The 247,237-nt window shown below is 61.5% G+C and overlaps 3 protein-coding genes across 15 annotated transcripts; 2 read left to right on the forward strand and 1 right to left on the reverse strand.

Annotated features, from left to right (window-relative positions):
- The first annotated feature begins 39,189 nt into the window (after positions 1 to 39,189).
- LOC142068401 (uncharacterized) lies at positions 39,190 to 45,490 on the forward strand. 3 transcript variants are annotated; one of them, XM_075126098.1, is made up of 3 exons: positions 39,190 to 39,340; positions 42,860 to 43,107; positions 44,267 to 45,490. In XM_075126098.1, the coding sequence occupies exons 2-3, from the start codon at positions 43,005 to 43,007 to the stop codon at positions 45,334 to 45,336; spliced, it is 1,173 nt and encodes a 390-aa protein (XP_074982199.1). In that variant the 5' UTR covers positions 39,190 to 39,340; positions 42,860 to 43,004; the 3' UTR covers positions 45,337 to 45,490. The 3 variants fall into 3 exon arrangements, with proteins under 3 accessions (XP_074982199.1, XP_074982201.1, XP_074982200.1); XM_075126100.1 differs by lacking the exon at positions 39,190 to 39,340 and adding an exon at positions 39,374 to 39,468; XM_075126099.1 differs by lacking the exon at positions 39,190 to 39,340 and adding an exon at positions 39,586 to 39,633.
- Positions 45,491 to 88,936: 43,446 nt separating this feature from the next.
- AOC1 (amine oxidase copper containing 1) lies at positions 88,937 to 96,188 on the forward strand. The gene is made up of 5 exons (XM_048841991.2): positions 88,937 to 88,989; positions 91,801 to 93,345; positions 94,217 to 94,505; positions 94,797 to 94,929; positions 95,630 to 96,188. The coding sequence occupies exons 2-5, from the start codon at positions 91,815 to 91,817 to the stop codon at positions 95,903 to 95,905; spliced, it is 2,229 nt and encodes a 742-aa protein (XP_048697948.1). The 5' UTR covers positions 88,937 to 88,989; positions 91,801 to 91,814; the 3' UTR covers positions 95,906 to 96,188.
- A 2,981-nt stretch (positions 96,189 to 99,169) lies between these two features.
- On the reverse strand, positions 99,170 to 225,268 carry KCNH2 (potassium voltage-gated channel subfamily H member 2). 11 transcript variants are annotated; one of them, XM_075126108.1, is made up of 18 exons: positions 224,956 to 225,268; positions 224,758 to 224,865; positions 220,141 to 220,224; positions 209,218 to 209,448; positions 191,926 to 192,049; positions 174,590 to 174,754; positions 172,643 to 173,077; positions 168,213 to 168,427; positions 118,511 to 118,960; positions 116,031 to 116,418; positions 115,059 to 115,258; positions 107,302 to 107,554; positions 106,698 to 106,891; positions 106,099 to 106,198; positions 104,304 to 104,552; positions 102,684 to 102,950; positions 100,459 to 100,606; positions 99,170 to 99,886 (listed from the first exon to the last, which is right to left on the reverse strand). In XM_075126108.1, the coding sequence occupies exons 4-18, from the start codon at positions 209,386 to 209,388 to the stop codon at positions 99,565 to 99,567; spliced, it is 3,681 nt and encodes a 1,226-aa protein (XP_074982209.1). In that variant the 5' UTR covers positions 209,389 to 209,448; positions 220,141 to 220,224; positions 224,758 to 224,865; positions 224,956 to 225,268; the 3' UTR covers positions 99,170 to 99,564. The 11 variants fall into 11 exon arrangements, with proteins under 11 accessions (XP_074982209.1, XP_074982208.1, XP_074982211.1 ...); XM_075126107.1 differs by having other exon boundaries at positions 224,758 to 225,268; XM_075126110.1 differs by lacking the exon at positions 191,926 to 192,049 and having other exon boundaries at positions 224,758 to 225,266.
- Positions 225,269 to 247,237: the final 21,969 nt, after the last annotated feature.

A 247,237-nucleotide genomic window follows, 5' to 3' on the forward strand; every position in this document is an offset into this window, starting at 1 on the left:
CAGGTCCTGGTATCGGCCTGGTGGCCCGTCCCGTCCCCATGAAGCCTGGCGAGGGCGACCGACTTCCGAATGCCCTGCCCTGCCCCTTCCCCCGAGGCCCCGCCCTGCCAGTGGGGAACTGACCTGGCCAAAGCTGGGTGGGAAGGGCTGACACCGGAGGAAGTGGTGTCACCCCAGCCCCACCTGCATGTCCTGCAGCCTCAGCAGCTGAGGCTCCAACCTCCCCATGACGCCCTCCCAAGGTCTGCAGGGCCTTTCCCCAGTGAAAGAGCCTTACACAATAATATCTTGAGCCTCTATTAACAATCACCAAAACCAGAAAGCACATGCTAAGCCTACAATGCTCCCCACTCCCAAGAAGACGGACAATCTTCCTGCTGGCCAGTCGGGATCAGATCATCTGGGGGACTCCAGCTTCCGTACGGTGTGGTTGGCAGGGTGTTGAGGTCTGGCAGCTCTGATCTTGGGGCTGGGTCCTGGAGTCGGTTCCCAAAGAACTTCCCTTTGGACCCCAGTTTATATAGTGCAACTTGAGTCCTGCTTAGCTGTATCTTCACCTATCATTTTACTAAATTATTACTAAACAATTCTCTAACCCATCCTAACGTATTGTAAAACAATTCTTTAACCAATCAGAGCCCACCACCTTAATTGATTTACACCCAGCAAAATTAGTGATGTAACAGAAACAATCAAAGAACCCGACAGAGACCAGACAGATAAACCATGGAGAAGTGGGGACCATAAAGACACAACAATAGAAGTCAAGATTTCACACCCACGACTGTTGGTAAGTGATTTCTTGCCAGACAGATTCAATCAACCAAGGTCCGCGGTAACCAGTGAAGCTGTTTCTTTCTCTGATGGTGGTGGGTGCTGTTAGGACAGGATCGCTTTCAACGGCCCAGTATTACCTGGGTTTAATGCAATTTAGGTGGCACGTGAGGATGTAAAGGATTCTTAGCACGTGGTGCTGCTGTCCTAATGTGGCTGCAGAGAAAGGCCTCAGACTATACGGGTCTGTCTGTCCGTCCATCTGCTGTCTTTTGTCAGACTCCCAGGTGAGCCCTGACTGCCTCCCACAGTCCTTTGTTCCCGAGCTGGGGAGATGCAGAGCAGGGGGTCGGGGGGTCCAGATCTCTCTGGTCAAGGGTTGCTGGATGTGAAAGTCCCAGCTACTGAGTTTGCCATGATCTTCTCAACAGCTCCGTCGATGAGGGGCCTAAGGCCCAAGGCAGGTAGGTGCCGTTCGCACCTGTGTCTTAGCCTGCCCAGAGAGCAGACAGACCTTTCCCACCCCCCAGGTAACAAGGCAGCATGTAGGGGAAACTGAGGCACACCAGGCTTCATGAAAATATTACAAAGAATTCCCACATCCAGCCCAGCCCAGCGGGGCAGATCTCAGCCCTGGGGCAGCCTCTGTCGACAGCCTGGCCTGAGCGGGGCTGTTCTGTTGCTGCTCAGCTCCGAGCAGCCCCTGGTGTGGGTCCAGCTGCCCAGAGTCCTGGGAACAGCCCCACCTCCCTGCTGCGCTTCGGACTTTGTCCTCCTTGGCCGGACCAACCCTGCCTGGGGTAACGAGTGGCAGCTGGGCACGTCAGAGCCACCCCAGCACAGGGGCTCCTCAGTGCCTGCCTGGACCCTTGACAGCTGCCCCCACCCAGGAATCATTAACAAGCCCCTGGATCGCCCTTAACCCAGCGCAGGGAGAGCCCAGCCCCTGCCCCTTGGAGGCTGAGAGCAGCTGGGGCCCAGCCCAGCCCAGGCCTGGCAGGATGGGGAGGGGCTGCCTCCTTCTCCTTGGGCTCCTGCTGCAGCTCCAGGCTCCCTGTGCCAGGCAGGCTAGGGGGGGTAGGTGAGTTCACGGCTGCCCCTCCCCATGGTCCCAGCCAATGTGCCGGGCTCCCCCGTGCCCCAGCTAGGAGCAAACAAAGGGGGAGATGCAGGTGCCTCCTCTTTCCCCTCCTGGCCTGGCCTAGGGGACGCCCCAGCAGAGGTGCTGTCTGTAGCAAAGGGGGGGCTCTGGGTGCTGCCCCCCCCCGACTGGCTCCAGGTCTGCTGGGTGATGACCACGCTGGGGTGGCCCCATGTGGAGGTGCGGCGCCCCCCGGGTGGCAGAACTCAAGAGCAGCTGTTCGCCGGGGGCTCCTCTGTTAGCCACGGCGGTCAAAGCTGCGAGCAGGGAAGATGAGGCCCCAGGGGCCGGCACTGCCAGGGACGTGCCCAGGGACTTGCACCTGGCCAGCTGAGCCAGAGCAGAGCTGACTGCCCCTCTGGCATCGCCAGTCAATTGCTCCAATGGGGGTGACCCTCTGGCTGCCCAACCCCCTTGTATTCTAGGGTCCAGCACACACCCCTGGCTGGCAGCATCTGGCCCCACCCCTCACACCTGGGCTACAAGCGCTGAGATGCCAGCAGGGACTGGCACCCCCACAGAGGGGGCCACCGCACCAGGTATGGCCCAACTCAGCTGCAGGGCCCAGTTCAGCCCTGGCCCCTCAATCACTCTTCCAACCCCCTGCCCTGCCCTGGTCTGCCAGTGCCCCTCACTCCCGAGCCACGGCCCCCCGCTAGCCCAGCCCTGCCCCCCACCAGCTGTGCCGGTGCCCCTCACTCCCGAGCCACGGCCCCCCGCTAGCCCAGCCCTGCCCCCCACCAGCTGTGCCGGTGCCCCTCACTCCCGAGCCACAGCCCCCCGCTAGCCCAGCCCTGCCCCCCACCAGCTGTGCCGGTGCCCCTCACTCCCGACCCGCAGCCCCTGCTCTGCCGGTGCTGGGTCACTCCTCCTGCCCTGGGTACCTGCTGTCCAGGTTCCTCCCGGGTCGGAGTCTCAGCTCAGGTTTTCTCACTCGGGAGGGGGGGCTGTTCCCCCAGATGTGCCCAGTGTGGCAGGGGGCAGCCCTGCCCCCCTTGGAGCACCTGCATGTCCTGGGCTGGGCACCTCTCCTGCCGCTGCACCCTGGGCTTCTGTCTCAGCTGGACCATGGGCTGTGTGCCAGGTAAGGGGGCTGCTCCCCTGGGCCTGGGGGAAGGGGGGTCCCATGCCCCAGTCCCCTGCCATTGCAGCATGGGGGTACCTGCCCCCTCACCCTTAGGGGCTCTGTCTCTCTTTACTTTGCCCCCAGGCCCACCGGGCCCTGGCAATGCCTGGTGAGGGGGAGGGGCCAGGGCTGGCGCTGGCTGCCTGTGTCCCTCTCACCCCATAGCCAGGATGCTGCTGGCGAGGCTGGCCCCACAGCTTGGTGGGGGGAGGGGAGGTCCCTGTGTCACACGCTGCCATGTGGCCCCCGCCTTGCTGGGCTGAGCCCTCTGCTCCCACTGGGGCTCCAGTTTCCGTTCTGTTGTGACTCCCCCCCCCCCCCCCCATGTCCCACGCTGACCCCCATTTGGGCCCCTGCTGGCAGAGGGGGGCTCTGGGACAAGGGAGCAGCTGCTTGGCTGGAGCCCCCTGTGATGGAGTGGGACTGTTCTTGTTTCCTCTGAATAGTGTGGGGGTGCCTCAGTTTCCCCTAGGCAGTTCTTAAGTATCTAGGGGGTGGGATAAGGGTGTATGATCGTTGCAGAGCCCTAGAGGGCAGGTGTGTGCAGGGGTCTGGACACAGAGAATGGCGGACACCCTGTTTCCTGGCCACTGATGGCCTGAGCCCTTCCCCCCTACAAGGTGAGAGCTAAAGGGTTGGAGAACAAAGGAATCAGGTGACCTCCTGGCCCCGGAAAGGGACAAAGCCCAGAGGAGGAGGGGCTGGAGGGAGTTTCAGTTTGGGGCTGGCTGGAGACACGGAGTGAAGTACAGACGGGGTTGTCTGGCTCACTGCCCCCCACAATGGGCCCGGCTGAGGGGTCCTGTTTTCTGCACCTACAAGCTCTGTTTTAGACCATGTTCCGTCGTCTAATAAACCTTCTGTTTTACTGGCTGGCTGAGAGTCCCGTCTGACTGCGGAGTTGGGGGGCAGGACCCTCTGGCTTTCCCAGGACCCCGCCTGGGCGGACTCGCTGTGGGAAGCGCACGGAGAGGCAGAGGATGCTGAATACTCCGAGGTCAGACCCAGGAAGGTGGAGCCGTGTGAGCTGTGTGTCCTGAAGACAGGCTGCTCCCAGAAAGGAGACTGCCCCAGAGTCCTGCCTGGCTTCATAGGGAGCAGTTCCAGAGCATCGCCCAGGGACTCCGTGACAACTGGTGGCAGAGGTGGGATGTACTGCACCCCGTGGACGGCGCTTCCTGCAGTAAGTGACTGGGGAGCAGTAAAACGAAGGGGATTGACGAGGACCAGGCATGCTGAAGGCTCAGCGAGGAGCGGTTTTGGGGGGCGGTTAACCCCTGGGAGTGTGTGACCAGCGAGAAGGACTGTGCAGTAATGGGGTCCCCCTGGGGACTGCGGTGAGCAGTCTCAGGGGCAAAGGAGCCTGCAGCTTGGCCCTGGGAGAAAGAAGGACTTTTGCAGTAACAGGGTTACCCTGGGGATTGCAGCGAGCGGTCCCAGGGGCGGAGGAGTCTGCAGCTCGACCCTGGCAAAGAGGGGGTGACCTCGAGAAGGGCTGGCACACTAGGGGTTCTCCCTGGAAACCGTGGGGAGCTGAGAGCACACAGGCCTGTGAGTCCACAACAGCTTGGGAAGAGCAGAGTGATGTCCTTCTTAAGGAGACAGTGACAGGCCATTGTAACCCTGTGCAAAAAGAGAGGGTTGCGCGTTGGAAAGTTCACCAAAGCAGAGTTAATCGCTCAGCTGGAGGAGGATGACCGCTCTAAGGAACAGATTCCTGACCCCAAATGGGGCTATAGCAGGATCTGGGAGCAGCTGGAGTAGTAGCCAGGCATCGCCAAGACTCCTATCCCCGACCAGACGAGGGTCTTCACATGGGTTCCCCATCCGGGGGTCGGAGACCGACGGGATTGGAGCTGAGTGCAAGAGAGCAAGAGGACTGTGAGAGACAGCAAGAGCCCAAGAAAGAGCTGCAGAAGCAGCAGCTGCATGAACTGGCGATGGTGGAGCGGAGAGGCATAGGGGACCTCCCCAGGGTGAGTGGGGATAGACCTCGGGGGGCCAGTTCTGCAGGGAACCTCAAGACTAAATTGCTGCCCCTGGTTAAGGACGGGGGGGATGTGGATGCCCACTTCACTGCCTTTGAGCAGGCTGGAGATCTGAACCAGGGGGACCCTGCAGAAAAGCCCCAGTGCTGGGTCCCAAGGCCATATACTCCTGTCAGCCAGATGTGTGGGGAGGTGGACAGGCTCCCACTCCTGACCCCAACCTATGTCTGTGTGGAGTCTCCTGGGGTCGGGCCCCTCGGACCTCCAGTGGGAGCAGAAGGTGATGGTCAATGGGGAGACATTCCTGGGGTGGCGAGATCCTGGGACAGAGAGAACTGGTGTCAGGCCCCGGGTGGTGCAGTCTCAGACGCTGAGGGGCTGTGTGAGCTGGGTGAGGGTCCCAGGGACGAAGCCCCTCGCCCTGCCTATGGCCCAGATCCCTGTGCAGACCCAGGAGGGGTCGGACTGGCTGGTCGTTGTGGTTCTCCAGGACACCAGCTGCGAGACCCTGTTGTGGGGTGACTGTGTCTCTTTGAGACAGGATCCAGGCCCTGCTCCGGTAACTGCCAAGGGTTTGAATTTGAATCCAGGGAACCAATCGGTGGAGAGGGAAATGGTCAGTGAAAACGCAGATGACCAGGCTGGCAGGGGGGAGGAGCGGCTAGGCTCAGGCTACCTGCCAGCCTGTAACCAGATCCCTGGGGCTGGGTGGGACAGAGAGACGCTCCCTGCCCCCTTGCACACCGGAGCGGGCTCTCAGGCTGGCTCTGATGCTGTGAGGAAAGCAGTGAGCTCGCTGCCTGCCCCCACTGGGACAGCAAGGGCAGCGCTGAGCACAGTGGGAGCTGAGACCCCAGCTGAGGGGGGGAGACACAGGCAGGGCAGGGGATCTGTTGGGAGCGGCAAGGTGCTGGGTAAGGAAAGTCTGGATGAGCCTAGGCAGCCTTGTGATCTGATGGCCTTGTCTAGTCAGCAGTGTCGGAAGGCGAGGAGAGTGGAAGGTGAGTGTCCCTGGACCTTACCTGTTAGCTGGGTGGAGAAGTGTGACAGTGAAGGAAACATGCCTGTGTCTGTCATTGACTTGCCTATGGAGGGAGCTACTCTGATCTCCAAGCAGTTGTCTGTGACCAGCCCTGTGTGCTGGGACAAAGGGAATGAGATCCCAACCTGTGTGTCTGGGAAAAGAGAAAGTGTGTCCGGCTCTTCTTTGTCTGTGGAGCAGACAGAAGGGGCCTTTCAGCCTGTGATGGTTGAGGGTCGTGCAGTTGTCTCAGAGTTGGTTCTGGATTCAGCTAAAGCCTAGGAAGGGAAGGGTCCTAAGTTTGTGTCTGCTCGGGAGAGTGGCCCTGTAACTAGGTCGCATCCAGTTAGTGTCTATGTAAAATCCCAGAGCCCAGACAATTCTGGTGCTTGTATTTTGCCTGTTGCTAGTGTGTGGCTGGGAAAGGGTGTCGCAACTCTGTCTAATCAGGGTGAGATCCTAGCCAGGGCACAAGGAGAGCATGAAGGTGATGTGATTGTGTTACCTATTGAGGGTGTGGAAACCTGTAGCAAGAAGGAAAAGATTCCTGAACTTGTGTGTGGCAAAGGGAAGGAGAATGCTTCCGACCTTTTATCTAGGTAGTCTGTGAGTTTGCCTGAAAGGGGATTGTGTAGGAATCTGCCTGATGGGCCAGAGGTGATTCTGGATGTAAGGGAGACCCAGAAAGAGTCTGTTGTTGCTCAGAAAAGTGTTCCTCTGGAGCAAGCCCTAGGTAAAGAGGGTAAGAGCAGAATTTCTGTGAGGGGTGAACTGTCCCATAGAAAAGCCCCTAGGGAAAGGAATCCTCATGGAGTCTTTGCAAGCAGTTTACTGCAACTGAAGGGTGTGAAAGTGATTTAATCAAGAAAGTTTCAGTTCCTAACAGCCAGAGATTTTCTGTTGTGAATGGATCCACTGACTTTCCTGTTGAAAGATCCAGTATGGAGAGCTTTGAGAAGGTCTCAGATGGAATGAAAGCTGTTAAGAAAGTTAAACAGTCCTAACCAATTTATTTGAGCATAAGCTTTCGTGAGCTACAGCTCACTTCATCGGGTGCAGTTGATAGATTTCCACTCCATACGGCTAAAATCAGTGCCTTGCATAATGACAGGTTTCAGTGAGCTGTAGCTCACGAAAGCTCATGCTCAAATAAATTGGTTAGTCTCTAAGGTGCCACAAGTACTCCTTTTCTTTTTGCGAATACAGACTAACACGGCTGTTACTCTGAAACCTGTCATTAAACAGTCCTATAAACAAGTGGCTGTGTTTGGCCAGCTTGTTGTGGAGAAGACCCAATCCCAGTTTGACCCCCTGGGGTTTTGGGGTGGCCAAAGGGCACGGGCCACATAAACCTTCCCACATGCGGCCTGCGAGTGCTATCCACCACCCCTGACCTAAGGGAGGGCGTGAAACTGGAAGGGCCTGATGTAACCCCTACCAAGGAACGGGAGAGATGCTGGGTCATCCATGGGAACGTTGGTGGCTTCAAACTTCCCCAGGTCACCGGCTCAAGTGACCCCACTCAGTTCGATCTCGAAGGGGGGAGAGATGTGACGAAGCGGGACTGTTCTTAATGTTTCCTCTGAATAGTGTGGGGGTGCCTCAGTTTCCCCTATGCAGTTCTTAAGTATCTAGGGGGTGGGATAAGGGTGTATGATCGTTGCAGAGCCCTAGAGGGCAGGTGTGTGCAGGGGTCTGGACACAGAGAATGGCTGACACCCTGTTTCCTGGCAACTGATGGCCTGGCCCTTCCCCCCTGCAAGGTGAGAGCTAAAGGGTTGGAGAACAAAGGAATCAGGTGCCCTCTTTGCCCGGGAAAGGGACAAAGCCCAGAGCAGGAGGGGCTGGAGGGAGTTTCAGTTTGGGGTTGGCTGGGACATGGAGTGAAGGGCAGACAGGGTTGTCTGGCTCATGGCCCCCCAAAATGGACCCAGCTGAGGGGTCCCGTTCTCTGCACCTGTAACCTCTGTTTTAGACCATGTTCCTGTCTAATAAACCTCTGTTTTACTGGCTGGCTGAGAGTCCCGTCTGACTGCGGAGTTGGGGGGCAGGACCCTCTGGCTTCCCCAGGACCCCACCTGGGCGGACTCGCTGTGGGAAGCGCACGGAGGGGCAGAGGATGCTGAATGCTCTGAGGTCAGACCCAGGAAGGTGGAAGCCGTGTGAGCTGTGTGTCCTGCAGACAGCCTGCTCACAGAAAGGAGACTGACCCAGAGTCCTGCCTGGCTTCGTAGGGAGCAGTTCCGGAGCATCCCCCGGGGACTCCGTGACACCCCCTCGGGCTGGTGCTGAGGGTGCAGCATGGGCTGGGGCAGTGGGGGGGCAGGTTCTCTGGGGTGGGGGTGGCTGGGCTGGAGGAGAGGGGGAGCGTATAGTATGTGGGGGAAGGGAGGAGTCCTTGCACCTGGGCTCCGTTCAGGGCAGGGATGGAGTCTGGCTGGGAGTCCCCTGTGGGCAGCCCCTGGCCCTACCAGCTCTGAGACCCCTTGGCCCGTCTTTCCCCTGCCTCCTGCATGTTTGAAGCCAGGATGTTCCCAGGGTGCCTCTCCCTGCGGGCCCCCGGCCCGGGCCCCCGGCCCGGGCCCCCCAGGCCCCCTGCCACTTGCAGACCTGCTCAGGATCGTTGCCCAGCTGGAGAGCCTGGTATGGGTGGGGGGCCCGGCTGACACCCGCTGGTGGGCAGTGGGTGCTGAGAGTGGGGCCCTGCTGATGACCTGAGGGTGGGGGATGGGCCCTGCTCACCCCTGGGTAGATGAGCTGCGGTGGGAAGGGTAACTCCTTGGGGAGCAGCTGGCACCCCCTCCCTTCAGCCCTACCCATCTGCATCCCAACGCACTGCCTCAGCCCGGAGCCCCCTCCTGCACCCTGAACTCATCCCTGGCCCCACCCCAGAGCCTGCAGCCCCAGCCGGAGCCCTCAGCCAGCCTGGTGGGGAGAGGGAGCAACAGAGGGAGGGGGAAGGGGCAGGGGCAGGGTGTTCGGTTTTGTGCCAGTAGAAAGTTGGCAACCCTACCCTGAGGGCTCCCTGCCCCCAACCTGGGCCCTGGCTCTGGGCTCCTCTGCCAGGCCCCAGGCATGTGCATAGGGAGGGGGGTCCAAGGCAGGCCTGGCCCAGGAGCCCCCTCTCTGCCCTACGGGGCCGTGCTCTGTGCAGCCCCCTGGCTCTGGTTTCTCTTCTCAGCTGCCCGGGCAGGGCCGGGGGACTCCTCACACCAGCCCCTCACCCAGCGCTCTGTCTGCCCCCAGTTCCAGCCTATCCTGGGGCAACTGGACGCCTATCTGTCCTTGTCCATCCTGGACCTGCAGTGAGTGCCGGGGCTGGTCGGAAGGGGACTGGACCTTGCCAGAGCGGGGTACGGGTAAGCTGGGAAGGGCTGTCGGGGATGGTGGGAACGGGGCGCTGGGTTTGCAGGCGGTTGTGCCCGGGGAGTCCTGCTCGCCCGGGGCGCTGCCTGCCCTGGGCACTGACCGGAGACGTGGGTCCCCCCCAGGCCACACAGCCGGGCAGTGACCGTCCTGCACAGCTTCTCGGCGCTCTCGTCCGTCCTGGCCCGGCAGGTGGACGGGGCCATCGTGGGGTTCTGGGTGCGGTGCCAGGCCAGCAACCCCGCCTGCAGCTTTCTGCAGGATGCCATCTCCTATCAGAGTGAGCAGGGGGGGCTCTCCTGGGCGGGGCCCGGGGCAGGAAGGGGGGGCCGATCCCTGCCCCCAAAGAGATGTGCCTGGGGAGTGAGGGACCCAAATCCCCGCTCCGCTCCCTCCTCTCCCTGCAGCCTGGGACAGGAGGGACCCAGCTGTGCCCCCCCGCAGCCCCCCCCCCCCGCCCGGTCTCCCCACGCCAGAGGGAGCGACTCTCGGCCAGCCTCACACCGGAAGCTTATGGAGCATCTGGACCCAGCCTGGGCCGTTCTCAGGGCCCTCGGCCTGGCCAGTCTCACCCCATCCAGCTGGGTCTGTCCCCGTCCCCATGGGCCCAGGCTGCTCCCTGTCCCAGCCCAGCCCCCTCCATCCATGAGGGGGAAAGGAGTCCAGGAGAGCTGGCTGTATTTTAAAGAATCCTTATTGAGGTTACAGGGACAAACCATCCCGATGTGTAGAAAGAATAGTAAATATGGCAGGCGACCAGCTTGGCTTAACAGTGAAATCCTTGCAGCTCTTAAATACAAAAAAGAAGCTTACAAGAAGTGGAAGATTGGACAAATGACCAGGGATGAGTATAAAAATATTGCTCGGGCATGCAGGAGTGAAATCAGAAAGGCCAAATCACACCTGGAGTTGCAGCTAGCAAGAGATGTTAAGAGTAACAAGAAGGGTTTCTTCAGGTATGTTGGCAACAAGAAGAAAGCCAAGGAAAGTGTGGGCCCCTTACTGAATGAGGGAGGCAACCTAGTGACAGAGGATGTGGAAAAAGCTAATGTACTCAATGCTTTTTTTGCCTCTGTCTTCACGAACAAGGTCAGCTCCCAGACTGCTGCACTGGGCAGCACAGCATAAGGAGGAGGTGACCAGCCCTCTGTGGAGAAAGAAGTGGTTCGGGACTATTTAGAAAAGCTGGACATGCACAAGTCCATGGGGCCGGACGAGTTGCATCCGAGAGTGCTAAAGCAGTTGGCGGCTGTGATTGCAGAGCCATTGGCCATTATCTTTGAAAACTCATGGCGATACGGGAAAGTCCCGGACGACTGGAAAAAGGCTAATGTAGTGCCCATCTTTAAAAAAGGGAAGGAGGATGATCCTGGGAACTACAGGCCAGTCAGCCTCACCTCAGTGCCATCATGGAGCGGGTCCTCAAGGAATCAATTCTGAAGCACTTAGAGGAGAGGAAAGTGATCAGGAACAGTCAGCATGGATTCACCAAGGGCAAGTCATGCCTGACTAACCTAATTGCCTTCTATGACGAGATAAGTGGCTCTGTGGATGAGGGGAAAGCAGTGGACGTGTTTTTCCTTGACTTTAGCAAAGCTTTTGACACGGTCTCCCACAGTATTCTTGCCAGCAAGTTAAAGAAGTATGGGCTGAATGAATGGACTAGAAGGTAGATAGAAAGCTGGCTAGATTGTCGGGCTCAACGGGTAGTGATCAATGGCTCCATGTCTAGTTGGCAGCCGGTATCAAGTGGAGTGCCCCAGGGGTCGGTCCTGGGGCTGGTTTTGTTCCGTATCTTCATAAATGATCTGGAGGATGGTGTGGATTGCACCCTCAGCAAGTTTGCAGATGACACTAAACTGGGAGGAGAGGTAGATACGGTGGAGGGTAGGGATAGGATACAGAGGGCCCTAGTCAAATGAGAGGATTGGGCCAAAAGAAATCTGATGAGGTTCAACAAGGACAAGTGCAGAGTCCTGCACTTAGGACGGAAGAATCCCATGCACCGCTACAGACTAGGGACCAAATGGCTCGGCAGCAGTTGTGCAGAGAAGGACCTAGGGGTGACAGTGGACGAGAAGCTGGATATGAGTCAACAGTGTGCCCTTGTTGCCAAGAAGGCCAATGGCATTTTGGGATGTATAAGTAGGGGCATTGCCAGCAGATTGAGATACGTGATCGTTCCCCTCTATTGGACATTGGTGAGGCCTCATTTGGAGTACTGTGTCCAGTTTTGGGCCCCACACCACAAGAAGGATGTGGAAAAATTGGAGAGAGTCCAGCGGAGGGCTACAAAAATGATTAGGGGGCTGGAACACATGACTTATGAGGAGAGGCTGAGGGAACTGGGATTGTTTAGCTTGTGGAAGAGAAGAATGAGGGGGGATTTGATAGCTGCTTTCAACTACCTGAAAGGGGGTTCCAAAGAGGATGGCTCTAGACTGTTCTCAGTGGTAGAAGAGGACAGGACGAGGAGTAATGGTCTGAAGTTGCAGTGGGGGAGGTTTAGGTTGGATATTAGGAAAATCTTTTTCACTAGGAGGGTGGTGAAACACTGGAATGCGTTACCTAGGGAGGTGGTAGAATCTCCTTCCTTAGAAGTTTGTAAGGTCAGGCTTGACATAGCCCTGGCTGGGATGATTTAGTTGGGGCTTGGTCCTGCTTTGAGCAGGGGGTTGGACTAGATGACCTCCTGAGGTCCCTTCCAACCCTGATATTCTATGATTCTATCCAGCCGATCCTGTATCCCCTCCCCCCTTTGTCTTCAGTTCCAGGGGCCCTGGAGCCCCCTCTCTCTTCTGTCCTTTGTCTCCCCTTCCCCCTCCCCCTCCCCAGAACCAGCTGATCAGGTCACTCGGCCCCTCTCTCCTCAGCCTTTTGTCCTCCCACTGGCCAGAACCGGCTGCTCCCTGTCACCAGTTGCTGGGTCCCCCATCTCCAGGCCATTGTCCGGGGTCCTGGCTGCTCTTTGAGGTCACACCTGGTCCCCTGCAACAGCAAACCCCCCTCCCACCCCCTCTTTACCCACACAGCACCCAGGGAAACTGAGGGGCACACAGCTCTCATACAAAGCATCAAGAAAATTCCCCACTTTATGGCAGGCTCTGACCGGGGTGGTGGTGGTGGCTGGTACGGAGCTGGGCAGGGTGTCTCTGGAGGAGCTCAGGCCAGGTTGGGGGGTGTCTCAGGCTGGGCATGGGTGAGAGGTGGCTGTGATGGGGCCAGGAGGTCTCGGGGGGGGGGGGGGGGGACACTCTGACCAGGCTGTGTTCTCTCTCTCTCTCTCTCTTTCTCCCTCCTGCCCCCCCCCGGGCCTGAATGTCTGTGAGCTGCAGCCCTGCAACCCCGTCTCCATAGCCTGCATGTTCCAGGACGGGACATGGCATGGGCCGGGCCTGCACAGGTGGGGCAGGAGGCTCCATGGGGCCGGCTGTGGGGTGGAGGGGGCTGGGTGGGGGAGGGGAAGGCTTTCAGCAGGGGTGGGAAGATGGCACTTGCCCCCCCAGTGGCCCAAGCCCCGCCAAGGGCCAGGGTGCCAGGGGCTGGGCAAGGAGCAGCTTGCAGAGCTCAGCACCCAGGAAACTCCTCCTGTGCGGTCGGGTCGCCCCGGAAAGCAGCTTCCCTGTGCTCCCCCCGAGCTGCCCTGCCCGGCCCAGCAGCTCCAGGCTGATCTGCTACGGGAATGGGCAGCATGAGCCAGGCTGCCCCCAGGCCGGAGCCCCGTTGACCCGGGCAGCAACACGCCCAGCATCCTCACAGCCCCCCGCACAGTGTCCCTAGCGCCTAGGGTTACCATACGCCCGCATTTTCCCGGACACGTCCGGCTTTTGGGTTCTTAAATCGCCGTCCAGGAGGAATTTTTAAATATTTGAAAACGTCCAGGATTTTGCCGCCATTATTTTTCCCCAGAGAAGAGTTGATCATTCGAGAAGGAGAGTGAACAGTGATCACTTGAGACCGTGCCCGCTTTTCCCCTCGGCTGCCAGCGCGTGTGCCACGAAACAGCTGTTTAGCGTGACTGGGAGGGAGAGGGAGGAGGGGGAACGTGGCACGCTCAGGGGAGGAGGCGGGGCTGGGGCAGGGATTTGGGGAAGGGGTCCAATAGGGCGGGGGCGGAGTTGGGGCAGGGGGGCACAAGCAAATCCCCCGCCCCCCGGGTGTGTCCTCTTTTTTTTTTTAAATGTTCAAATATGGAAACCCTATTAGTGCCAGGCTGGGGGGATGGGGTACGGGCAGGCTGCAGGGGGTGCTGCCCTGGTGCTGTGGTCTTGGTCCCAGCGCCAGGCTGTCCCCAGCTGTGCCCCCTGCACAGACCCGAGGCTGCGTGCCTGGCCTGCAGACATCTCACTGTGTCTCTGCCTGCAGCCTGCGGCAGCGGGTTCTGGCTGCGGGATGGCGTCTGTGCCGGGTGAGCCCTGGGGTTCCACGGGAGGCTGCTTGCCGCCGGGGGAGCGCCCATGCCCTGGGAGCAGCGCGTGTGCGTTCGCTGGGGCCGTGCAGCTGAGGGCATTGGCTCCTGGCTGAGCCCCTCATCAGGGGGACCCGGTGCCACCCCGGGGCCTCAGTTCCCCCATGGCTCTGCCAGCGGCTGCCCGTGTGACAGGGGCAGGTGGCCTAGTGGCTGGAGCAGGACAGGCTCTTCAGACACTCCCTGTATATGGGGGAGTGGGTGGGTTACCCTTGGGTTTGAGGGGCTCACACCAGCCTGCATGGCCCACGGGGCTGGAGGGGGGGTACGGTGCGGGGTCTCTGCTTGGGCCCGGGCCCAGGGCAGCGCATGGTGCTGGGGGGCAGCCCTACGGCGGGTGCTGGCCCTGACAGCTCTGCTGACAGCTCTCTCCCGCAGCCTTCCTGCTGCCGCTGGTCGGGGTGTCCTGCGCGGGGAGCGGCCTGCTGCTGGCCTGGGGTAAGGCGGCTGCCGTGCAAACACCCCCTGATGCAGGGGCAGACAGGTGCCCCTCCCTCCCCACCTGTGCGGGGGGAGCCAGGGCTGCGGGTCGGGAGTGAGGGGCACCGGCAGAGCTGTAGGGGGGACAAGCCAGGACCCTGCTTGGGGGGATGGAATTGGCCCCCCCTCCCCCAGCAGTAGCTGAATTGGCACCGGTCCCTCCCCCCACCCGCCAAGCGCTGGGAGAGCGGCTGGCTCTGGTGTGGAGCAGCCACTAGAGGGCACCAGCCCCTAGGCCGAGGCGCAGCCTGACTCCTGTCCTGGGGTGAGGCTGTCTCCCCCCCCCCGCCACCTTGCTCAGAGCATGGGGGTGTGGGGGGGGGAGAGACTTGGGCGTGGGGGTGCAGGGTGGCATCGGGGGTTGGGGGGTACTTGGGGGCAGAGCCCGAGTGGGGGGCTGTCCTTGGGGGTGATTGGGGCAGGGTGGGGGGCATGTGGGTGGGGGTGCAGGGCCCTGGCGGCTCAGCACTTCAGACTGGCTGGCGCCGTTGCTCCAGGGGTGCGGTGCCCTGTGCTGACACCACCGTTGGCCCGGGGCCACGGGCTGGGGCAGATTCTCCTGCCCCTGCCCTCCTCAGGCCGCCCCCCCCCGCTCTGTGGTGGGAGGGCCCCCAGAAGAGGCTGGGGTCTCTGGCCTGGGCCTGGGAAGGCTGGGGGAAGGCTGGGGTTCATGGCGGGGGCAGCTGGCCTGGTAACCCCCTTCTCCTCTCAGGAGAGCCAGGGCCCCGGCACAGAGCCCCAGCCTGGCAGAGCCGGTCGTGCCGCCCTTCCAGCCCCAGCAGCTGAGCCTGCCCCGGGTGCGCCCCCGCGGCCCCTGGAGGAGGTGGAGATCCCGGAGCTCGGCCCGGGGAGCTGGGTGCATCCCTGCTGCGGGGACAGGCTGAGCCTGGTGAGTGCGGGTGGGGTGAGCCCTGGGCAGGGGCCTGGCACCAGCTCTGGCACTGGGGAGCCCTGTGCTGAGTCAGCACCACCCCCCTGGGGCAGGCGTGGGCGGGGGAGGCTGGGCTCGGGGGAAGCTCCCCTGCCCCAGTGCCTGGAGCAATGGGGCAGGGGCCTGCTCAGGGCAGGGCCTGATGCCTCCTTCTGTTGTGGCTGCAGGGTGCTGGGCGGGTGCCAGCTGCCGGGAGCTGCATGAAGACGTTCCGGGGCTCCCGGAGCTCACCCGGCTCGGCCCCCCGGCCAGGGGGTGGCCAGAGCAGCCTGGTGTTTGTCAGCAACGAGGAGTGGGGCCAGCGGAACTGCTGAGGGGTGGGCGGGGGCACTGCCCTGCGCCTAGCCCCATGCCCGGCCCCTGAGGAGACGGCGCCATTCGAACACGGACCCTCAGCCCTGCCCTGGGCAGGACTACCCTGAGCTGGGAGGGGCTGCCACGTGGGTGTGCTGATTGTCTGGCGGGGTGTGATGTAATGTGGGGGTGTCCCAGCCGCTGGCGGAGATATGCCCCATAGCAGCTGCCCCACAAGGCATCCCAGCCCCTTGGCCAGGTTCCTCTTGCCAGGGCCGGAGCTTGGGGGGATGGGGCCATGGGCGGGGCACGCTGGGGGCGGGGGAGGGATGGCATGGATGGGGTTGTGGGCTGGGGACCCACCCAGGAGGGGCACCCTGCGGGGGGCTGGTGGGGATGGGGACGTGGGCTGGGACCCTCCACTCTGCTGGGGCACTGGGGGCTTCTGAATTTTTATTTAAATGTTCTTAATAAATCAAGTGGCAGCTGCCCTGCGGGTGCTGTGGCAGCTGTGTGCCCTGGTGGGGTCACCTGTATCGAGTGAGGGGCAGGGGCTGGCCTGGCCCCGTAACACAGGGCTTGGGCAGGGCCGTGGCTGTCAGGCTGGGGCCTATTCTGGCAGCGGTGGGATCACCGAGAGCTTGGAGTGTTCCCCTGTGGGGCACCCCCTGGGGCTGGCAGCTGCTGCTGAGCAGAGGCCACTGATTGCTGGTGCCCAGCCAGCTCTGGGCCTGGTCGGGACGGGGGCTGCCCCCATCCCTCGGTGGGCATCCCTGAGCTGTGGGCAGGGCTCCTCGTCCCCAAGGACACTGCCTCCCTGGGCTGAATCCTCCAGGCCTCCCTGGGGTCAGGGCGGCCATGGGGGGCTGCGCTCCAGAGACTTAGCACGTGGGGGGGCAGCAGGCTCCTGCTGAGAGGGGCTGTGGGGCTGGGCCGCAGGGCCCCTGCTTTCCCAGCGCTGGACGCGGCAGGGCCATGCCCTGGGAGTGGCCCGGCTGGCTCAGCCACGGGGTTGCTGGAACTCGGGGTCCTGTCTCTGCTGGTGCCAGACACCGTGGCTGCAGCCCTGCCCCAAGGTGCGTTGTCGTTGGGGGAGGCGCCTGGCCGGGAGCAGCTCCAGCTCGCAGCAGAGCGAGGGGGCCGGGCGAGGGGCTGGTGGGGCCCTCCGGGTAGACAGGGCCAGCTGCTGCTGGGGGAGTGGGGCTGGCCCAGCCCCCGGGCTCGCCCAGCCCCCGGGCTCGCGGCTGAACCAGCCCTGTTGCAATGGGAGCAAAGGCCCCATGTGTTCCTGGGGAGGGGACAAACCAGGGCCAAAGGGCTGGGGCCGTGAGGGATTCTAGGCTGGTACCAGGCGGGGGCTCAGACTAGCTATTGGAACGGTCCCTGCTGCCCTGAAGCTCTAGGGAGGGGCCCCCTGACGCCTGCAGGCCGTTTGCACCTGGGTGGCTCCTCACCGTCCCTGGCAGAGCTGGGAGATCCCGGCTCCCCACCCGCTCCCCACCCACCCCTCTGCCCCCCGGGCCGGAGTGGGCCTTACGGGGTGTCTCCACAGCTCTGCCCAATCAGAAATGCCCTCCAGAGAGGTTCCTCACTGGGGCCATGGACCTGCTGGGCACCCAGAGACCCCTGCCCCCCGCCATGCCTGAGCCGTGTCTGATCACTCTCACCCTGGCCCCTAGGGTAGGCCGGGGGGGCCCCCTCCCTCCTTGGCAGGGTGGGATTTGGGTGGGGAGCTCTGAGCTGGGCTGGGCCGTGCGTGGCCATGGGTGGGGGCTCATTCCCTCCCGTCAGCTCAGCTGTCTGCATCCCCCTCTGCTGGGACCCCAGCGGCTGGTACCTGCAGCCCCACTCCCCCCAGGCCTGGCCAAGGGGATACCCCCAGCCCTGCTGGCACCCATGTTGACACTGGAGGGGTCAGCCAGCCCCCTCTTTAAATCCAGCTTGGTGCCTGGGGCGGGGGGTCCGTTGGCCAGACGCACATGGCTGGGCTCAGCCCAGGGGTACCGGGGGGAAATGCCCTGGCCTGTGATGTGCCGGAGGTCGGCCTGGCTGCACTAGTGGTCCCTGCTGCCTTCGAGTCAATGAGCAGCTGACTCTATTGTTGGCAGCAACACAAACGCCCAGCCCTTCTTGCATCTTGCTAAGCCCCTGGCCTCAGCAACTTCCTGCGGCAGAGAGTTCCCCAGGCTAATCAGTGTATGAAAATGTTCCTTTTTTTCAGTTGTGAGTTTCCCACTGTGTAGTGTCCCTGCGTGTCCCCTTGTTGGTGTGTTCGGCAGCAGGACGAGGAGCCGGCCCTGACCTGCCTGCACTAGTCCAGTTGTTACTGCACAGCCCTTGGCCTGTCCCCTCCTGTCGTCTGCTGTGTAAGGTCATGATCCCAGCCGCTCTTCACTGGGCTTTTCCAGGCTTTCAATCCCCCTCCTCTGACCACGCGAGCTCTGCACCCGCCTGTCTCAGGTTGGGAGCCCAGTGCCGCTGTGACAAAGTGGGACTGTTCTGAATGTTCTCTCTGAATACTGTAGGGGTGCCTCAGTTTCCCCTAGGCATTTCTTAAGTCTCTAGGGGGTGGGATAAGGGGGTGTAATTGTTGCAGAGCAAAGGGCCCGGGGTACGTAAATGGCCGACACTCTGTCTCCTGGCAACTGATGGCCTGGGCCCTTCCCCCCTGCAAGGTGAGAGCTGAAGGGTTGGAGAACAAAGGAATCAGGTGACCTCCTGGCCCCGGAAAGGGACAAAGCCCAGAGGAGGAGGGGCTGGAGGGAGTTTCAGTTTGGGGCTGGCTGGGGACATGGAGTGAAGTGCAGACGGGGTTGTCTGGCTCACTGCCCCCCAAAATGGACCCAGCTGAGGGGTCCCGTTCTCTGCACCTATAACCTCTGTTTTAGACCATGTTCCTGTCTAATAAACCTTCTGTTTTACTGGCTGGCTGAGAGTCACGTCTGACGCGAAGTTGTGGGGCAGGACCCTCTGGCTTCCCCAGGAGCCCCGCCTGAGCGGACTCGCTGGGGGGAAGCGCACGGAGGGGCAGAGGATGCTGGATGCTCCGAGGTCAGACCCAGGAAGGTGGAAGCCGGGGGAGCTGTGTGTCCTGCAGACAGGCTGCTTCCCGAGAGGAGACTTCCCCAGAGTCCTGCCTGGCTTCGGAGGGAGCAGGTCCAGAGCATCGCCCAGGGACCCCATGACAGCTGCACACAGGGGTGGGGCCACACCCCCAGCTCTGCAGTGCGCCCGATCCCGCTCCAGGCCTGCCACGCAGCTGCCCCACTTCCAAGAGGCAGCCTCAGCCCCAGCTTCCCCCGCCAGCGAGTCGAGTCGCACTGAGCCGGGCTCTGGGGGAGCCTTGGCTGCTCCCCAGGCACCAGCCCGGACCTGCAGCGACCCTCCGCACGGGCCCCGCAGGCGGGTTTGTCCGTTGCTCGGCCACAGCCGAGGGAAGCCCCAAGCCCACCGTTCCCAACCAGCTGCACCACTTGCGGGAGGCTGCTTGGTCTGTGCACCCCGAGTATCACTTACAAGCTACTTGCTAACAAACTGCAAAGGGGCACGGCGCTGTTACTGAGCAATGGCTGACTCCTGTATTTTTACCCTATAATTATAAAATAAATCCCTTGGAATAGAAATATCGCACTTACATAGTACAGCAACAGGGCCCTTCCTTTTCAGGCTTTGGTTTGTTTAATGTTCCCTGGGAATGGATCGGTGTTTACTACAACAACAAAACCGGGTGAAAACTGGTGCAAAAAACTAAATAATTCTTCTGGGTAAATATCAGGATCTTATTTGGTGGGTGTAAAGACACGGGGGGGAAGTAGTCAGTAAATTAATGCTTTGAATTCCATTCATCGACGTGGTTTGCTGCAGAGCTAAAACTGAACTGAACCCGCAAGGCCACCGCTGAGCTTAGGAAACCATTAGATCTCCACTCCCCAAATGAAACTTTTCATTTGAATAACCAGTTGCCTGTTGTAGACTCAGAATTATTAGCCTATAAATATTTACATTCAAGAAGTGGGCGGCCCCATTTGCAGCGCAGACGCTCAACTTCCTCCTTGTCTCCTGTTTTGTTTTTTAAACTTTTGAATGCTTCCTTGTGGTCTGAAGCGCGTTCGGAGACAGATTTTTGTTTTATTCCCAGTTTAGTGGATCACATCTTTAAACCAGCCCCTGCTAACAGCTTGAAACGTGCACGGGCGTGAGATTCATCGGTACGTTCGGATGCACACGCACGGCCGAGCTTGCTGCAGGCCTGGCCATTGTGAGTCTCGTCTGACTAACGCAGAGTCTGACTTCAAGAGGCAGCCGCACAGGCTAGCGTATTATCCCAGTGCATCTAGCTCAGGCCAGGGGTTGCATTTTCCTAACAAAACAAGTTGTTTTTAATATGTTTGAATGACACAGACGTAGGGTGTAAATCTGAAAAAACGGAGTAATACGTTTTGTAAAACCCAGGACATTTTTGGTAAAACTTGGTTTAAACTGAAAATGCAGGGGTGTATCCCGAGACTCTTGCGCACACGCACTCCTGCTTGAGCCCCCCTGGCCTAGACCCCTGGAGAAAGGACAGTTAACGCAGAGCCCGTCTTCCAGCTCAGGTGCTGTGACCCCATGGCTAGGCTCTGTCCCTCGCCAACTCCTTCCTTGCTCAGCTCCCCGGTGAGAGAGCACCGAGGTCCTTCCCGCAGCCAGCCCCTGGCTCTGGAGCTGGGTCGGTGCCTGCTTCCCTGCGGGGGGCAGGGGATCCTCCTCACGCTCGGTGCCCACGTCCAGGGGCTGGGGCTGCTGTTGTCTGCTCCCGTTTTCCATTGATCTGGGTCGGCCTCGGCCAGTCCTTTGTAAGGGTCCGTCCAGTTGGCTCAGCCTGCTCAGCAACCCCCTTCCCCACATCTCTTAGTCTGCCCTGAGAGAAAACTTGGTTCTTTTTCCCCTGCTGGGCAGCCAGGCACAGTATAGGGGAAACCGAGGCACACATGGGCCTCATAAAACTATTACAAACAATTCCCCCTTTGACGCAGGTGCCCAACATCAAGTTGTCCCTTGGCCTGTGGCTGCACGAGGGTCTCCAGGTCCCTGGCCGGGGCTGCTCCAGTTAATTCAGCCCCCATCCAGTGTGCAAGGACATCCCGGTTACCCCCGCCCCCAAAGGCGCAGCACTCAGCACACTGCAGCTATTACAGGACCACGGTTTAGTCAGGGAGCCTGCTGCCCTCCAGCCCTGCCCCTCCGCAATCTTGGCAATCCCTCCCTGGCCCTGCCCCGTGGGCACCCGTGTGGGGTTCAGGCTTTTACCTGCAGGGATGTCAGACCCCCCCTTCTCTGGCCCACCCTCATGCTTCTACTCTCTCGGGGCTGATCTGGGCCTTGTAGGTCAGCCCCAGGGCATGGGCCCTCCAACCAACCCGAGTGGGCCCATAGGCTGGAGAGCGGCCCCTGGCACATAGCTGCTGACTGCTCAGTAGTGCTGCTCAGAGGTAGGAAAAGGCTGCTTTGAAGATGGCCCCAGTTTTCTATCACTGGGGGAACACGCAGCAGAAACCTGGATTCTTGCCCCACCCTGCGAGCCGACGGCATTTGTTGGGGGCCATGGAGCCCACGGCCGTGCACTTGGAGCCTTTGCTGGCTGACCATTTGTGATGTTACAAAGGTTGTCGTGTGAGGTGTCTATGGAAAGGTTATGGTTTGCTGGTTATGATTATGCTGTCTGTATGGGTAAATCATTTCTGTAGTTGAAGTTATTAATATTGGCTATGTCCTTGTATCTCAAATGTATTTGATTCCAAGTAACCTCAGTGAAGCATTTGGTCAGCTTCTTGAGAAGGGACTGAATGCATCCGATGAAGTGAGCTGTAGCTCACGAAAGCTTATGCTCAAATAAATTGGTTAGTCTCTAAGGTGCCACAAGTACTCCTATTCTCGGTAAGTGCCCAGTCAAGAAACACTTAACGCACAATGGACTTTGGGAGACGCCAATCCACATCTGAGCTTTCCTGGGAACCTTCAAACTAACATGTAAACAATGTATAGTAGGGGAAGCAAAAGTGGATGGGAACCTGGGAGGCAGTGACCATGAGATGGTCGAGTTCAGGATCCTGACACAGGGAAGAAAGGAGAGCAGCAGAATACGGACCCTGGACTTCAGAAAAGCAGACTTTGACTCCCTCAGGGAACTGATGGGCAGGATCCCCTGGGAGAATAACATGAGGGGGAAAGGAGTCCAGGAGAGCTGGCTGGATTTTAAAGAATCCTCATTGAGGTTACAGGGACAAACCGTCCCAATGTGTGGAAAGAATAGTAAATATGGCAGGCGACCAGCTTGGCTTAACAGTGAAATCCTTGCTGATCTTAAACACAAAAAAGAAGCTTACAAGAAGTGGAAGATTGGACAAATGACCAGGGAAGAGTATAAAAATATTGCTCGGGCATGCAGGAGTGAAATCAGGAAGGCCAAATCACACCTGGAGTTGCAGCTAGCAAGAGATGTTAAGAGTAACAAGAAGGGTTTCTTCAGGTATGTTAGCAACAAGAAGAAAGTCAAGGAAAGGGTGGGCCCCTTACTGAAGGAGGGAGGCAACCTAGTGACAGAGGATGTGGAAAAAGCTAATGTACTCAATGCTTTTTTTGCCTCTGTCTTCACGAACAAGGTCAGCTCCCAGACTACTGCACTGGGCAGCACAGCATGGGGAGGAGGTGACCAGCCCTCTGTGGAGAAAGAAGTGGTTCGGGACTATTTAGAAAAGCTGGACGAGCACAAGTCCACGGGGCCGGATGCGCTGCATCCGAGAGTGCTAAAGGAGTTGGCGGATGTGATTGCAGAGCCATTGGCCATGATCTTTGAAAACTCATGGCAATCGGGGGAAGTCCCGGACAACTGGAAAAGGACTAATGTAGTGCCCATCTTTAAAAAAGGGAAGGAGGAGGATCCTGGGAACTACAGGCCAGTCAGCCTCACCTCAGTGCCATCATGGAGCGGGTCCTCAAGGAATCAATTCTGAAGCACTTAGAGGAGAGGAAAGTGATCAGGAACAGTCAGCATGGATTCACCAAGGGCAAGTCATGCCTGACTAACCTAATTGCCTTCTATGACGAGATAAGTGGCTCTGTGGATGAGGGGAAAGCAGTGGACGTTTGTTCCTTGACTTTAGCAAAGCTTTTGACAGTCTCCCACAGTGTTCTTGCCGGCAAGTTAAAGAAGTATGGGCTGGATGAATGGACTAGAAGGTGAATAGAAAGCTGGCTAGATTGTCGGGCTCAACAGGTGTTGATCAATGGCTCTAAGTCTAGTTAGCAGCCGGTATCAAGTGGAGTGCCCCAAGGGTCGGTTCTGGGGCCGGTTTTGTTCAATATCTTCATAAATGATCTGGAGGATGGTGTGGATTGCACCCTCAGCAAGTTTGCAGATGACACTAAACTGGGAGGAGAGGTAGATACACTGGAGGTAGGGATAGGATACAGAGGGACCCAGACAAATTGGAGGATTGGGCCAAAAGAAATCTGATGAAGTTCAACAAGGAGAAGTGCAGAGTCCTGCACTTAGGACAGAAGAATCCCATGCACCGCTACAGACTAGGGACCGAATGGCTCGGCAGCAGTTCTGCGGAAAAGGATCTAGTGGTTACAGTGGACGAGAAGCTGGATATGAGTCAACAGTGTGCCCTTGTTGCCAAGAAGGCCAATGGCATTTTGGGATGTATACGTAGGGGCATTGCCAGCAGATCGAGGGATGTGATCGTTCTCCTCTATTAGACATTGGTGAGGCCTCATCTGGAGTACTGTGTCCAGTTTTGGGCCCCACACTACAAGAAGGATGTGGAAAAATTGGAGAGAGTCCAGCGAAGGGCAACAAAAATGATGAGGGGACTGGAACACATGAGTTATGAGGAGAGGCTGAGGGAACTCGGGATGTTTGGTCTGCAGAAGAGAAGAATGAAGGGGGATTTGATAGCTGCTTTCAACTACCTGAAAGGGGGTTCCAAAGAGGGTGGCTCTAGACTGTTCTCAGTGGTATCAGATGACAGAACAAGGAGTGATGGTCTCAAGTTGCAGTGGGGGAGATTTAGGTTGGATATTAGGAAAAACTTTTTCACTCGGAGGGTGGTGAAACACTGGAATGGGTTACCTAGGGAGGCAGTGGAATCTCCTTCCTTAGAAGTTTGTAAGGTCAGGCTTGACATAGCCCTGGCTGGGATGATTTAGTTGGGGATTGGTCCTGCTTTGAGCAGGGGGTTGGACTAGATGACCTCCTGAGGTCCCTTCCAACCCTGATATTCTATGATTCTATGAATGGCGTCGGCCTGCAAACTGAGTCATGCATGGACTTGTGACTTGCCCATGTGACTCCAGACTCCATCTTGCTGCTGTGATTTTCCACAATAAGAACAAAGGGGTGGCCTTCCACCTGGCAGAGAATATAAACCCCTCCATCTTGTCTTAAGTCCTGCTTCTGACCTCTGGACTTTGCTACACCCATCCCAGCTGTGGATTTACTCCAGAGACTTGATTTGAACCTGCAGTTTATTCCTTCACTGCTACAAGCCTGAACCAAGAACTTTGCCATTCCTGGATGTCATTGATTCCATTTAACCAATTCTAGCTCTCATATCTATCTTTTTCCTTTTATGAATAAATCTTTAGATTTTAGATTCTAAAGGATTGGCAACAGCGTGATTTGTGGGTAAGATCTGACTTGTGTATTGACCGGGGTCTGGGGCTTGGTCCTTTGGGATAGAGAGAACCTTTGTTCTTTTACTGGGGTGTTGGTTTTCATAACCTTTCGTCCCCATAATGAGTGGCCCTGGTGGGGATACTGGGGAACGGGAGTGTCTAAGGAAATTGCTTGTATGACTTCTGGTTAGCCAGTGGGGTGAGACCGAAGTCCTCTCTGTCTGGGTGGTTTGGTTTGCCTTAGAGGTGGAAAAAACCAAGCCTTGGGCAGTAACTGCCCTGCTTGAAGCAATTTTTCCTGAATTGGCATTCTCAGAAGTGGCCCACCACAGGCAGCATCATTACACCCTTCTCCTGCGGCCGAGCGGTGGGACTCGGGTTTGCTTTCAGAGCAGCTGCCTGGAACGTCTGCGGCTTTTATGGCAAGTCTATAAAAGGGCAACCATCAAATCCAGTCAGCATCTCCCCAGAACCGGCTGCTTCCTGTTACTGACCCAAGAGTCAGCCAAGCCGGGTCAGAGTCACACCTCGGGGCCTGCCAGCGAGAGTGGGCAGCCTGGGAACTCCCCTTGTTCCTGGCGAGAGGCGTCCCCAGATCACAGACACGGACAGAACCCAGAGCATCCACCAGAGACAACAGCACAGCCGGGGTCTGGGCGCTGGCCTGGCAGGCCCAGTGACCTAACAACCATCCCTGGTCTGTAACCCGCCAATGCCTGCATTCCCCTCGCAGGCCTGAACCTAGCCTGGGCCTTGGCCTGGCAAAGCAGGAAGCGAACCGCCCCCAGCCTGACCCTCTGGCCTGGCAGCTCGAAGCAGACAAGCAGGTGGAGGGTCCACCCATGTCCAGCATTTCCGCTAACAGCCATTCAGGCATTCACAAAAGGAGCTGGGAGGTTAGTGCCTAGGTTGTGTGCCGACGGGCCCGTTTCCCTCCTTTGGGGCTCAGCCATTTGGCAAGAAACTGCCATGTGGGCAACATTCTGGGCACAGCGCGAGGCCAGGCGCCCTCCGGCCCCGCCGTTCTTGCAGCCTCCAGGACCCCACCCAGGGCTCCATGCCAGCACGAGCCAGCAAACTGGGGGGGCTGTGTCTCCCCTGCCCTGTAGCCTGGGGAGCCTCACCATGCCATGCTGAAGTAGCTCCCAGCTGGGCTGCTCGCACACAGCCTGACAGCACCCCTGCCAGCCACACCCTGGCTCTCACCAGCCTGGGTTATACAGCAGGATCACCCCAGCACACCCCCAGTCCCAGATCGCCCTCAGAACTGTATGTCCTGGATGCCCAGCCCTCGCCCGGACAGTCCAGAGGTGTTAAGTCTGTTATGCCTTTAAGGGAATAATATGCCAATTCTGATCTCAGATAGCTATTAAGACGTTTCATTTCAAACATCCTGGATTAGCTAGAACAGTAAAACAAGTGTATTACCTACAAAGAGAGATTTCAAGTGAGTCCAAGCCCTGAGGCATGAGAATCAGAAATGGTTACAAGGACAATAAAGACAAGCCGGTTACTGGTGCCCAACTTAACCAACCAGATCCGCTTCAAACACAGGTTCTCACCACACGTTCCAGCAGATTTCTGGCCAAACGCTGCAGGTCACGACCCTCCCCAGAGTCCAGCAGCTGCTTCCTTTTCTCTCCTCAGGTGCAGTGAATGTGACGGACAGGGAGAGAAGAGGGCCTTGGGGTGCTTGTCCCTCCCTTTTAGAGTCCCCCCCACCCCACCCATTGGCAGCTGGGCATCAGGAGGCAAAGTCTGTGTGAAAGGATGTTCCCTGCCAGATTTTTCCCCCTGTTTGGGCTTCCTTTGTCTCCCCTTCCTGCTCGAGGACTCTGTTCACTGCCCAAATGCAAATCAAGGCAAGCACACATTCCTGGGGCTCTGGGCTTTGGAGCGTGGTAATGCACCCCACGGGGGACTCATCACTTCACCTTAGGTGTTTCCACACATTTTACCAGGCAATACTGACCAGCAAATTATGAGTTTTCAAATGCTACCGTACAAGACATGCCTTGTGCAAAGATTATTACAGTAGTGTGTAGTGTGTGATCACACAGATGTATTCTGTCACAGTCACGTAATCTGGTCCCCTGCACTCAAGGCAGGACTAAGTATTCTCTAGACCATCCCTGACAGGTGTTTGTCCAACCTGCTCTTAGAAATCCCCAATGATGGAGATTCCACCACCTCACTGGGCAATTTATTCCAGTGCTTCACCACCCTGACAGGTAGGAAGTTTTTCCTAAGGTCCAACCTAAACCGCCTTGGCTGCAATTTAAGCCCATTGCTTTTTGTGCTGTCCTCAGAGGTTAAGAAGAACAATTTTTCTCCCCCTTTGTAACAACCTTTTATGTACTTGAAAACTGTTCTCATGTCCCCTCCCAGTCTTCTCTGCTCCAGACCAAACAGACCCAGTGTTCTCAATCTTCCCACACAGGTCATGTTTTCTAGACGTTTCATCAATTTTGTTGCTCTTCTCTGGACTTTCTCCAATTTGTCCACATCTTTCCTGAAATGTGCGGCTCAGAACTGGACACACTACTTCAACTGAGGCCTCGTCAGACCGGAGTAGAGTGGAAGAATCACTTCTTGTGTCTTGCTTACAACACTCCTGCTAATACGGGGGTGGGCAAACTACAGCCCGCAGGCCGCATTTGGCCCAACAGACGTTTTAATCCGGCCCTTGAGCTCCTGCTGGGGAGCAGGGTCTGGGGCTTGCCCCGCTCTGGCACTCCAGCTGGGAAGCAGGGTCAGGGGCTGCTCTGTCGGCTCCCAGTAGCAGCGACATGTTCTCCCTCCAACTCCTACGCGTAGGGTCAGCCAGGGGGCTCTGCTCCGCATGCTGCCCCCACCCCAAGCTCCACCCCTGTGGCTCCCATTGGCCAGGAACAGCAGCCAATGGGAGCTGTAGGTTCGGCACCAGCAGACGGAGCAGAGTGCACAGCCGCCTGGCCACTCCTCCATGTAGGAGCCAGAGGGGGGACATGCCGCTGCTTCCGGGAGCTGCTTGAGGTAAGTGCTGCCCAGAGCCTGCACCCCTGAACCCCTTCTGCACCCCAACCCCCTGCCCCAGCCCTGATCCCCCTCCCACCCTCCAAACCCCTCGGTTCCAGCCCGGAGCACCCTCCTGCACCCCAAACCCCTCACCCAGCTCCACCCCAGAACCCGCACCCCCAGCCAGAGCCTTCACCCCACCCCCCGCATCCCACCCCACCCTGCCTCAGCCCAGAGCCCCCTCCCGAACTCTGAACTCCTTATTTCTGGCCCCACTCTGGAGCCTGTACCCCTAGCCAGAGCCCTCACCCCCGCCTCGCACCCCAACTCCGATTTCATGACCATTCATCGCCCACCCCTGTGCTCATACAGCCCAGAAGGATGTTTGCTTTTTTCGCAACAGCGTTACACTGTTGACTCACATTTAGCTTGTGATCCACTATGCCTAGGGCCCTGCCAGATTCACATCCATTTTGGTCAATTTCACAGTCATAGCATTTTAAAAATCATAAATGTCATGATTTCAGCCATTTAACTCCGAAATGTCATGGTGTTGTTACTGTAGGAGCCTGGCCCACAATGGGGAGTGTGTGTGTGTGGGGGGGTGTCAAGGAGTCCCTGGGCGATGCTCTGGAACTGCTCCCCATGAAGCCAGTCAGGACTCTGGGGAAATCACCTTCCTGGGAGCAGCCTGTCTGCAGGACACACAGCTCACCCGGCTCCACCTTCCTGGGTCTGACCTCGGAGCCTTCAGCCTCCTCTGCCCCTCCGTGCGCTTCCCACAGCGAGTCCGCCCAGGCGGGGTCCTGGGGAAGCCAGAGGGTCCTGCCCCCCAACTCCGCAGTCAGACGGGACTCTCAGCCAGCCAGTAAAACAGAAGGTTTATTAGACGACAGGAACATGGTCTAACACAGAGCTTGTAGGTGCAGAGAACAGGACCCCTCAGCAGTGCAAGCAGTTTACTGCAACTGAAGGGTGTGAAAGTTGGGGGGCAGTGAGCCAGACAAACACGTCTGCCCTTCACTCCATGTCCCAGTCAGCCCCAAACTGAAACTCCCTCCAGCCCCCTCCTCCTCTGGGCTTTGTCCCTTTTCCTGGGCCACAAGCGCACCAGATCCCTTTGTTCTCCAACCCTTTAGCTCTCACCTTGCAGGGGGGAAGGGCCCGGGCCATCAGTTGCCAGAAAACAGGGTGTCGGCCATTCTCTGTGTCCAGACCCCTGCACACACCTGCCCTCTAGGGCTATGCAGTGATCATACACCCTTACCCCACCCCCTAGAGACTTAAGAACTGCATAGGGGAAACTGAGGCACCCCCACACTATTCAGAGGAAACATTAAGAACAGTCCCGTTTCATCACATCTCTCCCCCCTTCGAGATCAAACTGAGCGGGGGTCACTTTAGCCGATGACCTGGGGAAGTTCGAACCCACCAACGTTCCCATGGATGCCCCAGCATCTCTCCCATTCCTTGGTGGGAGTTACACCAGGCCCTTCCAGTTTCACGCTCTCCCTTAGGTCGGGCGTGGTCGATAACACTCGCAGGCCACATGTGGGAAGGTTTATGCGGCCTGTGCCCTTTGGCCACCCCAAAACCCCAGGGGGTCAAACTGGGATTGGGTCTTCTCCCAGAGCTCCAGTCTGGCAGGCTCCAATTCGGGCTTTCTTGGTTAAGAGCCCCCATCTTGACCTGGGACACATACTGTTCACTTACAGAACTAGCATGGAGACATCCCCTTCTCCACAACCTTGTCTCCCCAACAATCGGGCCAAACACAGCCACTTGGTTATAGGACGGTTTAACTTTCTTAACAGCTTTTACTTCATCTGAGACTTTCTCAAAGCTCTCCACACTGGATCTTTCAACAGGAAAGTCAGTGGATCCATTCACAACAGAGAATCTCTGGCTGTTAGGAACTGAAACTTTCTTGATTAAATCACTTTCACACCCTTCAGTTGCAGTAAACTGCTTGCAAAGACTCCATGAGGATTCCTTTCCCTAGGGGCTTTTCTATGCAACAATTCACCCCTCACAGAAATTCTGCTCTTACCCTCTTTACCTAGGGCTTGCTCTAGAGGAACACTTTCCTGAGCAACAACAGACTCTTTCTGGGTCTCCTTACATCCAGAATCAACTCTGGCCCATCCGGCGGATTCCTACACAATCCCCTTTCAGGCAAACTGACAGACTTCCTAGATAAAAGGTCGGAAGCATTCTCCTTCCCTTTGCCACACACTAGCAACAGGCAAAATACAAGCACCAGAATTGTCTGGGCTCTGGGATTTTACATAGACACTAACTGGATGCGACCTAGTTACAGGGCCATTCTCCCGAGCAGACACAAACTTAGGACCCTTCCCTTCCTGGGCTTTAGCTGAATCCAGAACCAGCTCTGAGACAACTGCACGACCCTCAACCATCCCTGGCTGAAAGGCCCCTTCTGTCTGCTCCACAGACAAAGAAGAGCCGGACACACTTTCTCCTTTACCAGACACACAGCTTGGGATCTCTTTCCCCTTGTCCCAGCACACAGGTCTGTTCACAGACAACTACTTGGAGACCAGGGTAGCTCCCTCCATAGGCAAGTCAATACCCCTGACAGACACAGGCACGTTTCCTTCCCTGTCACAATTCTCCACCCAGCTAACAGGTAAGGTCCAGGGACACTCATCTTCCTCTCTCCTCGCCTTCCCACCCTGCTGACTAGACAAGGCCATCAGCTCACAAGGCTGCCTAGGCTCATCCAGACTTTCCTTACCAAGCACCTTGCCACTCCCCACAGATCCCCTGCCCTGCCTGTGTCTCCCCCCCCTCAGCTGGGGTCTCAGCTCCCACTGTGCTCAGCGCTGCCCTTGCTGACTCAGTGGGGGTAGTCAGCGAGCTCGCTGCTTTCCTCACAGCATCAGAGCCAGCGAGAGTCCCCTCTCTGGTGTGCAAGGGAGGTGGGGAGCCCCAGGGGTCTGGTTACAGGCTGGCAGGTAGCCTGAGCCTAGCCGCTCCTCCCTGCTGCTAGCCAGGTCATCTGCATTTTCACTGACCGTTTCCCTCTCCACCGATTGGTTCCCTGGATTCAAATTCAAACCCTTGGCCATTACAGGAGCAAGGCCTGGATCCTGTCCCAAGGAGACACAGTCACCCCACAACAGGGTCTCACAGCTGGTGTCCTGGAGAACCCCAACGACCAGCCAGCCCGACCCCTCCTAGGTCTGCACAGGGATCTGGGCCATAGGCAGGGCGAGGGGCTTCGTCCCTGGGACCCTCACCCAGCTCACACAGCCCCTCAGCGTCTGAGGCTGCACCACCCAGGGCCTGACACCAGTTCTCTCTGTCCCAGGATCTCACCACCCCAGGAATGTCTCCCCATTGACCATCACCTTCCGCTCCCACTGGAGGTCCGAGGGGCCTGAGCCCAGGAGACTCCACACAGACATAGGTTGGGGTCAGGAGTGGGAGCCTGTCCACCTCCCCACCCATCTGGCTGATGGAGTCTGTGGCCTTGGGACCCAGCAAGGGAGCTAGACACCGGGGCTTTTCTGCAGGGTCCCCTTGGTTCAAATCGCCAGCCTGCTCAAAGGCAGTGGGGTGGGCATCCACATCCCCCCCTCCTTAACCAGGGGCAGCAATTTACTCTCGAGGTTCCCTGCGGAACTGGCCCCCCGGGTCTATCCCCACTCACCCCGGGGGATCCCCTAGGCCTCTCCGCTCCCCCACCGCCAGTTCATGCTGCTGCTGCTTCTGCAGCTCTTTTTCGGGCTCTCGCTGTCTCCCACAGTCCTCTTGCTCTCTCGGACTCAGCTCCAACCCATCCATCTCCGATCCCCGGATGGGGAACCCCATTGTGAAGACCCCTGTCTGGTTGGGGACAGGAGTCTTGGGGATGCCTGGCTACTACTCCAGCTGCTCCCAGATCCTGCTATAGCCCCATTTGGGGTCAGGAATCTGTTCCGTAGAGCGGTCATCCTCCTCCAGCTGCACGATTAACTCTGCTTTGGTGAAAAGAAAAGGAGGACTTGTAGCACCTTAGAGACTAACCAATTTATTTGAGCATAAGCTTTCGTGAGCTACAGCTCACTTCATCGGATGCATACTGTGGAAACTGCAGAAGACATTATATACACAGAGACCATGAAACAATACTTCCTCCCACCCCACTCTCCTGCTGGTAATAGCCCATCCAAAGTGACCACTCTCTTTACAATGTGTATGATAATCAAGGTGGGCCATTTCCAGCACAAATCCAGGTTTTCTCACCCCCCCCCCTTTTTTCCAAAAACCACACACACAAACTCACTCTGATGTTCTATGATTCTATGATAATCATTTTTGTAGCCCTCCGCTGGACTCTCTCCAATTTTTCCACATCCTTCTTGTAGTGTGGGGCCCAAAACTGGACACAGTACTCCAGATGAGGCCTCACCAGTGTCGAATAGAGGGGAACGATCACGTCCCTCGATCTGCTGGTAATGCCCCTACTTATACACCCCAAAATGCCATTGGCCTTCTTGGCAACAAGGGCACACTGTTGACTCATATCCAGCTTCTCGTCCACTGTAACCCCTAGGTCCTTTTCTGCAGAACTGCTGCCTAGCCATTCGGTCCCTAGTCTGTAGCGGTGCATGGGATTCTTCTGTCCTAAGTGCAGGACTCTGCACTTGTCCTTGTTGAACCTCATCAGTTTTCTTTTGGCCCAATCCTCCAATTTGTCTAGGTCCCTCTGTATCCTATCTCTGCCTTCCAGCGTATCTACCACTCCTCCCAGTTTAGTGTCGTCTGCAAACTTTCTGAGAGTGCAATCCACACCATCCTCCAGATCATTTATGAAGATATTGAACAAAACCAGCCCCAGGACCGACCCCTGGGGCACTCCACTTGATACCGGCTGCCAACTAGACATGAAGCCATTGATCACTACCTGTTGAGCCCGACAATCTAGCCAGCTTTCTATCCACCTTATAGTCCATTCATCTAGCCCATACTTCTTTAACTTGCTGGCAAGAATACTGTGGGAGACCGTGTCAAAAGCTTTGCTAAAGTCAAGATACAATACATCCACTGCTTTCCCTTCATCCACAGAACCAGTAATCTCATCACCCATCATTAGATTAGTCAGGCATGACTTGCCCTTGGTGAATCCATGCTGACTGTTCCTGATCACTTTCTTCTCCTCTAAGTGCTTCAGAATTGATTCCTTGAGGACCTGCTCCATGATTTTTCCGGGGACTGAGGTGAGGCTGACTGGCCTGTAGTTCCCAGGATCCTCCTTCTTCCCTTTCTTAAAGATTGGCACTACATTAGCCTTTTTCCAGTCATCCGGGACCTCCCCCGATCACCATGAGTTTTCAAAGATAATGGCCAATGGCTCTGCAATCACAGCCGCCAATTCCTTTAGCACTCTCGGATACAACGCATCCCCCCCCATGGACTTGTGCTCGTCCAGCTTTTCTAAATAGTCCCGAACCACTTCTTTCTTCACAGAGGGCTGGCCACCTCCTCCCCTTGCTGTGCTGCCCAGTGCAGCAGTCTGGGAGCTGACCTTGTTCGTGAAGACAGAGGCAAAAAAAGCATTGAGTACATTAGCTTTTTCCACATCCTCTGTCACTAGGTTGCCTCCCTCATTCAGTAAGGGGCCCACACTTTCCTTGACTTTCTTCTTGTTGCCAACATACCTGAAGAAACCCTTCTTGTTACTCTTAACATCTCTTGCTAGCTGCAACTCCAGGTGTGATTTGGCCTTCCTGATTTCACTCCTGCATGCCCGAGCAATATTTTTATACTCTTCCCTGGTCATTTGTCCAATCTTCCACTTCTTGTAAGCTTCTTTTTTGTGTTTAAGATCAGCAAGGATTTCACTGTTAAGCCAAGCTGGTCGCCTGCCATATTTACTATTCTCTCTACACATTGGGATGGTTTGTCCCTGTAACCTCAATGAGGATTCTTTAAAATCCAGCCAGCTCTCCTAGACTCCTTTCCCCCTCATGTTATTCTCCCAGGGGATCTTGCCCATCAGCTCCCTGAGGGAGTCAAAGTCTGCTTTTCTGAAGTCCAGGGTCCGTATTCTGCTGCTCTCCTTTCTTCCCTGTGTCAGGATCCTGAACTCGACCATCTCATGGTCACTGCCTCCCAGATTCCCATCCACTTTTGCTTTCCCTACTAATTCTTCCCGGTTTGTAAACAGCAAGTCAAGAAGAGCTCTGCCCTTAGTTGGTTCCTCCAGCATTTGCACCAGGAAATTGTCCCCTACATTTTCCAAAAACTTCCTGGATTGTCTGTGCACCGCTGTATTGCTCTCCCAGCAGATATCAGGGTGATTGAAGTCTCCCATGAGAACCAGGGCCTGCGATCTAGTAACTTCTGCAAGTTGCGGGAAGAAAGCCTCGTCCACCTCATCCCCCTGGTCCGGTGGTCTATAGCAGACTCCCACCACGACATCACCCTTGTTGCTCACACTTCTAAACTTAATCCAGAGACCCTCAGGTTTTTCTGCAGTTTCATACTTGAGCTCTGAGCAGTCATACTGCTCCCTTACATACAGTGCAACTCCCCCACCTTTTCTGCCCTGCCTGTCCTTCCTGAACAGTTTATATCCATCCATGACCGTAATCCAGTCATGTGAGTTATCCCACCAAGTCTCTGTTATTCCAATCACATCATAATTCCTTGACTGTGCCAGGACTTCCAGTTCTCCCTGCTTGTTTCCCAGGCTTCGTGCATTTGTGTATAGGCACCTGAGATAACTCGCTGATCACCCCTCTTTCTCAGTATGAGGCAGGAGCCCTCCCCTCTCACACGCTCCTGCTCGTGCCTCCTCCTGGTATCCCACGTCCCCACTTACCTCAGGGCTTTGGTCTCCTTCCCCCGGTGAACCTAGTTTAAAGCCCTCCTCACTAGGTTAGCCAGCCTGCTTGCGAAGATGCTCTTCCCTCTCTTCGTTAGGTGGAGCCCGTCTCTGCCTAGCACTCCTCCTTCTTGGAACACCATCCCTTGGTCAAAGAATCCAAAGCCTTCTCTCCGACACCACCTGCGTAGCCATTCGTTGACTTCCACGATTCGACGGACTCTGCCCAGGCCTTTTCCTTCTACGGGGAGGATGGACGAGAAGACCACTTGCGCCTCAAACTCCTTTATCCTTCTTCCCAGAGCCACGTAGCCTGCAGTGATCCGCTCAAGGTCATTCTTGGCAGTATCATTGGTGCCCACGTGGAGAAGCAGGAAGGGGTAGCGATCCGAGGGCTTGATGAGTCTCGGCAGTCTCTCCGTCACATCGCAAATCTTAGCCCCTGGCAAGCAGCAGACTTCTCGGTTTTCCCGGTTGGGGTGGCAGATAGATGACTCAGTCCCCCGGAGGAGAGAGTCCCCGACCACCACCACCCGCCTTCTCCTCTTGGGAGCGGTGGTTGTGGAACCCCCAACCTCAGGACATCGCATCTCATGCCTTCCAATCGGCGGAGTCTCCTTCTGCTCCCTTCCCTCAGACGTATCATCTGGTCCACTCTCCGCCTTAGGACCTGTGGAGAGAACTTGAAAACGGTTACTTACCTGTATCTGCGTTGCTGGTACATGGACGCTCCCCTTTCTTCTTCTGGAGGTCACATGCTGCCAAATTTCTTCACCATTCTCCTGTCCCCGCTGCGCAGCCTGCTCTGAATCTTGTGCCCGTAGAAGCATATCCTGACATCCATCCAGGAAATCTTCAGTTTCTCTTATGCAACGCAGGGTCGATACCTGTTGCTCCAGACCTTGAACCTTCTCTTCCAATAATGGAGACCAGCTTGCACTTTGTACAGACAAAGTCGCTTCCGTCCTGTGGAAGAAAGACAAACATGGCACATCCAGTGCAGGTCACAAGAGCTGAACACTCCCCATCCATATTACCCTCCTTCTTCGAGCTTCCTCAGGAGATGCAGTAACTACTCAGAGAATCCGGCAAGATGTAAGCCTCAGTGGGCTCTCCCCAGGCGAACTCCCAGGCAAACTCCTGCTGTTAGCTGCTCTGCTGTTAGCTGCTGATTGGCTTTTTATACAGTCAGGCCCACTTAAGGCTCACCTGGAACAAAGCACTCCCAATTCCCATCCTTTTCAAACAACCAATCAAGCACATGGTCAAACTGTCCTCACAACAAACACTCAGATACTCACCAACACAGCCTCCTTAATGCAGCCCTTAGCGTACCTCCTCTCAGGCAGATCCCAGGCAAACTCCCTCTGTTAGCCTCTCTGCTGTTCGCTGCTCACAGAGTGAACAGCTCTTTCATCTAGTGGAGAAAGGCAGAACAAGAACCAATGACAGGAAGGTATAGCCAGGCAAATTCAACTTAGAACTAAAGCACAAATTTAACAGTGAGGGTGACTAACCACTGGAACAAACTACCAATGGAAGTGACTGATTCTCCACCTCAATGTCTTCAAATCCAGACTGGATTCCTTCAGGAGGATGGTGTAGCCAAACCCAAACTACTGGGCTCATTTCCCAGGGGATGCCTTACTGCTAAATGGTGAACTAGCACTCAGCTGAGCCCTCGAGGGTTAACACAGTGTTAATGTAGCCTCACACTCTACTGAGGCAGCACACATGGAGGGAGGGGAGACAGCATGGCAGAGAGACAGAGACACACACCCTGTGTGTGGGGGAGAGAGAGGGATGGGCATTGCCCCTTTAAGTACATTGCCTTTTTAAGTAGATCAGCAAGTTGAGACAACAGCTGCTGCCCACAAACTCCCTCCATCCTGAGCCCTGTCCTGTGTCCCCCCACCTTCCTGCTCTATGGAAGATGGGGTAAGCGGGGTGCAGGAGCGGGGGAAGGGGGACACCCTGACATTACACACACACCCCCGCAAGCAGGAGGCTCCCAGGAGCAGCTCCAAGGCAGAGGGCAGGAGCAGCACAGGGCAGTGGGAAGAGGGACAGCTGAACTGCCAGCAATGGATAACCTGCAGGGGGGCTGCCACACAGGGAACTTAGGGGAGCTGAGAGTGGGGCTGCCGGCCCACCCTGGTTCCAAGCCCCCACCAGGGAGCTCAAAGGGGCTGCTCTTCCTGCAAGCAGTGGACAAAGCAGGCAGCTGCCAAATGACGTTATAAGGGAGCACTGCACAACTTTACACAAGCATGTTCCCTAATTGATCAGCAAGGTAACAATGGAACAACGTTAACTGGGATGATTTTAAGTGAGGAGTTCCTGTATTATTTAATTTCTGTTGCCGTAGTGTCTAGGAGCCTTGGTCATGGCCCGGGACCCCACGTGCTAGGTGCTGTACAAACACAGCACAAAAAGTCAGTCCCTGCCTCCAGTAACTTCCAATCTGAGATTTCAAGCTCTCATACCTCCAGTCCTCTGCCGTTAGAACCCCTGTCTGGCAGGGACCCGCCAGGAGGATTTGGGAGTGGCGGGGGGTGCAGTGTGGTGCAGTGCAGCAGCGAGGGGATATCATTAGAGTGTCTAGATTTGCTTTTTATGAGAACATATGTCACCTGGAGAACTCAGACGCTGCCTTGGTATCACCACGGTTCAGACACAGGCCATCCTCTCCCCCCAGCCAGTCCAGTTTTCAGTATTTGTGTAACTTCACACACAGATTGAAATGAACCTTTAAAAATGATTCAAGTGTGGAGGCTGAGCCCAAATCCTTCCCTGGGGAGCCCTCTGCCCCGCCCCGTCCCGCACAGGGCAGAGGGACTTTGTCAACATCACAGCTAGGCACTGAGCCCCAGATTGTCCACGATGTCTCGGTGCCTAATTCCCAATGGGACTTGGGTAACTAAATAACTTTGAGGATCTGGCTATTAACCCCAGACTGTGATTCTCTTCCCAAAGCAGGCTGTGCAGGCCCCAACCTGGGAACTGTGTCTAAGCTGGAGTGAAGGGATCCCAAGGGAGAGAGAGGAATCCCAGATGCCCCGGGCATGGGCAATTGACGCTGAACTCCCCCCGAGCCATTCAGGGTCAATAACCCTCCTAAAGCAGAGACTACTGGGGGAGAGGATGAAATAGATGGAAACACACCCTGGGAGCCTTCTCCGGTGGGACCCTAGCCCCGAGAGCCACAGCCTGAGGCTGGGCTGGGGGGCCTCCTGGCTGCCCCTACTGGAGGCTGTAGAGGCTGGGGTCTGTGTCACAGCTGAGGAATTGTGAGGCTCCACCCCTTGCTGCAGAAGAGCGCTTGGCGACTAAGCTCTTGTATCGCAGCTCAGGGCCAGGCTCTCAGCTTGGGTAAATCAACACAGCTCCAAGGGCTGCGGACATCATGTGAAGAAGTCCATCAGCCAGGCGTAACTGCCTCAGTGCTGTCTGTCTGAGGCTGCAGGTCGCCTGAGACAGTAGCCCTGAGAGGGGCACCCAGCCGCATTCATCCCAATGGGGAGTTGACTTTGAAACTTGAGGAGGGCCATTGCATGCCAACAGTGGCAGCTGCTTGTGGCTCATCGTTTTTAACAAGAACATCCATCGAACGTGCTTCTCCTACAGTCCCAACCTGCCTCCTGCTTTTCCCAACCTCCCATTGCTCCCACTTCCACCCTAGCCCAGCAGCGCCGTCCGGTGGGGTTAGCACACAATCCCCCAGGACAGTGACAACGGGGAAGGCTGGGGTAGCAGAAAATACGCTGCCTTTAACATCAGGTAGCCCCCAAGGCCGGACGGCACCATTGCGATCCTCACGTCTGACTTCAGAGACCTGCCCCACGATGCTTCCGAGAGCAGAGCCGTTAGAAACACCTCCAGTCTCGACGTAAAACCGGTCCGGGCTGGAGAACGCCCCCCCCAGCAGGGCTGGGTAGGGGCGTGGTGACACCGCCCAAGCCCTGGGCCCGGCCACAGGCTGTCCGTCCCGTCGGGGGGGGGAGGGGAATGCGGGGGCGCCAGGAGCTGGCCCGGCCACGGGCTGCCCGTCCCGTCGGGGGGGGGGGGACGTGGGGGCCCCGGGAGCTGGGCCCGGCCGCGGGCTGCCCGTCCCGTCGGGGGGGGGAGGGGAATGCGGGGGCGCCAGGAGCTGGGCCCGGCCACGGGCTGCCCGTCCCGTCGGGGGGGGGAGGGGAATGCGGGGGCCCCGGGAGCTGGGCCCGGCCACGGGCTGCCCGTCCCGTCGGGGGGGGGGGGGGAAGCGGGGGCCCCGGGAGCTGGGCCCGGCCGCGGGCTGCCCGTCCCGTCGGGGGGGGGCCGCGGGGGCCCCGGGAGCTGGGGGCAGCCGCGGGCTGCCCGTCCCGTCGGGGGGGGGCCGCGGGGGCCCCGGGAGCTGGGGGCGGCCGCGGGCTGCCCGTCCCGTCGGGGGGGGGGGCCGCGGGGGCCCCGGGAGCTGGGGGCGGCCGCGGGCTGCCCGTCCCGTCGGGGGGGGGAGGGGAATGCGGGGGCCCCGGGAGCTGGGCCCGGCCGGGCTGCCCGTCCCGTCGGGGGGGGGGGGGAAGCGGGGGCCCCGGGAGCTGGGCCCGGCCGCGGGCTGCCCGTCCCGTCGGGGGGGGGGGGGGAAGCGGGGGCCCCGGGAGCTGGGCCCGGCCGGGCTGCCCGTCCCGTCGGGGGGGGGGGGGAAGCGGGGGCCCCGGGAGCTGGCCCGGCCACGGGCTGCCCGTCCCGTCGGGGGGGGGAGGGGAATGCGGGGGCCCCGGGAGCTGGGCCCGGCCACGGGCTGCCCGTCCCGTCGGGGGGGGGAGGGGAATGCGGGGGCCCCGGGAGCTGGGCCCGGCCATGGGCTGCCCGTCCCGTCGGGGGGGGGAATGCGGGGGCCCCGGGAGCTGGGCCCGGCCGCGGGCTGCCCGTCCCGTCGGGGGGGGGGGGGAATGCGGGGGCCCCGGGAGCTGGGGGCGGGAGGCGCCGGGCACGTGGCGCTGGCTCTGCCCGCAGCAGCCCGGGCAGCTGCCTGAACGGCCATAGAGCGCGGGCTCCGCCAGGGAGCAGAGCGGCCCCGAGCCATAGAGCGGAGCGGCGCTGTGCGGGCTAGAGGGGCTGCGGATTAACCATAGAGCGCGGGCTCCGCCAGGGAGCAGAGCGGCCCCGAGCCATAGAGCGGCGCTGGGCGGGCTAGAGGGGCCGCCTCGGACCCCAGAGCTGAGCCGCCCCGGGGGGCTGAGGGGCCCGCGCCCGCCGCTGGCCGCCTGGGATCCGAGGTTGGTTGGCGGTCGGGGCCCCGCTGCGTCTCGCGGGCATCGCAGAGAGCGCGGGCCGAGTCCGACCCGCGGCAGCGCGAGACCCGGGGGCGAGCAGAGCCCCGGGGCGTTGCCATGGGGGCGCTCCGGTGAGGGGGCGTTGCCATGGGGACGGGAGGCGCGCTCCGGTGAGGGGGCGCCCGGGGCGTTGCCATGGGGACCGGAGGCGCGCTCCGGTGAGGGGGCGTTGCCATGGGGACGGGAGGCGCGCTCCGGTGAGGGGGCGTTGCCATGGGGACGGGAGGCGCGCTCAGGTGAGGGGGCGCCTGGGGCGTTGCCATGGGGACCGGAGGCGCGCTCCGGTGAGGGGGCGCCCGGGGCGTTGCCATGGGGACGGGAGGCGCGCTCCGGTGAGGGGGCGTTGCCATGGGGACGGGGCGCAGGCAGGGACAGGGCTCCAGCTGATCACTCGGAGTCGCCCTGGCTCTCCTTGCAAGGCGCTGTCGTGGAGCCATCCCGGCCGTACCCCATGTGCAGCGCCTCCCTGGCCCAGTTCTGTATCCCCCCAGGGCCCCACCACGGGGTCATCTTGGAGATTCTGCCCACGCCAGCCCAGCTCCAGGGGCACCAAGGGCGACAACTGCAGGGGTTGAGCCCCCGCCCTGCTCCACGGGGTGCCGTGAGATTAGCCACTACAGGCACCCTAGACATGTGCGGTGAAACCCCACAACGAGGCGGGTGGTAGAGCCAGCATGCAGCGGAAGTGTCACCGCACTGATCAGCCATGTGGCTGCAGAGGCCTGGCCCAGTGCATACCCTGCAAAGTGGGGATTGCCCAGAGCAGATACTAGGTCAGAGGAAAGAACTGTATTTTGCTTGGAGCTGAAGTTCAGAGTAATTCTGATTAAATTGGAATGCAGCGTGTTATGTCCAGGTGAAGTCAGTGTGGTCACTGCAGATGGCAAACAGCAATTCGGGGAATGCACCTGACGCTTCTTAGAATCATAGAATATCAGGGTTGGAAGGGATCTCAGGAGGTCATCTAGTCCAACCCCCTGCTCAAAGCAGGACCAATCCCCAACTAAATCATCCCAGCCAGGGCTTTGTCAAGCCTGACCTTACAAACTTCTAAGGAAGGAGATTCTACCACCTCCCTAGGTAACGCATTCCAGTGTTTCACCACCCCCTTAGTGAAAAAGTTTTTCCTAATATCCAACCTAAACCTCCCCCACTGCAACTTGAGACTATTACTCCTTGTCCTGTCCTCTTCTACCACTGAGAATAGTCTAGAACCATCCTCTCTGGAACCACCTCTCAGGTAGTTGAAAGCAGCTATCAAATCCCCCCTCATTCTTCTCTTCCGCAGACTAAACAATCCCAGTTCCCTCAGCCTCTCCTCATAAGTCATGTGTTCCAGACCCCTAATCATTTTTGTTGCTCTTCGCTGGACTCTTTCCAATTTATCCACATCCTGCTTGTAGTGTGGGGCCCAAAACTGGACACAGTACTCCAGATGAGGCCTCACCAATGTCGAATAGAGGGGGACGATCACGTCCCTCGATCTGCTTGCTATGCCCCTACTTATACAATAGACTCATAGACTTTAAGGCCAGAGGGGACTATCATGATCATCTGCTCTGACCTGAACATTGCAGGCCGCAGAACCTCGCCCACCCACTCTTGTAATAGACCCCTAACCTCTGGCTGAGTTACTGATGTCCTCACATCATGATTTAAAGACTTCAAGTTACAGAGAATCCACCATTTATACTAGTTTATACCTGCAAGTGTCCTGGGCCCCATGCTGCAGAGGAAGGTGAAAACCCCCCAGGGTCTTTGCCAGTCTAACCTAGGGGAAAATTCCTTCCTGACACCAAATACTCAGAGCATGTGGGCAAGACCCGCCAGCCAGACACGTGGGAGAGAATTCTCAGTAGTAACTCAGCCCTTGCCAGCTAGTGTCCCGTCACTGGCTGTTGGAGATATTTGCTGCTAGCAGTTGCAGATCGGCTCCATGCCATTGTAGGCAGTCTCGTCATATTGTCCCCTCCATAAACTGACCAAGTTCAGTCTTGAAGGCAGTTCCATTTTTTGCTCTCACTGCTCCCCTTGGGAGTCTGCTCCAGAACTTCACTCCTCTGATGGTCAGAAACCTTCGCCTGATTTCAAGCCTAAACTTACTGATGCCCAGTTAGAATCCATTTATTCTTATGTCCACAATGGCGCTTAACTTAAATAACTCCTCTTCCTCCCTGGTCTTTCTGTATCATTGGTGAAATATTCTGTACTTTTAACTCCATTGTGTTACTGGTTCAAGTAGCATTGTTGTGGGTATGTGTAACTGGCCAAGAGGGTGCTCTGCAGCAGGGTGTGAGCATCCCTATAACACTTCAGTACAGATCAGGGCCTCCCTGGGATATGGGGTGTCTGATTCCAAGCACCTCACGCCTGCTTTGGAGAGTTTGCCACCAGTGGGAGGCAACACAAAGCAGCTTGTAACATCTTTACATAGGGGGAAATGTTGTTGGACTAGTAGAGGGTGTCTTGTTGGAGGAAGATGGAAAATCCCCTTCACACAAAACCCATCGCTGTTTGTGCTAGGAGAATGCAGGAGTCTTTCAAAACCCTGTCCGAGTGCCACAGAACCCACTGGAGCCAGTAAGGCAGAAACCATGCAATTAGGTCCCTTAGTCCTTGCCACCATTCTCACCTGATTGACATTCCCGCACCAATGGGGCTGGCTTAAGGCACTCCAGGGCCCTCAGCCCATCTCATCCTGGGAGCCCCTCATATACAAGAAGGCCTGGTCCAAGCCCGTCAGCAGGAGCCTGCTCAGCCCTGGAGGTGGTGGTGAGGCCCACAGTTCCCTCCCCAACACGCATCAGCGACTCCTCCCCCTTCTGGAGGCTGTCTGCAGGCTCAGGCAGACATTTGGACCAGTTACACTCTTCATGTTTTCAAGATTTTCTTCACAGCAGTGAGGGCTAGGAACACAATTTAAAAAACCAGCCAAACACACAAACAACTAGTCATGATTCTGATGCCAGCGTGTGACTCCAGGAACCAGACCCTGAGGCAAGGGCCTGTACTGCCTATGCCTTAATCCAGCCCTGCTCGCAGAGTGTAGGTGTGCAACACAACCCAGGCCTCCTCCTGCCCCCTTCCCACGCAGTTTGTACCAGGAAGGCACAGGCTGTGGAGATTCTCGGAGCGGGGGAGCCAGCAGCCTTGCAGCGCTCACACACTCTGTGGGGTGCGGAAGAGGCAGGCAGCTGAGACCCTTCAGGGGCAGGCGAGAGCCAGGTCTGCTGGATCCAAGCTTCCGAAGGGAACAACTCAAAGCAAGCCTGCCCAACCCCAGTCCTTGATCCCCAGGAACCCATTCCCCTGCTACACCAGCCACTCTCCCCTGTGCCCCAGGAGCAGACTGCAGTGATTAGCTCCCCATCCTTGGAGCCCGTTGTGTGCTGAAGGGGAGCCAGTTCGTGGCTGTTTGTCTCTGGCGTAAGGGATCATTGGGAACGTTTGGTTCGTTTACAGGATGTTCAGCGAGGCCAAAAGCTGCTCTGGACCCACAGGCAGCCCCAGCCTGCCGTGCCAGGGAGTCTCCTAGCTGCTGCTCAGGGAGCTGGGGTGCTCTGCTTTCTGCTGTTCCCACGCTGCACTGTAACGCCCAGCTGCAGCCATGCGACGGAGGGGCCGCTTCAATGCACGCAAGAAACGCGCAGCACGGCGCCACTACTACGACCTGCCCAAGGAGACCGCGAGAGCAGCCAAGGCTATCGCAGGTACGGCCTGGTCCCTTGCTCGGAGCCAGGCACGGGGCGGGACACAGGAAAGGCACTTGCTTGCTGCTTCGGAAAGGGTGACACCCCCCAGTGCAGAGCAATCAGTGGTGCGTCATCCTGCTGGGCACGCTTGTCCCTTGTGGGCTTCATTGGGAGTTGAGGTACTTGGCACCTCAGAGGGCCAGGCTTGGGCAGGCTGTGCCCAGTTAGCGGCAATGCTTCAGAGAACATGGGAGCCTCATGCTCTGCGTGATTTCTGCTGGGTATGACGTGCCATGACCCACCTCTGTTTGTGCATGTGCAGGCACTCCTCCAGCACCAGGGTGTCCCGGGGCTGGGTGTGAAGCCACTGGAGCTGTGCAGGGTGTGTCCCAGAGCTCCCAGTGCAGGCATGGAAAATGCTGTTAAGCTGGAGCTCAGCTTGAGAGCGCGCATCGGTAATCCAGGGTGAAATCCACCCCAGCATGATGCCGTTTTCCCCACACCAGGTACTACAAACCCATGCCTGAAATCCAAGCATGCTAATGTAGGGACACCCAGAGAGCCTTAACTCTGTCCCGGAGTGGAGCCATGCAGTAATCATGGGCTATGATTAACATGATCCACTTTGTGCTCTGGACTAGATGAAACTGACCTGGGTGAGACCTCGTGGCCAGAGCACTGGCCTGGGACTTGGGAGATGTAGCATCTGTTCCCAGCTCTGCCTTGGGCAAGTCATCTCCCTCTGCCTTCGTTTCCGCAATCTAGGAAAGGCGCTTTGAGCTCTGGGTTGGAAAGTGTCAATAAAAGCTAGAAGAAAAGGAGTACTTGTGGCACCTTAGAGACTAACCAATTTATTTGAGCATGAGCTTTCGTGAGCTACAGCTCACTTCATCAGATGTAGCTCACGAAAGCTCATGCTCAAATAAATTGGTTAGTCTCTAAGGTGCCACAAGTACTCCTTTTCTTTTTGCGAATACAGACTAACATGGCTGTTCCTCTGAAATAAAAGCTAGGTAGGATCAGGAGTTTTTTCTCCTGGGGTCTCTCCATGCACGCACACACGTACCTACAGTTATTCCTGCACACGGGGGCCAGGATCCGTGGGACTCGTGTGACTCAGACCCAGCAGTTGGGGAGCTGGCATCTCAGGAGCTCATTCCTGACTCTGTCCCTACAGCAGCTGCAGAGCAGCCCGCCAAAGAGGAGCCGTTGGAGGAGGCGTACGCCACGTGCTGGCTGCCTCTGCCCAGGGAGGCGAAGGTGGAGCAGGGCTGTGAGTGCACGAGGTGTGAGGAGAGCTTCCACCAGCGGGCCGAGCTGCTGGCCCCCAAGACGACCGACGAGCAGAAAGTGCTGCTGATTTGCACGGAGTGCGGCTGGAGCTTCTCCTGCCCCAACAGCTTCATGCTGCACCGGTGCCTGCACAGCCGGGAGACGCTGCAGAAGCCCTACGCCTGCCCGCACTGTGGCCGCACCTTCAGCTACAAGACCAGCCTGGGGGTGCACCTGCGTGCCCACACGGGCGAGCGCCCCTTCATGTGCCCCTCCTGCAGGAAGAGTTTCAAGAGCAAGACCTACCTGGCGGTGCACCGGCGCGTTCACGCCCGCGTGCGGCCCTACGCGTGTGCCCAGTGCAGCAAGCGCTTCCTGCAGAAGCAAGACCTGACGGTCCACCAGCGTGTGCACAGCCAGGAGAGCCCCTTCCCCTGCTCCGAGTGCGGCCGGCGCTTCCGCTACACGTCGAGCCTGGCCGTCCATCAGCGCACGCACACCGGCGAGCGCCCCTTCCCCTGCTCCGAGTGCGGCCGGCATTTTAAGTACAAGACCAACCTGCTGATCCACCAGCGCAGGCACACCGGCGAGCGCCCCTACCCCTGCCCGCAGTGCGGCAAGAGCTTCACCTGCAGCACCAACCTCATCATGCACCAGATCACCCACGACAGGCAGGGCGCCCGGCAGCAGGAGGGGCCACGGGAGCCGCCGGCAGCCAGGCGGCGAGAGAGGGAGAGAGCCCACACGGCCGACCAGCCCTTCGTGTGTGCCGAGTGCGGCAAAGGATTCAAGAAGCATGGCTTCCTTATCATCCACCAGCGGACCCATTGCCCAGCGCCTGCTGGGACTAGCACAGAGCAGGCCGCTGGGCCAGGGAAAGCCACGTGCCCCCCTCCACACCTAGCCCTCACTCTCAACAGGGAGTTGCTTGGAGCACAAGGCACCGAGGGAGCATCTGGCCAAGGGACTTGCTAGCCACAAGTGAAAGGCCACAGGGGTGGGCTGGGCATGCCTGCTGTGTGCTCTACTGCAGGCTGGTGTGGCTGGGCCCAGCCCCTCCCTGAGCCTCGGGCATTGTGCCCCACACTGACTTCAGTGTGCTCTGAAATAAACCATTCCCCACATCCCAGCCGAACTGGCATTGTGTGTTAGCCTCTGGCCGCCAGAGGACGTGACACAGCCCAGAGGCTGCCCAGGGCCCAGCCCAGACCCGGCCCCACGCCAACTCATGCTGACAACTGACCCTACATAAGTACTCAGTAGGGCTGCCAGGCATCCGGGTTTCAACTGGAACGCCCGGTCAAAAAGGAGCCCTGGCGGCTCCAGTCAGCACCGCTGACTGGCCTGTTAAACGTCCGGCTGGCGGCGAAGTGGGGCTAAGGCAGGCTCCCTGCCTTCCCTGGCTCTGCGTGGCTCCCAGAAGCGGCCAGCATGTTCCTGTGGCCCCTAGGCACAGGGGTAGCCAGGGAGGCTCTGCGCGCTGCCCCCACCGCGAACGCCAACTCCGCAGCTCCCATTGGTTGGCTGCTTCCAGGAGCTGCACAGAGCCGGGGCAGGCAGGGAACCTACCTTAGCCCCACTGCACCGCTGACTGGGAGCTGCCTGAGGTAAGCACCACACAGCTGGAGCCCACACTCTGAACCCCCTCCTGCACCCTAACTCCCTCCCAGAGCCCACACCCCAACTCCTAGCCCCATCCTGGAGTCCACACCCCCATCTACAGCTGCTGCCCCAGCCTGAGCTCCCTCCCACACCCAAACTCCCTCCTGGACCCTTCACATCCTCCCACACCCCAACCCCACCCTGAGCCCCCTCCTGCACCCAAACTCCCTCCTGGAGCCCGCAACCCTTCCTGCACCTCAGCCCCCTGCCCTGAGCCTGCTCCCACACTCAGAATCCCTTGGCTCCAGCCCGGAGCCCCCTCCTACACCCCAAACCTCTCATCCCCAGCCCCACCACAGAGCCCTCACCCCCACCCCCTGCCCCAGCCCGGTGAAAGTGAGTGAGGGTGGGGGAGAGTGAGCAATGGAGGGGGGATGGAGTGAGTGGGGGTAGGGCCTCAGAGATGGGGCAGGGGGTGGGGCAAGGGTGTTAGGTTTTGTGTGATTAGAAAGTTGGCAACCCTAGTACTCAAGGCAGCTGGGCAGCCCCTGATCCCCTCCTACACAGGGTGAGCCTCAGTGCCTCCTGGTTGGAGGTCTCTGCTTGCCCCTTCCTGAATGCCCGGGTGGGCGAGTGCCAATGGGAGGTGGCAGCAGCTCATTGGCACAGGGGGCGGTAGAAGGTGGGGTTAATCAAGAAGCAAGAAACCCATGAGTGGGAGCCAAGGCAAAACATACTGGGGGTGGGGAGGAGAAAGGCCTGCGGGGCGGGCTCCCTGCAAGGGGGTGCACGGTAGCGGTTCCACTGCGGGGGAGAGCCCTCCCAGGATCAAAGGGGTGGGCACGAGTTGTTCCACCCCACGCTGAACCCGGGCAGCCGGGGCCGTGGTGCTGCCTTGGCCGCTGTTCCCGGCCAGGTGTGGGTTTCCCCTGCCTGTTGTATTGCCAGGAGCTGCCCTGCCTGCCCTCTGCAGGTCCTGGTATCGGCCTGGTGGCCCGTCCCGTCCCCATGAAGCCTGGCGAGGGCGACCGACTTCCGAATGCCCTGCCCTGCCCCTTCCCCCGAGGCCCCGCCCTGCCAGTGGGGAACTGACCTGGCCAAAGCTGGGTGGGAAGGGCTGACACCGGAGGAAGTGGTGTCACCCCAGCCCCACCTGCATGTCCTGCAGCCTCAGCAGCTGAGGCTCCAACCTCCCCATGACGCCCTCCCAAGGTCTGCAGGGCCTTTCCCCAGTGAAAGAGCCTTACACAATAATATCTTGAGCCTCTATTAACAATCACCAAAACCAGAAAGCACATGCTAAGCCTACAATGCTCCCCACTCCCAAGAAGACGGACAATCTTCCTGCTGGCCAGTCGGGATCAGATCATCTGGGGGACTCCAGCTTCCGTACGGTGTGGTTGGCAGGGTGTTGAGGTCTGGCAGCTCTGATCTTGGGGCTGGGTCCTGGAGTCGGTTCCCAAAGAACTTCCCTTTGGACCCCAGTTTATATAGTGCAACTTGAGTCCTGCTTAGCTGTATCTTCACCTATCATTTTACTAAATTATTACTAAACAATTCTCTAACCCATCCTAACGTATTGTAAAACAATTCTTTAACCAATCAGAGCCCACCACCTTAATTGATTTACACCCAGCAAAATTAGTGATGTAACAGAAACAATCAAAGAACCCGACAGAGACCAGACAGATAAACCATGGAGAAGTGGGGACCATAAAGACACAACAATAGAAGTCAAGATTTCACACCCACGACTGTTGGTAAGTGATTTCTTGCCAGACAGATTCAATCAACCAAGGTCCGCGGTAACCAGTGAAGCTGTTTCTTTCTCTGATGGTGGTGGGTGCTGTTAGGACAGGATCGCTTTCAACGGCCCAGTATTACCTGGGTTTAATGCAATTTAGGTGGCACGTGAGGATGTAAAGGATTCTTAGCACGTGGTGCTGCTGTCCTAATGTGGCTGCAGAGAAAGGCCTCAGACTATACGGGTCTGTCTGTCCGTCCATCTGCTGTCTTTTGTCAGACTCCCAGGTGAGCCCCGACTGCCTCCCACAGTCCTTTGTTCCCGAGCTGGGGAGATGCAGAGCAGGGGGTCGGGGGGTCCAGATCTCTCTGGTCAAGGGTTGCTGGATGTGAAAGTCCCAGCTACTGAGTTTGCCATGATCTTCTCAACAGCTCCGTCGATGAGGGGCCTAAGGCCCAAGGCAGGTAGGTGCCGTTCGCACCTGTGTCTTAGCCTGCCCAGAGAGCAGACAGACCTTTCCCACCCCCCAGGTAACAAGGCAGCATGTAGGGGAAACTGAGGCACACCAGGCTTCATGAAAATATTACAAAGAATTCCCACATCCAGCCCAGCCCAGCGGGGCAGATCTCAGCCCTGGGGCAGCCTCTGTCGACAGCCTGGCCTGAGCGGGGCTGTTCTGTTGCTGCTCAGCTCCGAGCAGCCCCTGGTGTGGGTCCAGCTGCCCAGAGTCCTGGGAACAGCCCCACCTCCCTGCTGCGCTTCGGACTTTGTCCTCCTTGGCCGGACCAGCCCTGCCTGGGGTAACGAGTGGCAGCTGGGCACGTCAGAGCCACCCCAGCACAGGGGCTCCTCAGTGCCTGCCTGGACCCTTGACAGCTGCCCCCACCCAGGAATCATTAACAAGCCCCTGGATCGCCCTTAACCCAGCGCAGGGAGAGCCCAGCCCCTGCCCCTTGGAGGCTGAGAGCAGCTGGGGCCCAGCCCAGCCCAGGCCTGGCAGGATGGGGAGGGGCTGCCTCCTTCTCCTTGGGCTCCTGCTGCAGCTCCAGGCTCCCTGTGCCAGGCAGGCTAGGGGGGGTAGGTGAGTTCACGGCTGCCCCTCCCCATGGTCCCAGCCAATGTGCCGGGCTCCCCCGTGCCCCAGCTAGGAGCAAACAAAGGGGGAGATGCAGGTGCCTCCTCTTTCCCCTCCTGGCCTGGCCTAGGAGACGCCCCAGCAGAGGTGCTGTCTGTAGCAAAGGGGGGGCTCTGGGTGCTGCCCCCCCCGACTGGCTCCAGGTCTGCTGGGTGATGACCACGCTGGGGTGGCCCCATGTGGAGGTGCGGCGCCCCCCGGGTGGCAGAACTCAAGAGCAGCTGTTCGCCGGGGGCTCCTCTGTTAGCCACGGCGGTCAAAGCTGCGAGCAGGGAAGATGAGGCCCCAGGGGCCGGCACTGCCAGGGACGTGCCCAGGGACTTGCACCTGGCCAGCTGAGCCAGAGCAGAGCTGACTGCCCCTCTGGCATCGCCAGTCAATTGCTCCAATGGGGGTGACCCTTTGGCTGCCCAACCCCCTTGTATTCTAGGGTCCAGCACACACCCCTGGCTGGCAGCATCTGGCCCCACCCCTCACACCTGGGCTACAAGCGCTGAGATGCCAGCAGGGACTGGCACCCCCACAGAGGGGGCCACCGCACCAGGTATGGCCCAACTCAGCTGCAGGGCCCAGTTCAGCCCTGGCCCCTCAATCACTCTTCCAACCCCCTGCCCTGCCCTGGTCTGCCAGTGCCCCTCACTCCCGAGCCACGGCCCCCCGCTAGCCCAGCCCTGCCCCCCACCAGCTGTGCCGGTGCCCCTCACTCCCGAGCCACGGCCCCCCGCTAGCCCAGCCCTGCCCCCCACCAGCTGTGCCGGTGCCCCTCACTCCCGAGCCACAGCCCCCCGCTAGCCCAGCCCTGCCCCCCACCAGCTGTGCCGGTGCCCCTCACTCCCGACCCGCAGCCCCTGCTCTGCCGGTGCTGGGTCACTCCTCCTGCCCTGGGTACCTGCTGTCCAGGTTCCTCCCGGGTCGGAGTCTCAGCTCAGGTTTTCTCACTCGGGAGGGGGGGCTGTTCCCCCAGATGTGCCCAGTGTGGCAGGGGGCAGCCCTGCCCCCCTTGGAGCACCTGCATGTCCTGGGCTGGGCACCTCTCCTGCCGCTGCACCCTGGGCTTCTGTCTCAGCTGGACCATGGGCTGTGTGCCAGGTAAGGGGGCTGCTCCCCTGGGCCTGGGGGAAGGAGGGTCCCATGCCCCAGTCCCCTGCCATTGCAGCATGGGGGTACCTGCCCCCTCACCCTTAGGGGCTCTGTCTCTCTTTACTTTGCCCCCAGGCCCACCGGGCCCTGGCAATGCCTGGTGAGGGGGAGGGGCCAGGGCTGGCGCTGGCTGCCTGTGTCCCTCTCACCCCATAGCCAGGATGCTGCTGGCGAGGCTGGCCCCACAGCTTGGTGGGGGGAGGGGAGGTCCCTGTGTCACACGCTGCCATGTGGCCCCTGCCTTGCTGGGCTGAGCCCTCTGCTCGCACTGGGGCTCCAGTTTCCGTTCTGTTGTGACTCCCCCCCCCCATGTCCCACGCTGACCCCCATTTGGGCCCCTGCTGGCAGAGGGGGGCTCTGGGACAAGGGAGCAGCTGCCTGGCTGGAGCCCCCTGTGATGGAGTGGGACTGTTCTTGTTTCCTCTGAATAGTGTGGGGGTGCCTCAGTTTCCCCTAGGCAGTTCTTAAGTATCTAGGGGGTGGGATAAGGGTGTATGATCGTTGCAGAGCCCTAGAGGGCAGGTGTGTGCAGGGGTCTGGACACAGAGAATGGCGGACACCCTGTTTCCTGGCCACTGATGGCCTGGGCCCTTCCCCCCTACAAGGTGAGAGCTAAAGGGTTGGAGAACAAAGGAATCAGGTGACCTCCTGGCCCCGGAAAGGGACAAAGCCCAGAGGAGGAGGGGCTGGAGGGAGTTTCAGTTTGGGGCTGGCTGGAGACACGGAGTGAAGTACAGACGGGGTTGTCTGGCTCACTGCCCCCCAGAATGGGCCCGGCTGAGGGGTCCTGTTTTCTGCACCTACAAGCTCTGTTTTAGACCATGTTCCGTCGTCTAATAAACCTTCTGTTTTACTGGCTGGCTGAGAGTCCCGTCTGACTGCGGAGTTGGGGGGCAGGACCCTCTGGCTTTCCCAGGACCCCGCCTGGGCGGACTCGCTGTGGGAAGCGCACGGAGGGGCAGAGGATGCTGAATACTCCGAGGTCAGACCCAGGAAGGTGGAGCCGTGTGAGCTGTGTGTCCTGAAGACAGGCTGCTCCCAGAAAGGAGACTGCCCCAGAGTCCTGCCTGGCTTCATAGGGAGCAGTTCCAGAGCATCGCCCAGGGACTCCGTGACAACTGGTGGCAGAGGTGGGATGTACTGCACCCCGTGGACGGCGCTTCCTGCAGTAAGTGACTGGGGAGCAGTAAAACGAAGGGGATTGACGAGGACCAGGCATGCTGAAGGCTCAGCGAGGAGCGGTTTTGGGGGGCGGTTAACCCCTGGGAGTGTGTGACCAGCGAGAAGGACTGTGCAGTAATGGGGTCCCCCTGGGGACTGCGGTGAGCAGTCTCAGGGGCAGAGGAGCCTGCAGCTTGGCCCTGGGAGAAAGAAGGACTTTTGCAGTAACAGGGTTACCCTGGGGATTGCAGCGAGCGGTCCCAGGGGCGGAGGAGTCTGCAGCTCGACCCTGGCAAAGAGGGGGTGACCTCGAGAAGGGCTGGCACACTAGGGGTTCTCCCTGGAAACCGTGGGGAGCTGAGAGCACACAGGCCTGTGAGTCCACAACAGCTTGGGAAGAGCAGAGTGATGTCCTTCTTAAGGAGACAGTGACAGGCCATTGTAACCCTGTGCAAAAAGAGAGGGTTGCGCGTTGGAAAGTTCACCAAAGCAGAGTTAATCGCTCAGCTGGAGGAGGATGACCGCTCTAAGGAACAGATTCCTGACCCCAAATGGGGCTATAGCAGGATCTGGGAGCAGCTGGAGTAGTAGCCAGGCATCGCCAAGACTCCTATCCCCGACCAGACGAGGGTCTTCACATGGGTTCCCCATCCGGGGGTCGGAGACCGACGGGATTGGAGCTGAGTGCAAGAGAGCAAGAGGACTGTGAGAGACAGCAAGAGCCCAAGAAAGAGCTGCAGAAGCAGCAGCTGCATGAACTGGCGATGGTGGAGCGGAGAGGCATAGGGGACCTCCCCAGGGTGAGTGGGGATAGACCTCGGGGGGCCAGTTCTGCAGGGAACCTCAAGACTAAATTGCTGCCCCTGGTTAAGGACGGGGGGGATGTGGATGCCCACTTCACTGCCTTTGAGCAGGCTGGAGATCTGAACCAGGGGGACCCTGCAGAAAAGCCCCAGTGCTGGGTCCCAAGGCCATATACTCCTGTCAGCCAGATGTGTGGGGAGGTGGACAGGCTCCCACTCCTGACCCCAACCTATGTCTGTGTGGAGTCTCCTGGGGTCGGGCCCCTCGGACCTCCAGTGGGAGCAGAAGGTGATGGTCAATGGGGAGACATTCCTGGGGTGGCGAGATCCTGGGACAGAGAGAACTGGTGTCAGGCCCCGGGTGGTGCAGTCTCAGACGCTGAGGGGCTGTGTGAGCTGGGTGAGGGTCCCAGGGACGAAGCCCCTCGCCCTGCCTATGGCCCAGATCCCTGTGCAGACCCAGGAGGGGTCGGGCTGGCTGGTCGTTGTGGTTCTCCAGGACACCAGCTGCGAGACCCTGTTGTGGGGTGACTGTGTCTCTTTGAGACAGGATCCAGGCCCTGCTCCGGTAACTGCCAAGGGTTTGAATTTGAATCCAGGGAACCAATCGGTGGAGAGGGAAATGGTCAGTGAAAACGCAGATGACCAGGCTGGCAGGGGGGAGGAGCGGCAAGGCTCAGGCTACCTGCCTGCCTGTAACCAGCCCCCTGGGGCTGGGTGGGACAGAGAGATGCTCCCTGCCCCCTTGCACACCGGAGCGGGCTCTCAGGCTGGCTCTGATGCTGTGAGGAAAGCAGTGAGCTCGCTGCCTACCCCCACTGGGACAGCAAGGGCAGCGCTGAGCACAGTGGGAGCTGAGACCCCAGCTGAGGGGGGGAGACACAGGCAGGGCAGGGGATCTGTTGGGAGCGGCAAGGTGCTTGGTAAGGAAAGTCTGGATGAGCCTAGGCAGCCTTGTGATCTGATGGCCTTGTCTAGTCAGCAGTGTCGGAAGGCGAGGAGAGTGGAAGGTGAGTGTCCCTGGACCTTACCTGTTAGCTGGGTGGAGAAGTGTGACAGTGAAGGAAACATGCCTGTGTCTGTCATTGACTTGCCTATGGAGGGAGCTACCCTGATCTCCAAGCAGTTGTCTGTGACCAGCCCTGTGTGCTGGGACAAGGGGAAAGAGATCCCAAGCTGTGTGTCTGGGAAAAGAGAAAGTGTGTCCAGCTCTTCTTTGTCTGTGGAGCAGACAGAAGGGGCCTTTCAGCCTGTGATGGTTGAGGGTCGTGCAGTTGTCTCAGAGTTGGTTCTGGATTCAGCTAAAGCCTAGGAAGGGAAGGGTCCTAAGTTTGTGTCTGCTCGGGAGAATGGCCCTGTAACTAGGTCGCATCCAGTTAGTGTCTATGTAAAATCCCAGAGCCCAGACAATTCTGGTGCTTGTATTTTGCCTGTTGCTAGTGTGTGGCTGGGAAAGGGTGTCGCAACTCTGTCTAATCAGGGTGAGATCCTAGCCAGGGCACAAGGAGAGCATGAAGGTGATGTGATTGTGTTACCTATTGAGGGTGTGGAAACCTGTAGCAAGAAGGAAAAGATTCCTGAACTTGTGTGTGGCAAAGGGAAGGAGAATGCTTCCGACCTTTTATCTAGGTAGTCTGTGAGTTTGCCTGAAAGGGGATTGTGTAGGAATCTGCCTGATGGGCCAGAGGTGATTCTGGATGTAAGGGAGACCCAGAAAGAGTCTGTTGTTGCTCAGAAAAGTGTTCCTCTGGAGCAAGCCCTAGGTAAAGAGGGTAAGAGCAGAATTTCTGTGAGGGGTGAACTGTCCCATAGAAAAGCCCCTAGGGAAAGGAATCCTCATGGAGTCTTTGCAAGCAGTTTACTGCAACTGAAGGGTGTGAAAGTGATTTAATCAAGAAAGTTTCAGTTCCTAACAGCCAGAGATTTTCTGTTGTGAATGGATCCACTGACTTTCCTGTTGAAAGATCCAGTATGGAGAGCTTTGAGAAGGTCTCAGATGGAATGAAAGCTGTTAAGAAAGTTAAACAGTCCTAACCAATTTATTTGAGCATAAGCTTTCGTGAGCTACAGCTCACTTCATCGGGTGCAGTTGATAGATTTCCACTCCATACGGCTAAAATCAGTGCCTTGCATAATGACAGGTTTCAGTGAGCTGTAGCTCACGAAAGCTCATGCTCAAATAAATTGGTTAGTCTCTAAGGTGCCACAAGTACTCCTTTTCTTTTTGCGAATACAGACTAACACGGCTGTTACTCTGAAACCTGTCATTAAACAGTCCTATAAACAAGTGGCTGTGTTTGGCCAGCTTGTTGTGGAGAAGACCCAATCCCAGTTTGACCCCCTGGGGTTTTGGGGTGGCCAAAGGGCACGGGCCACATAAACCTTCCCACATGCGGCCTGCGAGTGCTATCCACCACCCCTGACCTAAGGGAGGGCGTGAAACTGGAAGGGCCTGATGTAACCCCTACCAAGGAACGGGAGAGATGCTGGGTCATCCATGGGAACGTTGGTGGCTTCAAACTTCCCCAGGTCACCGGCTCAAGTGACCCCACTCAGTTCGATCTCGAAGGGGGGAGAGATGTGACGAAGCGGGACTGTTCTTAATGTTTCCTCTGAATAGTGTGGGGGTGCCTCAGTTTCCCCTAGGCAGTTCTTAAGTATCTAGGGGGTGGGATAAGGGTGTATGATCGTTGCAGAGCCCTAGAGGGCAGGTGTGTGCAGGGGTCTGGACACAGAGAATGGCTGACACCCTGTTTCCTGGCAACTGATGGCCTGGCCCTTCCCCCCTGCAAGGTGAGAGCTAAAGGGTTGGAGAACAAAGGAATCAGGTGCCCTCTTTGCCCGGGAAAGGGACAAAGCCCAGAGCAGGAGGGGCTGGAGGGAGTTTCAGTTTGGGGTTGGCTGGGACATGGAGTGAAGGGCAGACAGGGTTGTCTGGCTCATGGCCCCCCAAAATGGACCCAGCTGAGGGGTCCCGTTCTCTGCACCTGTAACCTCTGTTTTAGACCATGTTCCTGTCTAATAAACCTCTGTTTTACTGGCTGGCTGAGAGTCCCGTCTGACTGCGGAGTTGGGGGGCAGGACCCTCTGGCTTCCCCAGGACCCCACCTGGGCGGACTCGCTGTGGGAAGCGCACGGAGGGGCAGAGGATGCTGAATGCTCTGAGGTCAGACCCAGGAAGGTGGAAGCCGTGTGAGCTGTGTGTCCTGCAGACAGCCTGCTCACAGAAAGGAGACTGACCCAGAGTCCTGCCTGGCTTCGTAGGGAGCAGTTCCGGAGCATCCCCCGGGGACTCCGTGACACCCCCTCGGGCTGGTGCTGAGGGTGCAGCATGGGCTGGGGCAGTGGGGGGGCAGGTTCTCTGGGGTGGGGGTGGCTGGGCTGGAGGAGAGGGGGAGCGTATAGTATGTGGGGGGAAGGGAGGAGTCCTTGCACCTGGGCTCCGTTCAGGGCAGGGATGGAGTCTGGCTGGGAGTCCCCTGTGGGCAGCCCCTGGCCCTACCAGCTCTGAGACCCCTTGGCCCGTCTTTCCCCTGCCTCCTGCATGTTTGAAGCCAGGATGTTCCCAGGGTGCCTCTCCCTGCGGGCCCCCCAGGCCCCCTGCCACTTGCAGACCTGCTCAGGATCGTTGCCCAGCTGGAGAGCCTGGTATGGGTGGGGGGCCCGGCTGACACCCGCTGGTGGGCAGTGGGTGCTGAGAGTGGGGCCCTGCTGATGACCTGAGGGTGGGGGATGGGCCCTGCTCACCCCTGGGTAGATGAGCTGCGGTGGGAAGGGTAACTCCTTGGGGAGCAGCTGGCACCCCCTCCCTTCAGCCCTACCCATCTGCATCCCAACGCACTGCCTCAGCCCGGAGCCCCCTCCTGCACCCTGAACTCATCCCTGGCCCCACCCCAGAGCCTGCAGCCCCAGCCGGAGCCCTCAGCCAGCCTGGTGGGGAGAGGGAGCAACAGAGGGAGGGGGAAGGGGCAGGGGCAGGGTGTTCGGTTTTGTGCCAGTAGAAAGTTGGCAACCCTACCCTGAGGGCTCCCTGCCCCCAACCTGGGCCCTGGCTCTGGGCTCCTCTGCCAGGCCCCAGGCATGTGCATAGGGAGGGGGGTCCAAGGCAGGCCTGGCCCAGGAGCCCCCTCTCTGCCCTACGGGGCCGTGCTCTGTGCAGCCCCCTGGCTCTGGTTTCTCTTCTCAGCTGCCCGGGCAGGGCCGGGGGACTCCTCACACCAGCCCCTCACCCAGCGCTCTGTCTGCCCCCAGTTCCAGCCTATCCTGGGGCAACTGGACGCCTATCTGTCCTTGTCCATCCTGGACCTGCAGTGAGTGCCGGGGCTGGTCGGAAGGGGACTGGACCTTGCCAGAGCGGGGTACGGGTAAGCTGGGAAGGGCTGTCGGGGATGGTGGGAACGGGGCGCTGGGTTTGCAGGCGGTTGTGCCCGGGGAGTCCTGCTCGCCCGGGGCGCTGCCTGCCCTGGGCACTGACCGGAGACGTGGGTCCCCCCCAGGCCACACAGCCGGGCAGTGACCGTCCTGCACAGCTTCTCGGCGCTCTCGTCCGTCCTGGCCCGGCAGGTGGACGGGGCCATCGTGGGGTTCTGGGTGCGGTGCCAGGCCAGCAACCCCGCCTGCAGCTTCCTGCAGGATGCCATCTCCTATCAGAGTGAGCAGGGGGAGCTCTCCTGGGCGGGGCCCGGGGCAGGAAGGGGGGGCCGATCCCTGCCCCCAAAGAGATGTGCCTGGGGAGTGAGGGACCCAAATCCCCGCTCCGCTCCCTCCTCTCCCTGCAGCCTGGGACAGGAGGGACCCAGCTGTGCCCCCACGCAGCCCCCGCCCCCCCCGCCCGGTCTCCCCACGCCAGAGGGAGCGACTCTCGGCCAGCCTCACACCGGAAGCTTATGGAGCATCTGGACCCAGCCTGGGCCGTTCTCAGGGCCCTCAGCCTGGCCAGTCTCACCCCATCCAGCTGGGTCTGTCCCCGTCCCCATGGGCCCAGGCTGCTCCCTGTCCCAGCCCAGCCCCCTCCATCCATGAGGGGGAAAGGAGTCCAGGAGAGCTGGCTGTATTTTAAAGAATCCTTATTGAGGTTACAGGGACAAACTATCCCGATGTGTAGAAAGAATAGTAAATATGGCAGGCGACCAGCTTGGCTTAACAGTGAAATCCTTGCAGCTCTTAAATACAAAAAAGAAGCTTACAAGAAGTGGAAGATTGGACAAATGACCAGGGATGAGTATAAAAATATTGCTCGGGCATGCAGGAGTGAAATCAGAAAGGCCAAATCACACCTGGAGTTGCAGCTAGCAAGAGATGTTAAGAGTAACAAGAAGGGTTTCTTCAGGTATGTTGGCAACAAGAAGAAAGCCAAGGAAAGTGTGGGCCCCTTACTGAATGAGGGAGGCAACCTAGTGACAGAGGATGTGGAAAAAGCTAATGTACTCAATGCTTTTTTTGCCTCTGTCTTCACGAACAAGGTCAGCTCCCAGACTGCTGCACTGGGCAGCACAGCATAAGGAGGAGGTGACCAGCCCTCTGTGGAGAAAGAAGTGGTTCGGGACTATTTAGAAAAGCTGGACATGCACAAGTCCATGGGGCCGGACGAGTTGCATCCGAGAGTGCTAAAGCAGTTGGCGGCTGTGATTGCAGAGCCATTGGCCATTATCTTTGAAAACTCATGGCGATACGGGAAAGTCCCGGACGACTGGAAAAAGGCTAATGTAGTGTCCATCTTTAAAAAAGGGAAGGAGGATGATCCTGGGAACTACAGGCCAGTCAGCCTCACCTCAGTGCCATCATGGAGCGGGTCCTCAAGGAATCAATTCTGAAGCACTTAGAGGAGAGGAAAGTGATCAGGAACAGTCAGCATGGATTCACCAAGGGCAAGTCATGCCTGACTAACCTAATTGCCTTCTATGACGAGATAAGTGGCTCTGTGGATGAGGGGAAAGCAGTGGACGTGTTTTTCCTTGACTTTAGCAAAGCTTTTGACACGGTCTCCCACAGTATTCTTGCCAGCAAGTTAAAGAAGTATGGGCTGAATGAATGGACTAGAAGGTAGATAGAAAGCTGGCTAGATTGTCGGGCTCAACGGGTAGTGATCAATGGCTCCATGTCTAGTTGGCAGCCGGTATCAAGTGGAGTGCCCCAGGGGTCGGTCCTGGGGCTGGTTTTGTTCCGTATCTTCATAAATGATCTGGAGGATGGTGTGGATTGCACCCTCAGCAAGTTTGCAGATGACACTAAACTGGGAGGAGAGGTAGATACGGTGGAGGGTAGGGATAGGATACAGAGGGCCCTAGTCAAATGAGAGGATTGGGCCAAAAGAAATCTGATGAGGTTCAACAAGGACAAGTGCAGAGTCCTGCACTTAGGACGGAAGAATCCCATGCACCGCTACAGACTAGGGACCAAATGGCTCGGCAGCAGTTGTGCAGAGAAGGACCTAGGGGTGACAGTGGACGAGAAGCTGGATATGAGTCAACAGTGTGCCCTTGTTGCCAAGAAGGCCAATGGCATTTTGGGATGTATAAGTAGGGGCATTGCCAGCAGATTGAGATACGTGATCGTTCCCCTCTATTGGACATTGGTGAGGCCTCATTTGGAGTACTGTGTCCAGTTTTGGGCCCCACACCACAAGAAGGATGTGGAAAAATTGGAGAGAGTCCAGCGGAGGGCAACAAAAATGATTAGGGGTCTGGAACACATGACTTATGAGGAGAGGTTGAGGGAACTGGGATTGTTTAGCTTGTGGAAGAGAAGAATGAGGGGGGATTTGATAGCTGCTTTCAACTACCTGAAAGGGGGTTCCAAAGAGGATGGCTCTAGACTGTTCTCAGTGGTAGAAGAGGACAGGACGAGGAGTAATGGTCTCAAGTTGCAGTGGGGGAGGTTTAGGTTGGATATTAGGAAAATCTTTTTCACTAGGAGGGTGGTGAAACACTGGAATGCGTTACCTAGGGAGGTGGTAGAATCTCCTTCCTTAGAAGTTTGTAAGGTCAGGCTTGACATAGCCCTGGCTGGGATGATTTAGTTGGGGCTTGGTCCTGCTTCGAGCAGGGGGTTGGACTAGATGACCTCCTGAGGTCCCTTCCAACCCTGATATTCTATGATTCTATCCAGCCGATCCTGTATCCCCTCCCCCCTTTGTCTTCAGTCCCAGGGGCCCTGGAGCCCCCTCTCTCTTCTGTCCTTTGTCTCACCTTCCCCCTCCCCCTCCCCAGAACCAGCTGATCAGGTCACTCGGCCCCTCTCTCCTCAGCCTTTTGTCCTCCCACTGGCCAGAACCGGCTGCTCCCTGTCACCAGTTGCTGGGTCCCCCATCTCCAGGCCATTGTCCGGGGTCCTGGCTGCTCTTTGAGGTCACACCTGGTCCCCTGCAACAGCAAACCCCCCTCCCACCCCCTCTTTACCCACACAGCACCCAGGGAAACTGAGGGGCACACAGCTCTCATACAAAGCATCAAGAAAATTCCCCACTTTATGGCAGGCTCTGACCGGGGTGGTGGTGGTGGCTGGTACGGAGCTGGGCAGGGTGTCTCTGGAGGAGCTCAGGCCAGGTTGGGGGGTGTCTCAGGCTGGGCATGGGTGAGAGGTGGCTGTGATGGGGCCAGGAGGTCTCTGGTGGGGGGGGGGGGGGACGGGACTCTGACCAGGCTGTGTTCTCTCTCTCTCTCTCTTTCTCCCTCCTGCCCCCCCCCGGGCCTGAATGTCTGTGAGCTGCAGCCCTGCAACCCCGTCTCCATAGCCTGCATGTTCCAGGACGGGACATGGCATGGGCCGGGCCTGCACAGGTGGGGCAGGAGGCTCCATGGGGCCGGCTGTGGGGTGGAGGGGGCTGGGTGGGGGAGGGGAAGGCTTTCAGCAGGGGTGGGAAGATGGCACTTGCCCCCCCCAGTGGCCCAAGCCCCGCCAAGGGCCAGGGTGCCAGGGGCTGGGCAAGGAGCAGCTTGCAGAGCTCAGCACCCAGGAAACTCCTCCTGTGCGGTCGGGTCGCCCCGGAAAGCAGCTTCCCTGTGCTCCCCCCGAGCTGCCCTGCCCGGCCCAGCAGCTCCAGGCTGATCTGCTACGGGAATGGGCAGCATGAGCCAGGCTGCCCCCAGGCCGGAGCCCCGTTGACCCGGGCAGCAACACGCCCAGCATCCTCACAGCCCCCCGCACAGTGTCCCTAGCGCCTAGGGTTACCATACGCCCGCATTTTCCCGGACACGTCCGGCTTTTGGGTTCTTAAATCGCCGTCCAGGAGGAATTTTTAAATATTTGAAAACGTCCAGGATTTTGCCGCCATTATTTTTCCCCAGAGAAGAGTTGATCATTCGAGAAGGAGAGTGAACAGTGATCACTTGAGACCGTGCCCGCTTTTCCCCTCGGCTGCCAGCGCGTGTGCCACGAAACAGCTGTTTAGCGTGACTGGGAGGGAGAGGGAGGAGGGGGAACGTGGCACGCTCAGGGGAGGAGGCGGGGCTGGGGCAGGGATTTGGGGAAGGGGTCCAATAGGGCGGGGGCGGAGTTGGGGCAGGGGGGCACAAGCAAATCCCCCGCCCCCCGGGTGTGTCCTCTTTTTTTTTTTAAATGTTCAAATATGGAAACCCTATTAGTGCCAGGCTGGGGGGATGGGGTACGGGCAGGCTGCAGGGGGTGCTGCCCTGGTGCTGTGGTCTTGGTCCCAGCGCCAGGCTGTCCCCAGCTGTGCCCCCTGCACAGACCCGAGGCTGCGTGCCTGGCCTGCAGACATCTCACTGTGTCTCTGCCTGCAGCCTGCGGCAGCGGGTTCTGGCTGCGGGATGGCGTCTGTGCCGGGTGAGCCCTGGGGTTCCACGGGAGGCTGCTTGCCGCCGGGGGAGCGCCCATGCCCTGGGAGCAGCGCGTGTGCGTTCGCTGGGGCCGTGCAGCTGAGGGCATTGGCTCCTGGCTGAGCCCCTCATCAGGGGGACCCGGTGCCACCCCGGGGCCTCAGTTCCCCCATGGCTCTGCCAGCGGCTGCCCGTGTGACAGGGGCAGGTGGCCTAGTGGCTGGAGCAGGACAGGCTCTTCAGACACTCCCTGTATATGGGGGAGTGGGTGGGTTACCCTTGGGTTTGAGGGGCTCACACCAGCCTGCATGGCCCACGGGGCTGGAGGGGGGGTACGGTGCGGGGTCTCTGCTTGGGCCCGGGCCCAGGGCAGCGCATGGTGCTGGGGGGCAGCCCTACGGCGGGCGCTGGCCCTGACAGCTCTGCTGACAGCTCTCTCCCGCAGCCTTCCTGCTGCCGCTGGTCGGGGTGTCCTGCGCGGGGAGCGGCCTGCTGCTGGCCTGGGGTAAGGCGGCTGCCGTGCAAACACCCCCTGATGCAGGGGCAGACAGGTGCCCCTCCCTCCCCACCTGTGCGGGGGGAGCCAGGGCTGCGGGTCGGGAGTGAGGGGCACCGGCAGAGCTGTAGGGGGGACAAGCCAGGACCCTGCTTGGGGGGATGGAATTGGCCCCCCCTCCCCCAGCAGTAGCTGAATTGGCACCGGTCCCTCCCCCCACCCGCCAAGCGCTGGGAGAGCGGCTGGCTCTGGTGTGGAGCAGCCACTAGAGGGCACCAGCCCCTAGGCCGAGGCGCAGCCTGACTCCTGTCCTGGGGTGAGGCTGTCTCCCCCCCCCCCGCCACCTTGCTCAGAGCATGGGGGTGTGGGGGGGGGGAGAGACTTGGGCGTGGGGGTGCAGGGTGGCATCGGGGGTTGGGGGGTACTTGGGGGCAGAGCCCGAGTGGGGGGCTGTCCTTGGGGGTGATTGGGGCAGGGTGGGGGGCATGTGGGTGGGGGTGCAGGGCCCTGGCGGCTCAGCACTTCAGACTGGCTGGCGCCGTTGCTCCAGGGGTGCGGTGCCCTGTGCTGACACCACCGTTGGCCCGGGGCCACGGGCTGGGGCAGATTCTCCTGCCCCTGCCCTCCTCAGGCCGCCCCCCCCCCCGCTCTGTGGTGGGAGGGCCCCCAGAAGAGGCTGGGGTCTCTGGCCTGGGCCTGGGAAGGCTGGGGGAAGGCTGGGGTTCATGGCGGGGGCAGCTGGCCTGGTAACCCCCTTCTCCTCTCAGGAGAGCCAGGGCCCCGGCACAGAGCCCCAGCCTGGCAGAGCCGGTCGTGCCGCCCTTCCAGCCCCAGCAGCTGAGCCTGCCCCGGGTGCGCCCCCGCGGCCCCTGGAGGAGGTGGAGATCCCGGAGCTCGGCCCGGGGAGCTGGGTGCATCCCTGCTGCGGGGACAGGCTGAGCCTGGTGAGTGCGGGTGGGGTGAGCCCTGGGCAGGGGCCTGGCACCAGCTCTGGCACTGGGGAGCCCTGTGCTGAGTCAGCACCACCCCCCTGGGGCAGGCGTGGGCGGGGGAGGCTGGGCTCGGGGGAAGCTCCCCTGCCCCAGTGCCTGGAGCAATGGGGCAGGGGCCTGCTCAGGGCAGGGCCTGATGCCTCCTTCTGTTGTGGCTGCAGGGTGCTGGGCGGGTGCCAGCTGCCGGGAGCTGCATGAAGACGTTCCGGGGCTCCCGGAGCTCACCCGGCTCGGCCCCCCGGCCAGGGGGTGGCCAGAGCAGCCTGGTGTTTGTCAGCAACGAGGAGTGGGGCCAGCGGAACTGCTGAGGGGTGGGCGGGGGCACTGCCCTGCGCCTAGCCCCATGCCCGGCCCGTGAGGAGACGGCGCCATTCGAACACGGACCCTCAGCCCTGCCCTGGGCAGGACTACCCTGAGCTGGGAGGGGCTGCCACGTGGGTGTGCTGATTGTCTGGCGGGGTGTGATGTAATGTGGGGGTGTCCCAGCCGCTGGCGGAGATATGCCCCATAGCAGCTGCCCCACAAGGCATCCCAGCCCCTTGGCCAGGTTCCTCTTGCCAGGGCCGGAGCTTGGGGGGATGGGGCCATGGGCGGGGCACGCTGGGGGCGGGGGAGGGATGGCATGGATGGGGTTGTGGGCTGGGGACCCACCCAGGAGGGGCACCCTGCGGGGGGCTGGTGGGGATGGGGACGTGGGCTGGGACCCTCCACTCTGCTGGGGCACTGGGGGCTTCTGAATTTTTATTTAAATGTTCTTAATAAATCAAGTGGCAGCTGCCCTGCGGGTGCTGTGGCAGCTGTGTGCCCTGGTGGGGTCACCTGTATCGAGTGAGGGGCAGGGGCTGGCCTGGCCCCGTAACACAGGGCTTGGGCAGGGCCGTGGCTGTCAGGCTGGGGCCTATTCTGGCAGCGGTGGGATCACCGAGAGCTTGGAGTGTTCCCCTGTGGGGCACCCCCTGGGGCTGGCAGCTGCTGCTGAGCAGAGGCCACTGATTGCTGGTGCCCAGCCAGCTCTGGGCCTGGTCGGGACGGGGGCTGCCCCCATCCCTCGGTGGGCATCCCTGAGCTGTGGGCAGGGCTCCTCGTCCCCAAGGACACTGCCTCCCTGGGCTGAATCCTCCAGGCCTCCCTGGGGTCAGGGCGGCCATGGGGGGCTGCGCTCCAGAGACTTAGCACGTGGGGGGGCAGCAGGCTCCTGCTGAGAGGGGCTGTGGGGCTGGGCCGCAGGGCCCCTGCTTTCCCAGCGCTGGACGCGGCAGGGCCATGCCCTGGGAGTGGCCCGGCTGGCTCAGCCACGGGGTTGCTGGAACTCGGGGTCCTGTCTCTGCTGGTGCCAGACACCGTGGCTGCAGCCCTGCCCCAAGGTGCGTTGTCGTTGGGGGAGGCGCCTGGCCGGGAGCAGCTCCAGCTCGCAGCAGAGCGAGGGGGCCGGGCGAGGGGCTGGTGGGGCCCTCCGGGTAGACAGGGCCAGCTGCTGCTGGGGGAGTGGGGCTGGCCCAGCCCCCGGGCTCGCCCAGCCCCCGGGCTCGCGGCTGAACCAGCCCTGTTGCAATGGGAGCAAAGGCCCCATGTGTTCCTGGGGAGGGGACAAACCAGGGCCAAAGGGCTGGGGCCGTGAGGGATTCTAGGCTGGTACCAGGCGGGGGCTCAGACTAGCTATTGGAACGGTCCCTGCTGCCCTGAAGCTCTAGGGAGGGGCCCCCTGACGCCTGCAGGCCGTTTGCACCTGGGTGGCTCCTCACCGTCCCTGGCAGAGCTGGGAGATCCCGGCTCCCCACCCGCTCCCCACCCACCCCTCTGCCCCCCGGGCCGGAGTGGGCCTTACGGGGTGTCTCCACAGCTCTGCCCAATCAGAAATGCCCTCCAGAGAGGTTCCTCACTGGGGCCATGGACCTGCTGGGCACCCAGAGACCCCTGCCCCCCGCCATGCCTGAGCCGTGTCTGATCACTCTCACCCTGGCCCCTAGGGTAGGCCGGGGGGGCCCCCTCCCTCCTTGGCAGGGTGGGATTTGGGTGGGGAGCTCTGAGCTGGGCTGGGCCGTGCGTGGCCATGGGTGGGGGCTCATTCCCTCCCGTCAGCTCAGCTGTCTGCATCCCCCTCTGCTGGGACCCCAGCGGCTGGTACCTGCAGCCCCACTCCCCCCAGGCCTGGCCAAGGGGATACCCCCAGCCCTGCTGGCACCCATGTTGACACTGGAGGGGTCAGCCAGCCCCCTCTTTAAATCCAGCTTGGTGCCTGGGGCGGGGGGTCCGTTGGCCAGACGCACATGGCTGGGCTCAGCCCAGGGGTACCGGGGGGAAATGCCCTGGCCTGTGATGTGCCGGAGGTCGGCCTGGCTGCACTAGTGGTCCCTGCTGCCTTCGAGTCAATGAGCAGCTGACTCTATTGTTGGCAGCAACACAAACGCCCAGCCCTTCTTGCATCTTGCTAAGCCCCTGGCCTCAGCAACTTCCTGCGGCAGAGAGTTCCCCAGGCTAATCAGTGTATGAAAATGTTCCTTTTTTTCAGTTGTGAGTTTCCCACTGTGTAGTGTCCCTGCGTGTCCCCTTGTTGGTGTGTTCGGCAGCAGGACGAGGAGCCGGCCCTGACCTGCCTGCACTAGTCCAGTTGTTACTGCACAGCCCTTGGCCTGTCCCCTCCTGTCGTCTGCTGTGTAAGGTCATGATCCCAGCCGCTCTTCACTGGGCTTTTCCAGGCTTTCAATCCCCCTCCTCTGACCACGCGAGCTCTGCACCCGCCTGTCTCAGGTTGGGAGCCCAGTGCCGCTGTGACAAAGTGGGACTGTTCTGAATGTTCTCTCTGAATACTGTAGGGGTGCCTCAGTTTCCCCTAGGCATTTCTTAAGTCTCTAGGGGGTGGGATAAGGGGGTGTAATTGTTGCAGAGCAAAGGGCCCGGGGTACGTAAATGGCCGACACTCTGTCTCCTGGCAACTGATGGCCTGGGCCCTTCCCCCCTGCAAGGTGAGAGCTGAAGGGTTGGAGAACAAAGGAATCAGGTGACCTCCTGGCCCCGGAAAGGGACAAAGCCCAGAGGAGGAGGGGCTGGAGGGAGTTTCAGTTTGGGGCTGGCTGGGGACATGGAGTGAAGTGCAGACGGGGTTGTCTGGCTCACTGCCCCCCAAAATGGACCCAGCTGAGGGGTCCCGTTCTCTGCACCTATAACCTCTGTTTTAGACCATGTTCCTGTCTAATAAACCTTCTGTTTTACTGGCTGGCTGAGAGTCACGTCTGACGCGAAGTTGTGGGGCAGGACCCTCTGGCTTCCCCAGGAGCCCCGCCTGAGCGGACTCGCTGGGGGGAAGCGCACGGAGGGGCAGAGGATGCTGGATGCTCCGAGGTCAGACCCAGGAAGGTGGAAGCCGGGGGAGCTGTGTGTCCTGCAGACAGGCTGCTTCCCGAGAGGAGACTTCCCCAGAGTCCTGCCTGGCTTCGGAGGGAGCAGGTCCAGAGCATCGCCCAGGGACCCCATGACAGCTGCACACAGGGGTGGGGCCACACCCCCAGCTCTGCAGTGCGCCCGATCCCGCTCCAGGCCTGCCACGCAGCTGCCCCACTTCCAAGAGGCAGCCTCAGCCCCAGCTTCCCCCGCCAGCGAGTCGAGTCGCACTGAGCCGGGCTCTGGGGGAGCCTTGGCTGCTCCCCAGGCACCAGCCCGGACCTGCAGCGACCCTCCGCACGGGCCCCGCAGGCGGGTTTGTCCGTTGCTCGGCCACAGCCGAGGGAAGCCCCAAGCCCACCGTTCCCAACCAGCTGCACCACTTGCGGGAGGCTGCTTGGTCTGTGCACCCCGAGTATCACTTACAAGCTACTTGCTAACAAACTGCAAAGGGGCACGGCGCTGTTACTGAGCAATGGCTGACTCCTGTATTTTTACCCTATAATTATAAAATAAATCCCTTGGAATAGAAATATCGCACTTACATAGTACAGCAACAGGGCCCTTCCTTTTCAGGCTTTGGTTTGTTTAATGTTCCCTGGGAATGGATCGGTGTTTACTACAACAACAAAACCGGGTGAAAACTGGTGCAAAAAACTAAATAATTCTTCTGGGTAAATATCAGGATCTTATTTGGTGGGTGTAAAGACACGGGGGGGAAGTAGTCAGTAAATTAATGCTTTGAATTCCATTCATCGACGTGGTTTGCTGCAGAGCTAAAACTGAACTGAACCCGCAAGGCCACCGCTGAGCTTAGGAAACCATTAGATCTCCACTCCCCAAATGAAACTTTTCATTTGAATAACCAGTTGCCTGTTGTAGACTCAGAATTATTAGCCTATAAATATTTACATTCAAGAAGTGGGCGGCCCCATTTGCAGCGCAGACGCTCAACTTCCTCCTTGTCTCCTGTTTTGTTTTTTAAACTTTTGAATGCTTCCTTGTGGTCTGAAGCGCGTTCGGAGACAGATTTTTGTTTTATTCCCAGTTTAGTGGATCACATCTTTAAACCAGCCCCTGCTAACAGCTTGAAACGTGCACGGGCGTGAGATTCATCGGTACGTTCGGATGCACACGCACGGCCGAGCTTGCTGCAGGCCTGGCCATTGTGAGTCTCGTCTGACTAACGCAGAGTCTGACTTCAAGAGGCAGCCGCACAGGCTAGCGTATTATCCCAGTGCATCTAGCTCAGGCCAGGGGTTGCATTTTCCTAACAAAACAAGTTGTTTTTAATATGTTTGAATGACACAGACGTAGGGTGTAAATCTGAAAAAACGGAGTAATACGTTTTGTAAAACCCAGGACATTTTTGGTAAAACTTGGTTTAAACTGAAAATGCAGGGGTGTATCCCGAGACTCTTGCGCACACGCACTCCTGCTTGAGCCCCCCTGGCCTAGACCCCTGGAGAAAGGACAGTTAACGCAGAGCCCGTCTTCCAGCTCAGGTGCTGTGACCCCATGGCTAGGCTCTGTCCCTCGCCAACTCCTTCCTTGCTCAGCTCCCCGGTGAGAGAGCACCGAGGTCCTTCCCGCAGCCAGCCCCTGGCTCTGGAGCTGGGTCGGTGCCTGCTTCCCTGCGGGGGGCAGGGGATCCTCCTCACGCTCGGTGCCCACGTCCAGGGGCTGGGGCTGCTGTTGTCTGCTCCCGTTTTCCATTGATCTGGGTCGGCCTCGGCCAGTCCTTTGTAAGGGTCCGTCCAGTTGGCTCAGCCTGCTCAGCAACCCCCTTCCCCACATCTCTTAGTCTGCCCTGAGAGAAAACTTGGTTCTTTTTCCCCTGCTGGGCAGCCAGGCACAGTATAGGGGAAACCGAGGCACACATGGGCCTCATAAAACTATTACAAACAATTCCCCCTTTGACGCAGGTGCCCAACATCAAGTTGTCCCTTGGCCTGTGGCTGCACGAGGGTCTCCAGGTCCCTGGCCGGGGCTGCTCCAGTTAATTCAGCCCCCATCCAGTGTGCAAGGACATCCCGGTTACCCCCGCCCCCAAAGGCGCAGCACTCAGCACACTGCAGCTATTACAGGACCACGGTTTAGTCAGGGAGCCTGCTGCCCTCCAGCCCTGCCCCTCCGCAATCTTGGCAATCCCTCCCTGGCCCTGCCCCGTGGGCACCCGTGTGGGGTTCAGGCTTTTACCTGCAGGGATGTCAGACCCCCCCTTCTCTGGCCCACCCTCATGCTTCTACTCTCTCGGGGCTGATCTGGGCCTTGTAGGTCAGCCCCAGGGCATGGGCCCTCCAACCAACCCGAGTGGGCCCATAGGCTGGAGAGCGGCCCCTGGCACATAGCTGCTGACTGCTCAGTAGTGCTGCTCAGAGGTAGGAAAAGGCTGCTTTGAAGATGGCCCCAGTTTTCTATCACTGGGGGAACACGCAGCAGAAACCTGGATTCTTGCCCCACCCTGCGAGCCGACGGCATTTGTTGGGGGCCATGGAGCCCACGGCCGTGCACTTGGAGCCTTTGCTGGCTGACCATTTGTGATGTTACAAAGGTTGTCGTGTGAGGTGTCTATGGAAAGGTTATGGTTTGCTGGTTATGATTATGCTGTCTGTATGGGTAAATCATTTCTGTAGTTGAAGTTATTAATATTGGCTATGTCCTTGTATCTCAAATGTATTTGATTCCAAGTAACCTCAGTGAAGCATTTGGTCAGCTTCTTGAGAAGGGACTGAATGCATCCGATGAAGTGAGCTGTAGCTCACGAAAGCTTATGCTCAAATAAATTGGTTAGTCTCTAAGGTGCCACAAGTACTCCTATTCTCGGTAAGTGCCCAGTCAAGAAACACTTAACGCACAATGGACTTTGGGAGACGCCAATCCACATCTGAGCTTTCCTGGGAAGCTTCAAACTAACATGTAAACAATGTATAGTAGGGGAAGCAAAAGTGGATGGGAACCTGGGAGGCAGTGACCATGAGATGGTCGAGTTCAGGATCCTGACACAGGGAAGAAAGGAGAGCAGCAGAATACGGACCCTGGACTTCAGAAAAGCAGACTTTGACTCCCTCAGGGAACTGATGGGCAGGATCCCCTGGGAGAATAACATGAGGGGGAAAGGAGTCCAGGAGAGCTGGCTGGATTTTAAAGAATCCTCATTGAGGTTACAGGGACAAACCGTCCCAATGTGTGGAAAGAATAGTAAATATGGCAGGCGACCAGCTTGGCTTAACAGTGAAATCCTTGCTGATCTTAAACACAAAAAAGAAGCTTACAAGAAGTGGAAGATTGGACAAATGACCAGGGAAGAGTATAAAAATATTGCTCGGGCATGCAGGAGTGAAATCAGGAAGGCCAAATCACACCTGGAGTTGCAGCTAGCAAGAGATGTTAAGAGTAACAAGAAGGGTTTCTTCAGGTATGTTAGCAACAAGAAGAAAGTCAAGGAAAGGGTGGGCCCCTTACTGAAGGAGGGAGGCAACCTAGTGACAGAGGATGTGGAAAAAGCTAATGTACTCAATGCTTTTTTTGCCTCTGTCTTCACGAACAAGGTCAGCTCCCAGACTACTGCACTGGGCAGCACAGCATGGGGAGGAGGTGACCAGCCCTCTGTGGAGAAAGAAGTGGTTCGGGACTATTTAGAAAAGCTGGACGAGCACAAGTCCACGGGGCCGGATGCGCTGCATCCGAGAGTGCTAAAGGAGTTGGCGGATGTGATTGCAGAGCCATTGGCCATGATCTTTGAAAACTCATGGCAATCGGGGGAAGTCCCGGACAACTGGAAAAGGACTAATGTAGTGCCCATCTTTAAAAAAGGGAAGGAGGAGGATCCTGGGAACTACAGGCCAGTCAGCCTCACCTCAGTGCCATCATGGAGCGGGTCCTCAAGGAATCAATTCTGAAGCACTTAGAGGAGAGGAAAGTGATCAGGAACAGTCAGCATGGATTCACCAAGGGCAAGTCATGCCTGACTAACCTAATTGCCTTCTATGACGAGATAAGTGGCTCTGTGGATGAGGGGAAAGCAGTGGACGTTTGTTCCTTGACTTTAGCAAAGCTTTTGACAGTCTCCCACAGTGTTCTTGCCGGCAAGTTAAAGAAGTATGGGCTGGATGAATGGACTAGAAGGTGAATAGAAAGCTGGCTAGATTGTCGGGCTCAACAGGTGTTGATCAATGGCTCTAAGTCTAGTTAGCAGCCGGTATCAAGTGGAGTGCCCCAAGGGTCGGTTCTGGGGCCGGTTTTGTTCAATATCTTCATAAATGATCTGGAGGATGGTGTGGATTGCACCCTCAGCAAGTTTGCAGATGACACTAAACTGGGAGGAGAGGTAGATACACTGGAGGTAGGGATAGGATACAGAGGGACCCAGACAAATTGGAGGATTGGGCCAAAAGAAATCTGATGAAGTTCAACAAGGAGAAGTGCAGAGTCCTGCACTTAGGACAGAAGAATCCCATGCACCGCTACAGACTAGGGACCGAATGGCTCGGCAGCAGTTCTGCGGAAAAGGATCTAGTGGTTACAGTGGACGAGAAGCTGGATATGAGTCAACAGTGTGCCCTTGTTGCCAAGAAGGCCAATGGCATTTTGGGATGTATACGTAGGGGCATTGCCAGCAGATCGAGGGATGTGATCGTTCTCCTCTATTAGACATTGGTGAGGCCTCATCTGGAGTACTGTGTCCAGTTTTGGGCCCCACACTACAAGAAGGATGTGGAAAAATTGGAGAGAGTCCAGCGAAGGGCAACAAAAATGATGAGGGGACTGGAACACATGAGTTATGAGGAGAGGCTGAGGGAACTCGGGATGTTTGGTCTGCAGAAGAGAAGAATGAAGGGGGATTTGATAGCTGCTTTCAACTACCTGAAAGGGGGTTCCAAAGAGGGTGGCTCTAGACTGTTCTCAGTGGTATCAGATGACAGAACAAGGAGTGATGGTCTCAAGTTGCAGTGGGGGAGATTTAGGTTGGATATTAGGAAAAACTTTTTCACTCGGAGGGTGGTGAAACACTGGAATGGGTTACCTAGGGAGGCAGTGGAATCTCCTTCCTTAGAAGTTTGTAAGGTCAGGCTTGACATAGCCCTGGCTGGGATGATTTAGTTGGGGATTGGTCCTGCTTTGAGCAGGGGGTTGGACTAGATGACCTCCTGAGGTCCCTTCCAACCCTGATATTCTATGATTCTATGAATGGCGTCGGCCTGCAAACTGAGTCATGCATGGACTTGTGACTTGCCCATGTGACTCCAGACTCCATCTTGCTGCTGTGATTTTCCACAATAAGAACAAAGGGGTGGCCTTCCACCTGGCAGAGAATATAAACCCCTCCATCTTGTCTTAAGTCCTGCTTCTGACCTCTGGACTTTGCTACACCCATCCCAGCTGTGGATTTACTCCAGAGACTTGATTTGAACCTGCAGTTTATTCCTTCACTGCTACAAGCCTGAACCAAGAACTTTGCCATTCCTGGATGTCATTGATTCCATTTAACCAATTCTAGCTCTCATATCTATCTTTTTCCTTTTATGAATAAATCTTTAGATTTTAGATTCTAAAGGATTGGCAACAGCGTGATTTGTGGGTAAGATCTGACTTGTGTATTGACCGGGGTCTGGGGCTTGGTCCTTTGGGATAGAGAGAACCTTTGTTCTTTTACTGGGGTGTTGGTTTTCATAACCTTTCGTCCCCATAATGAGTGGCCCTGGTGGGGATACTGGGGAACGGGAGTGTCTAAGGAAATTGCTTGTATGACTTCTGGTTAGCCAGTGGGGTGAGACCGAAGTCCTCTCTGTCTGGGTGGTTTGGTTTGCCTTAGAGGTGGAAAAAACCAAGCCTTGGGCAGTAACTGCCCTGCTTGAAGCAATTTTTCCTGAATTGGCATTCTCAGAAGTGGCCCACCACAGGCAGCATCATTACACCCTTCTCCTGCGGCCGAGCGGTGGGACTCGGGTTTGCTTTCAGAGCAGCTGCCTGGAACGTCTGCGGCTTTTATGGCAAGTCTATAAAAGGGCAACCATCAAATCCAGTCAGCATCTCCCCAGAACCGGCCGCTTCCTGTTACTGACCCAAGAGTCAGCCAAGCCGGGTCAGAGTCACACCTCGGGGCCTGCCAGCGAGAGTGGGCAGCCTGGGAACTCCCCTTGTTCCTGGCGAGAGGCGTCCCCAGATCACAGACACGGACAGAACCCAGAGCATCCACCAGAGACAACAGCACAGCCGGGGTCTGGGCGCTGGCCTGGCAGGCCCAGTGACCTAACAACCATCCCTGGTCTGTAACCCGCCAATGCCTGCATTCCCCTCGCAGGCCTGAACCTAGCCTGGGCCTTGGCCTGGCAAAGCAGGAAGCGAACCGCCCCCAGCCTGACCCTCTGGCCTGGCAGCTCGAAGCAGACAAGCAGGTGGAGGGTCCACCCATGTCCAGCATTTCCGCTAACAGCCATTCAGGCATTCACAAAAGGAGCTGGGAGGTTAGTGCCTAGGTTGTGTGCCGACGGGCCCGTTTCCCTCCTTTGGGGCTCAGCCATTTGGCAAGAAACTGCCATGTGGGCAACATTCTGGGCACAGCGCGAGGCCAGGCGCCCTCCGGCCCCGCCGTTCTTGCAGCCTCCAGGACCCCACCCAGGGCTCCATGCCAGCACGAGCCAGCAAACTGGGGGGGCTGTGTCTCCCCTGCCCTGTAGCCTGGGGAGCCTCACCATGCCATGCTGAAGTAGCTCCCAGCTGGGCTGCTCGCACACAGCCTGACAGCACCCCTGCCAGCCACACCCTGGCTCTCACCAGCCTGGGTTATACAGCAGGATCACCCCAGCACACCCCCAGTCCCAGATCGCCCTCAGAACTGTATGTCCTGGATGCCCAGCCCTCGCCCGGACAGTCCAGAGGTGTTAAGTCTGTTATGCCTTTAAGGGAATAATATGCCAATTCTGATCTCAGATAGCTATTAAGACGTTTCATTTCAAACATCCTGGATTAGCTAGAACAGTAAAACAAGTGTATTACCTACAAAGAGAGATTTCAAGTGAGTCCAAGCCCTGAGGCATGAGAATCAGAAATGGTTACAAGGACAATAAAGACAAGCCGGTTACTGGTGCCCAACTTAACCAACCAGATCCGCTTCAAACACAGGTTCTCACCACACGTTCCAGCAGATTTCTGGCCAAACGCTGCAGGTCACGACCCTCCCCAGAGTCCAGCAGCTGCTTCCTTTTCTCTCCTCAGGTGCAGTGAATGTGACGGACAGGGAGAGAAGAGGGCCTTGGGGTGCTTGTCCCTCCCTTTTAGAGTCCCCCCCACCCCACCCATTGGCAGCTGGGCATCAGGAGGCAAAGTCTGTGTGAAAGGATGTTCCCTGCCAGATTTTTCCCCCTGTTTGGGCTTCCTTTGTCTCCCCTTCCTGCTCGAGGACTCTGTTCACTGCCCAAATGCAAATCAAGGCAAGCACACATTCCTGGGGCTCTGGGCTTTGGAGCGTGGTAATGCACCCCACGGGGGACTCATCACTTCACCTTAGGTGTTTCCACACATTTTACCAGGCAATACTGACCAGCAAATTATGAGTTTTCAAATGCTACCGTACAAGACATGCCTTGTGCAAAGATTATTACAGTAGTGTGTAGTGTGTGATCACACAGATGTATTCTGTCACAGTCACGTAATCTGGTCCCCTGCACTCAAGGCAGGACTAAGTATTCTCTAGACCATCCCTGACAGGTGTTTGTCCAACCTGCTCTTAGAAATCCCCAATGATGGAGATTCCACCACCTCACTGGGCAATTTATTCCAGTGCTTCACCACCCTGACAGGTAGGAAGTTTTTCCTAAGGTCCAACCTAAACCGCCTTGGCTGCAATTTAAGCCCATTGCTTTTTGTGCTGTCCTCAGAGGTTAAGAAGAACAATTTTTCTCCCCCTTTGTAACAACCTTTTATGTACTTGAAAACTGTTCTCATGTCCCCTCCCAGTCTTCTCTGCTCCAGACCAAACAGACCCAGTGTTCTCAATCTTCCCACACAGGTCATGTTTTCTAGACGTTTCATCAATTTTGTTGCTCTTCTCTGGACTTTCTCCAATTTGTCCACATCTTTCCTGAAATGTGCGGCTCAGAACTGGACACACTACTTCAACTGAGGCCTCGTCAGACCGGAGTAGAGTGGAAGAATCACTTCTTGTGTCTTGCTTACAACACTCCTGCTAATACGGGGGTGGGCAAACTACAGCCCGCAGGCCGCATTTGGCCCAACAGACGTTTTAATCCGGCCCTTGAGCTCCTGCTGGGGAGCAGGGTCTGGGGCTTGCCCCGCTCTGGCACTCCAGCTGGGAAGCAGGGTCAGGGGCTGCTCTGTCGGCTCCCAGTAGCAGCGACATGTTCTCCCTCCAACTCCTACGCGTAGGGTCAGCCAGGGGGCTCTGCTCCGCATGCTGCCCCCACCCCAAGCTCCACCCCTGTGGCTCCCATTGGCCAGGAACAGCAGCCAATGGGAGCTGTAGGTTCGGCACCAGCAGACGGAGCAGAGTGCACAGCCGCCTGGCCACTCCTCCATGTAGGAGCCAGAGGGGGGACATGCCGCTGCTTCCGGGAGCTGCTTGAGGTAAGTGCTGCCCAGAGCCTGCACCCCTGAACCCCTTCTGCACCCCAACCCCCTGCCCCAGCCCTGATCCCCCTCCCACCCTCCAAACCCCTCGGTTCCAGCCCGGAGCACCCTCCTGCACCCCAAACCCCTCACCCAGCTCCACCCCAGAACCCGCACCCCCAGCCAGAGCCTTCACCCCACCCCCCGCATCCCACCCCACCCTGCCTCAGCCCAGAGCCCCCTCCCGAACTCTGAACTCCTTATTTCTGGCCCCACTCTGGAGCCTGTACCCCTAGCCAGAGCCCTCACCCCCGCCTCGCACCCCAACTCCGATTTCATGACCATTCATCGCCCACCCCTGTGCTCATACAGCCCAGAAGGATGTTTGCTTTTTTCGCAACAGCGTTACACTGTTGACTCACATTTAGCTTGTGATCCACTATGCCTAGGGCCCTGCCAGATTCACATCCATTTTGGTCAATTTCACAGTCATAGCATTTTAAAAATCATAAATGTCATGATTTCAGCCATTTAACTCCGAAATGTCATGGTGTTGTTACTGTAGGAGCCTGGCCCACAATGGGGAGTGTGTGTGTGTGGGGGGGTGTCAAGGAGTCCCTGGGCGATGCTCTGGAACTGCTCCCCATGAAGCCAGTCAGGACTCTGGGGAAATCACCTTCCTGGGAGCAGCCTGTCTGCAGGACACACAGCTCACCCGGCTCCACCTTCCTGGGTCTGACCTCGGAGCCTTCAGCCTCCTCTGCCCCTCCGTGCGCTTCCCACAGCGAGTCCGCCCAGGCGGGGTCCTGGGGAAGCCAGAGGGTCCTGCCCCCCAACTCCGCAGTCAGACGGGACTCTCAGCCAGCCAGTAAAACAGAAGGTTTATTAGACGACAGGAACATGGTCTAACACAGAGCTTGTAGGTGCAGAGAACAGGACCCCTCAGCAGTGCAAGCAGTTTACTGCAACTGAAGGGTGTGAAAGTTGGGGGGCAGTGAGCCAGACAAACACGTCTGCCCTTCACTCCATGTCCCAGTCAGCCCCAAACTGAAACTCCCTCCAGCCCCCTCCTCCTCTGGGCTTTGTCCCTTTTCCTGGGCCACAAGCGCACCAGATCCCTTTGTTCTCCAACCCTTTAGCTCTCACCTTGCAGGGGGGAAGGGCCCGGGCCATCAGTTGCCAGAAAACAGGGTGTCGGCCATTCTCTGTGTCCAGACCCCTGCACACACCTGCCCTCTAGGGCTATGCAGTGATCATACACCCTTACCCCACCCCCTAGAGACTTAAGAACTGCATAGGGGAAACTGAGGCACCCCCACACTATTCAGAGGAAACATTAAGAACAGTCCCGTTTCATCACATCTCTCCCCCCTTCGAGATCAAACTGAGCGGGGGTCACTTTAGCCGATGACCTGGGGAAGTTCGAACCCACCAACGTTCCCATGGATGCCCCAGCATCTCTCCCATTCCTTGGTGGGAGTTACACCAGGCCCTTCCAGTTTCACGCTCTCCCTTAGGTCGGGCGTGGTCGATAACACTCGCAGGCCACATGTGGGAAGGTTTATGCGGCCTGTGCCCTTTGGCCACCCCAAAACCCCAGGGGGTCAAACTGGGATTGGGTCTTCTCCCAGAGCTCCAGTCTGGCAGGCTCCAATTCGGGCTTTCTTGGTTAAGAGCCCCCATCTTGACCTGGGACACATACTGTTCACTTACAGAACTAGCATGGAGACATCCCCTTCTCCACAACCTTGTCTCCCCAACAATCGGGCCAAACACAGCCACTTGGTTATAGGACGGTTTAACTTTCTTAACAGCTTTTACTTCATCTGAGACTTTCTCAAAGCTCTCCACACTGGATCTTTCAACAGGAAAGTCAGTGGATCCATTCACAACAGAGAATCTCTGGCTGTTAGGAACTGAAACTTTCTTGATTAAATCACTTTCACACCCTTCAGTTGCAGTAAACTGCTTGCAAAGACTCCATGAGGATTCCTTTCCCTAGGGGCTTTTCTATGCAACAATTCACCCCTCACAGAAATTCTGCTCTTACCCTCTTTACCTAGGGCTTGCTCTAGAGGAACACTTTCCTGAGCAACAACAGACTCTTTCTGGGTCTCCTTACATCCAGAATCAACTCTGGCCCATCCGGCGGATTCCTACACAATCCCCTTTCAGGCAAACTGACAGACTTCCTAGATAAAAGGTCGGAAGCATTCTCCTTCCCTTTGCCACACACTAGCAACAGGCAAAATACAAGCACCAGAATTGTCTGGGCTCTGGGATTTTACATAGACACTAACTGGATGCGACCTAGTTACAGGGCCATTCTCCCGAGCAGACACAAACTTAGGACCCTTCCCTTCCTGGGCTTTAGCTGAATCCAGAACCAGCTCTGAGACAACTGCACGACCCTCAACCATCCCTGGCTGAAAGGCCCCTTCTGTCTGCTCCACAGACAAAGAAGAGCCGGACACACTTTCTCCTTTACCAGACACACAGCTTGGGATCTCTTTCCCCTTGTCCCAGCACACAGGTCTGTTCACAGACAACTACTTGGAGACCAGGGTAGCTCCCTCCATAGGCAAGTCAATACCCCTGACAGACACAGGCACGTTTCCTTCCCTGTCACAATTCTCCACCCAGCTAACAGGTAAGGTCCAGGGACACTCATCTTCCTCTCTCCTCGCCTTCCCACCCTGCTGACTAGACAAGGCCATCAGCTCACAAGGCTGCCTAGGCTCATCCAGACTTTCCTTACCAAGCACCTTGCCACTCCCCACAGATCCCCTGCCCTGCCTGTGTCTCCCCCCCCTCAGCTGGGGTCTCAGCTCCCACTGTGCTCAGCGCTGCCCTTGCTGACTCAGTGGGGGTAGTCAGCGAGCTCGCTGCTTTCCTCACAGCATCAGAGCCAGCGAGAGTCCCCTCTCTGGTGTGCAAGGGAGGTGGGGAGCCCCAGGGGTCTGGTTACAGGCTGGCAGGTAGCCTGAGCCTAGCCGCTCCTCCCTGCTGCTAGCCAGGTCATCTGCATTTTCACTGACCGTTTCCCTCTCCACCGATTGGTTCCCTGGATTCAAATTCAAACCCTTGGCCATTACAGGAGCAAGGCCTGGATCCTGTCCCAAGGAGACACAGTCACCCCACAACAGGGTCTCACAGCTGGTGTCCTGGAGAACCCCAACGACCAGCCAGCCCGACCCCTCCTAGGTCTGCACAGGGATCTGGGCCATAGGCAGGGCGAGGGGCTTCGTCCCTGGGACCCTCACCCAGCTCACACAGCCCCTCAGCGTCTGAGGCTGCACCACCCAGGGCCTGACACCAGTTCTCTCTGTCCCAGGATCTCACCACCCCAGGAATGTCTCCCCATTGACCATCACCTTCCGCTCCCACTGGAGGTCCGAGGGGCCTGAGCCCAGGAGACTCCACACAGACATAGGTTGGGGTCAGGAGTGGGAGCCTGTCCACCTCCCCACCCATCTGGCTGATGGAGTCTGTGGCCTTGGGACCCAGCAAGGGAGCTAGACACCGGGGCTTTTCTGCAGGGTCCCCTTGGTTCAAATCGCCAGCCTGCTCAAAGGCAGTGGGGTGGGCATCCACATCCCCCCCTCCTTAACCAGGGGCAGCAATTTACTCTCGAGGTTCCCTGCGGAACTGGCCCCCCGGGTCTATCCCCACTCACCCCGGGGGGTCCCCTAGGCCTCTCCGCTCCCCCACCGCCAGTTCATGCTGCTGCTGCTTCTGCAGCTCTTTTTCGGGCTCTCGCTGTCTCCCACAGTCCTCTTGCTCTCTCGGACTCAGCTCCAACCCATCCATCTCCGATCCCCGGATGGGGAACCCCATTGTGAAGACCCCTGTCTGGTTGGGGACAGGAGTCTTGGGGATGCCTGGCTACTACTCCAGCTGCTCCCAGATCCTGCTATAGCCCCATTTGGGGTCAGGAATCTGTTCCGTAGAGCGGTCATCCTCCTCCAGCTGCACGATTAACTCTGCTTTGGTGAAAAGAAAAGGAGGACTTGTAGCACCTTAGAGACTAACCAATTTATTTGAGCATAAGCTTTCGTGAGCTACAGCTCACTTCATCGGATGCATACTGTGGAAACTGCAGAAGACATTATATACACAGAGACCATGAAACAATACTTCCTCCCACCCCACTCTCCTGCTGGTAATAGCCCATCCAAAGTGACCACTCTCTTTACAATGTGTATGATAATCAAGGTGGGCCATTTCCAGCACAAATCCAGGTTTTCTCACCCCCCCCCCTTTTTTCCAAAAACCACACACACAAACTCACTCTGATGTTCTATGATTCTATGATAATCATTTTTGTAGCCCTCCGCTGGACTCTCTCCAATTTTTCCACATCCTTCTTGTAGTGTGGGGCCCAAAACTGGACACAGTACTCCAGATGAGGCCTCACCAGTGTCGAATAGAGGGGAACGATCACGTCCCTCGATCTGCTGGTAATGCCCCTACTTATACACCCCAAAATGCCATTGGCCTTCTTGGCAACAAGGGCACACTGTTGACTCATATCCAGCTTCTCGTCCACTGTCACCCCTAGGTCCTTTTCTGCAGAACTGCTGCCTAGCCATTCGGTCCCTAGTCTGTAGCGGTGCATGGGATTCTTCTGTCCTAAGTGCAGGACTCTGCACTTGTCCTTGTTGAACCTCATCAGTTTTCTTTTGGCCCAATCCTCCAATTTGTCTAGGTCCCTCTGTATCCTATCTCTGCCTTCCAGCGTATCTACCACTCCTCCCAGTTTAGTGTCGTCTGCAAACTTTCTGAGAGTGCAATCCACACCATCCTCCAGATCATTTATGAAGATATTGAACAAAACCAGCCCCAGGACCGACCCCTGGGGCACTCCACTTGATACCGGCTGCCAACTAGACATGAAGCCATTGATCACTACCTGTTGAGCCCGACAATCTAGCCAGCTTTCTATCCACCTTATAGTCCATTCATCTAGCCCATACTTCTTTAACTTGCTGGCAAGAATACTGTGGGAGACCGTGTCAAAAGCTTTGCTAAAGTCAAGATACAATACATCCACTGCTTTCCCTTCATCCACAGAACCAGTAATCTCATCACCCATCATTAGATTAGTCAGGCATGACTTGCCCTTGGTGAATCCATGCTGACTGTTCCTGATCACTTTCTTCTCCTCTAAGTGCTTCAGAATTGATTCCTTGAGGACCTGCTCCATGATTTTTCCGGGGACTGAGGTGAGGCTGACTGGCCTGTAGTTCCCAGGATCCTCCTTCTTCCCTTTCTTAAAGATTGGCACTACATTAGCCTTTTTCCAGTCATCCGGGACCTCCCCCGATCACCATGAGTTTTCAAAGATAATGGCCAATGGCTCTGCAATCACAGCCGCCAATTCCTTTAGCACTCTCGGATACAACGCATCCCCCCCCATGGACTTGTGCTCGTCCAGCTTTTCTAAATAGTCCCGAACCACTTCTTTCTTCACAGAGGGCTGGCCACCTCCTCCCCTTGCTGTGCTGCCCAGTGCAGCAGTCTGGGAGCTGACCTTGTTCGTGAAGACAGAGGCAAAAAAAGCATTGAGTACATTAGCTTTTTCCACATCCTCTGTCACTAGGTTGCCTCCCTCATTCAGTAAGGGGCCCACACTTTCCTTGACTTTCTTCTTGTTGCCAACATACCTGAAGAAACCCTTCTTGTTACTCTTAACATCTCTTGCTAGCTGCAACTCCAGGTGTGATTTGGCCTTCCTGATTTCACTCCTGCATGCCCAAGCAATATTTTTATACTCTTCCCTGGTCATTTGTCCAATCTTCCACTTCTTGTAAGCTTCTTTTTTGTGTTTAAGATCAGCAAGGATTTCACTGTTAAGCCAAGCTGGTCGCCTGCCATATTTACTATTCTCTCTACACATTGGGATGGTTTGTCCCTGTAACCTCAATGAGGATTCTTTAAAATCCAGCCAGCTCTCCTAGACTCCTTTCCCCCTCATGTTATTCTCCCAGGGGATCTTGCCCATCAGCTCCCTGAGGGAGTCAAAGTCTGCTTTTCTGAAGTCCAGGGTCCGTATTCTGCTGCTCTCCTTTCTTCCCTGTGTCAGGATCCTGAACTCGACCATCTCATGGTCACTGCCTCCCAGATTCCCATCCACTTTTGCTTTCCCTACTAATTCTTCCCGGTTTGTAAACAGCAAGTCAAGAAGAGCTCTGCCCTTAGTTGGTTCCTCCAGCATTTGCACCAGGAAATTGTCCCCTACATTTTCCAAAAACTTCCTGGATTGTCTGTGCACCGCTGTATTGCTCTCCCAGCAGATATCAGGGTGATTGAAGTCTCCCATGAGAACCAGGGCCTGCGATCTAGTAACTTCTGCAAGTTGCGGGAAGAAAGCCTCGTCCACCTCATCCCCCTGGTCCGGTGGTCTATAGCAGACTCCCACCACGACATCACCCTTGTTGCTCACACTTCTAAACTTAATCCAGAGACCCTCAGGTTTTTCTGCAGTTTCATACTTGAGCTCTGAGCAGTCATACTGCTCCCTTACATACAGTGCAACTCCCCCACCTTTTCTGCCCTGCCTGTCCTTCCTGAACAGTTTATATCCATCCATGACCGTAATCCAGTCATGTGAGTTATCCCACCAAGTCTCTGTTATTCCAATCACATCATAATTCCTTGACTGTGCCAGGACTTCCAGTTCTCCCTGCTTGTTTCCCAGGCTTCGTGCATTTGTGTATAGGCACCTGAGATAACTCGCTGATCACCCCTCTTTCTCAGTATGAGGCAGGAGCCCTCCCCTCTCACACGCTCCTGCTCGTGCCTCCTGCTGGTATCCCACGTCCCCACTTACCTCAGGGCTTTGGTCTCCTTCCCCCGGTGAACCTAGTTTAAAGCCCTCCTCACTAGGTTAGCCAGCCTGCTTGCGAAGATGCTCTTCCCTCTCTTCGTTAGGTGGAGCCCGTCTCTGCCTAGCACTCCTCCTTCTTGGAACACCATCCCTTGGTCAAAGAATCCAAAGCCTTCTCTCCGACACCACCTGCGTAGCCATTCGTTGACTTCCACGATTCGACGGACTCTGCCCAGGCCTTTTCCTTCTACGGGGAGGATGGACGAGAAGACCACTTGCGCCTCAAACTCCTTTATCCTTCTTCCCAGAGCCACGTAGCCTGCAGTGATCCGCTCAAGGTCATTCTTGGCAGTATCATTGGTGCCCACGTGGAGAAGCAGGAAGGGGTAGCGATCCGAGGGCTTGATGAGTCTCGGCAGTCTCTCCGTCACATCGCAAATCTTAGCCCCTGGCAAGCAGCAGACTTCTCGGTTTTCCCGGTTGGGGTGGCAGATAGATGACTCAGTCCCCCGGAGGAGAGAGTCCCCGACCACCACCACCCGCCTTCTCCTCTTGGGAGCGGTGGTTGTGGAACCCCCAACCTCAGGACATCGCATCTCATGCCTTCCAATCGGCGGAGTCTCCTTCTGCTCCCTTCCCTCAGACGTATCATCTGGTCCACTCTCCGCCTTAGGACCTGTGGAGAGAACTTGAAAACGGTTACTTACCTGTATCTGCGTTGCTGGTACATGGACGCTCCCCTTTCTTCTTCTGGAGGTCACATGCTGCCAAATTTCTTCACCGTCCTCCTGTCCCCGCAGTGCAGCCTGCTCTGAATCTTCAGAACGTTGTGTCCGTAGAAGCATATCCTGACGTCTGTCCAGGAAATCTTCAGTTTCTCTTATGCAACGCAGGGTCGATACCTGTTGCTCCAGACCTTGAACCTTCTCTTCCAATATGGAGACCAGCTTGCACTTTGTACAGACAAAGTCGCTTCTGTCCTGTGGAAGAAAGACAAACATGGCACATCCAGTGCAGGTCACAATAGCTGAACGCTCCCCATCCATATTACCCTCCTTCTACGAGCTTCCTCAGATGTTGCAGTAACTTCTCAGAGAAGCTGGGAAGATGTAAGCCTCAGTGGGCTCTCCCCAGGCGAACTCCCAGGCAAACTCTCTCTGTTCGCTGCTCTGCTGGTTCGCAACTGACTAGCTTTTTATGGCTTTTTTTATTCCTTTGTTCTCCAACCCTTTAGCTCTCACCTTGCGGGGGGAAGGGCCCAGGCCATCAGTTGCCAGGAAACAGGGTGTCGGCCATTCTCTGTGTCCAGACCCCTGCACACACCTGCCCTCTAGGGCTCTGCAATGATCATACACCCTTATCCCACCCCCTAGAGACTTAAGAACTGCAGAGGGGAAACTGAGGCACCCTCACACTATTCAGAGGAAACATTAAGAACAGTCCCGCTTCGTCACAGGGGGTCGGGTTGCAAGGTTAGGGTAGAGGGATCGCAGTCTCGTCACCCTGACGTCTGCCCGGCGGCTGCTGGCGGCGGTGCTGCCCTCGGAGCTGGGCGGCTGGAGAGCGGCGGCTGCTGGCTGGGAGCCCAGCGCCGGAGGCAGAGACGCTGCCAGCAGCCGCCGGGCAGACGTCAGGGTGGCAGGGTCTGGCCTTGCCACCCGAACTTCTGCGCTGCTGCCTGCAGAGCTGGGCCCTCAGGCAGCAGCCGCCGCGCTCCGGCCGCCCAGCTCCGAGGGCAGCAGGGCAGAAGTAAAGGTGGCAATGCTGTGACCCCCCCACACAATAACCTTGTGACCCCCCCCGCAACCCCCTTTAGGGTCGGGACCCCCGGCTGGAGAAAGGCGGCTCTCTGCTGTGAAATCTCTATCGTAGAGGGTGAAAGCCCAGAGAAGACTAGATTTCACAGTCCCTGGAGCATTTTTCACGGCCGTGAATTTGCTCAGGCCTCAACTATGACCCCCAGATCCTTTTATGCTGAACTCCTCTCTACACGTGGTGTTGTTGCAGCCGCATTGGTCCCAGGATATGACCTGAAGACGAGTTCTGTGTAGCTTTAAACTTTGTCTCTCTCACCAACAGAAGTTGGTCCAGTAAAAGCGATCACCTCCGCCACCTTGTCTCTCTCGGACCCCTTCCTCGGCCATCATTCCCCGTTGAGTACGGGTGCAACGGACTGTTCCTTCCTCAGTGGAGGGCTTTGTATTTGTCCTTATTGAATTTCATCCTCTTTACTTCAGACCATTTCTCCAGTTTGGTGTACTCTCCATGCCGTTATCTAAATCAGTGAAGACATTGAACAGTACCGGACCCAGAACCGATCCCCGGGGGACCCCACTCCTTCTGCCCTTCCAGCCTGACTGTGACCCACTGATAATGACGCTCTGGGAACGGTTTTCCAACCAGTTCTGCACGCACCTTGCAGTAGGTTGTCCAGGCTGGGGCTCCCGCCTCTGTTTCTGAGAAACTCACTTGGGACAGTATCAAAACCCTTCCTGGAGTCGTGCTCTGCCTGCCAGGGTCGTTAGCGCCTCCCTAGCTGGAGTCACTCTTGGGCTTGGTGTATGGTGGGAGAACTAATCTGCCCACCCCAAAGCCGGGTGCGAAGCGTTCCTTGCCCCCCATCACATCAGCCGAGGACCCCAGTGCTGCTCCCTGCTCGTGGACCGGCACTGAAGGAGCTTCCCCTGCTCACACCCGCCCTGGTGCCAGTGGCCATTTCTGCCCTTTCGAAGGGCATGGCAGCTCTCAGAGACGGTGTGACATTATTGACGTAATCTGGGACCGTATAGATCATTGTTGCAACCAAGGTCCTGTAGTGGCACCAAATCTTGTATAAAGGGGGTCAAATGAGGTGTCTCGGACAAGGTTGGCTGGTTAGGATGATGCTGTCTGTGGGTATCATTTTTGTAGTTAAAGTTATGAATATTGGCTCTATCCTGCCTGTAGTTCAAACGTGTGCTGTGCTTCTGGGGGACACCCCAGACAAGTTGGTGTCAGCTCTGCCCAGCCTGCTGGACGGCCCATTAAGGACCATCAGCTACACAACTGACCCACTGAGAGAAGGCAGACACGCCTGGGGACTCAGCCAGGCAGGCAGGGACTTGCCTAGGGACAGAACTCTGAGGTGTTTCCAGGCCAAGGGATGGGCAGCTTGTCCTTGGGACAAAGGAAGCAGAGACCACATGGCAAGAGACTATAAACAGCTGCTGCGGCTCCTCCATCTGGTCTTCAATCCTGCTTCATTCCTCTGGAGCGACTTGGCTACACTGAAGCTCTGAACCAAGGACTGAAAGACCCATCCCAGCTGGGGATGTTCTCCAGAGACTTGATTTGAACCTGCCGTTTATTCCATCACTGCTACAAGCCTGAACCAAGAACTTCGCCATTGCTGTGTGTCATTGATTCCATTAATTGATTCCATTAACCAGTTTTAGCTCTCATCTCTATAATTTTCCTTTTATGAATAAACCTTTCGATTTTAGATTTGAAAGGATTGGCAACAGTGTGATTGGTGGGTAAGATCTGACTTGTGTATTGACCTGGGTCTGGGGCTTGGTCCTTTGGGATCGAGGGAACCTTTCTTCTTTTACTGGGGTGTTGGTTTTCATAACCATTCGTCCCCATAACGAGTGGCCCTGGTGGGGATACTGGGAAACGGGAGTGTCTGAGGGAATCGCTTGTGTGACTTGTGGTTCACCAGTGGGGTGAGACCAAAGTCCGCTCTGTTTGGCTGGTTGGGTTTGCCTTGGTGTGCACAGAAACCCCAGCCTGGGGCTGTGACTGCCTGGCTTGAAGCAGTTGGTCCTGAAGGGGCACTCTCCGTTGGGTCCCGCCAGAACCAGCCTTGTTACAGATGGTCCTGGCAGCTTCGCTGCAGGCCCCCCCTGCGGACTGGCCAAAGCACATGCTGCTGGCTCACCTCGGCACCCAGGCCTGGGCTGACCGGCCACGGCTCAGAGCGCCGGCAGGAGGCGGCAGAACCCCGGGAGCAGCGTGGGGCCGGAGCATGCACAGGAGGGAGACTGTGCCACACAGGTACCATGCCAGGGCTGACCGGGGGGGCGCCAGCCAGTGAGCTGGACACTGCGGCTGGTGAGTCCCTCAGGACTGCAGGGCACCCAGTGGTGGTGGGCACAGACAATGGGCCCACAAGACTGGCTGGCTTTGAGATAGGGCTGCCCTGGAGCATTAGGGACTGTGATCATAGAATCATAGAATATCAGGGTTGGAAGGGACCTCAGGAGGTCATCTAGTCCAACCCCCTGCTCAAAAGCAAGACCAATCTCCAATTAAATCATCCCAGCCAGGGCTTTGTCAAGCCTGACCTTAAAAACTTCTAAGGAAGGAGATTCTACCACCTCCCTAGGTAACACATTCCAGTGTTTCACCACCCTCCTAGTGAAAAAGTTTTTCTTAATATCCAACCTAACCCTCCCCCACTGCAACTTGAGACCATTACTCCTCGTTCTGTCCTCTTCCACCACTGAGAATAGTCTAGAACCATCCTCTCTGGAACCACCTCTCAGGTAGTTGAAAGCAGCTATCAAATCCCCCCTCATTCTTCTCTTCCGCAGACTAAACAATCCCAGTTCCCTCAGCCTCTCCTCATAAGTCATGTGTTCCAGACCCCTAATTATTTTTGTTGCCCTTCGCTGGACTCTCTCCAATTTATCCACATCCTTCTTGTAGTGTGGGGCCCAAAACTGGACACAGTACTCCAGATGAGGCCTCACCAATGTCGAATAGAGGGGAACGATCACGTCCCTCGATCTGCTCGCTATGCCCCTACTTATACATCCCAAAATGCCATTGGCCTTCTTGGCAACAAGGACACACTGCTGACTCATATCCAGCTTCTCGTCCACTGTCACCCCTAGGTCCTTTTCCGCAGAACTGCTGCCGAGCCATTCGGCCCCTAGTCTGTAGCTGTTGATGCCAGGCCTGTGCCCACTAATGCCCGCTCAAGGAGCAGGCGCCTGCCAGCTGCGAAGGGTACGGCCCTTGGGTGCCCAGAGAGGCTGGGTTTAAACCCCAGCTTGGGTGTTGCTGGCACGGGGGCTTGGCACAGCTCAGGGCACCTGTGGGGATGAGCAGGGTCCTTCGTCCCTCCAAGGAACACAGGAATCAGGGGGTCTTGTGGGCCCTGGTATTCAGGGAGACCCCAGCTCATGCGTCCCTTCCTGGCCGGGGCGCTGGCTAGAGACAGCTCAGTGTCACCCCGAGCAGCTGCTGGGTGGCAGTGGAGAGTGTCTGGCAGGCTAAGGGGATAATGGTGCCTGCATGGGCTCCCGCCTCTGCTGGCTTCCAAGCCTGGTCCAGGCAACCAGAACACGCCCCTCGGCTCAGTGGGGCCGGGGCCAGGCAGCTTGGTGACCCCCCTTCCCCCACCCCGCCAAGCCCCCAGTGAGCAGCGTGGCCAAAGCAAGGTGGTAAAACCCAGGTTGCTGCAGGTCACGCTGGCAAGCCAGGGCAGGCGCCAAGGGGCCACCCAACAAACACCTGGCGTGTGTCAAACCTGGTGACCGACATCTAGAGCCACCAGTCCAGGCTCCCTGGCCAGGGAACACAGCGACCCTGGGCACCAGGTCTCCTTGCCTGCGGGATCGCAAAGGCTGTGCCCTTGGGGAGGGGGTGCAGGACCCCAGGCTCTGGAGGGGGGCAGGGGCCCTGAGGGGGCGGGGCATAGGCTTGCGGGGCACAGCAGGGGAAGGCTTTTCATGCCGTTATCACCTGAGGGGTGGCCAGGGCTGGCGTGAGCCCAGGCCCCAGGCAGGATTGGCCCCGCTGGCCACCCATCCCAGCAGGCTCGGGGCCTGTTCCCAGCGGCACTGGGTGGCCCTGGAGTTTGATCGAGGAGTCAGAGCAGCTGGGGCAGCGCATTGCTGGCAGGGACCAGCTTAACACTGTCCCCGTGGGGTGAGGGCAACGGCCATGGGGCCAGAGCCTCCCTGGGGGCAGGACTTGCCAATCCCAGCACAAGGCCCGCATCACTGCCTGGCTCCAGCGGGTTACCCATTAACCCAGGCAGGGGAGGGGGCATGACCCCTGGGGGCACCCATGCCCCCCTCCCTGCCCAGAGCCCGTGACTCTGCCTGCAGGGGGGGCCTGGCCGTGGGGGCTGGGCAGGGCCTGTGGTGCCCGCTGGCCTCCCTGGCAGGGGCCGATGCCCTTCCCGTGGAGCCCCCGCCGCACAGTGGGTGTGAGGATGGGACGCTGCAGGGAGGGGGGAGTGTTGACCTGGGAATGTGCCCTGGGGGTGGGAGACCTGAGAGCCTGTCACCTGAGCCAGGAGGGGGAGGGGGAGGTAACACCTCTGCCCAGGAATGTGGACGGAGACTGCAGGAGGGAGCCTGCTGGGGGGGTTTAGTTTCAGTTTGGGGCTGGGTGGAGGAACGCAGGGAACCCCAGGGCTGGGGTCTAAGCTCCCTGCTCCCCCAGAAGGACTTGACTGAGGGGTCCTGGGGGTACCCACAAGCTCTGTTTTGGACTGTGTTCCTGTTGTCCAATAAACCTTCTGTTTTACTGGCTGGCTGAGAGTCTCAGTGGATCCCAGGAAGAGGGGTGCAGGGCCCGGACTCCCCCACACCCCATGACAGGGGGCAATGGAGACCCTGAGGCCACGCTGGCTGCCCTGGCTGAGAGGCCCTGGGGACAGCAGCTCTCATTTGGGGGGGGCAGGGCAGGGGGCCCACGGCTGGGGCCAGGGCTGGTCCCGGGGCCATGTGCCGGAGCCCTGGACTGAGGCATCACCAGGCACCTCGAACTCACCAGTGCAGACCCTTCAGAGCTGGGGCCGGGGGCGGGGGGCGGGTCAGACACAGGGTCCCTGGGATCTGCCCTCTAGGATGGGGGCAACTGCTGTGTGGGGCCCAAGGCTGGAGCCTCTGTGAACAAAGGGTTAAAGATGTGAGATGGCTGGGCACAGCGTGCCAGGATAGAACAGGGCGCAGCGTGCCAGGGAAGGGCAGGGCAGGGCACAGCGTGCCAGGGAAGGGCAGGGCTGGGCGCAGCATGCCAGGGAAGGGCAGGGCTGGGCGCAGCATGCCAGGGCAGGGCAGGGCAGGGCACAGCATGCCAGGGAAGGGCAGGGCTGGGTGCAGCATGCCAGGGCAGGGCAGGGCAGGGCACAGCATGCCAGGGAAGGGCAGGGCTGGGTGCAGCATGCCAGGGCAGGGCACAGGCCTGGGGCTTGGGGGCCAGGATGCTCTCAGAAGCCCGGAGTGGGTATTTCCCTCCCCTCCACACCCGCTGTCTCTGAGACCATCGCAAAAAGAAAAGGAGGACTTGTGGCACCTTAGAGACTAACCAATTTATTTGAGCATGAGCTTTCGTGAGCTACAGCTCACTTCATCGGATGCATACTGTGGAAACTGCAGAAGACATTATATACACAGAGACCATGAAACAATACCTCCTCCCACCCCACTCTCCTGCTGGTAATAGCTTATCTAAAGTGATCATCAAGTTGGGCCATTTCCAGCACAAATCCGGCTGGAAATGGCCCAACTTGATGATCACTTTAGATAAGCTATTACCAGCAGGAGAGTGAGTTTGTGTGTGTGGTTTTTGGAGGAGGGTGAGGGGGTGAGAGAACCTGGATTTGTGCTGGAAATGGCCCACCTTGATTATCATACACACTGTGAAGAATAAAGTCTGCTGCAGTTTCCACGGTATGCATCCGATGAAGTGAGCTGTAGCTCACGAAAGCTTATGCTCAAATAAATGGGTTCGTCTCTAAGGTGCCACAAGTCCTCCTTTTCTTTTTGCGAATACAGACTGACACGGCTGTTACTCTGAAACCTGAGACCATCGTTATCTCCTCCCCCCTTGGGGGGGCCTGAACCCCCCGCCCAGCCCCGGCCCTGGGCCAGGAGCTGCTGCACCCCCCCCCCAAGCCAGCCAATGGCATCCCTCGGCCCTGCTGGGGGGGGCTGTGGGCGGAGTGGGGCACGGAGCAGAGTGGGTGCCGCAGCCACAGAGCCAGAGCGGGGCAGGGACTGCAGGTGAGTGGCACAGGCTGGGCTGTGGGGTGCACGGGTGAGGGGGTGCATGGGGGTGGGGGGTGCACAGGGTAGAAGATGCCCATGGGCTGGGGGTGCAGTGGGGTTGAGATCTTTGGCAGGGGGATGGGAGGGACACAGAGGGAGCTGCCCTGGCTGGGGGGCTGGAGCCCAGAAGGGGCAGGCAGAGGGTCCCCCAGCAGGTGCCCCCAAGCCAGGCAGCTCCGGGCATTTACCTGCCTGTGCCCCTGGCACTGGCTACATGGGGAGTCTCAGGGCTGAACCGGGTGGGGGCAGGGGCTGGCTAATGCTGCCAGCAGCCCCAGAGGGGTGAGGCTGGAGGCTGTGGGGATCCCGCTGGGGGGCACGGGAGCCCTGCTGCTCAGCACCCTGCGGGGTTATGGGCACAGCTGCCCTGTGAAGCCCCCAGCTCTGCCGGTGCCCCTGTCACGGGGTCCCCAGGCGATGCTCTGGAACGGCTCCCTACAAAGCCAGTCAGGACTCTGGGGAAGTCTCCTTTCTGTGAGCAGGCTGTCTGCAGGACACACAGCTCACCCGGCTTCCACCTTCCCGGGTCTGACCTCGGAGCATTCAGCCTCCTCTGCCCCTCCGTGCGCTTCCCCCAGCGAGTCCCCCCAGGCGGGGTCCTGGGGAAGCCAGAGGGTCCTGCACCCCAACTTTGCAGTCAGACGGTGCAGAGAACCGGACCCCTCAGCTGGGTCCATTTTGGGAGGGGGGGGGGAGGGACAGTGAGCCAGACAACCCCGTCTGCCCTTCACTCCTTGTCCCCAGCCAGCCCCAAACTGAAACTCCCTCCAGCCCCTCCTCCTCTGGGCTTTGTCCCTTTCCCGGGCCAGGTGGTCACCTGATTCCTTTGTTCTCCAACCCTTCAGCTCTCACCTTGCAGGGGGGAAGGGCCCAGGCCATCAGTTGCCAGGAAACAGGGTGTCGGCCATTCTCTGTGTCCAGACCCCTGCACACACCTGCCCTCTAGGGCTCTGCAATGATCATACCCCCTTACCCCACCCCCTAGAGACTTAAGAACTGCCTAGGGGAAACTGAGGCACCCCCACACTATTCAGAGGAAACATTAAGAACAGTCCCACTTCGTCACAGCCCCTCACTCCCAACCTGCAGCCCCTGCTAGCCCAGCCCTGGGCTCCTCTCTGTTGGCTGCTGTACTGCCAGCAAGCCCGGGCCACACTGTGTGGATAATCCTGACAGCAAGTATCTGGGCTGTCGGGCAGGGCCCGGCAGGGGGCACAGAATTGCAGACGTGTGGGCCTGGAAGGGAACTCTGCAGGTCAGCCAGTCCCATCCCCGGCACTCAGGCAGGACAACGGGCCAGTGCGTTGCAGGACGGGGTTAAAATTCAAAAGGATCTGGACAAACTGGAGAAATGGTCTGAAGTAAACTGGATGAAATTCAATAAGGACAAATGCAAAGCCCTCCACTTAGGAAGGAACAATCAGTTGCACACATACACAATGGGAATGATGGCCTAGGAAGGAGTCCTGCGGAAAGGGATCTGGGGTCATAGTGGATCACAAGCTAAATATGAGTCAATGGTGTAACAAACATCCTTCTGGGCTGTATGAGCAGGAGTGTTGTAAGCAAGACACGAGAAGTAATTCTTCCGCTCTACTCCGCGTTGATTAGGCCTCAACTGGAGTATTGTGTCCAGTTCCGGGCCCCACCTTTCAGGAAAGATGTGGAAAGTCCAAAGAGCCACAAAACGGATGAAAGGTCTAGGAAACATGACCTGTGCGGGAAGATTGAGAACACTGGGTCTGTTTGGTCTGGAGCAGAGAAGACTGGGAGGGGACATGAGAACAGTTTTCAAGTACATAAAAGGTTGTTACAAGGAGGGAGAAAAAATTTTCTTCTGAACCTCTGAGGACAGGACAAGAAGCAATGGGCTTAAATGGCAGCATGGTGGAGATTAGGAAAAACTCCCGACCTCCCAGGATGGTTCGGCACTGGAATAAATTGCCCAGGGAGGTTGTGGAGTCCCCGTCACTGGAGGTTGTTAAGAGCAGCTTGGACAAACTCCTGTCAGGGATGGTCTGGATAATACTTAGTCCTGCCTCAGTGCAGGGGACTGGACTAGGCGACCTCTTGAGGTCCCTGCCAGTCCTACGACTCTGATTCTACACAGACTCATAGAATGTCAGGGTTGGAAGGGACCTCAGGAGGTATCTAGTCCAGCCCCTTGCTCAAAGCAGGACCATAATATAGACTGTCCTGCCCCCTCAGTCACCGTACAGCTCCCCCCATCTGCCCCCACCAGGAACCGCGGCGTTCCCATCTAACCTGGGCTGGCAGCCAGGGCCCGGCTTCCCCGTGTCCCCCACAGGCGCTGTAATGGGACTGGCTCCCGCGCCAGGATGCCAGCGGGGTGAGCAGGGACCTGCAGCGCAGACAGGGCTGGAGGGAGCGGGGGAAGGTGCCCTGGCACATGCCCGGGCGGGTGACCAGCTGAGGTGCTGGGGCTGCCTGGGGCCCTGAGGGGTAGGGCAGGGCCCACATTGTCTCCCGCAGCTCCTGGCATGGGTGCGGTGCAGGTCGTCTGGGCTGCCCGCCCCACGGCCTGCCCTCTGGTGCTCCGTGCAGTCCCCCTGCAGAGCCAGTGGCCCAGGCTGAGCCCAGGCCTGCTGCGCATGGCATGGAGCCCCCAGCTGGGCACGCAAAGACCGGTGCCACCCTTGTGGGGCTGCGGCAGTCGTGGCTGGGCTCCTGCGCCTGGAGGGCTGGGGCTGGTGGGAAGAGCGGGCTCGGCTCCTGCCCCTCTGACCGGCCCCTCTCGATGCCCAGGTTCCCAGGGAAGGATGCGGCTGGAGACCCTCGCGTGGGTGGTGATGGCGCTCGGCGTCCTGGCCAGCCCCAGCCCTGAGCCCCAGCTGGGGGCGTCGATCTTTGCTGACCTGAGCCCGGCAGAGCTGCGGGCGGTGCAGAGCTTCCTGCTGAGCCGGCCGGAGCTGGGGCTGGGGGCCGGCCCCGCGGAGTCGCTGGCCAGCAACAGCCTCTTCCTGGTGGAGCTGCAGGTGCCCAGGAAGAGCCAGGCCCTGCAGTTCTTGGATGGGGGCAGCCCCCGCCCGCCACGCCTGGCCCGCGCCATCATCTTCTTCGGGGAGCAGGCCCAGCCCAACGTCACCGAGTTTGTGGTGGGGCCCCTGCCGCGGCCCAGCTACTACCGGCCCGTGGGCTACAAGGGCGGGCGGCCCGTCCCCTTCACCGCGCGGCCCGTCAGCCAGCTGGAGTACCGGCTGATGCACCGCAGGCTGCTGGAGATGCTGGAGCCGCTGGACCGGCTGCTGCACGAGGCCACCGGCTTCCGGTACCACAACTGCAGCCAGCGCTGCCTGACCTTCTCGGACGCGGCGCCCCGCGGGCTGGGCCCCGGCGAGCGCCGCTCCTGGCTCATCCTCCAGCGCTCCGTGGAGGGCCACTTCCTGCACCCCGTGGGGCTGGAGCTGCTGCTGGACCACCGCTCCCGCGACCCCGGCCGCTGGGCCCTGCAGCAGCTCTGGTACAAGGGGCAGTACTTCGCCAGCGCCCAGGAGCTGGCCGGGCGCCACGAGCGGGGGGAGCTGGCCCCGGCCCCGCCGCCCAGGCCCGAGCTGCTCTTCTCCACCTACCTGCCCCGCGGCCGCTTCGGCACCGGCACCCCCACGGACGTGCACGGGGCCAAGGTGTGCGAGCCGCAGGGCAAGCGCTACCGGCTGCGGGGCAACCTGGTGGAGTACGGGGGCTGGCGCCTGGCCCTGCGGCTGCGCTCCTCCTCCGGCCTGCAGCTCTTCGACCTGCGCTTCAACGGCCAGCGGCTGGCCCACGAGCTGAGCGTGCAGGAGGCCGTGGCCTTCTACGGGGGCGACACGCCGGCCGCCATGCAGACCAAGTACATCGACAGCTCCTGGGGCCTGGGCGCCCTGGCCCACGAGCTGGCGCCCGGCATTGACTGCCCCGAGGTGGCCACCTACCTGGACGTGCACCGCCTGTACGACGCGGCGGGGCCCGTGCGCTACCCCCGCGCCCTCTGCCTCTTCGAGCTGCCCACCGGCGTGCCCCTGCGGCGCCACTTCGACAGCAACGCCCAGGGCGGCTACCGCTTCTACGGGGGCCTGGAGGGGCGGGCGCTGGTGCTGCGCACCACGGCCACCGTCTACAACTATGACTACATCTGGGACGTGCTGCTCTACCCCAACGGGGTGCTGGAGGCCAAGGTGCACGCCACCGGCTACCTCCACGCCACCTTCTACACGCCCCAGGGCCTGCACTACGGCACCCGCCTGCACCAGGACCTGCTGGGCAACCTGCACACCCACCTGGTGCACTACAAGGTGGACCTGGACGTCGCCGGTGCGTGGCCCCCCCCCCCCTTGAGCCGGGTCCTCCCCCGGCACGGCCCCGGCCCCCCGGCCTCGGTCCTCCCCCGGCACGGCCCTGGCCCCCCGGCCTCGGTCCTCCCCCGGCACGGCCCCGCCCGGCCCCGGCCCCGGCCCCCCGGCCTCGGTCCTCCCCCGGCACGGCCCCGGCCCCCCGGCCTCGGTCCTCCCCCGGCACGGCCCCGCCCGGCCCCGGCCCCCCGGCCTCGGTCCTCCCCCGGCACGGCCCCGCCCGGCCCCGGCCCCCCGGCCTCGGTCCTCCCCCGGCACGGCCCCGACCCCCCGGCCTCGGTCCTCCCCCGGCACGGCCCCGCCCGGCCCCGGCCCCCCGGCCTCGGTCCTCCCCCGGCACGGCCCCACCCGGCCCCGGCCCCCCGGCCTCGGTCCTCCCCCGGCACGGCCCTGCCCGGCCCCTGCTCCCTGGCCTTGGTCCTCACCTGGCACAGCCCCACCCTCGCCCTTCTCCCCCCCCCACGGCCCCTCCAGCCCGGTCCTTCCCCGGCACAGCCCCACCTAGCCCCGCTCTTTCCTTGCTCCCTGGCCGCTCGTGGCTACTGGGCTCCCTCCCCCACCAGTGCCCAGGCCAGGGGCTGCTCCTAGATGGGATCCCCCAAGCTGAGGTTGGATGGACCCAGGAGTCCTGTTTCCATGACGGCAGATGGAGCTCAGGGGAGCATCAGCCCCAACCTGCTACCCCGGTCTCGGGGCAAGCTCCCAGCTTCATGGCAGCTCAGCCCCTGCACAGGGCAGGGCCCGTCCCAGCATCCCTCCCCGGGGGGCAGGGATACCCCCCAGCCCCTGGTCTGCCCCGAGGCCCCCCCTCACCGCCCGTCTGCCCCCCGCAGGCACCCGGAACAGCTTCGAGGCAGTGGACGTGCGGTTCGAGAACATCTCCAACCCCTGGCAGGCGGGCGAGCGGGTCGTGCAGCCCCGTCTGCACCGGCGGCCATGCCGGAGCGAGCGCCAAGCCGCCTTCCCCTTCGGCACGGCCCTGCCCAGGTACCTGCTGGTCTCCAGCCCGACCCAGCGCAATCGCTGGGGGCACCCGCGCAGCTACCGCATCCAGTACAGCTCGCAGGCCGACCGCGTCCTGCCCCGCGGCTGGAAGGAGGAGCAGGGCGTCGCCTGGGGACGGTAAGGCCGGGACCCAGCAGCCAGCGGGGGGCCGCGGCCAAGGGAGCAGCACCCGGGGGCTGGGACAGCGGGGGGCCCGGCAGGGGGCGCCCTGGGGTCTCTGGGACTGGCCTGATCAGCAGCAGGGCTGGGACCGCGGGCGGGCCGGGGTGGTCTCAGGGCCCCTGCCCAAGGACGGAGCCGGGGGGGGATGCCCGGGGGGGCCCTGCCCAGCGGTGGTTTCTCCCTTGAGCCCGCCGGGCCGCACCCCACGGGGGACTGGGGCTCAGCTGCGGGACCCGCTGTGGGCAGGTACCACCTGGCGGTGACGCGGCACCACGAGAAGGAGGCGACCAGCAGCAGCCTGTACGCCCAGCACGACCCCTGGCAGCCGGTCCTCGACTTCGAGAGCTTCCTCCGCAACGACGAGAACATCGAGAACCAGGTGCTGGGCGGGCCTGAGCCTGCATGGGGCCGCAGTTGAGCCGTGGGGGGCACCGTGGGGTGGGGCCCTGAGGCTCTGCTCTCTATGGAAAGGAGGGGATGGGGGGAGGCAGTGCTGGGCCCCCAGTGTGTGCAGGGGTGATGACTGTGGGGGGTGGGGCCCCAGCCTGTGGGGAAGCCCCAGGCCATAAGCGGGGCCCAGGCTGTGGGGGGTCAGTGCTGGGACCCCGGCAGTGCAGGGGGTCCCAGGAGTGACTGTATGGGGTGGGGTTGGGACCCTGGAGGTGCAGGGAGGCCCCAGGCTGTGGGGGGCAGTGCCGGGGCCCCAGTGACTGTGAGGGGTGGGATTGGGGCCCCAGGCTGGGGGGGCAGTGCCGGGGCCCCAGTGACTGTGAGGGGTGGGATTGGGGCCCCAGGCTGGGGGGGGGCAGTGCAGGGGCCGTAGTTACTGTGAGGGGTGGGATTGGGGCCCCAGGCTGGGGGGGCAGTGCCGGGGCCCCAGTGACTGTGAGGGGTGGGATTGGGGCCCCAGGCTGGGGGGGGGCAGTGCCGGGGCCCCAGTGACTGTGAGGGGTGGGATTGGGGCCCCAGGCTGGGGGGGCAGTGCCGGGGCCCCAGTGACTGTGAGGGGTGGGATTGGGGCCCCAGGCTGGGGGGGGCAGTGCCGGGGCCCCAGTCACTATGGCTCTCGTCCGTGGCAGGACCTGGTGGCCTGGGTGACGGTGGGTTTCCTGCACATCCCGCACGCTGAGGACGTGCCCAACACGGCCACGCCCGGCAACGCCGTCGGCTTCTTCCTGCGCCCCTTCAACTTCTTCGACGAGGACCCGTCGGTGGCGTCGCGCAGCACCGTCATCGTGCGGCCCCGGGACCCGGCCGCGGCCCAGGTGGAGATCCAGCGCTGGACGCCCGCCAGCCCGGGGCCCTGCGTCTCCGCCGAGCCCTTCCACTACAACGGCACCTACTGGCAGGAGTGAGCCCGGGCCCTGCCCACGGCAGCAGGGCCCGGCGGGCGTCACTGGCGCGAAGGGGCCCCTGGCCTCTGCTCCGGCTGGCTGGGGCCATGGCTCTGGGGACCGGGGGGTGGGGGCAGCTCGGCAGCTCCTAGCCCCGAGGGTCGCCCACAGACAGCTGGGCCTGGGGGGGCACAGAGGTGGGGAGGGGGCGCGGACCGAAGGGCTTGGCCCCGTGCTAAGGGGACTCTAGTCGGTAAATACACGTGTCTGCCCAGCCCGCGGAGTCTGTTGGGGCTGCATGCCCCCATGCGACGTGTGGGGCATTCTGGGCGGGGGGGTCTGTCTGCTGGAGTGGGGGGTCAGCGAGTGGAGGCTCTGGGGGCTGGGTGTGTCCGTATGGGGAGCTGGGGGGAGCGACGTGTCTGCAGGCATGGGGGAGACGCCGGGGGGGGGGGGGGGCTCTGGCCTGGCGTGTGCAAGCTCTCGGTCCGGTGTAGGGGATACGATCCCGCAGCCTGCCCGGCCTGGTGCCTGCCCTGCTGGACCCCCCGGGCGCAGCCAGCTCCCCCTGGGACCCCCCGACACGGAGGGGCGCTGTGCTGCCGGGAGCCGGACACAATGGTGGGGCAGGAGGTGCAGGGAGCGGGCGGGGGGAGGGGCGAGTAGGGGCTGTGAAGTTGGGGACACACCAGGGGGTGCCGGGCTGCAGGGGGGTCCAATGGGGCGGGAGCCCTGGGCACCATTTCCTGAGAAGCTGCTGCTTGTAGTGTCCCCCCGCAGGTCTGGCCCCCCCATGCCAGGTAGTGCTGGCCCCACAGCTGATCCCCCAGTCCAAGGTGCGGGGGGGGCCACGTCCCAGGTGGGGACTGTGTGGCGTCCCAGGGCTGGACCCCCCCCGGCAGAGCCGTGTCCCAGGGCTGCGCGTGTCCGTGGTGCCCCCCCAGGCGCAGAGGCAGATGGAGGCATCGTTGGCTGGTTTATTGGCGCGCTGGGGGGTCACGTGAAGGCGCCATGCGGGGATGTGGGGGAGACACAGACCGGGCAGTGCCCGCTACAGGACATGGCACAAGGACAGCACACGCCACTTGGAGCCTGCCGGCGGGTCGCTGACGAGAGCCCCCGGACCAGGCTGCTCCCCCCCCCATGGCGTGGAAGGGAGCCAGGGGCTCAGGGGTGCACAGCACAGCATGGGGAGAGCCCCCCTCCGGGGACAGGGCAGACTCCCAGCTGTCCCCCCTGGTGGGGTTCGGGGCAGGCCAGGGGAGGGGGGGGTACCTGCCAGACAGCTCAGGGCTCCAGGGCGCAGCTGCCCCAGGGAGCCCCAAGGAGGGGGCCGGCTGGGGAACGGCAGCCCAGAGATGGGGCGCGTGGGGGCACTGGCAGGAGACGGGTACGTGAGCCGGGGCCACCTTGCCAGCAGGGATGGTGAGCAGCCCATGGCCCTGCCAGCCACCTCCCCCCACAGCAGGGCCAGCCGTGTGCGCCCAGAGCGGGGCGCTGCACCCCCCACAGGGAACAGCCCCCCCCAACACACAGGGAATGGGGCCCCCCTAGCCCCCCCATAGACACACACACACAGGGAACAGCCCCTCTCCTAGACACACACATATAGGGAGCAGGGCCCAGACACGCACACAGGGACCGAACTCCCGTCTCCCCCCCCATATAGGGAAAAGTCCGTCCCCCCCAAAAAACTGCACAGGACCATCTCTCTATATATATACACACAGAACAGAACCGCACACACACACACTGGCCCCCCTACATACACACACAGTGCCCCCCACACACACATGGAACAGGGCTCCCCCCGCCCAGGGAACAGGGCCGCACACACACACTGCCCCCCCCCCACGGAACAGGGCTCCCCCCGCCCAGGGAACAGGGCCGCACACACACACTGCCCCCCCACACACACACTGCCCCCCCCCACGGAACAGGGCTCCCCCCCGCCCAGGGAACAGGGCCGCACACACACACTGCCCCCCCACACACACACTGCCCCCCCCCCACGGAACAGGGCTCCCCCCGCCCAGGGAACAGGGCCGCACACACACACTGCCCCCCACACACACGGAACAGGGCTCCCCCCCGCCCAGGGAACAGGGCCGCACACACACACTGCCCCCCCCCCCCACGGAACAGGGCTCCCCCCCGCCCAGGGAACAGGGCCGCACACACACACTGCTCCCCCCCACACACACTGACCCCCCCCACACACATGGAACAGGGCTCCCCCCGCCCAGGGAAGGGGGCCGCACACACACACAGAACAGAGCCACACACACACTGCCCCCCCCCCACGGAACAGGGCTCCCCCCGCCCAGGGAACAGGGCCGCACACACACACTGCCCCCCCCACACACACTGCCCCCCCCCACGGAACAGGGCTCCCCCCCGCCCAGGGAACAGGGCCGCACACACACACTGCCCCCCCCCCCACGGAACAGGGCTCCCCCCCGCCCAGGGAACAGGGCCGCACACACACACTGCCCCCCCACACACACACTGCCCCCCCCACGGAACAGGGCTCCCCCCCGCCCAGGGAACAGGGCCGCACACACACACTGCCCCCCACACACACGGAACAGGGCTCCCCCCCGCCCAGGGAACAGGGCCGCACACACACACTGCCCCCCCCCCACGGAACAGGGCTCCCCCCGCCCAGGGAACAGGGCCGCACACACACACTGCCCCCCCCCACGGAACAGGGCTCCCCCCGCCCAGGGAACAGGGCCGCACACACACACTGCCCCCCCACACACACTGACCCCCCCCCACACACATGGAACAGGGCTCCCCCCGCCCAGGGAAGGGGGCCGCACACACACACAGAACAGAGCCACACACACACTGCCCCCCCCCCACGGAACAGGGCTCCCCCCGCCCAGGGAACAGGGCCGCACACACACACTGCCCCCCCCACACACACTGCCCCCCCCCACGGAACAGGGCTCCCCCCCGCCCAGGGAACAGGGCCGCACACACACACTGCCCCCCCACACACACACTGCCCCCCCCCACGGAACAGGGCTCCCCCCCGCCCAGGGAACAGGGCCGCACACACACACTGCCCCCCCCCCACGGAACAGGGCTCCCCCCCGCCCAGGGAACAGGGCCGCACACACACACTGCCCCCCCACACACACACTGCCCCCCCCCACGGAACAGGGCTCCCCCCCGCCCAGGGAACAGGGCCGCACACACACACTGCCCCCCCCCCCACGGAACAGGGCTCCCCCCGCCCAGGGAACAGGGCCGCACACACACACTGCCCCCCCCCACACACACTGACCCCCCCACACACACATGGAACAGGGCTCCCCCCGCCCAGGGAAGGGGGCCGCACACACACACAGAACAGAGCCACACACACACGGTGCTCCCTCTCCCCCTGCCAGCGGCGCACACGGGTGCTCATATCAGGGTACACACAGGGCAGCCAGGCAGATAAGACCTGGGCACCCAGTGTGCTCAGCCCCTTTCGCCCGCCCGCCCAGCACCCACGGGAGCCAGCCCTGGCTGCAGGGGACCGCGCTGTGTTGGCCGGGCCCCGTGATATGTTCCAGGGTCCTGGGCCGCGGGTCCTTCCCCGGCCAGTCTCTGTTTCTTTGTACCGGTCTCTGGGCACAGCAGGGCACGCAGGGCGGGCGGGCCCCGTCCTGGATCCGTTAGGCCAGCTAACGTCCTGGCCGTGTGGGCTCAGCCCGTGGCTTCTGCTTGGCTAGCGTGTGGCCAGGCCCTCGCCCAGGCGGCACTGGTGTCCTTGGGGGCGGGGAGGGGGCGGCAGCCCTGAAGCCCTGGCCCGCGTGCGCCGGGCTCCGGGCACCGTCCCCGTCCTGCCGATTAACTCCCCGGGTCGGAGCAGTGTCTCTGCAGGGTCTGTGCGTCCGGCGGCGGGGCCAGCTGTCCAGGGAGGGAGCGGCGCCGGGGGGGCAGCTCGCAGGGCAGCTCTGGGCTGGGCGGCTGTGGGAACTGGAACGGCACCGGGTAACTGGGAACCTGCGGGCGGGCGAGATGCTGTCAGGAGCCACCCGCTGCCCAGGGAACCAGGCTGCCAACACCACGACTGACCGCAGCCCAGAACTCACCGAGCGACGGCACTGTTCAGTGCCACGGGGCACTGCAGAGGGGCAGGGCTGGGCCGGCAGGGGGCTGCGGGTCGGGAGTGAGGGGCACCGGCAGAGCTCGGCGTGGGGAGCCCATGGCTGGGCCGGCAGGGGGCTGCGGGTCGGGAGTGAGGGGCGCCGGCGGAGCTTGGCGTGGGGAGCCCATGGCTGGGCCGGCAGGGGGCTGCGGGTCGGGAGTGAGGGGCACCGGCAGAGCTCGGCGTGGGGAGCCCATGGCTGGGCCGGCAGGGAGCTGCGGGTCGGGAGTGAGGAGCGCTGGTGAAGGAGGGCCCGGTGGTCCCGGCTGTCCCCCCGGGGATCTCGGTTCGGTTTCTGACCCAGCGGCTGGGCGACCTGCCCCGTGTCCCCAGGGGCAGAGCCCCGGCTGGTGTCCGTCGATGGTTGGCCGCAGGGGGTGTGCCAGCCTGGCGCTTCGCGGTGGGTCCCTGGAGCGAGGGGTCTCACCTGGGGGCAGGGCTCGCCGGGCGGTGGGGAGCGCTCCGGGCCTGGGGGTGGCGACGACATGGTGCTATAGGCCGGCGGCACCAGCCCGACCTGCCGCTGCAGCAGCTGCATGATGGCGCCCACGTCCGCAGCCATGCGAGTCTCCAGCCTGCCGGGAGATGAGGGGCTGAGCCGGGGGGGGGGGCACCCCGGGGGGGCACCCCCAGCCAGCCCAGAGACACCTCCGGGCACGATCCTGCTCCCGCTGGGCAACGCCTCGGCCGGCAGGAGACACCACCCCCCGCAGACACCTGGCTAGGCCTGAGGTGCTGGAACTGGGGGGCCCCAGGGCCTTTCCCTGCCATGCCGCCTGTTCCCTGCCCCTCACCTGCCCCCCCAGGGCCTTTCCCTGCCATGCCGCCTGTTCCCGCCCCTCACCTGTCCCCCCAGGGCCTTTCTCTGCCTTGCCATTGTTCCCCGCCCCTCACCTGCCCCCCAGAGCCTTTCTCTGCCTTGCCATTGTTCCCCGCCCCTCACCTGCCCCCCAGGGCCTTTCTCTGCCTTGCCATTGTTCCCCGCCCCTCACCTGCCCCCCCAGGGCCTTTCCCTGCCATGCCGCCTGTTCCCCACCCCTCACCTGCCTCCCCAGGGCCTTTCTCTGCCTTGCCATTGTTCCCCGCCCCTCACCTGCCCCCCAGAGCCTTTCTCTGCCTTGCCCCCTGTTCCCGCCCCTCACCTGTCCCCCCAGGGCCTTTCCCTGCCATGCCCCCTGTTCCCCGCCCCTCACCTGCCCCCCCAGGGCCTTTCCCTGCCCTGCCCCCTGTTCCCCGCCCCTCACCTGCCTCCCCAGGGCCTTTCCCTGCCATGCCCCCTGTTCCCGCCCCTCACCTGCCCCCCAGGGCCTTTCTCTGCCTTGCCCCCTGTTCCCGCCCCTCACCTGCCCCCCAGGGCCTTTCCCTGCCTTGCCCCCTGTTCCCGCCCCTCACCTGCCCCCCAGGGCCTTTCCCTGCCTTGCCCCCTGTTCCCTGCCCCTCACCTGCTCCCCCCAGGGCCTTTCCCTACCATGCCCCCTGTTCCCGCCCCTCACCTGCCCCCCAGGGCCTTTCCCTGCCTTGCCCCCTGTTCCCGCCCCTCACCTGCCCCCCAGGGCCTTTCCCTGCCTTGCCCCCTGTTCCCGCCCCTCACCTGCACCCCCAGGGCCTTTCTCTGCCTTGCCCCCTGTTCCCGCCCCTCACCTGCCCCCCAGGGCCTTTCCCTGCCTTGCCACTGTTCCCCGCCCCTCACCTGCCCCCCAGGGCTTTTCCCTGCCATGCACCCCTGTTCCCTGCCCCTCACCTGCACCCCCAGGGCCTTTCCCTGCCTTGCCCACTGTTCCCTGTCCCTCATCTGCCCCCCCAGGGCCTTTCCCTGCCATGCCCCCTGTTCCCTGCCCCTCACCTGCTCCCCCCAGGGCCTTTCCCTACCATGCCCCCTGTTCCCCGCCCCTCACCTGCCCCCCCAGGGCCTTTCCCTGCCTTGCCCCCTGTTCCCGCCCCTCACCTGCCCCCCCAGGGCCTTTCCCTGCCATGCACCCCTGTTCCCGCCCCTCACCTGCCCCCCCAGGGCCTTTCCCTACCATGCCCCCTGTTCCCCGCCCCTCACCTGCCCCCCCAGGGCCTTTCCCTGCCTTGCCCCCTGTTCCCGCCCCTCACCTGCCCCCCCAGGGCCTTTCCCTGCCATGCACCCCTGTTCCCCGCCCCTCACCTGCACCCCCAGGGCCTTTCCCTACCATGCACCCTATTCCCCGCCCGTCACCTGCCCCCCCAGAGCCTTTCCCTGCCTTGCCCCCTGTTCCCCGCCCCTCACCTGCCTCCCCGGGGCCTTTCCCTGCCATGCACCCGTTCCCCGCCCCTCACCTGCACCCCCAGGGCCTTTCCCTGCCTTGCCCACTGTTCCCTGCCCCTCATCTGCCCCCCCAGGGCCTTTCCCTGCCCTGTCCCCTGTTCCCCACCCCTCACCTGCTCCCCCCAGGGCCTTTCCCTACCATGCCCCCTGTTCCCCGCCCCTCACCTGCCCCCCCAGGGCCTTTCCCTGCCTTGCCCCCTGTTCCCCGCCCCTCACCTGCCCCCCCAGGGCCTTTCCCTGCCTTGCCCCCTGTTCCCCGCCCCTCACCTGCCCCCCCCAGGGCCTTTCCCTGCCATGCCTCCTGCCCCCACCTGCCCTCCAACTCCCCCTGCCCCAGGTGTTTCAGCCGCCCCCTCCTCTACCTGTTGAGCTGCTGCTGCAGCTGGTCCAGCCGGCTCTCCACCTCGGAGCGGGGCCGGTGGCCCCGGGGGGGCAGGCCCATGCTGAGGCTGGCGTGGGCTGGGACGGTGCAGTGGGGCAGCTCCTGGCACTGCCGGCCCCGGCTCTCGCCCCAGAAGCTGAAGATGTTGGACACCCCCGAGAAGGCCCCTGAGCAGAGGGCAGAGACGGGTCAGGGCCGCGCCCCAGGGGGCAGGTGCCAGGGCTGGGGGCACGCGGGGGCTGCTGAGCTGTGATACAGAGACATCAGGTGGGGCTCAACCAACGCCTGGCACTGGGCCCAAGGGACCCACACCCCAAGCTGTGGGGCCCGCACCCCTTCCCCACTGTCCCTGTGGGGCCCACACACCTCCCCTGCTGTTCTTGTGGGGTCCACCCCCCTTTGCTGTCCCTCTGGGGCCTGCACCCCTCCCCCACTGTCCCTGTGGGGCCCACCCTGCTTTCCTGTCCCTCTGGGGCCTCCCCCTTCCCCTACCATCCATATGACGTCAGCACCACTCCCCTGCTGTCCCTGTGGGGCCCACACCCCTGCACCGCGGTCCATATGGGGCCTGACCCCCCCCTCCCCTGCCAGGCCTGCCTCCACCCCCATCATCTATATGGGGCCCTCCCCCACTAGCGCCATGGGGCCTGTGAGGAGTGGGGGGGCTGCGCGAGCACCAACGTCGGGGTGTCTCGTCCCCGTGCTGCTGATGTCGTGGGGCTGCGGCCGGCTGGCAGAGGGGCGCCGAGGTCGGTGCCTGCCTGTGGCCACGGACTCGCTCTGCACAAAGGGCTGTCAGGGGAGGGGCGTGGGCACCGAGGGGAAAGGTGTGGGCACCAAGGGCACCTGCCAGCCCAAGCCTCTTGCCCAGCAGAGGGAAGCAGGTTGCACAGGGCAGGAGCCCTGCCTGGCTTAGGAGAGGGATCTGGGGTGCCAGGGCAGGGGGCTAACAGGGAGCCCGGTGGGCAGGGGGTGTGCTGGGCGCGGGGCTGAGGAGAAGTGCGAGGGCCACTTGCCCATCGTTAGCTGGTGCCCTTTGGGCGGGGGACTGGGGGGGCCCAGAGCGGGGGCAGCGTGAGTGTTGGTGCCCAGGAACGTGCCTGAGAGGCCAAGGGGGATCGGGCGCTGCGGACAGGTGCTAGGTCGTGCCCAGGCTTGGCCTCGGTGCCCTGCCTCAGACATGGCTGGGCGCAGCCAGCTGCCCATGGGCCAGGCCGGTTAGACACACGGCAGCATTGCTCGGCTGTGCGCAGTGTGGCCACTCCTGGCACTGGTCGAGGGGGGTGCCTGCAGGCCTGAGCCACCCCAGACAGCGACACCCCCACAGCAATAGGGAGCCATCAGGCCTGTGAGGAGCCTGTGCCCCCTGGCACCGGTTCCCTGGAGCCCCTCCCCTCCCTCCACACCACCCACCCCCGGCAACCAGTCCCCTGGAGCCTCTCCCCCCACAGCACCCTCCTGGAGCCTTCCCCTCCCTGTGGTGCCCACCCCATGGTTCCCATCCCCTCAGGGCACCTGTTCCTCATGGTGTCCCCCCCAGGCACCCAGCCCCAGGACTCTCCCCACACGGTGCCTGTCCTTGTGCCATGCTCTGTCCCACCTGAGAGGGGGCTGCAGTTCTCGCTGCCCTTGGGCTGCCCGTCGCCCTGGCTGAGCAGCTCCCCATTGGCGCAGAAGGGTGAGAGCTGGCCGGCGCTGGCGATGGGCGTGGGGCGCTCATCCTCGTCGCTGGAGGGCGAGCTGGAGGGCTCCCACTCGGGCTGGTCCTCCAGAACCCCTGGCACCTGGTGGTTCCGACACGTCCGCAGTGGCTTCTGGCTGCTCCTCAGCTCCCCGGCGTTCTCCGGGTCTGCGGAGTTGGGGGCAGAAAGTGAGTGTTCCACAGAGCCAGGCTGGGGAGGAAGCACATCTGCTGGGGCTGGTGCAGGCAGGGCCATGGCTGCTGGCCGGGAGGAGCCAGCTGGGGGTCCAGTGCCAGGGCAGAGCCCTGTGCCCTGGGCGGGGCAAGGAGCCTGTGCTGGGAGACGGGTTTACTCCTGGGGAATTCTGCACCACTGCACACATGCCTAATTAATTAGCTGTGCACATTTTAAATTTTTTGCACAGAAAAAAGCTTCTGCCGAAATATTGCTGCAGTTCTGCCTTTTTCCCACCAGACGGTGCTGTGATGATAGAACACAGCAGCAGCTCCTGGCCAGCTAGGGAAGAGAAAGAGCCTGCCTTTTTCGCTGCGCCTGTCAGGCCAGGTCAGGAGACAGGGGCAATGGGGAAACAGACAACGTGGGGTGCTGTGGGGGGTTAGGCAGGGGCTCATAAGGGCTAGTGGGAGAGGACAGACTGGGGCGGCAGCTGAATGGAAGTGGAGGTGCAGGGCCACGGGGGGGAAGGAGGTGCAGGGCCACATGGTGATGGGGGAGAGGGTGCAGAGCTATATAGGGACAGGGAAAAGGCTGGGTGGGGGCACAGAGACACATAGGAATGGGGGATGGGATACAGGGAAACATGGGGACAGGGGGAGGGTGGACAGGGACACATAGGGACCAGGGAGTGGCTGGGTGGGGGCACAGAGACATGTGGATGGTGGAGGGGGCACAGAGACATCTCGGGACAGAAGGAGGGGGTGCAGGGCCACATGGGGATGGGGGGGAGTGGGTGTCTGTATGGGGGTGGAGGGACACACGTGGACAGGTGGTGCAAGGACACATGGAGGTACAGGGACACATGGGAATAGGGGCAGATGTGCCTGACTGAATGGGAGAGGCTAAGGGTCAGCCAGGGTCTGCATGAGGGAAGCTCCCTACAATCCCCTCCCTGCAAAACCTGTTCCATACTTTTCTCACCCACATCCAACAACCCTCCAAGTTGACACACAGGCTCCTTCCCAGCTATTTGCTTCCCTCTCCGTCAGCTCCTCCGTTACCCGACTCCCCTCCAGCCTTTGCACTGCTTCTGGGGGGTGCGGGAAATACGGTTCTGTACCGTAGGTTAAATGAATTCTTATTCACAGTTCTGTATTAATATGCCTACTAAGGAATCTATTTGTCAAAAAACATTTCCTGAATCTTCATTCTTGTCTGTATTGTTACAGACTTACTTGCTGGCGGGTATTTTGAAATAAATGACCAAAAATAATTGAAACTGGTGTGATGATACTGTGTTATTTTGACAAATAAAATATGCAGAATTTTAAAATATTGCACACAGAATTTTTAATTTTCTGTTGCAGAATTTTTGTTTTTTTGGCACAGAATTCCCCCAGGAGTAGGGGCTGGCATCCTGGGTGGAGACAGTGACCCTGCGCTGGGAGAGGGGCTGGTGCCCTGGGCAGGGCACAAAGCCTATGCTGGGGGAGGCTCCTGGCCCCTCGAGCTTGCTGCCCCGCCCCCGCCACTCACCCTTGTCTGTGCGCCGGCGGAAGGAGAGTTTGCGGCGCCGCAACCGGTTGAAGCTGCCGTCCAGCTCGGTGCTTCCAGGGGAGCCGGGGATCATGTTGGTCTGCAACAAAGGGGAGCCGTGAGCCGGGCTGGGAACTGGGGAGGGGGCAGGTGGGGGAGAAGGGGAAATGGATACACTGGTGGTTAGGTGGGTGGGGGCGCTGCTAGGTGGGGGACAGGTTGGTGGATGGCACAGTGGGTGGGTGGGTGAATACACTGGTGGTTAGTTGAGGGCAGGGTTGATGGCTGGGTAGGGGTGGACTGGAGTCAGGGGCAGGCGGGGTTCTCCCCCTCAGCCTGGCCGAGAGCCCACAGAGGCCCCCCCGGACTGGCAAAGTCCCCCGGAGCTCCCCCCAGCCTGGCTGAGTGCCCCCAAAGGTCACCCTCCCACAGCCTATCTGAGTGACCCCGGAGCTCCCCCCAGCCTGGCTGAGCACCCCCAAAGCTCTCCTCCCTGGCCTGGCGCCCCCAGAACTCTCCCCCCCCGGCCCTGGCTGAGCACCCCTGGAGCTCTCCCCCACCCTGGCCCGGCACCCCCCAACCCCCCCCCCGGCTCTCACGTCGCGCAAGTTGAAGGTGATTTCCAGGCTGGCCCAGAAGCGGTCCGAGAACTCGGGGTACATGTCCAGCACCTCCAGCAGCTCCTCCCGCTGGATCTTGTGCAGGTCACAGTAAGTCAGAGCCCGCACGTCCGCATTGGACTTGCCCGGCCGCGCATACAGGTTCAGCGGCTCCCCGAAGATGTCGTTCTTCCCTGGGGGCAGCACGGCAGGGTCAGCGCAGGTCTCCCCCAGGGAATGGGCTGTGGGGCACGTGCCAGGGTGGGGTGGGCAGGATGGGGGGGCACACAGCAGGGGTGAGCTGTTAGGTTCTCCTGGGCGCCAGGCTGGGGGCCATGCCATGGGGTGACATGAGGGACAGAGGGCCCCGACCTGGCTGGCAGTGCCCACCCCCTCGGCTGGCAGGGCCCATGCCCCCCCTGGTTGACAGTGCCCCCCCCATCTGGCAACATCCACTGCCCCCCTGCAGCTCCTGCCGCCCCCCCCCAGTCTGGCATCGCCCATCTGGCAGCCTCCCCCCACCTGTCAGTGCCCACCCCTTGGTCAGCAGCGCCCACCCCCCTCGCCACGCAGCCCCCCAAACCTAGCAGCGCCCGCCCCTCACCAAGGATGGCCACCACCATGTCGCGGCGCAGGATCTCGATGGAGCCGCGGGAGATGAAGTAGAGCGCGGTGAGCACGTCGCCGGCGTGCACCAGCGTGTCACCGGGTGGGGCGTGCGTGGTCTTGAACTTCATGGCCAGGGCGCGCAGGCAGCCCTTGCTGGCCCCCTGGAAGGGCCGGCAGCTCTGCAGGAGGCTGCGGTTCAGGTGCAGGCAGATGTCGGCCTGCAGGCACTCAGGGAAGCCCTTCAGCACCTGCGGGCGGGCGGGAGAGACCCTGTCACTGGGGAGGGCACCGCCGGGCCCGGCCGTGGGCACAAGGGGGTGTTGGCACAGACGGCTGTGCCCATGGCCGTGTGCTGGTCTACATGGGCAATTTGGCTCGGTGCGTTTGTCTCTGGGTTTGTGTGTGAGTGTGTGCAGGTGTACACATTTGTGGGGGTGGGCATGCGCATGTGTCTGTGTGTGGGTGTGTACCTGTACCTCTCTGGCTGTGCAGGGGTGTGTCTCTGTGTGTGCGCGTACACGCCCGCAGATGTGGGGGGCTCTGCATGGCCATTGCATCTCAGTGCCCAGGGCGCTGCACCAGGCCCTGGGGATGGGCAGAGGGAGATGGCCCGGTTTGCGGGCGTTTTGCAGAGCGAGTGCCCCTCTGCCCAAGGTGCTGTTTGCTGCCAGTCACCCGGCTCTGGGGTGTCCAGAGATGGGCACAAACCCTCACGCTGGGGAAAGAGCCTCCATGCCTGGGGCTGGCGTGAGGGGGGCGTGGGTGCTGTGCACAGGGTGGGGTGCTGAGCTCATGCCGTGCCCAAGGTGCAGGACCAGGTGTGAAGTGGGGTTTTCCCCTTGTGATGGTGTACGTGAGCCTGTGTGCATCTAACTGTTCTGCATGAATACTGGGTGTGCCTCAGTTTCCCTGTGTATTGCACCATAGCCTAGGTGGTGGGGATAAGGGTGTGTGGCAGGGGTGGGCTGTTCTCCTGGGCATTAATGACATGAACTGTGACCATATAAATCATTGTTGCAACCACTGGTATATATTTGCAGCAAATATTGTACAAAGGTTCTCGTGTGAGGTGTCTATGGAGAGATATTGGTTTGCTGGTTAGGATGATGCTGTCTGTGTGTGTGTAGCATTTTGTAGCTGAAGTTATGAATATTGGCTCTGTCCTTGTCTCTCAATGTGTCTGATTCTAAGTAGCCTCAGTGACGCATCTGGTCAGGTTCTTAAGAAAGGACTCTTCTCAGTGAGTGCCTGCGATGTTATTGACATGAACTGGGACCGTATAGATCATTGTTGCAACCAAAGTCCTGTCGTGGCACCAAATCTCGTACAAAGGGGGTCAAATGAGGTGTCTCAGACAAGGTGATGGTGGGCTGGTTAGGATGATGCTGTCTGTGTGGCTATCATTTTTGTAGTTAAAGTTATGAATATTGGCTCTACACTGCCTGTATTTCAAACGTGTGCTGTGCTTCTGGGTGACATCCCAGACAGGTTGGTGTCAGCTCTGCCCAGCCTGCTGGATGACCCATTAGGGACCATCAGTGATACAACTGACCCATTGAGAGAAGGCAGACACGCCTTGCGATTCAGCAAAGTATGCAGGGACTTGCCCATGTGACTCCAAACTCCATTCTGCTGTAATTTTCCACAATAAGAACACAGAGGGGTTCTTACACCTGGAAAAGTCTATAAAGGGCTGATGCCTCATCTCCATCTTGTCTTCAGTCCTGCTTCCTACCTCTGGAGGGACATGGCTACAAATGGAAGCTTTGAACCAAGGACAGAATGACCCATCCCAGCTGGGGATGTTCTCCAGAGACTTGATTTGAACCTGCAGTTTATTCCATCACTGCTACAAGCCTGAACCAAGAACTTTGCCATTGCTGTGTGTCATTGATTCCATTGAACCCATTCTAGCTCCCATCTCTATCTTTTTCCTTTTTATGAATAAACCTTTAGATTTTAGATTCTAAAGGATTGGCAACAGCATGATTTGTGGGTAAGGTCTGACTGGTATATCGACCGGGGTCTGGGGCTTGGTCCTTTGGGATCGGGAGAACCTTTCTTATTTTACTGGGGGATTGGTTTTCATAACCATTCGTCCCCATAACGAGTGGCCCTGGTGGGGATACTGGGAAACTGGGGTGTCTGAGGGAATTGCTTGTGTGACTCATGGTTCGCCAGTGGGGTGAGACCAAAGTCAACTCTGTTTGGCTGGTTCGATTTTCCTTGGTGTGCACAGAAACCCCAGCCTTGGGCTGTAACTGCCCTGCTTTAAGCAATTTGTCCTGAATTGGCACTCTCCGTTGGGTCCCACCAGAACCAGCATCGTTACAGTGCCCAATCAAGAAACACTTAACACACAATGGACTTTGGGAGACGCCAATTCACATCTGAGCTTTCCTGAGAACATTCAAACTAACAGGTAAACAATGGCCTCCCGGCCTGCAAAACCGGAGTTATGCATGGACATGTGACTTGCCCATATGACTCCAGACTCCATCTTGTTGCTGTGATTTTGCACAGCAGAACAAAGGGGTTTCCACTCACAAAAGAAAGAATATAAAAGGCCCTGGAAACCCCTCCATCTTGTCTTCAGTCCTGCTTCTGACCTCTGGAGGGACTTTGCTACAGACTGAAGCTCTGAATCAAGGACTGAATGACCCATCCCAGCTGGGGATGTTCTTCAGAGACTTGATTTGTGCCAGCAGTTTATTCCTAAACTAAAATTTATTTATTTATTATTATCACTGCTACAAGCCTGAACCAAGAACTTTGCCATGACTGGATGTCATTGATTCCATTGAACCCATTCTAGCTCTCATCTATATTGCTTTCTTTTTATGAATAAACCTTTATATTTTAGATTATAAAGGATTGGCAACAGCGTGATTTGTGGGTAAGATCTGACTGGTATATTGACCTGGGTCTGGGGCTTGGTCCTTGGTCAGGAGAATCTTTTTTCTTTTACTGGGGTATTGGTTTTCATAATCCTTCATCCCCGTAAGAAGTGGCTGCTGGTGATGCTACTGGGAAACTGGAGTACGGCTTGTAAAAGTGTACCTGGAAAAGATAACTGTGATTTGCTGGAAATAGCTCAGGGTAGCGGGAAGAGCAGCAGTTTATCTGTGGGAAGTGGCAAGGTGCTCGGTAAGGAAAGTCTGGATGAGCCTAGGCAGCCTTGTGAGCTGATGGCTGTGTCTAGTCAGCAGGGTGGGAAGGCGAGGAGAGTGGAAGATGAGTGTCCCTGGACCTTACCTGTTAGCTGGGTGGAGAATTGTGACAGGGAAGGAAACGTGCCTGTGTCTGTCAGGGGTATTGACTTGCCTATGGAGGGAGCTACCCTGGTCTCCAAGTAGTTGTCTGTGAACAGACCTGTGTGCTGGGACAAGGGGAATGAGATCCCAAGCTGTGTGTCTGGTAAAGGAGAAAGTGTGTCCGGCTCTTCTTTGTCTGTGGAGCAGACAGAAGGGGCCTTTCAGCCAGGGATGGTTGAGGGTCGTGCAGTTGTCTCAGAGTTGGTTCTGGATTCAGCTAAAGCCCAGGAAGGGAAGGGTCCTAAGTTTGTGTCTGCTCGGGAGAATGGCCCTGTAACTAGGTCGCATCCAGTTAGTGTCATGGCAAAATCCCAGAAACTAGAAAATTCTGGTACTTGTATTTTGTCTGTTGCTAGTGTGTGTCTAGAAAAGGGTGTAGCAACTCTGTCTAATCAGGGTGAGATCCTAGCCAGGGCACAAGGAGAGCAGAAAGGTGATTTAATTGTTACCTACTGACAGTTTGAAAACTTGTAGCAAGAAGGAAAAGATTCCTGAACTTGTGTGTGGCAAAGGGAAGGAGAACGCTTCCAACCTTTTATCTAGGAAGTCTGTAAGTTTGCCTGAAAAGGGATTGTGTAGGAATTCGCCGGATGAGCCAAAGATGATCCTGGATGTCAGTAAGACCCAGAGCTGTTGCTCAGGAAAGTGTTCCTTTAGAGCAGTGGTTCCCAAACTCGGGTTTGCAAAATGTTACAGGAGGTTCTCAGGGAAAAAAATTCCTTAATGGTGGGCAGAGCTGTCCCTAGGGGACTTCCAAGAGCTAAGCAGATCAAAGCAAGCATAACTATCACACTGAGGAGATTTAAACTTCAAGACTCCTAATAAGAAATGGAAAGGGAGGTGGACATTTTTTTGCTGTTTCTAAAATTAAATAGGCAGCTCGCATTGTTTTTTAAATTATTACGAAGCACAAGTTTAAGCTTTGTTTGTTTGCCTGGACTGCTCAAGACCTGGATGCTTGTGTAGGAGAACTCTTTGAGTTGGCTTCTTAAATCCCTTCATGCGGTTTCACATCGGACACTCCTGGATGAAACACAGCAGCCTGGTCTTCTAACTGGCTTATTCAAAGTGATACAAGCTCCGAAGGTGAGATCTGGTAAGAGTGTTGCCGTTTTCACAATGTAAGAAAATTAATACTGTAATTATTAATAATAGTGTGTAATAAGCATGTCATAAAAACAACAGTAACATTTCCAAGATCACTGCTTTTATAATTTATGCTGAGGTAAGGGAGGAAATCCCTGGAAATATTCATTTTTAAGAGGGGGTTTGCGAGACTTGACATTTTAGTGAAAGGGGTTCGCAGGTAAAGTTTGGGAACCACTGCTCTAGAGCAAGCCCTTGGTGAAGAGGGTAAGGGCAGAATTTCTGAGAGGAGTGAATTGTTACTTAAAGAAGTTCCTGGGAAAAGGAATTCTCTTGGTAATCCATGCAAGTAGTTTGCTGTAGCTGAAGGATGTGGAAGTGATTTAATCAAGGAAATTTCAGTTCCTAACAGCCAAAATTTTTCTGTGGTGAAGGAATCCACATATTTTCCTTTTGAAAGATCCAGTGTGGGTAGCTTTGAGGTCTCCGGTGGAGTAAAAGCTGTTAAGGAATTTAAACAGCCCTATGACCAAGTGGTTCTGTTTGGCCAGCTTGTTGGGAAGACAATGGCGTTGGAAGGAACAGGAATGCGTCTGGGCTAATTCTTTAAGTGAGCAGGTGCTTCAGGACCTGCAGTTGGTGAACACACCTTGCCAGCAAAGCAATTCCTGTGAGCAGGAAATTTCCATTTTCAATCTTCTAGGAAAAGGTGGGGGAGGAGGGAAAGACCGCTCCTGCTGAAGGGAAGAATGAGTGTCCAGCCTTGAAACTGGTAGCTGCTGAGAAGTTAAAAGCTCGTGTCTGTGTTGATACAAATTGCCTGACTGATTGGGGGGAGAAAGACTTGCTAATAGCTGTTAGCACAGAGAGCCAGTGAATTCTGTTACGCAAAAGCAATTAGGGTTTGATCCTTCAGGACAAGGAGGAAAAAGAAAACTTGATTTTGCAAGTTTGATTTTGCCAGTGGGAGAACACTTCATTCGATAACAGATCTGGAAGTAGCTATACTTGAACAAAAAAAACCTTCAGAAACAGACTTCAAAGACAGGTTTCAGAGTAGCAGCCATGTTAGTCTGTATTCGCAAAAAGAAAAGGAGGACTTGTGCAAATAAATTGGTTAGACTTCAAAGAGAAACAGCAGAATTCAAATTCATTTGCAAATTTAACACCATTAATTTGGGCTTGAATAGGGACTGAGAGTGGCTGGCTCATTATAGAAGCAGCTTTGCCTCTCCTGGAATTGACACCTCATCTATTGTTGGGAGTGGACCACATCCACCCTGATCGAATTGGCCCTGTCAACACTGGTTCTCCACTTGTGAGGTAGCTCCCTTCTCTTCATGTGTCAGTATATTTATGTCTGCGCCTGTAATGTTCACTCCATGCATCTGAAAAAGTGGGGTTTTTACCCACGAAAGCTTAAGTTCAAATAAATCTGTTAGTCTTTAAGGTGCCACCGGACTCCTTGTTGTTTTTGTGGATACAGACCAACACTTGATTTTGCAAAGGGAAGTCACAGGTTGACCCTAAGAGGTCTAAACCCCAATAGCGTTGAGCCAAAGGTGTGGCATGACAAACATGATCGTAGATGGACACTTGCGATGGATTTGTTGTTGTTGCTCATGGTAATTCTTGTAACTAATGTGTTGCTATTACCAAGAACTGTAAAAATGTCCAATGTGTCTAATCTTTTGAAAAAACCCTTGAACATGTTAAGAGTAACACATGAGATCAACTTTGTGTTAAACAGCCTGGTAATACTGACATTCCAAGCCTGACTGGCTATGTGAAAAGGGAAACTGAGGCACACTACCCTATTGCTTTCACGGCTAACTGCCAAGATTCCTGTACTATGGACAACATTAATATCTACATTGACTTGATGTTAACTGGGTTCCACACATTTGCCAGAGCTTGTATGGATAAAGTAGCTACGTTCTTTAGCTCTTGGCAAGATCACGAGACCTACAGGAACCATGCTGCAAGGGCAGATCCAATCCACTATTGTTCTAACCAAGTTTTACCTTGAGTTTGTGAAGAGATTCAACCATGTTATTGAACATGAGTTTGATAAACCATTTCTGTTCTACACTGGTACGGCTTCGAACCCAATACTAGCTGTAGTAAGACAGAACCCAGGATGGGGAGCTCTTGGGATGCAGTCAGTGATGTTTGTGTCATCCCTTCCTGCATCAATTTTCCATTGGGGGTGTGATGTTACGAGTGTAATATAATATCTCATTGAAAGGTGACCGGACCAGAAAGAGTTAATGAACTCTCAGACTGACCTGACCCAGGGCCGAACTTTAAAGACTTCTAAGGAAAAGATGGCAATGAATAGAGCTTTGAAATGCAGCCGGCATTGTTAGAGGTAGAAGGGGAGATGTTTGTTCAGGTCTTGTGAGGTCAGCAAACAAGTCTTGTCTATCACTGTGGCTTTAATTCAAAGATCAAAAAAGGAGTATTAACATTTAGGAAGACACTGGAGTGAAATTGTATTATTGTCTGTATGTCTCTCTGAAGGTTGCGGTAACCAGTATCTGAACTGCTTAATGGATAAATTACCCTGTGCTCATTGCCAGGATGTTTGGGAGAAGGAAAGTGAAGCTGATTGTTTACTCAGGCCAAAAGGCTGCTGGAAATGTATAAAGACCTTGGGACACGATCCTTCTTCATCTCAGATCTGCTTTGGGTTTCAAGAGGAGGAAACTTTGAGCCATAAGGATTGAGATCCCCAGTCGCTGACTGGAGTCACCCTGACTATGGACATTGGACTATAACCTCTGGACTATTTCTAAAAGGACTTTTGGCCACTACAAACTCATCTCTGCTACGTATCTGACCTCAAGAATTGAACTCAAGTCTGTCTGTATATTGATCTTTTAACCAACACACTCTCTCTTATTTTTTAATACATTTTAGTTTAGTTAATAAGAATTGACTGTAAGCGTGTATGTGGGGTAAGATCTGAGTTATCATTTGACCTGGGTCTGGGGCTTGGTCCTTTGGGGTCAGGAGAACCTTTTCTTTTATATGATGAAATAGGATTTTCAGAGTTTATCATCCTATGTTTGACAGGTGTGTCTGGATGGAGGCCTGAGGCTGGATACTTTAAGGGAACTGTGCTGTTTGGACTTCTGAGTAACCAGGGAGGTGCTGTAGAAGCTGTTTTGGGCTGGCTGGGTAAATCTAAGTATTGGAATATCCACCAGCGTCGGGGTTTGCCTGCCCCGGTCTGTTTGCAGATCACCCTGGTTGAGTGACCTCAGCGGGCTCCCACGGGCATCGTCACACCGCGGGGGGCGTCGGGGAGCCGGCCGTGCTGAGTGCGGGGGCGGTGCTGCGCGCTCACCGCGTTCATGTCGATGCCGTTGGTGTAGGACCAGGCGTGCTGGAAATACTCCTCCAGCCGCTGGCGCAGCGGGTTGGGGATCTGGTGGAAGCGGATGAACTCGCGGACGCGTAGCATCTGGGTGTGGTAACGCGCGGTGCCCGAGTAGAGGCGCTGGATGATGGCCGAGACGTTGCCAAAGATGCTGGCGTACATCAGGGCTGGAGGCAGAGAGGCAGCAGTGAGCATGCGGACGCACACACACGCACAGGAGCACACACTTACACACTCATGCACACACACGCACACACAAATACGCAGCCCCCTTCCCCGCCACACCTCCCAGCAGGCGCCCCTGGGGCAGGTGGTCTGGGACAGGTGCGGGGCAGGCAGGGGACAGGTGAGAGGCGGGGGCAGGGAGGGGACAGGTGCAGGGTGGGCGCAGGTGTGGGACAGGCAGGGGGTGGGCATGGGTGAGGCAGGGGGTGGGAAGTGGCAGCCAGAGGAGAGGCGTGGGGTGGGCAGGGGGCAGGCAGGAGGTGGGTGTGGGTCAGGCAGGGGGCAGGTGTGAGGCAGGCACATGTCAGGTGGGGTCAGGGGGAGCGGGTAGGGGTCAGGTGTGGGGCAGTTGCAAGCAGGGGGCGGGTAGGGGACAGGTGTGGGGGAGATGCAGGCAGGAGGTGGGCACAGGCAGGGGATGGCAGGCACAGGCAAGGGCCTGGAAGACAGGGGGCGGGTAGGGGTCAGGTGTGGGAAGGGCGCAGGCAGGGTGCAGCAGGGGTGGGCGGGCAGGCGGGCGCAGGCAAGGGGTGGGCAGGCAGGGGGCGGGCAGGCAGGGTGCAGCAGGGGTGGGCGGGCGGGCGCAGGCAAGGGGCTGGCGGGCGGGCGCAGGCAGGGGGTGGGCAGGCAGGGTGCAGCAGGGGTGGGCAGGCGCAGGCAAGGGGCGGGCGGGCGCAGGCAGGCAGGGGCAGGCCCCGCCCCGTTCGCACTCACAGCCGATGAGCATGACGCAGATGGAGAAGATCTTCTCGGAGTTGGTGTTGGGGGAGACGTTGCCGAAGCCCACGCTGGTCAGGCTGCTGAAGGTGAAGTAGAGCGCCGTGACGTACTTGTCCTTGATGCTGGGCCCCTGCAGCGGGGCGCTCTCGTTCAGGGGCTTGCGGATCTGGTCGCCCAGCGAGTGCAGCCAGCCGATGCTCTGCCGCTCCATGTTGCCGATGGCGTACCAGATGCAGGCCAGCCAGTGGGCGATGAGGGCGAAGGTGCACATGAGCAGGAAGAGCACGGCCGCCCCGTACTCCGAGTAGCGGTCCAGCTTACGGGCCACGCGCACCAGGCGGAGCAGCCGGGCCGTCTTCAGCAGCCCGATCAGCGTCGTGGTCTGAGGGCAAAGGGGCAGAGCCGAGAGCAGAGGGGGTCAAAGCCATGGGTCCGTTCTGCCCACCCAGGCCGGCTGAGCCAGAGCGGGGCTCTTAGAGATGCCCATGTTCGGCTGCTTTCCCCGCGACCCCCGGGTCCTTCCCGAGCCGCTGCTCCCCAGGATCCCGCCCCGTCTGGGGAGCGCGACCCCCATCCTGGCCCCAGCTGGCCTTGTGGTTCCTCGGATTGAGGCTCATTAAAACACCTGCCAGGTATGGTCCAGAGCAGCGGTTCTCGAACGTTTGCCCTGGTGACCCCTTTCACACAGCCAGCCTCCGAGTGCGACCCCCCGGAGACATGAAAACCATGTTTTTAATATTTAACTCCATTATAAATGCTGGAGGTGAAGCGGGGCTTGGGGGCTGACAGCTCGCGACCCCCCAGGTAATAGCCTCGCGAGCCCCTGAGGCAGGGGGGGCCAACTTCGCATCGACTCCGGGGCTGGAGCTACAGTTGCCAACTTTCCAATGTGCCAGGGGGAGGGGTGTGTGTGTGTGTGTGTGTGTGTGTGTGTGTGTGCGCGTGTGCTCACTGCTCCACCCCTGGCTCTGCCACAGGCCCTGCCCCCTTCCCGCCCCCTTCCCTGAGCCTGCCGTGCCCTCGCTCCTCCCCCCAGAGCCTCCTGCACCCTGCGGATGGCCAGGGGACAGCTGATCGGGAGGTGCGGGGAGGGAGGGGGAGGCGCTGCCAGCGGGGCTGCTGGTGGCCGGGAGGTGCTGGGAGTGGGGGCGGGGAGCGGATGGGGGGCTGCTGGCATATTACCGTGGTTCTTTGGCAATGAACATTGGTAAATTCTGGCTCTTTCTCAGGCTCAGGTTGGCCACCCCGGGGGGGTCCCAACTCTGTCTGAGAGCCTCTGGTCTAGAGAATACTTAGTCTTGCCCCGAGTGCAGGGGACTGGACTAGGCGACCTCTCGAGGTCCCTCCCTGCCCTACAACTCTGTGATTCGATGATCTCGTTCACACGAGCCCGTGACAAAGTGGGAAGTTTCTGCAATATCTTTATGAAGGCTGCGTGTGCCTCAGTTTCCCCAGGTGCGGCACTGTTACCTGGGGAGGGGGAAGGCCTGTCTGCTCTCAGGGCAGGCCAGGAGTCTCTAGCTGTCGGGGCCCTAACCCCATAGCAGTGCAGCATGAGAGGACAACGGCAAATCCAATCACCTGGACGGGGACACCCAGCAACCCACGTCCCAGAGAGATCTGGACCCCCCCCCCCCCGGCCCATTACAGGGGGCTGAGCCACACCCCCCAGCTCGGGATCACAGGACGGGGGAGGGGTGAGGTGGGGGTAAGCGTTGGCTGTGGGGAGCAGTTGGGGCCCATCTGGGAACTGACCAAGGAGGCCGCCCAGACAGACAGAGCCAGACCCGAGGGTTCCCCACAGCCGGGCTGGGCTCGAGGCTGGCCAGGACGGACTCTGCTTCACCCTTCATTGCCCCAGGCTGCCCTAAGGGCCCCCTAGGCCGGGCCCCAGCTAACAACTGAACCCGGCTGTCCCCACACTGGGAGGGTCCCTCCAGGGGCTGGGTGAGGGGCCCTGATCCCTGCACAGCGGCTGAGTCTCCCTCAGGGGCTGTCTCTGGGGGACTCACTGCCTGGAGCTTGTGGGAGCATGGGGGGAGCTGCAGGCTCTGAGGGCCAGTCTAGGGGGCAGTGAGGCCGCGTGGCTCACCCTGGAGGCAGAGTGGGACCCCCAGGGGGGCTGGCCCAGTGAAGGGGCCTCCCAGAGACCGTTCCAAAGCCTCAGCCCTGTAGGTCTGTGACGGGGCAGGGCTGGAAGGTGGCTGGGTGGGACAGGCCTGGGCTGGAAGGTGGGTGGCTCAGCGCCCAGCATGCAACGCTCCCGCCCGCCCGAGACCCCGCCCGCTCCTTGAGCCCAGCGCCCAGCATGCAACGCTCCCGCCTGCCCGAGACCCCCAGATGGGAGTGGGGCTGGAAAGAACCTGGGTCGGACGGGGGCGGGGCTGGAGGGGGCCTGGGTTACACAGGGGTGGGGCCAGCCCCCCGCGCCCATGGCAGGGCTGGAATCGCCCCAGGGCCAGCGCGGTCGTTACCTCCTCAGAGCCGGAGCCGGAGCCGAAGATGAGCAGGTCGAAGGGGATGGCGGCCACCATGTCGATGAGGAACCAGCCCTTGAAGTAGTGGATGGCGATGCGGGCCGGGTGGCTCACCACCTCCTCGTTGGAGTTGACGTAGGTGGTGCGGAAGTTGATGAGGATGTCGATGAGGAACATGATGTCCACCAGCAGGTCCACCACGGTGAGCGGGCTGCAGGAGTAGCCGCACTCATGCCGCGTGGGCTCCTCCTTCTCGTTGAGCAGGAAGGCGGCCGAGTAGGGCGTGAAGACGGCCGTGTAGATGACCAGCAGCAGGATGAGCCAGTCCCACACCGCCTTGAAGGGGCTGTAGTGCAGGATGGTCCATTTGTGGATGCGCGGCGCCTGCAGCTTGTACTCCGGGAGCACGTCGGCCCCGAGGGACAGGACCTGCGGGGACACACGGGGCTGGGAGCCAGGCGACGAGCCTGCTAGGCAGGGCCATGGCATCGCGCGGCATGGCCACAGCCCGGCGCCCAGCATGCACCGCTCCCGCCCGCCCGGGACCCCGCCCGCTCCTTGAGCCCGGCGCCCAGCATGCACCGCTCCCGCCCGCCCGAGACCCCGCCCGCTCCCCGAACACCGCGCCACCCGCCTGGCCCCCGCCCGCTCCTTCAGCCTAGCGCCCAGCATGCAACGCTCCCGCCCGCCCGGGACCCCGCCCGCTCCTTGAGCCCGGCGCCCAGCATGCACCGCTCCCGCCCGCCCAGGATCCCGCCCGCTCCTTGAGCCCGGCGCCCAGCATGCACCGCTCCCGCCCGCCCGGGACACCGCCCGCTCCCCGAACACCACGCCACCCGCTTGGCCCCCGCCCGCTCCTTGAGCCCAGCGCCCAGCATGCAATGCTCCCGCCCGCCCGGGACCCCGCCCGCTCCCCGAACACCACGCCACCCGCTTGGCCCCCGCCCGCTCCTTGAGCCCAGCGCCCAGCATGCAATGCTCCCGCCCGCCCGAGACCCCGCCCGCTCCTTGAGCCCGGCGCCCAGCATGCAACGCTCCCGCCCGCCCGAGACCCCGCCCGCTCCTTGAGCCCGGCGCCCAGCATGCAACGCTCCCGCCTGCCCGAGACCCCGCCCGCTCCTTGAGCCCAGCGCCCAGCATGCAATGCTCCCGCCTGCCCGAGACCCCGCCCGCTCCCCGAACACCGCGCCACCCGCCTGGCCCCTGCCCGCTCCTTGAGCCCAGCGCCCAGCATGCAACGCTCCCGCCTGCCCGAGACCCCGCCCGCTCCCCGAACACCGCGCCACCCGCCTGGCCCCTGCCCGCTCCTTGAGCCCAGCGCCCAGCATGCAATGATCCCGCCTGCCCGAGACCCCGCCCGCTCCCCGAACACCACGCCACCCGCTTGGCCCCCGCCCGCTCCCTGAGCACAGTCCCTCCCCGCTGAGCCCCCCATTCACTCCCCGAGCACGGCGCCCCCCCCCCGCTGAGCCCCCCGCTCACTCCCCGAGCATGGTACCCGCTGCTGAGCTGATCTCCCCACCCTGTTCCCTGCAGTATGGCGCCCCCTGCTGAGCCCCTCACTCCCTTTGGCCCAGTGCGTCTTACTGAGGCCAGAACTGATTGAGAGGGGCTGGTGCCCCCAGGCCTGGTGTCTGCATCCCGGGACTGTCCTTTGCTACCCCCCATCTAAGAGCTGTCCCCAGTGCAGAGTGGGAGTAGGGCCAGTGCTGAGGACCCACAGACAGCTGGCCCTGCACCTCTCGGGCACCAGGGCAGCACATCAGCTGTGTCTGGGGTGTGGGGGTGCTGGCCACACACACTGGGCCCCTGTGCAGGAGCACGGGGGGCTGCCAGTGCGCCAGAAGCATTCAGTCGGAAGCAGCTGCACTGCCGAGCTGTGACGTTATTGACATGAACTGGGACCGTGAGCTGTAGCTCACGAAAGCTCATGCTCAAATAAATTGGTTAGTCTCTAAGGTGCCACAAGTCCTCCTTTCCTTTTTGGGACCATATAGATCATTGTTGCAACCAAGGTCCTGTCATGGCACCAAATCTTATATAAAGGGGGTCAAATGAGGTGTCTCAGACAAGGTGATGGTGGGCTGGTTAGGATGATGCTGTCTGTGTGTGGGTATCATTTTTATAGTTAAAGTTATGAATATTGGCTCTATCCTGCCTGTAGTTCAAACGTGTGCTGTGCTTCTGGGTGCCACCCCAGACAGGTTGGTGTCAGCTCTGCCCAGCCTGCTGGATGGCCCATTAAGGACCATCAGCTACACAAATGACCCACTGAGAGAAGGCAGACACGCCTGGGGACTCAGCCAGGTGTGCAGGGCCCTGCCTAGGGACAGAACTCTGAGGTGTTTCCAGGCCAAGGGATGGGCAGCTTGTCCTTGGGACAAAGGAAGCAGAGACCACATGGCAAGAGACTATAAACAGCTGCTGCAGCTCCTCCATCTGGTCTTCAATCCTGCTTCCTACCTCTGGAGGGATTTGGCTACAAAGGGAAGCTCTACACAAAGGACTGAAAGACCCATCCCAGCTGGGGATGTTCTCCAGAGACTTGATTTGAACTTGCCGTTTATTCCATCACTGCTACAAGCCTGAACCAAGAACTTTGCCATGACTGTATGTCATTGATTCGATTGAACCCATTCTAGCTCTCATCTCTATCTTTTTCCTTTTATGAATAAACCTTTAGATTTTAGATTCTAAAGGATTGACAACAGTGTGATTTGTGGGTAAGATCTGACTTGTGTATTGACTGGGGTCTGGGGCTTGGTCCTTTGCGATCGAGGGAATCTTTTTTCTTTTACTGGGGTATTGGTTTTCATAACCATTCGTCCCCATAACAAGTGACACTGGTGGTGATACTGGGAAACTGGGAGACTGAGAGTGGTTGAGTCATTATGCAAGGTCACCTATTTCCCCTTGTTCTTGTTAAACCCTGGATTTGTGCTGGAAATGGCCCACCTTGATTATCATACACATTGTAAGGAGAGTGATCACTTTAGATAAGCTATTACCAGCAGGAGAGTGGGGTGGGGGGAGAGAAAACCTTTTGAAGTGATAAACACCCATTTTTTCATGGTCTGTGTGTATAAAAACATCCTCACTGTATTTTCCACTTTACGCATCCGATGAAGTGAGCTGTAGCTCATGAAAGTTTACGCTCAAATAAATTGGTTAGTCTCTAAAGTGCCACAAGTCCTCCTTTTCCTTTTGGAATACAGACTAACACGGCTGCTACTCTGAAACCTATGGGAGACTGGGATAGATGGACCCTTGGTCTGACTCAATATGGCCGTTCTTACATAAAAATAAGAACTAAAAAGTTGAGTACAGAAACTCCCCAAGATAATGACCTCTTGAGATAGCGAAGATGTGAATAACGTCCTGGGCAAATACTGCATTTTAAAATCTTGGCCTACTAGGAAACGTATTTATATAAGTTTCCCAGTCACAAATCTGGAGTGAAGTCACTAGAACATAGTCCAATGCCCTGGCCGCTGTTGTTCGTTGTGCCACCGTTCACTCTACCGCTCTGTCCCCAATGGCCCTACCCCGTCACCTTCTGCTGCCACCTGCCACGTGACCGCTGCGAGTCCACCGGCTCTCGGGGGGAATCTCGCTGCTAGTGCAGGCTGGGCCGTGTACTCCACAGAAACACTGTCCCGCAGCAGGGGTCACTTAACAGAACAAAAGACTCTCTGTGGAGCCTAACCAGCTCTCCCTCTAAACAGGAGAGGGGGCAGGTCAGATAGTGCCTGTGACTCTTAGGCAGGGCCCACCCCACCAAGCAAAACCCCTCTGTCTCTCCACTGGGATCTGGCATCCAACCCCCTGCTTGGGGAGTGCCGTTCGGCTGAGGGTGACTGGGGCTTAGTTTGTAAGGAAAGAGGTGCCGGGGCTCACGCAAGTTTGTTACTTTCACAACTGATGTGACAAGCCCAGAGGTCCCCGGGCTCTGAACGGCTGAGCCTGGAGGTGCCAGGGCTCAGCCCTGGCACAAATTAAGCACAGAGGGAGACCCCCTCATTCAGTCAGGCTAAGCCCAGTTCTGCTGCCCTCTACTCCTACAATGAGAAGAACAACATTTCATGACCCCCACATTTAATACTTCAGTGATTTGTAACCCAACACCAGGCAAAACCGATCCCTTGGGCGATGCAGCTCTGTCTGCTGGATACTTCATGTCAATACAGTCTGGTCCTGAAGCCTCCCCCCACCCCAGCTCATCACGAGCTGCCAGGGCAGAGCTCAGTCAAACCTGGCCTACAAATCATACATTTAAATGATAAGGTTGGCCAACATCCCAGACACCAATGCGCCGACATTGTCGGCAAAAACAACAGCTGTGGGAGGGGGCAGGCTTTGTCCAAATGTTTCAAACCCACTGTCCTTTCTCACACACCGTATCTACTTTTACAGTGTGTATTGATGTTTCAATTTCAAGTCAAATCTCCAACCAACGACTAAATTGGCAGCACTGCACGGAAGGGGGCGGGGGAAGGGGGTTGTGGAAATTCAGGGGGGTAGGGAAATCCCTGCCCCAGGTACAATGGCTGGAGAGCGCTGGTGCTGGTCGGGCGGATGCATTGGGGTGTCGTGTTGGTTACTGGGCGCTGTCTCTTTAAGGATGGATGGGGCGGGGCAGGGTGGGGCAGACTTTGCAGGAGGCAGGGTGGAGGATTGTCCCTGGGGCAGGGGGTCCCCCACTGGGGGGCCCCAATGGGCAGAACTCCATTCCACACAGCAGCCCCCCGCCCCCATGTTCCTGGCCTCAGGGCAGCACTGGGGGACTCTGCCCACGAGCCAGCGTCCCTGTGCTGCGCAAGGGGGGCACCCGGCAGAGGGCACCAGCCAGCCAGGTCACCCCACGGGCCCCCCGACAAGCGTGTGTGCTGGCCAGGGGGGCTGCCCTGCACAGAGATGGGGCTGCCACAGGCCAGGCCTCCCAGCGCTGGGGACACGGCCTGACGCCAGACACGAGGGCTACACGCAATGAGGGTCCATCTGCAAATTGGCTCGTTATCGAATTTCCATAAACATCACACCCTGGCTCCTCAACACCAGCGGATTGGCTCCTGAGATGCCGACGGTCAGACCCCTCCCTGCATGAACGGCGGCACCGGGGTCCCCCAGCTACAGTGCTGCACCCCTCCCCCGGGCCTTTGCCCACCCGCAGCATCAACACCGCACCCCTCCCCCGGGCCTTTGCCCACCCGCAGCATCAACACCGCACCCCTCCCCCGGGCACTCGCCCACCCCGCACCATCAACACCGCACCCCTCCCCCGGGCACCCGCCCACCCCGCAGCATCAACACTGCACCCCTCCCCCGGGCACCCGCCCACCCCGCAGCATCAACACCGCAACCCTCCCCCGGGCACCCGCCCACCCCGCAGCATCAACACCGCACCCCTCCCCCGGGCACTCGCCCACCCCGCAGCATCAACACCGCACCCCTCCCCCGGGCACTCGCCCACCCCGCAGCATCAACACCGCACCCTCCCCTGGGCACCCGCCCACCCCGCAGCATCAACACCGCACCCCTCCCCCGGGCACCCGCCCACCCCGCAGCATCAACACCGCCCCCCTCCCCCGGGCACCCGCCCACCCCGCAGCATCAACACCGCACCCCTCCCCCGGGCCTTTGCCCACCCCGCAGCATCAACACCGCACCCCTCCCCCGGGCACTCGCCCACCCCGCAGCATCAACACCGCACCCCTCCCCCGGGCACTCGCCCACCCCGCAGCATCAACACCGCACCCTCCCCTGGGCACCCGCCCACCCCGCAGCATCAACACCGCACCCCTCCCCCGGGCACCCGCCCACCCCGCAGCATCAACACCGCCCCCCTCCCCCGGGCACCCGCCCACCCCGCAGCATCAACACCGCACCCCTCCCCCGGGCCTTTGCCCACCCCGCAGCATCAACACCGCACCCCTCCCCCGGGCACTCGCCCACCCCGCAGCATCAACACCGCACCCCTCCCCCGGGCACTCGCCCACCCTGCAGCATCAACACCGCCCCCCTCCCCCGGGCACTCGCCCACCCCGCAGCATCAACACCGCACCCCTCCCCCGGGCCTTTGCCCACCCCGCAGCATCAACACCGCACCCCTCCCCCGGGCACCCGCCCACCCCGCACCATCAACACCGCCCCCCTCCCCCGGGCACTCGCCCACCCCGCACCATCAACACCGCCCCCCTCCCCCGGGCACCCGCCCACCCCGCAGCATCAACACCGCACCCCTCCCCCGGGCACCCGCCCACCCCGCAGCATCAACACCGCACCCCTCCCCCGGGCACTCGCCCACCCCGCAGCATCAACACCGCACCCCTCCCCCGGGCACTCGCCCACCCCGCAGCATCAACACCGCACCCCTCCCCCGGGCACTCGCCCACCCCGCAGCATCAACACCGCACCCTCCCCTGGGCACCCGCCCACCCCGCAGCATCAACACCGCACCCCTCCCCCGGGCACCCGCCCACCCCGCAGCATCAACACCGCCCCCCTCCCCTGGGCACCCGCCCACCCCGCAGCATCAACACCGCACCCCTCCCCCGGGCCTTTGCCCACCCCGCAGCATCAACACCGCACCCCTCCCCCGGGCACTCGCCCACCCCGCAGCATCAACACCGCACCCCTCCCCCGGGCACTCGCCCACCCTGCAGCATCAACACCGCACCCCTCCCCCGGGCACCCGCCCACCCCGCACCATCAACACCGCCCCCCTCCCCCGGGCACTCGCCCACCCCGCACCATCAACACCGCCCCCCTCCCCCGGGCACTCGCCCACCCCGCACCATCAACACCGCCCCCCTCCCCCGGGCACTCGCCCACCCCGCACCATCAACACCGCACCCCTCCCCCGGGCACCCGCCCACTCCGCAGCATCAACACCGCACCCCTCCCCCGGGCCTTTGCCCACCCCGCAGCATCAACACCGCACCCCTCCCCCGGGCACCCGCCCACCCCGCAGCATCAACACCGCCCCCCTCCCCCGGGCACTCGCCCACCCCGCACCATCAACACCGCACCCCTCCCCCGGGCACCCGCCCACCCCGCAGCATCAACACCGCACCCCTCCCCCGGGCACCCGCCCACCCCGCAGCATCAACACCGCCCCCCTCCCCCGGGCACTCGCCCACCCCGCAGCATCAACACCGCACCCCTCCCCCGGGCACTCGCCCACCCCGCAGCATCAACACCGCACCCCTCCCCCGGGCACTCGCCCACCCCGCAGCATCAACACCGCACCCCTCCCCCGGGCCTTTGCCCACCCGCAGCATCAACACCGCACCCCTCCCCCGGGCACTCGCCCACCCCGCAGCATCAACACCGCACCCTCCCCTGGGCACCCGCCCACCCCGCAGCATCAACACCGCACCCCTCCCCCGGGCACCCGCCCACCCCGCAGCATCAACACCGCACCCCTCCCCCGGGCACTCGCCCACCCCGCAGCATCAACACCGCACCCTCCCCTGGGCACCCGCCCACCCCGCAGCATCAACACCGCACCCTCCCCTGGGCACCCGCCCACCCCGCAGCATCAACACCGCACCCCTCCCCCGGGCACTCGCCCACCCCGCAGCATCAACACCGCACCCCTCCCCCGGGCACCCGCCCACCCCGCAGCATCAACACCGCACCCCTCCCCCGGGCCTTTGCCCACCCCGCAGCATCAACACCGCACCCCTCCCCTGGGCACTCGCCCACCCCGCAGCATCAACACCGCACCCCTCCCCCGGGCACTCGCCCACCCCGCAGCATCAACACCGCACCCCTCCCCCGGGCACCCGCCCACCCCGCAGCATCAACACCGCACCCCTCCCCCGGGCACCCGCCCACCCCGCAGCATCAACACCGCACCCCTCCCCCGGGCACCCGCCCACCCCGCAGCATCAACACTGCACCCCTCCCCTGGGCCTTTGCCCACCCGCAGCATCAACACTGCACCCCTCCCCTGGGCACCCGCCCACCCCGCAGCATCAACACCGCCCCCCTCCCCCGGGCACTCGCCCACCCCGCACCATCAACACCGCCCCCCTCCCCCGGGCACTCGCCCACCCCGCAGCATCAACACCGCACCCCTCCCCCGGGCACTCGCCCACCCCGCACCATCAACACCGCACCCCTCCCCCGGGCACCCGCCCACCCCGCAGCATCAACACCGCACCCCTCCCCCGGGCACTCGCCCACCCCGCAGCATCAACACCGCACCCCTCCCCCGGGCACTCGCCCACCCCGCAGCATCAACACCGCACCCCTCCCCCGGGCACCCGCCCACTCCGCAGCATCAACACCGCCCCCCTCCCCCGGGCACCCGCCCACCCCGCAGCATCAACACTGCACCCCTCCCCCGGGCACTCGCCCACCCCGCAGCATCAACACCGCACCCCTCCCCCGGGCCTTTGCCCACCCGCAGCATCAACACTGCACCCCTCCCCTGGGCACCCGCCCACCCCGCAGCATCAACACCGCCCCCCTCCCCCGGGCACCCGCCCACCCCGCAGCATCAACACTGCACCCCTCCCCCGGGCACTCGCCCACCCCGCACCATCAACACCGCACCCCTCCCCCGGGCACTCGCCCACCCCGCAGCATCAACATCGCACCCCTCCCCCGGGCACTCGCCCACCCCGCAGCATCAACACCGCACCCCTCCCCCGGGCCTTTGCCCACCCGCAGCATCAACACTGCACCCCTCCCCTGGGCACCCGCCCACCCCGCAGCATCAACACCGCCCCCCTCCCCCGGGCACCCGCCCACCCCGCAGCATCAACACTGCACCCCTCCCCCGGGCACTCGCCCACCCTGCAGCATCAACACCGCACCCCTCCCCCGGGTGACTCAGCAGGGAGGGGGGAGTGTTGACCTGGGAATGTGCCCTGGGGAGGGGAGACCTGAGAGCCTGTCACCTGAGCCAGGAGGGGGAGGGGGAGGTAACACCTCTGCCCAGGAATGTGAACAGAGGCTGCAGCAGGGAGCCTGCGGGGTGGGTTGTAGTTGGCAGTTTGGAGGCTGGGGGGAGGAACACAGGGAACCCCAGGGCTGGGGTCTAAGCTCCCTGCTCCCCCAGAAGGACGTGATTGAGGGGTCCTGGTTGTACCCACAAGCTCTGTTGGGGGCTGTGTTCCTGTTGTCCAATAAACCTTCTGTTTTACTGGCTGGCTGAGAGTCTCAGTGGATCCCAGGAAGAGGGGTGCAGGGCCTGGACTCCCCCACACTCCGCGACAACTGCTGGTAGCGGTGGGATCTACTGCACCCCGTGAACGGCGCTTCCTGCAGTAAGTGACTGGGGAACAGTAAAACGAAGGGGAATTGACGGGGACCAGGCGTGCTGAAAATTCAGAGAGAGACGGTTTCAGGGGGCGGTTAACCCCTGGGAGTGTGTGACCAGAGAGAAAGACTTTTGCAGTAACAGGGTCCCCCGGGGGATTGCAGCGAGCGGTCCCAGGGGCGGAGGAGTCTGCAGCTCGACCCTGGCAAAGAGGTGGTGACCTCAAGAAGGACTGGCACACTAAGGGCTTTTCCTGGAAACCGTGGAAAGCTGCCCGGCCTGCGAGTGGCCAGCAGGGAGATGTACGCTAAACGCCTCAAGAGTGACCTGGTGGAGCTGTGCAGGCAGAGGGGGCTGCGCATCGGGAGGTCCACCAAGGAACAACTGATTGCCCAGTTGGAGGAGAGGGATCGCTTGGATGACCCGATCTCTGTCCCTGAGGGGAGCCGCCCGGCAGATGCAGCGTGGGCCCTGGGGCCTGACCGGGCTGGGAGGGGTCAGACTGCTGCCGAGGACATCCCGAGACCCTTCCTACCTATGCCTGGGGGAGAGGTTGGGGGAAGCCCAGCGAATACCGAGGGCACCCTGACCCCAGCACCCAGCAGGGGATCCTCCCGGCGGAGCTCCCCATCCCTGGAGCGGAGGCGGCTGGAATGGGAGAGGGAGATGAAAATGAGGGAGCTGGAGGATCATGAAAAACAACGTCAACATGAGGAGAAACAACGTCAACATGAGCAGGAGGAGAAGGAGAAACAACGTCAACATGAGCAGGAGGAGAAGGAGAGGGAGCGTCAGGAGAAGGAGAGGGAACGTCAGGAGAAGGAGAAACAAAGACAGCACGAACTGGAGCTGGCCAGGCTGAAGAGCAGTGGGGCCCCGGCTGTGGTGAGTGAGGGGGGACCCAAGACTGCAAGGAGCTTTGATAAGTGCTTCCTGGCCCAGCGGAAGGAGGGGGAGGACATAGATAGCTTCCTGACGGCCTTTGAGAATGCCTGTGAGCTGCACAGGGTTGACCCTGCAGACAGGCTCCAGTTCCTCACCCCCTTACTGGACCCCAAAGCCGTGGAGGTGTACAGCCGGATGACAGGGCCGGAGGCAGGGGACTATGAACTGTTCAAACAGGGCCTGCTCCGTGAGTTTGGGCTGACCCCCGAGATGTACCGGAGAAGGTTCCGGAGTCAGCGTAAAACGCCTGAGGTCACCTACCTACAACTGGTCAACCGGATGCAGGGTATGCCCGCAAGTGGACAGCTGGGGCCCAAGCTAAAGAGGACCTGCTTGACCTAATCGTACTGGAGCAGCTGTATGAACAGTGCCCTTCCGACCTGAGGCTGTGGTTGGTGGACAAAAAGCTCGAGAACCCCCAGCACGCAGGGCAGCTGGCCGACGAGTTTGTGAACAGTCGGTCAGGGGGTAGCAGGGAGGAGCCCCAAAAGAACAGGCCCCCACCGATGCAGAGAGAGAGTCACCAGGGGGCCTCCCAGCGGGGAAATAGGGAGAACCCCCTCCCAAGGGGAACGCCTGGCGTCGGGCCCCTCCGACCCGCTCGAGGGGACCAACGTGACCTGAGCTGCTATCACTGTGGCCAGAGAGGCCACGTACGGTCCCAGTGCCCTGGGCTCAGGGACAAACTGAGCAGACCCAACCTACCCAGGGTTAACTGGGTAGGGACCCAGCTGGACGAGGGGCAGACGACCCAGGAAAGGGGGCCTACCAGTTTACCACCTGCTCAGGAGGGAAGAGTACCCCAGGCCAGCTCCACCAGAGGGCTGGAGGCTCTGGACTCAGAGTGCTCAGTTTACAGGGTGGGCGCGGGGCTGTCCCTCCGGAGAGAGTGCCTTGTTCCCCTGGAGGTGGATGGGAGGAAGGTCAATGGATACTGGGATACGGGCGCGGAGGTGACGCTGGCCCGGCCCGAGGTGGTGGCCCCACATCGGGTGGTGCCCAACACCTACCTGACCCTGACAGGGGTGGGCGGGACCCCATTCAAGGTGCCCGTGGCAAGGGTACACCTGAAATGGGGGGCCAAGGAGGGCCCCAGGATGTGGGGGTACACCACCATTTGCCCACTGAAGTTTTGATGGGGGGAGACCTAGAGGACTGGCCAAGCAACCCCCAGACCGCCCTGGTTGTGACCCGTAGCCACAGCCGGCGAGGGCCACTGCTCCCTGACCTCGGGGAGGGTACTGCACCGGAGGCGCAGGACCCTACCCTGGTGGGAAGGGAGGGCCGAGGGGCATGGCTCAGAGAGGCGGAGGCCTCAGACCTGGCCACTGAGGGGGAACTGGGCCCCATCCCTTCCCCAGCCGCTGAGTTCCAGGCTGAGTTGAGGAAAGATCCCTCCTTGCGGAAGCTCAGGGACCTGGCCGACCTCGGTGTGGGACGGACCATGAGGAGAGGCTGCCAGGAGAGGTTCCTGTGGGAGAAGGGGTTCCTATACCGAGAATGGGCTCCCTCAGGGGAAGTAGAGTCCTGTGGGATCAGGAGGCAGCTGGTGGTCCCCCAGAAGTATCGCCGCAAGCTCCTGTACTTGGCCCATGACATCCCCCTCGCAGGGCACCAGGGAATCCGGTGCACGCGGCAGAGGTTGCTACAGAACTTTTACTGGCCCGGGGTCTTTACCACGGTCCGGCAGTATTGCCGATCCTGTGACCCCTGTCAGAGGGTGGGGAAGGCCCGGGACAAGGGGAAAGCGGCTTTGAGACCTTTGCCCATCATAGAGGAGCCTTTCCAGAAGGTGGCCATGGACATCGTGGGGCCTTTCAGCAAGACGACCCGGTCGGGGAAGAAATACATTCTGGTCGTGGTAGATTTTGCCACCCGCTACCCCGAGGCAGTGCCCTTAGCTTCCATTGAAGCAGACACCGTGGCCGATGCGCTCCTGACCATTTTCAGCCGAGTGGGGTTCCCCAAGGAAGTCTTGACAGACCAAGGGTCCAACTTCATGTCGGCCCTGCTCCGGTGCTTGTGGGAGAAATGTGGGGTCCGGCACGACTGGGCCTCAGCTTATCACCCCCAGTCCAACGGGCTGGTGGAGAGGTTTAACGGGACGCTAAAGATGATGCTGAAAACCTTTATGAACCAGCACCCGCAGGATTGGGACAAGTACTTACCTCACCTGCTGTTCGCGTACAGGGAGGTGCCCCAGGAGTCTACCGGATTTTCGCCTTTCGAACTGTTATATGGAAGGAGGGTGAGGGGCCCCCTGGACCTGATGAGAGACGAGTGGGAGGGGAAGGCCACTCCCAATGGAGAGTCAGTGGTGGAGTATGTCCTGATCTTCCGAGAGAGACTTGCTGAACTCATGGGCCTGGCCAGGGAGAATCTGGCCAGAGCCCAGAAGAAGCAGAAGGTCTGGTATGACCGCACGGCAAGGGCCCGTGCCTACGCCACCGGGGATCCGGTGATGGTTCTCATCCCCGTGAGAAAGAACAAACTACAGGCTGCCTGGGAGGGCCCTTTCAAGGTCGTCAAGCAGCTCAATGAGGTAAACTATGTGGTGGAGCTGTCGAACCGGGCGCACCACCGCCGGGTGTACCATGTGAATATGATGAAGCCATATTATGCCAGGGGGAATGTGGTGTTGGCCGTGTGTGGACAGTGGGAAGAGCAGGGAGATGACCCTTTAGTAGATCTATTCCCTGGGACCAGAGCTGGTTCCCCCCTGGAAACAATCCCCCTCTCGGATCAGCTAACCCCTGCCCAGCAAGCTGAGGTCAGGGAGGTGCTGCATCCGTACCGACAGCTGTTTTCCAACCAGCCTGGACGCACTAATCTGACTCTCCACCGGGTGCAGACAGGGTCGCACCCGCCGATAAGATGCTCCCCCTTCCGAGTCACAGGGAAAACTGCTCAGGACCTGGAAAGAGAGGTCCGGGACATGCTGGCTTTGGGGGTGATCCAGCCATCTGCCAGCCCTTGGGCCTCGCCGGTGGTGCTGGTCCCCAAAAAGGACGGGTCGGTCCGGTTCTGTGTGGACTATCGGAAGCTCAGTGCCATCACTGTATCTGATGCCTACCCCATGCCCAGGCCGGACAAGCTCCTAGACAAGCTGGGAGGAGCTCGGTACCTCACCACCATGGACCTTACAAAGGGCTACTGGCAAGTGCCGCTGGATGCAGATGCCCGACTGAAATCGGCCTTTATCACCCCTCTGGGGCTCTATGAGTTCCTGACCCTGCCTTTCGGCCTCAAGGGAGCGCCGGCCACCTTCCAGCGCCTGGTGGACCAGCTCCTGAGGGGGATGGAGAGTTTTGCCGTGGCGTATATTGATGAGATCTGTGTCTTTAGCCAGACCTGGGAGGACCACGTGTCCCAGGTTAGACAAGTGCTGGACCGACTCCAGGGGGCTGGGCTGACTGTAAAAGCGGAGAAGTGCAAGGTGGGGATGGCGAAAGTGTCTTACCTGGGCCATCGGGTGGGGAGCGGCCGCCTAAAGCCGGAACCAGCCAAGGTGGAGGTGATCAGAGACTGGCCCGCTCCCCACACCAAAAAGCAGGTCCAAGCCTTTATTGGGATGGCAGGATACTACCGAAGATTTGTGCCCCACTTTAGCGCCATAGCCACCCCCATCACTGAGCTATGCAAGAAGGGGAAGCCAGACAAGGTGGTCTGGACCGAGCAGTGCCAGGAGGCTTTCCGGGCGCTGAAGGAGGCTCTGGTCAGTGGCCCAGTTCTGGCGAACCCAGACTTTGACAAGGCCTTTGTGGTGTTCACCGACGCCTCCGACACGGGACTGGGGGCGGTGTTAATGCAGGAGGATGAAAAGGGGGAGAGACACCCCATCGTGTACCTGAGCAAGAAGTTGCTACCCCGGGAGCAACACTACGCGGCCATCGAGAAGGAGTGCCTGGCCATGGTGTGGGCCCTCAAGAAACTAGAGCCCTATCTCTTCGGGCGGCACTTCACCGTGTACACCGACCACTCTCCCCTGATCTGGCTGCACCAGATGAAAGGAGCCAACGCCAAACTCCTGAGATGGAGCCTGCTCCTGCAGGATTACGACATGGACGTGGTCCACGTGAAGGGAAGTGCCAACCTGATAGCGGATGCGCTGTCCCGGAGAGGGGGCCCCGAACTTCCCCAGGTCACTGGTCACAGTGACCCCGCTCAGTTCAGTCTCGAAGGGGGGAGAGATGTGACGATGTGACGCAGCAGGGAGCGGGGAGTGTTGACCTGGGAATGTGCCCTGGGGAGGGGAGACCTGAGAGCCTGTCACCTGAGCCAGGAGGGGGAGGGGGAGGTAACACCTCTGCCCAGGAATGTGAACAGAGGCTGCAGCAGGGAACCTGCTGGGGGGGTTTAGTTGGCAGTTTGGGAGGCTGGGGGGAGGAACACAGGGAACCCCAGGGCTGGGGTCTAAGCTCCCTGCTCCCCCAGAAGGACGTGATTGAGGGGTCCTGGTTGTACCCACAAGCTCTGTTGTGGACTGTGTTCCTGTTGTCCAATAAACCTTCTGTTTTACTGGCTGGCTGAGAGTCTCAGTGGATCCCAGGAAGAGGGGTGCAGGGCCTGGACTCCCCCACACTCCGCGACACCCTGCCCCTGCCCCTGGGTACATGCCCCATGCTGCCGTAGTGGTGACCAGCTCCCTTGGCAGTGGGGGTGGGGGCAGGCTGGGGTCCATCAGGGCTGCGGGGGTGGGCGGGATGTGCCGCGGGGCGGTGACCAGCCTGCCTGGCTGGCCAGGACCCATCTTACCGGTCTGTGTTTGGGCCGCAGTCCCCTGCTCCCAGCAGCAGCCAGCGCTCGACCCGAGGTGGCTCATGGCCTGGCACTGCACAGTGTGCCCCCGGGTTGGGGGGCTGTGTAGGGCGGGTGGTGCGGCTGCATGTCTTGCCAACCTGCCGTCCGGGGCCAGAAGAGCCATGCCAGCTGCCAGGGTGAGGGGCGTGCGCTGCCCACTGGCTCTGGGACGCCCCAGCAGTTGCTCCCATCCATCCCCTGGCTCAGGTCCCTCCCCGCTCGCCGCATGGGGATTAGCTGTGCTGGCAGCTGGGGCCCCGCGGCTATAAATAGAGTCCCGAGAGACATGGGGAGGGGCCATGGCCCAGAGACCCCTCCCCTGGCCACGCCCTAATGCACAGGTGAATGACCAGTTGCTGCAGGCGCTCAAGGGGTGCCCTGGCTCTGTACGGCCAGGGGTGTCTCAGGCCCGGCAGCCAACGGCACGGGGCAGAGAGCCCAGGGCAGGGCTCACTCCTGCAGCAGGCTGGGGGCAGGCTGAGGGCGCTGTGCCCGTCTCTGCTCCCCTGCTGGGAGGTGCTGGCTGGCCCCGGGACTCGCCCCGCGCCCTAGTCCCCGGTCCCTGGCCTGCCTGTGGCTCTCTGGGGCAGCCGCCAGGGAAGGCACAAAGCCACTGGACTGCTGGCAGCTCTAGTCAAGCCAGGGAGAGCTGCAGGGGTTCCCCACACCCCCCCGTAGCAAGGCCTTGTGGGTAGGGCTGCTCCCCAGGGCTCTCAACCCCCTGCCCCAGGCTCTGCATCTCTGTAATGGCCAGAGCAGACCTGGCCCAGCCCCACCCAGCTCCGCTGGCTCCTCGCTTGGGCCCCTCCCCAGGAGGTCTGGGCAGAGGAGGGTCCCCTCTGTGCCAAGCGCGCGACCCATGGGATCCCAGACTCCGAGCTCTGGACAGGACCCTCCTCTGAGCTGAGAATTAACCCCGCTCTGGCCGCCCCACAGACAAACCCTCTCCCCCTCCCCCGGGATTCCAGCCACCGCGAGCCCCCTGCTAATCCAAATCCCGGAGACCCCGGGCCCATCCCTGCCCTAGAACAGATCCTCCCCCCGGCCTGGCGCACTCGGGGATCAGAGACGCTCTCCCCCCTGAGACCCCAGCTGGCAAACCTGCCCCCGAGAAGCAAGGGCTGCCCAGCGCCCCCGGGGAACACGGAGCCAGCCAGGGCCCGGTGGCCGAGTGATCCCGGCACGAAGCTTTGCACTGCTGCACCGTCTCTGCACCAGAACACACACGGCAGGATACAGGGCCCGCAATGGAAACAGGGCCCAGCACAGGGAGACACGGCTAGGCAGAGGGGGCAGGGCTCGATCAAGGGTGTGAGGAGAGACGGGGCCTGCCTCCCAGGTCAGCAAACAGATTTCAGGCCGGCGGACCGTTCCTCCCACCCCACTCGGTCTCCCACAGAGCCCAGGGCAGTGACCTATGCCCAGTGGCCTGTGATGGATGCTAGATGAGTGGGATCTGAGTTACTACAGAGAATTCTTTCCTGGGTGTCTGGCTGGTGAGTGTTCCCCACATGCTCAGGGTTTAGCTGATCGCCATATTTAGGGTCAGGAAGGAATTTTCCCCAGGGCAGATTGGAAGAGGCCCTGGGGGTTTTTCCCCTTCCTCTGTAGCATGGGGCACAGGTCACTCGCTGGAGGATTCCCTGCTCCTTGACGTCTTTGAACCATGAGTTGAGGACGTCAATGGCTCAGACATAGGTTAGGGGTTTGTTACAGGAGCGGGTGGGTGGGATTCGGTGGCCTGCGCTGCGCAGGAGGTTGGACTAGACTTAAAGTCTGAGTCTGTGAGTCTGAGTCCTGCGTCCGGCCTGGCCAGGTGGCTGAGCTAGAGCGGGGCTGTCAGAGACGTGCTGTCACGGAGTGGGGGGACCAGTGCCCTGCACCCCCCGCCCCCCCGCCTGCGATTCTCCCTGACTCTCAGCCAGCCAGGAACACAGGTGGTTTATTAGACAACAGAAACATGGTCTAACACAGAGCTTGTAGGTGCAGAGAACAGGACCCCTCAGCTGGGTCCATTTTGGGGAGCAGGGAGCCCAGACCTCGGTTCTGGGCCTCCCTCCGTTTCCCCAGCCAGCACCAAACGCAAACCCCCTCCAGCCGTCTCCCCCAGCCACAGCCCTGGCTCCTCCTCCAGCCTTTGTCCAGTTTTGGCCAGAGGGTATCACCTGGTCCCAGCCCCCTCCTGGGCCCAGGTTACAGGCTCAGGTCACACACCCTGATATCCCACCACCATCCAGCACCAATGCAGCCGGGACCAGTAAAACTCCCACATCACATCCCCAGGTCAACACTCCCCACCCCTCACACACACCCAGCCTGGAGTCACTGGCCCTGCGTGACAGACACACCACCCCCCTCCAGTCAGTCGTTCCAAAGGGGCCGACCATCCCCAGGGAAAACTGGCTCCTTATTCCCGGCCAGGGCAGGTCTGGTTCAGCTCCAGCCAGCGGCTCTCGTCCGGGCCCTGCCTACTGGACCCAAGGGCTGTCTGCCGCAGAGCCCCCTCCCCTGCACAGATCAGGCTCCGGGCACCGCCAACCCCTCCCCTGCACAGACTGGGCTCTGGGCACCTGCAGACGGCGCTCACCACACCGCCGACCCCTCCCCTGCACGCACTGGGCTCCTGTGACCATGTGACGGCAGCAGGGAGGGGGGAGTGTTGACCTGGGAATGTGCCCTGGGGAGGGGAGACCTGAGAGCCTGTCACCTGAGCCAGGAGGGGGAGGGGGAGGTAACACCTCTGCCCAGGAATGTGAAGACAGGCTGCAGGAGGGAACCTGCTGGGTGGGTTGAGTTGGCAGTTTGGAGGCTGGGGGGAGGAACACAGGGAACCCCAGGGCTGGGGTCTAAGCTCCCTGCTCCCCCAGAAGGACTTGACTGAGGGGTCCTGGTTGTACCCACAAGCTCTGTTGTGGACTGTGTTCCTGTTGTCCAATAAACCTTCTGTTTTACTGGCTGGCTGAGAGTCTCAGTGAATCCCAGGAAGAGGGGTGCAGGGCCTGGACTCCCCCACACTCCGTGACAACTGGTGGTACTGCACCCCGTGGACAGCGCTTCGTGCAGTAAGTGACTGGGGAGCAGTAAAACGAAGGGGGATTGACGGGGACCAGGCGTGCTGAAGATTCAAAGAGAGACGGTTTCAGGGGGTGGTTAACCCCTGGGAGTGTGTGACCAGACAGAAGGACTTTTGCAGTAACTGGGTCCCCCGGGGATCGCAGCGAGCGGTCCCAGGGGCGGAGGAGTCTGCAGCTCAACCCTGGCAAAGAGGTGGTGACCTCAAGAAGGACTGGCACACGAGGGGCTTTTCCTGGAAACCGTGGAAAGCTGCCCGGCCTGCGAGTGGCCAGCAGGGAGATGTACACTAAACGCCTTAAGAGCGACCTGGTGGAGCTGTGCAGGCAGAGGGGGCTGCGCATCGGGAGGTCCACCAAGGAACAGCTGATTGCCCAGTTGGAGGAGAGGGATCGCTTGGATGACCCGATCCCTGTCCCAGAGGGAAGCCGCCCGGCGGACGCAGCGTGGGCCCTGGGGCCTGACCGGGCTGGGAGGGGTCAGACTGCTGCCCAGGACATCCCGAGACCCTTCCTACCTAGGCCTGGGGGAGGGGTTGGGGGAAGCCCGGCAAATACCGAGGTCACCCTGACCCCGGCAGCCAGCAGGGGATCCTCCCGGCGGAGCTCCCCATCCCTGGAGCGGATGCAGCTGGAATGGGAGAGGGAGATGAAAATGAGGGAGCTGGAGGATCATGAAAAACAACGTCAACATGAGGAGAAACAACATCAACATGAGCAGGAGGAGAAGGAGAGGGAACGTCAGGAGAAGGAGAAACAAAGACAGCATGAACTGGAGCTGGCCAGGCTGAGGAGCAGTGGGGCCCCGGCTGTGGTGAATGTGGGGGGACCCAAGACTGCAAGGAGCTTTGATAAGTGCTTCCTGGCCCAGCGGAAGGAGGGGGAGGACATAGATAGCTTCCTGACGGCCTTTGAGAATGCCTGCGAGATGCACAGGGTTGACCCTGCAGACAGGCTCCAGTTCCTCACCGCCTTACTGGACCCCAAAGCCATGGAGGTGTACAGCCGGATGACAGGGCCGGAGGCAGGGGACTATGAACTGTTCAAACAGGCCCTGCTCCGTGAGTTTGGGCTGACCCAAATGTACCGGAGATGTACCGGAGAAGGTTCCGGAGTCAGCGTAAAACGCCTGAGGTCACCTACCTACAACTGGTCAACCGGATGCAGGGATATGCCCACAAGTGGACAGCTGGGGCCCAAGCTAAAGAGGACCTGCTTGACCTAATCGTACTGGAGCAGCTGTATGAACAGTGCCCTTCCGACCTGAGGCTGTGGTTGGTGGACAAAAAGCTCGAGAACCCCCAGCACGCAGGGCAGCTGGCCGACGAGTTTGTGAACAGTCGGTCAGGGGGTAGCAGGGAGGAGTCCCAAAAGAACAGGCCCCCACCGATGCAGAGAGAGAGTCACCAGGGGGCCTCCCAGCGGGGAAATAGGGAGAACCCCCTCCAAAGGGGAACGCCTGGCGTCGGGCCCCTCCGACCCGCTCGAGGGGACCAACGTGACCTGAGCTGCTATCACTGTGGCCAGAGAGGCCACGTACGGACCCAGTGCCCCAGGCTCAGGGACAAACTGAGCAGACCCAACCTCCCCAGGGTTAACTGGGTAGGGACTCAGCTGGACGAGGGGCAGACGACCCAGGCAAGGGGGGCTGCCAGTTTACCACCTGCTCAGGAGGGAAGAGTACCCCAGGCCAGCTCCGCCAGAGGGCTGGAGGCTCTGGACTCAGGGTGCTCGGTTTACAGGGTGGGCGCGGGGCTGTCCCTCCGGAGAGAGTGCCTTATTCCCCGGAGGTAGATGGGAGGAAGGTCAATGGATACTGGGATACGGGCGCGGAGGTGACGCTGGCCCGGCCCGAGGTGGTGGCCCCACATCGGGTGGTGCCCAACACCTACCTGACCCTGACAGGGGTGGGCGGGACCCCATTCAAGGTGCCCGTGGCAAGGGTACACCTGAAATGGGGGGCCAAGGAGGGCCCCAAGGATGTGGGGGTACACCACCATTTGCCCACTGAGGTTTTGATGGGGGGAGACCTAGAGGACTGGCCAAACAACCCCCAGACCGCCCTGGTTGTGACCCGTAGCCAGAGCCGGCGAGGGGCACTGCACCCTGACCTTGGGGAGGGTACCGCACCGGAGGCGCAGGACCCTACCCTGGTGGGAAGGGAGGGCCGAGGGGCACGGCTCAGAGAGGCGGAGGCCTCAGACCTGGCCACTGAGGGGGAACCGGGCCCCATCCCTTCCCCAGCCGCTGAGTTCCAGGCCAAGTTCAGGAAAGATCCCTCCTTGCGGAAGCTCAGGGACCTGGCCGACCTCGGTGTGGTACGGACCATGAGGAGAGGCTGCTAGGAGAGGTTCCTGTGGGAGAAGGGGTTCCTGTACCGAGAATGGGCTCCCTCAGGGGAAGTAGAGTCCTGTGGGATCAGGAGGCAGCTGGTGGTCCCCCAGAAGTATCGCCGCAGGCTCCTGTACCTGGCCCATGACATCCCCCTCGCAGGGCACCAGGGAATCCGGCGCACCCGGCAGAGGTTGCTACAGAACTTTTACTGGCCCAGGGTCTTTACCACGGTCCGGCAGTATTGCCGATCCTGTGACCCCTGTCAGAGGATGGAGAAGGCCCGGGACAAGGGGAAAGCGGCTTTGAGACCTTTGCCCATCATAGAGGAGCCTTTCCAGAAGGTGGCCATGGACATTGTGGGGCCTCTCAGCAAGATGACTTGGTCGGGGAAGAAATACATTCTGGGGGTGGTAGATTTTGCCACCCGCTACCCCGAGGCATGCCCTTAGCTTCCATTGAAGCAGACCCGTGGCCGATGCGCTCCTGACCATTTTCAGCCGAGTGGGGTTCCCCAAGGAAGTCTTGACAGACCAATGATCCAACTTCATGTTGGCCCTGATCCGGTGTTTGTGGGAGAAATGTGGGGTCCAGCACAGCTGGGCCTCAGCGTATCACCCCCAATCCAATGGGCTGGTGGAGAGGTTTAACGGAACGCTAAAGATGATGCTGAAAACCTTTATGAACCAGCACCTCACCTTACCTCACCTGCTGTTCGCGTACAGGAAGGTGCCCCAGGAGTCTACCGGATTTTCGCCTTCGAACTGTTATATGGAAGGAGGCTCTGGTCAGTGGCCCAGTTCTGGCAAACCCAGACTTTGACAAGCCCTTTGTGGTGTTCACCGACGCCTCAGACACGGGACTGGGGGCGGTGTTAATGCAGGAGGATGAAAAGGGGGAGAGACACCCCATTGTGTACCTGAGCAAGAAGTTGCTACCCCGGGAGCAACACTACGCGGCCATCGAGAAGGAGTGCCTGGCCATGGTGTGGGCCCTCAAGAAACTAGAGCCCTATCTCTTCGGGCGACACTTCACCATCTACACCGACCGCTCTCCCCTGACCTGGCTGCACCAGATGAAAGGAGCCAACGCCAAACTCCTGAGATGGAGCCTGCTCCTGCAGGATTACGACATGGACGTGGTCCATGTGAAGGGAAGTGCCAACCTGATAGCGGATGCGCTGTCCCGGAGAGGGGGCCCCAAACTTCCCCAGGTCACTGGTCACAGTGACCCCGCTCAGTTCAGTCTCGAAGGGGGGAGAGATGTGACGATGTGACTCAGCAGGGAGGGGGGAGTGTTGACCTGGGAATGTGCCCTGGGGATGGGAGACCTGAGAGCCTGTCACCTGAGCCAGGAGGGGGAGGGGGAGGTAACACCTCTGCCCAGGAATGTGAAGACAGGCTGCAGGAGGGAGCCTGCTGGGGGCGGGGGTTAGTTTCATTTTGGGGCTGGGTGGAGGAACGCAGGGAACCCCAGGGCTGGGGTCTAAGCTCCCTGCTCCCCCAGAAGGATTTGACTGAGGGGTCCTGGTTGTACCCACAAGCTCTGTTTTGGACTGTGTTCCTGTTGTCCAATAAACCTTCTGTTCTACTGGCTGGCTGAGAGTCTCAGTGAATCCCAGGAAGAGGGGTGCAGGGCCTGGACTCCCCCACACTCCGTGACAGCTCCGGGCACCGCCAACCCCTCCCCTGCACGGACTGGGCTCCGGGCACCTGCAGACGGCGCTCACAACACTGCCGACCCCTCCCCTGCACAGACCGGGCTCCGGGTACCGCCAACCCCTCCCCTGCACAGACCGGGCTCCGGGCACCTGCAGACGGCGCTTATGGCACCGCCGACCCCTCCCCTGGAGACACTAACCCAGCGAGCTCCGGCAGCCCCTCATGGGAGGCAGGTGTCCCAGCCCATGGCTCGTCCCTGTGGCCCTTTGCTGAGTGTGGCCCCTCTGTCTGCTTCTGGCCACAGCCCTGCATGGTGCCCGTGTTTGGCTGCTTTCCCCACGACCCCCAGGTCCTTCCCCGAGCCGCTGCTCCTCAGGATACAGCCCCATCTGGGAAGCGCGACTCCCACCCTGGCCCCAGCTGGCTGCCCGTGCGGTTAGCCAGAGTAAGGCACATCTCGTCCACACGACCCCCACCGCGATGTGGGCACTCCGGACCCCTGACCTGTCCCCACCCCCCAACCTCGGCTCATTGGCAAACTTGGCCAGCAACCATCTGCTCTTTTCTGCCAGAACTGGAGTACAGACCCTGGCCAGCACTGGGCCAGGAGCTGCTCCCTGCGGGACCCCCCGAAACGCACCCGGGGGCCTGTTGGACCCTCCCCAGACAGGACCCTTGGCTCTGGCCATGTCAGCTCTCAGCACCCTCCAGATCTGCAGAGGAAGAAGCTGCCCCCCACAGCACCCACCTCCGGGACTCCCCAGCAAGGCAGCTCCCTCCCCTGTCCTCCACTGCTAGGCAGCGCTGGCAACACAAGCAGGAGGCTTCCCTGAAAGCAAATCACCAGAGCCTGGCCCAGCTAGGCCGAGAGCAGCCAGCCCTGCTCCGCCGGCGCCCCTCACTCCCCACCCGCAGCCCCTGCCAGCTCCGCCCTGCCCCCCCCAGCTCCGCCGGCGCCCCTCACTCCCCACCCGCAGCCCCTGCCAGCTCCGCCCTGCCCCCCCAGCTCCGCCGGCGCCCCTCACTCCCCACCCGCAGCCCCTGCCAGCTCCGCCCTGCCCCCCCAGCTCCGCCGGCGCCCCTCACTCCCCACCCGCAGCCCCTGCCAGCTCCGCCCTGCCCCCCCAGCTCCGCCGGCGCCCCTCACTCCCCACCCGCAGCCCCTGCCAGCTCCGCCCTGCCCCCCCCAGCTCCGCCGGCGCCCCTCACTCCCCACCCGCAGCCCCTGCCAGCTCCGCCCTGCCCCCCCCAGCTCCGCCGGCGCCCCTCACTCCCCACCCGCAGCCCATGCCAGCTCCGCCCTGCCCCCCCCAGCTCCGCCGGCGCCCCTCACTCCCCACCCGCAGCCCCTGCCAGCTCCGCCCTGCCCCCCCCAGCTCCGCCGGCGCCCCTCACTCCCCACCCGCAGCCCCTGCCAGCTCCGCCCTGCCCCCCCCCAGCTCCGCCGGCGCCCCTCACTCCCCACCCGCAGCCCCTGCCAGCTCCGCTGGCGCCCCTCACTCCCCACCCGCAGCCCCTGCCAGCTCCGCCCTGCCCCCCCCAGCTCCGCCGGCGCCCCTCACTCCCCACCCGCAGCCCCTGCCAGCTCCGCCCTGCCCCCCCAGCTCCGCCGGCGCCCCTCACTCCCCACCCGCAGCCCCTGCCAGCTCCGCCCTGCCCCCCCCCAGCTCCGCCGGCGCCCCTCACTCCCCACCCGCAGCCCCTGCCAGCTCCGCCCTGCCCCCCCCCAGCTCCGCCGGCGCCCCTCACTCCCCACCCGCAGCCCCTGCCAGCTCCGCCCTGCCCCCCCCAGCTCCGCCGGCGCCCCTCACTCCCCACCCGCAGCCCCTGCCAGCTCCGCCCTGCCCCCCCAGCTCCGCCGGCGCCCCTCACTCCCCACCCGCAGCCCCTGCCAGCTCCGCCCTGCCCCCCCAGCTCCGCCGGCGCCCCTCACTCCCCACCCGCAGCCCCTGCCAGCTCCGCCCTGCCCCCCCAGCTCCGCCGGCGCCCCTCACTCCCCACCCGCAGCCCCTTCCAGCCCAGCCCTGCCCCCCCAGCTCCGCCGGCGCCCCTCACTCCCCACCCACAGCCCCTGCCAGCTCCGCCCTGCCCCCCCCTCCCAGCTCCGCCGGCGCCCCTCACTCCCCACCCGCAGCCCCTGCCAGCCCAGCCCTGCCCCCCCAGCTCCGCCGGCGCCCCTCACTCCCCACCCGCAGCCCCTGCCAGCCCAGCCCTGCCCCCCCAGCTCCGCCGGCGCCCCTCACTCCCGACCCGCAGCCCCTGCCAGCCCAGACAGGGTTTCTGCCCCCTCAGCTCTGCTGGTGCCCCTGTCACGGAGTCCCTGGGCGATGCTCTGGAACTGCTCCCCATGAAGCCAGTCAGGACTCTGGGGCAGTCGCCTTTCTGTGAGCAGCCTGTCTTCAGGACACACAGCTCACACAGCTTCCACCTTCCTGGGTCTGACCTCGGAGCATTCAGCATCCTCTGCCCCTCCGTGCGCTTCCCACAGCGAGTCCGCTCAGGCGGGGCTCCTGGGGAAGCCAGAGGGTCCTGCACCCCAACTTCGCAGTCAGACGTGACTCTCAGCCAGCCAGTAAAACAGAAGGTTTATTAGACGACAGGAACATGGTCTAACACAGAGCTTGCAGGTGCAGAGAACGGGACCCCTCAGCTGGGTCCATTTTGGGGGGTAGTGAGCCAGACAACCACGTCTGCCCTTCACTCCATGTCCCAGCCAGCCCCAAACTGAAAAACCCCTCCAGCCCCTCCTCCTCTGGGCTTTGTTCCTTTCCCGGGCCAGGAGGTCACCTGATTCCTTTGTTCTCCAACCCTTCAGCTCTCACCTTGCAGGGGGGAAGGGCCCAGGCCATCAGTTGCCAGGAAACAGGGTGTCGGCCATTCTCTGTGTCCAGACTCCTGCACACACATGCCCTCTAGGGCTCTGCAATGATCATACACCCTTACCCCACCACCTAGATACTTAAGAACTGCCTAGGGGAAACTGAGGCACCCCCACACTATTCAGAGGAAACATTAAGAACAGTCCCACTTCGTCACATCTCTCCCCCCTTCGAGATCGAACTGAGCGGGGTCACTTTAGCCGGTGACCTGGGGAAGTTCGAAGCCACCAACGTTCCCATGGATGCCCCAGCATCTCTCCCATTCCTTGGTAGGAGTTACACCAGGCCCTTCCAGTTTCACGCCCTCCCTTAGGTCAGGGGTGGTCGATAGCACTCGCAGGCCGCATGTGGGAAGGTTTATGCAGCCCATGCCCTTTGGCCACCCCAAGAATGTCTCCCCATTGACCATCACCTTCTACTCCCACTGGAGGTCCGGGGGGCCTGGCCCCAGGAAACTCCACACAGACATATAGGTTGGGGTCAGGAGTGGGAGCCTGTCCACATCCCCAACCACCTGGCTGACGGAGTCTATGGCCTTGGGACCCAGCAAGGGAGCTAGACACCGGGGCTTTTCCGCAGGGTCCCCTTGGTTCAAATCGCCAGCCTGCTCAAAGGCAGTGAGGTGGGCATCCACCCCCCCCCCCTCCTTAACCAGGGGCAGCAATTTAGTCTCGAGGTTCCCTGCGGAACTGGCCCCCCGGGATCTATCCCCACTCACCCCGGGGAGGTCCCCTAGGCCTCTCCGCCCCACCACCGCCAGTTCATGCTGCTGCTGCTTCTGCAGCTCTTTCTCGGGCTCTCGCTGTCTCCCACGGTCCTCTTGCTCTCTCAGACTCAGCTGCAATCCCGTCCGTCTTGATCCCCCGATGGGGAACCCGATCATGAAGACCCTCGTCTGGTCGGGGACAGGAGTCTTGGCGATGCCTGGCTCCCGCTTCAGCTGCTCCCAGATCCTGCTATAGCCCCAGTTGGGGTCAGGAATCTGTTCCTTAGAGCGGTCATCCTCCTCCAGCTGCACGATTAACTCTGCTTTGGTGAACTTTCCAATGCTCAACCCTCTCTTTCTGCACAGGGTTACAATGTCCTTCTTAAGGAGACGGTGACAGGCCATCACTCCGCTCCTCCCAAGTTGTTGTGGACTCACAGGCCCGTGTGTTCTCAGCTCCCCACGGTTTCCAGGGAGAACCCCTAGTGTGCCAGCCCTTCTCAAGGTCACCACCTCTTTGCCAGGGTCGAGCTGCAGACTCCTCCGCCCCTGAGACTGCTCACTGCAGTCCCCAGGGGGACCCCATTACTGCACAGTACTTCTCGCTGGTCACACACTCCCAGGGGTTAACCGCCCCCCGAAACCGCTCCTTTCTGAGCCTTCAGCAGGCCTGGTCCTCGGCAATCCCCCTTCGTGTTACTGCTCCCCAGTCACTTACTGCAGGAAGCGCCATCCACGGGGTGCAGTACATCCCACCGCTGCCACCAGTTGTCACGGAGTCCCTGGGCGATGCTCTGGAACTGCTCCCCATGAAGCCAGTCAGGACTCTGGGGCAGTCGCCTTTCTGTGAGCAGCCTGTCTTCAGGACACACAGCTCACACAGCTTCCACCTTCCTGGGTCTGACCTCGGAGCATTCAGCATCCTCTGCCCCTCCGTGCGCTTCCCACAGCGAGTCCGCTCAGGCGGGGCTCCTGGGGAAGCCAGAGGGTCCTGCACCCCAACTTCGCAGTCAGACGTGACTCTCAGCCAGCCAGTAAAACAGAAGGTTTATTAGACGACAGGAACATGGTCTAACACAGAGCTTGCAGGTGCAGAGAACGGGACCCCTCAGCTGGGTCCATTTTGGGGGGTAGTGAGCCAGACAACCACGTCTGCACTTCACTCCATGTCCCAGCCAGCCCCAAACTGAAAAACCCCTCCAGCCCCTCCTCCTCTGGGCTTTGTTCCTTTCCCGGGCCAGGAGGTCACCTGATTCCTTTGTTCTCCAACCCTTCAGCTCTCACCTTGCAGGGGGGAAGGGCCCAGGCCATCAGTTGCCAGGAAACAGGGTGTCGGCCATTCTCTGTGTCCAGACTCCTGCACACACATGCCCTCTAGGGCTCTGCAATGATCATACACCCTTACCCCACCACCTAGATACTTAAGAACTGCCTAGGGGAAACTGAGGCACCCCCACACTATTCAGAGGAAACATTAAGAACAGTCCCACTTCGTCACAGCCCCTCACTCCTGACCCCTCATATGCAGCCCATCTCCCCTGATCCTCCTGCCCCCTACAGTACAGGCTATGGTCCTGCCCCCTTGGCCACGGCTGAGCCGAGCCAGGCAGCTCGGGGCGCTGGGGAGGTCGGGGGCTCCCCACAGCGCGCTCTCCTCCAGCAGGGAATCACAGCCCTGCTCTCCCTGCAGAGCCGGCTGGCATGTGCCAAGTCACGGGCAGGTGGGGAGAATGGGCTCAGGTTTATGTAATGACCCGAAACAAGGAGCAAATGCAGCCGTGTCTGTAAACACCATCCACCCTCTGACCCCCCTAGGCTGGGCACCTCAGGTCACGGACCGTGGCTGGTGCCTTCCCCCGACACAGAGCCCGAAAGGCGGTCCCTCCCCGGCACAGAGGTGGCAGCCCCGATCCCGCAGGGCTCTCCCTGCCCTGACAATGTGCTGCCAAGTCCAGCCACATGCAGCCGGAAGCCCAGCGAGACGCTGATCTGGCCCCAAGTAAACCCACCGCAGCAGCAGTACCGTTAGAGGTGGAACCCTGGCGTCCGGGACCCTCGGGGTACGTTCCAGCTCCCACACTCAGCAGACACAGAGACTTCACCCTCCCTCCAGCCCCCCAAGTCAGCACCAGGCTCTCCGGCCTCTGAGCAGCAGGGGGTGCTCTCATCCATGATCCCACCACCCCACAGGACTCAACCCCCTAGCCCAGGCCCAAGGCTGCACTGAGGAGGCAGACAGCGCCCGCCCCTCCCCAGGGCAAACCCCCACTGCGGGGAGAGCAGCTGGGAGCGACAGTGCAGCTGATTCTACTCCCCCTGCCCCACATGGGAGCAGTGTCCCATTCCCGCCCCCCTGACCAGCCAGACCCCGTCCCGGGGCGGGACCGGAGCCCCAGAGGGGACAGGCCCTGTGTCCCATTCCCGCCCCCCTGACCAGCCAGACCCCGTCCCGGGGCGGGATCGGAGCCCCCCAGAGGGGACAGGCCCTGTGTCCCATTCCCCGCCCCCCTGACCAGCCAGACCCCGTCCCGGGGCGGGATTGGAGCCTCAGAGGGGACAGGCCCTGTGTCCCATTCCCCGCCCCCCTGACCAGCCAGACCCCGTCCCGGGGCGGGATCGGAGCCCCAGAGGGGACAGGCCCTGTGTCCCATTCCCGCCCCCCTGACCAGCCAGACCCCGTCCCGGGGCGGGATCGGAGCCCCAGAGGGGACAGGCCCTGTGTCCCATTCCCGCCCCCCTGACCAGCCAGACCCCGTCCCGGGGCGGGATCGGAGCCCCCCAGAGGGGACAGGCCCTGTGTCCCATTCCCCGCCCCCCTGACCAGCCAGACCCCGTCCCGGGGCGGGATTGGAGCCCCAGAGGGGACAGGCCCTGTGTCCCATTCCCGCCCCCCTGACCAGCCAGACCCCGTCCCGGGGCGGGATCGGAGCCCCCCAGAGGGGACAGGCCCTGTGTCCCATTCCCCGCCCCCCTGACCAGCCAGACCCCGTCCCGGGGCGGGATTGGAGCCTCAGAGGGGACAGGCCCTGTGTCCCATTCCCCGCCCCCCTGACCAGCCAGACCCCGTCCCGGGGCGGGATCGGAGCCCCCCAGAGGGGACAGGCCCTGTGTCCCATTCCCCACCCCCCTGACCAGCCAGACCCCGTCCCGGGGCGGGATTGGAGCCCCAGAGGGGACAGGCTGCCAAGGCCTGGCTCAGCTCCCAGACCCAGCTCATCCATTGCTGCCTGGCAGCAGAGGGACCACACTGCCAGCCCCTCCAGTCCGGGAACTGTCTGTACCTTCTCCTCCCGGCCCTGCCCAGCTCCGCAGGGCGCATCGCTATCCAGGCAGAGGAAGGTGCCACACAGGGAGATGCCAGGCATGGGTCCCGCTCTGGCCTGGGGGGTGGCGCTGGGGGGGCCTGAGAACTCCTGGAGTAGCTGCAGGAGGGAAGCCAGCATCCTCACGGCCGCCCTGCGTACCACGTTGAGCCCATGGTGTGGCGTCCAGGCTCACCACAAGCCACACGCCTGGGGGGCACCCGTGGGGCACCGGGGAGCCACTCCGCTGCCATCCTGCTGCCCCTGTGCAGAACCCGCAGTGGGCAGCTCCTGCCTGCGGGCACCCTGGGGAAGAGGCATGGGCGTCCGTGGGGAGCAGGGACCCAGGCGGGAGAGAGGACGGAGCGAGTGACAGAGCTGCCAGCCAGCAAGGGAGCGAGGGAGACACGCCGAATGGAGAGATTATTGGGGCGGAAATTTTACCCAGCCTGCCCTGCTCTCACAGCAACAAAGAGCCAGCGGGTGCGTGGGCACCCCTCCCCCGCCCATTAACCCCGAGACAGCCGGGGCTCCTGCCCACATGCAGCCGAGAGCACCCCAGGGTGGCAGGAGCCCCCAGGCAGACAGAGAGCCCCTGTGTGTCGCCTCACCCAGCAGCATGCAGTCCCTCCCTGGCACGTCCCCGGGGCAGCACTCTGGGCTACCCCCAGTCCCCAAGAGGGAGCCAGCCCGCGACCCTGGGACTTTCCGTGGTGCTGGCGAGCAATGGGAGGCCTGTCCTGCCCCCGGGGCAGGGATGGCTCGTGGGTGTGCGAGGACCCCTGGCAGCAGCAGGCAGGGCCGCAGCCCCAGGAACGGGGGTGTCTAGGACAACACTTGTGCAGAGTCTGAGTAAGACCAAGGGGCTGGCAAGACGAGGCAGGGCTGGTGGTGGGGCTGGCGGCGTGGCCGGGCAGGGGCCGGGGAGCCCCCTGGCACGGGTGTGCTTGGATCAGGTGGGGATGGTGCCATCCCAGCAGCTAACCCGGGGAGGAGAGCACGTGTATGCATATGTCAGCACAGGGCAATGAGTGTGCATCCCGGCACCAGCGTGTGGAGCACGTGTTCAGGGAGCCCGAGTGGCAGCACGGGCGTGTGCCCGCCCCAGGGCCCTGGCTGGGCGTGCATGGACGGAGGTCCCGGCGGTGTCAGCAATGGCGTTTCTCGGCGTGTGCGGAGGTGTGTGTGAGCGGAAGGGTGTGTGCCTGTGCGGGCAGAGCTGGGCACGCAGGTGTCCCTGTGTCAGCATGCGTGAGAGGCTGGGCACCCGCACCTCACAGCTGGGCTGTGGGCCACTCCCCCTGGGGCTTTCGCCAGCGTCCCCCCTTAAGGGCACAGTGCAGCGCTCCTCTCCCACGCCTGGGGGCGGGGCACGGATCTGCTCTGGGTCAGTGTGCGTCCGGGGCAGCACAGGGCACACGTGTGCGAGTTTGTGCGTGACACAGGTCAGGGGGAGGTTATGGGTGCATGTGACATGACAGGCGTAGGGGAGGAGGTTGTGGGGGGTGTGGAAAGGGGGGCACAAGCCCATGCAGGGGATGGAGGAGGCAGTGGTCTGCTAGTGGGGTCAGTGGGTCACCCGGGCAAGCTGGGCTGCCCGGCAGCACTGTCCCTTTAAGAGGGAGCTGCTCTCTCTCCCCTCCTGTTCCATTTTTAGCTGGGCAGGGCAGGCGGGTCGGTTGGGGGGGGGGGGGGGCTGCGGGGGAGCAGGGGGCCGGTTACCTAGGAACCAACCCAAGCAGCCGGCTCCTGGCTCTAAAATTAACCCGGCTCTGGGACGCGGCAAATTGGGACAAATCCTGGCTCTGCACTGGGGACGCCTGGGAAGGCAGGAAGAGGTACCCAGGGGACACCCAGCCCACCCCCTGTGCTAGACCCAGGTCCTGGCTGGGCCCTGGCATTGCCGCATCTCCCAGTGTCTGGCCCCAGCCTCCTGCACAGGGGTGTTGGGCTCTCCCCCAGAGCTGAGAGGCAGCTGCCTCTGGGGAGGGGCACAGCAGCTCTGCGACACACAATACTGTGGGGCAGGAAGCGAAGGGGAACCTGAACTGTGGCTCCCCCCAGGGGGACGGAGGGAGGCCATGTTGGGGGGCCAAGCTGGGGCATGGAAAAGACACTGACACGGGGAAGAGTTAGGGAGTGTTAACAACCACGAGGGACTGGGACCTTGGCTTTACCTCTGCCCCAGAACCTGCCCCCCGCAGCCCAGCGCCCCCTGACGCCGCACTGGGGCCATCCCTGACAGAGGGGAGAGCATGCCCTGAACCCCGCAGCCCAGCGCCCCCTGTACCCACAACACCGTGCCCCCTGGCGCCGCACTGGGGCCAGCCCTGACAGAGGGGAGAGCATGCCCTGAACCCCGCAGCCCAGCGCCCCCTGTACCCACAACACCGTGCCCCCTGGCGCCGCACTGGGGCCATCCCTGACAGAGGGGAGAGCATGCCCTGAACCCCGCAGCCCAGCGCCCCCTGTACCCACAACACCGTGCCCCCTGGCGCCGCACTGGGGCCAGCCCTGACAGAGGGGAGAGCATGCCCTGAACCCCGCAGCCCAGCGCCCTCTGTACCCACAACACCGTGCCCCCTGGCGCCGCACTGGGGCCAGCCCTGACAAGGGAGCGCATCCCTGCGCAGCCCCCCAACCCCGCAGAAGCATCAATGGCTGCCCACCTGCCCTGCCAGCATCTGATCTGGGGTCCCCGGCTGGGGCTGGCGGGTGGCAGAGGAATAAGCTGCAGGCACAGAGGGCTTCCAAGGGCACTGGTCCCTTTGGGGAGGGAAGGAAGGACGGACAGAGGCAGCTGCAGCCAGTTACTGAGCCCTTCAGAGGAGCCCAGCCTGCTCCCAGCGCAGGGGTTGCGCCCCAGTTTCCCCTCAGCTTTGTGCCTTCCCCCCAGCGCCAGGCTCTCTTCTCTTCAGCCCGTCACCGTGGCGTCTCAGGCTCGACTGTGGGCACCACTACCCCCCGGGCAGGGCAGGCGGGATGTGGGCAGGTGCTGGATCCCCAGTGGGCAGTGCCCCCTCCATCTCCTGGGGCTGAGAATCAGCATCCCCCATGGGGGTGTGGCCTCATTGTAACTCCCCCTGCCCCATCCCCTCAGGTCTGGGTTACTGCACCCCCCCAGCTCCTGCCACCCGCTGCCCACACGGAGAACGGCACCCCCGCCAGCCACTTCCCGCCCCGCCCTCGCACACCAGGGCCTACTGCTGTGAGCTCTGGCCACTCCTCACCCACCCCAGAGCAGGTGACACGGCCTGGACACCTGCCCCAATTCCCGTGCTCGTTCCTCTGGCAGCACGGGCCCCGGGGAGCCAGCGCAGCCCCATTGTCTACGGAGGGGGCTGAGCCATGGGTACCTGCGGAGCAGCATAGGGGCTGCACTCACTTGCACCAGGGACCAGCCCAGCTCCCGGTTGCCCCAGAATCCAGAGGGCTGCACAGAGAGCATCCAGCCCCCCAGCCGGGCCAAGCTCCAGAGCCTCCATTCAGGGCACCTAGGCCAGGGCGGGGAGTGGGCACGGGGCCTCAGGCCAGGCCGGGGAGCTCTGGGGCTGGCAGGGGAGTAGGAGCGAGCTGGCAGCCTCGGCTGGGCAGAGGGGACACTCCTCCTCCAGGATGGGCAGTGCCCAAGTCACTCCTGGTCACTTGGGTGCCCCAGCTCGCTTTGGCCACTGCAAGCCAGCCTGCCCTGGTCTGAGGGGACTCTGGCAGAGTCACTCAAACACCTCCCTGCCCTTTCCACGGCACCAGCTCCCCAGCCCACTCCGCTGTGCCCCACGGCAACACCCCCTCCCGTTACCCACAGTGATCCTTGACATCACCCCGACACACAAACAGACATGGCAACAACCCCTCCCGATACACACACTGATCCTTGACATCACCCCGACACATACACAGACACGGCAACAACCCCTCCCGTTACCCACAGTGATCCTTGACATCACCCCGACACACAAACAGACACGGCAACAACCCCTCCCGATACACACAGTGATCCTTGACATCACCCCGACACACACACAGACACGGCAACAACCCCTCCCGTTACCCACAGTGATCCTTGACATCACCCCGACACACACACAGACACGGCAACAACCCCTCCCGTTACCCACAGTGATCCTTGACATCACCCCGACACACACACAGACACGGCAACAACCCCTCCCGTTACCCACAGTGATCCTTGACATCACCCCGACACACAAACAGACATGTCAACAACCCCTCCCGATACACACAGTGATCCTTGACATCACCCCGACACACACACAGACACGGCAACACCCCCTCCATATACACACACTGATCCTTGACATCACCCCGACACACACACAGACATGGCAATAACCCCTCCCGTTACCCACAGTGATCCTTGACATCACCCCGACACACACACAGACATGGCAACAACCCCTCCCGATACACACAGTGATCCTTGACATCACCCCGACACACACAGACACGGCAACACCCCCTCCAGATACACACACTGATCCTTGACATCACCCCGACACACACACAGACACGGCAACAACCCCTCCCGATACGCACACTGATCCTTGACATCACCCTGACACACACACAGACATGGCAACAACCCCTCCCGATACACACACTGATCCTTGACATCACCCCGACACACACACAGACACGGCAACAACCCCTCCCGATACACACACTGATCCTTGACATCACCCCGACACACACACAGACACGGCAACAACCCCTCCCGATACGCACACTGATCCTTGACATCACCCTGACACACACACAGACATGGCAACAACCCCTCCCGATACACACACTGATCCTTGACATCACCCCGACACACACACAGACACGGCAACAACCCCTCCCGATACACACACTGATCCTTGACATCACCCCGACACACACACAGACATGGCAACAACCCCTCCCGATACGCACACTGATCCTTGACATCACCCCGACACACACACAGACATGGCAACAACCCCTCCCGATATGCACACTGATCCTTGACATCACCCCGACACACACACAGACACGGCAACAACCCCTCCCATTACCCACAGTGATCCTTGACATCACCCCGACACATACACAGACACGGCAACACCCCCTCCCGTTACCCACAGTGATCCTTGACATCACCCCGACACACACACAGACACGGCAACAACCCCTCCCGATACACACACTGATCCTTGACATCACCCCGACACACACACAGACATGGCAACAACCCCTCCCGATACACACACTGATCCTTGACATCACCCCGACACACACACAGACACGGCAACACCCCCTCCCGATACACACAGTGATCCTTGACATCACCCCGACACACACACAGACACGGCAACAACCCCTCCCGTTACCCACAGTGATCCTTGACATCACCCCGACACACACACAGACATGTCAACAACCCCTCCCGATACACACAGTGATCCTTGACATCACCCCGACACACACACAGACACGGCAACAACCCCTCCATATACACACACTGATCCTTGACATCACCCCGACACACACACAGACATGGCAATAACCCCTCCCGTTACCCACAGTGATCCTTGACATCACCCCGACACACACACAGACATGGCAACAACCCCTCCCGATACACACAGTGATCCTTGACATCACCCCGACACACACAGACACGGCAACACCCCCTCCAGATACACACACTGATCCTTGACATCACCCCGACACACACACAGACACGGCAACAACCCCTCCCGATACGCACACTGATCCTTGACATCACCCTGACATACACACAGACATGGCAACAACCCCTCCCGATACACACACTGATCCTTGACATCACCCCGACACACACACAGACACGGCAACAACCCCTCCCGATACACACACTGATCCTTGACATCACCCCGACACACACACAGACATGGCAACAACCCCTCCCGATACGCACACTGATCCTTGACATCACCCCGACACACACACAGACATGGCAACAACCCCTCCCGATATGCACACTGATCCTTGACATCACCCCGACACACACACAGACACGGCAACAACCCCTCCCATTACCCACAGTGATCCTTGACATCACCCCGACACATACACAGACACGGCAACACCCCCTCCCGTTACCCACAGTGATCCTTGACATCACCCCGACACACACACAGACACGGCAACAACCCCTCCCGATACACACACTGATCCTTGACATCACCCCGACACACACACAGACATGGCAACAACCCCTCCCGATACACACACTGATCCTTGACATCACCCCGACACACACACAGACACGGCAACACCCCCTCCCGATACACACAGTGATCCTTGACATCACCCCGACACACACACAGACACGGCAACAACCCCTCCCGATACACACAACAACCCCACGTACACACAGACACCGCAACACCGCTTCCCGATACACACAGCGACCCCACGCGCACACAGACACACACAGCATTCTCAGTCCATGAGCCACCGCTCACCTGCAGAGGTGCCCAGGAGCAGTGCCAGCACCCAGGCAGGGGAGCCGGGCTTCGGGCTGGGAGCTCTGGGCTTGCGGACATGCCCCTCGCAGAGCCGGTGTAGCACCGTATCACCATTCATGTCCCCGGACCTGCATATACAGACAAGGTCCTGACAGCCAGCCAAGGGCTCCATTTCCTCTCACCCCTTGGCAACCCGTGCTGAGCTCATCCTGCCCACAACAGGGCATTGTATTGACATGAAACTGTATCGGCAGGTGGGTCTCTGGGCCGGCGGCTAGCGCTGTATCACTGATACACACACCTAACAGCCACACCAACACACACGCACAGCACCACCCAACCCTGCCGCCATCAAACACCCGCCGCGGAGCAGCACAGATGAGGTGACCCAAAGCCCGTGGCATGTTGGATACCCAACACCCTCCATGCCCCAGCACCCACAGCAATCCAGATACCAACAACCTCTGCGACCCAGATACAGTGAGTAGAACCTCAGAGTTACAAACTGACCCGTTAACCACACACCTCACTTGGCACCAGCAGTTCGCAATCAGGCAGCAGCTAAGTGTGAGGAAGTGGGAATGTTCCTGATGTTTTCTCCGAATACTGTGTGTGCCTCAGTTTTCCCTCTGTGTTATTCAAGTGTCTAGGTGGTGGGATAAGGGTGTGTGATCATCGCAGAGACCCCTAGAGGGCAGGTGTGATGCTGACTGCCTGCCAGGCTGACACTGTATCCTGACATCTGATGATCTGGCCCGGTGTTGGAGAACAAAGAGACCAGGTAACCTGTTTTCCCTGAGAAAGAGACAAAGTCCTGAGATGGGGAAGCTGGGTGTGACAGGCCAGGCAGATGGAAGGGGTCAGTCTGGTTTGGGACTCAGGGGAAAAGCCCAGGGCTCTGGATCCGCCCCCCCCCCCCCCCGCCAAGATGGACTTGGCTGTAACTTCTGTTCCCTGTGCTGACAAGCTGTTCTACGACTAATAACCTGTCTGTGTCACACGCTGGCTGGGAGTCACAGCTGGCTGCGGAGTGTGGGGCTGGGCCCTTTGGGGCATGTGAGGCTCCCCAGGTGCGGGGAGCTCACGGGGTGAACAGGGGGCTGATAGCTCTGAGGTCAGACCCAGGAGACGCTGAAGCTTGCCATGGTGAGAGTGCACTCTGACTTCAGGGTGAGCGGTCCCAGAGCACCCAGCTTGGGACCCTGTGACAGACATAAAGAAAAGCACACCCAGTACAGTCTGAAACGTGAACGACTAGAAAGATTTTTTAAGAATTGACAAATGAAGGAAACTGTTTCTGGGCTTGTTTCATTGAAATGAAGCTGGTTAATGTCATGGAGTCCCCGGGCGATGCTCTGGAACTGCTCCCTACAAAGCCAGGCAGGACTCTGGGGAAGTCGCCTTCCTGGGAGCAGCCTGTCTGCAGGACACACAGCTCACCCGGCTCCACCTTCCTGGGTCTGACCTCGGAGCATTCAGCCTCCTCTGCCCCTCCGTGCACTTCCCCCAGCGAGTCCGCTCAGGCGGGGCTCCTGGGAAAGCCAGAGGGTCCTGCCCCCCAACTCCGCAGTCAGACGGGACTCTCCGCCAGCCAGTAAAACAGAAGGTTTATTAGACAACAGGAACATGGTCTAACACAGAGCTTGGAGGTGCAGAGAACAGGACCCCTTGGCTGGGTCCATTTTGGGGGGCAGGGAGCCAGACAACCATGCCTGTCCTTCACTCCATGTCCCAGCCAGCCCCAAACTGAAACTCCCTCCAGCCCCTCCTCCTCTGGGCTTTGTCCCCTTCCGGGGCCAGGAGGTCACCTGATTCCTTTGTTCTCCAACCCTTTAGCTCTCACCTTGCAGGGGAGAAGGGCCAGGCCATCAGTAGCCAGGAAACAGGGTGTCGGCCATTCTCTGCGTCCAGACCTCTGCCCACACCTGTTCTCTAGGGCTCTGGAATGATCATACACCCTTATCCCATCACCTAGATACTTAAGAACTGAGGCACCCCCACACTATTCAGAGGAAACATTAAGAACAGTCCCGCTTTGTCACAGTTAAAAGCAGCATTTCTGTCTACACAGTAAAGCTCCAAAGCTGCGTGAAGTCACCATTCAGCTGGAAACGTCGGAAAGAACCACAACATTGTGTTCAGAGTTCCCAACAACCTCCGTTCGCGAGGTGTTCGCAACGCTGAGGTTCTGCTGTACCCAACACTTCCCAAGACCAGCGCCCGCGGCGACCCACATACCTGATGCCCGCGGCGACCCACATACCGGACACCCGTGGCGACCCACATACCTGACACTCAGGACGACCCAGATACACAACGCCCACAGTGACCCACATACCTGACGCTCATGAAGACCCAGATACCCAACGCCCACAGCGACCCAGATACCTGACGCTCAGGAAGACCCAGATACCCAACGCCCACAGCGACCCACATACCTGACGCTCAGGACGACCCAGATACCTACTGACCACGGCGGCCCACGTAGCTGATGGCCACGACGACCCAGATACCTACTGACCACGGCGGCCCACGTAGCTGATGGCCACGACGACCCAGATACCCGACGCCCGCAGCAACCCACATACTCGACGCCCATGGCGACCAACATACCCATCGCCCGCAGCGACCCACACAGCTGCTGCCCACGGCGACCCAGATGCCCAGCGCCCACGGCGACCCACACAGCTGATGCCCACGGTGACCCACATACCTGACACCCGCTGCGACCCACATAGCTCATGCCCGCAGTGACCCAGATGCCCAGCGCCCATGGTGCCATGGGAGCCCAGCCTCTGCAGAGCCATGATGGCCCAAACCCCAGTGAGACCCAGAAATCCAACACAGACACCCCAAAACGGGTGCTGACCCTACTCCTTAGGTGCTCAGGAACAGCCCAAATGCAGGGATACAGAAAGCCCACGTTACAGCAATCTGCTGAGAAAACACCCAGGTCATACGGCACCCAACATCCAATTCCCACATCACCCAAAGCCTGTGTGACACCAACTGCCGGCACGTCACAGCAGCCAATCCCCTCAACTCAGATACCCACCACCCGCAGTGATACCCAGCACCCATGTGACCAAATACCCAACACCCACAATGAGAGCCAGCACCCACAGGCACAGATACCCAACACCCGCAGTGACACCCAGCACCTACGGCCACAGATACCCACCACCCTCAGTGACACCCAGCACCCATGTGACCAAATACCCAACACCCACAATGAGAGCCAGCACCCATGGGCACAGATACCCAACACCCACAGTGACAGTCAACAACCACGGGAACAGATACCCACCCACAGTGAGAGCCAGCACCCATGTGATCAAATACCCAACAACCACAATGACAGCCAGCACCCATGGGTACAGATACCCAACACCTGCAGTGACACCCAGCAGCTACGTGACCAAATATCCAACACCCACAATGACACCCAGCACCCACGGGCACAGATACCCACCACCCACAGTGACACCCAGCACCCATGTGACCAAATACCCAACACCCACAATGAGAGCCTCCACCCATGGGCACAGATACCCAACACCCATAATGAGAGCCAGCACCCACGGGCACAGATACCCAACACCCCCAGTGACACCCAGCACCTACGTGACCAAATACCCAACACCCACAATGACTGCCAGCACCCACGGGCAGATACCCCCCACCTCCAGTGACACACAACACATGCAGGCATACAAATACCCGCCATCCGCAGAGACACCCACCACCTGCAGGCACACAGATACCCAACACGTGCAGTGACACCCAGCACCCATGGGCACACAGACACCCAACGACCACAAGGTGGAAAAGGGAGCATGGGACCTCCCAATCCCCCATTACATTGCATAGACTCCTTGATGCTGGGACACTGTGCTGCTATGTGTTCCCACTCCCCACACGCATAAGATCTAGATTTGCTTCTACTCACTCCCCTATCACAGGAGTTAGGCGGTTTAGTCCCGGGGTTCCCCCCACTCAGGCCGATCCCTTCCTTCTGGGGTCCCCGCTGGTTTTCGCCCCCCCCACCTTCTTCCACCTAGGATTCCCCAGGGGTTTGGCCGCCCAACCTTCCAGGGTTGGGGTCGGGTGCTTGCTTCGAAAGGGGCCTTCCTTGGGTAGTCGGGTCAGTTCCCTGGCTGTCATCCGTCCTTCTACCAGCATGATCATCTCGTCGTAGGTGAACGATTTGTTCTTGCCTACCCATTTGCGGAGATCTGGCGGCAGTCCCCACAGGTAATGGTCTATGACCAGGGTCTCCAAAATCTCCTCCAGCCTGCACACCTTGGGCTGTAACCACTTCCGCGTGAGGTGTATGAGGTCGAATAGCTGGGACCTCGGGGGTTTGTTCTCCTGGTATTTCCTCTCATGGAACCTCTGGGCCCTTACCGCTGCTGTTACCCCTGATCGTCCTAGGATCTCTGCCTTCAGATGGGTATAGTCAGTGGCATCCGTGGCAGGCAAGTCAAAGTAGGCCTTCTGGGCCTCTCCACACAAAAAAGGGGCGAGAATGCTGGCCCACTGCTCCTGGGGCCACGCCTCACGCTGAGCAGTCCTTTCAAATGAGAGGCGATATGCCTCTACATCATCTCCTGATGTCATCTTTGGCAGACAACCAGTGGCCTTCAGGGTTCACGTCCCGTCAGACCCCCGGGCCTGGGTGGTGAGGATCTTCAGCTGGTCCACCACCTCCCTCAAGAGGGCACAATCTTGGGTCACCTGGCCCATTAATAATTGGTTGGTTTCCTGCTGTAGCTGCATAGACCCCTGTTGCGCCATTTCCTGAACCCGGGTGGCCTCCTGCTGGGCACCGTGGCTTGCAGCAGAGTTCGCACCACCTCCTCCATCGTGGTACAAAACAAAACCCCAAAACACCAGTGCGCCCTTTTTTTTTTTAATCTCTTTCTTCCATCACACTGTGAACGATGATCCCACTTCTGACACCAGTTCTGGAAAAGTTCCGACCTTCTCTCAGTGGGTCCCATGCTTCCAGGCGGATTATGCCAGCCTCAGAGACTCACTGTGACCTTCCATGTAACCCTTCTTCCTCTGAGGTGAAGGTCACAGCCTACTGAGCCATTTTCATCATAAGCCAGCAAGGGAGGTGGGAAGAAGCAACCCTCCTTTGCACAGTCTCTGTTGCTTCACAGTCTCTGTGATTCATCGGGGGGCGGGGGGGAGGAAAAGGGGGAGCCCAGGCCCACCCTCTACTCCGGGTTCCAGCTCAGGGACCCTAATAGCAGCAACCCTTGGTAGGTTTCAGAGTAACAGCCGTGTTAGTCTGTATTCGCAAAAAGAAAAGGAGTACTTGTGGCACCTTAGAGACTAACAAATTTATTTGAGCATGAGCTTTCGTGAGCTACAGCTCATTTCATCGGATGCATTCAGAACCATCAGCTACACAAGTGACCCACTGAGAGAAGGCAGACACGCCTTGGGACTCAGCCAGGTGTGCAGGGCCCTGCCTATGGACAGAACTCTGAGGTGTTTCCAGGCCAAGGGATGGGCAGCTTGTCCTTGGGACAAAGAAAGCAGAGACCACATGGCAAGAGATTATAAACAGCTGCTGCAACTCCTCCATCTGGTCTTCAATCCTGCTTCCGACCTCTGGAGGGACTTGGCTACAAATGGAAGCTCTGAACAAAGGACTCAATGACCCATCCCAGCTGGGGATGTTCTCCAGAGACTTGATTTGAACCCGCCGTTTATTCCATCACTGCTACAAGCCTGAACCAAGAACTTTGCCATCACTGTATGTCATTGATTCCATTGAACCCATTCTAGCTCTCATCTCTATCTTTTTCTTTTTATGAATAAACCTTTAGATTTTAGATTCTAAAGGATTGGCGACAGTGTGATTTGTGCGTAAGATCTGACTTGTGTATTGACCGGGGTCTGGGGCTTGGTCCTTTGGGATCGAGAGAACCTTTCTTCTTTTACTGGGGGATTGGTTTTCATAATCATCTGTCCCCATAACGAGTGGCACTGGTGGTGATACTGGGAAACTGGGGTGTCTAAGGGAATCGCTTGTGTGACTTGTGGTTAGCCAGTGGGGTGAGACCAAAGTCCTCTCTGTCTGGCTGGTTGGGTTTGCCTTGGTGTGCATAGAAACCCCAGCCTTGGGCCGTAACTACCCTGCTTTAAGCAGTTTGTCCTGAATTGGCACTCTCCATTGGGTCCTGCCAGAACCAGCATCGCCCCCACCTGACTAACTGGGAGGCTTTTTACTAGTTTCAGCCAACCCCAGATTGGCTTCAGGTGCCCCAATCAACCTAGCTGTCTTCACTGCTTTCTGGAAGACTCTTAGTTGGACCCAGGTGTCTTAATTGACCTGAAGCAACTGCCATTTGCTTACCCTGGTAACAGGGATTTATTTAGCCTGGGGCTAATATATAGGGTGACCAGATGTCCCGATTTTATAGGGACAGTCCCAAATTTTGGGTATATTTCTTATATAGGCTCCTATTAGCCCCCACTCCCTTCCTGATTTTTCACACTTGCTGTCTGGTCACCCTACTACTATGTCTGTCTCCAACCTTTTCCCGATAGCCATCTGACCTTGCCCCGTCACATAACGCAGCACCCACAGAGACACCCAGCACTCACGGGCACAAAGATACCCAAATCCCACAGAGACACCCAGCACCCATGGGCACACAGATACCCAACACCCATGGTGACACCCAGCACCCATGGGCACAGAGACACCCAATACCTGCAGTGAGACCCAGACCCACAGGCACACAGGTACTCAGCACCCGCAGGGACACTCAGCACCTGCGGGCGCACAGATATTCAACACCTGCTGTGATAGCCAGAACCCCCAAGCACAGATACCCAGCACCCCAGTGACACCCAGCACCCATGGGCACAGAGACACCCACCACCAACCGCAGGGGCAGCCAGCACTCACAGAGACACTGTAACCCATGGTTACACCAGTACCGAACACCACTGACCACACAACACCTGCTGGGACACAGATTTTGAAATGTGAACCCAGCAACCCCCCAAGTCACGGCCAGGCCATTCCCTTGACACACGCCATCCCCAGCACCAGGAGGACGCAGTGACGTCCAGCCACCTCTAACACCAAAACCCTGCTCCCTGGCAACCCCACCCCTACGGGGGGCAGTGGGAAGGGGAGGTCAGGGGGTGCCGGGCTCTGCCGGGGGAGGGGAGCAGGACTTGGGGGGGGCAGTGGGGAGAGGCAGTCAGGGGTTGCCGGGCTTTGTAGGGGGAGGGGTGCAGGGCTTTGGGGGGCAGCGGGGATGGGCAGTCAGGGGGTACCAGGCTCAGGAGGGGGAGGGGTGCAGAGCTTGGGGTGTCAGGGGGTGCTGGGCTCTGCAGGGGGAGGGGAGCAGGCCTTGGGGGGCAGTTGGGAGGAGCAGTCAGGGGGTGCAGGGTTCAGCAGGGGGTGGGGAGCAGGGCTTGAGGGGGCAGTGTGGAGGGGTAGTCAGGGGGTGCCAGGCTCTGCAGGGGGAGGGGAGCAGGGTGTGGGGGGGCAGTTGGGAGGAGCGGTCAGGGGTGCAGGGCTCTGCAGGAGGAGGGGTGCAGGGCTTGGGGGGGCATTGGGAGGAGCAGTCAGGGGGTGCAGGGTTCAGCAGGGGGTGGGGAGCAGCGCTTGGGGGGGCAGTGTGGAGGGGTAGTCAGAGGGTGCCAGGCTCTGCAGGGGGAGGGGTACAGGGCTTGGGGGGCAGTTGGGAGGAGCGGTCGGGGGTGCAGGGCTCTGCAGGGGGAGGGGAGCAGGGCTGGGAGGGCACTGTGGGGGGGCGCTCTGGGGTATAAAACGCTCCTGTCTGCTATGTGCTAAAGCCAATGCCACTCAGTCCAGCCTGCTGTAAATCTAGATCAAGCCATCTGGGGTAGGATGTGGGGGAGGGGAGGATGTTTGTCCCCCCCCAGAGAACCCCTGTCGCCATGGCAGCTCCATCCCCGGAGCTTCATGGGGCCCACCAGCCCAGCCCTGCTAGCCCCACACTGCTGGTCCCCAGGGCCAGGGGTGCTGGCCCTCCACTGGCCCAAGCCCCCAGCCCCCAGCCACAGCCCTGCCCTCCTGTCCCTCAGCCCCTTCCCTACGCCCCAGCCGCCATCCCGTCCCCATGCCTCTACTCCATTCCCCAGCTCCTGCCTGCCCCGTCCCCATGCCCCTACCCCGTGCCCCAGCCTGTCCTGTCCCCGGGCTCCTGCCCTGTGCCCCAGCCCCTGCCCCGTCCTTGTGCCCCAGTCCCTGCCTGTCCTGTCCCCTGCCCCAGCTTCACCATGCCCCTCCCCCATTCCCCAGTCCCTGCCTGCCCCGTCCCCACGCCCCTGCCCCGTCCTCATGCCACCTTGCCTACCTCCTGTGCCACCAGACTGGAGATGCGGACGGCGCGGCGCACCCGGACATGCTTGTGGTCGCCCTCGGGCTGCGTGCCACTGTCCTTCCTGCCCTGGGACATGGCAGGTGCTGGGGGCTCTCAGATCTGGGCCCCCCACATCGTGTGCTCACACCCCCATTCCCCTCCATGTCCCATCCTGCTGCCAGCACCCGACCACATGCCGGGTCCTGAGCCGGGGCAGCCTGGAGCTCCAAGCAGCGCGGCTGGGTTCTCTGCTCACACTGACAGATGGAAGAACAGCACTGGCCTGCCCGCCCCTGTGCCCACCCACGGGGAGGGGCCTGCCCTGCCCCCCGCCCTCCCCCTCTGCATTGGGGCTTGCGCTTTCCCATCCCCTGCCTTCCCCCTGGCTCACCAGCTGCTGGCTGCCCCTCCCCACCAGGCCTGTCACAGCATCTGAGCCCCCACCCCAAGTTCTCCTGCTGATGGGAAACTGAGGCACCGAGAAGGGATGGGCCTCACCCCAGGTCACCCAACAAGGCAAAGAATGAGCTGCCAAGAGGACCCAGGAGTCCAGATTCCCAGTCACCCCACCTCTTCCTGTGCCATCATTCACCCTGGTCTCCTCCCAGAGCTGAACCCAGGCATCCTGACTCCCAGCCCCCAATCCTGTTCTAACCATCAGACCCTACTCCCCGCCCCCCAAGCTGGGGATGGAACCCAGGCATCCTGACTCCCAGCCCCCCCACCCCTGCTCTAACCACTAGACCCTACTCCCACCCCCCGACCCGAGCTGGGGATGGAACCCAAGCATCCTGCCTCCATTGTAGCCCTCATGGGGAGGGGGTGAGAGTCCTGGGATGCCCGGAAGACCCCGCCCCAGCCCTGACCATTGCTGACGCTGCTGACTCACCCTGCGCCGGCGCCAGGAGCAGGCAGCTCACAGTGTCCCTGGCAGCCGGCAGCGAGTGCGGGGGCAGGCGGGAGAGCCCAGCCGAGGAACACGCCGCGCATCCCTAATGGCCAGAGAGCCCCCTGCCAGGCGCCGTCACCCATCACTGCCCCCACGGCGGCACCCATACGCTGGCACAGGCCTTGGGCCTCCCCGCAGACCACACCCGCCCCGCAGGGCCAGTGTTCGGAGTGGGTCCCCACAGGCACCCTGTGGGTGGGGACATTCTCCCATCCCCATGCTCCTGTGTAACCAGCCCCCTGCCTCACCCCAGGGGCCAGATCTCAGCACTGGGGGGGAGCCCTGTGTAACCAGCCCCCCGTCCCAGGGGGTGGTGAATGCTCTGGATCCCCAGTTCCCACCCACATGCCTCAGCCCCTCCCCAGCTGCTGGTGGGCTCTGGTGGACACCCCGGTGGCATGCCGGGAGCCAGGCCGGTGCCACGCAGCTCTCCGTGGTCACTCCGTGCCCTAGCCCACCAGAGGGGCCGTGGCTAGACACACATGGAGTGAGCCCAGCTGTAGGCGCAAGGGGATCCCAGCCCACCCACTGCTGCCCCCCCGTAGCAGAGCGGGCATCCCTGGGTCCAGCCCAGGACAGCACCCTCCCCTGTGTGCCAGGCCCGGTGGCTAGTCCGAGAGCACGGTGACCTTGAGCGAGTGCTGCAGGCACAGGGAGGCGGACGGAGGGCTGGCTTGTACGGCTGCTGTCACTGCAGCTGATTCACGGCTCTGTCTGGGAGCCCCGTGCCCACACCCCACCCGCCCGCCCGCCCTGCTCCCTGTGCCGGGAGTTAGAGCTGCTGTAAAGCCGCTCGCGGCGTCCTCTCAACAACGTCCCCGCCCTGCACACGGCACCGTCTGCTCCGCATGGGCTTTGCCATGCTCCACACCCGGCTCCCCCCGCCCTGCCTGGCTCCCCCCGCCCTGCCTGGCATCTGGCTCCCTCTGCCCTGCCCGGCACCCGGCTCCCTCTGCCCTGCCCGGCACCCGGCTCCCTCTGCCCTGCCTGGCACCCGGCTCCCCCCGCCCTGCCTGGCACCCAGCTCCCTGCCTGGCATCTGGCTCCCTCTGCCCTGCCCGGCACCCGGCTCCCTCTGCCCTGCCCGGCACCCGGCTCCCTCTGCCCTGCCCGGCACCCGGCTCCCTCTGCCCTGCCTGGCACCCGGCTCCCCCCGCCCTGCCTGGCACCCAGCTCCCTGCCTGGCATCTGGCTCCCTCTGCCCTGCCCGGCACCCGGCTCCCTCTGCCCTGCCCGGCACCCGGCTCCCTCTGCCCTGCCTGGCACCCGGCTCCCCCCGCCCTGCCTGGCACCCAGCTCCCTGCCTGGCATCTGGCTCCCTCTGCCCTGCCCGGCACCCGGCTCCCTCTGCCCTGCCCGGCACCCGGCTCCCTCTGCCCTGCCTGGCACCCGGCTCCCCCCGCCCTGCCTGGCACCCAGCTCCCTGCCTGGCATCTGGCTCCCTCTGCCCTGCCCGGCACCCGGCTCCCTCTGCCCTGCCTGGCACCCGGCTCCCCCCGCCCTGCCTGGCACCCAGCTCCCTGCCTGGCATCTGGCTCCCTCTGCCCTGCCCGGCACCCGGCTCCCTCTGCCCTGCCCGGCACCCGGCTCCCTCTGCCCTGCCTGGCACCCGGCTCCCCCCGCCCTGCCTGGCACCCAGCTCCCTGCCTGGCATCTGGCTCCCTCTGCCCTGCCCGGCACCCGGCTCCCTCTGCCCTGCCCGGCACCCGGCTCCCTCTGCCCTGCCTGGCACCCGGCTCCCCCCGCCCTGCCTGGCACCCAGCTCCCTGCCTGGCATCTGGCTCCCTCTGCCCTGCCCGGCACCCGGCTCCCTCTGCCCTGCCCGGCACCCGGCTCCCTCTGCCCTGCCTGGCACCCGGCTCCCCCCGCCCTGCCTGGCACCCAGCTCCCTGCCTGGCATCTGGCTCCCTCTGCCCTGCCCGGCACCCGGCTCCCTCTGCCCTGCCCGGCACCCGGCTCCCTCTGCCCTGCCTGGCACCCGGCTCCCCCCGCCCTGCCTGGCACCCAGCTCCCTGCCTGGCATCTGGCTCCCTCTGCCCTGCCCGGCACCCGGCTCCCTCTGCCCTGCCCGGCACCCGGCTCCCTCTGCCCTGCCTGGCACCCGGCTCCCCCCGCCCTGCCTGGCACCCAGCTCCCTGCCTGGCATCTGGCTCCCTCTGCCCTGCCCGGCACCCGGCTCCCCCCGCCCTGCCCGGCACCCGGCTCCCCCCGCCCTGCCTGGCTCCCCCCACCCTGCCTGGCATCTGGCTCCCTCTGTCCTGCCCGGCACCCGGCTCCCTCTGCCCTGCCTGGCACCCGGCTCCCCCCGCCCTGCCTGGCACCCAGCTCCCTGCCTGGCATCTGGATCCCTCTGCCCTGCCCAGCACCCGGCTCCGCCCACCCTGCCCGGCACCCGGCTCCACCCACCCTGCCCGGCACCCGGCTCCCCAGGCCACCTCCACCCTGCCCCATGTGCTGCCCACTGCTGCCCTAGACCTTGCTCCCGGCTGCCGCCTTCTGCTCCCCCAGGCCTGGCCTGGCCGCTGCCCGCTGCTCCCAGTATGTGAGGCTCCCTGTGCCATGTCTCTGGACGACTGCCCAGCTCTGCCAGGCCCCTGGCCGGCCTGAAGCACGTCCCAGGCTGCAGCATGCGAGCCCCTACCACTGAAATGCCACCACACCAGGCCATGCTGTGCCTCCTGCAGCCCAGTGCTGCGTCCCGAGATGGGCATGGCCAAGCCACACAAGCCCAGTCACCCCCACGGTGCCCATAACTGTTCTTGCCCTACCTGGGGCAATGGCTGGCGCCTGGCGGTGAGTGCCAGCGAGAGGGGGAGGGGATTACCGGGCCGCCAGCAGCAGCGCAGGGATTAATGTCACTGCCAAGGCCCTGGGGCTGCTTCGCTCCTTAGCAGCTGGAGGGGAAGGAGACCATGTGGTGCGGGGGGGAGGGGTTGAGGGTGCTGGGGGGGGCCTGCCCGGCATAGCCCTGTGGGGAGCATGCCCTCCTCTGGAGCGCCAGGGCAGGCTGCGAGAGCCCACTGCCCAAGGGCACTGCTGGGAACACTGGGGTCCCCACGGGCGCATACAGGGCCCTGCCGCAGTGCCCCGGTGCCTGGGGGCTCGCCACCTTCCCCAGAGGCACCTGGCCCTGGCTGTGCCCAGGAGCAGGGCTAGCTCTCGGGGGGTCCCCATGTGGGTGCATGTGCAGACACGTGTGTGGCTGCGTGTGACGGCCAGGCGTGTGGGAGCACACGTGTCTGTTGCTGTGTCGCTCAGCGTGTGCACACGCATGTTGGGGCATGCTGGCCCCTCCATGCCCCTCTCCGGGGGCTCCCCACCCTGCGCTGTCCATGCTCCCTCCTCGAGGAGCCGTGTGCCAGCCCGATGGGCAGCAGGTGCAGTCACAGCTTCTCCCCGACGCCCCACGCGGCCTCGGCCCACAGCGCCTGCCGCACCCACAACGCTTCCTTCGTTCGTCAGGGTTTTAACGGTAAAAACCAGGCCAACGGTTTGCCCCCCAGAGGACGAGATACACACAGAGCCCCTGTCTGCCCACAGTCCACGGGGAACCACGCTGGGGCCAGCATTGACTGCCACCTGAGAGCACCCCCCCAGGGCCCCCACCCCGCTCCCCGTGGCCCAACGCCCCCTGCCAAGCCCCCATCCCGCTCCCTGCAGCCCCCGCCCCCTGCCGAGCCCCCGCCCCGCTTCCTGCAGCCCAGCGCCCCCTGCTGAGCCCCCGCCCCGCTTCCTGCAGCCCAGCTCCCCCTGCTGAGCCCCCACACCGCTCCCCGCAGCCCAGCACCCCCTGCCGAGCCCCCGCCCCATCCCCGCAGCCCAGCGCCCCCTGCCGAGCCCCCGCCCCATCCCCGCAGCTCCCACCCCCTGCCGATCCCCCGCCCCACTCCCCAGCACCCCCTGCCGAGCCCCCATCCCGCTCCCTGCAGCCCCCGCCCCCTGCCGAGCCCCCGCCCCACTCCCTGCGGCCCAGCGCCCCCTAGTGCTGTCTTGGGGCATTGCGGCCAGCATTGACTCAGCCCCTGGCCCGTGGTCCACTGCATCTGCATCTCTTTGGGTCGCTGCCCAGGCCTGGCTCAGCCAAGGCCTGAGGAGGTGGCTGCAGATACTGCTCTGGCTCCCAGCCACACACACCTGCCCTTGCAGCTCTGCCCCAGGGCCCAGCCACCTCCCCCTCCCAAACCGAGGCACCCCTCCCCCCACCAGACGCAGCCCCCTGCCCCCAGGTCGAGCACTCAGCAGCCCCCTCTCACACCCCATGGGTTCTGTATTCTGGAAGGCAGAGGAGGTCGCCATCACCCAACCCACAGCCCCGTGCCCAGCCCCAAACGAACGGCTGAGCTGGGGGGTCGCTGGGAGGTCTTCGTGACCCCACAGGCCTGTGCATCACACCCTGGATCCCAGCCCCAGGGCAGGCAGGGGATGTGCATGGAACTTGCTGAGCACCGGGCAAACCGAGTCTGAGCCCAGTCCCCTGGCATACCCTGCCCAGCCAGGCCCCAGGGAGGCCATTCGGCTCCCCGGCTGTCCTCTGCCAGGCACCTCGCTGCCCTGTTCCTCCAGCAGAGCAGCCGCTGCTATGGGCCCATGCCAGCCCTGGGCAGGCACAGCACGGCAGCACACCACCCGAGCTAGAGATGGGAGCCAGCCCTCGGGCAGCCGCATATCACGAGGCAAATGCCCCACTGGGAGCCCGCCGGGCAGCCTTCTGCACTGCCCCAGCACCCACTGGCTTGGCAGTCCCTGCCCCCCAGCCTCCCGGCAAGGCTGCTGTGTGGAGCCCAGCCCAGCTAGCGTCAGCCTGTCCCACCGTGTGCCCCAGAACTCAGCCCCATTCAGCCTGCCATCACAGCCGGCCCCGGCAGGGCCCCAGTGGGCCTCACCGCTCTCCCCGCTCCCGGCAGGAAGCACCCCCAGTGGGCCTCACCTGGGTGACCTTCTCGGTGACGTTGTGCGTCCGGTCCTTCAGCTTGGTGGGCGCGATGATCTCCCGCTCGCTGGACGGCGATGTCAGGAAGGCCTCAGCCTTGAAGTCCACGAAGTTGAGTGTGATCTGCGGGATCCTGCTGATGGTGCGGTAGCGCATCAGGTCTGAGTCCGAGGTGGAGTTCAGCAGGCTGCTGCGCAGGTTGTTCATGGCCCCTGAGGACAAGAGGACGCGATGGTCGGGGGCAGCCTGGCACACAGGGCCCAGCTCCTCTGCACAAGGCAGCAGCTCTGGGAACGGCCTGAGAAACAAGGAGACACTGGCATAGACGGGCCCCATGCCAGTGTCCCAGCGCTCAGTCTTGGCAGGACTGACCCCGTGCCAGCTCCCCTGGGGCTCGGTGTGGGCGGGACTGACCCCGTGCCAGCTCCCCTGGGGCTCGTGTGGGCGGGACTGACCCCGTGCCAGCTCCCCTGGGGCTCAGTGTGGGCGGGACTGACCCAGTGCCAGTGTCCCAGGGCTCGGTGTGGGCGGGACTGACCCCGTGCCAGCTCCCCTGGGGCTCGGTGTGGGCGGGACTGACCCCGTGCCAGTGTCCCAGGGCTCGGTGTGGGCGGGACTGACCCCGTGCCAGCTCCCCTGGGGCTCGGTGTGGGCGGGACTGACCCCGTACCAGTGTCCCAGGGCTCGGTGTGGGCGGGACTGACCCCGTGCCAGTGTCCCAGGGCTCGGTGTGGGCGGGACTGACCCTGTGCCAACTCCCCTGGGGCTCGGTGTGAGCAGAACAGGCCCTGTGCCGGCACCCCAGGGCTGGGTGTGGGCAGGACAGACCCGTACCGGTGCCTTGGGGCTGGGTGTGGGCAGGACAGACCCGTACCGGTGCCTTGGGGCTGGGTGTGGGCAGGACAGACCCGTACCGGTGCCCCGGGGCTGGGTGTGGGCAGGACAGACCCGTACCGGTGCCTTGGGGCTGGGTGTGGGCAGGACAGACCCGTACCGGTGCCCCGGGGCTGGGTGTGGGCAGGACAGACCCGTACCGGTGCCCCGGGGCTGGATCTTGGCAGGACTGACCCCGTGCTGGAGCCCCAGGGCTGGATGTGCAGCTGAGGGGCAAAAGGCAGGCTGTGGGGGCTGGGCTGGGCTCTGGATGGGGAGCTGTGCCAGTGGACATGTGCAGAGTAGCTGTTAAGCTTTTCCCGTTGGGGTCTGGGGGCTATAGCCCTGCTCCCCGGGGGCCAGAGTCCTGGCGGAGGGAGACGGGGAGGCCCCTCCCCATGGGAGTCCATCTGTCCCCAGCCAGTTAATAGCATGGTCCCCAACGCGATAACAGGGCAGGGGCTGAAAAGGTAACTGCTGTCCCTGCTATACTCCTCCGGATGGAAGAGTGTAAAAATATTCCTCAGGTGTACAGGAGGGAAATCAGGAAGGTCAGATCACACCTGGAGTTTGTGACGAAGAAGGGACTGTTCTTAATGTTACCTCTGAATACTGTGTGGGTGCCTCAATTTCCCCTCTGCAGTTCTTAAGTCTCTAGGGGGTGGGGTAAGGGTGTATGATCATTGCAGAGCCCTAGAGGGCAGGTGTGTGCAGGGGTCTGGACACAGAGAATGGCCGACACCCTGTTTCCTGGCAGCTGATGGCCTGGCCCTTCCCCCCTGCAAGGTGAGAGCTAAAGGGTTGGAGAACAAAGGAATCAGGTTACCTCCCGGCCCGGAAAGGGACAAAGCCCAGAGGAGGATGGGCTGGAGGGAGTTTCAGTTTGGGGCTGGCTGGGGACATGGAGTGAAGGGCAGACGTGGTTGTCTGGCTCACTGCCCCCCAAAATGGACCCAGCTGAGGGGTCCTGTTCTCTGCACCTACAAGCTCTGTGTTAGACCATGTTCCTGTCGTCTAATAAACCTTCTGTTTTACTGGCTGGCTGAGAGTCCCGTCTGACTGCGGAGTTGGGGAGCAGGACCATCTGGCTTCCCCAGGACCCCGCCTGGGCGGACTCGCTATGGGAAGCGCAGGGAGGGGCAGAGGAGGCTGAATGCTCCGAGGTCAGACCCAGAAGGTGGAAGCTGTGTGAGCTGTGTGTCCTGCAGACAGGCTGCTCACAGGAAGGCGACTGCCCCAGAGTCCTGCCTGGCTTCGAAGGGAGCAGGTCCAGAGCATCGACCGGGGACTCCATGACAGAGTTGCAGCTCACAAGAGATGTTAAGAGTAACAAGAAGGGTTTCTTCAGGTATGTTGGCAACAAGAAGAAAGCAAAGGAAAGTGTGGGCCCCTTACTGAATGAGGGAGGCAACCTAGTGACAGAGGATGTGGAAAAAGCTAATGTACTCAATGCTTTTTTTGCCTCTGTCTTCACGAACAAGGTCAGCTCCCAGACTGCTGCACTGGGCAGCACAGCACGGGGAGGATGTGACCAGCCCTCTGTGGAGAAAGAAGTGGTTCAGGACTACTTAGAAAAGCTGGACGTGCACAAGTCCATGGGGCCGGATGCATTGCATCCGAGAGTGCTAAAGGAGTTGGCGGATGTGATTGCAGAGCCGTTGGCTATTATCTTTGAAAACTCATGGCGATCGGGGGAAGTCCCGGACGACTGGAAAAAGGCTAATGGAGTGCCCATATTTCAAAAAGGGAAGAAGGAGGACCTGGGGAACTACAGGCCAGTCAGCCTCACCTCAGTCCCTGGAAAAATCATGGAGCAGGTCTCAAGGAATCAATTGTGAAGCACTTAGAGGAGAGGAAAGTGATCAGGAACAGTCAGCATGGATTCACCAAGGGCAAGTCATGCCTGACTAATCTAATTGCCTTCTATGACGAGATAACTGGTTCTGTGGATGAAGGGAAAGCAGTGGACGTGTTATTCCTTGACTTTAGCAAAGCTTTTGACACAGTCTCCCACAGTATTCTTGCCAGCAAGTTAAAGAAGTATGGGCTGGATGAATGGACTATAAGGTGGATAGAAAGTTGGCTAGATTGTCAGACTTGTCACGGAGCCATCAGGGGGATGCTCTGGAACTACTCCATACGAAGCCAGTCAGGACTCTGGGGGAGCCAGCTCTGGGAACAGACTGTCTTCAGGGCAAGAAGCTCACACGGCTTCCACCTTCCTGGGGCTGACCTCGGAGCATTCAGCATCCCCTTCTCACACCATGCACTGCCCACAGCGAGTCTGCCCAGGCAGGGTCCTGGGGGGGCCAGAGGGTCCTCCACCCGAATTCCGCAGTCAGACGTGACTCTCAGCCAGCCAGTAAAATAGAAGGTTTTTTAGACGACAGAAACATGGTCTAACACAGAGCCTGTAGATGCAGAGAACAGGACCGTCAGTCAGGTCCGTCTTGGGGGGCAGGGAGGCCAAAGCCGCATCTAAGACTCCCTCCATTTCCCCACCCAGCTCCAAACTGAAACTCTCCAGCCCCTCCTCTCACCTCTGTCTCTTTCCGGGGCCAGGAGGCCACCTGATCTCTCTGTTCTCCAACCCCTTCAGTTGGCACCTTGCAGAGGAGGGGCCCAGGCCATCAGTTGCCAGGAAACAGGGTGTTGGCCATTCTCTGTGTCCAGACCCCTGCACACACCTGCCCTCTAAGGCTCTGCAACAATCACACACCCTTATCCCACCACCTAGATACTTAAAAAGAAAAGAAGGACTTGTGGCACCTTAGAGACTAACAAATTTATTTGAGCATAAGCTTTCGTGAGCTACAGCATCCGATGAAGTGAGCTTGTTCAACAAGGACAAGTGCAGAGTCCTGCACTTAGGACGGAAGAATCTCATGCACCGCTACAGACTAGGGACCGAATGGCTCGGCAGCAGTTCTGCAGAAAAGGACCTAGGGGTGACAGTGGATGAGAAGCTGGATATGAGTCAGCAGTGTGCCCTTGTTGCCAAGAAGGCCAATGGCATTTTGGGATGTATATGTAGGGGCATTGCCAGCAGATCGAGGGACGTGATCGTTCCCCTCTATTCGACATTGGTGAGGCCTCATCTGGAGTACTGTATCCAGTTTTGGGCCCCACACTACAAGAAGGATGTGGAAAAATTGGAGAGAGTCCAGCGGAGGGCAACAAAAATGATTATCATAGAATCACAGAAACATAGAATATCAGGGTTGGAAGGGACCCCAGAAGGTCATCTAGTCCAACCCCCTGCTCGAAGCAGGACCAATTCCCAGTTAAATCATCCCAGCCAGGGCTTTGTCAAGCCTGACCTTAAAAACTTCTAAGGAAGGAGATTCCACCACCTGCCTAGGTAACGCAGATGATTAGGGGTCTGGAACACATGAGTTATGAGGAGAGGCTGAGGGAACTGGGATTGTTTAGTCGGCAGAAGAGAAGAATGAGGGGGGATCTGATAGCTGCTTTCAACTACCTGAAAGAAACTACTACCACCGGTGCTGGGTGGCGGTGCCCTGCCCCTGCCCAGCGTGGGCCGGTCCCAGTACCTGTGCTGCCGTGGCGGTTTTGCCCCCGCCTGTCACCCTCGCCCTTCATGGCCTCGATGTCGTCGACAGAGGAGGCGCGCCGCACACTGTGGCAGCTCTCCCGGGACCGGCTGCGCGACAGGCTGCAGTTGGAGAAGGAGGCGTCCAGGTGGAGGCGGTCCCTGTCGGCACGGGGTGACGAGTGGGTGACGGGGGGCTCCAGGCCTGCCTCGCCCAGCGGGCCCCTCCCTTCCTCCAGCTCCACCAGGGCCTTGCGCTCCTCCAGCTGGGAGTCCCGGCAGCTGTTATCCAGGGAGGAGGTGACATCGTCTGGGGCCCCTGACTCGCTGCTGGGCTTGGAGAAGTCCACGATAACGGCATCGGGGCCCCCCTGGGACAGCGACTGCTTGCTGGCCGTGAGCGCCAGCAGCTTCAGCTTGAAGGACTTGCTGCGCCCTGTCGAGGAGAGGAGGTGACGGGGTGGGAGCGGTTCTTAGCGCTTTGCATAAATACTATGTGTGCCTCAGTTTCCCTGTGTGCTGTGTGGGTAAAGAGGGAGTGGAAGGGGGGTTTGCTGATGCAGGGGACCAAGTGTGACCTCAAAGAGCAGCCAGGACCCCGGACAATGGCCTGGAGATGGGGGACCCAGCAACTGGTGACAGGGAGCAGCCGGTTCTGGCCAGTGGGAGGACAAAAGGCTGAGGAGAGAGGGGCCAAGTGACCTGATCAGCTGGTTCCGGGGAGGGGGACAGGACAAAGGACAGAAGATAAAGGGGGCTCCAGGGGCCCTGGGACTGAAGACAAAGGGGGGAGGGGATACAGGATCAGCTGGATGGAGGGGGCTGGGCTGGGACAGGGAGCAGCATGGGCCCATGGGGACGGGGACAGACCCAGCTGGACGCGGTGAGACTGGCCAGGCCGAGAGCCCTGAGAATGGCCCGGGCTAGGTCCAGACGCTCCATAAACCTCCGGTGTGAGGCTGGCCGAGAGTCGCTGCCGGCTAGGGATGCGGGGGTGGGGGGGGAGATCGCGGGGGACATCGCTCCCTCTGGGGTGGAGAGATCGGGGGGGGGCATCGCTCCCTGGGGGGGAGATCGGGGGGGCATTGCTCCCTCTGAGGGGGGCCATCAGTCCCTCAGAGTGGGAGCTCTGGGGGCATCGCTCCCTCTGGGGGGGAGATTGCGGGGGGAGGGATCACTCCCGGGGGGGAGATTGTGGCAGGGGGACATCGCTCCCTCTGGAGCGGGAGATCAGGGCTAGGGGGCATAACTCCCTCGGGGGTGGGGAGATTGGGGCGGGGGCATTGCTCCCTCTGGGGGTGGGTTCCCTGAGGGGCCCACGGCAGAGCCAGGCTGCTGGAGGCTCAGAGAGGTGCGGTTCCAGGAGGTGGCGGGGCCAGAGGGCCTGACCCCGGAGAGTGGACCCCGAGAAGGGCTGTCACACTGACGCGGGTTCCTCCCAGAGGCCGTACAGAGCCGAGAGAGCCCGGGGCCTGGGAGTCCAGGACAGAGGCCCCACGTGGGTCAGACAGCACCATGGCCATGCCCAGCCTTAGGGCATCCCCAGAATCCTGTGCCCAGGTGGGGAGCAGGCGAGGGTTGGACAGCCCCACAGCCAGCCTGCCCCAGAGCCCTGGGCTCAGACTGCAAGCAGGGCAGCTCCCATCCCTGGGCTCTGCTCCTCCCAGCCACTGAAGGCCTGGCTGGAGCTGGAGTGAAGAGCTGGGGAGGAGCCAGCTCCAGGACAGGCTCAGCTTGGGGCACAGCAAGGGGGGCCTGTTCTGTGGGACAGTGAACCGCTGGGTCCACAGGCTGCACGTGCCCAGCTCTGAGTGTCAGGAGTGTGCCAGGCCTCGGGCAGTGCCCCGTGGGACCGCACCCATTGGCGTGGTAGCCTCAGTCCCCCCCCAGGGGTGACGAGGAGACGGAGTCTCTCCCTCCCTGTCCACGGAGTGCCGATGGGGCCTACCTGCAGGGAACCAGTTGGTAGGGGTCACCCAGTGGTTGGTGTCCTTGGCCGGGGAGCCCAGCAGCTCCTTTTCCAGCACCAGCTCGAAGTTGAGGATGAACATGATCACAGCCCCATTCTCGTTCTTCACGGGCACCACGTCCACCAGGCACAGGAAGCAGCTGCCTGCGGGGGCACCGAGAGGGTCAGTCCCAGCCCCTGCCAGCAGCACAGCCCGGCTCCCCCCCTGAGAGCCTTCGCTTGCCTGCCCCCCGGCTCTGGCGCCCCAGGCAGCCTCCCGCAGGAGAACCCTGCCAGCACCATGGACCTGGCCACTCGGACACCAGCCCCAAACCAGCCAACAGAGCCGGGCGAGGGGCGGTGTCATGAACCTCAGAGATCCAGTGGGGGAGAACGACTGGGGGAGCAGGCTGGACGGGGCCGTGGGGGGGGGGGAGGCTGGGGGAGCAGGCTGGACAGGGCTGAGGGGGGGAGGGGCTGGGGGAGCAGGCTGAACGGGCTGTGGGTGGGAGGGGCTAGATGGGGCCGTGGGAGGGGGAGGGGCTGGGGGAGCAGGCTGGACGGGGCTGAGGGGGGGAGGGGCTGGGGGAGCAGGCTGGACGGGGCCGTGGGGGGGGAGGGGCTGGGGGAGCAGGCTGGACGGGGCTGAGGGGGGGAGGGGCTGGGGGAGCAGGCTGGACGGGGCCGTGGGGGGGGGGAGGGGCTGGGGGAGCAGGCTGGACGGGGCCGTGGGGGGGGGGAGGGGCTGGGGGAGCAGGCTGGACGGGGCTGAGGGGGGGAGGGGCTGGGGGAGCAGGCTGGACGGGGCTGGGGGGGGGAGGGGCTAGATGGGGCTGTGGGAGGGGACGGGCTGGGGGAGCAGGCTGAACGGGGCTGAGGGGGGGAGGGGCTGGGGGAGCAGGCTGAACGGGGCTGAGGGGGGGAGGGGCTGGGGGAGCAGGCTGGACGGGGCCGTGGGGGGGGGGAGGGGCTGGGGGAGCAGGTTGGACGGGGCTGGGGAGGGGAGGGGCTGGGGGAGCAGGCTGGACGGGGCTGGGGGGGAGGGGCTGGGGGAGCAGGCTGGACGGGGCCGTGGGGGGGGGGAGGGGCTGGGGGAGCAGGTTGGACGGGGCTGGGGAGGGGAGGGGCTGGGGGAGCAGGCTGGACGGGGCTGGGGGGGAGGGGCTGGGGGAGCAGGCTGGACGGGGCCCTGTAAGTGGCAGAAAAAGGCTGGGTGACTGCGGGGGCTGCACACACAGGCCTCTGACCCCGGGAAGGGGGGCAGCCCCTGTCTATGGGGCTCTCACAGCCCCCACCTGCTTGCCCTCAGCCCCAGGCCCCGAAAGGCCAGAGGGCGCAATGGAGGGCTGTCCTCGGGGACCAGGAGGGGGGCTTTGGGCAGATTTCCAGGCAGCCCCCTGGAGATGGCTCAGCCAGGACTGTCTCCCTGGGTAGGGGGCCCAGCAGGTGCCCCAGGCAGGCTGTGCTGGGGGCAGGGCCTGCTCACAGTTGGGCACCAGACAGGGTGGGGGCCCTGGATGGGCTTTTAAGCCACGCAAGGCACTTTCACAGCCACTGTGTTAATCCGGGCAGACGAGGCTCCTCCAGCTGCGAGCTCTCCAGGGACGAGGGAGCATCTCACCCCTCGCCCAGCCAGCCCTGGGCAGCCCTGGGCTCCGCACACGCCACTGGCACAGCCAGGGCCAGGGAGAGATCCCAGCCCATTCACACAGGCGAGGGAACTCAACATCTGCTCATGACCCAGGGCCAGACAGGAGTCAGTGCCCCCGAGAGGGAGCACAGCGGGTAGGCAGGACAGGGCAGGGCAGTTTGGGACAGGTGCACAGCAGGCAGACTGGGGGGCAGGGCAGGGCACAGGCCACCTGGGGCAGCCGCAGCTGTGCTCTGCCAGAGGGACACGTCACCACAGGCTGCAGGGGGCCCCCGACCGGCCCAGCCAGGTCACCCTCCCCTGCCTGCCAGCTTGCCAAAGTGCAGGGGCCAGGGAAGGCTCCCTCGCCCCAGATGTGGCTGCAGAGCACAGCCCCTGGCACACAGCTGGCAGGGCAGGAGGCTCCTACAGCTTACGGCCACCCAGCCCAATCCCTCTGCCGGACACCCAAAGGAGTGGGCGGGTTCCCCCGTCTCACGCCTGGCCTGGCAGCAAGGGTATGGCTGGCAGGGAGCCCCGGCACACAATGCACCAGCTGGCTCGGCAGCTCCCGCCCACTGGGGAATCCCAGCCCAGCCAGCCATGTGGTGCAGGCTAGAGAGACGGCTTGGCATGCTGTGCCCCAGAGGGAGTGCCTGGGGCAAAAGGAGATGGGTGTCCACATGGAGCAGGGGGCTCCACACCAGGGAGCATGGGCAGGCCATGGCCGGGAGTCCCAGCAGGGACTGGGTGCGGGAATTAGCTGCAGGCTGGGGCAGGCCGGGGCTAGGGCTCCCTGTACGGGCTGGGCATGGGGATTATCCGCAGGCTGGGGCCGCGGGGTCCCTGTAGGGGCTTGGATTAGCAGCAGGATGGGCCATGCAGGGACCAGGGGTCCCAGCAGGGGCTGAGGGGCTGAAATTAGCTGCAGGATGGGGCATGCAGGGGCCAGGGGCCCTGGCAGGACTGGGGGGCTGGGCATGGGGATTAGCCACAGGCTGGGGCAGGGGGTCCCAGCAGGGGCTAGGGGGCTGGGATTAGCCACAGACACGTGGCCCCTCCTTGCGCTGGCAGATTTGCTTCCTCCCCATCCACGCTTTAGTGCAGCGGGAAATCCTAATCCGCTCTGATCCCCTCTGAGCCTGGGGGCATCCCTGGGGGGCACACACAGCAGCTGCCCACTACCAGTGCTGGCCTCAGGCTGGCCCGGCCCCCCACCGAGCCCTCCACACTCTCAGATGGCGCCAGCTTCTCCCCACCCCCAATGGAGGCCAGTGAGCGTGGGAGGTTGGTTACATATCCCAGCTGGGCAGATGGGACCTCCTGCCATGCCAAGGCACAGTCCCTCCCGGCCTGCAGGGCACCCCGGGCACTCTCAGCTCTCCCACCGCTGGCAGGGCGGCTGCTCAGCATGCTGGTGCTGTCACCTCTGGCCAGCAGGAGCCCCACGGGCATGGTCTCCCCTCTGCGGCTGGCCCAGGCCCAGCGCCCTGCTAACGGGGAAGGGAGCCCGACACCCTCTGCTCCTCCTCTGCTCTGTCACTGCCCCAGGCCTGGGCTCCCATGGCCCCACAGCACAGCCCCACTGCCCCCCAGACCTCAAACCAAGGTCACAACCGCAGCCATACAGTGGTGGGCGGGGCTGCGTCTGGCTGGAGGGGGCCCTGCCTGGCCAGAGGGGACTGTGCCTGGCATGACAGAGGCCATATGGCTGGCTACAGCCAGAAGCAAAGATCATGGGAACGGGGCTGAACCACCCCAGGGGGCCTGTGCGCATCCGTCTGTCCCCAGGAGCCCTGCACGCATCTGTCCATCCATCCTCAGGAGCCCTGCATGCGTCTGTCCATCCCCAGGGGCCCTGGGCATGTGACACAAAGTGGGAATGTTCTTAATGTTTTGCCTGAATACTGTGTGCCTCAGTTTCCCCTATGTGTTATTCAAGTGTCTAGGGAGGGGGATAAGGGTGTGTGATCATTGCAGAAACCCCGAGAGGGCAGGTATGACTGCAACACTCTGTATGCTGGCAACTGATGGCCGAGGCCCATCCTCTGCAAGAATCAGCCGGAGGTAATGGAAAACAGAGAGAGATGCAGGCCAGGGGACCTGTTCGTCTGGGAAAGACACAAAGGCTAGAACAGGGGCACCTAGACACAACTGAGGGTGGGCAGCCAGAAGGGGTCAGTCTCGTCTGGGACTCAGGGGGTGGGGCGGGGGAGAAGAGTCCAGGGCTCTGGATCCCCCCCACCAAGATGAACTTGGCTGGAATTGCCGGTTTCCTGTGCTGACAAGCTCTGTTCTACGCTGGGTTCCCCACAACTAATAACCTGTCTGTGTCACACGCTGGCTGGGAGCCACTGCTAGCTGTGGAGTGGGAGGCCGGGCCCTTTGGGGCCATGTGAGGCTCCCCAGGGGTCCCATCCAGGGGGACACGCTGCAGGGAGCTCAGGGGACTGAGCTCTCCAAGGCTGGACCCAGGAAGTGCCAAAGCTGAGAAGGGGAGTCACGGTGCACTGGGGTCCTGCCTGACTTCAGTCAGAGTTGGTTCCGGAGCACTCAGCCTGGCACCCCGTGACAACAGGCTGTGCCAGGGCCCTGGGCGTGTCTGTCCACCCCCATCGGGCCGCAGCCTGGGAGCCTTGCTCCTGCCCAAAAAGTTGATCTGTCTCACAATGTCAGGGAGGAGACGCTGCTCTCTGCCCCCAGTGCCACGCCCCTCCTGGGCCCCTGCCGCGGCCACTCGGGGGCATGGTGGCACCTCGGACACCCCCTCCAAGGCTGCTTGGGACGCAGAGGACAGGCAAGGGAGACTTGCCCAGAATTCCCCAGGCTGCCCTCACACACACACATTCCTCCGCACAGTGCCCCCAGCCACGCCTGGTACCCCACACCCTGCCCGACATGGTTCACTGTTTCTATTACCTTGGCATCCCCAAGCCCAGCCCCAGAGCAGGACTTCACAGGGCCTGGAAGTTACAAACAGGAGAGGGGAGGGGCTGGAAGCCAGGACTCCTGGGTTCTGTCCCAGCTCTGGGTCAGTGGGGTCTGGTGGTTAGAGCAGGAGGGCTGGGAGCCAGGACTCCTGGGTTCTATCCCTGGCCCGGGGAAGGGAGTGGGGGCTTGTGGTTAGGGCTGAGGGCCAGGACTCCTGGGTTCTATGCCCGGCTCCAGGTGGCAGTGGGGGATGGTGGTTAGAGCAGGGGGGGCTGAGATCCAGGACTCCTGGGTTCCATGGATGTTAAGCACGTCACTTAGGGCATGACTGGCTAGTGCCCAGACTGGCAGGAGGGCGCTGAGATGGCTGCCGCAAAGCCTGCTGCCAGGCCCACAGGAATGGCAGCCAGGGCAGCACTTCTAGCCTTTAGCCAGCAGATGACAGGCTTCCCCCACTTCACAGGCAAGCTGGGGCTCGCCCCACAACTGGTGGCAAAGCCTCAGGCTAAACTATGGCAAAGGAGGCACATTCGTCCCAGAGCCAGCTGGGCCGTACCAGTGCCACGCCCCCAGCACAGGGATAGACAGCTGCTGGTCTCTGCCAACACCCTGCCCCATCCCTGGGGATCTGTGGAGCCAGGCCACCTGCATGGGCTGCTGACTGCAGGGCCCGGGTATGGGGTGGCGTGCACGTCACATGCCCACTCAGTGATCCAATTAGCGGGCCACGCTGGGTGAGGAATCCTGGTCAGGTGCCACCAGAGGCACATGGTGTTACACGCTCAGACTGCAGGACCATGGGCCCAGCGCCAGCTCCCCCGTCCCCCTGCAACAGACCCCTGGCTGCTCGGAGCCTCTCGGCCGGCACAGGGACCAGCCAGGTGTCTGGGCCCTCCCAGTTGCATGGGGGGGGGGGCAGGCACCAAACTGGGGACACTCCCCCCCACCCCCCAAGCCCCAGAGGAGAATGGGGATTGCTCTGCCTTGTGCCCTCACTAGCAGCCCAGGCCAGTGCAATGGACACAGCATGGCATGGATCCCGCCGACCAGGGCGTGGCAATCCCAGCACCAGTGCTGGGGCGCGGTGTCACAGAGCGTGGGGGAGTCCGGGCCCTGCACCCCTCTTCCTGGGATTCACCGGGACTCTCAGTCAGCCAGTAAACCGGAAGGTTTATTAGTGTGATGCAGCAGGGCCTTTGTGAATAGTTCGTAGTCTCCTTTCTCCGCCCTTCCAGTCAGCAGTACAATGCCATGGCCTTGGGGTCCAGTAAGGGGGTGAGAGACCGGAGCCTGTACGCAGGATCAACCTGGTGCAGCTTGCAGGCCGTGTCAAAGGCATCCAGGAAGTTATCCATGTCTTCCCCCTCCTTACACTGGGCCAGGAGGCACTTATCAAAGCTCTGTGCTGTCCAGGGTCCCCCATCACTCACTGCAGCCGGAGGCTCGCTGCTCCTCAGCCTGGCCAATTCCAGCTCATGCTGTCTCTGTTTCTCCTTCTCCTCCAGCACATGCTGACGCTGCTTTTCCTGCTCCTGATGCTGCTTTTCCTGCTCTTCCTGCAGTTCCCGCTGCCTGAGCTCCAACTCTCCCAGTTTTAGCTCCTTCTCCCATTGCAGCAGCCTCAGCTCCAGCGATGGGGAGCTCTGCGAGGAGGATCCCCTGCTGGCCGCAGGGGTCACAATGCCTTCAGTATTCGCTGGGCTCCTCCCAGCCCTTCCCCTAGGCATAGGTAGAAGGGGTCTCAGGAAGCCCTCAGCAGCCTCCTGTTCACTCCCCGCTGGGACAGACACCAGTGCCTGCGCTGCATCTGCCAGGCTGCTTCCCTCCGAGACAGGGATCAGTTCATTCGAGCCATCTCCCTCCTCCAGCTGGGCAATCAGCTGTTCTTTGGTGAGCCTCCCAATGCGCAACCCCCTCCGCCTGCACAGCTCAACCAGGTCGCTCTTAAGGCATTTGCTATACATCTCCTTGCTGGCCACTCGCAGGCCTGTGTGCTCGCCGCTCCCCACAGCTTCCAGGGAGAACCCCTAGGGTGCCAGCCCTTCTTGAGGTCACCACCTCTTTGTCAGGGTCAAGCTGCAGACTCCTCCGCCCCTGGGACCACTCGCTGCAATCCCCAGGGGGACCCTGTTACTGCAAAAGTCCTTCTCGCTGGCCGCACGCTCCCAGGGGTTAACCGCCCCCCTGAAACCACTCCTCTCTGAGCCTTCAGCATGCCTGGTCCCCGTCAATCCCCCTTTGTTTTACTGCTTCCCAGTCACTTACTGCAGGAAGTACTACCCAAAGGGTGCAGTAGATCCCACCACTGCCACCAGTTGTCACAGAACGTGGGGGAGTCCGGGCCCTGCCCCCCTCTTCCTGGGATTCACCGTGACTCTCAGCCAGCCAATAAAACAGAAGGTTTATTAGATGACAGGAACACGGTCTAGAACAGAGCTTGTGGGTACAACCAGACCCCTCAGTCAAGTCCTTCTGGGGGGCAGGGAGCTTAGACCCCAGCCTTGGGGTTCCCTGCCTTCGACCACCCAGCCCAAAACTGAAACCAAAAAACCCCCTCCCGCAGTCTCACTCCTCCTCCCCCGTCTCCTCCTCCAGGCTTTGTCCAGTTTCCCTGGGCAAAGGTGTCACCTGCGTCCAACCCCCTCCCAGCTCAGGTGACAGGCTCAGGTCTCCTCACTCCAGTGGAGTCACCCCCTGCTCTCCTATCCCCCATGCAGACAGTCCTACCAGAACTAGACACTATTCCCCGGTCAATCCACCCCGCTCCCTGCTGCGTCACACGTGGCAATCCCCCTGCCAGGGCCAGGACACGGCAATCCCGGCGCTAGGGCCAGGGCACAGATCCCGCTGAGCGGGGTGCAGCTATCCCGGCGCTAAGGCCAGGGTGCAGATCCAGGACTGTTTATACAGGGCTGTTGCCCCCCAGCGCTGAGATGTGCCTCCCTGGGGTGGGCCCAGCCACGATTGACCCAGGTCCCAGCATGGCTACCACTTAGGGTAGCACAGCAGGTGAAGGAGAATCCTGACTCCTGGGCAGCTGTGCTCTGGCTACAGAGAGCTCTGGGCATGGGTAGCGAGGGAGGGCTCGGGGCTCAGCCCAATGCCTGGGCCTGGCCCCATCCCAGGGCCAGCAGGTGGCCTCTCTGCAGCACGCAGCTCCAAAGCCACTGGCTAAGGTGCTGCTCCAAGCTGTGCTTGGCAGGAAAAGGCAGCGTGCGGCTCCCCCGCCAGCCAAGCGCTGCATGCTACAGTCAAAACACACAATGTTGCCGGGTGGTATACGAGGGAAGCGCGGGCGCAGCAGGGCCGTGTGTCACAGACAGGCCCCTGCTGAGCACACTGCGCTCCCAACTGCCCTGCAGGCTCAGAGCATGGGGCCAGGAGAGAGAGGTGAGCACTCAGAGCAAGGGCGCTCACGGCATGCCACCCCACACACCCTGCTACCGAGAGATTGGGCAAGAGGAGGGCAGGAAAGGAATGGGACATGGGAATCCCCTCTAGGAATCCAGCTCCAACCCAGTCCAGGGCAGGGGGCATCAGTTCCAGGTGGGGCACTGGCTGGCATCTCTCTGTGAGGTGTGAGTGGGATAAGCAGCCATGTGACCACCGCACACTGAACCCCACAAAGCCCGGAGCCAGGCGCGCTGAGCAGGGAAGGGAGCGTGCTGGGGAAGGGCTGGAGCCGAAGATGGGGCCTGGGCTACCCCCAAGTCACCCCACTGTTGCAGCACTGCAGATACCCCACTCCCTCCTGGGTGACCACACGCTGCCGTGCTCACACCACGAACGGAGCTGGGCCCCCTTCTCCGGCTGACCCACTCACAACATTCCCCCAAGACAGGCAGCACTAGAGAAGCCCCGCATGAGATTCCGACCCCCCCCACCCCAGCCCAGGACACCAGGCCAGCCTCTCAGGCAGAGCCCCGGGCCCACAGCAGTGAGGATGGCACCAGCTCCCTGCCCAAGGCACCCCCAGTCACAGAGCCCTCCCACAGGGACATGTGCCAGCCTGAGCCAGTCACGGCTGCAGGCTGGGGTGGGAGCTGGGCGCAGCCAGAGCACCAGGAGAGCAGGGGCCAGCACCCTCTTCTGGCCAGCACCAACCCCACGAGCTGCTCGCCCAAACGCCGCGCTGCCCTGGGAGATGCAGCACAAAGCCCACCAGGCTCCCGCGCCCCAGAACGGAACCGCAACATGCCGCTACGGGGCACGGCCTGGCGCCCCACACCCTGCAGCACCAGCTCAGGCCTGAAGTCTGCCCGTCAGCGCAAGGGAACACAACACGGGCAGCTGTTCTCAGCCTGGCCCGCCCCTGCCTGGGGAGCTTGTCTCTGCAGGGGGGCGGGCTCAGCTCTCTCCAGCATTGCCATGGGGGCCAGCTCGGACCGTGGGGAGAGCGCTCCCTGCTGAGCCCATAGCCTGCGGCCCAGCCGAGCCCCCGCCCCGCTCCCCCAGCCAAGCCCCCACCCCGCTTCATGAAGCATAGCACGCCCTGCCAAGCCCTCGCCAGGCTCCCCAACGCCCCCAGCTGAACCTCCACCCCGCTCCCCACAGTCCAGCGCCCCCAGCTGAGCCCTCAACCTGCTCCCCATGGCCCAGCGCCCCAGCCAAGCCCCTGCCCCGCTCCCTGGCGACCTCTGATGAGCCCCTGCCCCGTGGCCCCCCCAGCCAATCCCCCGCCCCACTCCCCAAGGCCCAGCGCCCCCTGCCGAGGCCCCGCCCCGCTCCCCGGTGCCCCCAGCCGAGCCCCCGCCCCGCTCCCTGCGGCCCGGCGCCCCCTGATGAGCCCCCGCCCCGCTCCATGAAGCATAGCACCCCCTAGCACGGCACTGGGGAAAGAGGGTCAGCACTGAGTGAGGGGAGAGTGCTTCTAGCCCTGCGCTTGCAGGTACTCCAGCTTGGTCCCCTTGTCCTCCTGCCCACTCTTGGGCCTCACCCAGGGTGGTTCAGGCCTGGCTCCTGGAGCCAGGGAAGGGTTAAGCACATGCGGGCTCCATTTATCACACACCAAATGCAGCTCTGTCTGGCACTGCTATAAATATCCAGGGGAAAGGAGTGTCCGCTCCCGGGGGGGACACTGCTGCTGCAGTGTAAGCCCCTCCCCCCACATGGGCACTGTGGCCTGCAGGGGGGCGAGGACCCATCAGAGCCAGGCAAACAGTGGGGGTGGGGGGAACAGATCAGGCCATGACCTTGGGGCTCAGAAGATGGCAGGTGCCTTTCATCCGCGCCAGAACCCCAGGACCTGGGAGACAGGCACTGAGGGAGGAGACAGCAGTGCCAGCATCGGGTGGGGGAATGGAGATGAGTGACACTCAGTGGGGTGGGGGGGCCTCAGCCCAGTGACACTGGGGGGAGGTTTGAGGCAGGTGACACTGTGGGGGGGGGAGGTGACAAAGGGGGAATGTTTTGGAATACATTTATGAATCATAGAATATCAGGGTTGGAAGGGACCTCAGGAGGTCATCTAGTCCCACCCCCTGCTCAGAGCAGGACCAATCCCCAATTAAATCATCCCAGTCAGGGCTTTGTCAAGCCTGACCTTAAAAACTTCTAAGGAAGGAGATTCTACCACCTCCCTAGGTAACGCATTCCAGTGTTTCACCACCCCCCAAGTGAAAAAGTTTTTCCTAATATCCAACCTAAACCTCATCCACTGCAACTTGAGACCATTACTCCTTGTTCTGTCATCTGCTACCACTAAGAACAGTCTAGAGCCATCATCTTTGGAACCCCCTTTCAGGTAGTTGAAAGCAGCTATCAAATCCCCCCTCATTCTTCTCTTCTGCAAACTAAACATCCCAAGTTCCCTCAGCCTCTCCTCATAACTATTGTGTTCCAGTCCCCTAATCATTTTTGTTGCCCTCCGTGGGACTCTTTCCAATTTATCCACATCCTTCTTGTAGTGTGGGGCCCAAAACTGGACACAGTACTCCAGATAAGGCCTCACCAATGTCCAATAGAGGGGAACAATCACGTCCCTCGATCTGCTGGCAATGCCTCTACTTATACAGCCCAAAATGCCATTGGCCTTCTTGGCAACAAGGGCACACTGTTGACTCCTATCCAGCTTCTCGTCCACTGTCACCCCTAGGTCCTTTTCTGCAGAACTGCTGCCGAGCCATTCGGTCCCTAGTCTGTAGCGGGGCATGGGACTCTTCCATTCTAAGTGCAGGACTCTGAACTTGTCCTTGTTGAACCTCATCAGATTTCTTTTGGCCCAATCCTCTAATTTGTCTAGGGCCCTCTGTATCCTATCCCTGCCCTCCAGCGTATCTACCACTCCTCCCAGTTTAGTGTCGTCTGCAAATGTGCTGAGGGTACAATCCACACCATCCTCCAGATCATTTATGAAGATATTGAACAAAACCGGCCCCAGGACCGACCCTTGGGACACTCCGCTTGATACCAGCTGCCGACTAGACATGGAGCCATTGATCATTACCCGTTGAGCCCGACAATCTAGCCAACTTTCTACCCACCTTATAGTGCATTCATCCAGCCCATATTTCTTTAACTTGCTGGCAAGAATACTGGGGGAGAAAAAGAAAAGGAGTACTTGTGGCACCTTAGAGACTAACCAATTTATTTGAGCATAAGCTTTCGTGAGCTACAGCTGAAGCTCACGAAAGCTTATGCTCAAATAAATTGGTTAGTCTCTAAGGTGCCACAAGTCCTCCTTTTCCTTTTGCGAATACAGACTAACATGGCTGTTACTCTGAAACCTGTCATTATGTGGGAGACAGTGTCAAAAGCTTTGCTAAAGTCAAGGAACAACATGTCCACTGTTTTCCCTTCATCCACAGAACCAGTTATCTCGTCATAAAAGGCAATTATATTAGTCAGGCATGACTTGCCCTTGGTGAATCCATGCTGACTGTTCCTGATCACTTTCCTCTCCTCTAAGTGCTTCACAATTGATTCCTTGAGGACCTGCTCCATGATTTTTCCGGGGACTGAGGCGAGACCGACTGGCCTGTAGTTCCCAGGATCCTCCTTCTTCCCTTTTTTAAAGATGGGCACTACATTAGACTTTTTCCAGTAGTCCGGGACTTCCCCCGATTGCCGTGAGTTTTCAAAGATAATGGCCAATGGCTCCGCAATCACATCCGCCAACTCCTTTAGCACTCTCGGATGCAACGCATCCAGCCCCATTGTGCACGTCCAGCTTTTTTAAATAGTCCCGAACCACTTCTTTCTCCACAGAGGGCTGGTCACCTCCTCCCCTTGCTGTGCTGCCCAGTGCAGCAGTCTGGGAGCTGACCTTGTTCGTGAAGACAGAGGCAAAAAAAGCATTGAGTACATTAGCTTTTTCCACATCCTGTCACTAGGTTGCCTCCCTCCTTCAGTAAGGGGCCCACACTTTCCTTGACTTTCTTCTTGTTGCCAACATACCTGAAGAAACCCTTCTTGTTACTCTTCACATCTCTTGCGAGCTGCAACTCCAGGTGTGATTTGGCCTTCCTGATTTCACTCCTGCATGCCCGAGCAATATTTTTATACTCATCCCTGCTCATCTGTCCAATCTTCCATTTCTTGTAAGCTTCTTTTTTGTATTTAAGATCAGCAAGGATTTCACTGTGAAGCCAAGCTGGTCGCCTGCCATATTTACTATTCTTTCTACACATCGGGATGGTTTGTCCCTGTAACCTCAAGAAGGATTCTTTAAAATACAGCCAGCTCTCCTGGACTCCTTTCCCCCTCATGTTATTCTCCCAGGGGATCTTGCCCATCAGTTCCCTGAGGGAGTCAAAGTCTGCTTTTCTGAAGTCCAGGGTCGGTATTCTGCTGCTTTCCTTTCCTCCTTGTGTCAGGATCCTGAACTCGACCATCTCATGGTCACTGCCTCCCAGGTTCCCATCCACTTTTGCATCCCCTACTAATTCTTCCTGGTTTGTGAGCAGCAGGTCAAGAAGAGCTCTGCCCCTAGTTGGTTCCTCCAGCACTTGCACTAGGAAATTGTCCCCTACAGTTTCCAAAAACTTCCTGGATTGTCTGTGCACCGCTGTATTGCTCTCCCAGCAGATATCAGGGTGATTGAAGTCTCCCATGAGAACTAGGGCCTGCAATCTAGTAACTTCTGCAAGTTGCTGGAAGAAAGCCTCGTCCACCTCGTCCCCCTGGTCCGTTGGTCTATAGCAGACTCCCACCACGACATCACCCTTGGTGCTCACACTTCTAAACTTAATCCAGAGACTCTCAGGTTTTTCTGCAGTTTCATACTTGAGCTCTGAGCAGTCATACTGCTCCCTTACATACAGTGCAACTCCCCCACATTTTCTGCCCTGCCTGTCCTTCCTGAACATTTTATATCCATCCATGACCGTAATCCAGTCATGTGAGTTATCCCACCAAGTCTCTGTTATTCCAATCACATCATAATTCCTTGACTTTGCCAGGACTTCCAGTTCTCCCTGCTTGTTTCCCAGGCTTTGTGCATTTGTGTATAGGCACTTGAGATGACCCACTGAAGTTTGCGTGTGCCTCGGTTTCCCCTCTATGAGACATTGTGTCCTAGCGGGGGGAAGGGCTGTGCATGCTCAGGGCAGGTCTCACGCCCGAGTGCGGATGCTCTGACGCCAATGGGAGAGCACAGTTCACACCTCCCTGAAGGGGGGAGGAGCTGTCCCGCCAACCCAGCACCGCCTCCAGAGGTTAAGGGGCTGTACCTGTCATGCTCACAGGGCTGGAGTCTCACCCCTGAACGAGACACGTTTGCAGTGTCCACCGGGCCGAAGACGCGGGTCTGAATGACACCTAGCTGTCTCTGTGTTGGTCTACACCCCAGACCTACTGCAGTGTAACTACATGGCGCAGGGGTGTGAACCCCCTCTCCCCGCCCCAGCGATGCTGTTACCCCAGCCTGACCCCCCTGTAAACAGCGCTACATCCACGGGAGCTGGGGAGGTGAGTGCGAAAAAGCAGGGGATTTTCTTGTTTCTTCAATGGTTTGCATGCAGATGGGGTGGGACTCAGTTTCCCTGTGTTAACGAGGTGGTGGGAGAGGAAGTTTGTTGCTGAAGAGGACCAGCACTGACCTCGCCTTGCACTTGGGACCAGGACAATAGCCTGGAGAATGGAGACCGCAGGGACTGGTGACCGGGAGTCACAGCCAGTTCCGGCCAGTGGGAGGACAAAGGGCTGAGGAGAGAGGGGCCAAGCAACCAGTTCCAGCCAGAGGGGAACAAAGGATAGAAGAGGGGGGCCCCAGCGACCTGTTTACCTGGGACGGAAGACAAAGGACAGGGGAGGAGCTGATGGAGGAGATGATAAAGGATGTCTCAGCTGGAAGGCAGGGGGTGCTGGACTGGACAGAGATTGCAACCAGAGCCCCCCTGGAGGCTGGAGAGACCTAGATGTACTGTGCTGAGGGAGGCCAGGCCTGAGGCCTGGAGAGTTTCCTGGGCTGGGTTCAGATGCTCAATAAACCCTCCTGTGTTACGCTGGCTGAGAGTCGCCCCGGTCTAGAGATCGGGGGCAGTGCGCCCTCTGGGGGTGGGGAGATCAGAGGCCCAGAGCAAGTGGGCTCCCTGAGGCGTCCACTGCAGAGCCAGGCTGTTGGTGGCTCAGAGGTGCAGTCCCGGAAGGTGGAGGGTGTCACGGAGTGTGGGGGAGTCCAGGCCCTGCACCCCTCTTCCTGGGATTCACTGAGACTCTCAGCCAGCCAGTAAAACAGAAGGTTTATTGGACAACAGGAACACAGTCCAAAACAGAGCTTGTGGGTACCCCCAGGACCCCTCAGTCAAGTCCTTCTGGGGGAGCAGGGAGCTTAGACCCCAGCCCTGGGGTTCCCTGTGTTCCTCCACCCAGCCCCAAACTGAAACTAAACCCCCCCAGCAGGCTCTCTCCTGCAGCCTCTGTTCACATTCCTGGGCAGAGGTGTTACCTCCCCCTCCTGGCTCAGGTGACAGGCTCTCAGGTCTCCCATCCCCAGGTCAACACTCCCCCCTCCCTGCTGAGTCACATCCTCACATCAGGGCCTACAGCTTAACACCCCCCCAAGAGAGTGGCCCCCCAAGAAGGGCTGTCGCACCAAAGGGGGTTCCCCCCAGGGACTGTATGGAGCCGAGAGAACCCGAGCCCTGGGCATCCAGGACAGGGGGTAACACCACAGACGGACGGAGTTTCTCCCACCCATACGGCCGCTGCCTCTCAGGGAGGTGGGTAACTGCGGCAGCATACAGCATAGCGCTGCAGCTGATGTCTGTTTTAAGTGTAGCCCTGCCCTGGGTCTAAGTGGACTTTAATCCCCATCTCAGTGCAGAATCTGAGACAACACCCAGCAAGGAGCAACCCAGAGGGAGATGGACTCCCTGTCTCAGGGAGACCGAGCAGCATTTCCCTGGCTGGAGGACTCGGGGCTGGGAGTGGGGAGGTGGGGACAAAAGTCAGGGGCTGGAAGGAGTCGGGGCTCCCACCTAGAGTCTGACCAAGGAGGCCGCCCAGACAGACAGAGCCAGACCCAAGGGTTCCTCACAGCCAGGCTGGGCTGGGGGCTGGCTAGGACGGACCCTGCTTCACCCTTCATTGCTCCAGGTTGTCCTAAGGGCCCCCTAGGCTGGGCACCAGCTAACAACTGAACCCAGCTGTGCCCGCACTGGGAGGGTCCCTGCAGGAGCTGGGTGAGGGGTCCGGGTCCCTGCAGAGCAGCCGAGTCTCCCTCAGGGGCTGTCTCTGGGGGACTCACTGCCTGGAGCTCGTGGAGGTGTGGGAGGAGCTGCAGGCCCAGAAGGCCAGTCTAAGGGGCGGTGAGGCCGCATGGCTCACCCTGGAGGAAGAGCAAGAACCCCAGGTGGGCTGGCCGGCCCAGTGAAGGGGCCTCCCAGAGACGGCTCCAAAGCTGGGGGCTCAGCCCCGAGCCTGTGGGTCTGTGACTGTGGGAATGGGAGGCCCTGAGCCAGGTGAACCCTGGCCTGGCCTCACAAACTCATTTGGATGTAGATACAGTGCAGCCTTGCAGGAGACCTCTGAGAGCCAGGGGTGTTCAGACAGTTGCTGCCCACCCCCTCCCTCATCGGCACCCCACCCTGGGGGCTCTGCCCAGGAGGGTTCCGCTCCTGCCTGGGCTCTACACCGTAGAGGCAGCAAGTCTGTCTGGGTCCGGCCATACCCCTGAGGCAGCAATTCTGCAAGGCCACAAGCTGCCAGCTCCCCCACCACCCTGTCCTGCCATGGGGCAGACAGTGAGAGATTGGACAACTGCACAGTGGCCAGGTAGAGGGCGCCCTGCTTGGCACGATACCCAGAAGGCTGGCATGCAGGGGGTGGAGCAGGTAGGGCAGGCGTCAGCTGCAGGGACTGGGCCTGGTCTGCGGGGGGAGGTGGGACTGGAGACCAACTCCCCACAGAGAGCCACAACCACAGCGCCCCATGGCCCAGCTCATGGCACCCCACTCAGAGCCCCAGCCCCAGCGCCCCACGGGCTGGCTCGCAGCACCCGACTGAGAGCCCTCAGCCCCAGCAATCCACAGCCTGGCTCACGGCACCCCACTGAGAGCTCCAGCCCCAGTGCCAGGCTCATGGAGCCCAACTGAGAGCCCACAGCCCCCCAGCACCCCACTGAGAGCCCTCAGCCCCAGCAATCCACAGCCTGGCTCACAGCACCCCACTGAGAGCTCCAGCCCCAGTGCCAGGCTCATGGAACCCAACTGAGAGCCCACAGCCCCCCAGCACCCCACTCAGAGCCCTCACCCCAGCAATCCACAGCCCGGCTCACGGCCCCCCACTGAGAGCCCACAGCGCCAGCGCCCACAGGCCGGCTCACGGCCCCCCACTGAGAGCCTGCAGCTCCATCCCCCCATGGCCAGGTTTGCAGTGCCCCACTGAGAGCTCACCGCCCCAGCGCCCCGTGGCCTGACTCACAGCGCCCCACTGAGAGCCCCAGTGACCCATGGAGCTGTAAGGATGAGGCCTTTGTCTGCAACCATATTAGGAGAGCAGCAGCCATCAGCCAAGAAGCAGGAAGTCACAGCCCCACATTCCATCTAAATTACATTAAAACAATGTCCTATCGGGCTGTTCAGAAGGCTCCTGTCCTAATAGCACCCATCATCGTCAGACACAGAAACAGAGCTTAAGATGGTTAAAGAAAGCTTAGTTTGATGGCATTCTGTCCGGCAAGACACCACTTATCAATAGTTGTGGGTGTGAAATCCCTCTTTTTATTGTTTTGTCTTTATGGTCCCCACGTCTCTATTGTTTATCTGTCGGGTTCTTTGATTGTTTCTGTTACATCACTAATTTTGCTAGGTGTAAATCCACTAAGGTGGTGGGCTCGGACTGGTTAAAGAATTGTTTTACAATATGTTAGGATTGGATAGAGCAGTGTTTCCCAAACTTTTTTTGGCCACGGAACACCTGGTATATATTTACGGACCATTTACACTATTATTTTGTAGTCGTTTGGTTTTCAAATAAAAAATTGTGTTATTTATGCTCAAATGTATTTTATTGTATAAAACAAAGCAAAAATACAAATTTAAAATAACATGAACTAACAATTTCTAACTGGAAAGTGCATATAAAGACCCTCCTTTTTCATTACGATTCTTTCACGGAACACTATTCCCACTGTGCGAACACCAGTGTTCCGTGGAACACAGTTTGGGAAACGCTGGGTTAGAGAATTGTTTAGCAACACTTTAATGAAATGATTGGTGAAAGTACAGCTAAGCAGGACTCAAATTTCACTATATAAGCTGGGGTCCAAGAAGGAGAGCAGTGGAAGGAACAGAAAAATAAGAAGGAAAGACCTAGAAGAAGAAGAACAACTCACCTTTAAGACACAGCCTAAGATCAAAACTGCTAAGAATCCTCTGCAAGACCAGGACATGCAACAACCAGAATCCAGACGAGACCAACCTTGCAGGGAAAGGTTTCAGAGTAACAGCCGTGTTAGTCTGTATTCGCAAAAAGAAAAGGAGTACTTGTGGCACCTTAGAGACTAACCAATTTATTTGAGCATGAGCTTTCGTGAGCTACAGCTCACTTCATCGGATGCATACTGTGGAAACTGCAGGGCCCTGGTGACTCCCCGGAATTGCATGTTATTAAAAAGGAGATACTGGCCATGGCTTCCAGGGTTGTGCCAGTAGTAACTGGAACCCTACTGGATTTTAATACTTTAACAATGCAGTCTTAAAAGCTAGACAGTTTGAATTCAAGAATGAAGATAATTTTAGGAGGTACCCGGAGTAGGAGGTACCCAGAGTTGAAACAGGAGATTTTTCAAGCAGTTGTAGTTTTTTGAGACGCACAGGAAAAGGAAATAAGGACAGGAGAATGGAACCCGTCCAGGCAGTAACTTTTGCCAACAACAGGCCCCCAGATCTCCAAGGGGAGCTGGGGGAAAAGGGCCAGATGCACTATGGCATGTTAGAGGAAGAGGACGGGGAGGTGCCAGGGACAGCAGAGGAGCAAGAGGAAGAAATGGATCTGGGTATCAGATGCAGACTAGAGGATGTCTGGTGGAAGGTGGAAAAGGTAGACAGAGGGGAGGCATGGAGAAAGCTTATGATGGCAGGAGAACCAAGAGAAAAATGGGACAGGAAGCCCACAAGTGAGTTACTGCAGTGGGCTGTCCAGTTACACAGGCAAGAGGAGTTGACTAACAGGGTTCCTGTAACTCTCAGAACAGACTCTGAACCATCAGTGCCACCCCAATAGGGGTGCCCACCTCCCTGGACTCCCCCTGAGGTAGGGGCCCAACTAGAATATGACAAATGGGGCATCCCACTATAGGCGCAATAATGGGGGAACAAACATGCCCCACTATGTTAACTGACACTGGTGCATCAGTAGGTGTGCTTGGAGAGCAGTGGCTTCCCGGGGACCCTGGAAACAGAAAATTCAACACAACTAGTATCATAGACAGGGGGAGACAATGAAAGCATTTATCACAAGACTGATCCTGACCCGTCTAGGCAATCAGGAGTCATGGGTTAAATACTGTGTTCAGAAGTATTTAACTGTGTTAAATAGTGTGTTTAACTAAGTATTTAACTGTGTTAAATAGTGCATCTGGCCCTTTCCCCCAGCTCCCCTTGGAGATCTGGGGGCCTGTTGTTGGCAAAAGTTACTGCCTGGACGGGTTCCATTCTCCTGTCCTTATTTCCTTTTCCTGTGCGTCTCAAAAAACTACAACTGCTTGAAAAATCTCCTGTTTCAACTCTGGGTACCTCCTACTCCGGGTACCTCCTAAAAGTACTGTGTTTCTTGACTTTAGCAAAGCTTTTGACACGGTCTCCCACAGTATTCTTGTCAGCAAGTTAAGGAAGTATGGGCTGGATGAATGCACTACAAGGTGGGTAGAAAGCTGGCTAGATTGTCGGGCTCAACGGGTAGTGATCAATGGCTCCATGTCTAGTTGGCAGCCGGTATCAAGTGGTGTGCCCCAAGGGTCGGTCCTGGGGCCGGTTTTGTTCAATATCTTCATAAATGATCTGGAGGATGGTGTGGATTGCACTCTCAGCAAATTTGCGGATGATACTAAACTGGGAGGAGTGGTAGATACGCTGGAGGGGAGGGATAGGATACAGAAGGACCTAGACAAATTGGAGGATTGGGCCAAAAGAAATCTGATGAGGTTCAATAAGGATAAGTGCAGGGTCCTGCACTTAGGACGGAAGAACCCAATGCACAGCTACAGACTAGGGACCGAATGGCTAGGCAGCAGTTCTGCGGAAAAGGACCTAGGGGTGACAGTGGACGAGAAGCTGGATATGAGTCAGCAGTGTGCCCTTGTTGCCAAGAAGGCCAATGGCATTTTGGGATCTATAAGTAGGGGCATAGCCAGCAGATCGAGGGACGTGATCGTTCCCCTCTATTCGACATTGGTGAGGCCTCATCTGGAGTACTGTGTCCAGTTTTGGGCCCCACACTTCAAGAAGGATGTGGATAAATTGGAGAGAGTCCAGCGAAGGGCAACAAAAATGATTAGGGGTTTGGAACACATGAGTTATGAGGAGAGGCTGAGGGAGCTGGGATTGTTTAGCCTGCAGAAGAGAAGAATGAGGGGGGATTTGATAGCTGTTTTCAACTACCTGAAAGGGGGTTCCAAAGAGGATGGCTCTAGACTGTTCTCAATGGTATCAGATGACAGAACGAGGAGTAATGGTCTCAAGTTACAGTGGGGGAGGTTTAGATTGGATATTAGGAAAAACTTTTTCACTATGAGGGTGGTGAAACACTGGAATGCGTTACCTAGGGAGGTGGTAGAATCTCCTTCCTTAGAGGTTTTTAAGGTCAGGCTTGACAAAGCCCTGGCTGGGATGATTTAACTGGGAATTGGTCCTGCTTTGAGCAGGGGGTTGGACTAGATGACCTTCTGGGGTCCCTTCCAACCCTTATATTCTATGATTCTATGATTCTATGATTCTAAGTAGGATCAAACTAGGAATGAGGAGGATGGAATACTGGGAACATTTTACCTTAACAAGGGGAGACGCACTGTGGATTTAGCTGACGGGTTCCTATGGGCAAATAGTGACGGGCCAGCAGAAACATCCACCCCTCCATTACTGCTGTACATAGGTGAGCATGTGTAAAGGCACCAGAAGGAGGGCAAGCAGAAGAAGGGGACCCATGGGTGGACAAGTTTCCTGGGGTATGGGCTGAAAATAAACTGGAGTGTGGGGAAATTGATGCTGAGGTTTTAATCCAAGGGCCTGACCCCCCTCCACAACGTCAATACACGTACCCTCAGGAGGCAGCGGAAGGGATAAAATCTACCACAGAAAGTTTGTTAGAACAGGGTGTTATTGGGCACATGGCAAGTACTAACACTGCCCAGTTGGCCTGTACCGAAAGGGGAGGGGAGACCTGGCGAATGACAGTGGGTTTTAGAGCATTAAACGCAGTAACCCCGGCCACTGCTCTGGTTGTGGCTAAGTACCAAGAAGTCGCTGCAGCAGCAGCAGGGGCACAGTTGCTCTCAGTAACAGATTTAGCAAATGCCTCCTCTGCCATTCCCGTGCGCCCCGCGTCCTGGTACAAATTTGGGTTCACTTACAGCGGACAACACAAGGGTCCCCCAGAGTTTTCATAACGCATCCCCAATTTGTCCCTCCCATGTGGTTAAGATGTGGGGAAAATTGACAGCTGAAGCCCAGAGAGGTCATTTCCTACGTTGGTGATATCCGGGTGCATGGGGACCACAGGGAGGAGGTTGGTAGGATCACTGAGCAGATGTTACAGATCATCCAAGATACCGGACTCCAGGCTAGCAGAGCCAAGGCCCAGCTGGTACAGCAAGAGGTAAAATACTTAGGGGTCATATTGGGAAAGGAAGAACGGACCCCAGATGCACAATGGGGGGAACTGACTGGAAAACTTCCCGCCACCACTGATGTGGCATCCTTAAGAGCCCTTTTGGGAACCTGAACCTCTCGAGAGATGTCACTGAAATGTCGCCCACTGGGCTTTCTCCTAAAGAAAGGGTGGCAGTGGGAGCAGCAGCCTGGCCAGGCAAAGACATCACTGACCCTGAAACAGGATTTGGCCCCGGCCCCACATATCCAGGTGGGAGAACCATTCATCCTGTAACTGCCTAGTACTGATGTGGCACTGGGAGTAGCACCCCCCCGAGAGCCCGCAGCCCCAGCGCCCCACGGCCCGGCTCGCAGCGCCCCCCGAGAGCCCGCAGCCCCAGCGCCCCACGGCCCGGCTCGCAGCGCCCCCCGAGAGCCCGCAGCCCCAGCGCCCCACGGCCCGGCTCGCAGCGCCCCCCGAGAGCCCGCAGCCCCAGCGCCCCACGGCCCGGCTCGCAGCGCCCCCCGAGAGTCTGCAGCCCCAGCACCCCCGAGAGTCCACAGCCCCAGCGCCCCACAGCCCGGCTCGCAGTGCCCCACTGAGAGCCCACAGCCGCAGCGCCCCACTGAGAGCCCCTGTGACCAACAAGGCACTTTCTGTGATGTTCCAATGAACGCTGTGCCCGGCAGTGACTGACTGAGCTGCCAGGTGGGTACCCTGGGCAAGTACAGAAGGGTACAGTGCTCCTGGGGAGGAGCAGGAGACTGAGATGTCTCGGTCCCCCCTCACTGGGGTCATGAAGCCTGCCTAGAAGGAACTGAGATCAAAGAGGACTCAGGGAACCCCCAGGACTGGACATCTGACACCCACCAGCAGCAAGCTCCAGCCAGGGAGCAGGGAGCTCAGCAGGGCTCTGCGAAGGACAATGCCCGGTGTCGGGTGACTGAGCTCAGGGACACAGGCTGTCCCCAGAGAGTGACAGACACAGGTACTCGGGCAGGCCTGCACTATAGACCCCTATGGCTGTAACTGTGAAATATCCACACCTCTGATAGACACAGTCACACCAACTCAACCCCCCATGCTAGGGGGACCATACGTCCCTTTTGGCAGGGACAGGCCCTCGCTGCAGGGACATGGGCCAAGCACAGAGCCCACCACTAGAGGGGAACAGGCAGGGACAGGGCCCAGAGCCCAGTCCAGCCCCGGGGGGGGGGGGGGGGCGACTGGAGCCAGAGACAGGAGGAAGTGGGCGCAATTCCCTTGTCCTGCCAGGGACCCCCCCACTCCCATACCCAGCCAGGAGGCCAAGCTGAACCCGGCCCCGGGAGGGGGCGATAGAGAAGTCGTGGCACTGCAGGCAGGAACGGGCAGTACTGTCCCCAGGCCATAGCCTCCTGTCTGGCCTGGGCAGACTGGACCCCCTGACAGAACCGGCTCCCCCCCAAGGCTGGCCCAGGACGTCCCACAGGCCCACCCCATTCACTGCGGGGCCCGAGGGGGCTCTGGCAGCTGGGATCAGGGCAGAGCGCAGGGAGCGCTAGGCCGAACACCCCTCCCGTCCCAGTGGCTCATTCCTCAGCCTGTCTGGAGGGGCTCAGTGAGGCTGGCCAGAGCCGCAGCGGCCCGGAGACACGAGGCGTACACAGCTGTCAGCGGCCGCTCTGCTGCCAAAGGGGGGAGGGGGAGCCCAGCACACCATGCTCCCAGCCCAGCTGGCCAGCAGGGAGCAGCACACACAGGGCCCAGCCTCCTCCAGCTCGGGGCCAGCCGCTTGGCCAGCGCCTTGAGAGGGGAAAGGCTCTGTTCCCCACACTGGACATGGGGGCCTGCTGCCAGTCAAACCTGCAGGCCAAAAAATCGCCACCTCGGGGCCCTACATCAAAGTGGCTTCAGCCCTGCAATGGATGGAGACAGAGGTCAGGGCCCCACTGCAGTCCCCATCGCCCTGCGCAGCGCCAGGACAGAGGGATCCAGGGGGGCGGGAGCCCCAGACACTGACTCCTGGGCACCCTCTCTGCACAGTGGAGAGGGCAGCTCCTTGCCCCAGGCCAGGAAGCTGTAGTGGGGGAGGGGACCAGATGCTCCCAGGTGGATAAAAAACTGATATTTTGGGGGAAAAAACAGGACTATTTCATTGAAAACAGATTTCTGGTTTTGTTGCTCAAATTAGAACTTTTTCTTTCTAAAAATAAATCTGCTTAAATATGTTAAGGGCTAAATGTCTCAATCTCTTCAAACTGTGAAATAAACCAACATGCTGAATCCATGAGCCCCCAGAAAACCCGTTCCTAAGGGGTGGCTTTCCTGCAGAAAACAACAATCGGGGGAAACCATCCATCTGCTGAGCTCAAGCTTTACCAATATGGCATGATAAGTCACATGCTGAGTCAACAGTGCTGTCCGGTGGGGCCCCAGGGTGCAGGCAACTGACACCGTAACCACAGGCGTGAGGCCCTGGCCCTTGACTCCAGGAGCCACTACCACATGTCTCAGCCGGGCCATCCCCAGTGCTCCCCCAGGGGGTCTCACTCTCCCATGGATGACTGTATGCGTGGGGCACAGCTCCCGGGCATGCACACGGTCCCTGGGCGTGCACCCCATGGCACACTCCCCTTGCTAGCCCAGGACTGGCAGGCTGCAGCGCACAGCCCCCATTGCTCATGCTCTCCAGGGCTCCCCCACAGTGGTGGGGCCAGCCAACCTCCATCACCAAGCCGTGTTACGAATAGGCCTGGAGACGCAGGGCTTCGGAGCCCGCATGGCATGTCTCCCCCCCGCCCCCCACCAGGGCTGAGACAGTGCTCAAGCTAGGGGATGATTTAAGGGCATCATGCCAAGCTAGGGCCCAAGGGAGCCAGGGATTGGGTGCAAGGTCCTGGTGCTGCAGGTGCCCTCTCGGTGGCTCAGCTCTGGAACCATCTGTCAGAGCCTGGGGAAGTGCAGCAGGGGCAGCTCTTGGCCCCAGGAGGAGCCCCCCTGCCCTGCCCTTCCCTGGGGAGATGTGGCAGGCCAGCATGCAAGAAGGGGGCAGGAAGGTGAGGGACTGGGTTGGGCTGCAGGCAGCGCGACCTGCAGGAGGTGCTAGCTGCAGCTTGGCTCCTCGGCCGGCGGAGCAATGCCAACCTCCAGGCCAGTTAACTATGGATGGGAAAGCCCCGAAAACAGCAGTGCCGGCACCTGAGACACCCTGCCATGAGAACGCCAGAGCCCAAGCGGCAGCAAGTGGATCAGGGCAAACCGGGCCAGCTGGAGTCCCAGGCCACCACGCACCGGTGGGGCTTCTCCAGTCCCCTCACCAGGGCAGGGCCTGTCTGTCACGGGAGCGGGCAGCCCAGAGCATTGCTGGGAAAGTGACCCTTGCTTCAGCATCTCCTCACCGCCCTGCCCCGCCACCACCACCAGGTGCAAACCCCATAGCTTCCCCTTGCTGCTCAGCCAGCCCCTGTCCGGCTTTACAGCCCCCCTCCCTCCTGCCCCCAGGCCCAGCATTACAGACAGCTACCCCCACCCCACTTTACAGGCCCCTCCTCGTGCCCACAACCCCCTGGTCCAGCATTACACACACACCCCATCTTCCAGCTCCTTGCCCCCTCAGGCCCAGGATAGCAGCTCACATCCCACCTGGGTTACAGCTGGACCCCCTTGGATTATGGGGAGAGGAGCCCGGGAGTGGGACTGTTTCCAACAGGCCATGCCCCCCAGCCTGCACCTGACACACAGCTTATCACACCCAACGCTCCCCTCACCCCCAAGCTGCCTCCCAGCCCAGGAATAGGGAGCCCCAGGGGCAGGGAAGGGGCGGGAATTGCCTGGCTGTGCCAGGACCCGTTGTCCTTAGGTCCCGGCTGTGGGTGCAGAGCCAAGAGGGGCCGGCAGCTGGGAACCAGCTCTGTTTACGCTGCTGGCCGGAACCGGGGAAGGCTGATGAGAGCCGGAGGCAGCTGCCCGTGCAAGAGCAGAGACACCTGGTGTGGGAGGGCCAGCTCCCCCACAGGGACATGCTCCAGGCCCTGCTGTGATCCTGGCCCTGCATCCACCCCCCGAGTGTTCACATGGGGCCTGCAGGAGGATGGTTCCTAGCACCAAGCAAAGTGCCAGACCCCTAAGCCACAGCACCCACTCAGCCCCACACTGCAGTGGCCATGTGTGCATCTCTGCTCCAGTCTGCTGAGCCTGGCCAGCAAAACTCCGCAGCCCCCCCCACAGCGAGACCTGGAGTATGGCTCAGGGCTCAGCCACATTCTCCCTCCCAGTCTGGTGGCAGCCCTCCTCCCCAGAGCTAGCTGCACTTCAACAGTGTTCTTCACACTCCAAGCAGCTGTCACCTACTCCCAGGTGGCAGTCTGGCACCCGACCGTCAGCGGGACAGTGGGACGAGAGCAGACAGTGGGAGAGGACTGGTCGCCAGCAGGGGTAACCACAGCAAAGCAGCTGGCCTGCCACCACTCCATCGCGTGGGAGCACTCAGCGTTCACATAGCAGTCACAAGGTCCCTTTGCACTCAGCCTCCCTGGGCAGCCCAAACAAAGCAGGGATCTGGGGCAATGGCGCACACACACTGGGGGCCTGTGGGCACTGGCTCATGGCCGCGGGCTAATGGCAGGCTGGCCAGGGCATCATTCCCTGCCACGCTGCAGAAATGGCTAGTCCCATCCTGGGAGCCCCCCGCCCACACACCCTCCTTGCAGGAGAGAGCTGGCACCCCAGAGAGGGGTGCATCCTGCCCCCCCAAAACAGCCAGCCTGGAGCAGCCACCACTTGGCCTGCCTGGGAGCACAGCACTGTGACGAAGCGGGACTGTTCTTAATGTTACCTCTGAATAGTGTGGGGGTGCCTCAGTTTCCCCTATGCAGTTCTTAAGTATCTAGGTGGTGGGAGAAGGGTGTATGATCATTGCAAAGCCCTAGAGGGCAGATGTGTGCAGGGGTCTGGACACAGAGAATGGCCGACACCCTGGCAACTGATGGCCTGGGCCCTTTCCCCCTGCAAGGTGAGAGCTAAAGGGTTGGAGAACAAAGAAATCAGGTGACCTCCCGGCCTGGGAAAAGGGACAAAGTCCAGAGGAGGACGGTTTCAGTTTGGGGCTGGCTGGGGACAAGGAGTGAAGTACAGACGTAGTTGTCTGGCTCACTGCCCCCCAAAATGGACCCGGCTGAGGGGTCCTGTTCTCTGTACCTACAAGCTCTGATTTAGACCATGTTCGTGTCATCTAATAAACCTTCTGTTTTACTGGCTGGCTGAGAGTCACGTCTGACTGCGAAGTTGGGGTGCAGGACTCCCTGGGCGGACTCGCTGTGGGAAGCGCACGCAGGGGCAGAGGAGGCTGAATGCTCCGAGGTCAGACCCAGGAAGGTGGAAGCCGGGTGAGCTGTGTGTCCTGAAGACAGGCTGCTCACAGAAAGGAGACTTCCCCAGAGTCCTGACTGGCTTCGTAGGAAGCAGATCCAGAGCATGGCCCAGGGACTCCGTGACAAGCACAAGCTGGAAAGGTTTCCCTCCAGCCACTTCATCCACAGGCAAAATCTCTGTGCCCTGGGCCCAGTGGCAGGGAAGCAGAGCGTGGAGAGGTCCTGTGGGCAAGGAGAGCACGGAGGGAATACCCCGCCCAAGAGGCAGGGGCATAATGGAGTCAGCCTGCCCCCCGCCCCCAGGGACGCCTTCTGCTCCCCCCAGTGAGAAGAACGTCGAGCCGCTCTCTGAGCCCCAAGGCACTCGCAGGGGTAAGCCAGTGGCAAGCAAGGGGCCAGGCCCACCCCTCCCAGCACCCCACCGCAGCACTGCACAGTGCCACAGGGCTACAGCAAGGCTCAGCGCTCTGCACCAGCAGCCGGGGCAGGGCCGGAGCAGCAGCCGCAGGTTCCAGCTGGGGAAGGGACTTGCCCAGGGTCCCCCAGCCAGCCGTGGCTGGAAGAGGAACACCCCACATGAAGGATGGGGTGACTGGCTCTCCTTTCTGGGAGGGAATGGCCCTGTGTCACGGAGTGTGGGGGAGTCCAGGCCCTGCACCCCTCTTCCTGGGATCCACTGAGACTCTCAGCCAGCCAGTAAAACAGAAGGTTTATTGGACAACAGGAACACAGTCCACAACAGAGCTTGTGGGTACAACCAGGACCCCTCAATCACATCCTTCTGGGGGAGCAGGGAGCTTAGACCCCAGCCCTGGGGTTCCCTGTGTTCCTCCCCCCAGCCTCCAAACTGCCCACTAAACTCACCCCGCAGGTTCCCTGCTGCAGCCTCTGTTCACATTCCTGGGCAGAGGTGTCACCTCCCCCTCCCCCTCCTGGCTCAGGTGACAGGCTCTCAGGTCTCCCATCCCCAGGGCACATTCCCAGGTCAACACTCCCCCCTCCCTGCTGAGTCACATCGTCACATCTCTCCCCCCTTCGAGACTGAACTGAGCGGGGTCACTGTGACCAGTGACCTGGGGAAGTTCGGGGCCCCCTCTCCGGGACAGCGCATCCGCTATCAGGTTGGCACTTCCCTTCACGTGGACCACGTCCATGTCGTAATCCTGCAGGAGCAGGCTCCATCTCAGGAGCTTGGCGTTGGCTCCTTTCATCTGGTGCAGCCAGGTCAGGGGCGAGTGGTCGGTGTAGACGGTGAAGTGCCGCCCGAAGAGATAGGGCTCTAGTTTCTTGAGGGCCCACACCATGGCCAGGCACTCCTTCTCGATGGCCGCGTAGTGTTGCTCCCGGGGTAGCAACTTCTTGCTCAGGTACACGATGGGGTGTCTCTCCCCCTTTTCATCCTCCTGCATTAACACCGCCCCCAGTCCCGTGTCGGAGGCGTCGGTGAACACCACAAAGGCCTTGTCAAAGTCCGGGTTCGCCAGAACTGGGCCACTGACCAGAGCCTCCTTCAGCGCCCGGAAAGCCTCCTGGCACTGCTCGGTCCAGACCACCTTGTCTGGCTTCCCCTTCTTGCATAGCTCAGTGATGGGGGTGGCTATGGCGCTAAAGTGAGGCACAAATCTTCGGTAGTATCCTGCCATCCCAATAAAGGCTTGGACCTGCTTTTTGGTGTAGGGAGCGGGCCAGTCTCTGATCACCTCCACCTTGGCTGGTTCCGGCTTTAGGCGGCCGCTCCCCACCCGATGGCCCAGGTAAGACACTTCCGCCATCCCCACCTTGCACTTCTCCGCTTTTACAGTCAGCCCAGCCCCCTGGAGTCGGTCCAGCACTTGTCTAACCTGGGACACGTGGTCCTCCCAGGTCTGGCTAAAGACACAGATGTCATCAATATACGCCACGGCAAAACTCTCCATCCCCCTCAGGAGCTGGTCCACCAGGCGCTGGAAGGTGGCCGGCGCTCCCTTGAGGCCGAAAGGCAGGGTCAGGAACTCATAGAGCCCCAGAGGGGTGATAAAGGCCGATTTCAGCCGGGCATCTGCATCCAGCGGCACTTGCCAGTAGCCCTTTGTAAGGTCCATGGTGGTGAGGTACCGAGCTCCTCCCAGCTTGTCTAGGAGCTCATCAGGCCTGGGCATGGGGTAGGCATCCGATACAGTGACGGCATTGAGCTTCCGATAGTCCACACAGAACCGGACCGACCCGTCCTTTTTGGGGACCAGCACCACCGGCGAGGCCCAAGGGCTGGCAGATGGCTGGATCACCCCCAAAGCCAGCATGTCCCGGACCTCTCTTTCCAGGTCCTGAGCAGTTTTCCCTGTGACTCGGAAGGGGGAGCATCTTATCGGCGGGTGCGACCCTGTCTGCACCCGGTGGACAGTCAGATTAGTGCGTCCAGGCTGGTTGGAAAATAGCTGTCGGTACGGATGCAGCACCTCCCTGACCTCAGCTTGCTGGGCAGGGGTTAGCTGATCCGAGAGGGGAATTGTTTCCAGGGGGGAACCAGCTCTGGTCCCAGGGAATAGATCTACTAAAGGGTCATCTCCCTGCTCTTCCCACTGTCCACACACGGCAAACACCACATTCCCCCTGGCATAATATGGCTTCATCATATTCACATGGTACACCCGGCGGTGGTGCGCCCGGTTCGACAGCTCCACCACATAGTTTACCTCATTGAGCTGCTTGACGACCTTGAAAGGGCCCTCCCAGGCGGCCTGTAGTTTGTTCTTTCTCACTGGGATGAGAACCATCACCGGATCCCCGGTGGCGTAGGCACGGGCCCTTGCCGTGCGGTCATACCAGACCTTCTGCTTCTTCTGGGCTCTGGCCAGATTCTCCCTGGCCAGGCCCATGAGTTCAGCAAGTCTCTCTCGGAAGATCAGGACATACTCCACCACTGACTCTCCATCGGGAGTGGCCTTCCCCTCCCACTCGTCTCTCATCAGGTCCAGGGGGCCCCTCACCCTCCTTCCATATAACAGTTCGAAAGGCGAAAATCCGGTAGACTCCTGTGGCACCTCCCTGTACGCGAACAGCAGGTGAGGTAAGTACTTGTCCCAATCCTGTGGGTGCTGGTTCATAAAGGTTTTCAGCATCATCTTTAGCGTCCCGTTAAACCTCTCCACCAGCCCGTTGGACTGGGGGTGATAAGCTGAGGCCCAGTCGTGCCGGACCCCACATTTCTCCCACAAGCACCGGAGCAGGGCCGACATGAAGTTGGAGCCTTGGTCTGTCAAGACTTCCTTGGGGAACCCCACTCGGCTGAAAATGGTCAGGAGCGCATCGGCCACGGTGTCTGCTTCAATGGAAGCTAAGGGCACTGCCTCGGGGTAGCGGGTGGCAAAATCTACCACCACCAGAATGTATTTCTTCCCCGACCGGGTCGTCCTGCTGAGAGGCCCCACGATGTCCATGGCCACCTTCTGGAAAGGCTCCTCTATGATGGGCAAAGGTCTCAAAGCCGCTTTCCCCTTGTCCCGGGCCTTCCCCACCCTCTGACAGGGGTCACAGGATCGGCAATACTGCCGGACCGTGGTAAAGACCCCGGGCCAGTAAAAGTTCTGTAGCAACCTCTGCCGGGTGCGCCGGATTCCCTGGTGCCCTGCGAGGGGGATGTCATGGGCCAGGTACAGGAGCTTGCGGCGATACTTCTGGGGGACCACCAGCTGCCTCCTGATCCCACAGGACTCTACTTCCCTTGTGGGAGCCCATTCTCGGTACAGGAACCCCTTCTCCCACAGGAACCTCTCCTGGCAGCCTCTCCTCATGGTCCGTACCACCCTGAGGTCGGCCAGGTCCCTGAGCTTCCGCAAGGAGGGATCTTTCCTCAACTCGGCCTGGAACTCAGCAGCTGGGGAAGGGATGGGGACCGGTTCCCCCTCAGTGGCCAGGTCTGAGGCCTCAGCCTCTCTGAGCCGTGCCCCTCGGCCCTCCCTTCCCACCAGGGTAGGGTCCTGCGCCTCCGGTGCGGTACCCTCCCCGAGGTCAGGGAGCAGTGGCCCTCGCCGGCTCTGGCTACGGGTCACAACCAGGGCGGTCTGGGGCTTGCTTGGCCAGTCCTCTAGGTCTCCCCCCATCAAAACTTCAGTGGGCAAATGGTGGTGTACCCCCACATCCTTGTGGCCCTCCTTGGCCCCCCATTTCAGGTGTACCCTTGCCACGGGCACCTTAAATGGGGTCCCACCCACCCCTGTCAGGGTCAGGTAGGTGTTGGGCACCACCCGATCTGGGGCCACCACCTCGGGCCGGGCCAGCGTCACCTCCGCACCCGTATCCCAGTATCCATTGACCTTCCTCCCATCCACCTCCAGGGGAACAAGGCACTCTCTCCGGAGGGACAGCCCCGCGCCCACCCTGTAAACTGAGCGCCCTGAGTCCAGAGCCTCCAGCCCTCTGGTGGAGCTGGCCTGGGGTACTCTTCCCTCCGGGGCAGGTGGTAAACTGGCAGCCCCCCTTGCCTGAGTCGTCTGCCCCTCGTCCAGCTGGGTCCCTACCCAGTTAACCCTGGGTAGGTTGGGTCTGCTCAGTTTGTCCCTGAGCCCAGGGCACTGGGACCGTACGTGGCCTCTCTGGCCACAGTGATAGCAGCTCAGGTCACGTTGGTCCCCTCGAGCGGGTCGGAGGGGCCCGACGCCAGGCGTTCCCCTTGGGAGGGGGTTCTCCCTATTTCCCCGCTGGGAGGCCCCCTGGTGACTCTCTCTCTGCATCGGGGGGGGCCTGTTCTTTTGGGACTCCTCCCGGCTACCCCCTGACCGACTGTTCACAAACTCGTCGGCCAGCTGCCCTGCGTGCTGGGGGTTCTCGAGCTTTTTGTCCACCAACCACAGCCTCAGGTCGGAAGGGCACTGTTCATCCAGTTGCTCCAGTACGATTAGGTCAAGCAGGTCCTCTTTAGCTCGGGCCCCCGCTGTCCACTTGCGGGCATACCCCTGCATCCGGTTGGCCAGTTGTAGGTAGGTGACCTCAGGCGTTTTACGCTGACTCCGGAACCTTCTCCGGTACATCTCGGGGGTCAGCCCAAACTCACGGAGCAGGGCCTGTTTGAACAGTTCATAGTCCCCTGCCTCCGGCCCTGTCATCCGGCTGTACACCTCCACGGCTTTGGGGTCCAGTAAGGGGGTGAGAAACTGGAGCCTGTCTGCAGGGTCAACCCTGTGCAGCTCACAGGCATTCTCAAAGGCCGTCAGGAAGCTATCTATGTCCTCCCCCTCCTTACGCTGGGCCAGGAAGCACTTATCAAAGTTCCTTGCAGTCTTGGGTCCCCCCTCACTCACCACAGCCGGGGCCCCACTGCTCTTCAGCCTGGCCAGCTCCAGTTCATGCTGTCTTTGTTTCTCCTTCTCCTGGCGCTCCCTCTCCTTCTCCTGACGCTCCCTCTCCTTCTCCTGACGCTCCCTCTCCTTCTCCTCCTGCTCATGTTGACGTTGTTTCTCCTTCTCCTCCTGCTCATGTTGACGTTGTTTCTCCTCATGTTGACGTTGTTTTTCATGATCCTCCAGCTCCCTCATTTTCATCTCCCTCTCCCATTCCAGCCGCCTCCGCTCCAGGGATGGGGAGCTCCGCCGGGAGGATCCCCTGCTGGGTGCTGGGGTCAGGGTGCCCTCGGTATTCGCTGGGCTTCCCCCAACCCCTCCCCCAGGCATAGGTAGGAAGGGTCTCGGGATGTCCTCGGCAGCAGTCTGACCCCTCCCAGCCCGGTCAGGCCCCAGGGCCCACGCTGCGTCTGCCGGGCGGCTCCCCTCAGGGATAGGGATCGGGTCATCCAAGCGATCCCTCTCCTCCAACTGGGCAATCAGTTGTTCCTTGGTGGACCTCCCGATGCGCAGCCCCCTCTGCCTGCACAGCTCCACCAGGTCACTCTTAAGGCGTTTAGCGTACATCTCCCTGCTGGCCACTCGCAGGCCGGGCAGCTTCCCACGGTTTCCAGGAAAAGCCCTTAGTGTGCCAGTCCTTCTTGAGGTCACCACCTCTTTGCCAGGGTCGAGCTGCCGACTCCTCCGCCCCTGGGACTGCTCGCTGCAATCCCCCGGGGGACCCTGTTACTGCAAAAGTCTTTCTCTCTGGTCACACATTCCCAGGGGTTAACCGCCCCCCGAAACCGTCTCTGAATCTTCAGCACGCCTGGTCCCCGTCAATTCCCCTTCGTTTTACTGTTCCCCAGTCACTTACTGCAGGAAGCGCCGTTCACGGGGTGCAGTAGATCCCACCGCTGCCACCAGTTGTCACGGAGTGTGGGGGAGTCCAGGCCCTGCACCCCTCTTCCTGGGATCCACTGAGACTCTCAGCCAGCCAGTAAAACAGAAGGTTTATTGGACAACAGGAACACAGTCCACAACAGAGCTTGTGGGTACAACCAGGACCCCTCAATCACATCCTTCTGGGGGAGCAGGGAGCTTAGACCCCAGCCCTGGGGTTCCCTGTGTTCCTCCCCCCAGCCTCCAAACTGCCCACTAAACTCACCCCGCAGGTTCCCTGCTGCAGCCTCTGTTCACATTCCTGGGCAGAGGTGTCACCTCCCCCTCCCCCTCCTGGCTCAGGTGACAGGCTCTCAGGTCTCCCATCCCCAGGGCACATTCCCAGGTCAACACTCCCCCCTCCCTGCTGAGTCACATCGTCACATCCTGCCCCACCCCACTGCCAGATCAGGGCTTGCTGGGCAGGAGACAGAGCCACTGGCGAGTGTCTGGCTCGGCCGCTCTTCCCCAGCCAGTAAGGGCAGCGCCACAGGACGGGGCGTGTGGGACTCGGACGCTTGGTGCTGCAGGGTGCCAGGCGCACTGTGTGTTACTTGGAGCCACAGCACTCACCCTCGGAGTGCAGGAAGGTGCTGGGGACCGCAGACTCACAGCCCCCGAGCCAGCACCCAGCTGGCCGTGCCAAGGGCTGCCATGGCGCCAAGAGCCACCCACCCTGCAGCAATCCTCAGCACCACTGATTGATCGCCAAGCCACGCCACGCTGCCTAGCCTCAGCAGGCAGTTAACTCAAGGGTCTGTCTGCCCGTGACGGACGGCAGCTTTCACACGCACACAAATAATCGTAAATCGCCACCAGGCAGCACGGTGGGTGAGCCTGCAAGAGCACACAGGGATGGGCATGGGGACCCCACGGAGCTGCCAGGCCCCACAGCCCTGCCCCCATGGCCCCTGGGCTCTCTCTACCCCTGCTTGGAAAGTGGTCATGGGAGGGGACTGGCTGGCTCTGGAAGGTAGGATGGACTGTCACGGAGTGTGGGGGAGTCCAGGCCCTGCACCCCTCTTCCTGGGATCCACTGAGACTCTCAGCCAGCCAGTAAAACAGAAGGTTTATTGGACAACAGGAACACAGCCCCCAACAGAGCTTGTGGGTACAACCAGGACCCCTCAATCACGTCCTTCTGGGGGAGCAGGGAGCTTAGACCCCAGCCCTGGGGTTCCCTGTGTTCCTCCACCCAGCCCCAAACTGAAACTAACCCCACCCAGCAGGTTCCCTGCTGCAGTCTCCGTCCACATTCCTGGGCAGAGGTGTTACCTCCCCCTCCCCCTCCTGGCTCAGGTGACAGGCTCTCAGGTCTCCCATCCCCAGGGCACATTCCCAGGTCAACACTCCCCCCTCCCTGCTGAGTCACATCGTCACAGGGACGCGGGGCCTTTTCCCTCTAGTGGGCACCATCTTCAATCAGGCCCCAAGGCGGGGGACCGGCAGGGCGGGATCTGGGGCCTTTCCCCTGGAGAGAAATGTTTGGGTTTGGCAGAGAACTTGGGACCCCACGGCCCAATGCCCTGATCCAACAGACACCCCAGGACCCTGGGCCAGTTCCTCGGCCCGTGGGCACAACACAATGGCTGGGGGCGGGTTGACTCTCTGATGCCTGCCATTCCATGGCTCACTGACCCCCCGCATGGGAGCAATCACACCCTCCGCCCAGCACAGGCCCTGCCACCCCACAGAGACGGCGCACGCCATGGGGCAGGAAGGGACCAGCTCCAAATACCTCCCCCAGCCACCGGGACCAGACCGTCACCTCAATGCTGAGGCAGAGAGAGGGGTGCCACCTCCTCCTTTCCCCCCCTCACATCTACAAGTAGTGCCGCATCCCCACGCTGGGCCCCCAACCTCCAGCATGACGCCGCGTCCCCATTCCCAGCCCCCTACCCCCCGCACGGCACAGCGTCCCCACACCTGGTCCCCCACCCCCAGCACAGCACTGCATCCCCACGCCCGGCCCCCCACCCTGAGCATGGGGCCGTGTCCCCGTGCCTGGCCCCCCACCCCCAGCATGGTGCCGTGCCCCCATCCCCCAGCCCCCCCACCCCTAGCAGTGTGCCACGCCCCCACCCCCAAACCCCCCACAGCACAGCCTTCCCGCACCCGGCCCCCCACTCCAGCACCGCATCTCCGCCCCAGCCCCCTACCCCCAGCACGGCGCCATGTCCCCACGCCCGGGCCCCCACCCCCAGCCCAGCGGTGCAGCCTGGGGGTCCCTACCGTCCTTGCGGTAGAAGCAGATCTCCACCTTGCGCTCCTCGGAGCCCAGCAGGGCCTGGGCAATCTGGGCGGCCGCGCTGCGCTGGGTGCGGGGCCCGTACAGGAAGTCACAGGTGCACGGCTTCTGCATGACCTCGGCCCGCGTGTACCCGCACAGCTCGCAGAAGCCATCGTTGCAGTAGATCACAGCACAGTTCTCCACCCGGGCATTGGCGATGATGAACTTTCGGCCTGCGGGGGAGAGGCAATGAGAGGATGGGCAGCTGGCAGCGTGGCTACCCTTGGGGCTGCCCCCACAGCCTGCCCACTCCCACCCCCCAACACACACCCTGCCCAGAGAGAAGCCAGGCTCCCGCCCCGATCAGTCAGACCCAGGCCCTGCAACCCAGCCCAGGGTCAGCTCCGGCCTCCATTCAATCCGGGGTTGAGCAGGCCTGCTGGGGTCTCCCCTCATGGGCCAGGGCCAATGCACTGCAGAGAAGTGCAGCGTCCCAAAATGACCCGTTGTCAAGACCGGGGGGGGCCAGGGACTCCATCTGCCACGCCCTGCGGCCACCAACAGGAGGGAATCACAGGGGACCACAGGTGCTGCGGATCCTGCTGCCGCCCCCCACACATAGCGCATGGGGCTGGCCCCGCTGACCGGATGCCCACAGCCTCCACCAGACACCCAGGGCTGCAGATGCTGCCTCTGCATTGCCCGGCTCCCCTGTGAGCAGCTGATTCTGCAAGTGCCAAGCACAGCCGGCGCAGGAGGGACAGGCGCAGGAGGGAACAGCCGGAGCCTGGCCCCATCACCACCCCCACCCCCGCCTCCCTGCGCTGGCCTTCACACTGCTACAGACGAGCGGAGACGCTTCAGCCCCGCCTGGCTTCTCGCGGGTCATGGGTAGGACTGGAGGCACTCTGCAAAACTATCCCAGCCTCAGACCGCCAAACCTAGCTCTACTGGAGCCCCTCGCTGCCGACCCGCAGCCCCCTCCTACCACCCTACCCCCCCCTTGGCTGGTGCCCTTCAAACCCAACCCCAGTTCCCTGCTTTCCTCGTCCTGGGCCTTCCCTCTCGCTGCTCCGGAGCCAGGGCAGCGTCTCTCACTGCTTGTTTACTCGCCGCGCTCGCTGCATCTGCAGGAGCCTTTGCATTCGCAGACCTGCCAGGGCAGCCGGTGCCAGTAGCAGCCCGCTGGGAATAAACAACCCTGAGGCCTGGGGCCTGCAAGCTGCCTCCCCTGCCTGCAGGCCCCTGGCCAGGCTGCCCAGGAGCAGCTGCCGCGCCTCCCCCTGGTCCGGAGCCCTGGGGTCTCTGGCAAGAGAGGCTGCCTCCGGCAGTGTCCTGCCTGCGCAGGTGGGGGAAGCAGCTCTCTGCCACAGCCAGGGCAGCCCTGCAAGAGGCGTTCTCCCTGGGCTGGCCATCCAGCCACTGCCACAGCTCCCAGGTGGGCATCTGCCCAGACCAGGGACATCCCAACCCTTACCCCACCCCAGCACAACAAGATTCACACAGCGGATGGGGTGAGGCTGCAGGCCCATGTGGGCAAGGAAGGGAGACGCACCCCACATGACCGCGTGTAAGAACAGCCCACCACAGCACACCCCCAGACCACACCCACACCGGACATCGCTTGTCACCTTTGAGCAATCACACTGCTACGCTGAGAACTGACTGACTTCCTCCACCCCAGCACCCTCCGTGCACAGGCTGGGGCAGAGCAGGACTCGCCCAGGTACACAGCACCCAGCAGTCCTACGTGTGAGTGTACATGCCGGTACCCACTAAGGCCCCCAGCCCTTGGCATAGCTCTGTACCAGCCCTAGCAAACACATGCCCTTTGTCAAAGGCCGGGCTGCTGGCCCTGCCCAGAGACCGATTCTCCTGCAGCCCGTCCTGTCCCCCAGCCAGCCCAGACACCAGCAGAGCCAAGCCTGCTTTCCAGACAGCCCTCCTCAGAGTCACCTTCAGAGCATGGACGGGAGGGTCAGCCCCACCCTACAGATTAGGAAACTGAGGCACAGAGCAGGTCACAGTTACACCAGGGCAGAGTCAGGCAGCGAACTCAGGCGCTGCCAGGCCCAGCCCCACAATGATCCGCTGTCCACAAGGGCATCTCCCGGCCTGGCACACAATCTGCACTGGGCACAGACAGGAACTGCCCCCATTCCAACCTGGTCTTCCTAGCACCCAGCTGCTGGAGTGCCCCACGGCATGGGCCTGTGCCCAGCCTCAGCCTCCTGGGCACATTAACTCAGTCAGGACACACAGATCCAATTTCCCCCGCTGCTGACTCACCAATAAACTGGGCCACACACCTCGCTCCCAAGCGCACAAAACTGGGGCTTCCCTTCCCCCCCACAGGGACACCCCCCCCCCCGCACACAAACATACACATGGCACATACACACCCTACACACGCATACACAGGGGCATCCTCTGCCCCCCACACAGGGAGCAAATGCACACACAGGGGCTAGGGGATATGCAGGGGCATCCTCCCCCCCTACATGCATACTGGGGGCACTCACAGGGGCACTCCCTCCCCACACATATGCACACACAGGGGTTGGGACACACACCCGGACACATGCAAGGCCTGGGAGACACATGCACTCCCTCCCTCCACTCACCCACAGGGGCTGGGGGGACACACACCCGCAGGGGCTGGGGGACACAGGGCACCCCCACACACACACAGAGCTGGGACACACACAGGGGCTGGGGGACACAAGGACACACACAAGGCACCCACACACACAAAGGCTAGGACACACATAAGGGTGGGGGACACAAGGACACACACAGGGGCTGGGGGACACAGAGACACACACAGGGCACCCCCCCCCCACGGGGCTCGGACACACTCCCAGGCCCCGCACTTACTCTGCCCCTCGAACTTGCGGATGATGGTGTCCAGGAAGGTGTTCTGGGGGGCGACGTGCCCGCGCCGGACGGGCATGCTGCTTATCCCATGGGGGGAGGCCGCCGGCCCCGGCCCCGGCCCCTCTCCTCGGGGCCCCCACTAGCCCGGCGCCCCAGCAGGGCCCTGCCTGGGCCCCTCTGTCCCGGGCGCAGGGTCAGTCCCGGAGGCGCGGGCGGAGGGTCCCGCTGCGCTCGGCTCCGGGGCTCACTCGGGCGGTTCCCCACCCCGGGGCTGCGGCTGGGTCCGCAGCGCCTGCTCCGGCCCCGCGAGCGGCGAGGGGGAGGGGCCGGCGGCCGGGCTCCGCGCCCTGGCTGCGGGGAGGATGCGGGCTGCGCCTCCGGGCCCGGAGGGGTTAACGCCGCGTCCGCCCTCCCCCGGGCCGGGCGCGGGGGGCTCCCGGGGACCGTGCACCTGCCGCCGGCTGCCGCGCCGCGCCCCGCCCCGTCCCGTCCCGCCCGGCTGGCTCGGCTCCCGGCGGCGGCGGCGGCGCCCCTTATTTAGGCAGGGCGGCGGCGCGGGGAGCCGGGCGCACGGATCGGATCGGATCGGATCGGATGGCCCGGCCCCGGCCCCGGCCCCGGCCCCCAGGCGCCCGCGGTCCCCGACCCTGCCCGGCCTGCGCAGCGCGGGGGCCCGGCCCGGCCCGGGCGGGGGGCGCGGCGCGGCGCGGCGCGGGGGGGCCAGGCCGGCTGCGCGCTGGGGGCGCGGCGCAGCCAATGGCTGGTCCTGGGCAGGGGGCGCACGGACCGCTGGGCCCCGCCCCCCTCCGGCCCCCCACCGGCCCCAGGCCCCGCCCCCCAGCCAGGCACCCCGCCCCCCCACCGGCCCCAGGCACTGCCCCCCAGCCAGGCACCCCGGCCCCCACTCGACCCCCTTCAGCCCCAGGCACTGCCCCCCAGCCAGGCACCCCCCCACACCACTGCCCCCCAGCCCCAGGCACCCCACTGTGCCTCTGGCCCCAGGCACTGCCCCCCAGCCAGGCACCCCCCCCCCACCACTGCCCCCCTGCCAGGCACCCCACTCCGCCTCTGGCCCCAGGCACTGCCCCCCAGCCAGACACCCCGGCCCCCACTGGACCCCCTTCAGCCCCAGGCACTGCCCCCCAGCCAGGCACCCCCCCACACCACTGCCCCCCAGCCCCAGGCACCCCACTGTGCCTCTGGCCCCAGGCACTGCCCCCCAGCCAGGCACCCCCACCACCACTGCCCCCCTGCCAGGCCCCCCGGCCCCCCCCACCACTGCCCCCCTGCCAGGCACCCCACTCCGCCTCTGGCCCCAGGCACTGCCCCCCAGCCAGGCACCCCGGCCCCCACTGGACCCCCTTCAGCCCCAGGCACTGCCCCCCAGCCAGGCACCCCGCCCCCCCACCACTGCCCCCCTGCCAGGCACCCCACTGCGCCTCTGGCCCCAGGCACTGCCCCCCAGCCAGGCACCCTGTCCCCCCTCTGGCCCCAGGCACTGCCCCCCAGCCAGGCACCCCACCCCCCCCACCACTGCCCCCCTACCAGGCACCCCACTCCGCCTCTGGCCCCAGGCACTGCCCCCCTGCCAGGCACCCTGTCCCCCCTCTGGCCCCAGGCACTGCCCCCCAGCCAGCCCCCCCCCTCAGAGCCCCTCTGGCCCCAGGCACTGCTCCCCAGCCAGGCACCCCACCCCCCACCGGACCGCTTCTGGCCCCAGGCACTGCTCCCCAGCCAGGCTCCCCATCCCCCCACTCTACTGCTCTCCCAGCCCCCACTGGACGCTCTCTGGCCCAATGCATCCCATCCTCCCACTGGACCGCCTCTGGCCATCCAGGCACCTCCATGCTCTCTCCCTTCCCTCCCTACATTACCACCATGGTGCCCACCCAGCACTTCCCCTGCCCCAGGCCTCATTACTCGCCTGCTGCCCCATCTCTGCCCCAGGCCCACCAGGCCTCCCCTCCTTGGCCCCCTTCTCTGCAACTGGCTGCCTGCCTCTCTCCTGAACAGACCTTTACCGACCCCTCCGTCACCTGCCATCACCCCTCAGCTCCCAGCTCTCTGCTTGGGCTCAGCCAAGATGGCAGCAGCTCCTTGGAAGAGGGGGCCCCAGGTGGAGTGCCCCCAAGCCCCTCTCCCTCTGAGGAGCAGAGCGGTCCTCTGGTCATGGCCCATTCCAGCTGGGCACCAGGGGCTCTGGTGCTATTGGGAGGAGGCTGAGCCACCCCCCCACCCCCCTCTTGGGAGCTATCGTCCCAAAGCTGTCTACTGCTGCTGCAGGTGTCCTGCCCTGGAAACCATAGACCCATCCCCGGCCAGTGACCGGAGCAGGGACCCCCCCCACCACTGCCCCCCTGCCAGGCACCCCACTCCGCCTCTGGCCCCAGGCACTGCCCCCCAGCCAGGCACCCCACCCCCCCACCACTGCCCCCTGCCAGGCACCCCACTGCGCCTCTGGCCCTAGGCACTGCCCCCCAGCCAGGCACCCCCCCCACCACTGCCCCCCTACCAGGCACCCCACTCTGCCTCTGGCCCCAGGCACTGCCCCCCAGCCAGGCACCCCACCCCCCCCACCACTGCCCCCTGCCAGGCACCCCACTCCGCCTCTGGCCCCAGGCACTGCCCCCCAGCCAGGCACCCCACTCCGCCTCTGGAGTAGGACCGCGACTGGGGCAGGGTGGTTACAGGCGGACAGAGCTCTCCGTGGGGACAGAAAGAGCTGAAGTGCCCCACAGCCACAGTTCCTCGTTACCAGAGAGGGGTGGGCCAGGGAGGCGGACACACGCTGACTAGGTGACATCGTGAACTCTTGCAGCTCTGCCCAGCAAGGTACGCAGACCTGCCCCTAGACGCCGATCACTGAACCCGCCTATCCTTAGAGAGCAAAATGCAAACGCACTGCGGAATCCCTGCCTGGCTCCCTGCCTCCACCCTGGGCGCATAGCACACGTCCTCGCATGCTCACTGTCTGCAGCCAAGAGCACTTCTCCTTGTGGGAGAGAGGAACAGACCTCACTACCCCCTGGAGCAGGACACGCCAGCTCGCAGCCACGACACACTCACACCACCCTATCCCCTGGAGCAGGACACGCCATCCCGCAGCCACGACACACTCAGATCACCCTATGTGACGAAGTGGGACTGTTCTTAATGTTTCCTCTGAATAGTGTGGGGGTGCCTCAGTTTCCCCTAGGCAGTTCTTAAGTTTCTAGGTGGTGGGGTAAGGGTGTATGATTGTTGCAGAGCCCTAGAGGGCAGGTATGTGCAGGGGTCTGGACACAGAGAATGGCCAACACCCCGTTTCCTGGCCACTGATGGCCTGGGCCCTTCCCCCCTGCAAGGTGAGAGCTAAAGGGTTGGAGAACAAAGGAATCAGGTGACCTCCAGCCCCGGAAAGGGACAAAGCCCAGAGGAGGAGGGGCAGGACCCTCTGGCTTCCTCAGGACCCCACCTGGGCACACTCGCTGTGGGAAGCCCACGGAGGGGCAGAGGATGCTGAATGCTCCAAGGTCAGACCCAGGAAGGTGGAAGCTGGGTGAGCTGTGTGTCCTGACAGGCTGCTCACAGGAAGGCGACTGCCCCAGAGTCCTGACAGGCTTCATGGGGAGCAGTTCCAGAGCATCGCCCAGGGACTCCGTGACACCCTACCCCCTGGAGCAGGACACGCCAGCCCGCAGCCACGACACGCTCAGACAAGGTCTATGCTAGAAGGGATCACTGGTAGAGTCATACCATGATACCAGCAACCCTTCATAGAATCATAGAATATCAGGGTTGGAAGAGACCTCAGGAGGTCATCTAGTCCAACCCCCTGCTCAAAGCAGGACCAACCCCAACTAAATCAGCATCAACTAAATCCACACATCTTCCTAGTGGAGATGCAGCTTCTGCGAGGAAAGTAGTGCTCTACTGTACAGCCGATACCTGTTCCCTGGACAGAATATGCTACAGCCGCAACACTGTAACTGCATCTGCGCTGGGGTTTTGCGGTGAAAACATCCCCCCAGCCAACACTGCTATGCCAGAAAATGTGTCCCGTGTAAGCTTGGCCTTAGAGACCCCCTTGAGGGACTGGACAGCACCCCAGATTCACAGACCCACCACTGGCGGCTCCTATTCAAGGCAAAGGCTGCTCTGCCTGTTTCCTCATTCCCCGGCAGCCCTCCCCATGTCTGGTGTGTAGTGTCTGAGTCTGCCCTGAGAGCCCTCTGGGGCAGGGCCCTGGCCTGTGCTGTGTGTGTCCAGGGCCTGGGTACATGCCACCGTAGAATAACACGCGATGCAGGGCTGGAAGGGACCATGAGAGGTCAGCAAGTCCATCCCTCCCCGCACCTCTCACTGAAGCAGGACGACGTATACTTCAACCACCCCCACAGATGGTCTGAGTGTATCATGGTTGCGGGCCGGTGTGTCCAACAGCAAACCCCCCTCCCACCCCCTCTTTACCCACACAGCACACAGGGAAACTAAGGCACACGTGGTAGTCATGCAAAGCACCCCATGCCTTAGCTATCACCTTGCAGGGAGGAAGGGCCCAGGCCATCAGTTGCCAGGAGACAGAGTGTCGGCCATTTATGTACCCTGGCCCTTTGCTCTGCAACAATTACACCCCCTTATCCCACCCCCTAGAGACTTAAGAAATGCCTAGGGGAAACTGAGGTACCCCTACAGTATTCAGAGGAAACATTAAGAACAGTCCCACTTCGTCATACCAAGACCCAGCGTGCCCCAGAGCGGATCCACCTCTCCCCAGGCAGAAATGCTGAGAGGGTTTGGGGGGCAGAGGCAAGGCTCGGTGGGGGCTCCCTGCAGCCCCCAGCACAGACTCTCCCCGCCTGGCTGCTGAGAGGCCTGTGCTGCTCTTGCTCCTGCATGCAGCTGAGCCAAGCTGCCAGCTGTGCTCTCACCTGCGGGCTCCTGGTCCCAACCCCCATCAGTCCCCAGGGCAAGTCCCTGCAGCCAGTGCCCAGACAGGGGCTCGTGAGGGGCAGGAGGGTCTGGGATGCCCAGAACCTCAGCACAGGACTGGACACCCAGGGCATCTCTCACTGAGTCGCCAACCCCCTGCAGTCAGAACCTCCAGCCTGACCCCACAACCCACCTCAAGCTTAGGGCTGGCATTGCCTGCTGGGCAGCCGCACTCTCACCCAAGTGGCACATGCAGGGCCAACCTCTAGCCCATGGCCAGCACTGCAGCCTCCTCACCCTGCCAGCCCTGCCCACCCCTGCCCTGTAATCTGATCTCCAGTCTGCTGCCCCCGCCTACCACTGTGTTTGCCCTTCCTTTCCCACCTTTCACACTCCCTGTCCCTGCCCCTAGATTCTCTACCCCTGCAGATTCTCCTTTCCCCACACAGCTCCCCTGCATGCCCCCAACATTCTCCTGCCCTCACACTGCAGGAGCCACCATCTTCCCAGGATCAGCCTGACTTGGCTTCCCTTGGGATGGCTATCTTTGATGAGGACGCAGCCTAGCAGTGGCCATGTTAGCGGTGTGCCCTGTAAGGCTGCCCCAGGGTGAGGCTGCTCCATGGTCCTCCCCGAAGCCTGCTCAGCCCGCACCTCAGATCCTCATAGAATATCAGGGTTGGAAGGGACCTCAGGAGGTCATCGAGTCCAACCCCCTGCTCAAAGCAGGACCAATCCCCAACTAAACCATCCCAGCCAGGGCTTTGTCAAGCCTGATCTTACAAACTTCTAAGGAAGGAGATTTCACCCCCTCCCTAGGTAACGCATTCCAGTGCTTCACCACCCTCCTAGTGAAAAAGTTTTTCCTAATATCCAACCTAACCCTCCCCCACTGCAACTTGAAACCATTACTCCTTGTCCTGTCCTCTTCTACCACTGAGAACAGTCTAGATCCATCCTCTTTGGAACCCCCTTTCAGGTAGTTGAAAGCCACTAGGCCATCAAGGGCACCCACGCAGCACCCCCCGTGAACAGGCTGGGTTTCCAGAACAGCAATGTCATGCTGCTACCCTCAAGGACCCACCCTGCTCCCCACACACCCCGCCCCTTCTTACAGCACCCACCCTGTCCCCACACTAGGCCACCACAGAATCCCACCCTGCTCCCTGCACCCACCCTAGTCCCCATTCACTGCATCCACCCTGCCCCCAAGCTAGTCCTCACTCACTGCACCCCCCTGCTCATGCACCCCCCAGGCGGCTGCTTCCCAGCAACATGCAAGGGATTCATATCATGCTGCCAGGAGATGACGGGGTCCCTTGCACGTGATTTTCTATCCACCTCTGATCCTGGAGTGCCCTGCACCCTCCCTCTCTCGTGCTATGCCCTGCCAGCCCTGCCCCCGCTGTCTCCCTCAGCACGCCCCAAAACGAACAGCTTGATAACCCTGCTCAGCCCTGTCCCCTCCCCAGGCCAGCAGCCAGAGGCAGAAGGTCAGTTTATGTTTCCGAACACTGCTCTTTATACACTTCCAGACAGTTCTTTCAGCAGCTTCCCCCTCCCCCAGGCCCTGGCAGACTCTCCACTGCCGCAAGGCCACAAACCCAAACACACTGGGCGTCTCTAGGCCACACTGGGAGATAGCCTGAGCAGAGGAAGAACAGGGAAGCATTTGAAATGTAAACACAGTGCTGTCTGGGATACACTGTGGCTTTAACAGGACCTGCTCCTTACCTGCCCAGAAGGGGACCCAGGGGACTGTCTCAACAGACCAAGGTGCACACTCTGAAGGATCTGCCCTCATCCAAGCAGGAGTTAATTTAGGGCAGTCCCCGGGCCTGTGCTAGGCGGGAGAGTAGACTGGATGATGCTCCCTTCTGGCCTTGAAATCTGTGAATCCCGTCGTGATCAGCTCTGCCCCTGCCAGGGAGGCTGGCCCTGGGCAAGGCGCTGGCCTGGGACCCAGGAGCTCTGCATTCAACGCCCAGTTCACATTCCCATTTGTTAAACTGCAGTAACTTGCCCTCTGGCTGGCTGGCTAGGCCAGGAGCTCTGGAGCAGGGCCTGTTTCCCACTAGCTCTGTGCAGAGCTGCTCACATCTGGGCCTTCTAGCAGCTCCTACCATTCAGATTTTTCTGCCCTGGCTCAATCCCTCCCATCCGTCCCCTGGAGATCTCCCAGTTACCCCCAGCTCCGCAGCCGTGGCAGCTCACTGCCCCCTCCCTCCCCTCCCCTGCCGCTGCCCCTGGCAACCCCACTGCTTTGTCACGGCCCCTTGTCAGTAATCCTGTCCCAGGGTGAATACTCGGCCATCCAGCTCGCAGGTGAGGCCTGCTTGCCCCCAATCTCTGCTCTGGGTCCCGAGGGGCCCCTCCCAACAGGAGAGCTCTCCTGGTATTCTCTGGCAGAGCTCTGGGCCTCCCGGGCCCCATCGCAAACCAGATCCCTGATTACTCCTCATTTCCTGATTAGCAGGGGCCAGGGGGAGATGAACGCCTGCCTGCTGCCCTCACTCAGTGCCAGCCTGTAGCTGTCTCCTCTCTGCTTAGGGGATGGGTGGAAGATCCCGCTCCAGCTTCCCAAGCCAGCCCGGCTGCCTCTTCCCATCTCCACACCCTGCATGTGCAGCCAGATGGGAGGCGAGCAGAGCTGGGGAGAGGGAGAACTGCCAGCACGGGTGCCATGGTTCCCCAGAGCTGGCTCCCAGGCAGCAGTCATAGCCCATCACCTTTTGGACCCAGACCAGCCCCTGCTGTCCCAGGGGGCGAGCAGGATACCCAGTGGTGCCATGGGGTCAGCCTGTCGCCGAGGGTCTTTGTCAGTACAGAGTTGCTGCCAGTGTTGAGGGGGGGCCTCCCCCTATACACAAACATGTAGGCTGCAGGATGAGTCAGGTCTACAAACAGCCAGACCCCGGCCAAATCTTGCCCCCTGCCCTGATGTCTCCCAGTCCCTGAGTTAACAGCACCTTCTCCTGTCCTGCAGCCTGCCCTGCACCCCCATGCCCAGGCCTCTCCAGAGCTTCTCCCATTGCCTTTGCATTGCCACAGCCCCCCGGGCACTCTCCCTGCCCCCGTCTGGTGGTACCTCCCTGCTGCTGCTCCGGAATCCCGGTCCAACACACGCTGCAGCTCACCTCAAGGGCTCTCACTCCTGCTGCTGGGGAGGCTGCCCCATAGGCCAGGGTGCTGCTGCTGAGACCAGCCCAAGGACGGAGGAGCTAGGAAAGGAGGTGAAGGGAAAAATGAACGCTGGCAGGGGCAGCTGGAGAGAGTCATGCCCCAGCCTCCGGACCAGGGGGGTTCTTGTCTTTTCCCACGGGGACCACTCTAGAAACACAGAGTTTGAGTGGGAAAGGCCTACTTGGTCCCATCCTGAGCCTCCCCCTGGGCCAGGCAGAGCTGGGCCCTAAAAGACCTTGTGTTGCCAGTGCTCCCCTGGGGACAAGCCCCAGCCAGATCTCTGTCCCGGACGGGGACGTGACACTGGCACCCTCCCTCTGAGGTGTCCGAGGCTTTGCCCTCACACAGGCAGGAGCCACGCAGCAGCTCACTAGTACCTGCAGGGGCAAGGGGCTCATGGGCTCGGGAAGGGCTGTGAGGGGAATGGATGACACTTTCTGCCCACAGCCAGAGCAGCTGACTCTGGGATTCAACCCCACTGGCTGATCTGGAGGAGGGGGGCAACCAGGCCAGATGGGCCCACCAGGCTGATGCAGGGCAGCAAGAGGGTGCAGGCGGGGTGTCAGTTTAGAGGGGCCTGTTGTTCTGTTCAGGGCAGCATTGGTGGGATAATGCCAAGGCCATGAGAACAGTCTGTGCCTGAGAAGCTCCAGGAGTGGAAGCAGCAGCTGCTGGGTCGTGTCAGGCCGACAGCTCGTCCCAGGACTATCAGCACATTCCAGTGGTATCTGTCCAAGGTGCTGAAAGCTATGTCCTGTGGTTCGAGGACCCACAGCTACTCCGAGGGGGGAGGGGGGTAACAGGGGAATTCATCCCAGTTGCACAAGCATCCCATCAGCAAGGAGCTTCTAGGACGGGGCTGGATCTGCAGGGCAGAGTGGAACAACAGCTTTGGGGTTCATGCCCTGGCACCACAAACAACTTCGGCTTCTGCCCCACCGAACCCCCCGACTAGGGCCTGACTGGAGAGCGTGTCGGCACAGCCATGCAATGCAGCCACCATGAGGAGGTGCAGCCCAAGGAGAGCACAGCTCCCGGCATGCAGCACTCCATCTTGAGCCCAGAGCATGGCCACGTAGCTCAAGATGGAGCATTGCATGCTGGGAGCTGTAGTCTCCCGCCTCTCCATTAAAGCCACACTGAGGTGCCCCAGTGTGACAAAGTGGGAATGTTCTTAACGTTCTGTCTGAATACTGTGTGCCTCAGTTTCCCCTAAGGTGCCATAAGTACTCCTTTTCAGTTTCCCCTATGTGTTACTCAAGTGTCTAGATGGGGGGATAAGGGTGTGTGATCATTGCAGAGACCCCTAGAGGGCAGGTGTGATGCAGACTGGCTGCCTGGGACAGAAAACACCAGGCCAACACTCTGTAACCTGGCAACTGATGGCCGAGGCCCATCTGTGACGAAGTGGGACTATTCTTAATGTTTCCTCTGAATAGTGTGGGGGTGCCTCAGTTTCCCCTAGGCAGTTCTTAAGTATCTAGGGGGTGGAGTAAGGGTGTATGATCATTGCAGAGCCCTAGAGGGCAGGTGTGTGAAGGGGTCTGGACACAGAGAATGGCCGACACCCTGTTTCCTGGCAACTGATGGCCTGGGCCCTTCCCCCCCTGCAAGGTGAGAGCTGAAGGGTTGGAGAAGAAAGGAATCAGGTGACCTCCTGGCCCGGGAAAGGAACAAAGCCCAGAGGAGGAGGGGCTGGAGGGGGTTTCAGTTTGGGGCTGGCTGGGACATGGAGTGAAGTGCAGACGTGGTTGTCTGGCTCACTGCCCCCCAGAATGGACCCAGCTGAGGGGTCCCGTTCTCTGCACCTGCAAGCTCTGTTTTAGACCATGTTCCTGTCGTCTAATAAACCTTCTGTTTTACTGGCTGGCTGAGAGTCACGTCTGACTGCGAAGTTGGGGTGCAGGACCCTCTGGCTTCCCCAGGAGCACCGCCTGAGCGGACTCGCTGTGGGAAGCGCACGGAGAGGCAGAGGATGCTGAATGCTCCGAGGTCAGACCCAGGAAGGTGGAAGCTGTGTGAGCTGTGTGTCCTGAAGACAGGCTGCTCACAGAAAGGCGACTACCCCAGAGTCCTGACTGACTTCATGGGGAGCAGTTCCAGAGCATCGCCCGGGGACTCCCTGACAACTGGTGGCAGAGGTGGGATCTACTGCACCCCGTGGATGGCGCTTCCTGCAGTAAGTGACTGGGGAGCAGTAACACGAAGGGGGATTGCCGAGGACCAGGCCTGCTGAAGGCTCAGAGAGGAGCGGTTTCGGGGGGCGGTTAACCCCTGGGAGTGTGTGACCAGCGAGAAGTACTGTGCAGTAATGGGGTCCCCCTGGGGACTGCAGTGAGCAGTCTCAGGGGCGGAGGAGTCTGCAGCTCGACCCTGGCAAAGAGGTGGTGACCTTGAGAAGGGCTGGCACACTAGGGGTTCTCCCTGGAAACCGTGGGGAGCTGAGAACACACGGGCCTGTGAGTCCACAACAACTTGGGAGGAGCGGAGTGATGGCCTGTCACCGTCTCCTTAAGAAGGACATTGTAACCCTGTGCAGAAAGAGAGGGTTGAGCATTGGAAAGTTCACCAAAGCAGAGTTAATCGTGCAGCTGGAGGAGGATGACCGCTCTAAGGAACAGATTCCTGACCCCAACTGGGGCTATAGCAGGATCTGGGAGCAGCTGAAGCGGGAGCCAGGCATCGCCAAGACTCCTGTCCCCGACCAGACGGGGGTCTTCACGATCGGGTTCCCCATCGGGGGATCGAGACGGACGGGATTGGAGCTGAGTCTGAGAGAGCAAGAGGACTGTGGGGGACAGCGAGAGCCCGAGAAAGAGCTGCAGAAGCAGCAGCAGCATGAACTGGCGGTGGGGGAGCGGAGAGGCCTAGGGGACCTCCCCGGGGTGAGTGGGGATAGATCCCGGGGGGCCAGTTCCGCAGGGAACCTCGAGACTAAATTGCTGCCCCTGGTTAAGGAGGGGGGGGGTGTGGATGCCCACCTCACTGCCTTTGAGCAGGCTGGCGATTTGAACCAAGGGGACCCTGCGGAAAAGCCCCGGTGTCTAGCTCCCTTGCTGGGTCCCAAGGCCATAGACTCCGTCAGCCAGATGGTTGGGGATGTGGACAGGCTCCCACTCCTGACCCCAACCTATATGTCTGTGTGGAGTTTCCTGGGGCCAGGCCCCTCGGACCTCCAGTGGGAGCAGAAGGTGATGGTCAATGGGGAGACATTCTTGGGGTGGCCAAAGGGCATGGGCTGCATAAACCTTCCCACATGCGGCCTGCGAGTGCTATCGACCACCCCTGACCTAAGGGAGGGTGTGAAAATGGACGGGCGTGGTGTAACTCCTACCAAGGAATGGGAGAGATGCTGGGGCATCCATGGGAACGTTGGTGGCTTCGAACTTCCCCAGGTCACCGGCTAAAGTGACCCCGCTCAGTTCGATCTCGAAGGGGGGAGAGATGTGACGAAGTGGGACTATTCTTAATGTTTCCTCTGAATAGTGTGGGGGTGCCTCAGTTTCCCCTAGGCAGTTCTTAAGTATCTAGGGGGTGGAGTAAGGGTGTATGATCATTGCAGAGCCCTAGAGGGCAGGTGTGTGAAGGGGTCTGGACACAGAGAATGGCCGACACCCTGTTTCCTGGCAACTGATGGCCTGGGCCCTTCCCCCCCTGCAAGGTGAGAGCTGAAGGGTTGGAGAAGAAAGGAATCAGGTGACCTCCTGGCCCGGGAAAGGAACAAAGCCCAGAGGAGGAGGGGCTGGAGGGGGTTTCAGTTTGGGGCTGGCTGGGACATGGAGTGAAGTGCAGACGTGGTTGTCTGGCTCACTGCCCCCCAGAATGGACCCAGCTGAGGGGTCCCGTTCTCTGCACCTGCAAGCTCTGTTTTAGACCATGTTCCTGTCGTCTAATAAACCTTCTGTTTTACTGGCTGGCTGAGAGTCACGTCTGACTGCGAAGTTGGGGTGCAGGACCCTCTGGCTTCCCCAGGAGCACCGCCTGAGCGGACTCGCTGTGGGAAGCGCACGGAGAGGCAGAGGATGCTGAATGCTCCGAGGTCAGACCCAGGAAGGTGGAAGCTGTGTGAGCTGTGTGTCCTGAAGACAGGCTGCTCACAGAAAGGCGACTACCCCAGAGTCCTGACTGACTTCATGGGGAGCAGTTCCAGAGCATCGCCCAGGAACTCCGTGACACCATCCTCCGCAAGAATCAGTTTGAGGTGTTGGAGAAGAGTGAGAGGTGGAGGCCAGGGGACCTGTTTGCCCGGGAAAGAAGCAAAGGAAGGAGGAGAGCACCTGGGTGTGAATGAGGGTGGGCAGCTGGAAGCTGGTCAGTCTCCTGGTTGGGACTTGGGGGGGGTGGGGGGGGGAAGAGTCCAGGGCTCTGGATCCCCCCAGGTTGGACTTGGCTGTAACTTCCAGTTTCCTGTGCTAACAAGCTCTGTTCTATGCTGGGTTCCTGAGGACTAATAACCCGTCTGTGTCTCACGCTGGCTGGGAGTCACTGCTGGCTGTGGCATTGGGGTGCAGGGCCTGGCTGCATAGAGGGAGGCGGGTGGAGATTCCTGGGGGAGCATGCTGTGTTCTCACCTGCTCGCGGGGCTCGGAGCGGTGGTCGGGTCAGGCACTTGGGACCATGCAGGCTCTTCTTCTTGGAGGGCCTTGGGGCTCCCAGCAGTCTCTGGGTCCAGGTCGTGTCTGGGGAGGAAGGCAGGCACAAATCCCTAGTGAGTGACCCCTCCTGCTCTCTGCCCCACCCACTGGGCCAGGGACACTAGCCGGCCTTGCCTATATTCCTTGTCCCTGCCTCGCCTCCAGCCAGCGCTCGCAGCTGGCCTGGGTGAGGAGCTGGAGTCAGGAGAGGCGCAGGAGGAAGGGCTTGGGCAGCCAGCGCAGAGAGGGAGGAAGAGGGTTCATGGGCCAGTGGCTCCAAAGCCTTCCAGGCCCACAGGAAACAGGAAGAGGAGCCAGGAGGAGCTAATGGGCCCTGAAGTCTGCAATTGCAGGCCGGCCCAGCCAGCTGCTGGCGCTGGGGCGGGGCAGGGTGACCAGTGCTGGGGCCACTTTCCCTCCCTAATAGTTCCACGGGGAGCCCCTGCCTCATCCAGTAATCAATGGGCACAGAGCCCCCTCCCCACTCAGCACCTCCCTGCTCTGCCCCTGCCAGGGTCTCCCCCTCTGGCCCCTCAGTGCCTCCCCCCTCCACCCCATGGCAGGGACCACCCCCACCCCAGGGACCTCCCCCCTCTGCCCCCTCAGCACCTCCACCCCCCCAGGGACCTCCCCCCTCCACCCCCACGCCAGGGACCTCCCCCCTCCGCCCCCTCAGCGCCTCCACCCCCAACCCCAGGGGCCTCCCCCCTCCGCCCCCTCGCCAGGGACCTCCCCCCTCCGCCCCCTCAGCGCCTCCCGCTCCACCCCCATGCCAGGGACCTCCCCCCTACGCCCCCTCAACGCCTCCCCCTCCGCCCCCACGCCAGGGACCACCCCCACCCCAGGGACCTCCCCCCTCTGCCCCCTCAGCACCTCCCCCTCCACCCCCAACCCCAGGGGCCTCCCCCCTCCGCCCCCTCAGCGCCTCCACCCCCAACCCCAGGGGCCTCCCCCCTCCACCCCCTCAGCACCTCCCCCTCCGCCCCCACGCCAGGGACCTCCCCCCTCCGCCCCCTCAGCGCCTCCACCCCCAACCCCAGGGGCCTCCCCCCTCCACCCCCTCAGCACCTCCCCCTCCGCCCCCACGCCAGGGACCTCCCCCCTCCGCCCCCTCAGCGCCTCCACCCCCAACCCCAGGGGCCTCCCCCCTCCGCCCCCTCAGCACCTCCCCCTCCGCCCCCACGCCAGGGACCTCCCCCCTCCGCCCCCTCAGCGCCTCCCGCTCCACCCCCAACCCCAGGGGCCTCCCCCTCGCCAGGGACCTCCCCCCTCAGTGCCTCCCGCCCCCGCCGAGCGCTCACTTCACCGCCCGCCCCCTCAGCCCCGCTCGGCTCCGCCCCTTCGAACGGCTCCGAGTCCCCGCGCGAAATTCTCCGGGAGACCCCGCCCCTCGCCCTCCATGGCCTGCCATTGGCTAGTTTTCCGCGACACCCCGCCTATTGGGAACATCCGCCAATCAGCGCTGCCATCCGCGACGAGGTACGCCTCGGCCGCTGCGGAGCGGCCCGCGGTCCCGGCTCCCCCTCCCCGCGCCTCGTGTGGCTGGGGCTGAGCGCGGGAGAAGGAAGTTCCCGGCGGGGGCGCACGGAGCGGGCTGGGGGGTCCCAGGGGCGGGGCTGGGCTGGGCTGGGCTGTAGGGGGGTCCAAGGGGTGGGCTGGGGGGATCCCAGCGGTGGGGCTGGCCTGTAGGGGGGTCCAAGGGGTTGGGCTGGGGGGTCCTAGAGACCGGGCTGGGCTGTAGGGGGGTCCAAGGGGTTGGCTGGGGGGATCCCAGGGCCCGGGCTCGCCTGTAGGTTCAAGGGGTTGGCTGGGGGGATCCCAGGGGCGGGGCTGGCCTGTAGGGGGGTCCAAGGGGTTGGCTGGGGGGTCCCAGAGACCGGGCTGGCCTGTAGGGGGGTCCAAGGGGTTGGCTGGGGGGATCCCAGGGCCAGGGCTGGCCTGTAGGTTCAAGGGGTTGGCTGGGGGGGGTCCCAGAGACGGGGCTGGTCTGTAGGGGGGTCCAAGGGGTTGGCTGGGGGGTGACAGGGCTGGCCTGTAGGGGGGTCCAAGGGGTTGGCTGGGGGGTCCCAGGGACCGGGCTGGCCTGTAGGGGGGTCCAAGGGGTTGGCTGGGGGGTCCCAGGGACCGGGCTGGCCTGTAGGGGGGTCCAAGGGGTTGGCTGGGGGGTCCCAGGGACCGGGCTGGCCTGTAGGGGGGTCCAAGGGGTTGGCTGGGGGGTGACAGGGCTGGCCTGTAGGGGGGTCCAAGGGGTTGGCTGGGGGGTCCCAGGGACCGGGCTGGCCTGTAGGGGGGTCCAAGGGGTTGGCTGGGGGGTCCCAGGGACCGGGCTGGCCTGTAGGGGGGTCCAAGGGGTTGGCGGGGGGGTCCCAGGGACCGGGCTGGCCTGTAGGGGGGTCCAAGGGGTTGGGCTGGGGGGGTCCCAGGGACCGGGCTGGCCTGTAGGGGGGTCCAAGGGGTTGGGCTGGGGGGGGGGCCTAGGGGCGGGGCTGGCCTGTAGGGGGGTCCAAGGGGTTGGGCTGGGGGGTCCTAGAGACCGGGCTGGGCTGTAGGGGGGTCCAAGGGGTTGGCGGGGGGGTCCCAGGGACCGGGCTGGCCTGTAGGGGGGTCCAAGGGGTTGGGCTGGGGGGGGCCTAGGGGCGGGGCTGGCCTGTAGGGGGGTCCAAGGGGTTGGGCTGGGGGGTCCCAGAGACCGGGCTGGGCTGTAGGGGGGTCCAAGGGGTTGGCTGGGGGGATCCCAGCGGTGGGGCTGGCCTGTAGGGGGGTCCAAGGGGTTGGGCTGGGGGGTCCTAGAGACCGGGCTGGGCTGTAGGGGGGTCCAAGGGGTTGGCTGGGGGGATCCCAGGGCCCGGGCTCGCCTGTAGGTTCAAGGGGTTGGCTGGGGGGATCCCAGGGGCGGGGCTGGCCTGTAGGGGGGTCCAAGGGGTTGGCTGGGGGGTCCCAGAGACCGGGCTGGCCTGTAGGGGGGTCCAAGGGGTTGGCTGGGGGGATCCCAGGGCCAGGGCTGGCCTGTAGGTTCAAGGGGTTGGCTGGGGGGGGTCCCAGAGACGGGGCTGGTCTGTAGGGGGGTCCAAGGGGTTGGCTGGGGGGTGACAGGGCTGGCCTGTAGGGGGGTCCAAGGGGTTGGCTGGGGGGTCCCAGGGACCGGGCTGGCCTGTAGGGGGGTCCAAGGGGTTGGCTGGGGGGTCCCAGGGACCGGGCTGGCCTGTAGGGGGGTCCAAGGGGTTGGCTGGGGGGTCCCAGGGACCGGGCTGGCCTGTAGGGGGGTCCAAGGGGTTGGCTGGGGGGTGACAGGGCTGGCCTGTAGGGGGGTCCAAGGGGTTGGCTGGGGGGTCCCAGGGACCGGGCTGGCCTGTAGGGGGGTCCAAGGGGTTGGCTGGGGGGTCCCAGGGACCGGGCTGGCCTGTAGGGGGGTCCAAGGGGTTGGCTGGGGGGTCCCAGGGACCGGGCTGGCCTGTAGGGGGGTCCAAGGGGTTGGCGGGGGGGTCCCGGGGTCCAAGGGGTTGGGCTGGGGGGGATCCCAGGGGCGGGGCTGGCCTGTAGGGGGGTCCAAGGGGTTGGCTGGGGGGTCCCAGGGACCGGGCTGGCCTGTAGTGGGGTCCAAGGGGTTGGCGGGGGGGTCCCAGGGACCAGGCTGACCTGTAGTGGGGTCCAAGGGGTTGGCGGGGGGGTCCCAGGGACCGGGCTGGCCTGTAGGGGGGTCCAAGGGGTTGGGCTGGGGGGGGGGGCCTAGGGGCGGGGCTGGCCTGTAGGGGGGTCCAAGGGGTTGGGCTGGGGGGTCCTAGAGACCGGGCTGGGCTGTAGGGGGGTCCAAGGGGTTGGCTGGGGGGATCCCAGGGCCCGGGCTCGCCTGTAGGTTCAAGGGGTTGGCTGGGGGGATCCCAGGGGCGGGGCTGGCCTGTAGGGGGGTCCAAGGGGTTGGCTGGGGGGTCCCAGAGACCGGGCTGGCCTGTAGGGGGGTCCAAGGGGTTGGCTGGGGGGATCCCAGGGCCAGGGCTGGCCTGTAGGTTCAAGGGGTTGGCTGGGGGGGGTCCCAGAGACGGGGCTGGTCTGTAGGGGGGTCCAAGGGGTTGGCTGGGGGGTGACAGGGCTGGCCTGTAGGGGGGTCAAAGGGGTTGGGCTGGGGGGGATCCCAGGGACCGGGCTGGCCTGTAGGGGGGTCCAAGGGGTTAGCTGGGGGGTCCCAGGGACCGGGCTGGCCTGTAGGGGGGTCCAAGGGGTTGGCTGGGGGGTGACAGGGCTGGCCTGTAGGGGGGTCCAAGGGGTTGGCTGGGGGGTCCCAGGGACCGGGCTGGCCTGTAGGGGGGTCCAAGGGGTTGGCGGGGGGGTCCCAGGGACCGGGCTGGCCTGTAGGGGGGTCAAAGGGGTTGGCTGGGGGGTCCCAGGGACCAGGCTGACCTGTAGGGGGGTCCAAAGGGTTGGCGGGGGGGTCCCAGGGACCGGGCTGGCCTGTAGGGGGGTCCAAGGGGTTGGGCTGGGGGGGATCCCAGGGGCGGGGCTGGCCTGTAGGGGGGTCCAAGGGGTTGGCTGGGGGGTCCCAGGGACCGGGCTGGCCTGTAGTGGGGTCCAAGGGGTTGGCGGGGGGGACCCAGGGACCAGGCTGACCTGTAGTGGGGTCCAAGGGGTTGGCGGGGGGGTCCCAGGGACCGGGCTGGCCTGTAGGGGGGTCCAAGGGGTTGGGCTGGGGGGGGCCTAGGGGCGGGGCTGGCCTGTAGGGGGGTCCAAGGGGTTGGGCTGGGGGGTCCCAGAGACCGGGCTGGGCTGTAGGGGGGTCCAAGGGGTTGGCTGGGGGGATCCCAGCGGTGGGGCTGGCCTGTAGGGGGGTCCAAGGGGTTGGGCTGGGGGGTCCTAGAGACCGGGCTGGGCTGTAGGGGGGTCCAAGGGGTTGGCTGGGGGGATCCCAGGGCCCGGGCTCGCCTGTAGGTTCAAGGGGTTGGCTGGGGGGATCCCAGGGGCGGGGCTGGCCTGTAGGGGGGTCCAAGGGGTTGGCTGGGGGGTCCCAGAGACCGGGCTGGCCTGTAGGGGGGTCCAAGGGGTTGGCTGGGGGGATCCCAGGGCCAGGGCTGGCCTGTAGGTTCAAGGGGTTGGCTGGGGGGGGTCCCAGAGACGGGGCTGGTCTGTAGGGGGGTCCAAGGGGTTGGCTGGGGGGTGACAGGGCTGGCCTGTAGGGGGGTCAAAGGGGTTGGGCTGGGGGGGATCCCAGGGACCGGGCTGGCCTGTAGGGGGGTCCAAGGGGTTGGCTGGGGGGTCCCAGGGACCGGGCTGGCCTGTAGGGGGGTCCAAGGGGTTGGCTGGGGGGTGACAGGGCTGGCCTGTAGGGGGGTCCAAGGGGTTGGCTGGGGGGTCCCAGGGACCGGGCTGGCCTGTAGGGGGGTCCAAGGGGTTGGCTGGGGGGTCCCAGGGACCGGGCTGGCCTGTAGGGGGGTCCAAGGGGTTGGCTGGGGGGTCCCAGGGACCGGGCTGGCCTGTAGGGGGGTCAAAGGGGTTGGCTGGGGGGTCCCAGGGACCGGGCTGACCTGTAGGGGGGTCCAAGGGGTTGGCGGGGGGGTCCCAGGGACCGGGCTGGCCTGTAGGGGGGTCCAAGGGGTTGGGCTGGGGGGGATCCCAGGGGCGGGGCTGGCCTGTAGGGGGGTCCAAGGGGTTGGGCTGGGGGGCATCCCAGGGGCGGGGCTGGCCTGTAGGGGGGTCCAAGGGGTTGGGTTGGGGGGGATCCCAGGGGCGGGGCTGGCCTGTAGGGGGGTCCAAGGGGTTGGGCTGGGGGGGTCCAAGGGGCGGGGCTGGCCTGTAGGGGGGTCCAAGGGGTTGGGCTGGGGGGGTCTCAGGGACCGGGCTGGCCTGGAGGGGGGTCCAAGGGGTTGGCTGGGGGGTCCCAGGGACCGGGCTGGCCTGTAGGGGGGTCCAAGGGGTTGGATGGGGGGTCCCAAAGACCGGGCTGGGCTGTAGGGGGGTCCAAGGGGTTGGGCTGGGTGGGGTCCCAGAGACCGGGCTGGTCTGTAGGGGGGTCCAAGGGGTTGGGCTGGGGGGGATCCCAGGGGCGGGGCTGGCCTGTAGGGGGGTCCAAGGGGTTGGGCTGGGGGGGTCCCAGGGACCGGGCTGGCCTGTAGCGGGGTCCAAGGGGTTGGGCTGGGGGGATGCCAGGGGTGGGGCTGGCCTGTAGGGGGGTCCAAGGGGTTGGGCTGGGGGGTCCCAGAGACCGGGCTGGGCTGTAGGGGGGTCCAAGGGGTTGGCTGGGGGGATCCCAGGGGTGGGACTGGCCTGTAGGGGGGTCCAAGGGGTTGGCTAGGGGGATCCCAGGGCCAGGGCTGGCCTGTAGGTTCAAGGGGTTGGCTGGGGGGATCCCAGGGGCGGGGCTGGCCTGTAGGGGGGTCCAAGGGGTTGGCTGGGGGGTCCCAGAGACCGGGCTGGCCTGTAGGGGGGTCCAAGGGGTTGGCTGGGGGGTCCCAGGGACCGGGCTGGCCTGTAGAGGGGTCCAAGGGGTTGGCTGGGGGGGTGACAGGGCTGGCCTGTACGGGGGTCCAAGGGTTTGGCTGGGGGGTCCCAGGGACCAGGCTGACCTGTAGGGGGGTCCAAGGGGTTGGTGGGGGGTCCCAGGGACCGGGCTGGCCTGTAGGGGGGTCCAAGGGGTTGGCTGGGGGGATCCCAGGAGCGGGGCTGGCCTGTAGGGGGGTCCAAGGGGTTGGGCTGGGGGGGATCCCAGGGGCGGGGCTGGCCTGTAGGGGGGTCCAAGGGGTTGGTGGGGGGGTCCCAGGGACCGGGCTGGCCTGTAGGGGGGTCCAAGGGATTGGGCTGGGGGGGTCCCAGGGGCGGGGCTGGCCTGTAGGGGGGTCCAAGGGTTTGGGCTGGGGGGGTCCCAGGGACCGGGCTGGCCTGTAGGGGGGTCCAAGGGGTTGGGCTGGGGGGGTCCCAGGGGCGGGGCTGGTCTGTAGGGTGGTCCAAGGGGTTGGGTTGGGGGGGATCCCGGGGCGGGGCTGGCCTGTAGGGGGGTCCAAGGGGTTGGGCTGGGGGGGTCCCAGGGGCGGGGCTGGCCTGTAGGGGGGTCCAAGGGGTTGGCTGGGGGGTCCCAGGGACCGGGCTGACCTGTAGGGTGGTCCAAGGGGTTGGCTGGGGGGATCCCGGGGGCGGGGCTGGCCTGTAGGGGGGTCCAAGGGGTTGGCTGGGGGGATCCCAGGGGCGGGGCTGGCCTGTAGGGGGGTCCAAGGGGTTAGGCTGGGGGGTCCCAGAGACCAGGCTGGGCTGTAGGGGGGTCCAAGGGGTTGGCTGGGGGGATCCCGGGGGCAGGGCTGGCCTGTAGGGGGGTCCAAGGGGTGGGCTGGAGGGATCCCAGGGGCGGGGCTGGCCTGTAGGGGGGTCCAAGGGGTTGGCTGGGGGGTCCCAGGGACCGGGCTGGCCTGTAGGGGGGTCCAAGGGGTTGGCTGGGGGGTCCCAGAGACCGGGCTGGGCTGTAGGGGGGCCGAAGGGGTTGGCTGGGGGGATCCCAGGGGCAGGGCTGGCCTGTAGGGGGGTCCAAGGGGTTGGGCTGGGGGGATCCTAGGGCCCGGGCTGGCCTGTAGGGGGGTCCAAGGGGTTAGCTGGGGGATCCCAGGGACCGGGCTGGCCTGTAGGGGGGTCCAAGGGGTTGGGCTGGGGGGGGTCCCAGAGACCGGGCTGGGCTGTAGGGGGGTCCAAGGGGTTGGCTGGGGGGATCCCAGGGGTGGGACTGGCCTGTAGGGGGGTCCAAGGGGTTGGCTGCGGGGTCCCAGAGACGGGGCTCGGCTGTAGGGGGGTCCAAGCGGTTGGGCTGGGGGGGGTCCCAGAGACGGGGCTGGTCTGTAGGGGGTCCAAGGGGTTGGGCTGGGGGGGATCCCAGGGGCGGGGCTGGTCTGTAGGGGGTCCAAGGGGTTGGGCTGGGGGGGATCCCAGGGGCGGGGCTGGCCTGTAGGGGGGTCCAAGGGGTTGGCTGGGGGGTCCCAGGGGCGGGGCTGGCCTGTAGGGGGGTCCAAGGGGTTGGCTGGGGGGTCCCAGAGACCAGGCTGGGCTGTAGGGGGGTCCAAGGGGTTGGCTGGGGGGTCCCAGGGACCGGGCTGGCCTGTACGGCGGTCCAAGGGGTTGGCTGGGGGGATCCCAGGGGCGGGGCTCGCCTGTAGGGGGGTCCAAGGGGTTGGGCTGGGAGGTCCCAGGGACCGGGCTGGCCTGTAGTGGGGTCCAAGGGGTTGGCTGGGGGGTCCCAGGGACCAGGCTGACCTGTAGGGGGGTCCAAGGGGTTGGATGGGTGGTCCCAGGGACCGGGCTGGCCTGTAGGGGGGTCCAAGGGGTTGGGCTGGGGGGATCCCAGGGACCGGGCTGGCCTGTAGGGGGGTCCAAGGGGTTGGGCTGGGGGGGGTCCCAGAGACCGGGCTGGTCTGTAGGGGGTCCAAGGGGTAGGGCTGGGGGGGATCCCAGGGGCGGGGCTGGTCTGTAGGGGGTCCAAGGGGTTGGGCTGGGGGGGATCCCAGGGGCGGGGCTGGCCTGTAGGGGGGTCCAAGGGGTTGACTTGGGGGGTCCCAGGGGCGGGGCTGGCCTGTAGGGGGGTCCAAGGTGTTGGCTGGGGGGTCCCAGAGACCAGGCTGGGCTGTAGGGGGGTCCAAGGGGTTGGCTGGGGGGTCCCAGGGACCGGGCTGGCCTTTACGGCGGTCCAAGGGGTTGGGTGGGGGGATCCCAGGGGCGGGGCTCGCCTGTAGGGGGGTCCAAGGGGTTGGGCTGGGAGGTCCCAGGGACCGGGCTGGCCTGTAGGGGGGTCCAAGGGTTTGGCTGGGGGGTCCCAGGGACCAGGCTGACCTGTAGGGGGGTCCAAGGGGTTGGATGGGTGGTCCCAGGGACCGGGCTGGCCTGTAGGGGGGTCCAAGGGGTTGGGCTGGAGGGGTCCCAGGGACCGGGCTGGCCTGTAGGGGGGTCCAAGGGGTTGGCTGGGGGGTCCCAGGGACCAGGCTGACTTGTAGGGGGGTCCAAGGGGTTGGCTGGGGGGGATCCCAGGGGCGGGGCTGGCCTGTAGGGGGGTCCAAGGGGTTGGGCTGGGGGGGTCCCAGGGACCAGGCTGGCCTGTAGGGGGGTCCAAGGGGTTGGCTGGGGGGATCCCAGGGGCGGGGCTGGCCTGTAGGGGGATCCAAGGGGTTGGGCTGGGGGGTCCCAGAGTCCGAGCTGGGCTGTAGGGGGGTCCAAGGGGTTGGCTGGGGGGTCCCAGAGACCGGGCTGGTCTGTAGGGGGGCCGAAGGGGTTGGCTGGGGGGATCCCAGGGGCAGGGCTGGCCTGTAGGGGGGTCCAAGGGGTTGGGCTGGGGGGATCCTAGGGCCCGGGCTGGCCTGTAGGGGGGTCCAAGGGGTTAGCTGGGGGATCCCAGGGACCGGGCTGGCCTGTAGGGGGGTCCAAGGGGTTGGGCTGGGGGGGGTCCCAGAGACCGGGCTGGGCTGTAGGGGGGTCCAAGGGGTTGGCTGGGGGGATCCCAGGGGTGGGACTGGCCTGTAGGGGGGTCCAAGGGGTTGGCTGCGGGGTCCCAGAGACGGGGCTCGGCTGTAGGGGGGTCCAAGGGGTTGGGCTGGGGGGGGTCCCAGAGACGGGGCTGGTCTGTAGGGGGTCCAAGGGGTTGGGCTGGGGGGGATCCCAGGGGCGGGGCTGGTCTGTAGGGGGTCCAAGGGGTTGGGCTGGGGGGGATCCCAGGGGCGGGGCTGGCCTGTAGGGGGGTCCAAGGGGTTGGCTGGGGGGATCCCAGGGGTGGGACTGGCCTGTAGGGGGGTCCAAGGGGTTGGCTAGGGGGATCCCAGGGCCAGGGCTGGCCTGTAGGTTCAAGGGGTTGGCTGGGGGGATCCCAGGGGCGGGGCTGGCCTGTAGGGGGGTCCAAGGGGTTGGCTGGGGGGTCCCAGAGACCGGGCTGGCCTGTAGGGGGGTCCAAGGGGTTGGCTGGGGGGTCCCAGGGACCGGGCTGGCCTGTAGAGGGGTCCAAGGGGTTGGCTGGGGGGGTGACAGGGCTGGCCTGTACGGGGGTCCAAGGGTTTGGCTGGGGGGTCCCAGGGACCAGGCTGACCTGTAGGGGGGTCCAAGGGGTTGGTGGGGGGTCCCAGGGACCGGGCTGGCCTGTAGGGGGGTCCAAGGGGTTGGCTGGGGGGATCCCAGGAGCGGGGCTGGCCTGTAGGGGGGTCCAAGGGGTTGGGCTGGGGGGGATCCCAGGGGCGGGGCTGGCCTGTAGGGGGGTCCAAGGGGTTGGTGGGGGGGTCCCAGGGACCGGGCTGGCCTGTAGGGGGGTCCAAGGGATTGGGCTGGGGGGGTCCCAGGGGCGGGGCTGGCCTGTAGGGGGGTCCAAGGGTTTGGGCTGGGGGGGTCCCAGGGACCGGGCTGGCCTGTAGGGGGGTCCAAGGGGTTGGGCTGGGGGGGTCCCAGGGGCGGGGCTGGTCTGTAGGGTGGTCCAAGGGGTTGGGTTGGGGGGGATCCCGGGGCGGGGCTGGCCTGTAGGGGGGTCCAAGGGGTTGGGCTGGGGGGGTCCCAGGGGCGGGGCTGGCCTGTAGGGGGGTCCAAGGGGTTGGCTGGGGGGTCCCAGGGACCGGGCTGACCTGTAGGGTGGTCCAAGGGGTTGGCTGGGGGGATCCCGGGGGCGGGGCTGGCCTGTAGGGGGGTCCAAGGGGTTGGCTGGGGGGATCCCAGGGGCGGGGCTGGCCTGTAGGGGGGTCCAAGGGGTTAGGCTGGGGGGTCCCAGAGACCAGGCTGGGCTGTAGGGGGGTCCAAGGGGTTGGCTGGGGGGATCCCGGGGGCAGGGCTGGCCTGTAGGGGGGTCCAAGGGGTGGGCTGGAGGGATCCCAGGGGCGGGGCTGGCCTGTAGGGGGGTCCAAGGGGTTGGCTGGGGGGTCCCAGGGACCGGGCTGGCCTGTAGGGGGGTCCAAGGGGTTGGCTGGGGGGTCCCAGAGACCGGGCTGGGCTGTAGGGGGGCCGAAGGGGTTGGCTGGGGGGATCCCAGGGGCAGGGCTGGCCTGTAGGGGGGTCCAAGGGGTTGGGCTGGGGGGATCCTAGGGCCCGGGCTGGCCTGTAGGGGGGTCCAAGGGGTTAGCTGGGGGATCCCAGGGACCGGGCTGGCCTGTAGGGGGGTCCAAGGGGTTGGGCTGGGGGGGGTCCCAGAGACCGGGCTGGGCTGTAGGGGGGTCCAAGGGGTTGGCTGGGGGGATCCCAGGGGTGGGACTGGCCTGTAGGGGGGTCCAAGGGGTTGGCTGCGGGGTCCCAGAGACGGGGCTCGGCTGTAGGGGGGTCCAAGCGGTTGGGCTGGGGGGGGTCCCAGAGACGGGGCTGGTCTGTAGGGGGTCCAAGGGGTTGGGCTGGGGGGGATCCCAGGGGCGGGGCTGGTCTGTAGGGGGTCCAAGGGGTTGGGCTGGGGGGGATCCCAGGGGCGGGGCTGGCCTGTAGGGGGGTCCAAGGGGTTGGCTGGGGGGTCCCAGGGGCGGGGCTGGCCTGTAGGGGGGTCCAAGGGGTTGGCTGGGGGGTCCCAGAGACCAGGCTGGGCTGTAGGGGGGTCCAAGGGGTTGGCTGGGGGGTCCCAGGGACCGGGCTGGCCTGTACGGCGGTCCAAGGGGTTGGCTGGGGGGATCCCAGGGGCGGGGCTCGCCTGTAGGGGGGTCCAAGGGGTTGGGCTGGGAGGTCCCAGGGACCGGGCTGGCCTGTAGTGGGGTCCAAGGGGTTGGCTGGGGGGTCCCAGGGACCAGGCTGACCTGTAGGGGGGTCCAAGGGGTTGGATGGGTGGTCCCAGGGACCGGGCTGGCCTGTAGGGGGGTCCAAGGGGTTGGGCTGGGGGGATCCCAGGGACCGGGCTGGCCTGTAGGGGGGTCCAAGGGGTTGGGCTGGGGGGGGTCCCAGAGACCGGGCTGGTCTGTAGGGGGTCCAAGGGGTAGGGCTGGGGGGGATCCCAGGGGCGGGGCTGGTCTGTAGGGGGTCCAAGGGGTTGGGCTGGGGGGGATCCCAGGGGCGGGGCTGGCCTGTAGGGGGGTCCAAGGGGTTGACTTGGGGGGTCCCAGGGGCGGGGCTGGCCTGTAGGGGGGTCCAAGGTGTTGGCTGGGGGGTCCCAGAGACCAGGCTGGGCTGTAGGGGGGTCCAAGGGGTTGGCTGGGGGGTCCCAGGGACCGGGCTGGCCTTTACGGCGGTCCAAGGGGTTGGGTGGGGGGATCCCAGGGGCGGGGCTCGCCTGTAGGAGGGTCCAAGGGGTTGGGCTGGGAGGTCCCAGGGACCGGGCTGGCCTGTAGGGGGGTCCAAGGGTTTGGCTGGGGGGTCCCAGGGACCAGGCTGACCTGTAGGGGGGTCCAAGGGGTTGGATGGGTGGTCCCAGGGACCGGGCTGGCCTGTAGGGGGGTCCAAGGGGTTGGGCTGGAGGGGTCCCAGGGACCGGGCTGGCCTGTAGGGGGGTCCAAGGGGTTGGCTGGGGGGTCCCAGGGACCAGGCTGACTTGTAGGGGGGTCCAAGGGGTTGGCTGGGGGGGATCCCAGGGGCGGGGCTGGCCTGTAGGGGGGTCCAAGGGGTTGGGCTGGGGGGGTCCCAGGGACCAGGCTGGCCTGTAGGGGGGTCCAAGGGGTTGGCTGGGGGGATCCCAGGGGCGGGGCTGGCCTGTAGGGGGATCCAAGGGGTTGGGCTGGGGGGTCCCAGAGTCCGAGCTGGGCTGTAGGGGGGTCCAAGGGGTTGGCTGGGGGGTCCCAGAGACCGGGCTGGTCTGTAGGGGGGCCGAAGGGGTTGGCTGGGGGGATCCCAGGGGCAGGGCTGGCCTGTAGGGGGGTCCAAGGGGTTGGGCTGGGGGGATCCTAGGGCCCGGGCTGGCCTGTAGGGGGGTCCAAGGGGTTAGCTGGGGGATCCCAGGGACCGGGCTGGCCTGTAGGGGGGTCCAAGGGGTTGGGCTGGGGGGGGTCCCAGAGACCGGGCTGGGCTGTAGGGGGGTCCAAGGGGTTGGCTGGGGGGATCCCAGGGGTGGGACTGGCCTGTAGGGGGGTCCAAGGGGTTGGCTGCGGGGTCCCAGAGACGGGGCTCGGCTGTAGGGGGGTCCAAGGGGTTGGGCTGGGGGGGGTCCCAGAGACGGGGCTGGTCTGTAGGGGGTCCAAGGGGTTGGGCTGGGGGGGATCCCAGGGGCGGGGCTGGTCTGTAGGGGGTCCAAGGGGTTGGGCTGGGGGGGATCCCAGGGGCGGGGCTGGCCTGTAGGGGGGTCCAAGGGGTTGGCTGGGGGGTCCCAGGGGCGGGGCTGGCCTGTAGGGGGGTCCAAGGGGTTGGCTGGGGGGTCCCAGAGACCAGGCTGGGCTGTAGGGGGGTCCAAGGGGTTGGCTGGGGGGTCCCAGGGACCGGGCTGGCCTGTACGGCGGTCCAAGGGGTTGGCTGGGGGGATCCCAGGGGCGGGGCTCGCCTGTAGGGGGGTCCAAGGGGTTGGGCTGGGAGGTCCCAGGGACCGGGCTGGCCTGTAGGGGGGTCCAAGGGGTTGGCTGGGGGGTCCCAGGGACCAGGCTGACCTGTAGGGGGGTCCAAGGGGTTGGCTGGGGGGATCCCAGGGGTGGGACTGGCCTGTAGGGGGGTCCAAGGGGTTGGCTGGGGGGTCCCAGAGACCGGGCTCGGCTGTAGGGGGGGCCAAGGGGTTGGGCTGGGGGGGGTCCCAGAGACGGGGCTGGTCTGTAGGGGGTCCAAGGGGTAGGGCTGGGGGGGATCCCAGGGGCGGGGCTGGTCTGTAGGGGGTCCAAGGGGTTGGGCTGGGGGGGATCCCAGGGGCGGGGCTGGCCTGTAGGGGGGTCGAAGGGGTTGACTTGGGGAGTCCCAGGGGCGGGGCTGGCCTGTAGGGGGGTCCAAGGGGTTGGCTGGGGGGTCCCAGAGACCAGGCTGGGCTGTAGGGGGGTCCAAGGGGTTGGCTGGGGGGTCCCAGGGACCGGGCTGGCCTGTACGGCGGTCCAAGGGGTTGGGTGGGGGGATCCCAGGGGCGGGGCTCGCCTGTAGGGGGGTCCAAGGGGTTGGGCTGGGAGGTCCCAGGGACCGGGCTGGCCTGTAGGGGGGTCCAAGGGGTTGGCTGGGGGGTCCCAGGGACCAGGCTGACCTGTAGGGGGGTCCAAGGGGTTGGATGGGTGGTCCCAGGGACCGGGCTGGCCTGTAGGGGGGTCCAAGGGGTTGGGCTGGAGGGGTCCCAGGGACCGGGCTGGCCTGTAGGGGGGTCCAAGGGGTTGGCTGGGGGGTCCCAGGGACCAGGCTGACTTGTAGGGGGGTCCAAGGGGTTGGCTGGGGGGGATCCCAGGGGCGGGGCTGGCCTGTAGGGGGGTCCAAGGGGTTGGGCTGGGGGGGTCCCAGGGACCAGGCTGGCCTGTAGGGGGGTCCAAGGGGTTGGCTGGGGGGATCCCAGGGGCGGGGCTGGCCTGTAGGGGGATCCAAGGGGTTGGGCTGGGGGGTCCCAGAGTCCGAGCTGGGCTGTAGGGGGGTCCAAGGGGTTGGCTGGGGGGATCCCAGGGGCGGGACTGGCCTGTAGGGGGGTCCAAGGGGTTGGCTGGGGGGATCCCAGGGCCCGGGCTGGCCTGTAGGTTCAAGGGGTTGGCTGGGGGGATCCCAGGGCCCGGGCTGGGCTGTAGGGGGGTCCAAGGGGTTGGGCTGGGGGGGGTCCCAGAGACCGGGCTGGTCTGTAGGGGGGTCCAAGGGGTTGGGCTGGGGGGGATCCCAGGGGCGGGGCTGGCCTGTAGGGGGGTCCAAGGGTTTGGGCTGGGGGGATCCCAGGGGCGGGGCTGGCCTGTAGGAGGGTCCAAGGGGTTCAGCTTGGGGGTCCCAGAGACCGGGCTGGGCTGTAGGGGGGTCCAAGGGGTTGGCTGGGAGGATCCCAGGGGTGGGACTGGCCTGTTGGGGGGTCCAAGGGGTTGGCTGGGGGGTCCCAGAGACCGGGCTGGGCTGTAGGGGGGTCCAAGGTGTTGGGCTGGGGGGGGTCCCAGAGACTGGGCTGGTCTGTAGGGGGTCCAAGGGGTTGGGCTGGTGGGGATCCCAGGGACCGGGCTGGCCTGTAGGGGGGTCCAAGGGGTTGGCTGGGGTATCCCAGGGACCGGGCTGGCCTGTAGGGGGGTCCAAGGGGTTCAGCTGGGGGGGGTCCCAGAGACTGGGCTGGGCTGTAGGGGGGTCCAAGGGGTTGGGCTGGGGGGGATCCCAGGGGCGGGGCTGGTCTGTAGGGAGTCCAAGGGGTTGGGCTGGGGGGGATCCCAGGGGCGGGGCTGGCCTGTAGGTGGGTCCAAGGGGTTGGGCTGGGGGGGTCCCAGGGACCGGGCTGGCCTGTAGGGGGGTCCAAGGGGTTGGGCTGGGAGGGATCCCAGGGGCGGGGCTGGCCTATAGGGTCCAAGGGGTTGGGCTGGGGGGGTCCCAGGGGCGGGGCTGGCCTGTAGGGGGGTCCAAGGGGTTGGGCTGGGGGGGTCCCAGGGACCAGGCTGGCCTGTAGGGGGGTCCAAGGGGTTGGCTGGGGGGATCCCAGGGGCGGGGCGGGGCTGGCCTGTAGGGGGATCCAAGGGGTTGGGCTGGGGGGTCCCAGAGTCCGGGCTGGGTTGTAGGGGGGTCCAAGGGGTTGGCTGGGGGGATCCCAGGGGCGGGACTGGCCTGTAGGGGGGTCCAAGGGGTTGGCTGGGGGGATCCCAGGGCCCGGGCTGGCCTGTAGGTGGGTCCAAGGGTTTGGCGGGGGGGTCCCAGGGACCGGGCTGGCCTGTAGTGGGGTCCAAGGGGTTGGCTGGGGGGATCTCAGGAGCGGGGCTGGCCTGTAGGGGGGTCCAAGGGGTTGGGCTGGGGGGGATCCCAGGGGCGGGGCTGGGCTGTAGGGGGGTCCAAGGGGTTGGGCTGGGGGGGTCCCAGGGACCGGGCTGGCCTGTAGGGGGGTCCAAGGGGTTGGCTGGGGGGTCCCAGGGACCGGGCTGGCCTGTAGGGCGGTCCAAGGGGTTGGCTGGGGGGATCCCAGGGGCGGGGCTGGCCTGTAGGGGGGTCCAAGGGGTTGAGCTGGGAGGTCCCAGGGATCGGGCGGGCCTGTAGGGGGGTCCAAGGGGTTGGCTGGGGGGTCCCAGGGACCAGGCTGACCTGTAGGGGGGTCCAAGGGGTTGGCGGGGGGGTCCCAGGGACCGGGCTGGCGTGTAGGGGGGTCCAAGGGGTTTGCTGGGGGGACCTCAGGAGCGGGGCTGGCCTGTAGGGGGGTCCAAGGGGTTGGGCTGGGGGGGATCCCAGGGGCGGGGCTGGCCTGTAGGGGGGTCCAAGGGGTTAGGCTGGGGGGTCCCAGAGACCGGGCTGGGCTGTAGGGGGGTCCAAGGGGTTGGCTGGGGGGGATCCCGGGGGCAGGGCTGGCCTGTAGGGGGGTCCAAGGGGTGGGCTGGGGGGATCCCAGGGACCGGGCTGGCCTGTAGGGGGGTCCAAGGGGTTGGCTGCGGGGTCCCAGAGACCGGGCTGGGCTGTAGGGGGTCCAAGGGGTTGGCTGGGGGGATCCCAGGGGCAGGGCTGGCCTGTAGGGGGGTCCAAGGGGTTGGGCTGGGGGGATCCCAGGGCCCGGGCTGGGCTGTAGAGGGGTCCAAGGGGTTGGCTGGGGGGATCCCAGGGGCGGGGCTGGCCTGTAGGGGGGTCCAAGGGTTGGACTGGGGGGGCCTCCCTGTCACCAGTCACTGGGTCCCCCATCTCCAGTCCATTGTCTGGGGTCCTGGCTGCTCTTTGAGGTCACACCTGATCCCCTGCAACCGCAAACCCCCCTCCCACCCCCTCTTTACCCGCACAGGGAAACTGAGACACGCCCATGTGATATTCATGCAGAACACTGAGAAAAGCCCCATTTCATCACACGTCGCTATGCCAACCTAAACCCCGGTCCAGCCAGCGCTCGGTCCGCAGAAGAATTCTTCAGGTAACCTCGCTGCTGCCCGTCAGGGCGGTGGGTTAAGGACAGCGATGGAGAAGCCCTCCTGTCAGCGTGGGGCTGTCTACAGGGACATGCAGCACCTCGCCGCAGCTGCTCCCTTGCTGCCGGGAGGGACAGATAATCTGCCTCGCCAAGTGGTGGTCGCTGGGTGGATGGAAGATTTTTCACACCCCTCGGTGATATTATGCTGACCTCGTTTTCTAGTGTAGACGGGGCCTGTGTCTGAGCCGCTGCCTCCCTGGGCTCCGCTCCCGGCTTTCCAGGCTGTGCCCCGTGTGACCGACAAACCCGGCAGCTGGGCCGGCGCTGGGTGAGGGTCGCTGCAGGCCCTGGCTGGACGCGTCGGTCCCTGCAGAGCGGACGAGGCTCCCCCAGGACCCCGGCTCAGTGGGACTCGCTGGCAGAACTCGTGGGGGGAAGCAGGAGGGCTGGAGCCCAGAGGCTCCATCTTTGAGGTGGGGAGGCCATGAGGCCAGCCCTAGAGGGGGAGGGGTCCCTGGGGGGTCAGGCACACTGTGGGGTTCCTGCAAGGGTGACACCTCCCCTTAGAATACAGAGACCCCTGTGGCAGCCCCTCAATAACACCCTGCAGCCTGGCCCCCAGGAGCTGTAGTTTTGGGGCTGGCTGTAGGAGGGGGGGCAGCAAGGCTCTGGGTCTTCAGGGCTGCCGCTGGGCAGGGTTGCACCCGGCCCACCTCTGGTCCCCGCTGCTCCCCAGCATAGGACCGGCTGCCAGGCCTCGGCCTGTGCTTTCCGTCCCCCTTATCTGGTGTGTGAGAGCGCCAGGCCCCAGCCCCTCATCCATCATCCCTATCTCTCAAGTGGCAGCACGATCCTCGCTGTTCCCTGCCAGGGCCTCCGCGAGGCAGGGCCTGCTGCAGCCAGACCAGTGCCCGGCTTGGCCCCCTCATGGAGTGGCTGTGTGCCCCCCCATTCCCACACGCACAGGCCCTCCACGCACCCTGGGCAGTGGGGGGAGTGGGTCCAGGGGCACAGGGTCTAGCAGGAGAGGAGGGCAGCGCTTCCTGGCCTGGCTGCTCCACCTCTCCCGTGGGGTGCCTGTGTACCAGCCCTGCCCCCCATCCCAAGGGGCCCGGAGTGGCAGGAGCAGGATGCCTGAGAGGCTGTTCCATGGGAACAGTTGCTAGGGCATGGCCTGGGCACGTTCGGTGCAATGCCTGGCTCCCGCGGGGCCAGGAGACGCTCTGTGATGGTGCTGCCCGTGGGAGCCCGCTGAGGTCACTCAACCAGGGTGAACTCCAGACAGACCGGGGCAGACAAACCCCGAACACTGGTGGATATTTCAATACTTAGATTTACCCAGCCAGCCCAAAACAGCTTCTACAGCACCTCCCTGGTTACTCAGTCAGATGTCCAAACAACACGGTTCCCTTAAAGTATCCAGCCTCAGGCCTCCATCCAGACACACCTGTCAAACATAGGATGATAAACTCTGAAAATCCTATTTCATCATATAAAAGAAAAGGTTCTCCTGACCCCAAAGGACCAAGCCCCAGACCCAGGTCAAATGATAACTCAGATCTTACCCAAAATACACGCTTATAGCCAATTCTTATTAACTAAACTAAAATGTATTAAAAAATAAGAGAGAGTGTGTTGGTTAAAAGATCAATATACAGACAGGCTTGAGTTCAATTCTGAGGTCAGATACGTAGCAGAGATGAGTTTGTAGTGGCCAAAAGTCCTTTTAGAAATAGTCCAGAGGTTATAGTCCAATGTCCATAGTCAGGGTGACTCCAGTCAGCGACTGGGGATCTCAATCCTTATGGCTCAAAGTTTCCTCCTCTTGAAACCCAAAGCAGATCTGAGATGAAGAAGGATCGTGTCCCAGGGTTTTTATACATTTTATACATTTTTATACATTTTATACATTTCCAGCAGCCTTTTGGCCTGAGAAAACAATCGGCTTCACTTTCCTTCTCGCAAACATCCTGGCAATGAGCACAGGGTCATTTATCCATTAAGCAGTTCAGATACCGGTTACCACAACCTTCGAAGAGACATACAGACAATAATAGGATTTCACTCCAGCGTCTTCCTAAATGTTAATACTCCTTTTTTGATCTTTGAATCAAAGCTACAGCGATAGACAAGACTTGTTTGCTGACTTCACAAGACCTGAGCAAACATCTCCCCTTCTATCTCTAACAATGCCGGCTGCATTTCACAGCTCTATTCATTTCCATCTCTTCCTAACTCCTCTTTAAAGTTCGGCCACGGGTCAGGTCAATCTGGGAGTTCATTAACTCTTTCTGGCCCTGTCACCTGACAATGAGATACCATATTACACTCATAACCTCACACGCTCATTTGGAGAAAGTAGAACCTAGCTGGAGGGGCCCTTAGCCTCTGGGGAGACAACCCCCCTGCACCCTTCCGGCCCCTGGGCTCCTATGTCCCAGACACCAACAGATGGGGGCCCCTGGCAGGAGCCCAGGGGAGGGCACCGGGGGTATTTTTTCCGGGGTGGCGCCTCTCCCATAGGAAGGGCAGGTGGCTGAGGCGGGACAGAGCCCTGGGCGGTGGGGCAAGAAGCAGCCCTGGGCCACAGGGAGCAGACGAGGCCTCTGGGGGTGTCTCCCTCTCTGGCTCCCTGCGGCTGGGCAGGCCTGGCAGGAGCTGGGGGCACTGGGCACAGCTCCCTCTCCCTGCCCTTGCCGCTGCCAGCCTGCGGATAACCCCTTTCTGCCAGGGCCCGCTCAGCTGCTGCTGCCAGCCCCCTGAGGCCCCCCATGAGGAGCCTGGGACAGGACCAGGAGTATCGCTGCTCCAGGTCACCTCCCCTTTCTACAGCGCCCCCTCTGCTCCCCACCTCCAGACAGCGCCTGGGCCATGGCAGGCACAGCTCTGCGGCTTGCTCCCCTGGGCCTCCGGTTCCATCCCAAGGACCCAGCTGGGTGGCCGCAGGGCCAGGCAGAGCTGCAGCACCCCCAGGCGATACTGCACCCATCGGCAGCCCACTCCCAGAGCCCCCCCGCAGCTTCCCCACGGCTTCCTCATGACTAAAAGCTCAAATTAAAAATCTCAGGGTAAACCTCTGCCCCTCACCTGTCACTCTGGACCCACAGGGTTCCCCACCCCAACTCTGTCAGTGGCCCTCAGCCCCAAGTCGGGGCCCCTGCTAGCCCAGCCCTGGGCTCCCCCTCATCCCGTCTGGTGCCCCTCACTCCTGACCCGCAGCCCCCTGCTAGCCCAGCCCTGGGCTTTTCACCCCAGCTCTGCCCGTGCCCCTCACTCCTGACCCGCAGCCCCCTGCTAGCCCAGCTCTGGGCTTTTCACCCCAGCTCTGCCGATGCCCCTTCCTGACCTGCAGCCCCCCGTACTCCAGACCTGGGCTCCCCCGTCCCCACCATTGTCCCTCTGTCATTGGCCTCTAGTGAAGCAGATGCAGAACTGGCTCATGTCAGCTGCACTCGTCCTGGGGAGTGCAGGGAGGCTGGGAGGGTGTTGGGGACACTTTCTGGAGAAGCATATCCAGTTCGGTGAAAGACTAATCCCTGTCTGGCCCCAGCCCCTGCCTGGCTCGCGGGGAGGGGGGAATGCCAGCAGCTGTGCTCTCACCACCTCATCCATCAGGACTGGGGACGTGTCCTTCCCCTGTCTCGGGGGACCCCTTGCTTGCTCCTGGAGCCCAGCGCCCTCTCTGCATGCAGGGGCCAGCCCCCCAGAGTCGCTCTGTGCACTCTGCCTCCAGCCCAGCCTCCAACCTGCCGGGCCCCACACTCCCCAGCCTGGGCAGCCACAGGAGCTCAGGCCAGGCTGACAACGGGGTAGGGCCCCACACCGGGGTTCCCCCCCAGAGGGGCTGCACTGAGCCCATCCCAGGCCCACCTGGTTCTGCTCCATGGCAGCAAGGCTCCGGGTCTTCAGGGCTGCTGCCGGGTAGCGTTGCACCCGGCCCACCTCTGGTCCCAGCTGCTCCCCCACACAGGGCCCAGCATGGGACCAGCTGCCAGGCCCACCGCACCAGCTCTGCATCCCACGCTGGCCCTCCCTGAGCCCAGAGGGACACTCCAAGGAGAGACTGGACCCAGCACCTGACGCTGTGCCCTGGGTGTCGCAAGGAGCTCGCTGCGCAGAGGGGCCAGCCAAGCGAGGCGATGCCGGGCGGCCCAAGGAACCACAGGGAGCCTGGGGCCGAGGGGAAAGGCAGGCTCAGCTGGAGCCACGTGGGAAGCATCTCCTGCCTTGCTCCCCTGGGGGCTCCGAAAGCTCAGCCCCCTCTGGGGCTTTGAGGCCAACATCTACCCCTTGGGCTCTGTGCCTGCTGCTGGGGATTTGCTGCACCCGCTCACTGGCTCCTGGCTGTCAGTTAGCACCCGCTCTGTGGGGCTGCCATTGCCTCTTCCGGGCCCTCCAGTCATTGACCCGAGCTGCCTGCCCCATCTGCGACACCAAGGAGAAATGAGCCCTTTGCACGCCGGCTGGGGGAAACTGAGTCACATGTACAGTTCACAGAAATATTACCAATTTCCCCACTTGTTCCATGCCCACCCCCATGTGCAGGCGAAGGCCTCTTGGGCGGGGCTACCCAGCGTGGATGTACGGCTGGACCCAGGGCAGAGCAGCTCCTGGGCGTGAGGGGTGTCCCCAGAGCCGGGGGATGGGTTGCCCCACCTGGGCCTTTCCCCTTCGCTCTGAGTTCTCATGCAGCCCCTCCCCACTTGCCATGGGCCCATGTTCCATGGTGTCTGCCCCCCACTCACTAAGGGCCCCTCCCAGCCCCCTCTGTTCTCCACTCCCACACCGTGGGGCTGGTACCTTCAGGGCTCCTGCCCGCTCGCTCAGCAGGAGCCGGTGCCCACACTGAGCCGCCCCACGGCCTGTGCTCGGGGTTTGAGGTGACACTGCAGTACATGGCTCTGTCCACTAAGGGGCGCAGCACCCAAAGGCTCCCTCTCCCTGTGCAGCCAGACCGCAGCGGGTCCCTGGCTCGGAGGGGCTGTGCCGGGATGGCAGCGCCCAGCAAACGCTGCCCTGGGAAGGGGCAGGATCTGGCTGGGCACAGCCAGGCAGCCTCCGCCCGTGCCCCTTTCCCGCTGATCTGGGCCAGCTGCGGCCACAGCGGGCTGGTTTCGGCCACGGGAGGGTGGAGCAGCGGGCGCCCGGTGGCTCCTAAGTAGCACGAAGCCTGGCTCGTGAGCTGGGCTCGAGCTCTCCTGACGCGTGGGAGTCCTCTGCTGAGATCATGGAGAGCTTCACTCCACTCTGCAGTCACGCCTCCCGCGATCCACTGCGAGCACTGGCTGTCTGCCCCCCACGCCGTGCTACGTCACCTCGCTAGCCCCTCTCAGCTGCCCTTCCAATGGCACAGAGCCTCGGCCCAGACCAGAGCTCAGCTAGGGCCAGGGCTGAGCCCCGGCACCTCCGGGCCTGGCAGTTCAGAGCCCGGCACCTCCAGGCCCAACAGTTCAGAGCCCCGGCACCTCCAGGCCAGGCAGTTCAGGCAGGCAGGTCCGAGCCAGGCATCTCCGGGCCTGGCAGGTCCGAGCCCCAACATCACCGCGCCTGGCAGGTCTGAGCCAGGCATCTCCGGGCCTGGCA

Source organism: Caretta caretta, chromosome 2 (assembly GCF_965140235.1).
Source record: "Caretta caretta isolate rCarCar2 chromosome 2, rCarCar1.hap1, whole genome shotgun sequence".
Taxonomy (NCBI): domain Eukaryota; kingdom Metazoa; phylum Chordata; order Testudines; family Cheloniidae; genus Caretta; species Caretta caretta.

Bases quoted from the DNA above. Each gene is read 5' to 3' on its own strand.
- AOC1 (XM_048841991.2), top strand. From the start codon at position 91,815: ATGCGGCTGGAGACCCTCGCGTGGGTGGTGATGGCGCTCGGCGTCCTG. The intron at 93,346-94,216 runs GTGCGTGGCCCC...TGCCCCCCGCAG, and splicing joins GGTGGACCTGGACGTCGCCG to GCACCCGGAACAGCTTCGAG. The intron at 94,506-94,796 runs GTAAGGCCGGGA...CGCTGTGGGCAG, and splicing joins CAGGGCGTCGCCTGGGGACG to GTACCACCTGGCGGTGACGC.
- KCNH2 (XM_075126105.1), bottom strand. From the start codon at position 212,168: ATGCCCGTCCGGCGCGGGCACGTCGCCCCCCAGAACACCTTCCTGGAC. The intron at 174,755-209,217 runs GTAGGGACCCCC...GTGCCCCCGCAG, and splicing joins CTGCTTCTACCGCAAGGACG to GCAGCTGCTTCCTGTGCCTG. The intron at 107,555-115,058 runs GTGAGCGCGCAG...GCCCGCCCGCAG, and splicing joins ACGGCATCGACATGAACGCG to GTGCTGAAGGGCTTCCCTGA.
- LOC142068401 (XM_075126098.1), top strand. From the start codon at position 43,005: ATGCGACGGAGGGGCCGCTTCAATGCACGCAAGAAACGCGCAGCACGG. The intron at 43,108-44,266 runs GTACGGCCTGGT...CTGTCCCTACAG, and splicing joins AGCAGCCAAGGCTATCGCAG to CAGCTGCAGAGCAGCCCGCC.